The sequence below is a fragment of the Apodemus sylvaticus genome, chromosome 1 (assembly GCF_947179515.1).
Source record: "Apodemus sylvaticus chromosome 1, mApoSyl1.1, whole genome shotgun sequence".
NCBI classification, from domain to species: domain Eukaryota; kingdom Metazoa; phylum Chordata; class Mammalia; order Rodentia; family Muridae; genus Apodemus; species Apodemus sylvaticus.
This window is the reverse complement of record NC_067472.1, coordinates 79,286,627-79,566,472: the sequence shown is the minus strand read 5'-3', so window position 1 is coordinate 79,566,472 and position 279,846 is coordinate 79,286,627. Positions and strand designations below refer to the sequence as shown.

Here is a 279,846-nt window from a genome sequence, read left to right as displayed (position 1 = left end):
AGAGAAACCCTGTCTCGAAAAAACCAAATCCAACCCCCCCCCCAAAAAAAAACAAAAAACAAAAAACAAAACAAAACAAAACCTATGCACAGACTCTTTTAAAGAATATTTTATATGTATGTGTCTGTGCAAGTGTAGGCCTTGCATGTGTGGGCACTCTTTGAGGTCAGCTGGAATTATAGAATTATAGGCAGTTGTGGGCCACAGGATATGGGTATTGGGAACTAAATTAGGGTCCACTGAGCCATCTCTCTAACCCATCCTCTATTTTCTTTCTCTCTTTCTTTCTTTCTTTCTTTCTTTCTTTCTTTCTTTCTTTCTTTCTTTCTTTCTTTCTTTCTTTCTTAAATATAAAGAATTTCTGGATCTGCCAGTATGAAATATAGTTGGGATTAATTCTATTTTATTTTTCAATTATTTATTTCTGAGGGGGGAAGCATGAAGTACCATGATGAGTGTGGAGATCAGAGAACAGCATGGAAATGTAAGTTCTCTCCCTCCAACATGTAGGTCCTGGGAATCAAACTTAGGTTATCAGGGTTGGCAGCAAGCCCCTTTACCCACTGAGCCAACTCACTGACTTCTGGCAAACTTTTTCTTTCTTTCTTCCTTTCTTTCTTTCTGATGAGTTTATTTAAAACATTTCAAAGAAAGCAGTGGGCAGTGCAGGACATACTTGCCTGCATTATTATTATTATTATTATTATTATTATTATTATTATTATTTGGATCTTGCACGTACCCGAAGGGTCCATGTGTCTCTAGGGTGACACTGCTGGGAAGTGGTGGAGTCATTGGGAGGTAGTCTGGTGTCAGGAAGTCAGGTCTCTGTGGGACAGGCTCTTGCAGGCAGGGCTGGTGTTCTCTCTTTCCCTCTGCACATCACAACACATCAGCTGGAAAGCACTTGCTGGAAAAGGAGAGACAGGCAGCTTGTGGGGAAACTGACTCAAGAGACTAAGGAAGTTCTCCCTCACAGCACCCCTAAAGCTGAGTGTGGACAAACCCGAGAAACCACAGTTAACTCTTCAGATTTCCAAAGGTGACGACGTGGTTAGAAGGGAGGACAGTGCTCAGAGATCAGGTACAGCAGGGCTGCTTAAGAATTCTCCAGCTTGAGGCTGGAGAGATGGCTCAGTGGTTAAGAGCACTGACTGTTCTTCCAGAGGTCCTGAGTTCAAATCCCAGCAACCACATGATATCTCACAACCATCCATAACAAGATCTGACTCCCTCTTCTGGAGTGTCTGAAGACAGCTAAGGTGTACTTACATATAATAAATAAATAAATCTTAAGAAAAAAAAAAAAGAATCCTCCAGCTTAGGATGGTCGTGCATGCCTTTAATGCCAACACTCGGGAGGCAGAGGCAAGTGGATCTCTGTGATTTTGAGGTCAGTCTGGTTTACAGAACAGGTTCTAGGACAGCCACGGCCACATGGATAAACAATATATATAAACAGATATATGTATATAAAGTGGCCCAGCCCAAACTTTTTATGTTGAATCTCTGTCACGGGATTCTCAACTGCTTGCAAATTTTATAAATTTCACTTTTTAAAACTTGGGTGCATGGTTTACTTACGGTGAACGTGAAGTCTGTAAACAATGAGGATAAGCTCTGACAGATGCGTGCATTGGAGCAACCAAGCCTCCATCCAGGCAATGACATTTTGTCTTCCCCAAAAATTTCTCTTGCAACCTGATCAGTACTCTCTCTCTCTCTCTCTCTCTCTCTCTCACACACACACACACACACACACACATACATAGACACACACACATACATACATACACACACATATACACACACACATACACAGACACACATGCATGCTCACATACACACACAGACACAGACACACACACAGAGGGGTGGGGACACTACTACAGTTTGTATTGACCTTTGAAAGCTCCTGAGAATTAGCAGGAAGCAGCAGACCCGCTTTTGAGAAACCCCTGCATCTAAGCAGAACCAAAGCAAGCAAGAAAACAAAGTCTGCAGGGAAACAAACTGCCAAACAAGATAGAGGGGCTGTGTTTAGAGACTAAAAAAATACATTGTAATTATTAAAGATTCTGAGGGTGTCTCCAGAAACAATCCCAACAAAACTTAGGGCTGGAGTCTAGGAAGATTCAGTTTCAAAACAACATTTAAGGGTATTTCATAAATACATCTCTAATGCACTGGCTGGTTTTCTGCGTCAACTTGACACACGTTAGGGGCTTCAGAGAAGAAGGAGCCTCCCTTGAGGAAATGCCTCCATGAGATGCAGCTGTTGGGAATTTTCTCCATTAGTGATCAATGGGGAGGGCCCAGTCCACTGGGTGGTGCCATGCTTGGGCTGATAGTCCTGGGTTCTATAAGAAAGCAGGCGGAGCAAGCTGTGTGAGGTAAGTTGGTAAGCAGCACCCCTCCATGGCCTCTGCATCGGCTCCTGTCCCTAGGTTCCTGCCCTGTGTGAGCTCAAGCCCTGGCTTCTTTCCACGATGAACAGTGCTGGGGAAGAGGAAGCCAAATAAACCCTCTCCTCCCCAACCTTGGCCTTTTGGTCATGGTGTTTTGTCCCAGCAATAGAAACCCAGACTAAGACATACCACATCTCGATATGCAGCTCACGCTATCCTGGAACCTGCCATCTTCCTGCCCCCCTCCCGTCTCCTCAGTGCCAGGCCTGTGTCACCATGCCCTGCTTAATTTTGTAAGTAGAGGTAACAGGGAACAAAAGACAGTAGGAGGCTAATAGGGAGCCGCCCCAGATCCTGGGAGGACAGACCTGGAGCACAGAGCTGGTGGCTCAGCAGAAGGGCGTGTTAAAGCCAGATGCCTCCGTTCTCTCGTGGCTCATGGGAAGGGCGCCTTCTGTGCACAGTGAACGAAAAAAGGCTAAATCCTAGGGGAGAGCTAGCTGGGTTATTTCTTACTTTTATTTATTTGTGCACATGTGTGCATGTGTGTGTGTGCGTGCGTGCGTGCATGTGTGTGTGTGTGCGTGTGCGTGTGTGTGCGTGTGTGCGTGCGTGCATGCGTGTGTGCATGTGTGTGCGTGCGTGTGTGTGTGTGCTGCGCGCGCGCGCGTGTGTGTGTGTGTGTGTGTGTGTGTGTGTGTACTCACAAGTGCCCATGGAGGTCACAGCCGCCCGTGAGCTGCCTGATGTAAGCGCTGGCATCTGAACTCTAGTGCTCTTAACCACCGAGCCTTGGATTTAAAAAAAAAATTGTTTTATTTCAAAGTGTGCATGTGTGTGTGAGTGTGTGTGAGTGTGAGTGTGTGTGTGATGTGCATATGAATACCAGTGTTCAAGGAGGTAACGAGAGGTGCCAGATCCCCCCGGAACTGGAGTTGCAGGAACCATTTCATGGGGGTGCTAGGACCTGAACTCGGGCCCAGTGCAATAGTAATAACATGCTCTTTACTTCTGAGTCATATCCTTAAGCCTCCGCTTAAAAAAAAAAAAAAAAAGCCGGGCGGTGGTGGTGCACGCCTGTAATCCCAGCACTCGGAAACAGAGGCAGGCGGAGTTCGAGGCCAGCCTGGTCTACAGAGTGAGTTCCAGGACAGCCAGGGCTACACAGAGAAACTCTGTCTCAAAAAAACCAAATCAAAAAACCAAAAAAAAAAAAAAAGGGATCGTTATTGCACATGTTATTATACAAAATAATGGTTCCATTCTGATCTTTTCATGTGTATCATGCACTTTGATTATATTCACATCTTTTTCCTCACTAGACCCTCCCCCCTTCTTTTAAGCGCTTTAAAAAAGTATAGATTCACTGTGTGCAAGAGGGCAGGAGGCACTTGCTGGCTGGCTGAGCTTGGTTAAGTTAGCATGGTTGTTCTTAGCATGAGGACCTCTAGCTCCATCCATTTTCCTGGAAGTGACAGCATTTTCTTCTTCATGGTTTAATAATACTCCATTGTGTACAGAGACTGTCTTAGTTAGGGTTTCCATTGCTGTGAACAGACACCATGACCAAGGCAACTCTTATAAAGGACAACATTAAACTGGGGCTGGCTTACAGTTCTAGAGGTGTAGCTCATTATCATCATGGAGGGTACCATGATTGCATACAGGCAGACATGGTGCTGGAGGGGCCGAGAGTTCTACATCTTGATCCAAAGGCAGCTGGGAGGAGACCTTCTCCCTCTGGCAGCCAGGAGTCTAAGTGTGATTCCATACTGGGGGGAGCTTGAAAGCCCGCCTCCACAGTGACACACTTCCTCCAACAGGGTCACACCTACTCTATTGAGGCCACACCTCCTAATTGTGCCACTCCCTAGGGCCAAGCATTCAACCTGTGAAATCTATGGGGCCTATCCTATTCAAACCACCACAGTTTTATTTTCCTCCCTCTCTCCCCCTCTTCCCCTCCCTCCCCCCCTCTCCCTCTCCCCCTCTCCCCCTCTCCCTCTCCCTCTCCCCCCTCCCTCTCCCCCTGTCCCCCTTTCCCTCTTCCTCTCTCCCACTCTCCCTCTCCTTCTCCCCTTCTTTTCCCTCTCCCTCTCCTCTTTCTCCCCCTCTCCCCCTCTCCCCCTCTCCCCCTCTCCCCTCTCCCCCTCTCCCCCTCTCCCTCTCTCTTTCTCCTTCCCCCTCCCTCTCCCCCTTTCCCTCTCTCTCTCCTCCTCCCCCTCCCCTTCCCCCTCTCCCTCTCCCTCTCCCTCTCCCTCTCTCTCTCTCTCTCTCTCTCTCTCTCTCTCTCTCTCTCTCCATGCATTAATGGCTGTGCAGATGTGCTCATCAGTGATGTGTGTGTGGAGACTCGGGGCTAGCTAACACTGCGTATCTTCCTCTCTCAGCCTTTATTTTATTTATTGAGATGGGATCTCTCACTGAACTTATGGCTGACCATTGCTGCTAGACAGGCTTGCCAGGAAGCACCCCCTGCCCTGCCATGATCTGCCTCTCTTTTCTCTGTCCCCAAATCTGGGATTACAGGCATGGGCTGCCACGTCTGGTGTCTACTTGGGAACTGGGGATTCGATCTCAGGCCCCCAGGCTTGCACAGCAAGCCTTTCACCCACCAAGGCATCCTAGCCTTCCATGTTTCCCTTTTCTAGTTTATTGTCATAGTTGTTGCTTAGTTAGTATGCAGAGTAATGGATTTCATTGCAACATCTGCATATATATAAAGTTTACCTTTGTGATATATATATAATTTACCTTTTGTCTGCCACTGTGTTGAGGGGCACTGTTCCCTGTCTTGGCTGTTGTGGGGAGTGCAGTGATACACAAGGCTATGCAGGTGTCTCTGGGTTGTGCTGACTTCGGTTCCTTTGCTGTTTCATGTCATAGCTCTGTCTCCAGTACTGTCCCCAATACTGATTTTCAGGGTGGTTGTTGGGTTCATGGCTTGGTAACAGGAGTCAGAGCGGTGACTCAGATCCCCTGCGTCATGCCTTGAGGAGAGGAGAGACGTTGATAAGAGTCATTCAAGCCTTACCGTGTAGTGTCGGTCTATGGAAGCCATGGACATCACCTGGAGCTAGCTTGAAGTGCAGGGTACCTGGCCTCATTGAGATCCTTCGGAGACTCGCGCACAGCAGAGGGAATCTTGGGTAGCAATGCTCAAAAGGAGCAGGAAGGAGGGAGACCTGTGGAGCAACAGTGAGTTTCTCCTAGCCTCGCTTGGGATGTGGCTCTCCCTAGTGGAGCCGCTTGCTAGATGCAGGCAGTAAGAGGGTGCGTGATTACAGCATGCCAGTGCAAGAGGTGGGTGTGCAAGAGGTGGGTGTGCAAGAGGTGGGTGTGCAAGAGGTGGGTGTGCAAGCGGGCACTTTCCGGGTACCAATGTAGTGATGGAGAGTGGAGCCCAGACAGGACGCGCTGGGTAGCAGTGGCTGCCAGGCAGCCAGCAGTGAGCTTGTGAAATGGTACTGGGTGGCTGTCTCTATGAGGTCAAAGGGCTGTCACACGCAGGAACTGGACAAACAATGGGGTAGATCAGAGGGACCGATCGACTTATAGATTAGGGTAAGGTGATTGATGAGTGAGTTCTCGCGAGGTCTGGGGTTTGTGCCTGGGGAGATGGTCCAGAGGGGCAGAGTGGATTGGAGGTGAAATTAGGACATCCAGGCAATGCGAGGACAGCTCTCTGATATCTTTTCTCTAAACTCTGTTCCTCACAAATCTAAACACAGTCATTTGTTCTGGGCCATGGCCTGACATGGGACATCTGAAGGCTCTGTCACAGTGCTCAGCAGAGCTTCAGGACCACAGCGTGGACAGAGACCAAGTTCCGGAAAGACATGCAGGGGAACAAGATGCACTGGGGCTGGCCCTGCTCAGTCAAAACCAGTGAGGAGGCTTTGAGTGGACCAGCGGGACCACTGGGCCCGCACTTAAATGTCCTGTGCGATGGGGAGCAAATGATGGAAATGTACTTTTCTCTCCCAGAAAGGAATAATGCGATAGGATGATGGGTAGGGGCTGCTTCTGCGGTCGATTGGCCAGTCCTGCACTGTAGAATTTTGGCCACTAGAGGGAGCGCTGTGCTCATATTTCCAGGGATTTCCTGGTGCTGTTTGCTAAAGCTTGGCTTCTTTTTCAAAATGACTGGCCAAGTTCAGAGTTGCAATCCGCTTACTCTAGGGCCACTACTTCTAGGTTATGAGACCTTGGCAGAATAACCTAAACGTTCTGTGTCGTGTTTCAACAGCCATAAATGGACATAGGAAGGTGTTTGCAGTGATGCATGCCTATTATCCCAGCACTGGGGGCTACATCACAATAGTGAGTTTGAGGCCAGTCTGAGTTACTACAGGACTACACGTGGAATTCAAGGGCAGCCTTGTTTGTATGGACAGACCCTGACTCAAAGGAGAAGAATATAAAAATAAGCCAGGCAGTGGTGGCACATGCCTGTAATCCCAGCACTCTGGGAGGCAGAGGCAGGAGGATTTCTGAGTTCGAGGCCAGCCTGGCCTACAGAGTGTGTTCCAGGACAGCCAGGGCTATACAGAGAAACCCTGTCTCAAAAAAACCAAAATCCAAAAAAAAAAAAAAAAAAAAGAATATAAAAATAAGTAGATAAATAAGCAAATGAACCAACACTTAGAACCCAGGGTATTTTGTCCTCAGATCAAAATTTCCAGCGTCTTTGGAAAGCACTGAGCAGCTGAGTCTACTTTCCCACATGGATAACCCCCTGGGCATCGCACCCTGGAGATGAGCTTCAAGTGTGGGTCAGGGGCACGTTCACAGGTCCTGCCTTCAGGGCTCTGTCAGCACCACAGCCAGCCACGTAATGAGCCACAGGAGGCAAGAATGGAGTTGTGATTCAGTGCAGCTAAGTGGCCAGTGTGGGTTCGAACTTCGGGAGTCTGACCTTCAGTAGTTTATTTTAGGCACGTTTAAACAGAGCACCATGTAGTGACAGTCTCCCAGTGATAACTCAATCCCGTGTGAGCAAGAAGGCTTAAGACATCAAACCCTCTGTGAAGTGCTAGTGGCCTCTTTCAGAAAGATGAACTCTATAGGTGGACCCCATGTGACACCTCCTATAAAGACTGGTCCTACAGACTGCCAAGCTCCCGATAAGGGTCTAAGGGAGGAGCATCTGGTGTGGTCTCAGCCACACAGATATCTTGAAAGTCACCAGGCTATTAATCATGTCCGCTCCCTGCCTTCTGGGAGGAAAACAGATTATACATCCCCCTTCCCCTTTACAGAGACAGCCCTGTGTGTCCAACGTCCCTGAGTTCCCCAGAGTTTATCTGTGAGCACGAGGACCTCTGCACACCCCACACCCAGGGTGTGTGTTCACACGGAGGCATGTCCACGCGGAGGCATGTTCACGCGGAGGCATGTTCATGCGGAGGCATGTTCACACGGAGGCATGTTCACACGGAGGCATGTCCACGCGGAGGCATGTTCACGCGGAGGCATGTCCACGCGGAGGCATGTTCACGCGGAGGCAGGATGCGCAACTTCTTGGCCACTCTGCTCCCATGTGCCTACCTCAGGCCAGTGCTCAGGCCAGCTGAGGAGGGCAGCTTTCTGGCTGTTGCTTCTGAGACCTCTCCCCCACAGTCTGTTCTCCCTACACACCCCAGCTTTCTCCCTATATACCCCAACCCTTCTCTGCTCAAAAGCTTTCAGCAGTCCCACCTCCATCAGAGTTAAAGCCAAAGACTTTCTGTCACCTCGTACGTCCCTGTTGTCCCAGCCCCAGCCCTTAAATCACCGCTGAACACCCCAAGCGCACCGATGGCAGCAGGGTCTTTGCACTAGCTGTTTCCTTGACCTGATTCCCCTGTCTGCATGTCCCCTCCTCACTCCATTCAAGTCTCTGCTTGGATGCCACCATTTTTACGTGGACTTCCCAGCATGCCGTGTGCCCTTTTCCTGGCTTATCTCTTTTTTTCCACTTTAACGCCTTGACCTGTGTCATTTACTTCTGTGTCCTATTTGTCATTGTCTCTCTTTACTAGAGCAGAAGCTCTGCAAAGGCAGGGACTTTTCTGTGTTGTCAGTTGCAAACAGTGCCTAGCACGGAGTGGGAGAACTTCATAAATCTGTGGGGGTACACTGTAGCTCAGGGGTAGAGAGCTTGCCTGGCATGTCAGGGGCCCTGAATTTGATTCCAAGAACTGCAAAAGAAAACAAAAAGATAAAGAAGTATTTGCCTGGCTGCACATGGTGGTGTAGGTCTTTAATCCCAGCACTAGGGAGGCAGAGGCAGGCAGGTCTCCGTGAGTTCAAGGCTAGCCAGGTCTACAGAGTGAGTTCTAGGCCAGTGAGACCCTATGTCAACAACAACAACAACAACAAACAAACAAAGCAATTATTTGCCTGTTGAGTGGGAGGATGAATGTATGCAGCAAAGGCTTTGTACCAAGTGATGCAACCAGGCCCGAGTAGAATCATGTGGGCTGCTGCTGGGCCTGTCATGGCAGAAGCACAGAGCCCACTTTGGAGCTGAGTGCCCTGAGGTTGGTATCTTGAAGTTTTCCATCTGTTTATCTTTGACTCTGTGACTGAAGGCTGATAGGACCCTTCCACTGGGGACTGCATTTGGATAGATCACTGTCAGGGTGGCCCTAGGCAACTGCCCTGTGAATGTCTTCACGCCCAGGGAAGTATGGTATTAAATAGAAGTGAAATCCACAGGGGAAAAGATCCTAGAAGATAGAGTCTTCTGCCCTGCATTCTGAGCACGGGCAGCCGCCATGCCCTGGGGTATAGCTAGCATGCACAGGTGCATTGTGGGGGGTAGACTTTTTGTCCACTGGAGCTGTCAATACTGGGGTAATTTTGGACCCCACATTAGAGAGAACCAGGCCAAGCAAGAGAAAGCCCCCAGGTGCCCGTGGCAAAAGCCTTGAGGTGACTAACGTCTGGCCTTGTCTCTGGCAGCTTAAGCAACAGGCTAGGAACTGACTGGAGCAGGCCACGGGCTTCCTCTCTGGACCTCTGTTGTGACATCTGTGAACTAGGCAAGAACCTGTCACACACGGACCACAGGGGTGTGGGGGGCATTCAGTGGTCGGCAGCCTCAGTCTTTGACCATCACAGGGAGCGAGGCCCTGGCCCAGGATGGATCGATCATCTTTGTGGCTATTCTGAAAAGTCCAGATGTCCAGGCTCTATTTATATTATTACTCTTTGAAGTGTTCAAATTGGGGGGGGGGTCCTACCTTTTACTTCCAATGGATGGGTGAGAAGGGACACAGTAGAGTTCAGTAGTGACCTTGGGACCTTAGTGACTAAAACAGTGATGGATGCACTGAGGGCTGCAGACGCTGCCCATAGCTTCAGACCATGCTTGGGGGAAACTGCAGGACGTGGTAGTTAGTGTCCTTAGATCTGGTGGCAGCTATAGACCTTGAGAACAGCCTGGTGACACCTGGGAGGAGCCTGTCCTCCATTCTGGCGAACCCCTCCTATCTCCCCAGCCACTAGAATCCAAGCCATTCTCTAGGATCCACTTAATTAGCCAAGTTTATTAACTCCCACAAGGCTTCTCCTCCCCTCCTAATTAACTCGCTTAATTAGGGCTTGCAGGCCCAGCTCCACCCAGCTCCCTCCAGCTGCCGCCCCTGCCTGTCTCTCTTCAGGCCCTGGCTCAGCCAAGCCCCCAACAGGCTGGGAATGAGCACCCATTCCCAGGTGTTGCCTGAACACCTTCAGCACCCAGGCCTCCCCTTCATGCCCTATTCCCCGCCACAGGACACCAGGATGCTGCTTTTTGTAGCAGCAGCACTAGGCAGAGATGAAAACAGGTCAGGGCAATGGATGGAACCAGGGAAAATGGGAAGAGATGACCCTGAGCCGGCGTCAAGGATGTCTTGAGGGAGCTGGGCTGGGGAACATGTGACGATGCCAGGGCCTGGACCCTGGAGGCATTATGGGTTTGAGTCCCAGGCTGTACGAAGGCTCCATCCAGCCTCTCCTCTCTCTGAGCCCTGATATAGAGAGACAGCTCCTGTGTGAAGAGGCCTGGCTGTGTATAAAGGTGCTAGTATGTAGAGAACATGGCCTGCCCCAAATCTGTGTTTGTTCAAAATGCAGATGGCATTGTGAAGAGCCTAGGGGTGGGAATTTGAGGACGTGCAGGAAGGGTGGAGATACCAGGGAGAGCACCATGCCAGGCTCTGCGGTCTGGAATACACCTGGGGCATGCTGGGCCTGGGAGAGAGGGAAGGGTATGCAGGCCTGGGCAGGATGGCACATGCCTGTGATCCCAACACTATAGCAGCTGCAGGGAGATCAAGTTTGAGGCTAGCCTGGACTACATAGCAAAGCTCTGCCTCAAAAGCAAGGATAGAGAATAGGGAAGCGATATTCACTTGGGTCAGATGAGCAGCTGTTTAAGTCACTTCCAGATTTTAGCCATTTTAGAAACCCACATTCATCTGGGTGGTGGCTGTGGACACCTTAATCCTAGCACTCTGGAGGCAGAGGCAGGTGGATTTCTGAGCTCAAGTCCAGCCTGATCTACAGAGTGAATTCCAGGACACTCAGGGACACACAGAAAAACCCTGTTTCAGAAGAGGAAGAAAAAGAGGAAGAGGAAGAAGAAAGAAAGAAAGAAAGAAAGAAAGAAAGAAAAGAAAGAAAGAAAGAAAGAAAGAAAGAAAGAAAGAAAGAAAGAAAGGAAGGAAGGAAGGAAGGAAGGAAGGAAGGAAGGAAGGAAGGAAGAAAAAAGAAAGAAAGGAAGGAAGGAAGGAAGGAAGGAAGGAAGGAAGGAAGGAAGGAAGGAAGAGAGAGAGAGAAAACCACTGGTTGGGTTTGTAAGTAACAGAGATCCAAGTCTCTCTGATTTAAACTCAAAGGAGTGAGGGGGATGGTGAGATAGCTCAGTGTTCTTCCAAAGGACCCAGGTTGGTTCAAATATTAACCCCTACAGGGCTAGTTGACAACTGTCTCTAATTCCAGTTCCAGGTGATATGACAGACATACATAGAGGCAGAACACCAATGTAATGAAAAAAATAATAGACTGGGCGGTGGTGGCGCACGCCTGTATCCAGCATTCTGGGAGGCAGAGGCAGGCGGATTTCTGAGTTCGAGGCCAGCCTGGGTCTACAGAGTGAGTTCCAGGACAGCCAGGGCTATACAGAGAAACCCTGTCTCGAAAAAAAGCAAATCCAAAAAACAAACAAACAAACAAATAAACAAATAATAAAAGAATAAACTCAAAGAGGACTTTACTGGGTCACAGAACCAGAAGGTCCAAGTCTTCAGGCACACAGGGATGGCAAGGGGTTCAGTTAAAGATGACATTTGTGTCCCTATCTCTTAGTTCTGTACCTGCTGTGCTGGTGGCCTCCTCTGGGGCTCACCCTGATGGGACAACTCCAGGCTTACACTCAGCCTTTCTTCGTGGTCTCAGAAAGGACCCCTGCATCCAGAAGTTATGCACTGATTGGTGGGGCTGGGTCACAAGGCCAGCCCTGGAGTCAGATACCATCATCATCAGATCCCCTGAGTATCGAAGCGGGGAATATAGGGTCCTAAAGGGAAACGGGGGTGGGGGTGGGTGGGGGGGGGGCCTCCGGGAGCAGACCGTGTAGACAGATGCTAGGTAACGGAGTCTGTGCCGCTTGGACTGCGTGGGCATCGTGCCAAGCTCAGGAAAGTTCCCAATGCAGGCATGTGAGGCAGTCCCTGCCAGGCCCCACCCAGATGTCCTTGGCCTCATTCCCAGCTTTTTGCATCTTCATCTTTTCCTGAAGGCTTCCTGGTTCCACCCCCATCCCTACTCCCACCCCAGCAGCTCTTATCCATCTCTACCTCCGGGATGCGGCCAGCATGTCCTACCCTGTCTGAGTTCCTCAGGGGACTCGGCTGTGTGGGTTCTGCTGTGGTGGCGGGCTCCGTGATACACGCCTTGCCTATGTTTCCTGCTTTCTACCCCCCTCCCTGAGGTCCCCTATCAGATAAGGGACTTACTCGACTCTCAGACTCAGAGAAATCAAACTAGGACACTGTTGAAGCCACTCCCACGACAAGCCTCCCGGGATGTGTGCTAGACACACTTGACCCCTTAGAAACGTCTGAGTTCCCAGGGGTCACTTCTCCAGGAGCAGGGACTGAGCAAGCTCTGAGAGTCTATGCCTTAGTTGGAGGACTACCGAGATGCAGTACGCATGGCTGGGGTCAGGCCCCATCTGGTCTTCATTTCCCAAAGCAACAACTGCATCCCAGCCTTAAGGGTACAGCATCTATCACTATGGTAACCAAGGGGCAGGTGGTAAGGGCCAGCAGCCAAGGATTCCCCGCCCCCCCCCCATTTCTATTGCTTCTCTAAGCAGGACAATGAGGTAGGTCATCCTGAGTGCTTTTCTTTATATGCTTGTTTTGTTTTTTATTTTATTATTTTATTTTTTGAGGCAGGGTCTTCACTCCATAAGTCAAGGCTGGTGTTGAACTACTGACAGTTCTCCTGCCTCCACCTCTGAAACCAGTTGTTTATAGGTGGGAGCCTCCCCACTGGGGTTTATCGTGGGTAGTTCTGGGACCTGGCTTTAGGAAACATGGACTCACAGAGTGGGGAAGTTCAAAGGTTTGCCTGGCGATGCACACCTGTGGTGCTGGCAGGCGAGAAGCGGAGAGAGGAGCATCGGAGAGGCTCACGGTCATGCTGAGTTATGGCAAGTTCAGGAGCAGTATGGGCAGTTTGAGAATCGGACTCAAACAAAGGAAGGAAAGAGAGGGAGGGAGGCAGATGAACCTGTGATGTCAGCAGATGAGAGGCTGGGGTAAGACGACAGATGGTGAGTTCTGGGTTAGCCTCGGATGTACAGCGAGACTCTGTTTTTTGTTTTTGTTTTTTTTTTTAAATTCATTTATTATCATATGTAAGTACACTGTAGCTGTCTTTAGACACACAGAAGAGGGCGTCAGATCTCATTACGGATGTTTGTGAGCCACATGTGGTTGCTGGGATTTGAACTCAGGGCCTTCCGGAAGAGCAGTCAGTGCTCTAAATGGCTAAACCATCTCTCCAGCCCTGAGACTCTGTCTTAAGGGGGAAGAAAGAAAATCACATTTATCAAAACTTTCACAGAATAGTTTTCAATTGTTTTGAAAAATGCGTAGCTGTAATGAATGATGATTACCCTTGAGGCCAATGCTAATAGTCTATCGTCTCTGCATCCCATAATTTTTCTAAGAAATGAACCATAACCAGCATGGATCCTATCAGATCCCTCCTTCCCAATTCCAGATCTTGAATTTATTCCAGCAATAGCCACTCCCCTGACATTACAGACATTGCCTTTATATCGCAGACATTACATTACTGCCTTTGGCTGGCTCGCCAGCAAGGAGCAGAGTTCCTGCCTCAAAGCACAGCAGGCCTGCAGAACCACAGAGAAGCAGGTCTTTGCTCCAATTGCATCATACAGCACTTGTCAGCATCAGTGGCTTCCTGCTGGCCACCCACGGTCGCAGTTGTATTTCCACGTGGGGCAGAGAGCACGAGAACACTGTTGGAACACTCTGATGCTCCCGTGGGATGAATTCCAAAGGGAGATTTCAGAGACCTGCTGCCCCAGCTCCTGAACCCCGGATGCCCCATTCTCTCTGAACCAGCCTGAGTTCTGGTGAAACCCTAGCGCATGCTGATTAGTTCTGTCCTCAGGGGCCCTGGACCTTTCTGCTCCAGTTGCCTGTACTTTCCATATCTGTGCACCCAAATGACATCATATCTGTCATCTTAATTCTAATTTGCTCCCTGAATTACCAAGTCACCAGTATCACTAGCTATATGGGCTGATCACCAGCATCAGTGCTGTAGGCATAGGGTAGCCATTCAGGAGAGGCACATGGGCCAGTGACTCAGGATTGTCTCTGTGGAATGATCAGGACAAGATCAAAAGCTGTAGCCCAGTTGGGCTGGAGAGATGGCTCGGTGGTTAAGAGCACTGACTGCTCTTCCAGAGGACCTGAGTTCAATTCCCAGCAACCACACAGTGGCTCACAACCATCTGTAATGAGATCCGATGCCCTCTTCTGGTGTGTCTGAAGACATCAACAGTGTCTTAAATAAATAAAATTAATTAAAAAAAAAGTTGTAGTCCAAGATGCTCTGATATCCTCCCTAGCATGGAGATGACCAACATACCTAACCTGAACTCTTCCAAGGTCACTTTCTTTAGCTAGTAATGTTACCCAGACTCTGGTAGTTTGAATGTTGTGATGCACAGGTTCTAGAGCATAGACTTTTGTGATTCCTTCCCAAATCTCCCCTCCCAACACCCCATGGAGTAGAAACTTGATTCAGTCACAGGGAGAGTGCTTAGTATTCAGAAGGCTCTGGGTTTCCTGGCCTCACAAGTTTCCTTGTGTGGGAAGCAGTCATTGCTGCTCAGAAGCATGCACGCCATAGTTGCTGGGGTGGTGCTGTATCCCTATCATCCCAGAACTTAGGGGTGGAAGCAGGGAGACCTTGGGTTTAAGGTCAGCCTGAGTCACAAGCAAGGCAGTGTTTCAAACAAAGCAAGGCAAAACAAAACAAAACAAAGCAAATATGCATGGAGATCTCTGTTTCCCAGAATTCCCTGAGGCTGTGGAGATCTTGGCTGAGTTTTATCTCCATGTTTCACTAGTTTTATCTCCATGTTTCACTATTCAAATTGCAGCTTTGATGGGCACTTGTCTACGTGACACGGACAAAGGACTGTAGCATTTTAGTCAGCTGCCTTGTTCCTTTGGCCAGATAGACTGAGACACAGACCAAGGTAGGGTCAGATGAACAAGCAATTCACTACAGAAGTACTTGGAGGCTGGGGACCAGAGGAGGCTCGGAGGAGGGTCAGATTGCAAAAGACCTAGCAATTGAAGAGAAGGGGGGGAGGGGCAACGCAGGGCAGCAAAAGCCTAGAGTGCCTCCATAAAGCCAGTGGGAAGCCCTGGACACTAAGCTGCCTTACAGGAGCATTATGTGCCCAAGTAACTGCATAATACTAGTTCCCCAACTAGGGATCAGCCATAGGAAGCAAATGGGAGACTTCTTTGTGAAGCACAGGCTGGTTCACTGTGGCTACTACTGGTGGTGGGTCATTCCAGTCCCAAACAGGACCGGTCTCAGAAGAGGCAGAAGTTCAGACCATCACCTCCTACCACTTACCCTGCACAATTCCGTGGATCCCGTGAGCCTCCTCCTATGGGAAAACGTTGAAGAAGAAGAAGAAGGCAGGAGAAACAAGCTGTGTTCTTTGCACCTTGTGGCAGGCCGCTAGGGCCCATAACAGGCTCTCATTATCTCCTCTCCCAACGTGCAGTCCGAATTAACCACTGACTTCACTAAGGCTTGGGCTGGTTGTGACGGATCACCCAGTGGCATGACCCCAACCTCCAGTCCTTACAAGTCCAAGTGCTTGGTTTTCTCTTTTTCTTGTTTTCTTGTTCTTTGAGACAGTTGCTTTTGAAGACAGGATTTCTCTGTATGGCCTTGGCTGTCCTGGAACTAGCTCTGTAAACCAGGTTGGCCTCGAACTCAGAGATTTACCTGTCTCTGTGTCCCGAATGTTAAGATTAAAAGCCTACGCCACCACAGTCCAGCAGCTTGGCTTTCATAATCAACAGATACCCAGATTCTGCATTATCTTTTCTTGCTTATGCTTTGTGAAGTCAGTCCAGTGCTAGTCTACCAGGGTTTTGCATCTTCCTTGCTAGCTCCAAAACATAAGGAGCCCACAGTTTCCTAGCTTGTGTTTAAGGAGAATATGTGTTGCCTGCCAGAGTACTTGGCCTATGGGAATCAGTTGCTGAGAGGGCAACTGGGAAGGGATTCCCCACAATTTGTTTTAGCAACCTTTTTGTAATTGCTTTGTGGGTAATCAAAACCCCAATTGAGGAATCAAGGACGTTTTTGCAGGAGGAAGGCTTGAACTGGGTAACTCTTGACAACTGTTAGTCAGAGGTCTGTCTCTGTCACAGAACACCCACGACACTAGAATTACAGAGAAGAAAGCTGTGTTTTGGCCCAAGGTTTTAGAGGCTTTAACCATTTGTTTGACCCTGTTGATGTGGGGCCAGTGGCAAGGTGTATACCAGGGTGGGACCATGTGGCAGAGGAAGCCTGTTTACAGCACGACCAGAAACAAAAGGAAAGAAAAGTGTCCCACAATTCTTTTTGAGAGCATGTCCTCAAATTACCTGAAACCTCCCACCAGGCCCCACCTTTTAAAGGTTCCCATCACCATTCAGTAGCACAAAGCTTTAGGGCCAAGCTTTTCTTTTTGTTTTAAAAGGTATTTTTAATTATTTTATCTTCCTTTACGAGGGTGTTGCCTGGGTGTATATCTGTGCACTACTCCATGCATGTGTGGTGCTCTAGAAGGTCAAAGAAGGGCACCAGATCTCCTGGAACTAAAGTTACAGACAGCTGTGAACTGGGTCCTCTAGAGGAGCAGCCACCTCTCTTAACCACTGCACCATCTCTCCAGTGCAAGGGCGGGCCACACTCTTGATACAAGCACTTGGGAGACAGTTAAGAGCCAGCTTTAGCAATAATCGAGGCCAAGAACAAGTCAAGGCCTGTTTCCTTGAATGAGGAAGTACTCTCTAAGCTGGAGTGCCTGGGGACTCAGTTATAAGACACAAGAAGACACCCTTTCTCTTCCAGTCACTCACACAGACACCCCTAATATCCTTGCTTGAAGCACTGATACCTCATTTGACAAGTATCAAGACAGGGTCACCTTGAAAGCCCAGACGGGGTGGGATGAAGTGGCAGCGAGCGGGCAGCCACACCATTGTCTTGAGAGGATAATTTGTGTGGAAATCAGCAGACAAGGTTGGTGTTGTGAACAAAAGGAACCAAATGGACAAAGACGTGGAAAAGCAAGAAACTGATGTTCCAGAAGAACTTGCTGATGCCAAAGCTGAGAGGAGAAGAGAGATCCCTGGATGGGTGTGGCAAGAAGGCGCTGGATGCTGACAGCCTGCAACACTGGGCATCTTTGGATTTCTATTGCTGTGAAGAGACACCATGGCCACAGAAACTCTTATAAGAAAACACTTAACTGGGGCTGGCTTACAGTTCAGAGGTTTAGTTCATTATCACCATGGCAGGAAGCGTGGCAGCAGGCAGGCAGACGTGGCACTGAAGAGATAACTGAGAGTTCTATATCCATTTCCACAGGCAGCAAGAAGAGAGAATGACCCTGGGCTTAGCTTGAGCATTTGAAACCTCAGTGCCTACCCCCTAGTGACACGCTCTCCTCCAACAAAGCCACACCCCCTAACAGTGCCACTCTCTAGGAACCTATGGTGGCCATTTCCCTTCAAACCACAGTAGAGGGTAAGAAGGGTAGGCTTTGCCCCGGAGGGTGCAGGGGACGCTTGGCAAGCTCATTAGGAATACAGCCCAGGTGGAATTGCCTTCAACAGAGCTGGTGGCCACAAAGGACTTGGTTTCCAGAAAAACTAAATAAAGTAAAAGGTGGGAGGAAGGTAGGCTAGGAATTAAAAGTAGTAGTATCAATCGTACAGGTCGCCAAGTAGAAGTCTGTGCATCAGCTTTGGGTGTTCGTTTGTTTCTTTGTCCAGATCTGGAGACTGAGTCCAGGGCCTTCCATGTGCCAGGACTGAACCACATCTCCAGTTCCTGTCTGTAGTTTATACAACTTAGATGTGTGTGTGTGTGTGTGTGTGTTCGCAGAAGTCGACATTATCAGGTGTATTCTTCAATCGCTTCCCAACTCATTTATTTTTTTGTGGGTGTGTGTGATGTGCATGCATATGTATGTTTGCATTTATGTGCATGCACATGCAGGTGTGTGCATGTACAGAGATTTACTGTGTCCTAAATGCTGAGATTGCAGGTTGCCACAGCTGCCCAGCAATAGCTGAGTCCTGGTGTTCTGAACCCTGGTCTTCAGCAGCATTTCACTTGATTCCCCATCTTCCCTCCTGCATGTATGTATGTATGTATGTATGTATGTATGTATGTATGTATGTATTTAGAGACTGGATCCTTCACTGGACTCACAGATCAGATCAGGCTGGCTCCCGGGATCCACCTGTTTTTGCCTTTCCCGAGCTGGAACTACAGGTGTCATGGCACTGGCGGAACGCAAGACCTCATGCTTGCCTGGCAAGCACTTTACTTAATAAGCCACCTTCCCAGCTCCACCTAAGGTCACCTGAGTTTGCAATACCCAGCTCTTAGAGTTGTACAAGCAGCGGGGAGTGGTTGGGAGAGAATGCTAATTTGAGAAAAGAATCTGATCAGAGATTAAAAGGAGAGATTTTGGGTGCGTTGGGGGCATTTTCCATGAATAAAATAGTATGCTGTAGGGACGAGGCATGGGAGATTGGGCCTCCGGAAGGATGAGGGTGCATCGTTGTTCCCATTCTGTCGCCATCTCTGCTCGTTGGCCCCACCTGCATCCAGGCTACAATTTCCGGTTAATGAACAAAGCTCTTCACACCCGGGTGGCTTTGCACAGCTGCTGCTTCAGCCAGGAACCCCGCTTCTTCCGCTCTGCTTACACACCTTCCAACCCAGCTATTCCTTAAACCCTCACACAACAGAGCTCGAAAGCTCTGCCTGAACCATACACGGCCCCCCAGACCCCAGGTCTTTAAGTAGCCTGGTAGTTTTCTGAGGTCCCATGGAAATCGAATGGATAGGTGGAAGGATGAATGGGCAGACAGGCGGGTGAACAGATGGACCGGTAGTTGAATGAGTGAGTGCATTCTGAATAGAAGGGCTCGGATTTATTTTTCTTCTTTGAAACAGATCCAGGCTCCGCCCCACAAGTACAGGCTGGAATAGTCTGGGACAGTCTGGCCCCACGGGGACCAAGCAGCTGGACCAGGTGACCCTCTGTGACTCCCCCGAGCCCTCTCTAACCTCGTTCTGGCCCCCTCCTGGGCTCTGACCTAGAAAAGAAGCTTGTGCCAATGAAAGGCGGGCGTTAGGACCCGGCGTGGCCGGAAAGCAGGCGGGGCATCGCAAGTCTCCCGCGGCGGGGGGGGGGGGGGGGGGGGGGGGAGGGAAGGGAGGGAAGGGGGGAAAGAGAGAGAGGGGAGGTCCAGGGCTCGCGGCGCCCCGCGGGAGGGCGCGGTGGGAGTGCGCGTGCGCGGGGCGCGTACCCGGCACGGCGGACAAAGGCGCGTGCGGCGGCGCGCGAGGCGGAGGGCGGAGCGGCGGGCGGGCAGGTACGCGCCGGCGGGAGGCGGAGCCGCGAGGCCGCGATGGAGCGCAGCCCGGGCGGGCGCCGGCGCTGGAGCCCGAGCGCCGGGCGGAGCGGGAGCCGAAGCCGGAGCCGCAGCCTCAGCCCGCGCCAGGCCAGGGCAGGAGCCCGCAGGGCCGGGCTGCTCGCAGCGGCGGCGCCCGAACCCCCCAGCGGCTGAGCAGTGACCTCCATCCTCGCACGCGGCTGCCGGGACGCAGCGACCGATCCAACCCGGGTCCTCCAAGATCTGCTTGCTACAACCGTACACCTCAAGACACAGAAAGACCCAGCCTTGGGGCGCTAGGCACCCCATCCCCGCTGCTCCGGTACACAGGGACCCCAAACCTAGGACAGCGAGATCCTCTTGCTAACGAGAAGCCACGGGCACCCCAAAGCCTCGGGACCCGGGCGACCAAGCCCCTTGCGACGCCTTCAGCGTCCCGGCTCATGGTGGTGGTGGTGCCCTGAGCCCCTCTCGGGCCGGGCAGACGAAGATCGACACGGCGCCCAGGCCCCCTGCCGCGGCGTCCCCGCGGCCCCAGCCCAGGTAAGTGGGACCCAGGTGAGGGGCGGCAGGTGAGTGACACCGAGGTCCCCAGAGTCCCGCAGGTGGGGAAGGAAGTCCAGAGTGCGCGCTCCCCCTCCTCAGCGTCGCCATGGAGCCGAGGCTGAAGGACGTCTCTTTGTGTCTCGCTTGGAGGAGCCGCCCCCTCCTCCTCTCCCTTCCCCCACCTTCCACCCCAACCCTGAGATTTGGGCACAGCTTCGGACCCCGGGAGAGAGTAGTTGCGATGCTCTGGAGAGGGGGAAGAGGGTGGAGAGTCTCCCCTGTATAGCGAGCCTGGAACATTAGACCTTAGGTCCTTTGAAGAATAAAGAGATGTAGATATTCTCTCCCAAAGGCCAAGCTGAGTTCTTAAGTGACCCCTCCGCCCCAGGAGAGAACATTTGGGGCACCCAAAGGTGAGAGGTGTCTGTATTCTGCAGCTTTGGGTGACAGCTAGGGCTTTGGGTGTGTGCCTTTGTTTGAAAGGGCAGGGAAGGGGCGTGCTTGAGAGAATGAGTGGAAATCTCTAATTTTCGGACTCCCATACCCCAACTCAGGTCTCAGTGAGACTCCTTACCCAGTCCCTCTTTGTGCTCCCTGTAGAACAGGGAGAGGACAAGCTCTCTCAAAGTGAACAGCTAGTTTTTGGGGAGGGGAGGTCCCCTGAGTGAAGAAGCCATTTCAGGTCAGAGCACCTTTCTGTCCCTTTAAGCCCCAAGGACAGCAAACCTGAGTCTCTTCCCTTTTCCTGACCCTGGGGACACCTAGGGCCAAGTCCAGGACTGGGACACTGTGTCCTCTACAATGCAGGAGTGAGTCTGGGTTCTTGCTTAAGCTTTCCAAAGCATCTACAATCAAGAGGTCCTCAACAAAGTCCTAAACTCCAGGACCCAGGGGAAGCTGGAAGATCTTGGGAGTGTTGTACCCCAAGAAGGGGCAGGAAGGTTTTCTCAGCCTTCCACAGACAGGTGCAAAGTCAGGTAGACAGGCTGGGGAAGGCAGGACCCTGGACACAGAGCCCTGTAGAAGTTTCTTTGTTCATGTATTTATCCATTCATCAGAACCTCTACAGTGTCTGAAGTTGCAGCCCTGGAGTCTGGGGCTCCCTCTCATCTTTTCCTGACAGATCCTTGGGCTGTTCTGTTTGTCCAGACCACGTCAGACCAGCTGCCCAGCCCTTGGCCCCTTGGCCGTGAGACACCTGATCCCCCATAGCGGACTTGAGCGACTGATGCCTCCCCATCACCACTACCTGAACTCTTCCCCGCTGCTGGCTTTGTCCCATGAGTGAGGATGGAGCCTGGGTCAGCACTCTTGCAGATCCTTCTGCAGACTCAAGGACAGTCAAGGCAGCCACCCCCAGGAGAGGATGTGCGAAAGCCAGTTGCCTTGAAGATGAAGTGACCTTGATCAAGCCTGTGGCATTTCCCAGAGAGACTGAGAGTGAACTACAAACTCTGTAGCCAGCATGGTGGGTTGAGATTGAATCCAGACTATCAGGAGCATTTAGGGGTGTCCTAGCCACCTTGGAAGTATATTTTGTGCAGTGGGTTGGAGCCCAGGGCTTCGTTACACGCTCCACAGGCAAGAAAGCGGAAGCAGAGGCTGGAGAGCAGAAGTAAAATGACTGTGAGCAGAAAGAACCATTATGAGACCAGAAGGGGACTGGCAGGAAGACTTTCTCTGCTTGTTAACCTGCAGCGGCTCCCCATTGAGTAGCCCTAATAAAGTAGCTCCCAGCTCTCTGCAGCCTGCCCTAATTTGTGCCTTGAGCACCCCCACGATACCTGGCTCAGCTCCATGGCTCTAGTTCTTTATCATATAAATTCCCTCCGACCCCGAGCCCTACTCTAGGACGACTTGGCAGCCGTTTCTACCTCTACCTCCGTTTTTGTTCTGGCTTAGACTGGCACATAGTAGAGAGCCCAGTCTAGGTGGTTGGTGGATGGGCAACTTAGTGCCATCTGTTTCCCTGTGCTGTGAGACTGCACTTCTAGGGTCAGCTTTGGGAGATGGGGGCAGTCCTGTTCTGGCCACACCAGCATGGTTGACCCTGCAGCCTGACATCTTAGCGTTTGGAGGAGTCAGCTCAGAGCTCCAGCTTGCAGATTAGTGCATTTCACATGTCTGCATTTGTTACTGATGCTCACAAATTCTTGGAAGATTTCACATTCAGATGTCAATTTGGAGATCTTCCTGAAAAACCAGGGGATACAGCAACTGGAGGCCCAGAGCTAGAGGATGGCCCTGCTGTTTGGACAGGGCACGGGCTACCAGTTGTCCCAAGAACTGCTGACCTGTTCTTTATTGGTGTGAACTTAGAGCCTAGCTGCTGACCTCCAGGTTTGTCAGGTAGAGTGGAAGCTGGAAAAATGATTGCTCAGCTCTGGCTATACCTGGTCTACCAGCATGTGCTCCCTGGCACCACTAAGGCTGGCTTAGGACGAGCAGAGTGCCCACCCAGGCTTGTTAGGGTCAATAGTGGGAGGAGCTAGGACTTCCCCAGACTGGCCCCACATTCCACATACCTCCCCATAGCGCGTACACACACACACACACACACACACACACCACTAGAGGCACAGGCATAGCCATTGCTAGGAGTAGTAGACCAGGGCTTAGGTGGAGTCTGACAGAGGGCTTGGGAATGGCTGCTATTGACTTCAGTTTACTCCTCTGTGCAGAGAGGACGAAAGTGGCGGTTCTCCAAGCTTCCTGTTCTCAGGCTTTCCAGGATTGAGTTCTGTGCTTTGAACAGGTGGCCTGGGTTGAACCTTGGGTAGAAGATGGTGGTCATGCACGCCGCATTCAAGGTTCTATCTCCAGACAAGCAAACAAAACAAAGTAACCTTGTTCCTTCCCAGCTTCTGACATTCCCCAAGCATGAAGCTGGTGGCTGTTGCCAAATAACTGGACCAGAGCCAGATGCCAGCACCAGGCCCTACCACTGGCCTCGGCTTTGGTAGGTACGCGATCTTCCTGGACAAAGGTCTGCTGGAACCAGAGGTCAGAAGAGATGGCAGAGTGCCGTGTGGAGAGCACCAGCTCTGGACTCGCCCTAGGTTTGGGATGCACTTGACTGCTTTGGGCCTCAGTTTATTTATCTATAGAATGGGGTTAACACTGTGTAGGATGAACTAAGCCAGAAAGGAGCCTAGGCCAGAGACTGTTCAGTCTCGTTAAAGGGACACTGCAAGGGATGGCCGAGCTTCCTTTGGGAGCTGCTCTAGAGAATGTAGGGCTTGGGGTGGGGGGAGCAGTCATTGCTGGAGCTGGTCGTTGGCAGGGCTGCCGAGCTCTACAATGGGGAGGAAAGAGGACCCTAGTCCAGTCTTGGGGACCTGCAGCAGGTCTGTGGCGTTAAGTCCGTGAGAGGAAGGCCCCTTTTACCTGCTGCTTCTCTCCAGAAGAGGGTCTTTATAACAGCAGAGGTAGTCAGAGGCTTTCTGTCCCATGGTAGATGTTCCAGGTCCCCTTCGTGGCCACCCATTTCTGTCATTTGCCCAACGCTTCTAACTCCTCCCACTAGGAAGCCATGTCATTGATATCGGGCTCAGGAGGCAGTGGGACAGTTTCTACTGTCAGTCTGCAGGGTCAGGCTCTGGACAGATTTTCATTTTACCCCTAGGTCAGCACAGCATTGAGTCCGTGGCAGGGTTTGCAGGGTTTGAGTCCGGCTCTCTGTCCACCGAGGGTTTGTGTTGAACTGGCCGTGGCTGCCTATCCAGTGACTAACCTGACCTTGGACTAGTCAGTTCTTGGGGGCCTGTGTTTTGACTGCAGAAGGGGTGCTCAGCACTCCCGGCAGTGGTGGTGCTGGCGAGGGGTCCTCGAGCCGTGAGCCAGTCAGGCAGGCTTCAGCCATGTCTAGAGGCATTCTAGGTCTTCCTTCACTCTGGGCTACCACATGCAGGTGAGCTGACCCCAGTCAGGGGACCTGCTGTGACTTCCTCAGCCTTGCTCGCTCGCACTCCTTCTCTGCAGCTAGAATATACCAGAATGTACCAGCTGCTGCTTCTGGGCTTCCGGTGGGAGACTGGGCAGGGCTGGACTGGATATCATAGAACAACCTCTTTGGCTTGTCAGACCTGAGAGGATGACCTCAAAGAGCTTATGCAACTCTCCCCACTGGGCCTGGCCTTGGGCAGGGTCCCTAACGCCTCTGCCCCAGCTCTCTCTTCTGTAAGAATCGTAACGCTTGTCTTCTGGGGCTGCTGAGAGGGCCAAATAGATGTTTGTAAAGTACTGTGAATATCACCTGCGGCACCCCAAAGGTTTGCCTCTTAATATCAGTCCTCAAAGCCCTGGGCAGAAAGGGATGGCAGCTCCTCTTTTAGGGATGAAGTGGGTCTGTGGCCTAGTGTAGTGGCACACACCTTTGATCCCTGTACTTAGGAGACAGAGGCAGGCAGATCTCTTAAGTTTGAGGCTAGCCTGGTCTAATAGTAAACTCCAGGCCAGTCAAAACTTCAAGTGAGACCTTGTCTGGAAAAAAAAAAGGAAAAATTGGGGTTCTGATGTGAAGGGCTTTCCCCAAGGCTCTCTCTGTCCTGGGGTTCAAGAAAGGTTCTGGTGACTTTTATCTCATACCAAAGCACAAGGCTTGGTGGATCTGAAGTCCTCTGGGGCTTCACCTGGGCGCCAGCCTGATCCAGGGGCCTGCAGCCCAGCTGCGTCAGAGTCTCCTAAGGCAGGGCCCAGGTCAGGGTCACATGCTGTGCCTCAAGCCTCGTAGAACAAGGACTTTACAGGACTTCAGGCTGCTGAGAGGAAAGCCACTTCCTGTGGTGTCTTCAGGGTCCCCAGGCTCCGGCCCTTCTCAGATCTGTTCTACATACTTGGCAGCTTCCTCCTTTTCCTTGCTCGCTGGCGGTTCCCCTGGCGGTTCCCTGGCATGCGCCTTGCCTCACATGTTTCAGCATCAGTGCCCTGGCCATTGTGCTTCACAGTCCGAGCTCTCGAGCTTGGGTCGCAGGACTCCCAGCCACTCTCAGATGGGGGCAGTGCCGAGCACGAACCCGTGCACAACCTATCCTTTTGAAATGTTTTAGGATCAGACACAGCATCTCTAAGCCGAGATCAGCTGTGTGACTCAGGATAGAACCACGTAATCTTTTCATTTGTGCCTCAGTTTCCTTGGCTGTAAAGACACAAATAGCTTCTCTCGAGGGTATTGGAGGGTTAAGTGAGTCAGTTTTTCTAAAGCAGTTTGAAGTGGCTCGTGAATGGAGGCTTCTGTAAGCACTACATGAACTTGAAGCATTTTAAACCCATTTCCTCTCCTGTTGGAGCCCAGGGCGTGTCAGATGGGTGCTCTGAGCCATGTCTTTAGCTCTTACGCCTATCTAACTGGGAGAAATCGAGTCTCAGAGGACAAACAACTTGCATAGGACCTGCTGTGCAAGGACTGGCAAGGACTGGTAGTGAGCACCTGAGCCTTGGTGTAGATGTGACATTGGCTGCAGGCTTGTTTGTCCCTCTAGCTCAGAGATCTGGGACTGGGGAGAGAGCCTCTGCTCAGCCAGCTATCTCTCTAGCAGTCACCATTTGTTCACTGGGAACAACCTAGCTAAAGGCACTGGCCCATCAACCACTCTATTCCAAGTCCTGAGTGCTAGTTTGTCTGCATCATCCAGGTCTTGAGTTTTGGAGGCCTTGACAAACCCTGGGCCTGCTCATGGCCCTCTTTGAGGACCCTACCCCTCAAGACTTGGGGCTCCCACCTTCCACAGGGCCAGAGAGGCTAGACAACCTGTTTGGTAACAGTCACCAACTTAAATGGCTGCCAAGGCTTTGCCTAGAGAAGGGATAGACTGCCGGGTAGAAGAGAGAGAGGGAGGGAGGTTCTAAGTCAGTCCTGAGTCTTACAGCACAGAGGTCTCTAGATGGCCCTGGTGGCAAGGACAGTGGGGAAGGTTAAATGTCATAGCTTGACCCAGGAACACTCCTGAGTCTCCACTCTATAGATCTGGCAAATGAGGAGGATGAGCCTGATGATCACAGACTATTTCTGACTGTAGCTGGCTTAAGAGTAAGATTTAGCAACAGAAAGATGGCCTCTGTGTGTGGAATAGAAGGGCAGATTTGCCTGCACAGTCAGTGGGAGAACTAGACCTCAGGTCTCTCCATCTGGCTAATTTTTCCTAAGTATCTGCTTCATGCCAGGCATGTAAGAAATGCCTTTTTGGTCTTCACTGTAGCCCATTGTGCTCAGTGGCATTCTTAGCTCTGCCTTGCTGATGACCAAGCTGAGGCATCTGCAGGGGCCCAACCTACCCAAGGTCACGTTGCACAGTGGCAGGATTTGCACCCTGAAGGGGGAGACATTGAATAGCCTCTTCTTCCTTTTGCTTTTTGGACCAGGATATAGTACTCAATGGGTTATGCATGATTGCCAAGGGACTGGGGCAACCTAGGCATGGTGGCTGTGTGTCTGTATACACAACACTGAGGAAGGGTCAAGAAGATTTTGAGTTTGAGGTCAGCTTGGGCTATTCACTAGCAAGACCCTGATTCAAAAGTTAAAACAAAAGAGGGGGCTTATCTAGATTCCCCTGTGTCCTAGGACGCCCAGCCCTCAAGTATTGGATGTAGGAACAGACCTATGCTGTGATGATATTCCTGGCAGTGAGCTGGAGGGTCCAGGTGCAGACAGACTGTGGTCCTCGGCAAGCCAGTGTCAAGGGTAGGGACAGCCCTGAGGGAGGCCATTCAGGAGCACATTATCACCAGAGTTGGATGCCTGTCCTGGGCAGAGGGGATCCTGCCAAGCACAGGCTTGTAGGGTGTAGAATCCCTAGAGATGGGGTTCTCGTGCTGAGGGCAGTGAGGCAGGGTTTTCATTTGCCTCCTCTAATAGCACCTGTTCCCTGGCCTCAGACAGCTGTCCCTTCTGCTCCCCAGACCATGCAGGGTCGAGCCTGGTAAAGTTTTATCCTTCCTTTCCTCCTTGCTCAGTCCCCACCTCCCCAAGAGATTCAGTTGTTCAGTCAACAGAAATTTACTAAGCACCTGCTTTGTGCCAGGTGCCATGCCAGCTCCTGGGGACCCCACAGTGAGCAAGACCAGACCATAAAATCCCTGCCCTCTGGGTGCTTCAGTTGAGTGGGAGAAAGACACAGTGAATAGATGTCATCACAGTCAGTAAATTATGTAATGCATTCACAGGTGCTACGTTCTACTGGGGAGAAATAGAGCAAGGGGTGGAGGAAGGGAAGGTGGGACGCGGCCCTAGTTTGGAAGGTGTCACCCGAGCGGAACACTGACGAAAGATGCATGTGGGCATTGAGGGGAAGAGCTGTTCAGGCAGAAGGAACAGCTCCAGGCTGGGATAGGACTGCTTGGGAACAGCAAGGGAACAGCAGGGAAATGGGTGGGGATGGGGCAGAGCAGCGAGTCACGGACTGGGGGGGGGGGGGGGACAAGGCCAGTGGAAAGACTGGCGTGGGATGGGCTAGGAGGGAGTGGAGAAGGGGGTGACTCTGGATGCCGTGTCTAGACAGTAGCCTGGCCCAGGGGCACACACCCACAGTCCTAGTTACTCCGGAGGGTGAGACAGAAGAATTAGAAGTTGCAAGCCAGTTTGGGTCAAGGTCGAATACCATCACTACTGCGTGGGTTCTGGAGTTACTTAATATAAGTACATGCAAATGAAAGCCCTGTTCTTATTTTCCCCCTTGTCAAAGTAGCGTACTAACTGTGACTGTATCCGGTGACCTGGAGCCCAGAGGGCAGGGTACCTGGTGACTGCTTCTGTGTTCTTCCTGAGGCAGACTTCTTTAGCAAGGTCCATCAGCATAGCCACATGGTCCAGAGCTCTCTGCAAAAATTCCAAACCCCACATACATGCCTGTTTCTAGGAGTTACGTACAGATACAGTCAAGTCTACTGAGTGTCAAATTGCTTCTGTGCAAGGCCACTTACTTTTTTTTTTTTATAGCAATAGCATGAACACTGAAGTGTCTGCAGTTCTCCTCCCCCTCCCTCCTGCTGCCCCGCTGGCTACTCTTCCCCAAGTAGGCCCTTTAGAGAAGCTTCTTGGGTGCTGTCCAGACCTGTGGTGCTGAACACGGTTTGGAGGGAGACCTGGGCCCAGAGCTGAAGGCTAAAAGTAAAAGAGATGATACACAGGCCAAGAAGCTAAGGATTCAGTCCTGGCCCTGAGGCCGATGGGCCCTGTGACCGTGGGCAGGTTCCTCCGAGCCTCAGCGTCCTGCTCTGTGAAAAAGGAGTTGCCACAGAGATTAAATGGCAAAATAACTGGTAATTTTTACTACTTCACTTGAGAGGTAGTAGAGCAGTGGTTAAGCCTGGACGATGATAACCTGGTTCCACTACTACCTGGATGGGTGATTTTGCTATAAGGATACTGCCAAGCTAGGCCTGGTGGTATATACTTATCCCAGCAACTGGGGAGGCTGAGGCAGGATGGAGGACAGCCTGGGCGACTCTTGTTTTAGAATAAAGAAGGCTGGGGGTGAACACTTGCCTGGGCTCTATCCCCAGCATTAAACACGGACAGAAAACAGTGCCTGTGCCTGAGTTTCTTCATTTGTAACTCGGAGACAGTAATATTCTGCGCACTGTGAGGCAGTGGAAGGATTTGACGGATCCTTGGGAGACAGCTCATCGATGTCTCTGTTGGTATCTCCAGCCTGTCCACAGTGACCAGTGCTCCTCACAACTGCTTCTCTCATGCCACCTGGACTTGGGGCTGTCAGAGGGCGATAGCGCTTCACTCCCAAAGACATCTCGGCTCCTGCCACGGCCTGCCACTGGCCTGTGACTGGCCATCAGTCTTTCTGTCTGCAGAATAGGGCCAAACTACAGTCCTTCACGTGGTGCTAGAAAAATAACTGTGTGCCTGCAGGGTCATATTCAGGAAAGCCAAGATATAAAAAGTTACAACTTCCAAACACGTAAGGAATTATTCACCGGCATTTGTCACCCCCTGGCTCAGGGCTGGGAATAGCAAGATGATTAAGGCCGGGGCTGGCTTTCAGGGAGTTTGCGGCTTTCTCGGTGGGTTTTAGGTACACTCGTCTGGAGTCTAGCTTGAGAGTTACATAAACTCATCAGCTGGCTTAATTAAGCCAGAACAGACATCCCATTGATTCACGAAACAAATGTCCAGGAGTATAACTGGCCTTAAGCATGCCTCGTCAGCACATCTCTACTGCTTCCCTGTCAGGCAGGTTTCCCTGTCGATGTGGCTGGCCAGCTTCCAACAGCTGTAGCCCTGTGTCCTCTGGCTTAGTGTCACACCAGAGAGTGAGCTGCTTCTCCACGGCTCCAGCAGACGTCCCAGGGCTTGACTGCAGTGGGTCACCATTGGGCACATGTCCATCTTGAGGCAGATGGAACAATGGGTCCCTGAGTGAGTTGGGCTTGTCCCTGATGGCAGTGTAGAGAGCAGGGCAGGACTGCTACCCACAGAAGGGGGGGGGGGCAATGCCAGGCAGGGCAACAGAACATGGCTGTCCAAGGAGCCTCAGCCGCACTGCAGGCCAGATGTGCTGCTGCACACCTGGAGTCCTTGCCCTCAGGAGGCAGGGGCAGGAGGATGGAGAATTGAGTGCCACCCTGGCAAGACCCTGGCTCAAATAACAATCCAGTGATCCAAACTCCATTGCAGCTATGTGAGCAAGACAAAAAGTGAGTCAGGTCTGACTTTCAGTCTGGTTTTGGCGGGGTGTGGGGCACAGCGCAGTGGCAGACTTGTAATAAGTGCCACGGGCCGTTATCTGTGTGTGACTGAAAGAAGTGCAGACAGAGAGAAACGGTGCATCTGATGGGGTCGGTCTACCGACTTCTGAGGGAGGTAGCACGAGGAAGGCTGGCGTGTGGAGGGTCAGGAGAATGCATCTGAAGAGCACCTGCCTGTCACTGATGGAAGGGGCAGAGGTCACTGGGCTGCCCCCACTCAGTTCTGACATTCTACCACACAGCTGTCCCCTCACAGGGAGGGTGGGTAGTCATAGCCAGAGAAGCCAGGCTTGTGTTACGACACCCCTGGGGTTTGCCCTTGCGTGGGACAGGGCCTGAGGGAGGGGACCTGGACATAGGACAAAGAATCTTGGGACTCTAGTGTAAGGATCAGGAAGGCTCAGCTGGAGCCAGGCATTGTGGCTTGCTCCTGTAATGCCAGCCCTTAGAAGTCAGAGGGAAGCGGATCACAGGTTCCGGGCCAGCCTGGTCCACTTAGTCAGGGCAAGAAAAACCAAAAGGGAAGGCCTAGTCCCGCCTCACCTCTCACAGCCCGCCAGCCCCACAGGTAGGCTTTAGCCTCGTTGCACCCCCAGCGATGGGGGATGCTTTGCTCTGTACCGCGTTTGCCTTGCAGAGCCCCACAGGACAGGGGCTCCAGGTCTGGGTCCAGCTCTGCCAAGTGCCAGCTCTGCGTCCTTGTGCGCCCAGCAGCTGCCTCGGTTTGCTTGGTGCTTCTGCCACCACGGGCCTCTAACTGGGTGGTTTATAATGAGCAGATGCAATTCTCACTTCTAGAGGGCAGGGCATCAAGGCCAAGGGCATCCCATGGTAGAAGGTGGGAAGGAAACAGAAAGACTAGGATGAGCCTTTAAAAAGAACCGAGCCTTGGAGTAGTTTCCAAGGTCTATCTTCTTGAAATCATACTTTTTAGTGTTTTTGTGTATGTGGTGCGTGTGTCTATGGTACGTTTGTGGTGGGCATACACATGCTTAGTGTGCACGTGAGGGTCAGAGGACAACTTTGTGAAGTCAGTTCTCGCCTATCTTAAAGTGCCTGTGGGCATCACACTCAGGTCACCTGACTTGCTCTGTACGCACCTTTACCCACTGAGCCGTCTCACCTGCTCTGCCCAGGCCTCTCCTCCTCCTCTGCCTCTCAAGTGCTGGGATTAAAGGTATGTGCCCTAACATCTGGCAGGATGTCAATACCGTTAAATGACAGAACTGAGTGTGGTGGCCCAGGCCTGGAATCCCAGTACCCAGAAAGCTGAGGTAGGAGGAACAAGAGTTTGAGGCCAGCATGGGCTATGCAGGACACAAAAAAGGCAATTAGGTTTCGCTGTTGGACTTGAAGGGTATTTCTGTAAAGTGAGAGTGTAGCCAACACCACGTGCTGTGATTGTTACTTTACTTAAGTCTAGCCCACCATGCTTAGAACACCCAGAGTGCTCAATAAATACAGTGACACCATTCTCCCACTGACAGGATGAGGCAAGCCCTCCTCTCTGCAGATGGGTCACCCTCCACCCACTCCTGCGATTGCATTTTTGTCCTTGATCTCTGTCACCATTCTTGGGAGTCTGGCCATGTTCCAGGCAGGTGCAAAACATCGTTCTGTCTACTGACTGCATAGCCCTTCCTGAGAATAGCAGTAGTTGTTGTGACAAGCCATGGTTCAGGGGTGGAACACAGTAGAAATTCACAGAACAATACAGGGTGGGTAATCTTCACCCCTCCTCGGGGGACATCTAGGAGGGGCCCTGTCACATTTGAGGGTTTGGCTGTCCTTTGCTCGAGTCAGCATCCAGAAGGCTTCTGCAGTTGGAAAAAGTCCTGAGCTGGCAGTAACACGTCACTGTGTTCACATCCCGGTGTGGGGGGAGCCAGCCACATGGCCACGTGAAGGAAGCTGACGATTGTGACTTTGTGATGTAGAAGAGGAGACTGATAGCAGCTGGCTGGCCGCCACAGCCACAGCCAAGTGACCACACTCGTGAGCCACTGCTGTTATCTGTAGGACAGAGAGCCTCATTCGATAGTGACAGTGGCTGTCCGGTTTGCACACTCACTGCAATCGTTAACGTGTTCATGGGTGTGTAAGTCACAGCACAGGTAGGCTGCTTCTGTAAAGCACTGGCAGCTTCTTGCCCTCCCCTCAGGGTTCTCGTGAGGACTTAGCAAGGAAAATGTTGCCAAGGTGGTGCTGCTGCATGTGCCTGCATGTTTGCACGTCTGTGTGCATGTTTGATGTCTGTGTGTGCATACGCTTATGGCTTGTGTGTGTTTGTCTCTGCTTATGGTGAGGTAGGAGAGTTCCGAAGCTCTGTGAGCTGGGTTCTGTGCTGGGTGTAGCATCACTGGGTGGCACCCAACCTAGGCTGCCTGCCAACAGGAAGTGGTAGGCGGTTCAGTCTTGCTTCTTGCTTGGGAAACCCTCCCCCATTTTGGTGGTGCTCCAGCATGTGGCAGAGCCAGGACTGCCATGCCTGCGCACTAGGATGTCCGACTCTGTCTCCTGGAGTGTACACATCAGATGGTCAGGACAGCAGCCCAACATCTCCCTGGTGGGCGGGGAAAAGTTCCAGATCACTACACAGATGGGTATCAAAGCCAGCAGAGACACACCCTGGAAGGACTCCACCCAAAGGGTCTCTTGGGGCTTCAATCACCCAGAGTGGGGCAGAATACCCTGCTGAGCACCAGCAGGGAGGAAACAGGTCAACAGAGACCTCTGTTTTCCTGGTGGCTGGGAGTTCAGAGGCACAGTCTATAGCTGAGTGTATTCAAAGGGTGTGTGTCAGCACCTGGAGGACAGTAATCCCGTAATGTCAGACATGTCTCTGTCCCTCCAACCACTCGGGGGCTAGACAGGCCGTGCGTCACCCAGTTTCAAGTTGTCACATAGCAGGAGCCACGTGGCATCGCTGTGAGGATGACATGGGTATCCTTGGCAGAGGCTCCACCCAGCGACTGCAGGATCTGGGTGTATTGTTCCCAACACTTGTCTTGGGAAAGAACTGATTTAAAGGCTGGAGTTTAGATCCAGTTCCAGAGTTAGCTGTGCTTCTGTGGGTAAGCCGCTTGGTCTCTGTGCTCCCTTTCATTGAGGACTAACAGTACTATTCCATAGCGTTCAGAAGAATTGTGGAGTCCTCACGACGGGTTGGCTGCAGTAGGCATGGTTGAGGTGTTTTTGTTTAGTGTGTGAATGTGTAAACTGAGGCCATGGCCTGGCCGTAGGCCACTCAGCTAACGTGGTTCACAGAAGGATCCAGACCCAGACTGTTCCAGGCTCTTGCCATCTCTGTACCTCCCCACTGTGCTGCTAAGATCCGCTTGGTAACTGGGTCAGAGGCAGTGTGTACCTGAGGGTGACACAGCCGCATGGGACAGACATGTGGATCCAGTCACTGCCTCCTGCTGACACCTTGTGAGAACATGACTGCAGGAAGGGGAGGGCTGGGAGGCCCCAAAACTTACCCAGTAAATTTAGGCTGCAGTACAGCGTGGGTTGGGATCTGATCTGGCCTCTGCCCTCAGGAGCTACTGGCTTGTTGACAGGTAGGCACAGCTGAGACATCTTCCCCGACCTGGTCAGCAGGAGAGGCACAGATGTAAGCTCTTCAGTGCCAGGGATCTGCACCTGCTGGGGCAGCAGAGGTTCATAGAGAGGGACCCAAGGACAGTGGCACTTGAGAGGTCAGGCGGGGGAACAGGAAGTAGAAAGTAGAGGGTGCTTAGGAACAGTGGCCGGTCTAGCAGCTTCTAAAGTTTGCAGAGGCAGTGCATTGGCTTGACTGCCTAGAGGCAGTTCTAAGGCCCAGGGTCAAGCACTTGGAAGGAATAAAGCCTCCTACAGCTGCCAGTCAAAGTCCCAGTCGACACAGAAACCATCTGAGGTGACCCAGCAGAGCTGATGCTCTTAGTGGGGGAATAGTGTCAGAGGCCATCCGTCCGTCTCTGTCTCCAGGAGTGTACATATACCAGATGGGTCCGACAGCAGCCCAGCATCTCCCTGGGGGTTAAGGAAGACTCCAGATGAAGAGGGCTGTCTATTCATCAGAAACCCTCAAGAAACCCACACTGTCCTTGGAAGGTTAGCGACAATGGCCTGGGGACACCTTCAAAATTGGTTTCCCTTTCCTTTTGAGATGAAGCTAGCTAACTTGTCTTCCTCACCAGGTAGGTGGTGGACATTTGACAGAACTCATGGTCCCTGAAGATGAGAGAGACTCCCCTCCCTAGTTCCCCAATATACCCTAATCGTGACTGTGGCAGAATTGTAGCCTAGAACTGGGTAGGACTGTGGAAACTGGCAACAGAGCCCAGTCACATAGAGAAAGGGGAAGCCGGACTGGGTTTCCCACCATCCTCTAGGGTTATAAAAACATAGCCGTGCCGCAGACTAGACTCCCAGGTGATGCTGTGGTCTAGAGTCAAAATAAAGCTCAGAAAAGGCTGCAGCTGGGGGCGGCACGGTTCTGAGAGAACAGGGTCTAGGAACAGAGCAGGTTCGTGAATGGAGAGAACAGGAGCCTGGGGAAGTGGAAGAGGTGGGAGCCGGTGCAGGGAGGGGGCCTCTCGCCTCAGCCATTGCTGAGGATGGCACAGATGGAACTCCGCCTATGGCTGGTGGGAGGCCAGGAAGTTCCCTCCTGATGTTCCTCCTCTCTGTGTGAAGTGGGAGGCTGGGTCGTGCTGCCTAAAAGGAAGGGAAGGCAGGGGAAAGGGCTTGACCTGGAAGGGCGTGGCTGGCCAGGGCTCATGGGGGTAGTAGGGGTTACTACCCCCGCTTCCAGCTGCATGGAAATGCGCAAATAAGCATGGGTGTCCTAGCAGCCCTGAAACCAAGGAGCGACTCTTACCTACTCACTTCATGGAACCTGGTCATGGCTGTGGCGGAGCCTGTCTGGAGCTGTGACTGCGGACTTGGCATGGCACACACCTACAGAGCACTTACTGTGTACCAAGTGCCTCGTGCCAAGTTAAACCTCGCAGTGGCTCATGGGAAATAGTTCTGTTAAATCTCTTGATAGATGAGGAAGTGGGCACACATGCGACCTGCCCAAGGCTGTCCGACTAATAAGTGGCATTTGGTGTTCAAACCCAGCCTGAGCTTACAAGCCTACAGGTCATGCCTCATTTCAGATGGAGCAGAGGACTCGGTATAACTGTGAAGTGGGCAGGGGGACTGGGGTGAGAGGCTTAAGGGAGGTGCATGAGAAGCAGCTGACAAGAGGGCGGGCTGAGTGCCGACTTCTGGCTGATAACACTTATGCACAAGAGCACACCTGCCCAGCGCGCGCGCACACACACACACACACAGAGCTAAGAGAAGGTTCTGGATGGCTGCCTGGAAGATAGGGATGGAGACAGAGCAGGCTTACATTGGGACAAAAGGAAACTCTTGGGATGACGGATAAGCTCATCATGTTGATTGCAATGATGGATTCATGAATATTTATGTGTTAAACTCATCAAACCATGCCTTAAATATGTAGTTTATCATTTACCAAGCAAACCCCAGTAAAGCCACAGAAAAATGAAGCAAAGTGTGAGGTGGAAAGCAGAAGTGAGAGCCCCACGGTGGGCATTGGCTTTGACCATCACAGTCAGTCCCCGCTCAGCCTTGGACTTCAGCTGGGGTGGTGCCGTACCCCACTCGCCATCCTTGAAGGGCAGAGGGTGGTGGTCTATATGGAAACACAGTAGCCGTGAGGGGTGTGTGCATGAAGATCATCCCTGCTGTGAACATAAAGGGGCTCAGGCTGGGACTGTAGAGGACAGGCAGGACTTCTGTGGGACAGGTCCCAGGACCATAGCTATTGTATGTACCAGAGGGGATTGTGTTTTCCCCAGGGGAGCCATTGGTCATGGCTGCGTGTGTTGTTACTGTGTGGCCACACTGGCTCTCTCTCGCCTGTGTGGGGTGAGATGGGGTGGCTGAGGTATTTGATGTGGCAGAGGCCATCATTTATTGGCCCCAGCCCAGGATCTTGAGCCCACTCTGCCTCTCCCTGTGAAATGCTGTTTGTATGATCATCGTGTTGATTGTCCATCTCTCTGATGCGTAACCCTCGAGGGCAAGGATTCTCATGTGTTTGTACAGTGCTGGGTCCCCAAAGGCTCTGATGTCACCTGGCAAACAACAGGTGCTTCATCATTATTTGTGACTAAGGCTAGGGCTATAGGTTAGTGACAGAGCGCATGCTAAGCACATGCTAAGCAAAACTATAGGTTTGATGCCCCTCCCCCAGCACCGCCCACAACAGAAACCCAGAACTTGTGAATGGGAACATATGTGTGGCTACTGTTTTGTGGCATAAACCTGTGTGCTTGCTGGATACTGTGTGGGCTAGTGTGAGACAAATGGGTCTGTGACACACAGTGCTAATGAGGGACAGTGACTATCTGAAGAAACTTCAGGGATGGTATCAAGATTAATGGTGCTTAGCATCCTCAGTGGCCCAGCCGGGAATCTCCTAGGTGCTGGGGATGGGTGGGAGGAAGATGGCGAGGGGCCTTGTCACTCATCATGCCGTACCCCACAACAGGGAGAAGATGAGCGTGGGCTGCCCTGAGCCTGAACCGCTCCACTCCCTGCCTTGCTGTGGGCCGGGGGCCGCCCCTGTACCAGGTGCAGGTGTGCCCCTCCTCACAGAAGACATGCAAGCGCTGACCCTACGCACGCTGGCTGCCAGCGACGTTACCAAGCACTACGAGCTTGTGCGGGAGCTGGGCAAGGGGACCTACGGGAAGGTGGATCTGGTGGCTTACAAGGGCACAGGTGAGTGTTGGTAGGGTGACAGGGTATTAAGGTCAGGGACATGCCTGAACAGAGGGCCAGCAAGGGGGCAGAGCAGAAGGAATTGGCAAAGTGCCTAGACCATTGCTAGGTTACTTTGGGGCCATCTGGTGCCTTTGAGACAGATGAGCCCAGGGACAAGATACTGCTGAAAGTGGCACTTGAAGAACATTGGTGACATCTGACGTAGAGGAGCTGGACAGAGGGGAGGACAGGTTTATGGGGGCAGGACACCTTATTTAGAGGGTATGGGGAGTTGGCCCTGTGAGGTTGGGCTGGACATGTTTCTCCAGTAAGGACACAGCCCCTGAAGTTAAGCCAGGCAGGAGGAGTCTCTAGGACAGAGAACTAAGGCTGCAGGAGGGACACTTGCATGGGTACGCCTTAGTGCTTTCCGTGTGACCCTGGGCATGGAAGCTGTTTCTTATTTAGGAAAGAGGTGGGGCCTGTGATGTGTAGCATTGTTGCGGTTGTGTAGCTGTGAGCCTGGTAGGGTGCACAAGCCTGCCCAGCTCTGGGGGCTAGTTCCTCATGGGGGTTCTCTTAGTCACCCATTGGCAAGCATGGGATGAGCCTGTTGTGTGTTGAATCCTGGAGACACTGGTGCAAGGCAGGGCCCTATGCTTGGGAGTCGTGTTCTAGCTAGGGAGATAACTATGACAGATGAACAGACTGGATGTCAGGGAAATAGCTCAGGTAGAGGCAGTAAGCCTTCCTGCTATTTTCAACCAAGGGCTGTGAGGTAGAAGACGGATGTCAGCCCCGCTCCCCTTGCTGGACCTAGACAAGTCTCCTCTTTTTACTGGGTCAGTTTTCCATCTGTGCATGAGGACATCATGCTGACTACGGCCACTAGCCTTATTGCAGGGACAGGTTGTACAGCCAGATGTGGGCATGCATCTGAGAGAGGGTCTCACTGTTGTTGTTGTTGTGGCCCTGCCAGGCACTAAAATGGCCCTGAAATTTGTGAATAAGAGTAAGACAAAGCTGAAGAACTTCCTGCGTGAGGTGAGCATCACCAACAGCCTGTCGTCTAGCCCCTTCATCATCAAGGTCTTCGACGTGGTCTTCGAGACTGAAGAGTGCTACGTCTTTGCCCAGGAGTATGCACCTGCGGGGGACCTGTTTGACATCATCCCTCCTCAGGTACTTCAGAGAGTGGCACAGAGAGGGCAGATGGGCTTTGGGGCTGCCAGAGTGTGAAATCCTGGAAGGACTTGGACTGGTTGATCAACCAGTAGGCTGGGTATGGTAGTGCATGCCTGTAATCCCACCACGTGGGAAGTGAGGCAGAGGCAGGAAGATCGTGGGTTCTATACCTTCTTGGGCTGAGTAGTGAGACCCTATCTCAGAAACACCGGAAGTGTAGCTTAGTGGTAGTGTTTGTGTAGCATACATATGAGCTCAGGTTGACTCCTCAGCACTGCAAATAATAAACATGCAAATGAACAAGCATTGAGGCCACAGATGTGTCTCTGGAGCAAATGGGGGAGGATCCTAGTGCTTGATTGGGATCTTTCCACTTGGGTAAAGTTCGAGGACAGAAGCCACGGAGCAGAGGAACAGGCAGGTATCCTACTGGGTTGGGAGGAGGACAAGCAGGTTCAGAGGACAGCAGGAGAGTTGTGGCCTCGAAGTGGGCAGGTGACAGGGTCTGAAAGAAGGAATTGGGGGAGGGCAGGCGGTCCTGGCTACTTCTGAGCAGCTCTCTCTGTGCCCAACAGGTGGGGCTCCCGGAGGACACGGTGAAGCGCTGTGTGCAGCAGCTGGGGCTGGCGCTGGACTTCATGCACAGCAGGCAGCTGGTGCACCGCGACATCAAGCCCGAGAATGTGCTGCTGTTTGACCGTGAGTGCCGCCGTGTGAAGCTGGCTGACTTCGGCATGACGCGGCGCGTGGGCTGCCGTGTGAAGCGCGTGAGCGGCACTATACCCTACACAGCGCCGGAGGTGTGCCAGGCTGGCCGCGCTGATGGCTTCGCGGTGGACACGGGCGTGGATGTGTGGGCATTCGGCGTGCTCATCTTCTGTGTGCTCACTGGCAACTTCCCGTGGGAGGCTGCCTCGGGTGCGGATGCCTTCTTCGAGGAGTTCGTGCGCTGGCAGCGGGGTCGCCTGCCCGGGCTGCCATCACAGTGGCGCCGCTTTACCGAGCCAGCGCTGCGCATGTTCCAGCGACTTCTGGCGCTGGAGCCTGAGCGCCGTGGGCCGGCCAAGGAGGTCTTTCGCTTTCTCAAGCATGAGCTCACATCCGAGCTGCGGCGGCGGCCTTCGCACCGTGCACGCAAGCCGACTGGGGACCGCCTGCCGGGGTCCCTGCGCCTTGAGGCTCCCGGGCCACTCAAGCGCACTGTGCTCACCGAGAGTGGCAGTGGCTCGCGGCCTTCCCCACCCAGCGTAGGGCCCGTGGTACCAGTGCCAGTTCCAGTACCCGTGCCTGAGGCTGGTCTGGCCCCGCCCGCACCCCCGGGCAGGACCGACGGCCGTGCGGACAAGAGCAAAGGGCAGGTGGTGCTGGCCACAGCCATCGAGATCTGCGTCTGAGCCGCTGCAGCTCAGCTGCTGCAGGGAAGCCGCGCGCTCTAACCCGTACTGGGGACAAGGAGCAGCCGCTGCGCTGTGCGGCAGTGGGAAGGAGTAGCGTAGACTAGGAGGCCCAGACACCAGGGTTGGTGGTGGGCTGGTGACATAGCTAGTAAATGACCATGCGTATGGCCGGCCTCAGCCTAAAGGAGCTGAGGCCCCTGACAAAGGCTGGGAGCTTGTGGGCCAGACTCTGAGCTCTGGAACCTGAATACTCCTGGCGCTTCATACCCCTTGGCAGATAACCCTAAGTAATATTCCATCCAGACCTGGGCACAGAAAGGGGGCTTTGGTGTTGGGCAGATATGGGCGTGAGATCCTTAGAAACTGGCTAGGGACAGGCACTGGGTTCATAACAGTGGTGTCCAGAAGGTCAGAGGAAGAGGCCAAGCCCCTTATGTAGCAAAAGTTGTGTGCAGGAATAGACCTGAATATCTAGTGATAGCCCTCACTTCCTCCTGCTGATGGGGACTTTGAACCCAGGAGGGAGAGCTATTAACTGCAGCCGTGAGGCTTTTGGGAACAGAGCTCCAGTGTGTCCCCCTCCTGGGAGTAGGGGAGCAGATGGCTGGGGAGCAGGAGGCTCGGCACCCCTGCGTCCCTAGGTGAGGGGTACATGCATGGCCCAGCCGCTCCTTCCCCCAGCACTCCACAAGCAGGGAAAACAACTGCGCCACTTACTCCTGGGGTTCTGTTGGCTGGCGTCACATGTTGGCCTCGGTTCTAGGCCAGTACCTTCAGGAGCGGAGCACATCACGGCTGTGACAGGACATCACTGAAGTGAGGAGGGAGTGTGACGTGTGTCTGCTGACTTGAGTGTCCAGACACCTCACCGGGCAGCTGCCCAGAGCCAGGCCTCTGTTTTACCACACTCCTCAGGGAATCCCAGGAGATGCCTGCTGTTGGCGCAGGTTCTTAGGCAGTGAAACAGGAGGAAGTCACCCTGCCCCAGCTCTCCTTTGGGACCCCTGCACAAGAGGCTTAAGGAACCCCTGCAATAACCTCAGCACAGGGAGGCTGTGCCTTCCGCCTGGCACCACCCACCTGGCCAGCCGGGGTTGCCTCTCCTAGGGTCCCTCCAAAAAGTTCCGGGTCACTCAAGGAGGTTCCATCTTGGGGCTGGCTGGCTGGCTACAGGGGGTACCAACCACCCCTCAGCCTGGAGCCCCCACCTTCACACACACCCTTCCTCCCACCACAAAGGGCTATAGGTCTCCCTGCCCTGCCTGAGTCCAGTTTACAAACTGTGGTTGCTCCAGGGCCCGGTCCCACTCTCCTGGGGTGCCACCACTTCCCTAGTGGACACAGGGCCCACATATGCCAGGTAAGTAGCAAACCCCTCCTCCTGCCAAGAGCCGAGTCTCAGAAGGCCCCCATCACTGCCCTGACCCCCTGGGGCCACCAAGCCCTCCTTCCCAGCCGCTACTTCTCCTCTTGCCTTAGGCCTCTCCACCCTGATCTGCAATAACAAGGAAGCGAGATTCCACAGTAGACATCCCGCATCCCATAAGCACCCTCTCTGTTGAGATCTGTGTGGGAGGCTTCTCCCTTGTAGTATCTAGGATGGTAGTCCTCAGAAGAGACTTTAGGTACGTAGTCCAGCCCCACTGTTGAGAGGCAGCAACCAGCCTGACCTGGAACAGGACTCAGACTGGGTCAGCCTCTGCTCCTGCCACCGCTGGTACTGTCTCTATCGGTTGGGTTGGGACCCTTTGCCCCTTAGGAGAGGTGTTGGTTACAGATGTTTACCTCAGTTTGTCACTGTTGAAGAAACAAATAATAATAGCAAAAAATTAGTAACACAATAGACATGGAGGCTTAGAAGATAAACCACAGAGGAACCTCCCCTTTGCAATTTTTCTGTGAAGTACAGTTTGTTCACGTACGCACACATATGTGTGCATCTCTGTTTCACCCCAGGGCAGGCCAAATCATCTATTTACACCTGTCCCAGCCTGGATGTCCCTCACACTGCCCCCTGTCCTTTGGTGCTTCCCAGGGGCCCCTTTGAGCTGGCTTTTGGGGTATAGGGGAGCTCCCTGGATGGGAAGTGAGGCCTCAGGTTAACCAGAGGTCTCCCACCAGGTTCTGTGAGTAGAGAGCCCTATGGCTGGCTGTGTGACTTTTCCTGAGCCCACAGGACAGTCTTGGTGGCTGGCCTCAGTGTCCAAGTCTGGGGCAGAGCCTGGGTTGTTCTCAAGCTGTAGAGCCTCACACCCCTGTCTTGCCTCTCCTACCCCATGTATTTGTAAATACTCTGGCTTCCTTTGGCCCTGAGGAGGTTTTTAAATGTGTTATTTACTTCTCTAACTATGACAATTGCTATAAAATAAAAATTTAGAAAAATGTTTGTTTCAGCCGCAGGGTGGGAGGGGACACATCTTCATTCATGGCACACTCTGAGGTAGCATCTGCAGTGTCCAGGCCTCTTGGCCTATCAGGCCTCAAGTGGACCCAGGCCAGAGCTGAAGGGGGAGTATGCTTCCTGAATTTTCTGTGGGAGGGGCAGAGAGCCTTGTCCTGGCTCGGAATTCAGCTTCAGCTTGGGCTCGTGCAGCCTGGACGAAATAGAAAGCTCCTGGCCACTGTCTTGGCAGTATTTAGTGAGCACCTTTGGTATACATGCCAGTGGCTATGAAAGTGTACGGCAGCAACCGTCTAGTGACAGACGTGTGTAGCTTTGCAGCTCTATAGGTTCCTTTTCCCACCTTTTGTCCTTCTGGTTTCACCCCCATCGCTAGATAAAGGATAAAGGGGAGAGGGAGATCCCTGAATCTAATTTTTGTTTCTTCTTTGACCATCACTACTAACAAATTGCAACCAACCCTCCCTGAAAGATCACCAACCACCCCGCCTCTCAGGGCCCTAGTGTTTATGGACCCTCTGAAAAGAAGTCCAGCTATCACACAATTGCAGAAACTATCTGCAGCTGGCAGAATCACACCCCAGCTAGAGCACGAGGAAATCATAGTCAGCTGCTGTGGACAGTCTGAAGCAGCCCACATCCCACACCTGGAATGCAAAAGAAAACACACCCTTATATTTCTCTGATTTTAGAGAAACCAAAATTCCAAAATTGTCACTACAAGCATGCCATTCACAGACGGCCAGGGCTTGGGAAGGCACAGGACTGAGCTCACCAGGCTTTGAGATGCCCAGGGAGGCTCTGGATAGACAGACAAGCCAGAGAGTTCTCAGTTAGCTGGGCTAGGGCACAGTGGGGTACTAGAGTGGTCTTAGGGCCAAATGAGTTGACACTGGAGTGGCTGTAGGGATGTATACTAAAAATACTCACCACTTACCCACTGTGCCAGCAGAACAGTGCCTGCTCTGCCGTCAAACCCTGTGGTATCAAGAATTGACCACCAGCACAGCTAGCAGGCCCACTTTTGGATACAGCACCCCTCCCTTTCAGCAGTTTTCCTTTTGCACCCCGCCCCCTTAGGTTCTAGCAGCCCAAGCCATTCTTTTCTTCTAAAAGATCTATCACAGCTGGGAGGTGGTGGCACACACCTGTAATCCCAGCACTCTGAGAGGTAGAGGCAGGCGGATTTCTGAATTCAAGGCCAGCCTGGTCTGGTCTACAGAGTGAGTTCCAGGATAGCCAGGGCTATTCAGAGAAACCCTGACTCGAAAAAACCAAATCTAAAAAAAAAAAAAAAGATCTATCACTTTATTTAAAACCTAAACAGCTCCCTACAACACCCCAAGTCAAAGCTGATGTCCTTAGAGTGCCCCTCCCACCCTGCCTGGGCTGACTGTTACCACCCAGCATCATTCCACTACCTCCTGGTACCCTTGCTGCTGGCCCTTCCTCGCTCTTCCATGGACACCAAGCATGCCCGCACCCGAAGGCTTTTACCTTCCTTCCCTCTGGTCTCTCTAGACCTTCCAGGACTCCTTCCTCCCCCTTCCTTCTTCAGACCCCTGCTCTGATCCAAAGAAAAGCCTCCCTGAATCGGAAGGAAGGATGGTGATGTCTTGCAACGGTCACCCCTTGCAGTGCTGTGTTGTCACCCTGCCTTCTGGCTAGACCCTAAGTTCCATAAGAAGAGACAGAAGAGGAGAGCAAGGCCCTGCTTCTCCTGCTTCTCCACTTCCATGCCTGACAGAGGACACAGTAAGGGAACTGTCACAAGTTGTCATTCATGAATGAGCATCCAAGACTATTTTAGGGGCAGAGAGTCTACAAATAAACAAGACAGAAAATCTCTAGTTCATCCTCTGAAGCTCAGTGTCTAAAACAAGATATTTAATAGGTTACATAATTATTTATGAAATAGAAGAAGGGAGAGAGATAAAAAAGAAAATTCCACTCAGCAAATCAATGAGAACTCTTATCCAAAATTAAATAAAACAGTCATTCTAGAGTGTCTGTGACTTCTCTGAAATGACTGGAGGGTGGAGGGAAATCTACACACGTGGTGTTCAGAATGTCCCAGGTTATCAGAGGGGAACAGCCTCAATATTTACAACCAAGGGCTGTGAACCTCCTAGGCTGTGAAATCTAGCACTCTCCTGTCCCCTCTGGAGATAAAACCATTGTCTGCCATGCTAAATGGTTTAGCCATAAAGAGCCCAGCCTCTGTGCTACAGGAGGATCAGGCTGTCCCTACAGCTTCTGAGATGTTCAATCTGGGGTCCTTTCCTGTCCAGATTCTTCATTCTAGACTAATTCAGTATAAAGAGCTCTAACTGGGCTAGTGAGTTGGCTCACGTGGTCAGAGTACCTGACCCCCAAGCCTCATGACTCGAGTTGGGTCCCTGGAACCTACAAGGGAGAGAACTGAGTCCTCTGAGTTGTCTTTGGACCTCCACGTTTCCCCCTGCAGCCCACACGTGCCCTACCCCGATAAATAAATAAATAAATATGATTTTTTTAAAGCTATAGTTGACATTGACTTTTAGAAGGGAGTTCCCTTTCTGTGCAAAATGCTTAAGTTCTGTGCAGAATTCTCAAACTCCTTGCCAGTCTCTGGTAAGCAAGCAAGAGGAAGAGTATTGGAAAGCGATTTCAAAAGCAAACTTGAAGGTTCTGTATGCCACCTAGTGGTGGTTCCTGGTTTTCAGCCACAGAAGAAGCCAAATAGCCAGGAAGGCAATGCTATCCCAGTGGTTCTCAACCTGGATCAACTAATGCCCCGACCGTTTAATACAATTCCTCATGTTGATCCCTTAACCCTTATTTTCATTGCTACTTCATAATTATAATTTTGTTGCTGCTATGAATTGTAATGTAAATATGTTTTCCCATGGTCTTATGTAACCCCTGTGAAAGTGGCGTTTGGTGCCCATAAAGGGGTCGAGGCCCAGAAGTTGAGAATCACTGCCCTATCCTAAAGCTAGACATAGTGAAATAGCATCAGGAATCACACAGGCTTGGGAGATGGCAGCTGTCAAGAGTCTCGGTTCTCAGCACCGCGGCCAGGCGGCTCACATCGCGCCCGACTCCAGCTCCAGGTGTCTTCCTGGAGTACCTGAGTGTGCGCACATAGCACATAAATAAAACAGATTTTTCTAGCCAGGCAGTGCCACATGCCTTTAATCCCAGCACTTGGGAGATAGAGGCAGGTGGATTTCTGAGTTTGAAGCTAGCCTGATCTACAGAGTGAGTTCCAGGACAGTCAGGACTACCCAGAGAAACCTAGTCTCCAAAAACCAAAAAAAAAAAAAAAGATTGTCTTAAAGTATGTGGAAGCAGAAGGGCAGAAGGGCAACAAAATGGAGAGGGGCCAGCAGCGTGCAGACCCTCCAGCTGTGTGAGCTCCTTTGCATGGGAGGGAAACAAGAAATCTCATCTGCAGGGATAAGAAGGGAGGTAGAGTCCAAAATGGCCATTCCACTCTGGTAAAGCTGGACCCTAGACTATAGCACAGAGAAGAATTTCAGGAGAGTCACAGTGGAGTAAGGTTATCATATTTAAGGGGAGACAAAGGAGGGCACACACTTCAGGGTAAGCCCTGGAGAGAGCTTCTCTCTCTCTCTCTCTCTCTCTCTCTCTCTCTCTTTCTCTCTCTCTCTCTCCCCCTTGTTTCTCCTTCTCCTCTTCCTCCAAGATGAGATTTTACTCTCTGTCCTTAGCAGGTCAGGACTTTCTGTGTGGAAGAGGCTGGCCCCAAACATCCAGGAGGTCCTTCTGCCTTTACTTTGTATGCTCTGTGATCCAGGAGTGACCCAGCAAGCCTGTCTTGGCGCTGTGTCAATTACGTTGTCCAAAGCATGCAATCTACAACACACTTTTAGGTTAAACAAGATTTAAAATGAAGTGGGGCTGTAGAGGGCATTTGCTGCTCTTCCAAAGGACCCGGGCTTGGTTCTGAGAACCCACGCATGGTGATTCACAGCCACCTGTAACTCCAGTTCCAGGGACTGCAACTTTCTCTGTTGGCCTCCAAGGGCACCAAGCAAGCATATGGCATATGTATGTATAGCAAGCAAACAAAAATCCAGACATACTAAAAAAAATAAGTATTCTTGAATTTAAAATTAAGTGTAAAAATATTTTTAAAGGATTTCCCAGGGCTGGAGAGATGGCTCAGAGGTTAAGAGCACTGACCACTCTTCTAGAGGTCCTGAGTTCAATTCCCAGCAACCATATGGTGGCTCATAACCATCTGTAATGGGCTCTAATGCTCTCCTCTGGTGTGTCTGAAGACAGCTACAGTGTGTGTACTCTTCATATATATAAAATAAATAAATAAAACAAAATAAAAGAATTTCCCTTTGCAAATGAAATAGTAAAGTAGTTTATAAGGTCGTTTGTTTAGCTGTAGGGATAAGACGGCAGTTGGCTTGACTCAAAGGCCATGAGCATTCTGGGTAAACACGTTGTGCTTATCCTTTCGGCCTTGCTCACAATATCTATAGGAATGGAGAATCTGTAAGTGGTAGTCCTACTGAAAAGAATCCACAGTGTTACCAACGTGACCAGCCTCTGGTCCTCACACACCTCAAATCCAGTAGGTTTTGGTGAGACAGCAAGTCTCCTGGTGGGACAGGCCAGCAGTGGGAAAGAGGCTTATTTCTCAGAGAGTCAGAGTTGTGCATCATTTGGAGACAGAACCGATTGGTCAAGACAGATATTCCCAGAGAACTAAGAACAAAGAAGAATGGCAGGAGCCAGGGAGCCAGGAGTCAACCAGCCATGAGCCCAGGGGGAGAGACAGTCACGGAGGTAGCTGTGGGGGTGGGGTGCCAAAGAATGCTCATGGAGAGGGCTTAGGTCAGGTTGTGAAGCGTGGGAAGCCCCGTTATCAGTGGCTGTGAGCCTGTCACCTCAGGATAACCATGGAGGCTGATCTTTCCAAGGCACATCAGCCAGTGGGCTAGACTCTGAGCTGACTTGTCTGCTGTGAGGTTCACTGTCCCAGTGACAAGGACACCCAAAGCTCTGCAGGCTTCCTGGCATGTGCAGTCTTGGCCTCCTAGCAGGGTATGCCATGCTGAGCAGGTCTGAAGGTATGGAGACGGGTCTGCATGTCCAGACTTTGTGTGCTCATCCGACTTCCTCTCTGGGGAACCTAACTCGGGGGTGAGAGAGTCTGACCAGCCCGGGGTGCTAAACCAAGGGTGGCCACAGAGGCTCTTGGTAGACAAAGGGAAGCTAACTGTCTAATTTGCTTTCCTGTTGCTGTGATAAGCTGTGATCAGAAGGAGGGGGAGGGGAGGTTCAGCTTACACCTCCGGGTTACAGTCTGTCCTGAGGGAAGTCAGGGCAGGAACTCAAGGCAGGAAATGGCAGCGGAAACCTAGGGAGAAGGCTGCTGACTGGCTCCATCTCTGGCTTTCTGTCAGCTTTGTTCTATGGCACAGACCCGCCTGCTAGGCGTGGTGTCACCCCTATAGGTGTAACTGTCCGTCAAGTCGAAGCTCACGGCCATGGCCACAGGCTGACCTGACCAAAGCAGTTCTTCAGTTGCTTCCCTCTTCCCAGGTAACACTAGGTTGTCAAATTGAAAATACAAACTAACCAGGGCAGCTACTGAAGAGAAGACATCCCTGATGGACATCTGAACACCAGGCCCTATCACAAGAATGACAAGAATGATCTATCATTTTAGAGGACTCTGAACAAGGCTGATCTTTTCTACATAGCTCTGGCTGTCCTGGAGTTCACTGTGTAGAACAGGATGGCCTCTGACTCAGAGATCTGCCTACACTTCCGAAGAGCTAGGAGAGCGCTAAGCTTGACAACATGCACCTCTCCTCCTGTCTCCTCTCCCTCTTTAGAACATCTTTCTCCACTCTTTGGCCTTTCTTCTATTTCACCTTTTGCTCCCCCACAGCTCCCCCAGACTTGCTGAAGGAATGAACACACAGACCTGTGGGCACACGGAAAGTCGGTGTCTTAGTTATTTTTCTATTGCTGTGTGAAGACAGCATGACCAAGGCAGTTTCTAAAAGAAAGCATTTAATTGAGGGCTTGCTTACATTTTCAGAGGGTGGTTTCCATGACCGTCGTGGCGGGGAGCACGGCAGCAGGCGAGGCATGGTGCTGGAACAGTGGGTAGGAGCTTACATCCTGATCTGCAAGCAGAGAGAGAGAGAGAGAGAGAGAGAGAGAGAGAGAGAGAGAGCCTACCGGAATGGTGTGGGCTTTTGTAATCCCCAGTGACACACCTCCTCCAACAAGGCCACACCTCCTAATTCTCAAATGTATCAGCCCATGGAGCCCATGGAGGGGGCCCCCAGGCTGGTCTCAGAAATTCACCTGCCTCTGCCTCCCAAGTGCTGGGATGAAAGGCGTGTGCCACCACCACCCAGCAGGAGGGGGCCATTCTCATTCAAACCACTCCACTGATATCAGATGATCTGGGCTCTTGGATGGAGAAACTGCAGCATACAGCGTTATTGTGTACAGATTGTATAAAGAGACAGGGTTTATGCTATACCGCTGGACCAAGGATGTGGGGTTTACCCAATCTCATCAGGACGAGTCTCTGTGGGGGAGGAGTCTTCAGACCAGGAGTATCATAGCCAGCTCTTGCTAGGGTGGGCATTCTCAGCACACACACTCAGACCATAAAGGAAGCCTGCTATCCCTCTGAGCCTCACCCGGAGAAGGGTTAGCCGTTCTCACGGGGCTGAGACATTGGAGTCTTTGGCCGTGCCATGGCTTGGTTGACATGTCTGTGCCAATGCCAACAAAACACAATCATTGAGGACTTCCTTCTCCCCCACACTGCTTCTTTCTGTTTCTCTGTTCTAACCACCTTTATTTCACTCATTTACACACCTACCCTAAAGGACAGCAGGTGCTGCTTACGCATGCCTGTGTGTGCATACGGCGGGCAAGATGTCTTCCTTTCTCACCTGTCACCTTATTGCCTCGAGGCAGGGTCTCTTCACTGTACCAGGTCATTGGGTTGGGTTAGACTGGCTGAGCGCTATGGATCTGCCTGCCTCTGACCCTGGTGCTGGGGTTGCAGGCACTAGCCACGCCTTTATTTATGTGGGGGCTGGGGGGCTGCAGAGCGACCGCTCTTCCTCACCCAGCTAGCTTCCCAGCCCCCATTTTCAAAATTAGAATCTATTCTTTGACAATTTCATGTGCACAATGCATTTTGGTCACACATGCACCCCACTATCTCTTTTTATTGTCATTTTGTGCAGCTTTTGCTTTATGACCTACTGGGTTTAAACAACAACCTTGTGCAGGTCCTATGCAGACATCCACAGATGTTCATGAGTGTCACCAGCTAGAATATAAGGTAGCAGTCCGTGGCCCTCCTCCCTACTGTCTGGCTCTTATATTCCTTCTGCACTCTCTTCTGTGATGTCCTCTGATTCCTGGAGCTGGTGATGTGGTTGTGCCATTTAAGGTGGAACAGGGATGTGGTTGTGCCATTTAAGGTGGAACACTCAACAGTCACTTGTTCTCAGCACTTTAACCAGCCACAGATTTCTGAATTAACCACTGTTTGCTGCAAAGAGAAGCTTCTTTGATCATGGCTGATGGTAGCACTAGTCCACTGGCATACATATAAATATTTAGAGGACAGCTTAGGAACATACCCACTTAGCAAAACTAAATAGATTCAGCCGCAGTGCCGTGACCACTCACGCTGCTCACGGACCCTTGACCATGTCTTCAAGTACTAGGAATGAACACTCTTCTGTAGACCAGGATTCAGATCCAATCAAAAATCAATTGATTATCCCCTTAACCATCATGTCACCACAGCACCAGTAAGTCCTATTGCTTGACAAGTTGGCATTGTAGCATGTAAAGTTTAAAGTTAGAAGAAAAGAAAAGATTTCTGGGTTTTCTCCCCCACTGCCTTCTAGCACTTTCCGGCACTGTGAAGGGTAGGTAGCCATCGGGGGACAGGCTTCTGGACCAGTTTCAGCTTAGTCTCCAACCGATGTGTGCGATGCCTCCTGCAGTGTTTCTTTCCTATCAGACAGCTATGGTGGGCAAACAAGAGTAATGACCATCTGTGGCATGGTGGGACCCCTGGAGCCTTCTTGGCCAGCAACTCCCATTCCTGCTACAAGGGTTGTTCTTTAATAACCATGGCTTCCGGAATTAGCTGTGTTCCTCAATGCCCCTGCCAGGGCCCCGTTCTCCCTTTCAGGTCTTTACAAACATTCTAAAGGTAAACTAGCAACTCTAAATGGAAGCTGTGGCGACCCACATATGAGAGGGAATGCGTGACTTTTGACTTTGGGGACCTGTGTTACCGTGTTCTCTGTCACGCTCAAAGGCACCTTGGGGAGAACCGGTGTATTTGGCTGACAGGTTACACTTCATCATCGAGGGAAGTAAGGCCAGGAGTTCAAGTAGGACCTGGAATAGGAACTGAAGAAGGGGCCATGGAGGATTCTGCTTACTGGCTTGCTCCTCATGGCTTGCTCTGCTTGCTTCCTTATAGAACCTAGGGCCACCAGCCCAGTTCCTGTCTTGAGTTCTTGTCCTGACTTCCCTCAGTGATAGAGTGTGACCAGAGAAATATAAGATGAAAGAAACCCTTTCCTCCCCAAGATGCTTTGATCACATCTTTATCACAGAAATACATCTATTCCCCAGAATGTCCTCTTTCACTAAGAAAATAAACATCAGTACTCGTGTGTGTGTGTGAGTGTACTCATGTGTGCCTGTGTGCACATGTGTGTATGTATAATTTCTCACTCCTAGGACAAGCTTTGTCCTTCTATTTATTTATTACTTATTTATTTATTATTTTTATTGAATATATTCTTCATTTCAAATGCTAAAACCTTTCCCAGTTTCCCCCATCCCCAAAAACCCTAACCCCCTTCTCCTATCCCCTGCCTCCAAGTATGTGCCCCTCCCCTGACCCACCTCAACACCCCCCAGCTTGGTCCTTCTAACCTTCACCTTTATGTCCATATCCTCCACTGCAGCCTATTGTCTCCAGAGCTGGTGTGTGTGTGTGGTGGGGGTGCATGAATTAAGGTGCACCTAGATGCACTACTTATCAAAGCCCAAATATTTCGTACATTAGTTGGACAAATGAATCCATTCTTCAATAGGAAGCCGCTGATTACTGTGCATGGGCCTCACTTGACAACCATGGCTGCCTCATTAACGGGACAGCTGGAGCAATTTCTGCCCTCAGCAGGAGGACCACCTGTGCCTCTCTATCTTTCACTCCCGTTTTTAGCTCTTTGATAAGCTGCTGGTCAAGTGTCCATACCTTCTGCAGCCCAGCATATAACTTCTATCAACCTTTCCTCATCGGAACTCTAACACAAATCTTATCATGCCCGTAATTCAGACAGGGCCTGTGACCTGCTTTCTCCTTACTTTAGTTTCACCCGAGTGGTCTAGCATCTTACAAATGTGGATCATAGCCTGTCTTGATAGCTTAGATCTGCTAGCACCTTTCCTACTTTATAAGAGCCCATCATGGGACTCAGCAAAGCCACTAAAGCACCGTACTGCCCAGGGTCCCTGCTAAACTTTTAAAGTTATTCTTTTAAAATTACGTGTGTGGCTATGTGTGTTTGTACATGTGTGTGCAGTGCCCACCGGGGCTGGAAGAGAGTTATCAGAGCTCCTGGAGCTATAATAACAGGCAGTTGTGGGTGTTGCAACACGGGTGCTGGGAACTAAACTCAGGTCCTTTGCAAAGGCAGGACAATCTTTTAACCACTGAGCCACCCCCGCAGCCCCCAACTTACCATTAAACTCCTCTAAGGACAGTGTTGTCTGGCCTTGCGAACTAGGGGTCAAACGCCTTGTCTCTTATCTTAGTTCCCAGTAATGCTTGCCTGTGCTCTGTTATCTTCCATTTCTTGATTTTATGATGTCCTGTGCCAGCTGTTGCACCTGTTATCTTAATCAACACTGTGCGACATTCTACAGGGAGAGGTACATGGAAGGGTTTTTGAACTCAGACAAGGTCAGAGAAGGAGAAGCCCTGCTGGGAAGGGGGGGGGGTCTGCCATTTTGCACCAAGCCCAGAAGTCTATCAGAACAAGGGTAGACTTTGACCTTAGTTAGCAGGGAAACAAAACCCTATTTGTTCAGCAAAATCTTATATTCACTACAAGCATAAAGCTTGTTAGCCAATTTCCAGAACACGCTTACTTGGAATGCAGAATATGTGGTGGCATCTTTCTGCTCACGAGAATTGTTCACATAATGTGCCTCTTTCACGAAGCATGGATTGACTATTTCAGAAGCACGCACGCCTCGTGAATGTGGGAGAAGCTCATCAGATCATTGCTAACACAGATACACAGATAGGTGAGAATGTGGCATGTCTTCCCGTCCCATTAGAGTTCATGCATGGCACGCCTTTCATCTAGAATGAACGTAGCTGTTTTGTAAGCACATATCCTCTATTGCTCAGGGTAGCTCTTGTGTTCATGGAGCGAGTCAGAGCATGTCTGCAGAAACAATGGAGAGACTGTGGCACGTTCTCCAACCTCATTAGAGAAGTCTGCATATGTCCTGGCTAGTTTTATGTCAACTTGATACAAGCCAGAGTCATCTTGAAAGGAGAGAACATCAATTGAGAAAGTACCTCCATAAGATCCAGTCATTATTTTCTTAATTAATGATTGATGAGAGAGGAACCATTGTAGGTGGTACCATCCCTGGACTGATGGACCTGGGTTCTATAAGAAAGCAGGCAGAGCAAGCCATGAGGAGCAAGCCAGTAAGCAGCACCTCTCTGAGGCCTCTGCATCAGCTCCTGTCTCCAGGTCCCTGCTCTGTGTGAGTTCTTTCTTGACTTCCTCTGATAATGAACTATGATGCTGGAGCATAAGCTAAATAAGCCTTTCCCTCTCCAAGTTGTTTCTGATCACGATGTATAGCAGGGATGGCGGGGCTGCCTCTATGTAAACGCTGGGGGCTATGCAGCTGCAGAAGCATCTCTGCAGGAGGACCTAATTGAGGACTCCTGAGAGAGGGCAAGGATTGCTGGTGCAAATAATGCCAACCAATCAGAAAGTGCTTTTTAGAATAGATACTTTCTTGGGATCAATGGGGTGTGAGTGGAGGGTATTGAAGGAGCTTGCAGCAGTGCTCAGATGAGCTTGCTGCAATGTTTCTCACCTGATCCCAGAGTCTGTCATTGACTCTGCACCCCCAGCCCCCAAGACCAGGTAGGATCAGGCCAAGCCAAGAGCTGTCCAGGGTACAAGCAACAATGGTGTTTCACCACAGCAATAGAAAACCTAACTAAGGCAGCATACAGTAGATTTTTTTTTTCATTTACCAATTGCTTTAAAAGCACATATCACTCACTGCTCAAGACAGACATATTTTATTGAGAAATGTGCTTCTCAGAGCAAAGATCATAGAGAATGGCATAAATATGAGGTACTCTGCCATTCCATGAAAGAGGCCGTATTCAATGTGTTATGAAAAAAGATATATTTACTTTGCTTTATGTGTATGAGTGTTCTATCTGCATGTATGTATGAGTGCCACATATGTGCCTGGTGCCCGGAGAGGCCAGAAGGGGGCACCAGATCGCCTGGGACTGGCATTATGGGTGGCTGTGAGCCAGCACACACGTGTTGAGAAGCAAGCCCTGGTCTTCTGTAAGAGCAGTGAGTGCTCTTTACCTATGGATTCACCAATCCAGATGTTTAAGTCATTGTAACCAGCTCAAGCAGACTTTTATAAGGACATATGCCCAGTCACTCAGTGTAGGTCTCTTTGCACTATGGGGAAAGTTGCTTCTTAGACTGTTTCTAAAAACATGACAGATGGATGAGAAGAAAGCACATTTGAGGTGATTTTCACATGATGCAGCTCCTGAGTTGTAAGCAGACATGCTTTGTTGGTCAGTGTCAGCATGTGTGTGCACATCTGTGTGTGCGTTACAGTGGACACAGTCCCCCTTTCTGTGAGAGAAGCTTCTGTGTAACTCAGTTCCCCATGGCATGGACAGCTTCTCTTGAATACACATTTCCTGTTGCTCATCGCAGCCTCTGTGCAGTTTGGGCTTAGAGAATTTTCAGAACACAGGCAGAGGAATTGGCGATTAAGTGGCACATTCTTCTGTTGTACAAGAGAGCTTTTTGATCAAACATCCATTACATAGCACAAACGCATCTACTTAGTAAGTCCATGTCCCTATTCAGTAGAGGTCTGTACTCATTACTGATTAAGAAGTTTATGTCATTTCTAAAATGCATTCACGTGTATGGGTATGTATGTGGTATGTTTTCAAATTTCAGAACAGAAGTTTATGTATCATGTATTTTCCTCTATTATAAACAGATTGTTATCTAGGTAAACATTCCCAAAGGCTCCAGGTGTCTTCTGCACACTCCAGGACAAGAAGTTCCATGGGAAAACATTAAAACAATTATTAACATTTAATTTAGCATAAAAAGTAATGGGTTTCATTACAGCATTTCCTTTTTTAAAAATGCTCTTATTTTTATTTTTAACTATGTGTATCTGCCTGACTGTGTACAGATGTGTGCAAGTGAGTGCAGCTGCCCACAGAGGCCAGAGAATTTCCCTGGTGATGCTTAACGTGGGTTCTGGGATCTGAACTCAGGTTCTCTGCAAGAACAGCAAGTGCTCTTAACTACTGAGTCATCCATCTAGTGGGTCAGGTCATCCGCCTAGTGGGTCACCCCTCTAGTGGGTCACCCCTCTCTCTAGTGGGTCACCCCTCTCTCTAATGGGTCACCCCTCTAGCACCTCATTAAGGCATCTTCATATGTGAAAGCAGACTTTAATTCATCCATCTCCCACATGTTCTGTCCTGTCCCCCTTCCTCCCTCTTCAGAATCCCCCAACTTGTACTTCAAGGCCCGTGTATTCCATGACCCTCCCGTCTCCCTGCTCCAGACTCCACATGTGAGAGAAACATAGGTTTATCTTGTTTTGCTTAACATGGTGCTTTCCATTGGCATCAATTTTGCAGCCAGTGTCATTATTCCATTCTCCTTTACAGCTAAATAAAACCCTCTGCTTTATATCCACCTCTCTCTTTCTTTAACACATTTAAATTAATATTTTGAAAATTTCATACATGCATAAATATAATTAGATCATACCCCATTCATTCCTCTAACTCACTCCTGATCTTTTCTCAACTTCCTCTTCCCTATTCCATTTTTTTTTTTTTCGAGACAGGGTTTCTCTGTGTAGCCCTGGCTGTCCTGAAACTCACTCTGTAGACCAGGCTGGCCTCGAACTCAGAAATCTGCCTGCCTCTGCCTCCCAAGTGCTGGGATTAACAGCGTGTGCCACCACCGCCCAGCATTTCCTTTTTTTTTAAACAGCTGCCCATAAACTCATGTGTGTTATGGTACCGTGGACCTCTTAAAGAAAACCGACTCACCAAGCAGTGGTGGCACTCACCTTTAATCCCAGCACATGGGAGGCAGAGGCAGAAAGATCTCTATGAGTTCCAGGTCATCTTTGTCTGCAGAGCAAGTTCCAAGACAACCAAGGCTACACAAAGAAATCCTATCTCAAAAGACAAAATAAAATAAAATAAAATAAAATAAAATAAGGGAGAAAAAGAAAACTAACCCTACACACACACACACATACACACACACACACAGGCCATCAGTTGTCAATAGCTTCTCATCTAGGGGTGGGGACTCATGAGCACATGCCCTGCTGAACTGTTTTTTTTTTCTTTTTTTCTTCTTTTTTTTTGGGGGGGGGGGTTCTTTGGATTTGTTTTTTCCGAGACAGGGTTTCTCTGTGTAGCCCTGGCTGTCCTGGAACTCACTCTGTACACCAGGATGGCCTCCAACTCAGAAATCTGCCTCCCTCTGCCTCCCAGAGTGCTGGGATTAAAGGTGTGCACCACCACCGCCCGGCTGCCCCGCTGGCCTATTGACTGGCATGTCTTGTGCAGGTAACCACAGATGCTGTTCTCCTGCCGAGCCCAGAAGACAGTGTTGTAGTCTGGTCTCCCCCACCTCTGGCCTGTATAATTTTTCCATCTCTTCTTCTCTGATGATTCACAAGCCTTGAAGGGAGAGGACTGTGATGCAGATGTCCAGTTTGTGGCGGAGCACTCCACAGACACTATGTGCATTTTGACCACTTGTCTCTGTACTGACCAGTGTCCACTGCACAGCGAGGCCTCACTGATGAGGCCTGAGAGCTGTGTTCATCTGTGTGTAGACAGAGACACAAATGTAGAGGGAGGGCAGCTGAATGTTCTACCTACTGAACAGAATGACGGTGGTAGGTTCACCCTTGGGGCCTATGAGCTCCCGGGCATGGTTTTCTCTCTCATTGAATGATGGTTGAATCATCAATAAGACTTTACCACATTCTTCATAAGGCTTATCTTTGCATGGAAATGGTTGTCCATGCTAAACTGAATAAGTGTAATGTACTCTCATATACACAGGTGAGTACAGACACATTTGCATACCAGCATACACTGAAATGTTATCTAAAAATACAAAAGTCAAAAGCAAATGAAACTTCTATTGATCTAAGAAGCTTGAGACAACATGCAACGTATAAAAACAGATGTATATATATATTATTCAGTCATGAAAAGGACAGCTACCATTAAAACCAGGGCATCTGTTTTCACATGTATTTGTCTTGTCTGGTTGGCAGCAGCACTACCCTGGAGAGAGGGCATCTGTTTTGGACATCTTGACATTTCCAAGAAAATAGATGTGCCTGGAGATGATCATATTTGGTGAATTAAGCCAGTCTCAGAAAGACAAATGCCCTGTTTTCTCTCATTTGTGGTTCCTAGGTTTTCTAAAACGGCATAAACTCATGCATGCATGGATAAGATTCAATAGACATGAACCATCTACTAGGGAAGGAGACAATGGGAAGGGAAAGAACTAGAAAACCAAGGCTGGAGGTGTAGGGAGGAGTGTGCTCAGCGTGCTACATGTCTATTAAAATTAAAAATAATCCTAGCAGTATTCAAAACAAAGATACCTATGAGCCACGTGCCTATTTTCAATAAGTCTATGTGTTCTTGCCTGTGTACCGCTCCCATGTTTTCATGCCATGTATCTTTTTCTGTCTTGATTGGGACCTGCTGGTGTTTTTATTCGCCAAATATGATTGTCTCCAGTTGCATCTATTTTCCTGCAAATGTCAAAATTTGACTTTTTAAGAGTGAAACTCTCTCTGTCTGTCTCTGTCTCTGTATGTGTGTGTGTGTGTGTATGTGTGTGTGTGTGTAAGAGAGAGAGAGAGAGAGAGAGAGAGATGCTGGATTTTCTTTCTCCATTCCTCTGTTCTCGGGCACCTAGGCTGTTTCCATAACTTAGCTATTGTAAACAGTGCTGCAATAAATATTGATGTGAAACTACCTCAGCGAAATATTAACCTGGAGTCTTTCAGGTAAATACCCAGGAGTGGTATAGCTGGGTTTTACAGTAGAGCAATTTTTAGTTTTTAAAGAAAATCCCAGGGGCAGGAAAGCAGTTAAAAGTGTTCATCACCTCCACAGAAGACCTGAGTTTGGTTCCCAGCACCCATGTCACAGTTCACAACTGCCTGTAACTCCAGCTTCAAGGGAATCAACACCCCTGGCCTCCAGTGGCTCTTACATACATGTGTTCTGGTGCACAAGAACTAGCATACACAAACACACGTGGACATAACTAAATACATATATTTAAAAATAAAACCTCTAAACTGATTTCCATAGAGACTGAATTAACACATTGAGTTAACACACATAATTAAGTCAATAAATACAAGAACCCAACTGAGTGGATTTAAATATAAAAATCACATGGTTGTCTCAAATGCCAAAAAGCCTTTGACAACATTCAGCATACCTTCATGTTAAAAGTCCTAGAGAGTATGACTGAAGGGAGCACGTCTCGGTGTGACACAGGATGTGCATGAGGAGCCCACAGACACCATCCCCTCTCCTTTTCAATATACTACTGGAGATGTTAGCTTGTAGGAGAAGATGTGTCCAGCCTCCTCGGCATCCTGCGCTTCTAAATAAGAAGCACGGCACACCGGCTCCTGAGGTCAGAAGGCTGAAGCGGAAGCCGGCCTGCAGATGAGTCTGCGCTCTTCATGTCCCCTTTGGTGTGCTTCTTCCCCCACAGACACCCTGGTGGCAGGGCACTCACCATCCAATCCAAGGCACTGTGGTAACCAGTTGCAGTGGGGAGGTTGCCATTGCATAAGCGGTTGCTCACGGGCAATAAAGCAGCGCTGTCTCCCGAGACTGTCTCTGAAGCGGTTCATCTCTGCACCCTTTACCCCTTTGTGGGCCTTGCTGTCCTGTCAGGGGGCACCCTGGTAACAACAGTACTAGCAGGAGTAATCAAACAGGAGGAGGAATTAAAGGATTACAAATAGAAAAGGGAGTTAAATGATCCCGATTTGCAGTCGATATACTATTACATATAAGAGATCCCCAAAATTCTAGAAACAATGAATAACTCGAGTCAAGTGTCAGGATGCAATATCAGCTTATAAAAATCTGTAGCGCCGGGCAGTGGTGGTGCACTCCTTTAATTCCAGCACTTGGGAGGCAGAGGCAGGCAGATTTCTGAGTTCGAGGCCAACCTGGTCTACAGAGTGAGTTCCAGAACAGCTAGGGCTACACAGAGAAACCCTGTCTCGAAAAAACCAACAAAACAAAACAAAACAAAACAAAACAAAACAAAAACCTTGGCCAGGTGGTGGGTGGTGCACGCCTGTAATCCCAGCACTCTGGGAGGCAGAGGCAGGCAGATTTCTGAGTTCAAGGCCAGCCTGGTCTACAGAGTGAGTTCCAGGACAGCCAGGGCTATACAGAGAAACCCTGTCTTGAAAAAACCAACTACAAAAAACAAAAAACAAAACAAAAAAATCTGTAGCCTTTCTATAAACCTTCAGCAAACACACTGAAAAAGATCATGGGTATTCTCCCACGCAACAATAAAATATCTTGGAATAAACCTAACCAAGGTGGAGAGAGAGCTCTACCATGAATACCTCAAATCCACGAAGAAAGACAGACATAAGAAATTAGAAAAGCATTAGTGATCATGGATAGAGAGAATTAGTACTGTGAAAGTAAGCATGCCAGCAAAAGTGATGTGCAGAGTTAGTGCAATCCCAATGAAAACATCCATGATGTTCTTCACAGAAATGGGGAAACATCCTAAAATTTGTATGGAACAGAGAAGAATTCAGTGAGCCAAAGCACCAGGAGTAAGTCGACCAATAAAAACCAGCTTCCGTGTTTTTCTGTGTATAGTGGGAGGCTTTTTGTTTAATTTTGGTACTTTTGTCTTGTTGGGTTTGGTTTTTATTTGTTTGTTTTTTGCTTTTGGAGAAAGAAAGAATATGACATTGGTAGAGGAGGTAGGGAGGATCTGAGAGGAGTTGTGAAATGGGGGAAAACATTATCAAAATATATTGTGTGAAGGCATTGGAGAGATGGCCCAGTGATTAAGAGCACTGGCTGCTTTTCCATAGGGCATAGGTTCAATTCCCAGCACCCACATGGTTGCTTACAACTGTCTGTTCATTCCAGGACCTGTCCTAGAGTTTTACTGCCGTTAGCAGACACCATGACCAAGGCAACACTTATAAGGATGACATTTAATTTGGGCTGACTTATAGGTTCAGAGGTTCAGTTTATTATCATTATGACGGGAAGCATGGCAGCAGCCAGGCAGACATGGGGCTGGAGGAGTTGAGAGTTCCACCTCTTGTTCCAAAGACAGCTAGGATAAGGGTCTCAAAGCCCACGCCCACAGTGATACATCTACTTCAACAGGGCCACACCTTCTAATAGTGCCACTCCCTGGGCCAAGCATATAAAAACCATCACAACACCCTCCTACAGATATACAGAACATAATTTCTTTGTGGTGGGACACTCAGAATCCTCTCACTGAAGGTAGGGGGACATACTTGTGAATAGCACTCTGGAGACTGAGAATCCTCTCACTGAAGGTAGGGGCACATACTTGTAAACAGCACTCTGGAGACTGAGAATCCTCTCACTGAGTGTAGGGGACATACTTGTAAATAGCACTCTGGAGACTGAGGCAGAAGGACTGAGACTTTGAGGTCTATTTTTGATGTGTTCATAAATTTAGTTTACAAGTCTTTTTTAAAGATTTTTTTTTGTTGTTGTTGTTTTCAAGACAGGGTTTCTCTGTGTAGTTCAGGCTGTCCTGGAACTCACTTTGTAGACCAGGCTGGCCTCGAACTCAGAAATCCGCCTGCCTCTGCCTCTCAAGTTCTGGGATTAAAGGAGTGCGCCACCACCGCCCAGCTTTTTTTTTAAAGATTTTATTTATTTTATATATGTGAGTACACTGTAGCTATCTTCAGACACACTAGACGAGGGCATCAGATTCCATTACAGATGGTTATGAGCCACCATGTGGTTGCTGGGAATTGAACCCAGGACCTCTGGAAGAGCAGTCAGTGCTCTTAACCACTGAGCCATCTCTCCAGCCCCTAGTTGGTAAGTCTTTTATTGAAAAATTTTACATCTGCACTTATCAGGAAATGGGTTGATAACTTTCATTTTTGTTGTAAATTTATCCAATTTTGGCATCAAGATAATACTGCCTTTGTACTTTCTGAAGTTTCCCTTGATGTCGACTTTCAGGTTTATTGTATCATGTTGGATAATACAAGGAGTTAGTTTCTTATATTTGTTAAGACTTGCTTTGTATTCCAATCTGATGTATTTTAGAAAAAGTTTCGTGTAATACTGAGAATTGTGAGTATTTTGTAATATTTGGATGTAATATCCTATAAATGTTTACTTAGGTCTATTTGAAATATGGTGTTCTTGAAAAATAAATATGTGCAAATAAATGTGTGCATGTGCCATGAAACACTTTTAAAAGTCAGGGGATAAATTGTGGGAATCAGTTTCCTCCTTCAACCACGTGAGTTCTGGTGATCAAACCCTTTCAAGTTTGGCACAGCAAGCACCCTTACCCACTGAGCCATCTAAATAGCCCCGATGGTGCCAATTAATTCCAGAGTTTCTGTGGGTAATTTTGTCCTTTTGTCTGAATGATGTATGTGATACACACACACACACACACACACACACACACACACATATATATATATAAAATGATAGATAGATATCATTATATATAGATAGATATCTCTATAATGGTGAGCATTTGGTATTGAAGTCAACCACTATTGCTGTATTGTGCTAATCTGTGGCTTTATATAGTGATGCTTTAGTAATTTGAATTTGAAGCATATATATTTGGATATATAATGTCCTCTCTATTGATTGTTATCTTATTTATAGTGACTTTGATCTGCTCTGACTAGTGTTTGAACTCTATTTTGTCATATATTAAGACTTACAACACTTGGGCTGGAGAGATGGTTCAGCGGTTAAGAGCACTGACAGCTCTTCCAAAGGTCCTGAGTTCAAATCTCAGCAACCACATGTTTGCTCACAAACATCCATAATGAGATCTGATGCCCTCTTCTGGGATGTCTGAAGCCAGCTACAGTGTACTTACATATAATAAAGAATTACTTATATACATACATACATACATACATACATACATAAATCTTTTTTTTAAAAAAAGATTACAGCACTTCCTGCATCTTGATTTACTTGGGATATGCATTCCTACTCTCTCCCCCTCATGCAGTGTCTCTTTAATGGTGAGGGATGTTTCCAGGAGGCAGCACAAAGAAAGATCCTTTCTTTTCCTCATCCAATCTGCTGATATGTGTATTTTTCAGGAAAAGGAGTATCTTCATTCATTCTTTAATATTTCACATATGTATGCAATGGCTATTGACCACACGGTTCCGCAACCCTCCGCCGACTTCACCTGGATGCCCTCCCGACACACCCCTCCCACCTTCATGTTCTCATCACCCCTCCTCCTTCCACCATTGCTCTCAGTAGGACTGCGTGCTGGGGTGTGGACGATCCTGTGGCTCAACATTACGCAGATCGTTTGCAGGTAACTTCTTGGATTTTGCAGGAAGTGTGCATGAATTTTTCTGAGGTGCATGCCTTAAACACAACCAGAAAGTGGTTACCACTATAATCTTTATGCCATCAATGCTCCAGTGAGTAGCCTGGAGCCTGACAGATGCTGGAGCATTCGGTGTGCAGTGCTGGGTAAAAACCCTGATGCTTTATCCCCAGACCATGGGAGCTAGTCGTCAGGAAGGCTATTTTTAGGCTAGTTCTAGCTTGGTTTCTGTATGTCTTGCAGTCAAAGTGTGTCAGTTTTGTTGTTTATTTGTGGAAGAGGATTTTTAGTTACAGAATCTTACTATATAGCTCTGGCTGTCCTCAGACTCACTTTGTAACCAGGCTGGCCTCAAACTCAGAAAGATCCACTGGTCTCTGCTTCCTGAATGCTGGAATGAAAGGTGTGCGCCACCATGCCTGGCCAACTTTTACATTTATTTTTTCAAGACAGGGTTTCTCTGTGTAGCCCTGGATGTCCTGGAACTCACTCTGTAGACCAGGCTGGCCTCGGATTCAGAGATCTGCCTGCCTGTACAGAGCCATATTGGGGCAGTCTTGCACTTGGTCAGAGTTTGACTTTGGTCAAGGTTAACTTCTCCCAGTTAGCCAGGATTCTGCTCCACTTAGGGTGGAGCGCACGTAGTAAAGGTTAAGTTCATTGTTCTTCCTGGTATAGGGATTCCTGAATTAAACAGGTGACCCACCCAGCTGCCGGAGCAGTCAAGACGAAGACCTCCAAGAGAAGCTAGACAACTTCCACCGGAACTCAGCCTGGAGTCTGGGGGGAGGGTTTGCCCAAACTGTTAAAAGGTCCGGCGCCATTAAAGTTTACGGCTTTGATCAGTGAACATTGACTTAGCCGTTCTTTTCGCCGCTCTTCCCTATGACCCCAAAATTCTCTCAACAGGTAACCCAGTTTACATGTAGCTGCTGGCGGCTACATAGTGGCGCCTGAACGTGGGAAGACCTGGCACGAGAGAATTTCTTGAGGTAGCCCTATCCAGCGAAGCTTCGTGGAAAAGGTGAAAATTAATGGTGTCCGCACGGTAAGCAACATAGAGGGCAAAACTAGCGCTAGTGAATTCGTGTCTATGGTTGTGAGTGCAGGAATGGATACAGTTTTTCAAGCATACTGCGTGGACCCAGCGCAGGACTGCTTGGGTTGATAAGATAGGGAAATATGGGGAAGGAATTTGGTAGGCATTTGCCCAAAGCTCGTAAGAGCTGATTTCGGCGAAAAGAAAGGGGTTTTTAAAAATAGGCATATGTCCACAGCTTCTAAGAGCTGTTTAAAGAGGAAAATGGATGCAATTGCTTAACAAGCACGCTTAACTTTCTGTGTATCTTTCAGTGTTTGTCCCGGTGCACCGACTGTCTATGTGTATGTTTATGTCCTCTCTGTGTCTTTGTGTGAATGACTGTTTCATGTTAAAAAGAAAAAATTGGTAAAGATTACATCTGCTGGTAACCTCTTGAGCTAGCCACAGTTTGTGTGGGGATTGATTCAAAGCCACGCCGCGGCAGCGTAGCTCACTCACCCAAGACAGAAACATGGCTGGGGAAAAAGCCGCTCTTAAAAGCCCAGAAACCTCGAGATTTGGGAAGACCTTGGTTTGGCTTGTGAAATTCATGTAGTCGCTTTATACTTGTTTCTAATTGGTTTTAATGATATAAGGCTTTACATTTCTTGACTAAAGAGTTATAAATTAATTGGTTATTATGTAAAAGGTATAGTGTTATTAAGAAAAGGTTAGTTTAAAACTGGTGATTCAGTGTTAGAGCTATCTTAACTAACTACACGTGGCCTAACGCCACTCATGCTTTGTTCTTGTTTATAATTGGATTTAAAGGTATATTTTGCATGTCTTGACTATAGAGTATTGGCTTAAGTCACTGCACATGATTTAAAAGGTATAATGTTATTAACAAAAGTTAGGTTAAGGCTGGTAGTTTAGGGTAGTCGCCATTTTGAACACGTGGCATGACGATTAAGGCTGGTAGTTTAGGGTAGTCGCCATTTTGAACACCACATGGCATGACGCAATCCAGGAAATACAGGCCTTTGGGACGCTCCTAAATTGGCATGGTGTTTCATGTGAATCTTGGCCTGGAGATTAGACTTAATGAAGATTAAGATTTAAAATATTGTCTCTTTAATAAGTTACACTGTTATACACTTGAACATAAGAACTGGCAGACAAACCTTGTGCTGTAAATATGTGTTTGCCATTAATTTTAAAGAAAATAGATTGTTTAAAATTGAGATTTGCTTCCAAAATTACAATTGTGCTCTAATATTACAAGAAAACATTGAGTTACAATAAAAATCAGTGTGTCATTGGCTACAGTTTTCAGTTTGCAGGCTCGTAATTGTTAACATTTTGTAATTAAGATAATTTTGAGAGTGATACAGCTATGGGTTTTAGGGGCCCATTGCCTCTTTTCCACAAGTTTATAGGCTACAATGGTAGGAGCAAAATTTAACCCTCCAAGATTAAAAAGGAGATCTCTGTAGAAATGTATTTGATATCAAGTAGGTTCCTTTGACCATGAAATTACAGGTTTCTTTTGTTTAATCCTTAAATTGTCCTTGTAGGTTTGGGTCTGGTCTTAGATAAAAGGCTCAGATTAGAAGATATTTACATTTGAGGAATCTCATACAAAGTCCTTGCCAAGGACTCAAGGTGGATCCTAGGGCAGATAAAAAAATTTACATTTGAGTTAATGCAAAGCTTAGAGCTGCCTCAGGGGAAGCTAGTGAGGAAGTTTTGAGAAATTGTTTCTGCCTTACAGGCCCCACCTAGGGAGTGTTTGGTTTAAAAAAAAAAAAAAAAAAAAAAAAAAAAAAAAAAAAAAGGTTTTTGACTTATCCAGGTGTGGGTTAAAATGCAGTTCAAATCTATGAAAGGTCAAGGAGGCTATAAAAGCATTAACATTTGGCCTGTCTACTCCCTATAAAATTATTGTAAATTTAAAGGGTTGGTTTTTTGCTTTACATTCTGATAATTATAAAAGCATTTGCTTCTAATTTTAAAGAGACAACAAAACAATTTCATTAGAAAGTTTTTGCCTCAAGGAATGGCTAACAGCCTTATGTCCTGTGAGAAAAAAATGTTTGTCTCTCTTTCAATACTAGAAGTTAAGATCTTAAAATTTTCAGTGTATAATGTTCATAGAATGTTTGTTACAGGCCCTTGCTCCTATAGACTTTTAGAATTTTTAGGTAAATGGCTTTCAAAGGTTGTTAAGATATATTAATTGGCTTTATCTTATTTACCTCATTTTAAGCTTGCCACAGAAGGTCTTAAACCTCTGTTTTCAAGGTAGGAAACATTTGTTCCTTGCTTCAAGCAACAATCAAATTTATTATTAATGGTTGGTCTATTACATGGTAAGCATTTTTAGGCAAAATTAATAATTGTTATCCAAAAGATAATTTGTACTATCAGATCACATGTTTATTCCTTTAAGTTTCTCCCTGCTTCAACACAGATACCTGAATTGGGTGCTATAGCAGCTATTTTTAAGATGTTAAAGGTCAAGCTTTTAATAATAGTAGATATACATAGCTCATGGTTTATAATTGCTTAAAATTGGTCCATTTTTAATACTGCTAATTCTTAATTTCTACAGTTTATACAAATGTGATTCAAATTTCTAAGAACAAAGGATATGTTCTCTAAATGACTGTCCTTTAGGTATTTGAAATAATTTTATATTTTGTGCACATCAAATTATAAAGATTTGTTCTTGATGTCCTCAATTTCTACCTCTACCAAGTAATGGTGTTAATCCTAGAGGACTTAGTTATTACAGATAAATGATATTCATATTTCTAATTTAAAAGATTAAAAAAATATGTACATGTGACTAATGATTCATTTTTAGGCTGTCTAGTTGCAACTGCTCTAACAGAAAAAGCAACTATATTTTATATAATTACATAGTTATTGCCTATGTTATGGTTTATACTTTGTGTTCCAACTTAAATTAATAAAACAATATCTTGGAAGAAAGAAGAGAGGGGAAATCGTGTCCCTGTACATATCATTTATATTATGCTTGCATGTTTTTAAGAAAATTTTAAAATTTGGATGCCAAGAAACTCCTTGCTAAATGTATATGACATCTTGTAATTAGACATATTGATGTCTAGGTGAAATGAAGGAATTCACTTACTAACATATGCCATGATCCTGATTTAATATTGGGGGAGAAGGCATGTCCTCTGTTTTTTCCACAGAATGCTGCAGAAGATATGCTGACTGTGCTTGCTGAATGCCCAGACCATGGTAACATAAGAGCTATATTGGATATATGTTCTTGACTTACCTCAATTGTTAAATGTCCCAGGTTAGATAAATTGCCTAGCTTCAAGCTTTTAGACTTTGTGGGACAGAACATGGAGACTGTTAAGCTAGCTTAGGAAAAATTAATAAGAAGAGTTAAAATGACTCTTCTCCTTATTGTGCTCAGCTGACTCAACCATAGACTGGTCTAGAAATAATTCCAATATTGAAGATTCCAATTTTGAGGATGGCTAACAATCTTCAGCCAGCTGTGTTAATTTAACATATAGTCTCCACTTTTCCTGAGAAGTAACAGCATATCTCTTGATTCACAAGGCTACCTCTCCCACCTCAGAGGCCAAGCTTTGTGTCCTTAAAGTTGTTAATTTACAACTGAATTGGATACTTCTGGGACAAGTTAATCCTATTCCACCTTTAACTCTTGACCTTGTCTGTTAAGCAGACTGGCTGTCTCCACCCAGGCTCACCTGGATGGAGAGATTACATGTCTGTTAAAGACACTTGCAGACCCCCCTGGCTTCAAAACTTACACAAGTGGATCTCCAAAGAGGGAGCCACATAGAACTCAGATCTATGTGTGTTTGTTTTTGAACAAACATGGGTACCAGCGAGACGTGCGAGGCAAAGCACTGCATGGGGAGGTGAATTTCTGCTTCTGAGTCCCCAGGAAGTACACCTAATTGCATAGGGGTTAACGTCGAGAGGCTGTCCTTAAAATAATAAGGGAGCCTATTACCCCTCCTCTGAAAAAGACGTTATACAATATTTAAGAGGAATTACGGTCAATGCTTCCCCTCCTGGTTAAGGCCCGCCTTCTTATGAAGGATATTTATCCACTTGTTTTCTACCTCCTCGTGTTCAAATTAATAAAAAAAGGGAGGACATGTACAGAGCCATATTGGGGCAGTCTTGCACTTGGTCAGAGTTTGACTTTGGTCAAGGTTAACTTCTCCCAGTTAGCCAGGATTCTGCTCCACTTAGGGTGGAGCGCACGTAGTAAAGGTTAAGTTCATTGTTCTTCCTGGTATAGGGATTCCTGAATTAAACAGGTGACCCACCCAGCTGCCGGAGCAGTCAAGACGAAGACCTCCAAGAGAAGCTAGACAACTTCCACCGGAACTCAGCCTGGAGTCTGGGGGGAGGGTTTGCCCAAACTGTTAAAAGGTCCGGCGCCATTAAAGTTTACGGCTTTGATCAGTGAACATTGACTTAGCCGTTCTTTTCGCCGCTCTTCCCTATGACCCCAAAATTCTCTCAACAGGTAACCCAGTTTACATGTAGCTGCTGGCGGCTACACCTGCCTCTGCCTCTTAAGTGCTGGAATTAAAGGTGTGGGCCACCTCCACCTGACAGCAACAATCAGAGCTTACTATTTAGTTCTGTTGCGCAATAAGAATGATAACAACTTATGTTGTTTGGGGGAGACTCTCGTCCAATAATTCATAAGGAGGTATTTCATGCTGGAACTGAAACTTTCATTTAATAACTCATTTCTTCTGGGGAGAGCATTGCAGGATATTCAGTCATGAAGGATAACTGTTTCAAATGTCTCTCTTTTATAAAAAATTGTATTAAACAGTTAGCTTTCAAAGTAATGGATTCCCTTCACTGATGGTGCCTATTTTGTTATTGTCTTAGGGTTTTGCTGTGAACAGACACCAAGGCAACTCTTTTTTGTTTTGTTTTGTTTTTTAAAGAATTATTTATTATTATATCTAAGTAAACTGTAGCTGCCTTCAGATACACCAGAAGAGGGCGTCAGATCTCATTACAGATGGTTGTGAGCCACCATGTGGGATTTGATTGCTGGGATTTGAACTCAGGACCTTTGGAAGAGCAGTCAGTGCTCTTAACTACTGAGCCATCTCTTCAGCCTGCCAAGGCAACTCTTATAAGGACAAGATTTAATTACAGTTTCATAGGTTCAGTTCATTATCATCAAAGTGGGAACTTAGCAACATCCAGGCAGGCATGGTGCAGGAGGAGCTGAGAATTCTATGTATTCATTTGAAGGACACTAGGATACTAGCTTCCATGCAGTTAGATGAGGGTCTCAAAGCCCACTCCCACAGTGACACACCTACTCCAAGAAAGCCATACCTACTCCAACAAGGCCAATCCTCCAAATAGTGCCACTCCCTGGGCCAAACATATTCAAACCACCACAGTTATTAACTTGTATTTATTCTCGACTCCTTCTATTCAACAAACCCAGCTCAAAATAGTTTTCTGTTGGGCATCGGTGAGCTTAGCTCAACACCCCCAGCTGAGCTTTTTGCACAGGAAACATCCTGGGGAACATCCTGCAGCTTAATTTGATTCCTGTTTTCCTGCCCGGTGTGGTAGGGACTTCCCAGATGCCTGGCCTATGGCTACGATTGTTTTTTCCTGTTGTTTTCCCTGGCCTCTAGTATATATTGTTGGTCCCTCAGTAAAGTACGGCATTCTCCTTACTGAATGACCCGAGTCTGTGTCTTCTGTCAATCCTCCAGGCCTACGCCCAATACTTGGTACCGTGGCAGCGCAGTGGAGGCCCCACCGAGATCTGGAAAAGAGAGGAGCTCCTGACGGGATCGTTCCAAGAAAAGCCGGCCAGCGAAAGGAAGAGGAACGTATTGGGGAATATATAGTGCAAGAAACAAAGTAAGAGCACTTGGGAGGCAGAGACAGGCGGATTTCTGAGTTCGAGGCCAGCCTGGTCTACAGAGTGAGTTCCAGGACAGCCAGGGCTACACAAAGAAACCCTGTCTCGAAAAATAAAATCAAACAAACAAAGAACTGACAAACTTTGTAATGTGAAAGTAATGTGTTTTCCATTGGTTTTAAAGAGAATAGATTGTTTAAAATTGGGTTTTGTGCCAGGCAGTTGTGGTGCACATCTGTAATCCCAGCACTTGGGAGGCAGAGGCAGGCAGATTTCTGAGTTCGAGGCCAGCCTGGTCTACAGAGTGAGTTCCAGGACAGCCAAGACCACATAGAGAAACCCTGTCTCGAAAAACCAAACCAAACCAAATAAATAAATAAATAAATAAATAAATAAATAAATAAATTTGGGTTTTGCTTTCCAAAGTTGTAGTTATGCTCTAATATTGCAAGAAAAAGTTAAGAATTATGGTTAACAACTGCCAGTGTACCACTGACTGCAGTTTGCAGTCTGATCCAAGGCTCACAATTCTTAACTCACTCATATTTTGTAATTAAGATCATTTCAAGAGTGATAAAAGTTAAAAACAGCTGTGGCCGGTATAGGCCAGTTGCCACTTTTTCACAAGCTTTATTGGATACAGTGGTAGAAGCAAAATTTAACCCCCCAAAATTAAAAAATGAGATCTCAATGGAAATTTATTTGGTATCAAATAGGCTACTTTTAAACTGTTTCAAAAATTTATAGATAAGACTACTAAAAACAGTTAGTAGGATGTCTCAGGAAACCCTCAAAGTACAGGTTCCTTTTGTTATTCGACCCTCATACAACAGGAGTCCAAGTGGGTGTTGGGCCTGACCTTGGACAATAGACTCAGATTAGAAAATAATTTACATTTAAATAAATAAAAAGCTCAGAGCTGCCTCAGTGGAGGCTTGTGAGGCACTCCTTTTGTTTTGCAAATCCCACCTAGGAAATTTCAGCCAAAAACCAACATTATTGACAGATCTATCCAGGTGTGGTTCAAAATACACTTCAAACTTAAGGTCTATAAAAGGTTAATAAGGCTATGAAGAACTTATGAAGGCATTAAAATCTGGCCTGCCTACTCCATACAAAATTATTATAGATTCAAAAGGTTGTTTTTTGCTTTGCATCCTAATAATTATAAAACATTTATTGGCTAAGACATTGCTCTAAGCTTACCACAGGAGGACTGAAACCTCTATTCTCAAGGTGGATGCAAATTAACTGGCAAAAGTCAAATTACTTTACAGATAGTAGAGCTGGCTACTGTAATCAGTTGTTTGTGTTATGTGTTCACAGCCATTCCCTAGCAAAGAGAGCATTCATGTAGAGCCACCCCTTTTCAATTTCAAGTAAAGTTTTAACATCCTACTCTAAAGCTGTTGGTGTGTTGATAAAATATTGTTAGATAGAATCATAAAAGTATTTTAAAAAGAATATATTAAGAACCTGATGGGGCTGGAGAGATGGCTCAGTGGTTAAGAGCTCTGACTGCTCTTCTGAAGGTCCTGAGTTCAAATCCAAGCAACCACATGGTGGCTCACAATCATCTGTAACAAGATCTGATGCCCTCTTCTGGGGTGTCTGAAGACAGCTACAGTGTACTTACATATAATAAATAAATAAATCTTTAAAAAAAAAAAAAAGAACCTGATGAAAGCCGGGCAGTGGTGGCGCACGCCTGTAATCCCAGCAATCTGGGAGGCAGAGGCAGGTGGATTTCTGAGTTCGAGGCCAGCCTGGTCTACAGAGTGAGTTCCAGGACAGCCAGGGCTATACAGAAAAACCCTGTCTCGAAAAAAACAAATCCAAAAAACAAAAACAAACAAATAAAAAAAAAGAACCTGATGAAACATTTGTTCCTTGTTTCAATCAATCAGCTATCAAATTGGTCATGACAGAGTATTGATAGTTGGCCTATTACATGGCAGGCCTTTTAGGCAAAATTGATAATTGTTATCCAAAAAACAAGTTTTTAATTAGAAAATGGTTTATGTTTTATTAAAAATAGTAATAGGAGTTAGTTAGATGGAACTTCATTTTTTGGTTCCTGTCTTGTGCTTTGCAATGTTTCCTTGAATACTAAACCATGTGTTTTAGCCCCATTCTTTTCTGTAGTTTGAAAAGTCTCTAATGAATAGGAAGAAGACAAGAAATTGAATTGTTCTAGCAGATTGTGTATATTGACAAACTGCTGAGAGTATGAAGATGCTGCTGTGGTTGTGAGAATTCCTGGAATTGTACCTATGCCTCTAAATGACGAAGGAAGACTCCCTGTCACCTTGTATTACCATAATAAGGACATTGGCATTACTGCCGCCCCTGATTAAAGAATGGGCTGGGTCCATGGCACTAGGTCTTTGGCTTGTAGAGCTGCCACATTGAGATTGTTCCTTCCAAACCGTATGTGCAAACAACAGAACTAGTTCAGAGCAGTAACTAAACAAGAGCTTATGTCTTTGGCACAAGAGCTGCTCAAATTTGGCTCAGCCTATATAGAAAATAGTTAGTCTATGACAGGCAACTCCTTTACAGTCCACACCAACCTAAGACAGGGGCTCTGGGTTTGGCAGAGATTCCCAGAGACAGATAATGAGAGTTAGACAAAAGGTGACCTAAGACAGATGTTATTCCTTTTTATAAAATAAAAAAGGGGAACCTGTTGGGCATTGGTGAGCTTAGCTCAACACCCCCAGCTGAGCTGTTTGCACAGGAAACATCCTGGGGAACATCCTGTGGCTTAATTTGATTCCTGTTTTCCTGCCTGGTGTGGTAGGGACCTCCCTGGTGCCTGACCTATGGCTATGATTGTTTTTTCCTGTTCTCTTCCCTGGCCTCTAGTATATATTGCTGGTCCCTTAATAAAGCCTTGGCATTCTCCTCACTGAATGACCCAAGTCTGTGTCTTCTGTCAATCCCCCAGGCCTACGCCCGATACTTGGTACCATGGCAGCACGGGCACTGTCAGTTTTCAATTTAACTTTATTATTTAATGGTGTAGGCTCTCATGCCATGGCATCAATGTAGCGTTCAGAGGACAACTATGTGAAGCTGGCTCTCTCCTTCCACCTTTAAGTGGGTTCAGGGAATTGGATTCAGCTTATTAGGCTTGTGTGAAAAGTACTTTGACCCACAGAGCCATCTCACCCACCCCCAAATTATTTCAAATCTCATCATGGACCTCATAACTCACACCTGTAGTTACTCATTTAATAACCATTTTGAGTCCTGTATTCATAGCCCCACCTTTAGGCCCCCTGATAACCTGATTTTTCCAGATGGCATGCCAAACAGACTCCCTTGGATACCATTGTTCTGATGCATGGATACAGATACCAGCCTCTCTCCCAGATTTTAAGAGAGGGAAAGGCCTCCAAACCCATGACCCAGTTCATCAGAAAGCAGTCACAGATGTGAATCCAATGTTCATTATATCATATGTCTCCTCATCCATGTCCTTTTCTATAAAATCACTTATCAATTCCTTTAAAAACATAAACAAAACCAGGTGTGGTGACACATGCTTTTAACACTAGCACTTGGGATGTAAAGACAAGATGATCTCTGTGAGCTCAAGGCCAGTCTGGTCTACATAATGAGTTCTAGGAGAGCCAGAGATACATAGTGAGACCCCATCTTGAAACAATAACAACAACAAATATGAATAAAAAGACTGGAGGCACTGGGCTATACACAAATCAGGCTGTGCCCCTTTAGTTTCTTACCAGGTATGGCTACAAGGAGATGACAGACCACCCTGCAGTGGCAAAGGGTAGAACTTTCCCCCTTCTGCTGTCTGGGAATCAGAAGCAACCTATCTACAGTACATGCTATGGGCTACTTAGTAACTACATGGAATGAGACCTTCTCTTCTGTTGCGAACCTGAGAGAGAGGAAACACAGTATTTAAAAATTGCCATCCAAATCATAAAATATAAGTTAAAATGAATGTTTTCAAGTGATGGGGCTGGAGAAATGGCCCTACCGTGAGGATCACTAAACTGTTCTTGCAGAGGACCTGAGTTTGGTTTTCAGCACCCACACTGTGGCTCACAACTATCTGTAACACCGTACCAGGGGATCCAGTGCCCTCTTCTGGCCTGATCAAGCATATAGACGTGTAGGCAAAACACTCATACACATAAAATAAAATAAAATCTAAAATCTATTAAGCATCAAATTATGTGAAGAAAATTTATTCTAAAAAGATAAAACATAAAACAGAATCGCAAAGTGAATGGAAGAGAATGCCAGTGACTTTGGATGTGGCTTGGCAGCACAGCATTTGTATAGCACATGGAGGCCTGCATTCACACACACACACACACACACACACACACACACCCTGCATTCCACTAAAAATAGTACAAAAGGAAAAGGAGAATCCTGTTTGTTTATGTATTGAAACATGGTTTCTATATGTAGCCATGGTTGTCCTGGGATTCCCTCTGTAGACCAGGCTGGCTCTAAAACTCAGAGATCCACCTGCCTCTGCCTCTCGAGTGCTGGGATTAAAGATGTGTGTCATCATGACCGCGCCTTTAATCTATACAAATCTGAATGAGTATTCATGTTCTAGTCTAAAAAGTCTTCTGGCTTGTCTCACTTTTCAGATGTGAGTTTATATGATGACATCAGTGTATGACAAGAGACTACTCAAGAATATTATAATAATTTGTAGAGATTCTGGGTAGACTGTGTGTGCATGAGCATCTGCTTGGGACAAATATTTATTGGGGAGGGGAATCAGTCCTTCTTGGCTCAGATGTTTCCACCATGACCTCCATGCTAGGCATGGACTGCGGAATTTTAGTGTTCCCTCCCTGGGTTTCAGTCTTGTTTTGGTATGAACCATTCTTCCCTTTTGGAATGGTGTGGTGGTTGAATGAGAATTGCCCTCATATATTTGAATACGTGGTCCTCATTGGTGAAACTGTTCGGGCTAGATTAGGAGGTGTGGCCTTGTTGAAGGAGGAAGGTCGGCTCTGAGGTCTCAAAAGCCCACACTATTCCCAGTGTCCTTTCTCTCTGCTTCCAGATTTTGAATCAAGATGTGAGCTCTGAGCTGTTCCTGCTGCTGTGCCTTTGCTCCATCATCATGGACGCTTGCCCTCTAAAACCATAAGCCCAATTAAATTCTTTAATAAATTGCCTTGGTCATGGGGTTTTGTCACAGCAACAGAACAGTAACTGAGACAAATAGGAATGTTTGTGTGCACCGCACCGTGTACCTTTTTATTTTATAGAACCTCACTGGTAAGGGAGTCCCTTGAGTCTCTAATGAGACATAGACATTATAGGGATTGTTTTAAAAAAACATGGGGATTTTTATTTTAAACTGGATACATTTTTTTTGTATCATGAAATAGATATAAGCCTATGGAGACAAAGGAAGGAAATTATGACTTTAAGTGATATGTTTGTGCATCAAGTTCACAAGAGTTGCTGCGATTAATAATGTCAACCTAGAGGACTCACCAGTGAGTCTAGATCAGATCAGCTTCTGGACATGCCCATGAAGGATTAATCTAATCATGTTAGGTTAATTGAGGTGTAATGAACCTTAACTGTCAGTGGCGACACTCCATGGGCTGGAGCCTAAGGACTCCGTCAAAGGGAGGCAGCGCCATAGACACTAACCTTCATCTCCTTCTTCTTGGCTGTCGATGACCAGCTGGCCTCCTGCTCCTGCCACCATGCCTCACCGTGCTTATGGAACCTGCCCCCAAACTGTCACCCAGAATAAACCCTTCCTCCTTAAAATGTTTCTGGTCAAGGATTTGCTCCTGGCAGTGAGCAGAGGAACAAACACCCTCCATGTTCTACATCCCTCTCAGCATTCCTGTCTGACGTCCCCACAATGCTGCACTAAACTCTGCAGCCCGCATTTTAAGATGTATTCAACTCACAGTGGCAAACTCCTCCACATTCCTCCTACAAATCAGTCCCCAAAGCCTGTAGACCCAGGGTCAGGCTTATAACAGCAACCTTCCCGACTTAGCAGCAACTCCTCCATCAGTCTATTATCTTATCACTGTAACCAGTACTAGGTCCGAAACAATTGAAGGGAGGAAGGGTCACTTTTGGCTTACAGTTTAAGAAAGGGAACAGTCTACGGTGGCAAGGAAGGCAGAGTGGCCGAGGTACTTCTATTGATCATATCGTTATATTAGTGGTTTTAGTTCAGTAACATGGGGGCCTCACTACCTTTAGCGTCCTGTTTGTACAGTGGGTCCTGTCATCCACAGAGCCTCTTCTGCTTAAGAGCTGCTCTGACGTTCTAGCCATGGGCTCCATCACGTTGCATTTTTGTCCCAGGTGAACTCTGCAAAACAGCTCAACACATCATTCTCCTGCAATAACTAGATACCACAACATTCCTTCTTACAAGACATCACATGACTCTCACAATCCATGTATGGCTATTCAGAAGCATCCTCAGGATTTTTCTGGACAATGTTAAGGTGCCTTGGTTTAAAGTTGAGTCGGGTCAAAACTTGGATAGTGTAAAATACATTGTTCCTTCTGTAGCATTTAAGTAGTGCCTCTGTCAATGCTCGATTTGTCCAGCAGGTGGCAATGTCTACCATTTCTGGAGCCCTGGTCTCCTCTCTAAGATGGAGCCGTTTTAGAAGCAGAGTTCCTGAGTTGGAAATGAACAGCATTATTTGAAGAGATTTTCAGAGATGATGCAGTCCCGGGCTGTGTAATCAGACGTTATAAAGTTACAGAACACTTCAACATGAGACACCACAGAAACCGGATCAAATCATCCTCTTTATCATGCTGCTCAGAGAGTCTGCCCTTAAAGGACAGGCAGATATCTCCAAGGGTAACTGGGAAAGCTCCCACAGGATGAACTTAAGCTAACCACTAGACAGAATCCCACGGGGGGGGGAGGGGGGCCAATCAACAAATGTGGAAAAGCACAGGTTGCTCCCACTGTGATAAAAGAAATCCGGGCTTAGAAGAAATCAAGTGTTCTAGACTCCATGAAGCAATTGTGACGCTGCGCTACTGGGGGGAAACGTGGGCCAGTAAGATGCAGCAGAGAAAGGCACGTGCCTCCAAATTAAACAGCTCAGGTTCTAACCCTGGGACCCACAGAGTGGAAGGAGAGAAGCAACTCCTGCAACTGTTGTCCACTGACTTCCATGTGTGAGCCTATGCACTGTATGCCCAATGCCCAAATAAAGAGACAGCAATCGAACAAGCAACATAAGATTACCTCTATGAAAAATAGTAACACCGGGGTAACAGTAATAGTAACAGTATCACTACAGCCGCTACATTGTAGCCCTGCTTGCCCTACATCCATACCTGGAAGCCATTTTACTTACCTAAAGGCCCATTTGAGGTGGGGAAGGTGGGCTTATGCAACCATCTTTCTCAGAGACATACATACAACTACGTCTTCTCCAAGTTAGCTGAAGTATTGCCCTGTGGACCAGCTACCCCTCAGCAGTGGCTAAGATTCTGTAGAATAATCCCCACCTAAACTATCCCCCTTCCAGCCCAAATTCCAGGTTTCTGTTCAGAGCCTGGGAAGAGGTTACTTACAAGAGTGTGGTCCATCCCAAAGCAGCTGCGTCACTAGAAAGTCTTCCCAGCATAAGTGATAACCTCCCCAAAGCTGTCCCCTCAATCTTGTATCCTTTGTTTACTCAGGTCTCTCCTGAGAGCAATGGGGTTTCCTGAAGTTAGGGCAGAATCAGGTGGCAGATGGCCTTGTCCACAAGCCAAGAGAGTTCTGAACGGTATTCTAAACACTTTCACCCACAGATAGCGTAGCTCATCCCTCACCACAGCAGCTTCTTTTTTAAACAGATGGCGAGTGTTACAGAAGTCCAGAGCTGTCAATGTGCAGAGGTGGTGTGTGTGTGTGTGTGTGTGTGTGTGTGTGGTGTGTGTGTGTGTGTATGTGTGTGTGTGTGTGTGTATGTGTGTGTGGTGTGTGTGTGTGTGTGTATGTGTGTGGTGTGTGTGTGTATGTGTGTGTGTGTATGTGTGTGGTGTGTGTGTGTGTGTGTGTGTGTATGTGTGTGGTGTGTGTGTGTGTGTGTATGTGTGTGGTGTGAGTGTGTGTGTGTGTATGTGTGTGGTGTGAGTGTGTGTGTGTGTATGTGTGTGTGGTGTGTGTGTGTGTGTATGTGTGTGGTGTGTGTGTGTGTATGTGTGTGTGTGTGTGTGTATGTGTGTGGTGTGTGTGTGTGTGTGTGTATTGGGAGGGAGAGAGAGAGAGCAGGGTCTCACCATGTAGACCAGACTAGCCCCAAATTCATAATGATCCACCTACCTCTGCTTCCTGGGTACTGGGATTAAAGGCATGGCCACCACACCTGGTCAGAGAATACATTTTTAATTTAATTTTACATTTCATACTATGCTGAAGACTGAACGCTATCTTTGATCATATGGAAAGCAGCTTACTGACGGCAAGTCCGCAGGCTCCTGTAAAGAGTTTACAGTTGGCTTCATTTGTTATGCTACCTCATGACTTAAACCAACTTTTCCAGGCTGCATGTCCTGACCAATCTGTGTTGCTATGGTTATTTTATTTTCTTATCATTTTGGGGAAGTATAAATACCTGATGGTGGGCAGTGGTGGTGCACGCCTTTAACCCCAGCAGTTGGAAGAGGCAGGTGGATTTCTGAGTTCGAGGTCTACAGACTGAGTTCCAGGACAGCCAGGGCTACACAGAGAAACCCTGTCTCAAAAAAAAACATAAAGGTCACAAAAACAAAACAAAACAAAAAACATGATAACTTTATGGCATACAAACCCTTGCATAATTATACATTTGTCTTAGCTATAAAGTGTATGACTCATTCTTTCAATGGTTTATAATTTTCTGGCAGGGTCAGGATTGAACACCAGGCTTTACCCATGTCAGGCAAATATCCTACCCGTGAGCTACCTACCCAGCCCCACTCCTCATAATTTCAGTTTTCCAGACAGCCCATCTTATAGATTAATTTCACTGAATATTAGCTTTATCTGTTGCTACTACTAGACATTTCTGTTCTAACGTTCTCACATGTGTGAGTGTTTATATCTCAATAGAAGGAAAATGGCTGGGCTTGACTTTATGTGTGCTTCTCTCTAGATGTAATCTCACCCTAATTCTCTACAGTCATTGTGTCCATCGTCCAAGCAGACACGCAGCTCTAGAAAACCAGAGAGTTAGGATCCACTCCACCAGGGAGAGCCGGATGCAGATGTGCGCAGAATCTGTCCCTGGGGGATTCTCCATAGGAGCCCTGGCATCAGTCCACTCTGTGGTCAGTAATGCCAGCACAGTCGAAGATAACTAGGGCCACACGTGGAAACACTGAGCCTTGAAAACAATCAAGCAGTCCAAATCTCCTGTTAACAGAATAAGAGGTATTTGTTGACTTTGTCACATGATCCCGTGATGGAGGAACAGTGTTGAAGAAGGAAAGCAGGAAACAAAGAGACAGGAAGCAGAGCTGTGCTTGGTACATGGTGTTGTGCTTTATAAAAAAGAAGGAAAGAACCAGGATACGTTTGGTGGAGTGAGGTATGGCGAGGTGGAAGGGACGCCTCTGCCGGCCCATGCTGAGGCATCCCTTCCCCCAAGGTACCAGCCACAGGACAAATGTAGTATGGAATCCTTAAGGAGAAGTCAGTGCTCTTAACCACTGAGCCATCTCTCCAGCCCCCACCCCTGAGTCTGTTCATTAAACAAAGGGAAGTGACAATGCTTTCTGAAGAGGCCACCAAGTCTGTGGCCTGGTCACTCAGGCCTCCAGGGCTCTCCCTTCTTGCCCTCTCTCATTGTTTCACCTCCTTAACCAAGGAGACGACAAAGTTGAATGGTATTTCATGAGTACACGGCAGCTGTGAGATGAGATGTTCTCTCTCTTTATAGTTCATAGGCGAGGATGTCTTTTCTCCCCCTCTGACTTCTTCCATAGCTGCTCCCTGCTGACCCCTCCCTGCTGACCCCTCCCAACAGTGGGGCCAAGATGGGGCAAGCTTTGAATTCCCCTGTCTTTTTTTTTTTTTTTTTTTTTTTTTGATTTGGTTTTTTCAAGACAGGGTTTCTCTATATAGCCCAGGCTGTCCTGGAACTCACTCTGTAGACCAGGCTGGCCTCGAACTCAGAAATCCACCTGCCTCTGCCTCCCAGAGTGCTGGGATTACAGGCGTGCGCCAACACTGCCCGGCGAATTCCTGGGGTTAATTGGGTTTTCTATTGCTACAAGGAGACACACCATGACCACAGCAACTCTCTTAAAGGAAAACATTTAACTGAGGCTGTGTGGCTTACAGTTTCAGAGGTTGAGTCCATTATCATCATGGCAGGAAGCATGGTAGCAGGCAGGCAGACGTGGTACCAGACAAGAAGCTGAGAGTTCTGCATCTTGATCCACAAGCACCAGGGAAAGACTGTAAGCCACACTGGGCCAAGCTTGAGCATGTAAGATCTCAAAGCCCACCTCAACAGTGACACACTTCCTACAACAGGGCCACACCCCCTAACAGTGTCACTCCTGTGGGCCAAGCATTCCCACACCTGAGTCCACAGGGATCATTCCTATTCAACTCCCCCCGACCCCAGTTTACTGCCTTTCTGTGTCTGAGTTTTTTGCCTGCATCTGTGTATGTGTACCGTGTGTGTGTGTGTGTGTGTGTGTGTGTGTGTGTGTGTGTGTGGTGCCACAGAAGACAGAAGAGAACATGGTCCCTTGGAAGTGGACTTTCAGACATTTTTGGGGGGGAGGGAAGGGAAGAGGTGTTTTGAGACAGGGTTTCTCTGTGTAGCCCTGGCTGTCCTGGAACTCACTCTGTAGACCAGGCTGGCCTCGAACTCAGAAACCCTCCTGCCTCTGCCTCCCAAGTGCTGGGCTGGGATTAAAGGTGTGCGCCACCACTGCCTGGCTCAGACCGTTGTAAGGTACCATATGGATGCTAAGGGCCCACCTTGGTTCCTCTGGAAGAATAGCAAGTGCTCTTACCTGCCAAGCCTTCTGTCCAGCCCCTCTGAACTCTTATTCATTGATCAAGTTACAAAGGAAACACTGGCTAGAATCCCTCATTATTTCTGAAGCATTCTTATATTTTCTTTTTATGGAATAGTTTTCCCTTTTTCCATTTCAGCTCTGATAGATGTACCAAGTGTCTCTTGTATACTAGGTTTTTTTCAGAACACAAAAATGAAGACCGGATTCACCTTGAGGGGATGGTAGTTGAGCGGATAAGATCAGGGAACTTATCTTTCCTCTGCTTTCTCTCTTTGGATTAGTCTTTTCTCCACAATTGGGTAAAAAAAAATTAACTGCTTGCATTCATTCAACAAGAACATGTACATCATCTTCTATTTTCCAGACATTAAAACTTAAAACATTAAGTTGATGATGCACATGAAACTTTCTGGCATGCCACTTAAGGGCTGGCTTCAGGGAGATAGCAACTAAAAATGTTGCATAGAAATAACTTGTTGTTTACTAGATCATGGCAACTGCTCAGTTAGAATATGTGTAGGGTGCTTTAAGAGCATATGGAAGAAAAAGCAAATTGAGAGGCATCGGGTGTGTGGAAAGAGTTCCCAGACGAAGAAATAAAAACAAACTGTTTAGCAGAAGGAATAGCAACTGCAAACATCCAGGCAAATGAGGATAAGCACAGCAGGACTTGTGGACATGTAAGGGAAATGGTAAGAGTTTGTTTGTTTTTGCTTGTTTTTACATTTGTTTTTTTGTTTTGTTTTGTTTTGTTTTTTTTGGATTTGGTTTTTTCAAGACAGGGTTTCTCTGTATAGCCCTGGCTGTCCTGGAGCTCACTCTGTAGACCAGGCTGGCCCCCGAACTCAGAAATCCACCTGCCACTGCCTCCTAGAGTGCTGGGATTACAGGTGTGCACACCACTGCCCAGCTTATTTTGTTTTTTAACTCTAAGTGAGGGGTGGTGTGTGATGCTCTACCTAAGTGGAATCTGGTCAGAGCACAATTTCCCAGTGTTCCCTCCTTCCACAACCAGGTGTTTGGTGATCCTACTTAGGTCATCAGGCTTGGCAGGAAGTGCCTTTGCCTGCTGAGTCCTATAGAAATGTGGCTGACTCAAAGGCAACTATATCATCCAAACCCTGGATGGCTACTCAGGAAGGCTGCATCCCTAGAGCTTTCTGTGAGACTTTTAGGCAGTTGTGAACATCAGAGACTTCCCAATAGCTATGCTGCTCAGCTGGTCAGTAGCCTCATCTCCCCAGTAGTTGTTTACTGCCCCCATAATCTTGAGGAAGGACTTTGTAAATCCTACCAGTTTTAGGAACTTCCTGAGTCTTGTGAGTTGTGTACTTCCTGAGTCTATTGGAGGGAATATTTCAAGTCAGAATAAATTGCTACAAAACAATTTACTAGCTAGTTTCACCCCCATTGAATTTTCTTGAGGAGTTCTTTCAGTATTTTCAGTTAGAAGAAGGCATGAACCTATAGATTATCAAGAAAAACAGGCAGAATCCTCCTGGGATAAATTACCAACCCATGCACACTTGCTTTATCTAGGAGTTGCTCAGGAAAGCCCTCTAAGTGAGACTCCATCAGCTTGGACACTCCGTGGTTCAAGAGACACATGTGCTGTGCCCTTGATGGAATCTGCTTACACTGCTGTGTCCAGAAATCTGTTCTCATATTTATGACACCTTTTGCTAACTACTTTTCTCCTTTTCTTATCCTAATTTCTTAGCCTTGCCACCAATTTACTTCGATAAACTTTACAAATAAGGTGGTTAACTCTCAATCTTAGTTCTTCTGAAACAGCAGTGTAAAAAATTGGGTTGCTCATGGCAACAGTCACAAGTCTGCCTCTTAATAGAGTGGGGCAGGGTTGGTTCTCCCGCCTTTGTCTCCCAAGCCATGCATGAAATGCTGTCCTCCTGTGACAGGAGTCAGGGATATGTCCACAGACAAAAGTGTGACAAAGGAGCCTTTCTACCTATATTGTTAGTGTAGGAGTTACAGCTCTGGGGGGCGGGGAAAGGCATCAGAGCAGTCAGGAGCCAAGGAATACCACAAAGTCACACCACAAACACCTCACACAAAAGATGTATAGGGAAAAATAGGAGGATGGCTGTCTCTGCTCAGGAGAGAAGCAGAGAAGAATGTAGTGAAAGGCAGGTTTTAGATAGGGTTTCTTTGGGGTCGTGTTTCTCAGAATGGAGATTTCTAGGATGGGGATTTATGGGATTTCAAGTCCTGAGCTTGGAGAGAGCCCAGGGATTGGTGGGGATTTTGAATGCAGGGATTGGTATTAGTGGATTTTTAAGCTCGCTCAGGCTTTGGGCTGTTACTGATGGAAGTTAGAAACAATAACGAAGTTAAGACCTCACAGAATCCACAGCCATAAGGCAGGCCAGGGGCAAGCCCAGACAAACTGGGGCCTTCTCAAGGTTGTTAGAATAGCAGGATGATCCTCCCAAAGTTGTTAAGACATTCCAGAAACTAGCCGGCCAGAAAGATAAAAAGTAGCCTAAACAACCTCCGCTGAGTCATGGGCCATCTGGGCTCCCTCCCCTCACCCTCTCTTTTCTTGTGTAGTTTAATGTTAACTAGGCCCTCTGCTAACAAGATAAGTCTCCCACTCCCCAACATTCTACTCTCCTACATTGCTGACGTACTACCCGCTGATGTAATTGTATGCCAATTACTCCCTCAATGTATGAATTGACTAATTATGTAAAGCGTGCAAACCCCCCTTGCCTTTTCCCATATAAACCCCTAGCTTTTGAGCCTCTGTGCTGACCGCTTTGTCTCTTGCACGAGACGTGTCGACCCGGAGCTCTGCAATTAAACTGCCTCGTGTTTTTGCATCAAGCCGGTCTCTCACGTTTCCTTGGGTGTGCGCCAACCCGAGACTCGAGTGGGGTCTCCCCATTGGGGAGGGGGGTCCTACATTGTGGGGGCTCGTCTGGGATCCCCATAACACCCAGGAACTCTGAAGACCCCTTGGAGGTACGTTTGTATGAGTTTGAGTGTCTGAGTGCTGCGCCGCTGTGTCTGTGTTTTGGTTTCGATTCGTAGCTGAACAGAGCAGACGTGGACCCCTGCTCTTGCAGCTGCCACTGTGAGCCGTAAGGATCCAGTGGCTGTGGAGGGGGACACCCCAGAACCGCAGGCTGTGACCCTGGAGGACGCTCCAAGGGTGAGAGACGATCAGGAGAGCCTGACCGTGTTTTTCCGGAACGAAGGGGATGGAGTGTTCCTTCTCCCGGAGAGAGAGAAAGTACAGAACCCTGCTCCATCAGAAGTTGCATTTGGTTGCTTGTTCAATACCAGACGTGGGCGAGTGGGTTTGGACATACTAGTGTCTGCTGTTTGTGTTCTGTTTTTGTGTTTTTTGTTTCTTGCCATGGGACAGACAGTGACGACCCCTTTGTCCTTGACTAAGGTGCACTGGACGGACGTTAGGTCAAGAGGACGGAATTTGTCAGTAGAAGTTAAGAGAAAACCCTGGCAGACCTTCTGTACCCCAGAATGGCCTACTTTCGGAGTAGGCTGGCCGCCTATAGGGACTTTTGATTTGCCCACTATCATGACCATGAGGGCCATTGTCTTTCAGGCAAGACCAGATCACACCCGGACCAACAGCCGTACATCACAGTATGGGAGGATTGGCACGGTCCCCACCCGAATGGGTCCGGCCATTCCTTCCTCCTCACTGTCCCGCCCCCAAGATCCTGGCTGTCCAGGAAGGGGCTGCAGATGAGAAACCGAAAACACAGCCAAAAGAAGATAGAGAATGCAGTGTTTCGCCGGCACCCATCCCAAAGATTTACCCTGAGATAGAAGGACCCCATGAGTGGCCCACTCCCCCACCCCCACCTTATCCTCGAGTCCTGCAACCAGAACCCCAACCCTCAGCTCTGCCAGCCCCACCTCCGGCTCCGGCTCCTGGAGCCTGAGAAAGGGAGGGCCCTTTCGCAGGAACAAGAAGTCAGTGAGGAGCCACCCTTGAGGGACCAGCTGACTCCACGGTGGCACTTCTCCTTAGGGCTGTCGGTGCACCCCCAAACCCAAATGACCAGGACAGCTTGCAGCTTTTACAGTACTGGCCTTTCTCTTCCTCTGACCTTTATAACTGGAAAATTAATCACCCTCCTTTTTCAGATAATCCAGCAGGGCTTACAGGTCTAATAGAGTCTCTGATGTATTCTCATCAGCCCACCTGAGATGATTGCCAGCAGCTTTTACAGACCTTGTTCACCACCGAGGAGAAGGAGAGGATCCTTCCTGAGGCCCGGAAGAATGTCTGAGACCATGCTGGACACCCTGTCCAGACCCCTGAGGGGATAGATGAAGGATTCCCCTTGTCGTGTCCTCAATGGGATTATAACACGGCGCAAGGTAGGGAACGACTGTCCAATTACCGTTGGGCTCTTGTAGCGGGTCTCAGAGGTGCCTCACGAAGGCCCACAAATTTGGCTAAGGTAAGAGAGGTCATGCAGGGGCTGACTGAACCCCCTTCAGTTTTTTTGGAGAGGCTCATGGAGGCATACAGAAGATATACCCTCTTCGACCTACGTCTGAAGGACAGCGAGCCTCCGTAATTATGGCTTTTATTGGACAATCGGCCCCTGACATTAGAAAGAAATTGAAACAGTCTCTCACATTTCCTTGGGTGTGCGCCGACCCAAGACTCGAGTGGGGTCTCCCCGTTGGGGGGTCCTACATTACCTTTACAGTTAGTATCTTCCATTTTCTATTTTAGTTATATTTATTTGTTTTGTGTGTGTGTATATATATATATATATACATATATATGTATATATATATGTATGTATAGATAGATATATATGTATGTATACATACATATATGTGTGTGTGTGTGTGTGTGTGTGCAACATGCTTGTCTGGTGCCTACAAACCAAGATTCCCTGGAATTGAGGTTATAGGTGGTTGTGAGCCTTCAAGTACACACAATTATGGGAGACTAAACTGTGGGAAACCAGGCCCTCAACAGCCCCCACCTTGAGAATCCCCTTTTGCTGACCCCTTGTTAGAAGCCTCATTTACAAGGATGATTGTGGGAACCAACTGGTCCTTATCTTAGATAAACACCTGAGGTTGTTAGAGAAGAACCAGCATTCCAGAAATGACATAAGATGCCTCAAGCTGCCGCCAGCCTGTCGCCAGCATCCGCACCAGATGTCCTCCCTTTCTTCTGTGCCTTCAATCATTCTCCTGCAGCCCCTCCTTATCTTTTCTTATGGTGTGCTTAAAAATAGACTTTCTTCCCGTTAATAAACAGACCTTGACAGGAACTCCTGCTGCTTGGTCTCGCCCTGTCTTTCCTGCCCGTTTCTCTCTTACAGGCTTTGTCCTCCTCGACTCCCCGAATAACTAAGTCCCGCAGGACAGTATACACAATATACACTCTTAAGCACTGAGCCATCTCTCTAGCCCCAGCATCTTCCTTTTTAAATAAAAATACCAAGGGTGCAAAGAGATAGCTTATCAACTAAAAGTACATACTGCTCTTGCCGAGGCTCAGAGTTCAGTGCTCAGGACCCACAATAAAAGGATTCATATGAAAGAGTTACTGACAACCATGCTGATTATGCCAATTACATGTTTTTTAGTCATTTTATTAATGCCCAGACTAAGGACAAGCTCATACCAATGAAAAGCCTCCTTGTGTCTAAGATCATGGGTACAGCATTTTTAAAGACAAAACAATAATTATAGCATTGGTTGGTGAGTTGAGGGTCTGTATTAGTGAGAGATTCAGGGTGGCTTAGTAATTAATGTCTGAACCTTTAAAAAGTTCTGCAGTATCTTCCAGACACTATGTAGACATCTGGACCATGGTCAAGGTCATAGACAGTCCCAAAAGCATTGCCAAGGCAGATGTGGCTGCTGGGGAAGTGGAAGGCTGAGACTTAGGCAGAGTCAAAATAAAGTTAAGACAGAATGGTGTTGTCCTCATCATTTCATTATCCCCCCCCCCTCTTACTTTTAAATTTTGATCTTGGCTAATGAGTAAATAGTGGGGTCCTAAGGATCATTAACCTAATCAAAGGAAATTCTTTTCTTTCTTTCTTTCTTTCTTTTTTTTTTTTTTTTTTTGTTCTTGTTTTTCAAGACAGGGTTTCTCTGTGTAGCCCTGGCTGTCCTAGTACTAGTTCTGTAGACCAGGCTGCCTCTGCCTCCTGAGAGCTGGGATCAAATGCATACATCACCACTGCCCTGCTGATCAAGGAAATCCTGTCTGATAAACTTTCTAAAGCTATTTACTATAGAAGACCCCAGAGCAAGTCCTATAGAAAGGAGGAATAAGGGACCAGCCAGGCCAGTAAGGAGGGTCATGGGTCATGGGTTCTAACCAAACATTTTATGGTACAAGGGATTATGTGACTCATGTTCCTGTAGTCTCTTACCTAAATTATTACCAACGTTTTGTAAAGTCTCTTTCATAACTCCCAGTTTGTTGCCATAGAAGCAAAAGGCCTCTCCTAGTGTCACACAAAGTTCTTCCTGGAACATAAAAGCTAAGTCTACGCCTCCTGGCTTGGGACACAGTTTCTGCCAGACACTGGCCTGGGCATGGAGCCTATCAACAGAGAATTAAAGGTGTCTACATTTAGTTGACAATGCATTCATTGTAGGCCCTATTTCTCCTCAAATTAGGGCCATAGTACACAAGGCAGCAATCCCTGCCACCCCCATTCTTAACGTGACTGGAACAAGGAGAGGGAGGCTCTCTGTACTGCCAATGAAGCAACCCACAGAGGCATAAGAGAACTCCTTCAGGTCCCGAATAAACATACACTTGGGGCAATATATGAACAACCTTACTTAAAACCTAATTATTATACAGATGTTCTGAGGCCATACAGTGGGTAAGGCTGACAGTACAGATAAACCAAGTTCCTCTGGGAGTGAAATTAAACTTCTGAGTAACTGTGAGACTAGTATTACAAGAGACAGAAGATGGGGGTAATTTGCAGTGACCAGACATAAGACATGTCCAGTCACACCATCCAATGTATACCAGAGTCTGGGAGTAGACAAGCAGACCAGGTGAAGGACACATCCCTGGAAGGTAATTCTTGAGTCTGGCAAAATCTATCAACCAGTGGAATCCATTCATAGGCATTATGGGCTGGCTTGCTGGTGCCAGGGTAATGGAGAGGAAAGTATCTGTAAGGTCCAGGGCTGTATAGAGCTGGTGGTCTGGTAGGAGGAGGCTGAGCGAAGCGTACAGATTTAGAGCAGTAGGATGAATGGCTTCAGTCCATTTCTACACCTCCTAGAGATCCTGGGCTGTAGGAGAGTCTACGGTACTGGTTTATGGTCAGGCAAGAAAGGTGTATTTAAAGCTGACTGGCGTGGGATAAGGATGTTCACTTCCAATAGCCTCTTTATATGGGGAGCAGTTCCCAGCCTTGCCTTTTTTGATTTATGAGGTACTGATGGGCCCTCATTGGCGTGGATGGCACCCTGCTGAGCAATTTTCTACACTGGAAAGGAGTTAAAACACAAACTTAATGTAATATACTGACTTCCTTGTTTGGTACTAATCTTCCTGAACTTCGAATTTTTTTTATGATTCACCAAGTATTTTAGATTTCAGAGTGCAGAACAGGAAAGAGAGCAAAGTCTGACCTCAGCAGATGACATTGTGTTTAGTAGCACGTGTGAAGGGCATCAGCTCTCCTACTCTGGAGGTGGGATGTGTGAGGAAGAGGGGCTCACTTGGAGTTTTCATGGAGGCTTGGGAACAAGAAAGTTGATGCAGCTGTGAGGCTTGTGTGTGGGTCTGTGGTCTTTCTTTCTGCGACTACTTATCCAGCAAGAACAACTATCCTGGGAGCCCGGCTATCCAGCAAACATTCGTCTCCGGGTGGAAGTTACTGATTCTGGCTGATCGAGGTCAGCGATAATGTCACAGAAATTCTGTTTTAAAATTTTGGAGTGAGTAAATTAATAATAATTCATTCTCTCATCATAGTGTATCAGAGGCCAGTGTCACAGGGAAGCCAGAGGAAGGAAAAGCCAGCTCGCCTCACAGAAATACAGGAGAGCAAGTCACTAAACTAGTGTTCAAGGGAGTGGTGATTGGCTGTATACTTCATGAAATTTAACTGTTAGAAAGTCAAATGTTGCTTCTTTTTCTGTTCTTTTCAGTTCTCACCACTGTGAGTTTTCTCCCATCAGCGTGCCTCGGAAAACTGAGGATAATGAGGACTTTCTGCTCACAGCCTGTCAGAAGGATGCTAAGTCTGTCGTGATCAAGGAGAACAAGGATCATGTGAAGGTCAAAGTTTGCTGCAGCGGCCATCTTTGCAGCCTGGTCATCACAGATGGGGGAAGAAGGTGGTGAGGGAGCTGAAATGAAGCAGACTTCTGGGACATTTGACTCTAAGAGGGGGGAGGGGAGGGGAGGGGAGGGAAGGGAAGAGGAGGGCAGGAGAGAAGAGACAGAAAGAAAAAAGAATCAAAGATCAAAAGCTTTGGGTGAGATAATCACTTAATTTCACCACCTTCAACATGGATGGCTGAATAGTTCTGAAGATTCTAGAACAGCATCTTGGAAGATGACTTAGCTGGTAAGTGCTTAGTAAGCAAAGATGAAGGCCTGAGCTCACACCCTTGGCTCCATGTAACAGACCCGTGAAGCTGGGTATTTTAGATAGGCTTTCTATTGAGGTAAATACCATGACCAAAAGTAGGTTAGGAAGGAGGCTTTCTATCACGTACACTTCCACATCACAGTGCATTATTGAAAAAGAGTCAAGGCAGGAACTCAAGGCAGGAACCTGGAGACAAGGACGGAAGTGGTGGCCATGGAGCAGCCTGCTTACCTCACACCCCGCCCCCCCCAAAGCTTGCTCAACTTGTTTTCTAGTACATTCAGGACCCCCTGGCCTGGGGTGGCACTGCCCACATGGGCCAAACCCTCCCACATTAATCATTAAGCAAGAGAATGTCCCACAAGCACCCTCACCCCCTACAGGATAATTTGGTTGGGGTACTTTCTCAATTGATATCCCTCTTCCCAAATGATATGTAAGGTAGAGAAAAATTTAACCAAGACATACGCCAGGAATGCCAACCAAGCCTGTAATCCCTGTGCTTGGGAGAGTCAGTGAGATGCAGAGTTCACTGAGAGATCTTGCCTCAAAAATGACATGGAAAAGCACTGACCTATACCCTGCACACACAAGGATACAGAAGGACACACACATACACACACTCACACACACACACACACAGAGAGAGAGAGAGAAAATCATAAAAATATTTTTAAAAGAATGTTTTAAGAGCATGATAAAATGTTTGTTCCTTATTTTAAACAGCAATCGAATTGATTATTATTAATTGTTAATCTATTACATGACAAGCCTTTTTGACAAAATTGATAATTGTTATCAAAAGATAAATTGTTAAAAATTTGCTTTTATAAATGTTTTTATATTGTTATAGATTTATACATGCATCCTATAAAAATGCATCTACTATGGGAGTAAAGCTCATATAATTAGATCACATATTTATTCTTTTGAGTGTCCCCTTGCTTCAGCACAGATAATTGAACTGGGTGCTGTAGCTGTTCTTTTAAAATGTTAAAAATCAAACTTTTGATTTTTATATTAATAATATACATATATAGCTCATGGCTTGCAATTGCTTAAAGTTGTTTCTTTTTAATGATACTAATTCTTAACTTTTACAATTATTTATACAAATACAATTCAAAAAATTAATCAAAAATATACATACGACTATTGACAGCTTTTCAGGCTTTCTAGTTATAACTGTTTTAACATAAGAAACAAAATATAAAATTAGTCGTTACATATGTTATTTTTTAATACTAAATGTTCCAAATCAGATTAAGACAAATATTATAACTGATTATTATAGTCAGTCATGTGAGATGTTTTATTAACAATTTGATATTGGTCATATTACTGAGATTCCTCATAATTCGCAAAGACAAGATATTATAGAATGAGCCCATAGAACTTTGCAATATTTTTATAATAAAAGAGGGGAGAATAACATCTCTATATACCATAAAAATTTTTAAATTTTAATGCTACGGATCTCTCTGAGTGTAGAAAGGAGGGCATGTTTGTGTTTTTTCTACAGGATGCCGAAGGAACATGCTAGCTGCCAGAGTGGTTAAGGAGAGATGCTGATCATTGAAAATGGCCACAGTCCTCAACACCTTTGGATGCTTCTTACTAATGCTGACACCACAGATAACTACGGACTCAACAACCCTCTTTGCATGGCAATTTTATTTAGCTAAAGATTAAACAAATTATAAACAGATCAAGGGGAAATATTGGCTACTGCTGATTGCCCCCTTCAGGGTGTCAAAAGGCCATATTTTACAGATTTCAAGTGTAGACCAGATAGAATGTGGCCTGCCATTTATTTTCTTTAAGACATCCACAGGCATTGCCTCCTTTGTTACCTTTCAACAGGATCGACAACAATACTATTTACTTAGTGCTGCCATTGATAAGGACCTGGCCAACTCAGAGATGGTTTAGCTAATCTAAAAGACTCTGTTGCCTCCTTATCAGAAGTAGTGTTACAGAACAGGAGAGGTCTTGATTTACTCTTCCTGAAGGAGGGAGGACTCTGTGCAGTCTTAAGGGAAGAATGCTGTGTTTATGTAGACAAGACAGGACTGGTAGATGACAGCCTAAGGAGAGTAAAAGAAAGTTTAGAGAAATGCAAAAGAGAGCAAGAACAGCAGGAGTCTTGTTATAAAAATTGGTTCTCCACGTCCCCGTGGCTTTCCACCCTACTACCTTCTATCCTAGGACCCTTCATGGGGTTATTACTGTTAATCTCCTTTGGTCCCTGGGCTTTTCAACGATTAACCTGCTTTGTTAAATCACAAATAGATTCCACCCTACCCAAGAATTATATCTCGGTACAGTATCATCGTTTGGATGCAGCAGAAGCGGTAGGACCTGGTAGACAAGACGGCTCAGCAGAAACAACTGCAATACCTGCCCCGGAGAGGCTCGATTTCAATAAGCTCCTTTGATGAGGCTCTGCCTGGCTCCCACCTATTCATCCCTGGGCTTAGCTGAAGGGGGAGCTGACCCAAGATAGCCGTCTTAAAGACGGGCAACTTCCTCCATCCCCTGTCCAACCTAAGACATGGAGCCTTGAGGATGACAAGGTAATCCTATGACGGGTAAGGCTGAGGGATTAGGGAGGTCGATCCTAAGACAGAAACGGCTACACATTATCGGTCTGGCCCCCTTGCCCAGTATTTCCCCCAAACCTTTCCACTTCTAAAATAAGGAAAAAGGGGGAAATGTGGGAAGCCATTAGAGACCCTCACTTTGACTGACAGGGCAAAGGCCCTGAGATAAGCAAACAAGAGCCTCTCCCTCGGGCATTGGTTTAGCCATTGTCTCGAAGATAACTGCAGAATGATCCTGCCTGCATCATCACCCGACGACTCAGGTAATTGCGGTGGAAGGAAGTCCTGAGATAACTGCGGCAGGCTCCAGCCTGTGCAAACACCTGTTGTCTCCACCGAAGGACCCTTATCTCTTCCTGCTGAAACTGCTAGATTGCCCTTCTTTCCTTTGTCCTTGCCTTGGGGTACGCCCCTCCTGAAAGCCTTAAAACCTGGGTACCCCAGAACAATAAACGAGGCTTTGACATAACCCAGAGTGACTTGTCGTTCTTGGTGCTTGGCCTCCCTCCTTCTCTCTCCCCTTTTTGACCCGCAGGTAGCACCCCTTCGTAACCCTGGAATAACTGACCCGCTGGACGGGTTACAGAGAGAGAGAGAGAGAGAGAGAGAGAGAGAGAGAGAGAGAGAGAGAGAGAGAGAGAGAGAGAGAAGTAAAACAACAAACTAATATTAAAGTTCCTAATAATTATAATTATTTTACGATTGTAACATGTCTTTGTTAGGATTCTGTGACATTGCTATGAATAGACACCATGACCAAGACAACTTTTATAAAGAACAACATATAACTGGGGCTGGCTTACAGTTTCAGAAGTTCAGTCGATTATCATCATGGTGGGAACATGACAGTGTGCAGGCAGACATGATGCTGGAGGAGCTGAGAGTTTGACATCTTGATCTGTAGATAGTAGAAGAGGACTGTCTTCCACAGGCGGCCAGGAGAAGCCTCTGATTCCACTGGCCAGACTTGATCACATATATGAAACCTCAAAGCCCCACCTCCACAAGGACATTAGTGCCTCTAACAAGACCACACCTCCTCTGATAAGACTGTACCTCCCAGTAGTGTGTGTTTCTGTGTATTGTAATGTTAAATTCTGTATACCTTGGTCTAGTTGCCTCCTCTGGAAGACTGAATTCTCAACTATGCCAGCTTTTGTTATGCAAACCTTGCTCCTTAGTTTAAAACTATTGGTTAATAAAGATGCCTATGTTGAAGGACATCTAGGTTTGGTCCAGCTTCTGGCTATTATAAATAAGGCTGCTATGAACATAGTGGAGTGTGTGTCCTTGTTATATGTTGGAACATCTGGGTAAAATCCCAGGAATGGTATAACTGGGTCCTCAGGTAGTACTATGTCCAATTTTCTGAGGAACCGCCAGACTGATTTCCAGAGTGGTTGTACTAGCTTACAGTCCCACCAGCAGTGAAGTGTTCCTTTATCACATCCTTGCCAGCATCTGCTGTCACCTGAGTTTTTGATCTTAGCCATTCTGACTGGTGTGAGGTGGAATATCAGGGTTATTTTGATTTGTGTTTCCTTGATGACTAAGGATGTTGAACATTTCCCTAGGTGCTTCTCAGCTATTCGATATTCCTTAGTTGAGAATTGTTTGTTTAGCTGTGTACCCTATTTTTTAATAGGTTATTTGATTCTCTAGCGTCTAACTTCTTGAGTTCTTTCTATATATTGGATATTAGCCCTCTATCAGATATAGAATTGGTAAAGATCTTTTCCCAATCTGTTGGTTTGCCATTTTATCCTATTGACAGTGTCCTTTGCCTTACAGAAGCTTTGCGATTTTATGAAATCCATTTGTCTATTATCGATCTTAGAGCACAAGCTACTGGTGTTCTGTTCAGGAAAATTTCCCCTGTGTCCATGTGTTTGAGGCTCTTCCCCACTTTCTCTTCTATTAGTTTCAGTGTATCTGGTTTTATGTGGAGGTCTTTAATCCACTTGGACTTGAGCTTTGCACAAGGAGATAAAAATGGATCAATTTACATTCTTCTACATGCTGACCACCAGTTGAACCAGCACCATTTGTTGAAAATGTTGTCTTTTTTCCACTGAATGGTTTTAGCTCCTTTGTCAAAGTGTAAGGAATAAATGTAAGCAATATAAGAGAAATTACAAATATAACCCAGCCCAGTGTGTGTGTGTGTGTGTGTGTGTGTGTGTGTGTGTGTGTGTAAAATGTGATAAAGGTAAACGCCCTGACTCAGTGAACACCTCAATTTTAGTTGACTAAAAAGATAGCATGAAGACCAAATCTGGATAGTGTGTGTGTGTGTGTGTGTGTGTGTGTGTGTGTGTGTGTGTGTGTATAGATAATAAAGCCTAGTGTTAGATAAGGTAGTATTGGAGGCCTGAGCTGAAAGAGACTTAAAAACCCTGGCCTAACAGCTAAGGTTTAGCTCATTCCTGAGAGCTCCAAAGGAGACTCTGTGTTGAGATTGACTCATTCCTGGAGGCAGCCCACAGATTCCAGGCACCCCAACTCTGGACCGAGACTCCAGCGGGGATCCAAAGCACAGTGAGGAAATGCCATGGGCCCTGCCTGAGCTTCCATTGGGAGTAGGCTACAGCATGTACCAGACCAGAGGTCGAAGTGTGTGTGTGTGTGTGTGTGTGTGTGTGTGTGTGTGTGTGTGAATGAATGTGATCTCTTTTCGCTTTGTATTTGTTCATTGTTGCTTATAAATAAATATTAGTGTAACTTGATCTACTGAGTCAAAGACACTTTCTTTCTCTCACTCCTGGCTCCATCCCTAAACTTGACTTTGGCACAAAGAATAAGTGACCATAGACATGTAGGTTCATTTCTGGGTCTTCAATTCTATTCCATTGATCTATCTGCCTGGCTGTGTACTAATACTAAATAGTTTTATCACTATTGCCCTGTAATACAGCTTGAGGTCAGGGACAGTGATTCCCCCAGATGTTCTTTTATTGTTGAGAATAGTTTTCACTATCCTGGGTTTTTTGTTATTCAAAATGAATTTGAGAATTGCTCTAACTCTATGAAGAATTGACTTGAAATTTTAATAGGGATTGCATTGAATTTGTAGATTGCTTTTGGCAAGATGGCCATTTTTACTATATTAATCCTGCCAATCCATGAGCATGGGAGATCTTTCCTTCAACAGAGGAATGGATACAGAAAATGTGGTACATTTACACAATGGAGTACTACTCAGCTATAAAAAACAATGACTTCATGAAATTCTTAGGCAAATGGATGAAACTAGAAAATATCCTGAGTGAGGTAACCCAGTCACAAAAGAGTACATATAGTATACACTTACTGATCAGTGGATATTAACCCAAAAACTTAGAATACCCAAAATACAATTCACAGACCACATAAAGCTCAAGAAGGAAGACCAAAGTGTGGATGCTTCAGTTCTTTTTAGAGGGGGGAGCAAAATACTCATGGGAGCAAATATGGAGACAAAATGTGGAGCAGAGACTGAAGGAAAGGCCATCCAGAGACTGCCCCACTTGGGGATCTATACCATATATAGTCACCAAATGCAGGCACTACTGTAGATGCCAAGAAGTGCATGCTGACAGGAGCCTGATATAGCTGTCTCCTGAGAGGCTCTGTCAGAGCCTGACAAATACAGAGGCAAATGCTCACAGCCAACCATTGGACTGAGCATGGAGTCCCCAATGGAAGAATTACAGAAAGGACTGAAGGAACTGAAGGGGTTTGCAACCCCATAGGAAGAACAACAATATCAACCAACCAGACCCCCATCCCCAGAGTTCCGAGGGATTAAAACCAACCAAAGAGCACACAAGGAGGGACTCATGGCTCCAGCAGAGGATGGCCTTGTTGGGCATCAATGGGAGGTGAGGCCCTTGGTCCTGTGAAGGCCCAAGTGTAGGGGAATGCCCAGGCGGGGAGGCAGGAGTGTGTGGGTGTGTGGGTGGGGGAACATCCTCATAGAAGCAGGGGGAGGGAGAAGGGGATTCCAGGGGGGAATCCCGGAAAGGGGATAACATTTGAAATGTAAATAAAAAAAGAATACCTAATTTTTAAAAAGATGCATACAGCCTGTAGCTGGGCAAAAGAGAGGTAGGCAGGATTTCAGTTCCCAGGCCTTGTGCTCTAAAGAGAGACCATAAGCAGAGGGAGAAGAAGGAGGAGGAGGGAGCCATGGGGAGGTAGATCTTGAGCTCCTGGCCGTGAGGTCAGCCCTTGGAGTACAAACGACCCAGGAGGAACACGGCAAGTGATATCTCAGGGTTATTGGCAGGGAAGTAGACAAAATAGCATCAGGGGTTGATGCCTGCTGACTCTAGTGCTTTAAGGCTTATTATAAATAGAATAAGAAGAATAATTTTATTTGGGAATTAAATGGTCTAAGGTGGGGTAGAAACCCCCAGAGAATATTTACTGCAACGAGCGCCACTTCCCATGGGCCATGCACATTTAAGCCATCACATAACAAATAGATAAACATGTTAAAATGGGTATTGGCCAACTTGTCTAGTAGAAAGACACCAACAGGCTAAGGTTGTCTTATTCACTACTGTTCATTCATTTTGTTACTTTAAAAGTTCAGAGCCGGCCGGTGGTGGCGCATGCCTTTAATCCCAGCACTTAGGAGGCAGAGGCAGGTGGATTTCTGAGTTTGAAGCCAGCCTGGTCTACAGAGTGAGTTCCAGGACAGCCAGGGCTACACAGAGAAACCCTGTATCAGAAAAACAACAACAACAACAACAAAAAAAAAAACCCAAAAAAACAAAAAACAAAAACAAACAAACCAAAGTTCAGAGTTCACCATTATGGAAAGGATATGATGCTTAATCAGCAAGACAGACCGTGAGGAGGGTCCTCAGCACATCTGCTCACCCTGGTCTTGACTGTTCCCGGACAGCCACATTTCTACCTCTGTGTGTACATGTATGTGCATGCTGTGGGCATGTATGTGTCAGAGTGTGAGTACGTGTGTGTGGCCATGTGTGTATGCAATAGTATTTTGGAAATAGCATTTCTTAACTGAAAATAATACAGTTTAATTCCAGTTATCTGCTTGTCTCAATTGCCTTTAAGTGTAATGGGGAAACACGGATTTTTTTTTTTCCTCAATAGACCAGGGTGGCTTCAAACTCAGTGATCTGACTACCTCTGCCTTCTAAGTGCTGGGATTAAAAATGTATATCACCATGCCTTGATGAAGGTTTTTTTTTTTTTAAGTATAGGATTATTTTCCATTAAGAATTGTTCTGGGGGCCGGGCATTGGTGGCGCATGCCTGTAATCCCAGCACTCTGGGAGGCAGAGGCAGGCAGATTTCTGAGTTCAAGACCAGCCTGGTCTACAGAGTGAGTTCCAGAACAGCCAGGGCTATACAGAGAAACCCTGTCTCAAAAAAAAAAAAAAAAAACCAAGTCCAAAAAACAAACAAACAAACAAACAAAATTGTTCTGGGGCTGGAGAGATGGCTCAGCAGTTAATAGCACCTACTGCTCTTCCAGAGGTCCTGAGTTTAATTCCCAGCAACCACATGGTGGCTCACAACCATCTGTAATGGGGTCTGATGCACTCTTCTGATGTGTCTGAAAAAGCAATGGTGGTGTACTTATAATAAATCTTTTTAAAAAATTGCTCTGGGGCTGGAGAGATGGCTCAGCAGTTAAGAGCACTAACTGCTCTTCCAGAGGACCTGAGTTCAATTCCCAGCAACTACAGGGTGGCTCACAACCATCTGTAATGGAATCTGATGCCCTCTTCCGGTATGTCTGAAAAAACAGCAGCAGTGTACTCACATACATAAAATAAATAAATAAATCTTAAAAAAAAAAAAAGGAATTGCTCTGGTTTATGTATGAAGTCCCATGCCTGCTGGGACTACATTGTGAGAACCTGTCTAGAAATAAACAAATAAAATAAAATAGCTGAGTATTACATCTGCTATTTGAATCCAAAGAACAAATTTTAAGGGTGTCCATTTCCAATTCAATGGGAAGCATCTATCAGATATCTTAGGATGACTTACGGAATGAACACAGAGATGAATTGTCCTCTTAGATGCTTTTGAGATATATAGAGATAAACATGGAGCTCTGACCTGCCCCTGGAACTCAGATAGCATTTGATAAATTCTGAGTTACTATTAAAGAAAAAGCACCTTCCCTAGAGGAATATGGCTAGATTTACAGTGGGAATTATGTTGACAGGGGAGTGTCGAAGCAACAGGGTGTCAAGAACAAAAGCAGTTCTTAGCCTGAGGGAGGGGTCTTTGAATGGACTGCCTCAGAATACAGTTCCTGGACCTGACCATTATCAAGTATGTCTGTGGAATGGGTCAACAAAGTGATTCGATGTTTTACGCTGGGCACTTTGGTCTGCAGCTGCTCTTGACGTTCCCAAACCCCTTTCCTAGCACTTCTGATCGCGGCATGCAGAACCACTCTCTATCTTAAAGGTAAAACGAAAGTGCTAAGACACCTTTAAACGCTCATTTGTTGCACAGGAGGGATGGCTCTGAGGTTAAAAGCACTGGCTTCCAATGAGTACAATTCACAGCAGGATCATGGTGGCTCACAGGGGTTCCTAGCTGCAGTCCAGGATATCTGACGCCCTCTTCCGCCCCCTGCAGGCATTGCACATATGTGGTGTCCAGGCACACATTCAGGCGGAATACTCATACACACAAAATAAAAATAAATAAAAATCTCAAAAAAAATTTTTTTAAGCTCTATAGTTATGTAATGAATCTCTGCCAGTCTGTCGGCCCAGGCTCACTCCTGTGGCTGTTTGAATTCTCTGTCACCCGCTCAGGCGAGACACCTGCTCAGACTAGGTCGTATTCTGGACTGTATTTTATCACATGCTACTTCTCAGCATGGGAACCCAGGGGCAAGAAAGCAGAGGCGCAGAGAACTATGGAAAAAGAACTAGGGGTGCGCTGCAGCTTGGAAACCAAATGGAAGAGTATTCATCGTTGTCGTCATCGTCGTTGTTGTTTAAAGATTTATTTCCTTACTCTCCCCTGCCCCTTCCCTTTCTCCCTCTTGTTCTGGTCCCGCTCGCTCTGGACCCTGCTTGCTCCAGCCCATAGATTCTTTGTTTCTCGTTACAAGACGGTTGTGAGCTACCAAGTGGTCGCTGGGATTTGAATTCTGTAAGAGCAGTCGGTGCTCTTCTCTGCTGAGCCATCTCATCAGCCCAATGGAAGAGTATTAAAAAGAAGCTGGCTGCCCGAGTCCGGTTGCTGGAAAGACTGTTTTTAAGCCATCAAGGAGGTGACTGTCACAGATGTAATGGCTGCAGGTCACAATGTGCAGAGTGAGAACAGCTGTAACACAGAGCAAGGACAACCAGATCACAAGTTACCCAGAAGAGAGTGCTGGCCAGGAGGCTCAGCAGGTGAGAGCCTTTGCCTCGGGATTCTGATGACCTGAGACTGAGCCTCAGATCCCATGGTGGGAGAACAGAAACAACCCCTGAATATTGTCCTCAGCCTCCATAGATGCACAATGGCACGTGTGCAATAATATAATAATAATAATAGTACATAAAATGATGAAATTGTTACATTAGAAGCCAGTGGATTTGAAGGCAGATTAGAGACAGAGGGAGACAGACAGAAACAAGGGATGGGATGTAACTGGAGCAGGAGAAATAGAGATGAGGAACACAGAGAAAGAGAGAGAAACAGAAATGAATGGGCGGCCACAGAGTGATGGATGTGTCAACGCCAGCTTCGGCGGGTCAGAGGAAGCTGAGGCAAGGCGTAGCGTCAGAGGTTGATCGTTCAGCAGGCCTTTTCCTGAGGGAATAAAGCTTGATCCATTGACACAAGCACTCCCTGTAACCAGCGAAAAACTCTTTGATCTCTTTAGGGATCTGTGAGAAAGAAAATAAAAACAAGGGAGAAAGAATCATGCACACACACACACACACACACACACTCTCACACACACACACTCTGGATGGATGAAGCTTCAACAAGCTCCAACTTCACACATATACATACATACATACATACATACGCATACATACATACACACACATTCATACATACATGCATGCATGCATACCTTCACACATTGGATAGATGTAACAAAGGTCCAACCATGCTACATACATACACATACATGCATTTGGTAGATGAAACAAAGCTCCAATGACCAAGCTCCTGAGAGACCAAATCTTTTAACTTCAGACTCCATTTTATTTTATTTTATTTTATTTTATTTTATTTTATTTTATTTTATTTTATTTTTGTGGTTTTTCAAGACATGGTTTCTCTGTGTAGTCCTTGCTGTCCTGGAACTCACGCTGTAGACCAGGCTGGCTTTGAACTCAAAAATCCACCTGTCTCTGCCTCCCAAGTGCTGGGATTAAAGGTGTGTGCCACCATTGCCCGGCTCAGACTCCATTTTAGAGAACTTGAACTCAGGTAAACTAACAGGCCCGTACCTAGCATTACTTTCTAAGTTATTCCCCAACAAAACACGAGCCTGGCTCCAGTTTCTAGGCTAACCCCCAACAAATCCAATGTTTCCAGGTTAATTCCCAACAAGTCTGCCCCCTGCCTAAGGCAGAGGCAGGGCAGAGGGAAGCAGAAGTTGTTTATGGTTTGACTCCCAGCACCAGCCAGTTATGCTAAAGGCCACAGTAGCATTCCAATTAGATGCTTGCCAGACTAGAAGCAGCTACCCCTCGCTTTCCACTCTCTATAAAACCTCACCCCATAGATGTTCTGGGCTCCCCTCCACCAAAACCATCCTGCATGTCGGCGGTGGGCTGAGGGGCCCAAGCTGGCTTGAATAAAGGCCCTGTTATGATTGCATTAGATCGGCTCCTGTCTGGACTTTTGGGGTTCACTAACACTTCCCTGGCACTGCACAACAACCATTTTACATATATACGCATACATACACATATTTGGTGAATTGAGCAAGCTTTGACCAGCAGGCTCCAACAACTTTATTTTTTCTCTTAGCCTTTTCATACCATCTAAGACAGAGTTCTCTATAGAAGAAAGAGATTATGTCACAGCCACAAGTTACATAGTCTCCCAAAACAGTCACCACAAAAACATTTTCTCTAGGGGATGGAGAGATGACTCAGAGGTTAAGAGCACTCACTGACTGCTCTTTCAGAGGTCCTGAGTTCAATTCCCAGCAACCACATGATAGCTCACAATCATCTGAAATGGGATCCGGTGTGTCTGAAGACAGCAACAGTGTACTCAAATACATCGATAGAATAAATAAATCTTAAAAAGACAAAAACAAAAAAAATATTCTTCAAGAACAGATTAAACTCATTAAACAGAAGGAAATTACAACAGGATTATTTATTATTATTCTTATTGTTAAATTCATACCTAACGAAACATCTCCCATCTATCTTTCTCTCCACACATTCATCATAACCCCAAGGCAATACATCTTTTGTCATTGATTAACAAAAGTTAATCTAGCCACTTTATAGTAGCAAGTTTTTTTTCTTGTGCTTAGCTGACAATTTGTATTTACCAAGAAACAGCTCATCATCTATCTTTTTTTGTATTGTTTTACTTTGTTTTGTTTTTTCAAGACAGGTTTTCTCTCTGTGTAGCCCTGGCTGTCCTGGAACTCACTCTGTAGAACAGGCTGGCCTCGAACTCAGAAATCCACCTGCCTCTGCCTCCCAAGTGCTGGGATTAAAGGCATGCGCCACCACCGCCCGATGCTCATCATCATCTTTCTTATGTCTTATTTTTGACATCTTGTTTGGCTAGACTGGCTAATCATCTGATATTCTATACTCAGAATAGAAGTATTTACTCTTTATTTATAACCTTGCCTTTTCATGGTTTACATCAAAACCTGCGACTATATCTCTAGATCACAAGATCCAAGAACTCAGACCAAACCTAGAGTGAATGTTTTCTTGGAGCCTTATCTTGTCCAAAGTCTATTTTTCTTCCTAGTACAATAACATGCTTGTAACCCATGGAAATTCACTGTGCTCCTTTCCTAACCCATGTGGCCTCACTACTCACAAGGAGGGGCACACTCTGCTCTTTTTTTTTTTTTTAAGATTTATTTATTTATTATATGTAAGTACACTTTAGCTGTCTTCAGACACTCCAGAAGAGAGCATCAGATCTTGTTATGGATGGTTGTAGGCCACTATGTGGTTGCTAGGATTTGAACTCAGAACCTTCAGAAGAGCAGTCAGTGTTCTTACCCACTAAGTCATCTCTCCAGCCCCCACATTCTGCTCTTAATTCTAGCTTTATTATATATTTCTAGGAAAACAACTTAAATCATCTCCTTAAACTTTCTATCAATTACTCTAACTTCCTAAAACTATTTAAATCAAATAAGGAATTCTGTAAAATCATTAATTCATCTAACAATATTGTTTTATGAGAGTTTTGTCTTCATATTGATCTGCAGGAAAATTGTCCAGCCGAGCAGGCTGTCTCCCAAGAAGTTCCCTTGCCCACCGCAGCTCCTCCTTTGTGGTGTCTGCCAATGGTCCCCATAAAAGCAGAAAGATTCAGAGAGACATGGAAAGACAAACGCACAGAAAACCAGCATAGAGGAAGGAGACCACAAACACAGCTGTGAGTGTGGAGTCAGAGCCACACATGGGGCTACATATGTACAAAGCTGGCAAGATAACACGAGAGACACCACCTAGGTCACACCATTGGAGAGGACATCTCATTCGCCCCACTTTTGGACCACTGTCCTAACTTTTTTTTTTTTTTTAATGTATGAGTGTTCTATCTGCATGTACACCTGCATGCCAGAGGAGGGCATCAGATCACAGTATAATTGTGAGCCACCATGTAGTTGCTGGGAATTGAAGTCAGGATCTCTGGAAGAACAGCCGATGCTCTTAACCTTTGAGCCATCTCTCCAGCCCTGTCCCTGCTATTTTTATGTCAAGTTGACACAATCTAGAGTCATCTGAAAGGGGAGAACCTCAAATGAGAAAATACCTCCATAAGATTGGACTGTTATTAGTGATTGATGTGGGAGGGCCTGACCCATGTCGGGCAGTGCCGCGCTGAGTGGTGGTCCTGGGGCCTATAAGAAAGCAGCTGAGCAAGCCATGAGAGAAAGCCAGTAAGCAGCACCCCCCACCCCATGGCCTCTGCATCAGCTCCTGCCTCCAAGTTCCCACCCAGTTTGAGCTCCTGCCTTGCCCCACTCTGTGACTCTGTCTGTATATGCAAACCCAAAAACCCCTTTCCTAGTTGCTTTTGGTCATGGTGTTTCATCATAGCAATGGTAATCCTCACAAAGACACAGGTGAAATCACTATCCCAACATTAAAGATTTCATTACCTCAAATGTGTCTCAACATTTGTCACACACTGTTCCATGTACCACCATTACAAGTGACCACGTCCCTTGCTTGCTGTTGTCTGGGCCTCAGTATTCACCTGGGCTCCATCATTGAAGGTGCCACCACCTGACACCCACATTAGAGAGGACACTTTTTTGGCTCTGTCTTTGGAGACGCCACCTCCTGGGATCCAGCATTTGAGAGGACAGTGCCTAAGAGCAACCCTGGGAGATGCCATCGTCTGGCAAAATGGATGGGAAGGAAGATTAAGAGGCTCTCTGATGCCTCCCATGGTAGTCTCCACCTGTCCGTCACATGCCAGGCAGCCATTTTGAAGGGACCCAATGCTCAACCAGGTCTCAGATTTTTTTTCCTGTGGTCACTTTCTCCTCCCTCTTATCACTTGGTCATAATATGAGGTTTGGGTATTTAATATGTTAACTTTAAAATTCAAGAGAACTTCCTCAGGTTGGGCCACAGCATAGCAGAGGGGTATAACACTTTAATCCTCAGCACCAAAACAGAAACAAGAAAAGTTCAAAAGTTTCTTTATAGCCCGGCAAAGGGGGCGCACACCTTTAATCCCAGCACTTGGGAGGCAGAGGCAGGCAGATTTCTGAGTTCGAGGCCATCCTGGTCTATTCAGTGAGTTCCAGGACAGCCAGGGCTACACTGAGAAATCCTGTCTCAAAAAAACAAAAACAAAAACAAAACAAAGTTTTTTTAAAAATAGATGCTTGAGAGTCTATGTAGCCTAGGCTGTCCTCCAAATGGAGATCCTCCTGCCTCTGCCTCCAGAATGCTAAGATCACAGATGTACAACTCTATGACCAGACCAACCAATGCGATTGCTCCCTTCTCTTCAGCTGCATCGGCAACACAGATGCTTCTGATGAATGGCCCCACCCCCCAACCTGGGCTCCCACCCCTGGGCCTTTGACTGGCTTCCCAGCCTTCGTGGGTCCTGACAGGGATATCTTAATCTCAGTGAGAAGCAGTTACAGAAGTGAGCAGATCTCCCTCCACAAACAGCTGGGATGTTAGGTCTAAAGGAACCAGGACCTTGTTGGAAGGGACCATGCTTACTCATCCTGACCACCGCCACGGCTGTCAAGGTAGGTGGCATCTGTCTACACCTGGATCACAGGGGACAATGACCTAGCTGCAGGAAAATGGACTGCCACAATGCCTGAGAAGATCCCCCAAAGATGAAACGGACACGGTTGTAGACTGCCACTGTTATGTGTGACTGTGTTTAACTCCTGCTCTTTTGTGGGATGCACATCTAGATCCCCCCTTAAGAGCACATGCAAACTTGTCACAAATGTCTCATAGTTCCCAGTTGGCAGGTACATTAAACCCTGAAATTCTGTGTCTTTTTGTTTGTTTGTTTGTTTTTTGTTTTTGTTTTGTTTTTTGTTTTGTTTTTTTGGATTTGGTTTTTTTCAAGACAGGGTTTCTCGGTATAGCCATGGCTGTCCTGGAACTCACTCTGTAGACCAGGCTGGCCTCGAACTCAGAAATCCGCCTGCCTCTGCCTCCCAGAGTGCTGGGATTACAGGCATGCGCCAACACCGCCTGGCTGAAATTCTGTGTCTTGATATCCCTGTTGCCTGGATGTGCCTTTATAATGTTCCAGTAGGGAGAAAATGCGTATGCACAAACACAGGCCCTTACATCACGCATAGTAAATTTAGGATTGGGAACAGCTTGAGCCCAGGGCAACAGGTACAGCAATGGCTGATGTCAACCACAAAAACTTAGGACCTCAAATAACCCATATTTATTTGCATGAGAAAAGTCCCCTGCAAAATCAAAAGAATTCGTTGATTCTTGGCTGAGGCAGTCTTACAACATGGTAGGGTGCTTGATTTGCTTTATGCAGAACAAGGAGGTTACTGTGGCCTTGCGGGAAAACATCTGCTTCTATGCAAACTACTCAGGAATATCAAGGATAATTTGGCTGAACTTTGAAAACACCTCACAGAGAGGAAATAAATGGCTCCCATATTCTTTCTTGGATTCTTCCTGCTGTCAGCCAACAGCTCTCCTATGCCTGCTGATTATAGTTGGTCTCTGCATGAGTAATGCTAAGGCCAAGGTCAAGACCCGATATATAAATTCCTGCTTACGAGCTATTAAACTGATGGTAATTAAGTCTCAGTATGAACAGGTACCCAACACAGAGTCAAGGAGTGATTTGACTCAGGGGTATAACTCAACGGGGCATATGGTGGCTAACATAATATCAATGGCTAACTTTATGTTTAAAAGTTTAACATCTCTGAGCCTAACAGAACTATAAAGCAAAACTGGACTTCCAAACTGTTAAGGGTTACATTTTTTATGGCTGCTTCTGCTTCTGTAAAGAGGACCCTTCTGCTGCCCAGAGTAAACTGTGTAATTTTGTATTCTTCACCTTTACAACCCCTCACTAAGCGGCTGGCTCAGCATTCAGGAATCCCGAGGTTGTCTTCTTCAGTGTAGAACTGGTACCAGAGTCTGAATAAAAAGCCTCTTCTTTGCTCAGCTTTATGAATAGACAGGTGAATCTCTGCATGACCCCAGACCCACAACATTTGCTCACACTTACTTGTGAGTTTTTGTGAGGGTCACGAATGACCCTGCATATAAAACCCTCATTTAGTTCCCAGTCTGCAGCAAAAAGGAAAGAATACTTCTCCTGAGGCAGGACAGAAACCCAGGTCCAGGCTTTGTCTTGAGTCTGCTCTCCCTGCCCACCATCTGTGCACGTTCACTGAGAAATGGAGTGCAGCCCCAGAGTCTCAGAAAGGCCCCAGTTCAACCATTTATCTAAGCACCTGTGTGTGCTCGCATTTCCAAGCAAACTGGGAAAGCTGCCTCTCTGTCCCGATGGTCAAAGTACTCACCTCAAGATACCACGGGTAATTCCACAAAGTTTTCAAGATTTCCTCAGCCCTGTGACTTCGGGGGAGGGTGAGACCTCTAGGACGCACAGAGCAGCCCCCTCCAGTCCCGGATGCCTTAGGACCAGAAGCTTGGTACAGTTTGCCCTATGTTCACCTTTCAATGATTTTGTTAGTGTAGTCACAAGTTTGACATCTAGAGCTGACAACAATATTGGAAACAACTGAATTACTAGAGTAGTCAGGTTTAAAAATCTCACCTAGGAGTGAGATTTTAAGGCCCATGCACTGGTGCTTGCAGCTTAACTGCAGAACCCACCCTCAGTTCCCAGGCTGCCCTGAGATTTTGCAGATGCAGATTTTTGTTGTTGTTGTTGTTGTTATGTTTTTTGAGATAGGGTTTCTCTGTGTAGCCCTGGCTGTCCTGGAACTCACTCTGTAGACCAGACTGGCCTTGAACTCAGAAATCTGCCTGCCTCTGCCTCCCAAGTGCTGGGATTAAAGGCGTGAACCACTGCTGCCTGGCCAAATGCAGATTTTCAAGGGAAACAACGTTGAGCCTTCCAAAGAACTTGGCAGCAACATCCAGTTTCAGTTTGTTGGGGTGAGCCACTGGGTGGATCCCCTTCTCTTGTTCTAACAAAGTATTCTGATATCTCTGCAAGAGGCCTCCAGACAGCTTCCCCACCATTGCCCACCCCACCCCCGCTCTGGCATGAGGGTGGGGGGTCTAGATGTGAAGTACATTCTTTCAGCATGCTGTCAGCAGTGGGCCTGGACCCATGGCGGGACTTTTCATCAAAGGTGTTGACGGCCTGGATTTCTTTAGCTAATAATAATCCCATTTCAAATAATCCCTGGAAAAGGGGGGCTGTGTGTGTGTGTGTGGGGGAATCAATCACGTCAGAAGGAGCAGCTATCTGTGAAACGCATCGTGTTCGCTCTGCTGCTTCTCCATAGCCTCCAGCATGTTGGGAACCCATGCGCTTCCTCCACACCGACCCAGCTTCTGACACTTTCAGGGCTCACCAACGGTCACTTCCATTCCTCAACATCTTTCCGTGGCCACTGTGGGGCACACCCGTCTATCGCTGGCCTTCTGCCTTACCCCCGTGCTCCCTTCTGTAGTACAGAACACCGATTCCTCCACGACGCATGCGCGTGCTTTGCCGCCCCCACTGCCCCTAAGCTCCATGAACATTCTTCTTTTCAATTTGCAGGCAAAACCTTTTTTTTTCTGGACCTCTGGCCTCGTGTCTTAACAATCGGGTGTAGAGCTAGTCGAAGTGCACAGACCCTTTCCTGTGTGGTGTGCCTTCCCAGGCTGTAAAAAAGGTCACAATGAGAAGGTTGGCTGTAACCCAGACCTCACCTTCAAAAGCCAAGTTTAGAACAATCACTAAGACTCGCAGATGCAGTGTGACTCAGTCACCTCCGGACAGATATCAAAGGCTCCTAGCCGTGCCCCAGAACTGGTTAGTTTTCAAGGTTAATGAACTACTCTGGTGCTCAGCTGCCTGGGGCCCAGATAACAAAACATGCTATGGCCAGCTGGAGAGAGAGCTAGGCAATTAGAGCATATGTTGTTCCTGCAGGGAGCCCAGGTTTGATTCCCAGCAGCCACATCAGATGGCTCACGACTGCCTTTGTCTCCAGTCCCAGGGGATCCAGCACCTCCAGCCTCGGTGGGTACTAGCACTGTCTGCAAAAACCCACACATAGTCTCACCCCATCCACAGTCTCACCCCATCCACATAATTTAAAGTAATGAAAGTAACTCTTTGAAAGAATCGTGATGATAACGGTTCTTAAGACGTGCCACACTTGGTGACACAAAAGAGGCACAGACAGGTGTGAGCTGCTCGCCCTGGACCACGCCACCCTTGAGATTAGCTTCCTTCTCCACCACAGCTCAAAGTATTGGCCCTCTCTCCCAGCTGCAGAACTAGGCCCTCCCCCCTTCCTTTCCTCCCTCCCTCCCCCCCAGGGTCTCCCTCCCTCCCTCTTTATTGTGGTGAAGCTGAGCTCCATCACTCAACTGCATCCCAGCCTGTCTTTATCTTCAAACACGGTCTCACGGTTGCCTGGACTGTCCTATGCCACCAGACACAGCAAGGCAGGAACTTTCTCAGTTACACTGTCACTATTTTTAGTTCTGTTCTGACTCCCTGACTAGGTCAGAGTACAAGGTCCACACACACTGTGGCTCAGGTGGATATTGTCTGTCTGGGGTGCAGTGAGTGCATGCAGAGAGGAAGAGCCATGACTTCTATCGCTCTCCAACTTCTTTTTTCAGTGGGATGTCTCATTGAACCTGGAGCTTAGGTTCAGCTAGACTTGCTGGCTGGTGGAATCTGCCTGTCACCCTCACCTGCTTTCCGGGCTGGGGTACAGACACTTGCCACTACAACATGCCATGACACCCTGCTTTGCACTGGTGTGGGGATCCAAACTCAGGACTTGGCGCTTACACAGTAAGCACTTCACACAGTGATCTTCCGAGCCCTTGGGTGTAGTTTTATATCTACTGGGTTTAAACCGGATCAGCATCCCTGTCCTGCTGGACATTAACCTCAGGAGGCAGCGTCCTCATTCTTCATCGTTGCATCCGTTTCCTCAGAGAGCACCTTTATCCCAGCACTTGAGAAGCAGAAGCAGGAGTCTTCATGAATTGGGCCTGTCTGTCATAGTGAGCTCCAGGCCAGTCAGGGTTAGTGGGTGAGCTTCCTGGAGACAGCCCCAGTTTGCACAGCTGCCATGGTTAACCATGGAGAGGCACAGCCGGAGGGGCTCATCACAGGACTGCTTCCTGCTGCTGCTGTGCCTTCTCAGATCTGTCATTGCTATATCCCTCATCTGTCTGGCACAGTATGATTGGGTAGGTGGGTGGGGACACCAACTGTGGACAACCTGAGGTGATTACCTCCCTGGTGATTTTCCTGCAGATCAACATGGGAATGAGCTTTCATAAAATAATATAGTCTAGATTAATTAGTGATTTTATGGAATTCCCAATTTGATTTGAATAGTTTTAGGAAGTTAGGGTAGTTGATAGAAAGTTTAAGGAGACGGTTTAAGTTGTTTTCCCAGAAACATGCGATAAAGTTAGAATTAAGAGCAGAGTGTGCCCCTCCTTGTGAGTAGCGAGGGCCGCATGGGTTAGAAAAGAAGCACAGTGGGCTTCCACGGGTTACAAGCACGCCATTGTACTCAGAAGAAAAATAGGCTTGGGACAAGTTAGGGCTCCAAGAGAGCATTCACTCTAGGTTGGGTCTGAGTTCCTGGATCTTGTGATTTAGAGATGTAATCGCAGGTTTCGGTGTACACCAAGAAAAGACAGTGTTATGAGTAAGAAGGAAATAATTCCATTCTGCGTTTAAGAATAGAGGATTACCTAGTTTGGCTGAACAAGATTTCAAAAATAAGACATAAGACAGATGATGGTTTCTTGGTAAATACAAATTGTTGTCAGCTAAGCACGGGAATAAACTTGCTACTACAGACTGGCTAGCTTAAACTTCGTTAATCAATGACAAAAGATGTATTGCCTTGGGCTTATGATGAACTTGTGGAGAGAAAGATAGATGGGAGATGTTTAGTTAGGTATGAAATTCCATAAAAGAATACATAATAATCCAATTGTAATTTCCTTTTGTGTAATGACTTTAATCTGTTCTTGAAGAATATGATTTTGCGGTGACTGTTTTTACAGACTATGTAGCTTGTGGCCATGAGGTAATATTTTCTTACATGGAGAAAGAACTCTGTGTTAGAGTGTAGAGGAATAAAAAGACTAATAAAGTTGTTGGAGTCCGCTTGTTGGAGTTTGAAGCTTGTTGGAGGCTGCTCACTGGGGTTTGTTCCATCCACCAAAAGTGTGTGTGTGTGTGTGTGTGTATGTGTGTGTTTGTGTGTGTGTGTGTAAAGCTGTTTGGAGCTTTGCCCTGCCCACCCAGTGTGTGACTGTGCATGCCTGCATGTACGTATGTTATATATTGTACATATGTATGTATATCTGTGTATGTGTAAAGTTGCTGGTGCTTGTCTTGCTTATCCACTGGCTGCATGTATATATGATTCTTTCTCCCTTTGATTTTCTTTTTTGCATCTCAATGGCCCCCAAGGAATTCAAAGTGTTCAGAGAGTTTCTCTCGGGTCACAGAAAGTGTAGACTCCAGTGAATTAATGGATTATTGGGATTACTAATTTCCCCCAATTGGTAATATTCATTGTTATTATTGTTATTATTAAAATTACATTATTATTAAAAATAGATTCTTCTTTCATACAATACATTCCAACCACGGTTCCCCCCTAGCCACCCCTCCCAGATTCTCCCCCCCCTCCCCCAGATCGACCCCTCCCACCCCATTGCCCTTCAAAAGAACAAACCTCCAAGAGACAACAACAACATAAAACAAGATGCAATAAGACAAGGCAAAAAGCCCTCATATCTAGGCTGAACGAGGCAACTGAGGCAACCGAAGAGGATCAAAGAGTCCCAAGCGAAGACAAAAGAGTCAGAGACACACCTGCTCCCGCTGTGGGGAGTCCCACAAACCACCAAGCTAACAGCCATAACATACACACAGAGAGCCTGATGCAGACCCAGCCTGCCCTGCGTTTGCCTTAAGCCAGAATTTGATCACTCAGTAATTAGGTTTGTATTTACAGAGAACTTCAATCAAGTTTAAAGAAAATCCCAGGACACCATTAAAAAGAGCTATCTGGTAAGCTTTTATTTAAATATGACTAATAGGTTATTTGTATGCCGGTAAAATGAGCCATTTCAAACCAGATTAGATTCTATTAAGGGCAGGTTTATTGGGAAGAGGCTCTCCAGAGAGTTCACTAACCCTAAAGATTGAGGGCTGGGGAGCAGTCAAGGGGAGGTGGGGGAGAGGGAAGAAGACGAGAGAAAGGGAGCGCAGGGGGCGCAGGGAGGGGGAAGAAGTATGCGGGAGGGGGGGAACCCAAAATGTTTGTTTAGATTATATATGTGAGAACCTCAGGGCTGGGGGCAGGGTATGCCAGGAGAGACAGAGGAGGAATGCTGGGAGAACCTGGAGGCCAGGTCTGCTTTAATATGTAAAATGTGCACCTCAGTTCCTTGTCCCTGTCCGAAGTCCAACACTAACAACTAAAAACAACCATGAGAGTACGCCCATGCAGTAATTCCAGCCTGAGGTACTTTTATTTTGATGTTTTATTCTCTTAGAGTAGTAATGTACTTTCAGTTCAACCTCGAGTCCTCTGCCAGTTATTTAAATCATTTCTTGACAGTTCAGCTGGATTAGGTGGTTTGCAAATTTTCTCTCGAGAAACCTCTGCTGAAGCCGCCTGCGCTGCAGTGAGCAAGCGACCTGCCCCCACACCCGAGGTAGCTTGGCTCCTTTCTTCGAACGCCCCCCTCCCCTGAGCAGCCTCCTCTCTTTCCTGTGTTGGATCGCCAGTCCCCCGACACACACACACCAGGAACTGGCTGCTTCTTATTGAGGTTTCTCTTGTTTTTGTAGATTCATTTTTTTCCTATATTTTTCTAATAAATGGTCTGAAAGTTTGCCAAAAACCTTTCATCAGCTATTGCCACATCAATTTCCAAAATGCCTTCTGCGACTTTTCTGTCTTGTCTGTCTATACTTGTTAGCATTTTGTCTAGGCTCCGCCCCACAGTTGCGTGGCAACAGCCAGGTGTGCCTGACTCACTATAAAAGGGGCTTCTTGCCCCCTCCTCTCTCTCTTGCTCTCTTGCCTTCTTGCTTTCTCTCCTCTAGCTCCTTCTTCCTCTCTCCCCATTCCCCTCCCCCTTTTCCCCACGTGCTGATGACTGGCCTCTACTCTGTCTGTCTTGTCTGTCTCTCTTGTCTCTCTCTTTCTCTGAACTCCCCTCCCCATGCATTCCCTGAATAAACTATTGTATACTACACGGCTACTGTCTACTGGTCCCTCTGGGAGAAGGGGCGGATGCCTCAGCATGGGCCTGCAAAGGCACACCCTTCCCCCCACACCTGACTGCACATCCACCAAACATATTCCTTCTTCCTTACCTTTTTATAAAACACAACAATACTAACAGCTGTATTCTTTTTACCACATTTTGGTTGTTTTGTTTAATGGACTTTGTTGTTGTTGTTGCTGTTTGTGTGTTTGGGTGTGTGTGTGTGTGTGTGTGTGTGTGTGTTTGGAGACAGGGTCTCCAGCCCAGCCTTAGCTCTCAGCCCTTCTACCCCACCTTCCTATTGCTAATATATATATATATTGGGGGGGGGGGTTGGATTTTTGGATTTGGTTTTTTTCGAGACAGGGTTTCTCTGTATAGCCCTGGCTGTCCTGGAACTCACCAGGCTGGCCTCAAACTCAGAAATCCGCCTGTCTCTGCCTCCCAGAGTGCTGGGATTACAGGCGTGCGCCATCACCACCCGGCCCTATTGCTAATATTAATGCATATGATACTGCACCATATATATTCATGTGCTTTCCAGTGTTTCTGCCAGCAATATAAAAGCTACACCTCAGGGCTGAAGAGATGGCTCAGTGGTTAAGAGCACTGGCTGCTCTTCCAGAGGTCCTGAGTTCAAATCCCAAGTAACCACATGGTGACTCACAGCCTTCTGTAACCGGATCCCATGCCCTCTTCTGATGTATCTAAGATAGTTACAGTGTACTTATATATAATAAATAAGTCTTAAAAAAACTCTACACCTTTCCACACACCCCCCCACAGTGGACTGATTTCCTTCTACCCAGTGGGCTGCACACATCCGTCTGGTGCTTTGATTGGCATTTCACTGGCCACTGGTTAGGATGGGAATCTGCTGTGTATTTATTTGCTGTTTGTGAGCTGCGTTTTTAACATTCTTTTCCTTTCTATCAGCTGGTTCACTGTTCTCACCTGCCTGCCCTGGTGCGAGTTTAGCTTGGCCTTCAACGTGGCTTAGTAGCTTTCCTCATCACTTTCCCGCCAAGTGCTTTATACCAGATAAAAATATAAAATACATGCATAGTCAGAGTCTGTCAGTGGGGGTGAACTCAAATCCTTAGCCCTCCTGCTTCAGTCTCCCATGCTGGCATCTAAGTGGCAGGCCAGCACACCTGGTCTCATGTTTGTTGTCATTTCACAGAGAACGTGGGGAAGCTGGTCTGCAACGTCTCTCGGCTTCTCTTTTGATTTTGTTCTTCTCATTTGTTTCTTAGTTTGCTGGGTGCATCAGATTTCTATATTACGATCATGCTACCTGTAATCTCAGCACTAGGGAGACAGAGACAGGGTGCCTGGGTCCTGCTGGCCAATTCATTTATATAGTCAGTGAGCTCCAGGCTCAAGAGACTGTCTCAGAGAACTAAGGTAGAGAAGCAATTGAGGAAGATACCTGACATCAACCTGTAGCTTAGACACACACACACACACACACACACTAACATTTAAAAGAAAACAGATTATGCTAGTTACCAAAAATAAGAGCTTCCTTCAGTGCTATAACCTAGAGTAATTTAGATGACCCTGGGATATCTCCTTTCTTTTCTCCATTGGCCCAACCACATGGGACAGCTCAGAGCTGGTTGGCATCACCTCCTCCTGGATGGGGTCCATATACTTAGAACCTTAGCAAATCTCACAGATATAAGTTCTCAGTGTGTTCCTTTGATTTTATCAGTTTGTCTGAAGGGATCTAAATCATCAAAACCTGCTATCTCTCTAAGTCACTCTTTGAGGTCAATTTCTTTTTTTAAAAAAAAGATTTATTTATTTATTATATGTAAGTACACTGTAGCTGTCTTCAGACACCCAGAAGAGGGCATCTGACCTCATTATGGATGGTTGTGAGCCACTATGTAGTTGCTGGGATTTGAACTCAGGACCTCAGGAAATGCAGTCAGTGCTCTTAACCACTGAGCCATCTCTCCAGCACCCTGAGGTCAGTTTCTGCCTGGCCTGTAACTCACCATGTACACCAGCCCTTCCTTGAATACACAGAGACTGGCTTGTCTGTACTTTCACTGTGCTGGGATTAAAGGTGTCACCATGCCCACCTGCTAATTTTATAAGTACAAAAAATGTTATATAACATAAACTAAATGGAGACCCAAGAGTCAAGTAAAGGTGTCTGGTAACATTCTCATCCTTGTCACCGTGACTCAGGGCAAGGCAAGGGCAACCCCTGCTGCCTTTTCACAATGGATGCTGTCTGCGGGTGCTGTCTGTGGGGTGCTATCTGCAGGTGCTGTCTGTGGGGTGCTGTCTGTGGGGTGCTGTCTGTGGGTGCTGTCTGCAGGGTGCTGTCTGTGGGGTGCTGTCTATGGGTGCTGTCTGTGGGTGCTGTCTGTGGGGTGCTGTCTGTGGGTGCTGTCTGTGGGGTGCTGTCTGTGGGTGCTGTCTGCGGGTGCTGTCTGTGGGGTGCTGTCTATGGGTGCTGTCTGAGGGTGCTGTCTGCGGGTGCTGTCTGCGGGTGCTGTCTGTGGGGTGCTGTCTGTGGGGTGCTGTCTGTGGGGTGCTGTCTGTGGGGTGCTGTCTGCGGGTGCTGTCTGCGGGTGCTGTCTATGGGTGCTGTCTGAGGGTTCTGTCTGCAGGTGCTATCTGTGGGTGCTGTCTGTGGGATGCTGTCTATGGGTGCTGTCTGAGGGTGCTGTCTGTGGGATGCTGTCTGTGGGGTGCTGTCTGTGGGGTGCTGTCTGTGGGTGCTGTCTGTGGAGTGCTGTCTATGGGTGCTGTCTGAGGGTGCTGTCTGCGGGTGCTGTCTGAGGGTGCTGTCTGCGGGTGCTGTCTGCGGGTGCTGTCTGAGGGTGCTGTCTGCGGGTGCTGTCTGCGGGTGCTGTCTGCGGGTGCTGTCTATGGGTGCTGTCTGTGGGGTGCTGTCTGCAGGTGCTGTCTGTGGGTGCTGTCTGAGGGTGCTGTCTGCTCACATACGAGGAAATCAGGTTCCTTGCAAAAAAAAATACTGGGGTGCAGCTCAGAATTTTTCTCCTTTATTCTTTTCTTCCTCACAGTAGAAATACATGCCCACTTTTAAACCCTTGGTGTTTTCTTGCTCTGTAATTTATGTGGACCACATAGAGACTCTTGGAATAGCCAGACAGACAGGTCTGAAGCCAGCTTCCATAGTAGAATTGACTAGCGGATTCCCGCAGTTAATTTTCCCAGCTGTAAAATAAGTCTGTGTAGTGCTTTAAAAAGTTAAACATGCCAGGCGGTGGTAATGCATGCCTGTAATCCCAGCACTCTGGGAGGCAGAAGCAGGCAGATTTCTGAGTTTGAGGCCAGCCTGGTCTACAGAGTGAGTTCCAGGACAGCCAGGGCTACACAGAGAAATCCTATCTAGAAAAAACAAAAAAAACAGAACAAAACAACAAAAAAGTTAAAGGCCAGGCTGGAGAGATGGCTCAGTAGTTAAGAGCACTGACTGCTCTTCTGGAGGTCCTGAGTTCAAATCCCAGCCTGATGCCCTCTTCTGGTGTGTCTGAAGACAGCTACAGTGTACTTACATATAATAATAAATAAATCTTTGGGCCAGAGCAAGCAGAGGTACTGAGTTCAATTCCCAGCAACCACAAGATGGCTCATAACCATCTGTACAGCTATAGTGTACTCATATACATAAAATAAATAAATAAATCTTAAAAAAAAAAAGTTAAAGGCCTCAGAGCAGGTTCTCCATAGACGTGTCCTGTCAGCCCCATCCTACCCTACCTCCAACGGGAGAGAACTGCACACTGTTGAGTGGGCTGGAGGTAGGAAGTAGCCCCCAGATCCAATAAATCATGACAAAGTAGGCTAGTGCTAAGAGATAAAGTAGCACGGTTGAAGGTGATGTGGTGATAGCCTGATCGCACAGATAGGAAAACTGAGATATGGAGAAGAAGTAAGTTGCTTGCCAAAGGTCGCACAGCCACAAAGTACTGAATCTTCCTAACTCTGGGCCTCTCCACCTTGGGCTGTGTCCCCTATGAATCTGGGCAACTCAGCGCCTTCCACAGCCACCCACACTGCTAGCTTCTGCACACCCTGACACCTTTCACATTGTCCCGACATGACTCACCCCTCCTATGAGAGCCTATCAGGTCCCATCTTACCACTTCGTTCCTTCCCCTCCCCCTCCCCCTCCCCCTCCCTGGCTGGGCTGCGCGAGCAGCTTCTCAAGCCTGCTGTGGAGTTAGGACTTCTTGCAGAGAAGGTGGCAGCAGGCTCACACAGGAGGCTAGAGGTCTGGTCCTAACCTGGTAGCAAGAGGACAAGGGGATACACTATCCCTGCAGCATCCTAAGCTCCCTTCATCCTGGGAGATAGCAGTCTCTACATGCCTATCAGCTGAGAATCTTTTCATGGAAAGATTCTATGTCAAAAAAAAAAAAAATAGGGAGTACTGGTTGGTCGAGTACTGTGAGTTCAAGGCCACCCTGGTTTACAGCTCAAGTTCCATAGTTCCATGGCATTCAAGGTTACACAGAGAAAGAGAAACCCTGTTCTGAAAACAAAAAACAAACAAACAAACAAACAAACAAACAAACAAAAAAAGAGGGACTGGAGAGATGGCTCAGAGGTTAAGAGCACTGACTGCTCTTCCAGAGGTCCTGAGTTCAATTCCCAGCAACCACATGGTGGCTCACAACCATCTGTAATGGGATCTGAGGCCCTCTTCTGGCACACAGGTGTATATGCAGATAGAGCACTCAAAAACAAACAACAACAAACAAAAACCCAGAGCACTCATACACATAAAATGAATAAATCTTAAAGAAAAATTGAGCAGAGCTGACCTGCTCCACGGGTCATCTGCAGACGGAGCCAACTGCTAAGTGAGTCGCAAAAACCACCCTTGTCCTGGGAGGGGAGTAGGTGGGGTTGGGAGTGGGGGTGGGGGTGGCAGTGGGGGGGACAAAGAAGCAATGCATGCTGGACAGCTCATCTTGATGCCAGTGTGCTGGGGCAATGCATGTCTTGGACAGAATTATCACATTATTTCAGAATGGAATCAATTTAAAACTTATGAATTGATTGTTTCTGATTTATGAGGTTTGCCCCAGGTAACTTGAAATGACAGAGTTGAGACAGGGTTTCTCTGTGTAGCCCTGGCTGTCCTGGAACTCACTCTGTAGACCAGGCTGACCTCAAACTCAGAGATTCACCTGCCTCTACCTCCCAAGTGCTGGGATTAAAGGCGTGTGCCACCACTGCCCAGCTAACTGCTCTTCCAGAAGTCTTGAGTTCAATTCCCAGCAACTACATGGTGGCTCACAACCATCTGTAATGGGATCTGATGCCCTCTTCTGATGTGTCTGAAGACAGCTACACTGTACTCATATACATAAAATAAATACATAATTTTAAGAAAATTAAAAGAAAGAATTCCAGATCCATGCGGTACAAAATGATACCATCCATGTCGAAACAAAGGTGGAGGAATAAGCCTACATGTGCACTTCTATAGCAATGGGAAAAACTGTCATTTTTGTCTTATTATTTAAAACAGGATTTATGTATTCCAGGCTGAGCTCAAACTTGTAATTCTCCTGCCTCAGCATGGTAAATATTGAGATTACAGGCATAAGCCAACATACCTGGGTTACTGTTGAGTCTCCTTCTTCCTTGTGGGACTTGGGGCATCCGCCTCGGGCCATCAGACATTGCAGCAAGCACCTATGCCCACTGAGCCAGTTCACGGAACACTTAATGGCTAATATCATCTGTGCTCGGGACAGGGCTTTCTTTGGTTGTTGGGATGGAATGGGAGGAAACTTCTTTCCCATGGCTAGCTGTCCCTCAGAATCCATCCTGGGCTCTGATTCCAGGACCCAGAAGATTCCAACGTCTTTGGTGTAAAGAGGCCTGGTGTTTGCCTGTAGCCTATGAAGTCTTCTCATGTGCCTTAAGTCAACTCTGTGGAGTCTTCGTAGCATCTCCTTGCTGTGGTGAATCTTCACCCCTGCTGGGGCCTAGAATCACCACAGAAACAAGCACACTGTGTTTGTGAGGCTGTTTCTAGAGAGGTTTAAGAGAGCAGGGAAGGGAAGACAGGTCCTGGATGCGGATGGCAGCGTCCTCTCAGCTGAGGTCCCACGCGGGATAAGAGGAGGAAGGCAGCTGCACCCCGGCCTTCATCCCGCCCTGCTTTCTGACTGTGGACACACGTGAGCAGCATCACCGTGCCACCGTGATTCAGCCCCATGAAAGGCTCAAACTGTAACCAAAAGAAGCCCTTCCTTCCTGAAGTTGCTTCGGCCAGGCAGTTTTGTCACCACCACAAGGAGAGTAGGTAATTAATGCGTTCTTTTTTTTTGGAGGGGGGGGGGTGTTGTTTGGTTTTTTTTTTTTTTTTTTTTTTTTGGTTTTTTGGTTTTTTGGATTTGTTTTTTTTTTTTGAGACAGGGTTTCTCTGTATAGCCCTGGCTGTCCTGGAACTCACTCTGTAGACCAGGCTGGCCTCGAACTCAGAAATCCGCTTGCCTCTGTCTCCTGAGTGCTGGGATTACAGGCGTGCGCCACCACCGCCTGGCTAACTAACGTGTTCTTACAGCAAAATGGCATCAGGCAGACACTGAGCAGTACTGTTTAAATAATGAGGATGAGAAGGATTGCGCATGCTCAGTATAGTCGTACGTCTCCAAAAGAGTTTCTTCTCTTTGTGTAGCCCTAGCTGGACTGGAATTCATGTAGAGCAGGCTGGCCTGAAACTCACAGAGATGGGTTTGCCTCTGCCTCCTGAGTGGTGGGATTAAAGGCACGCCTCATCAGACATTTTTAATCCGAGGCTGGCTGCCCCCAGAGATTCACGATTCAGGATCGAGAGCGCCCTTTGACACCTTTGGGATTCCGAGCCACAGCAACGCACTGCCCAGTTTATAAAAAACATTCAATTTTAATTAAAAATAAAACAAACACGGGGCGATGGTGGCGCATGCCTTTAATCCCAGCATTTGGGAAGCAGAGGCAGGCGGATTTCTGAGTTCCAGGCCAGCCTGGTCTACAGAGTGAGTTCCAGGACAGCCAGGGCTACACAAGAGAAACTCAGTCTCAAAAAAACCGAAAAAATTAAAACAAAACAAAACCGAGAGCATGCAGAGGCGAGGCGGCAGCGGCTGTGAGATGGTTGCATCCGAATGAGGAGTGAGACGGCCGTGAAAAGGCCCATGAAGCTCCCTGGTGCTCGAAACAGAACAGTCAGTCCGCAACAGGCAGCCTGTGGTTGCCCCCTCTTTGGCCTGAGTGCTTCCTCCTTAGTTACTGAATTCTGTTTGTATTTGAGGTTGCTATGGGGCCAGATTCAAAAGTACAATTCCAAGTATCTTTGCAATGATAAGTGGCCTTGACCTCAGCTGTGACTTCCCTGAATGGCGATTCTTCATATTTCTCTAACAGGCTTCAAGCTGTGGGAAGGGTGCCCGTTTGGCTCCCTCCCTCCTTTTCTCTCTCACAAGAATACAGACTGGCGCATTGGCCATCTTGTCACTCTGAGACGGAGCTAAGAACCAGGCTGAAGCAGTAAAGCACAAGGAGTCTGGGTCCTCCATGCTGCCAAGCTGACTCCGCGCCGGAACTGGGGCCTCCTACAAAGGCGCATCGCTCATCCAGGGATGGTGCAGATTCACAGGCAGACTGTGACAGTTCTCTGCAGCATCGTAGGGAAGCAGCTAATTTAACAAAAATCAGCACAGTAGCTTCCAATATGTAAAAAAAAAAAAAAATACAGAAAAGAGAAAATAAAATACTTTAAAAAAATCCAACCGCTTCCCTCTACTGTGTTTGTTTGTTTGTTTGTTTGTTTGTTTTGTGGGGGGTTTTTGTTGTTTTGATTTTGTATTTGGTTTTACCGAGACAGGGTTTCTCTGTATAGCCCTGGCTGTCCTGGAACTCACTCTGTAGACCAGGCTGGCCTCAAACTCAGAAATCCGCCTGCCTCTGCCTCCCAGAGTGCTGGGATTACAGGCGTGCGCCACCACTGCCAGGCTTCTGCTGTGTTTTAATTTGGCCAGAAATGTAATGCATTTTTTTGTTTCTGCTACTGCAGTGAGATCTCTTGCCTACATTCACGTTTGATGGTAAGGCCAGGGTGTCGAAAGGAGAAGAGCAAATGCTTTGCAAGTGAGAAAACATGGCTTCTATACCCAGAAGCACAAGAAAAAGCTGATAGCAAGATAATGCCCTGTAGCCAGACAGAATGCCGGCAAGAGACTCACAGTCCCAGTGCCTGGGAGGCTGAGGCAGGAGGATCAGAAGTTTGAGGCTTGCCTGAACTACATAGAGACTGTCTCAAACAATAAAAACAAAGTGAGCCCTTTTTATGCCTATTTATGCATGCCATAAACATATGCTTATGCTCTGACAAATCATACCAATTTTCCAAATCTTTAATTCATACAGAAATTAATTTTAAAAATTAGAAGCTGGACTGGAGAGAAAACTCAGCAGTTGAGAGCACCTGCCGCTCTGGCAGAGACCAGGAATTGGGTTCCCAGCACCCACCTCGGGTGTCTCACCTATAATTCCAGCCTCAGCACCTTCTGGCTTCTGTAAGCATGCACACATATGCATACACACACACACACACACACACACTCACACACACACACACACACAGTACTGCAGACACTTAAAAAAATTAAAAATCCATCAAAAAAAATAACAATCCTGATCTTCTGCAGAAATAAAAAGTTGTGAAATCATAATATAAGTAGTTAATGTCCACAAAATGTAAATAACTCTTAAAAATCAACAATAATCAAAAAATGATCCAGCTGTGAAAATAGGTAAAAGATTTATAGTCATATCTCTACAAAACAAACAAACAAAACCAACAAACAGAAAAAAAAACAGAGACAAACTCACAAATGGCCAAGAAAAAGGTAAAAGAAGCTTAACTTTACTATCTCTCAGGAAATGCAAAGTAAAGACTCTGCCCCAAATCTACTGGGACAGCTGCCTTCCACCAACAAAACTGCCAGCGAGATGGCGCGGCAGGAGCAAGCACAGAAAGCACGTGTTCGCAAGTCTGACAGCCTGAGTTTGAACCCCAGAAAAGTGGTGGCACTGCCTGTGATACCAGAGGCTGAGGCAGGAGATCAGAGGTCTAGGCCAGTTTAAACCAGTTCTAAACTGGGGTTGCAAAATGAGACTCTGTTTGAAAAGAGGGAGAGAGAGAGAGAGAGAGAGAGAGAGAGAGAGAGAGAGAGAGAGAGAGAAAGGGGGAGGGAGAGAGGGAGAGAGAGAGAGAGAAGAAAGAAAAAGGAAGGGGCAGGAAATGGAGGTGTGGTGGGGGCACGAGCGGCAGCAAGCTGTGGAGAACCTGGAAGCTGTGTGCTGTTGATGAGAACGCGGAGCGGTGTGGGCACCGTGGAAAACCGTGTGGCCTGACCTGAAAGAATTCAACACACAAGCCGGGCAGTGGTGGCGCACGCCTTTAATCCCAGCACTTGGGAGGTGGAGGCAGGCGGATTTCTGAGTTCGAGGCCAGCCTGGTCTACAGAGTGAGTTCCAGGACAGCCAGGGCTACACAGAAAAACCCTGTCTTGAAAAAAGCAAGCAAACAAAAATAAATAAATAAATAAAAAAAACAACAACAACAACAAAAGAATTCAACACACAACTTATGCACAATCTGTCAGTTCTGTTTCTGGGAGTATGTGCAACACAAAGGCCAGACTTCAGCGAGATGTGTAGTCTCTCATGAAGATGGCAACGTCACTCACACAAGAGCAATGCCACCTCTGAGACTCAGATGGATAAATGAAATGTGGTCTATCCATGAAGTGTGGGGTTAGCCTCTGGAAGGAACACCTGAACATGAGCCCAGTTCAAGACCACCCTGGACTCTCTCTCTCTTCTCTCTCTCTCTCTCTCTCTCTCTCTCTCTCTCTCTCTCTCTCCAAAAAATTTTTTTTCTTACTTGCTATAACATTATGCTAAGTGAGTGAATCCAGTCACAAAACAGACCAGAGATGGCCTGGTGCTGGCGGTAATAGACAGGGGAAGTGGGACACTGTTTAAAGGTACAGAGTTTTCATTTTTACAAGATGAAAGAATTCTGGAGACCTGTCTGTCCCTTGGCAACGTGAACGTATGAACTGAATTCACACGCGGCTAAGACAGTAGTTCATGTTCTGTGGGAGGTTTTTACTACAGGTTTTAATAACTGAGCACATCAGTTGTCTCCTGTTTTTGCTCTGCTTCCGACGACAGTGCCTCCCCGGTCTGGGCTCTGCTCCCTTGTGAGAGCAGGAAGGCTGTGGCTCAGGCGCCTGGCTGTTTGGGGTTTTTTTGTTTGTTTGTTTGTTTGTTTAATGATCTATTTTTAATTAATCTATAGGATTGTTTTGCCTGCACTTACATCTGTGCACATGTGTGTCTGGTACCCTCAGAAGACAGAAGGTGTCAGGAGCCCCTAGAACTGGAGTCACAGTAGTTGTAAGCCACCATGTGGGTGTTTGGAACTGAATCCAGGTCTGGACAGGAGGGGCGTTGCTTCAGTACCAAGCCAGTGCTCCAACACTAACCTGCCAGTTTCTAAAAGCAGCTTGATGCCTGATTGAACACAGGGCTCCGGGATGCCAGGCGAGTGCTATGTGACTCAGACTAGATTAGAGCGAAAGCAGCCTAAATTCCTTCGAACTCATTTCTTCAGCTCTATTGGCTGAGCACCAACTCTGTGCCTAGCTCCTCGTGGACCCCTAGAGTGACACTGGAGAGCAAGCCATGCACAGTCCAGAAAGGGACAGATTCAAGGGATCAGCTGCGTCACAGTTAGGGGCCGAGGAGTGGAGCTCAGGCACAAAGCACGACCCTTAGCAGGTCAAGGTCCCTGAGCCCATCACTGACACTGAAAAAAAGAAAAGATTGCTATTATAAAGCCAATCCCTGCGATTGTAACAGGATACACTGGGAGAAGGAAGGGATTGCATGAAGGGAGAATTTCAGCCCAGATCCAAGCGACAGAAGGTGGCCAGAGCATTAAGGCCCGGAAGCGGAAAGGTGTGTCTGAGCCAGCGCAGCCTGGGAGGCAGCAAGAGTGATTTGGGGAACAAGTGTGAAGCATTGCCAGCACACACACACCCCATGCACGGATCTGATAAAAAGTCATCTATTAGTTGTCAAGTCAGGTAGGCTTATGAGTTTCAGGGCCACAGGCTGAGATTTGTGATGGGGGTATGGAGTGTGGGACAGGATGGGGTGAAGTCCAAATATATTACTATGACAAGAAAATATAACAACCAGCTGTTTGGTCCTGGACAGAAGCTGGGTCAGTCACTACCGGCCTCACAAGGCTCCACCTTTACTGTAACATCCTCTGGATCTAGCGTTAAGAGACCCCAGTCCACTCTCATTTTCTTCACCCTGCGCACTCCACTGCGTGTGCTGAAGCCCAGAAGAGGGGGTGGGGGTCAAGGCCGGGCCAGAACCACACCAGGAGAGTGACTTATGTGGGCGAATCCCCATTTGTGTGTAGGACTAGCGAAATCTGGGCCTCACTCACCCAGCGGGGCAGATTGTACTCCCTGACCCTCCGATAGACTGGGAGTGGGATCTAGTCTGACTCAAAGGATTAGTCCAGGTGATCACAGGGAGACAGCGGTCACCTCATGCCCATGGCCTTGAGGCAGAGCTGGGAATGCCTGGGCTAGCAGTAGCAGCCTTTATTTAGTGTGCTTCCTCATTGGCTGCTTGCTCTTCTCCCATGATGCCCATGGCCAACCCTCCAGGGCTTCTCTGGTTTAAAACAATCCCGCTGGTTTCTGCAGATTCCACCGGAAATTGGGAGGACTGGGATAGTCTCCCCGGAGACTGCGACCTTTGGTCACGATACACTGATAGGTTATTTCTCTGCCGGTGAAAAGAGCCAGTTCAAGAAAGGTTAGATTAAACCGGGCAGTGGTGGTGCACGCCTTTAATCCCAGCACTTGGGAAGCAGAGGCAGGCGGATTTCTGAGTTCGAGGCCAGCCTGGTCTACAGAGTGAGTTCCAGGACAGACAGGGCTACACAGAGAAACCCTGTCTCAAAAAACAAAACAAAACAAAACAAAAAAAACAAACAAACAAAAAACCCAACACCAACCGACCTCACAGGTTGGGACATGTCACAAAGTGCCACCAAATAAGTTCCCCCACAGTGAGAGTGGGGAGAGTGGGGGGGGGGGTGCGGGATGGGCGGCCCACCTCTCTCTCACCCCAGCGCCTCTCCTCTGACCCCGCCAGTCCCCACATCCTCTACACGCTCTCTCCTACTACCCTCAACCGCCCCAGTCAGTCTGGTCCTTAACATATGGACACTGGTGAGGGAGGAGGGTTCAACGGTCCCCATCCACAGAGAGAACAAAGGTCTGTGGAGAAGGCTGGCGGGAGGACCCTCTGTCTGCCTTCGCACACGGGTTAAGACACTGGAATCCTGCCCCTCCTCCCAGCACCCCAGGCATTATCTCCAGGCAGCAGCAGCTGAGCCTCCTGGTATCTCTCTGATCCCCCAGATTTCCGGTTCCCCAAAGACAACTCAGGATGTGGGGAAGGAGGGGCAGGGCAGGGAGAGGAGGAGGAGGAGGAGGAGGAGGAGGAGGAGGAGGAGGAGGAGGAGGAGGAGGAGGAGGAGAGAGACAGCCAGACAGCCAGACAGAGACAAAGACAAAGACAGAAGATGGAATGACCAATACCAAGAGGGCAGTGACAGGCACAAGAGAGAAAATGCTTCCAAGGTAGAAGCAGAAAGACAGAGAGAAACAGAAGTAAAACACAAAAAGAGAAGAGACAACCAGGCGGTGGTGGCACACGCCTTTAATCCCAGCACTTGGGAGGCAGAGGTAGACGACAGAGAAACTTTCTCTCTCCGAGAGAGAGAGAGAGAGAGAGAGAGAGAGAGAGAGAGAGAGAGAGAGAGAGAGAGAGAGAGAACAGGTATGGTAAAAACATCATCATCCATCAACAACAAATAACCTCTGAAGGAGGATCAAAAGTGCAGAATTGCTGGGCAGTGGTGGCACACGCCTGTAACCCCAGCACTCTGGGAGGCAGAGGCAGGCGGATTTCTGAATTCGAGGCCAGCCTGGTCTACAGAGTGAGTTCCAGGACAGCCAGGGCTACACGGAGAAACCCTGTCTTGAAAAAACCAAAATCCAAAAAACCAAAACGACAACAACAAAAAAAAAAGTTCAGGATTACCAGTCGTGGTGGTTGACTTTAATATCAGCACTAAGGGCAGGAACAGGTAGATCTCTGTGAGTTGAAGGCCACCCTGCCACTCTGCTCTACATAGAGTGTGTCAAGCTAATCAAGGCTACATAGCTAGACCCTGTCTCAAAAAACTGAACAACAACAAATTCAAGGTCATTTCAAGTACATATTGAAGTCAAGGTCTAGCCGGGGCTACATTAGACTGTCTCAAAAAAAAAAAAAGAAAAAAGAAAAAAAGTCAGAAAGGTGACACACAAAGAGAGGCAGAGGCAGAGGCGGGGATGTTGAGAATGAGACAAAACCGAAAGCGGTCTGTGGGAGAGGGAGAGAGGAGGGCTTGGGGTGTGCGGTGTTGCAGGGACCCAGAAACAGAGAGAAAATTAGTAAGCTTGTGAGCCTGGTGGGAGAGGGTGAGAAATGCTTAGCACCTACAGGTATGCAAGGGGGAGGAGGGGCTGACTATAGGCTCAGCGAGAGGGCAGAGGGAGGACCGCAGAGGGAGGACCGCCAACTTCTCCCTCCAGGCACTAGAGGCCCACCAGACGCCCAGGATACTGATGCTCTAAGTCCTGAGCTCACAGGGCTGTGTCCTAAAGAAGTATCACCAGAGCCCAGCACAACACAGAGGCAGAGGGTCCTTGGAGCCTCTCCAGAGGACAAGCTAACAATAGTGCATGATAGACAAGGAGGCAGAAGAGCCAGACTGGCCCTGAACTACTCCAGGAGGGAGAGCCTGACCACCTGACCTCTCTGAGCCTCAGTTTCCTCATTTGACAGACAGTGGCATGAGGCCTTCCAAGGATGAACACCTCAACAGAATATAAACATAAAGTGCAGCGCGCTGCAGGTGCCTGAAGCCAGGGTCCTTGCTGCGTGAACCTGATGCTCCCACGGCATCCTGTCGTTGTGAGTCAGGACACTTTCATTTACAAACAGCAGACACACTGAAGCCCATCTAGACCAAAGAAGGGTGCTGGAGAGGCATGTCTGTCCCGTAGCGGTAATTTCATGGGTAGGCCTGATCTCTTCCTAGGGTGGTTCCAGGCCTCATGGACTTCTCAGAAACCCGCCTCCGTCACTTCTCCATGCCGCCTGGCCCTGCTGCCCCCTGATGATCCCCGAAGCTGCAGGCCTGTGTACTGTTGAACCATCTCAGGGAGAGTGTCTTCCCATGTAAAGAGAGAATTTGCTGACTATAAACTTTGCTTTGCCGTGTTTTCTTATAATTTTCTTTCTCTTTCTTTTCTTGTTTTTGTTTTTTGTTTTTCGAGACAGGATCTCTCTGTGTAGCCCTGGCTGTCCTGGAACTCACTCTGTAGACCAGGCAGGCCTCGAACTCAGAAATCCGCCTGCCTCTGCCTCCCAAGCACTGGGATTAAAGGTGTGCGCCACCACTGCCTGGCTTTGCCGTGTTTTCTTCTTCGCCAACATCCTGCTCTTCTGTTAATAATTCTGGAATTAGCTGTGTGACCTTAAGAAAAACATTTAACGTCCTGGACCTGTTTCCTTGTCTACAGAGTGGGCCTCCTGTGCATGCATACTGAGAGGTTCTGTAAGTGTGTCATACACATCTCAGCAGGAGAGCGCCCGGTTTTCCTCAGGCACCTTCTTATTTTCAGGGCCTTAGCTTTCAGAGTAGAACACAAAACAAGGGCAAGAAGGACCCGGTCCTGTTGGCCAGTGATTGGCTCATATGAGTCACGTGTCCCAATATAGCCCAATCAGAATAATTTTAGTGCTTTTGCTGGAGAGGCTGGGATATTTTTCATTGGATCTGGAAAATATGTGGCCCCTAGAGCAACCAGGACCATCCACGCAGGGAAAAACTGTGTAAGACAGATCAGTAGAGAGGAGAGAGCTGAGAGCCGGGGAGATGCCTGTTTGCTGCTTGCTGTAAACAGGAGGGCCTGAATTTAGAGCCCAGCACCAAGCGTAAAAACCCACGCTTGGTAGCGAACTGGAAGGGAAGACATACGTCCCCCGGTGTGCTCCACACCACACCCAGGACCCTCAGAGGCCCGAGGGCAGTGCCCACCGCAGTTGCTGCTCTTCATCCTCACCCTCTTGTCCAGTCTCATGCACCCGCCTCCCCTACGGTGTATTCTGAGACCAGATCACCCACATAAACCCCTTATCCCAGGACCCTCCTCTCAGATCTGCCTCTGAAAAGAGGAAATCCAGAAAGCCATCCCCACCTGTGACTTTTAGAAGCGAAGACCTGTCTTCCCCAAAAGCAGTTGTGGAAACCAGTCTCATATGCTTTCGGACAGTGCACATCTACAGCGACTTTCCCCATCGACCAGACCAGCACAGGTGGCAGGCAGTCCCCTCTTCTGTCTCACCTGGTTCAAGACTGGGGGGAACAAAGCCTCGCCTCACGCTGGAGCCAAGAAACATGAATGGAAAATGCTGGCTGACTCCAGGATGTCCCTCGACTCCCTCAGCCAAGGCAACGATCACTCTGACTGTCCTTGTACCTCGTGGTCGCAGCCAACCAGTCAGTGTGGGCCCCGGCTTGTGTGGCCCTTTCTTTGCTAGCCTGTAGCCTCTCACGCTCTCCCACTTCTAGGCCGTCTGCCTCCCCTAGCTGTCTCCACAGCTAATGCAGAGATAGTTGCTAAAATGCAAACTCGGCCCTGACATCTTTTGTCTCCATAGCCTTCAGGGACCGCCCATGGTCTCAGAATGAAGCAGGCTGCTTTGAAGCCCCTGGCTGCCCTCCCTGGAGTCCGTGCCTTCTCCAGTATCATAACATGGTATTTCTTCAGTTCCCCAGGCTCACCTGGGCTTCAGTGTTGCTCCTAAAGGCTGGAGCATCTCAGGCAATTCATCCAATTGTCACAAAGCAGCCGGTGACACTCTCCCATGACAGCCTAAGCCACATGCTATATACCCACCCATTCCTTTCCCGGCCTCAGTCTTGTTTTGTGTTTGATGATTTGGCTTGTTGATTTGGTTTTTCAGACAGGGTCTCATGTAGCACTAGCTGACCTCAGATTTGCTACATAGACCAGGCTGGCTTTGAACTTAGAGATCTGCCTGCCTCTGCCTCCCAAGTGCTGGGGTTAAAGACATGAACGATCATGTCCTGGCCCTTGGTCTTAATTATTATAAAACCACTCAGGTCTGAAAACAATTCAAGAATACTTATTAAACACTTGTGGAGCCCTCCCACACAATGTTTTGAGGGAGACTGTGGAGGGCAACTCAGAACTTCCACATGTACAAGTCACCACTGACTACCCCGGGCCCAAACTGCACAGTCTGCTGAGGCTTTTGTTGACCTCCAATCTCAGTTCTCTCCTCCCAGCGAGGGCAACACGGCCCTGAATTTGGGCCCTGAATTTGGTATCCTGCTCTCCTCCACCTTCCTTGCTACACAACGCACGAGTGTCTCTGAGCAACACAGAGAATGTTCCTATTCCAAACATCTGAATGGGAGAAAGCCCAAAATATAAGTGGAAAACCCACTTCTGACTTCATGAAGTGGGTTTCAATCAAATAGAGGCATTTAAAACAATGATTAACGCTGCCCCGCGCTGTGTGTATACTGTGCATACGAAACACCAGAATTCCATGTTGACATTCGGACCCCAGTCCCAAGATAGCCAAACATTCCAAATTAAAAAAAAAAAAAAATCCAAGCAGAGGCAGGCAGTTCTATATATGAATTCAGGGCCAGCCTGATCTACATATTGAGTTCCTGAGCAGCCTGGGCTAAACAATGAGACCTCGTCTAAACGAACAAATCCAAGTGAGCATGGAACTCTGGCAAAGGACCCACAACCCAATCCGCATCTTCAACTGCCTACACATGGCTCCTGTTGCTATCCCAATGCATGCATGTCCTGTCAGCGATGACTTTCCTGTTGATGGGCCAGACTCATTCTGCTGCTGGCACCCACCAGTGACAGCATCCCACCCATCACAAGTAATGGGTCCCTCTGTTGTTTCCTGCTGAGGCCACTGTGGCACTGGCCTGCGCAGCCTGTGCCTGTGCATCCATGACTTGGTAAAGGTCCCGCTCAGCAAATGCACTGAGCACAGGGCCTGCCTGGCTTCAACTCCACCACTTGTTGCTAGACTGTTCGACAAGGCTTTTCTACAAGTTTGCTCTTGCTAATCAACTGCTGTTGCTTCCTGTGCCTCCTCCTCCTGCCCCAACAACCCAAATAAGAGGACTTGTGCCAACACTTCCCAGACCTTCCCTCTTCAGTCTGTTGCAACTGGCTATTTAAAGGGCTTCCCCATCGCATGCTGTTGGCACTTTGCAAAATACACAGAGCAGAGAGGCTACCAAGAAGCATGGCAGTGACTCTGGAGGCCCAGATCTAATCATAGATAATTTCTGGCTGTGCATTTTCAAACAAGTTATCTCACGTCTCTCTTCCCTTACCTACAAAATGCAGATGCTAGCTCTGTCAACAGGGAAGTCACAATGATTAAAGAGACCTTGAGTTGCAGTGGGTACCCTGGTACTTAGCTTACCTCTGCAGTCAGAAAGAACCACTAACTCTGTGTATCCGTCGGAGCAGCGCTGGTCACACAGCACACACTCTTAACCCAAGCTAGCTGCTGATGCACTGATTTATTGACCCATATGCACAGGACATTATAGAGGTTATCTTGCTCATAAGTAAGTATATCCAGGAAAACATCCGTGTCTAAGGCACCCTTCTCCTTCCCCACGGCTTCACTCATAGGCAGGCCATGCAAATGGGGTCTCCAGAACTTCAGCTTCTGGCCTAGTTACAGCTGGGACCAAAAGGGGGAGGGGGTCTCCTGCAAAAACCCCAGGCTGATTCTGCTGCCCAGTGAGCTGCAGTGAAACGTATCTGCAAAATCTGCAACCTAAACCATCATACAATACAGGAAAGGAATGGCTGACAGACATGCCAGGACTGAGGCCTGCATTAGTGGCTCTAAATCTACACAGAACTGGGACAAGAGTGGGTCCTGAAGGAGACCAAGAGGAGACTCCCAGAACCAGGCGAGCGGGCCAGGCCAGGTGGAGAAGTGCTCATGAGGCTGTCACCCACTTCCAGACTTGGTAAACTGATCCAGCAGTGGGACCTGCAGGCATGTCACCACAGCGACCGAAGCCTGAGGGCAGCACCTGAGGTCCAGTTGCCTTAGCCGCTTTGACAGGAGGGTAAGCTAGGTTTCCACTATGTGTATCAGGCTGGCTTTGAACTCCTGGGCCCCAGGAGTCCTCCCAACTCAGCCCCGGGAGCAGCTAAGATGAACTGGTATACCACCATGTCTACCACATTAGTTATTTCACTGAGAATCACACAAGGGTAAGAACCAAGAGACCTACTAAGGTCCTCCAGGCCAGTCCTTTGTTTCACAAGTGCAGGGAACAGGAGTTACCAGGGCAGACACATATGCCCACCCAGAGGTACCCCGTACCCTGTTCTGCCACTGTCACTATAAACAGCTGCACTTCTATGAACTGCCTTTGGGGAGACACATCCTGAGCCCCAGAAGGGCCAGCTTGGGTCATAGGCCTCACATGGCTGTGTCCAAGTCATTGTCTGCTGTCACTTACAGTACTTAAGCAAGACTGTTGAGAGGTTGGTAGGATCCCAGTAGAGGAGGGCGTCCCACAGACAGAAAGACAGAGCCATCTAGATGCTGACTCTAGATATGTATACATACACACACACACACACACAACTAGACCCAAAGGTCATGTACACAAACATTCAACAAAGAAAAAGTAGTCCGCAACCCATTGTCATCACCCAGCTTTTCAGGACCCCAAAATGCATACAGTTATGCACTATGGTACCTGTGAACCCAGCACGAGGGATACAAAGGCAGGATGATCACAGGTTCGAGGCCAGCCTGGTCAACATAGCAAAACCCTGTCCCAGTTAAACAAACAAAAGGAAGACTTTGAGCCACACGGCCTTTATTTTGTGACATAGTCTGGCTGGAACTAGATTCGTTCTCGGGCTTCATCAGAAGGTGCAGAATACTGGGACACAAACTTGACTCCAAATTGACAATAAGTTAGGGAAGATTCTCAGGCTGTAGGCAAGGCGGAGGTCAAGTGGAACTCCCTTAGCGACACCCCAGCAAGTCCAGTTCCAGCACAGACAGCTGCAGCTGAAACACAGCTGGGCAGGGGAGACAGAGAGGACAGTCATGGACTCATGAAGCCACTTGGGTATCCAGAGCCACAAAGTATATGCCTAACAGTTGGGGATGGGCAGGAGGGAGTCCTGGAGAGAGGGCCCAGTGCAGGGCAGGGGCAGAGGCACTCACCGAGCGGGTTTTCAGTTAAGTTCCTGCAGATTCTCATAGTCGGGGGCTTCCTCTCCATCCACCCCCTCCTCTTCTCCTTCATCTTCCACCTCCTGTGAGTTCACAGATGCTAAGAGGGGAAAGGGAGAGGGAGACTGGTGGTCGGCCTGGCCTGCAGGCTCTCTGCTCAAGGCTAGCCTGGCCCCCTCACACCTTGGTACTCACCCAGCTCAACCCTGGTCACCGGCTGCGGCTCCTGAGATACATTCACATACTCCCGGCTCCCATCTGTGGGGACAGATCAGCAGGGACAGTGGTGTGAGGGGCAAGTCATGCAGAGGGTGGGGAGAGGCTATGGGCCAGGCATGGAGTGCAGAGTCACCTACCCAGAGATGCCTCTGCGCTCTCCTCACTCTCAGGGACGTTCACGTAATCTTCGCACAACTCCACTGTAGGACAGTCGTTGCAGTACAGTTACTAGCAGACCCTCAGCCAGGCATGTTCCCCAGAGACACCACCCTCCCACCCCTATCCCCGCCCCCAGCTCAGACATCCAAGTCTCCAAACAGTATAGAGAGAATATTCAGGAAAAGCAAGGGTGGAAGCGTGGGCAAGGGCCATGGCTGTGGATGGAGAGCCACTGGACCAGAGCCTCTGGGGACACGGGACAGGGACAGTACAGGGCTCAGGCAGAGAGCCTGGGGAGCAGGGATCCCTTCTTCTCAGACCTGTGTGGTTTCTCACTATCACCAGCCCTGCCCTCACTGCACCTTCCGAGGCCCACGAAGGTCACTCACAATGTTACACGGCTTTTTGCTTTCTGGTTTCATGGTTGCCTGGTTTCTGGGTGAGCACATGGACAAGCTGAGCTTTAGGGTCAAACACACTCGCTCCCATCCCAGCACTAAGCAACATCTAACCTCAGCTCGGTTACCTAAATGCTCTCTGCCCCAGTTTCCTCGTCTGTAGAACGAGGCTCATAACAGGGCCTGCCTGGAAGGACTAGAGCGAGGAATAAACAGTAAATTGTAAAACAGAACCGGCTGTACACTGTGTGCTGCCATGTTCCTATCCCTGTAACCTTGAGCCAGGCTGTGGGCTCAGAAGACGGAGGCAGGCGGTAACGTGAGCTCAGGACAGACTGGGCGTCACAACAGCAAGACTGTATCAACTTAAATGAGTAAATAAACTCTAGCATAGTACAGAGAGAGAGAGAAGGGGCAGGAGGGGAAGGGGGTATAGTCAGCAGAGCACCCATGAACTGTGAAGTCTAATGAACTGCACACACTACAAGGGCATAAAGTCAGACCTCAGTCAACAGTGGTTCTCTTAGTACCTCTGTGTATGTTATACAGATGCACACGCTCACAGTACCTCTGTGTGTGTTATGCAGATACACACGCTTTAGCCACTTCACCATAAATTCTTTGAGACAGAGTCTCTCACTGAACTTAAAATGAGTCATTTTGCCCCTAGCAATGATCCTTTTACCATTACAAGTTTGCTGAATCGGCTCTCTAAATCCTTCACATAAGCCAGCAGACATAACCAGGAAATGACAGACAGAAGGGATCACTCAAACAGTCTGGGGTTCAGGAGAGAGATGACAAAATTAGAAATCTGGATTACAAATGGAACAAGAGAGCCTGGTGAGGAGGGCGCACGCCTTTAATCCCAGCACTCAGGAGGTAGAGGCAGGGGATCTGAGTGCAAGTACAGCCTGGTCTACAGAGTAAGTTCCAGGACAGCCAAGGATACACAGAGAAACCCTGTATTGGGAGGCTGGGGGGGAGCCTAAAAAAAGTTAAATAAACAAACCACCACCAACAAAACCAAATGGAACAAGAGAGAATATGCCAATAATCCCAGAGCTCAGAAGCCAGAGGCAACTGGAACTCTATGAGTTAAACTAAAGGCCAGACTACTCTATGAAGTGAGTTAGTTCCAGAGCAGCCAGGCTACAGTGAGATTCTGTCTCAAACAAAACAAACAGAGGGAGAGTACAGACACAATAGCCCAGGGAAAATGCAGAAGATTATGTGTGCCTTTTAAAACTCCAAAATTCAGCATATTCTATAAATCTAAAACCTTTTAAGTACTAGTGTGATACCAAAAAAGGAAAATTCCGAGAAACTTCGATTTCATGCAAAAGATTAATTAAAATTTGCATAAACTACCTTCAAGCCTGAGCATGGTAACCTACACTTTCGAGTTTGAGTCTTCCTGGTCTCTAGGACAGCCAGGACTATACAAGGAGGCCCTATGTCAATAAAACCAAGACAAAACAAAAATCTACCTTCAGACTGTGTATATATTAAACATATGGTTTATATAAAACAAATAAATTAGTTCCATGTTTATTTTTTTTTGGTTTTTTGGATTTGTTTTTTTTCTGAGACAGGGTTTCTCTGTGTAGCCCTGGTTGTCCTGGAACTCACTTGGTAGACAAGGCTGGCCTCGAACTCAGAAATCTGCCTGCCTCTGCCTCCCAAAATGCTGGAATTACAGGCGTGCGCCACCACCGCCTGGCTTAGTTACATGTTTAAACTTGAGTTCCATTCCCAAGAGAATTTATTATATATTTATAAATATCCCCTAATCTGCACTGAAGTTTTTCAGGTAAGGAATACTCATGCTATACAGAGATAAGAGGGTAGAAAACTGAAGATCACCAGACCTTGAGGAAAGGTCAAAGAAGAAGAAAAACCAAAGCAGAGAAAAGCAGCCCAAGAGAAACAAAGACCATGTGGTAAGCAGAATAAATCTTTAGTGAGAGACTATGTGAGTGAGAGAGATAGACAAAGATGAAGAGAGACAGGCAGACACACAGAGGGACAGGCAGACCCAGACACACACACACACACACACACACACACACACAGAGAGAGAGAGAGAGAGAGAGAGAGAGAGAGAGAGAGAGAGAGAGAGAAACAATAGGTAATCAAAGTTTACAGATACATTAGATGATATTGCTTCCAAGAAACAAGAACAGTATACTATACAAAAAGAACTGGGATGCCAAAAAAAAAAAAAAAAAGGATGGGGGACTTTTAGAGAAGAGAAATAAATTTTTTTGTTTTCTTTTTGTTGATTGTAGTACTGTTTTGTTTTTTGTTTTTTGTTTTTTTGGTGTTTTGGATTTGTTTTTTTCGAGACAGGGTTTCTTTGTATAGTCCTGGCTATCCTGGAACTCACTCTGTAGACCAGGCTGGCCTTGAACTCAGAAATCCGCCTGCCTCTGCCTTCCAGAGTGCTGGGATTACAAGCGTGAGCCACCACCGCCCGGCGCTGTTTTGGTTTTTTGAAGAGAGGGTATCACTATGTAGCCCAGGCTAGCCACAAACTTGACCTTCCTGCCACAGCCTCCTGAGGCTGGGATCATAGGCATGTGCCCTCACCTCCAGCTGAGAAATGAAATTTCAGTGGAAGAGGGAGCAAAGGTGAAAGGAAAAATAAGACAGTCGGAAGTGAAGAGCAGGAAGCCCAACATCTGAAGGAGGAAATGGAAGGGCGGCAATCATTACAGAGATGAGAGGGAAGGCAGAGGTAGCTGGCAGCACATGGCGGAGGGAGGTAGACAGAAAGCCTGACTCACTAGAGAAGGCGCTGTCTCCAAGGTCAGGATTGCTGGGCACAGGGGCAGAGGAGACAACAGGGCCAGCAGCAGGACTACTGTCAGGCAGCACCTCTCTAAAAGGAAGGAATGAGGAGTTGATAAAGGGTGCCCAACTTCCACGGCCACCCCCCACTCCCCCACTCACACCCAACTTCCACGGCCACCCCCCACCCCCCACTCACACCCAACTTCCACGGCTCCCCCCCACTCCCTCACTCACACCCAACTTCCACGGCCACCCCCACCCCCCACTCACACCCAACTTCCACAGCCACCCCCCACCTCCCCACTCACACCCAACTTCCACAGCCACCCCCCCACCTCCCCACTCACACCCAACTTCCATGGCCACCCCCCACCTCCCCACTCACAGGTAACCCTCATCTTCTTCCACATTCTTACAGGCTGGCTCTATGAGAAAGGGGAATCAACATGACCCAGAGGTCCAGCCTCCCCACCCCACCCAGACTCCAAACCTCAGACCCCACGCCACCCAGACCCCACCCAGACCCCAGACCCACCCTGGTTCTCGTAGCTCGCCACACTGTTGACTTCAAAGAGAGAAGGAGAGGAATCAGCTCAGGCTGCACACCCTCCCCACAGCCCTCCTGCTCTCTACACCCATCTTACCATCATCTGAATTCTGCCGGGAAGATGGCATCCGATGGGAACCCGCAAGGGGCTGTGGGGATCTCCTGGAAGCCAAAGGTCAGAGATTGTGTCTGGGTAGGATTCTGGGAGCAAGAGGTGTCACAACCAGAAAAAAAGCGTCTCCCCGTCCTAGAAGGTGGGGAGGCCCAGTAGATCTGAGGGAGGGAGTTAGGGGATACTCACGGAATGGGGAGCAGGTCTGGCTGCCTCAGGGGTGGGAAGGAAGTGACAAGAGGGTAGGAAGTAGCAGGTGTTCGGGGGACGGTTATTTCTGAGGACACAGAACGAAGCTTGAGGGGATGACTCCAGACATCCCCCAGCCTCATCAAGGCCTCTAAGGACAAATGTACCCCTAAAAACTATGCCCTAGACAGACATGGGGGCTCCCACTTCCCCCTATCCCAAACCAGGTAATAGCCCTTCAGACAGCTAACGGTGGACAAGGTCAAAGGCACACACACTCTCAAGAACCCTGGAGGAAGGCCAGGGACCCTGAACTCACGAGGTGGTTTGATGAGGATGCTCCTTGGGTACAAACTGTCAGGAAAGAGACAGCTTGGGGACAGGGCCTAGAGGGCCCCAGCCCCAAGCCCTTGGTTGGAACAAAGGGAAGATACACAGGGCGATGGGTTTGCCACTCACCTCTCTGTGGAAGCACTGTCATAGGAGGCTGGGGGAAAGAGGGCCAATGAGTCAGGATCGGGCTGCACCGGGGACAAAGACACTCAGACTCCCACCCCCAACCAGGACCGGGTAGGGACAGTTGGAGAGTGCAGGGCCGAGGAGGGTATGAGGCTCCAGTGGAAGTGCCCACCATCCTATTTCGCAAAGCTCCCCACTTACCTGGCAGCTCGCGGCAGCGCACACACAGGGCAGCCAGGAGCGTGACCAAGAAGGGCAGCAGCAGGAGGCCCAGCCCCACCGGGCTCAGGGAGTCTGCTTCCATCTGCAGAGCACCTGCCCCAGGCCCTGCTGCACTGCAGCCCCTCGAGGCAGAGTGGCAGCAGGGGTATGGGACCAAGCGGGCCCCAGCCCGGGATCCGGCAGCAGCTGCTGCTGCGTGCTTTCAGGCTTGGTGGCTCCACTCTCTTGCTGGACTGAGTAGAGGTGAGTCCCAGAGGCAGGGCTGGGGCCCAGGCCCCAGCTACCAGCTGCGCGATCCCTGTGCCCAGCTGTACCTGCCCCTTTCTTGCTCCCCGTCTGCCTCTCCTTCTCACCACCCGCGTGCGACAGGAAGCTGTGGTGAGGGCAGGAAATCATCAGGCTCCTCAGCCGGCTGAGCCTGCCCCCTGCCCACTCACCCCCACCCAGTTGTGGGAAGGGGGAGGAGGCAGAGGGACTGTGTGGAGGAAGGGTCTGAGGCTGCAGGATGAGGCAACCCCTCTACTAGGAAAGGAAATGCATGCCAACCAGGCCAGCTGTAGCCTCCCCATCCCTGGGTGGGAGAACTGTGAGGAGGCTCTGCCGGGGCCTGCGTGGACTGGGCTGAGAGCACCACTGCCCCCAGCTCCCAGGCTCACTTACTGGGAGAGTGACTTCCAGGGGACCACGGTGAGTCACGGTCACACCGAGCCAGCTCACTCAGAAAAGAGCAGCCCTCCTTCTAGATTACCAAGCCCAGAAGACAGGGACTTACCCACAGGGTGACCTGACAACCCCTGGTAAGTCCTGAGGCTACAGGCATTCCCTGAGGCCAGCAGCACCCACAGAGAGACAGTCAGTCAGTCGGGAGTCTGATTACAAATTTTATTCCGTTACAAATAGCACCAAACCCCTTGGGCTGCCCTAGTAGAGAGGACACCCCCCCCCCCATTTCTGGACCCCCATCTCTTCCCTGGGCTGCCCATGTAGTGTCTGGGAGCTGGGATATATCCCAGGGCTTCTTCCTTCTTGGACTTGGGCCTGGTGAGGGCTTCTGCCTGGGAACCGTCTGGGGTGGGCCCAGGACCAGCTGTGATGCTTCTTTCCAGTGGCTGGGTAAGCAACCTCCTCAGATGAGCACGCTGGACACGGGGACTCGGGTAGAACGGCCTCGCTGAGGCACCACGATCCGGTCATCTGAGGGCCCGGTCTCATGCAACAGACCTACGAGAAAGGGGTCAGAGCCAAGGCCGGTAAGATAGGGACAGAGGACAAACAGGCAGAGGGGCGCAGACGCAGCAGCAGTGAGAGCCGTCAGAACTGCATTCAGACAGAAAGAAGGCCCAATCCACCTTCAGAGAGGCCCAAAGCTGAGCTGGATGACCCTAGTAAGTAAGCTGGGACACTTGCCCCTGGCAGGTGGCTGGTGGCATGAGCAGATGGGATAGCCTGAGTGGAGGGAGAACTGTGGAGGCCAACACACAGACAGACAGACGGACAGACAGACAGGCAGGCAGGCGGTACTGTGAAGGTGGCCCCCACTGACCCTGCACGTGGAGTTGAGCCCGCCGGCGGTCATCCTCAATGAACATGGCGGTGCCCAGGAAGGCCGCACCACCCAGTGCCCCAACGAAAGCACAGAGCATGAGCGAGAACTGCAGAGCCCGGAACTCGGACAGGAAGGAAGGGGGCCAGCTCCGTCGGAGGCGGTCAGAGATCTGCATGGAGAGGAGAGTCAGAGACCTGGGGTGCGGAGCGCTGACCAAGAAAACAAACAAAGGCTGGCAAGGGGAATGTCTGGGCCATACGGTGAGGCCCACAGCCCAACGGGCAAAACCTTCCCACAGCTTCCTTCCCGTCCACCAGAGGACCTAAGGGGAGATGTGCCAACAGGCATCTATTGCCTAAATTGGGCCAGACTATCCCATCCACCCAGTCTCATGTCACTAGTCACCGGGCTAGTCCCCAGATCCCCAAAACATCCCATCCCAGCCAAGGACAGCACTTACTAGACCAATGAGGTAAGGGCTCCCCGCATCACCTAGCAAGTGGGACAGCACTATCTGGAAGGCCTCAGCCGTGGACCGTCGAGTTGGGATCACCACATACTGGGGAAGGTGGGGGAGGAGGGTTAGAACTCAGTAGGTTTCAAGAGAAACCAAGACCAAAGTCCACTGTAGGTCCTTGACAAATTTTCACTCAGGTTACAGGCAGGCTGATGTTTGAAGGGGAAAGGCCAGACTCCAGATTAAATGCTACCTCCACCCCTATCCCTGCTCCCATCAGCCTCTGGGCTAACTTGTATCCGCCCAGGTACTCACCAACAGGATGTCAGCCACAATGGCCCAGTTCATGGACAACAGGGTCTCTCCAATAAAGATAAAAATCTGGGTGGCAGAAGTGGAAGAGAATCACATGACCAGGCTTAGAATCACATGTCCAGACTTAGAATCACATGACCAGGCTAACCTATTAACTCAGTCCCCATCACTGACCCTGCACATGGAGTTGGCTGCTGTGGGCATCCCCAATAAACATGGCAGTGCCCAGGAAGGCCGTACCACCCTCCTTTACCCCCCCATGCAAAGATACCCACCAGACTCCAGTATCCCACTCACATAGGTGGCCACGATGCTACCTCGGGCACACGCCAGGGCCAGGAAGAGGAAAGGCGCGGAGCCCAGGAGGCCAGCCGCACAGACCAGTGGGTCGGCCCGAGGGTTGAAGCGGCGAAGGCGTCGGCTGATCTCCACTCCCAGGCCCACACCCAGGACTCCAGTCAGGCAAGTGATGAGTCCAAAGATGAGACTAGGGGTGGGGTAGGGGCATGAGAGCTATTCCTTCTGCAAGGCCCTCTGCCCCAGAGAGGATAGTCCATCCCAATTGCCCTCGTACCCAAATCCATGCAGCACAGAACCCCGGGGCCCATGTGTTACCTCATCACATGGTTCTTAAACCAGAAACTGAGTCTTCCCAAGACTGGAGGTGGCTGGTAGAATGAGCCCCGCATATTCAGTCACCCACCCAGCCCCTCACAAGTACCTGTCAGAGGAAGAGCATGAGTCTCCAGGGAGACAGGGCGGAGTCTCTCCCAGAACAACACGGGAACGCAGCAGGAATGCTGGGGCCCAAAGAGCCAGGGAACCCGTGACAAAGGCCACGGCGGTGAAGCCGAGGGAAGACAGAACGAAACTAGGACTGCAGACATTGGGAGGACGTCAGATCCCACAGCCGTGTCCTCCTCTCCCTCTCTCTCTCCCTCCCTTAGCCTACTGTCAGATGTTGGATGTGATCTGTGCCTGTGTTTCAGGCATATGCCACCAACAAGCAACAGTGCCCGCATCTCTGGCCTTAAATATGTGGCCTCCTGGCAAGACAGACCGATTGGCCTGATTAAGACACCCCCCTCCCCAGGCCTCAGAGGTGGAAGAAGGGGGGACACTCACTTTCGGGCCAGTGCCTTCAGATCTGCCCACCAAGAGGTGGGGCTCAGCGGTGGTGACCCTGAGTGTCGCTCCACAGCTCCTCTTGGAGGCTCCTGTACCACCAGGAACAGCAGCAGGACGGCCAGCACCCCTAGACCTGGTGTCACCTAGGAAAAGTGCAAGCTTTGGGGCACAGGCAGGGCTGGACTGAGCCTCTGGTGCTCTGGAGATCCAGGAGTTTGAACTTAGCTCCCAAGGGCATGCAAACCTGTACATTCAGAGACACTGGGGCGGAGGGCTTCAGTAGCAGTGCTGGGGACACCCTGATTTTATAAGCCTGACACTGCTTCTTCTTTGGTGGGTGGCAGGACCCTGATTATTTTGGGGACCCCCACCCAAATCCTCACTTCACATGGTTCAAACTGGATCTAAGACCTATCCAAAAGGAACATCAATCTCCAGCCCTCGGTAACTGATTCTGAAATAGGCATGTGACCCACGATCATCCAATCGGATGTCATCTCATGACTACAGTTGAGGGATCTGAGGTGCCCAAGTTGCTCAGCTAAAAGGTGATCACTTGGGACTCCTCAATGCACAAGGATAAAGTCAACACGGGGGAAGGGAAGGCTGAAATAGAAACGAGTGAGAGTCCAGGGACGGCAAGGGAGTCCCGGGTCAACCTCACTTGGAGATTCACAGCGGGCTGCTGTCACCTGCAAGCAAAACGTCTGACTCCCTGTGGAGGATCAGGCTTGCTACAGGCTCAGCGGAGTGAGCTCTGTCACAAAAAGGAGTATACAAGATTAGCGAGCTGGCTAAATGAGTGAAGGGTGACACACACACACACACACACACACACACACACACACTTTTTTTTTTAGAAGAGTTAAAAAGGAAGTATCTGAAGGCCAGAGGGAGAGCCTTAAGAATGCGGCTGGCTCCCACACCATAATCCACTCACCCGCAGAGCCCAGTGCCAGTCTCCAGCCACGTCCTTCACTTTGGAGCCGGCAATATAGCCAAGACCACTGTGGGAAGGGAGGCAAGGGGGAAAGAGAGAGCTGTGGTGAGCCGAAAGCCCCACCAAGCCCTTGCCCCGCATCAGGACCACGGCCTACTCACCTGCCCACAAGTATGGCAAAGCAGACAAGCCCTTGCCCCGCATCAGGACCGCAGCCCACTCACCTGCCCACGGGGATGGCAAAGTAGAAGATGCTTAACATCCGACTCCGCTGGTCTGCCACGAAGAGGTCGGCGATCAGGGTGGGCGCAATGGTGGAGTAACTGGCCTCCCCGACCCCCACCAGGCCCCGGGTCAGGAGGAGCAGCCAGAAATGCTGGGAAAGGAGACACGGGGGAGGTGGCACCCCACCCTGGAGCCAGCCTCCCAGGACACCTCTCCAGCTAGTGCTGGAGAGACAGCAGAGGCAGTGAGGGAGGCCTGGGTTTGGAGTCACACAGACCTGGCTGGAATCCTGGCTCCATTTACTAGCTGTGACTTTGAGAAAATAGCTTAACCTCTCTGAGCCTCACTTGCCTCATCTGTAAAAGGGGAACAACAACCGTTTGTTCACAACACTGTGAGGACTTTGTACTCAAATAGGTGCAAAATAAACCTACTTTCCCTCCCACCTAGTGACGGATACTGAACTTCGCTGGGGCTCACCTGCTTACCAAAGATACCTGGAGCTAAGGCCAGGCTAAGTGATCGCCTGCGGGCACTGGGTGGGGAGGGGGGCTGAGGGCAGCAGATGGGGGAAGGTTTCAAAGTCGGGAAAAAAAAAGTATTAGCCAGGGAAACTGCAACATGTAGCATCATGTGTTGTTTTCAGAGTTTCTTGGAAGGGAGAAGTGGGTCACTGTGTCAGAGGCCCCCCTGAGATCTAGCAAGAATGGGGCCAGAAGAGGAGCCACGTGAAGCAACCAGAAGGACATTTGTTCACAGAGCCAACAGAGGGACGGGGTGGGTGAACTGAGGAAGTGCAGGCCAGGTGACAGCTGGCCCTGGCTGCTCTCTCGCCCACACCCACGCTAGCTAGCACCAGGCTCAGGAAGAAGCCCAACACCAGGGAGGGAGGGGACAATGGCCATCTGCACAGAGATCAGAGGTGAAGGAAAACCAGAGGGTCCGGGTGTGCAGGAGAGTGAGGGAACAAGCCATGTGGTGAGCGGAAGAAGGTTCTAGAAGAAGAGGGAACAGGGTGGAGTGGGCAGGGTAACTCAGGCAATGGAAGAGGGCACGGAGCAAGAGGTTCCCCACTCTCAATCCAAAATGACGCCAGAGAACAAGAGCAAACATTGATGGGGAGTGGGGAGGGAGTTCAGGGCCTCACCTCTCTGGGGATGAAGGATGACCCCAGTGTCACCAGGGACCAGAAGGCAATGCCCCCGCACATCAGGTACTTTCGATTGTACCTGTCACCCAGGTAGCCAAACACTGGTGCCAACACCATGTAACTGGAGATGAACACTGGGGGGAAGCAGAGAGTCACAGCCTGGTCCAGGTCCCTCAGCATCCCCCTAACACACACACACACACACACACACACACACACACACACACACACACTCCTCCAGTTAGAGAGCAGGGTACAAAATTGCCTAACCAGAGATTTGCCACCCTCCTCCTCACTGATGTCACACCATCTCCAGCCCAACCCTGTAGTCCATCAGGACCAGAAGGATGTTCCAGGCCCATATGGTCACAACTTTCCAAAACTTCCTTTATAGAATAGATCGTCCAGCTGAGGTTCCTCCCTTCTACCCAGCCTGAAGCAAAATCCACCTCCCACCCCACCCCCACATCTAGCCCACCCCCTTCCTTTCCCCCTTCTCTACAGCTTCAAGTCAAGAGCCAAGACCACATTAGGGTTCAGCACCCAGCATCCAGTCTGTGGGGGCGGGGAGAAGGGAAGCACTCACTATCCACGTACATAGGCTGCCCTAAGCTCACAGTAATCCTCCTGCCTCTGCCTCCCAAGTGCTGGGATTAAAGGAGTGTGCCACCACACCTGGCTCTACCCTTCTTTTACACAAGCCTTAGCCATCTGAAAATTATCCCATTTTAATTAACCCCCTCAGGCCCAGCAGGGTGTTAGCTCCTGGGTGGGCCAGGACTGCGTCTCCTTTAATCCAAAACCTAGCATAAAACACGTGTTCAATGCACATGTGTTGAATCCACACCATCTTGACCTAAGACCTCATTCTCTTTTCTCCACACTTAAACGCCTCCATCCAGTTCCTCATCAGCCTGGAGTAGGGAAAACAAATACTTCAAGATCTGGGTTCAGCCGGGTGTGGTGGCACACGCCTGTAATCCCAGCACTTGGGAGGCAGAGGCAGGCAGATTTCTGAGTCCAGCCTGGTCTACAGAGTGAGTTCCAGGACAGCCTGGGCTACACAGAGAAACTCTGTCTCAAAAAACAAAAACAAAAACAATCTGGGTTCAAATTCTCAGTCACCTATCTGTTTATGTGACCCTGGGCAAATCTTAACTCATCTGATAAAAATACAGGTAGCTCCATCTATTCCCCGTACAAACAGGAAAGGCAATGCTACTCCTTGGCTGACAGAAAGATGGGCAAGAATGCCTCACCAACATCCTTGTAGGGCTCCTACCACTCCTAGGGTGCACCACTAGGACCTAGGCCATAATAGGCTTTCAAAAAGAAATGGAAATGCACCCCCCCCAACAGCAGGGCCTGCCAAGCACCGTTGCTTATTGGCGACCACTATGTACCACACAAGGCATGTCTTAGTTCTCACACCAGTCTAAAGAACTAGCCCATCTTTTTTGTTGGTGGTGGTGGTTTTGTTTTGTTTTGGTTTTTTGGTTTTTGAGACAGGGTTTCTCTGTGGAGCCCTGGCTGTCCTGGAACTCACTCTGTAGACCAGGCTGGCCTCTAACTCAGAAATCCGCCTGCCTCTGCTTCCCAGGTGCTGGGATTAAAGGCGTGCGCCACCACCGCCCGGCAGAACTAGCCCATCTTATTACTACCTTCATTCTACAGACCAGAAAGATGAGGCATAAAGAGGGTGAGTGTGTTGCCTACTGATTCATAGTCATTAGCTGGCTATGTGCGATGTCCCCAGCTCAACTGGACAGCCCAAGAGCCATGGCCAATACGGCCTCACTAGGCAAATCTGCATGTATGTAGGCCTAGTTGAGGCAGCAAAGAACGCGGGGTTGTGTGAGCAGGAGCCTCACTCACCAGTCTGGATGAGGCCAGTACTACTATCTCCGATGTTAAAGAATTGCTCGATGTCTGTAAGAACCCCTGGAAAGAGAGAACAGGGGATGAGCACGAAGAGGCGACCCTATTCTGGGGAACTCACTCCTCCCTTGTCTATGTCCCTTCTTCAGAACGTCAGTGCTTACCAGCCACGGTGAAGCGGTCCATGTAGTTCAGGAGGTTGATGTAGCACAGCACCACCACTATGAGGGTCGAATGGCCCCGAGATAAACCAGTGATGCGCTGCAGTCCCTCGCAGTCTGGGACCTCGAGCTCCCCGGACTTGGGATTCCCCATGGGTCCTGGCAACCCCGGATTGCCAGGCGCTGGCCCGTCATCTGGGTCATCTGCTTGGCTGAGAAACGGCGCCGTGTCGGACCCGGCCATGGTCCCTGGGGAATCGCAACCGCCCACGCTTCGGTCCCACCTCCGACGGAAGGAGGTTGGAGAAAGGACTGCGAGAAGACTTGCCCACCGTCGCCTAGGAGCGTGCTCCGATGCACAGTGCACCACTGCGAAAAGCCCTGGGTTTCGTCATTCCCTCTGGTTCCGACAGAGGAGAGGACATGTGAGGTGCAGGTTACGCTGGGACAGGAGCAGGAAGACCAGGACCCAGTCCCTCTTCTCACGCTGACGCCCTCTTCACCCCGGGAAGGAGCGCGCCACACTCGCTGTTGCTCAGTTCAAGCGCAGCAATACAACTGCCGCCATGTTGCCCAAGAGCAAGTCATGTGACACCGGAGCCCTAAGGGAGAAAGTCACCCGGCGCAAGGATTGAACACGTGACCTGCCACCGACTACGGAAGCCTCCAGGGTTTCTTGGGCTTCTGCGCTGTGGTAACCCGACGTTCGTTCCTACTTCCACCAGCAGCCTCCAGGGGGCCTCGCAGGCTGGCGAAGTCAATCGCCCTAGATGGATGCCCATTTATCCGATTTCATGTGACCACGAGGTAATGGATTATTTGGAAATAATACATCTCTACAAATGCTAGTGAGTATAGTTTCCTCTTTCTTCAGTGTCTGGCTGATGGCTTCATTGCTCAATAATCGTGAATAGCGGCGAACTGTTGCCTCCTTTTGTTTACCAATCGTGAGCTTTCACTGTGGACGTTTAGATTCCTATAGAGTCGGGCGGGTTTACATAGCGAGTTCCGGGTCAGCCAGGCCTACAATCTGAGTTAGACCCTGCCTCAAACAAAAGATGCCAGTAGATTAGGAGAAAGAGGAGGCTTTATCTAAGGCCCCAACGAGTTTTCCTCCAACCAAGACCGGTGTCCCCGCGCCCTCTGGTGGACAGGTGGAGACTCAGACCCAATAAACTGCAATGTGAAGAACAAAGATTAAGTACGCCTCACCAAAACCCAGGCTGGCGGTGGCATATGCCTCTAACCCCAGCACTAAAAAGGCAAAGGCCGCAGTCTCTGAGGTCAAGGCCAGCCTGGTCTACAGACCGAGTTCCTTGATGACCAGGGCTACAGAGGAACCTTATCTTAAAACAACCCCACCCCCAATCCCCCCCAAAGGGCTGGTGGCACAAACCTTTAATACCTTTAGTCTTGAAAGACAAAACAAAACAAATCCCACTAGGCGTGGTGGTGACTTTAACCTTTTATCTCACCACCCGCAGGAAGGAGGCTCTTTTTTTTTTTGCTTGTTTTTCATTTTCATTTTTATTTTATTGGCGCACGCCTTTAGGACAGCCAAGGCTACACAGAGAAACGGGGGGGGGGGGGGGGGGGGGGGACAAAAACAAACAGAAATCTGCCTGCCTTGCAAGTGCTAGGATTAAAGGCGTGGCCACCTATGCCGGGCTACGTAGACTGGGATTAAAGGTGTTTGCTGGTGCCCCCCCCCCACGGTTGCTAGTTTTCCTTAGTATACATACAATACAAAATACTATAATTCCATGAAAATACTGCTTTATGATCCCACTTCCAGAACTGGGAATGTAGTTCAGTTGGTAGCATATTTACCTAGCACTCCTGAAACCCTGGGTTCACGTTCCCATGGCAGAAGGAGGGAGGAGGAGGATTGGAAGTTCAAAGTAGTCCTTGATATGTAGCAATAGTTAAGGTAACATGAGCTCTGGGTACCTAAGACCAGTCTCAAAAAAAAAAAAAATTAAAATTAAAGATCCCTCAGGGCTGGAGAGATGGCTCAGTGGTTCAGTGGTTAAGGACACTGACTATTCTTCCAGCGGTCCTAAGTTCAATTCCCAGCAACCACATGGCGGCTCACAACCATCTGTAATGGGATCTAATGCCCTCTTCTGATATGTTTGAGGATAGTTATAGTATACTCATATACATAAAATAAATAAATAATTCTTTTTTCCTTTCTTTCTTTTTTTTTTTTTTTTTTTTGGTTTTTCCCAGATGGGGGTTTCTCTGTGTAGTCCTGGCTGTCCTGGAACTCACTCTGTAGACCAGGCTGGCCTCGAACTCAGAAATTCACCTGCCTCTGCCTCCCAAGTGCTGGGGTTACAGGCGTGCACCACCACTGCCCACTAAATAAATAATTCTTTAAGAAAAAAGGTGTGCACGGGAGATCTGCCTGCTTCTGCCTCAGAATGCTGGGACTAAAGGTGTGCGTCGCCACCCCTAAGTTGCTTGTTTCCCTTAATATACTTACAATCTGAATACACATTACTGCACTTCTTTGAAAGTACTGCTTTTACTGGACGCGGCAGGGCATGGGATGGAGTGGAGCAGAAAGGCCCCGGTCTGAGGGCAAACTTAAGTTAGAAGCTACTGGGCTACAGTAAAACCTCATCAAGAGGTGTGGGGTTTGGTTGGGGGTGTAGATAAAAGAAGATGAAGCAAGTATCAAGGGTGAAGGTTGCAGGGCTAGGAATGGGTGGCGGTGGTGAAGCACTTTCGTCACTGAGACTCCGGGTCCCATCCCAAGCATCACAAAACAAAGTATGAAGCCTGGTTGGAACATAGCTCAGTGGCAGAGCACCTGCTCAACCTGGTTTTCCCCCTCAGCACCAAAAGGGGACAGAGGTGACACATTGTGTCTAGCTCATTAACTAAGATGGGTGACAGTGGGGTTCTCTGAGACATGAAACTTATTCCTTCAGTAAACTTGGGAGGCAATGACTATAGGAAATCATGAGCGTGGGTCTAGGCATCCTTGAAAAGAATAAGACAGCCAGGCAGTGGTGGTGCACACCTTTAATCCCAGCACCTGGGAGGCAGAGGCAGGCGGATTTCTGAGTTCAAGGCTAGCCTGGTCTACAGATTGAGTTCCAGGACAGCCAGGGCTACACAGAGAAACCCTATCTCTGTTGAGCATACCCATATCTCTGAAAAAGAAAAGAAGAAGAAGAGGAGGAGGAGGAGGAGGAGGAGGAGGAGGAGGAGAAGAAGAAGAAGACGACGACGACAGTGTTTGCCCAGAACTTACAAACGGATGGGAAAGCAAGAGACAATCAAATAGAAGTAAAGGCAGCTAGAGCCTCGCTTCATGCTAAAGTGGGACATGAAAATGGTGCTACTAGCTCTGCAGAAGCTTTCAGGAAGAACTAACTTCGGAGTTAGAAAGTATCAGGGTTGGAGAGATGAGAGATTGTGGTGGCATGTCTACAAACCCAGCGCCTGGGAGGCTGAGGCAGAAAGACCTTGAGTTAGAGGATAGCCTGGGTTACACAGAAAAACCACTACCAAGTATGCTCAACAGAGATAAGCATCCCAGGCTCCTCCTCAGAGCTTCTGATAAGATCCTCACTTTTGCAATCGCATGATCCAATGGACACACACATGTGCACACATATGATTTATGTGTTTTGTCTACATGTATGTATATGCCTGGTGCCCCCAGAAGTCTGAAGGTGATGTGAGATCCCTTGGAACTGAAGTTAACAGGTAGTTGTGAGCCACCATGTGGGTGCTGGGAACTGAACTGGGTCCTCTGCAAGAGCAGTGAGTGCTCTGAACCTCTGAGTAATCTCTCCAGCTTCTTACCCTCTTTCTTTTTTGTTGTAGTGGAGATGGTTGTCTCACTGTCACTCTGGCTGGCCTGGATTTGGTATATAACAGGCTTGCCTTGAACTCACAGAGATTCCTCTGCCTCTGCCTTCTGAGCGCCAGGATTAAAGGTGTGTACCAGCACAGCTAGCCCTTAAGTTTTTAAAAAATGATTGTGTTATAACTGTGTGAGTTTATGCCACGTGTGTACAAATGCCTGGAGAAGCCAGAAAGGGGCACTGAATCCCCAGGGTTGAGTTTCAGGCAGACGTGAGCTGCCTCATGTGGGTGCTGAGAGCGGAGCTCTGGTCCTCTGCAGCAATTACTCTTTGCCACTGAGCCATCTCTCCAGTGTTTTACCAGGATCCCAGGACACTATATACACACTCAAGTGTGCCAATCTCACGAATCCTGAGTCTCAGGTGAGGTCCACTTGTATCTAAATCTGGCTCTGCAGTGGGCAACTGTGGCAGGTTCATCTCATTAAGCTTTAGTTTCTCTGTAATACTTCTGCTTCACAGTGGGGCTCCGGGGGATGAGATCATAGAAAATGCCACCCTTGACCTGAGACACTGAGTAAATATTCATTAAAGTTTCAAAAGAATAGTATTTGTTAAATACAAGGGAAAACTAGAGGGAACGAGACCTTCTAGCTAAGGAGTCAAAGGTCTAGTCACACAGTTGAGCAATCGTACAGAAGTCAACAAGCTGGGGATTGACCCTAAAGCCTGGAAAGCACACTACTGCTGAGCTAGGCCTTCAGTGTTTTATTTTTGAGACTGGGTTTCAGTGCACTGGCCAAACTGGCCTTGAACTCACTCTAGCCCAGGCAGGCCTTGAGCTTTCTAACACCCTGCCTCAGCCTACTGAGTAACCAGGATTATAAGCCTGCACCACCAGGTCTAGAGGTTAGGTGCAATTCATGCCGCCTTCCACTCCTGCAACTAGACATCTGGGGAAACTGGTCCATTGCCCAATAGGAACCACTAGTTTTCTGTTTGCAATAAACATATCTTTTGTGCTTCTCTAAGTGACAGTTATCTGAGCATTGTGGGACTCCTAAGGTATGGCTCAGAGACCAAGCCGCAGGCTCAAGTGTTCCCATTGAGTTCCAGTACTGAAAGTCTCTGTGTCCTTAGAACACTCTAACTCCACTTGCCAGGAACAAGCAGGCATGTAGACGGTCTCTACAGATGTCCCTGGAGGGCAGCCCTTACAACTTCCACCCCAGTAGACTGAGTTAAACCTAGCTGGAATCCTTTTGATACCTGAGGTGGTATGAGTGCTATATTAACAGTTATACCATGTCTTGTTTTGTCTTGTCTTTTTCGAGACAGGGTTTCCCTGTGTAGCCCTGGCTCTCCTGGAACTCACTCTGTAGACCAGGCTGGCCTTGAACTCAGAAATCTGCCTGCCTCTGCCTCTCAAGTGCTGGGATTAAAGCGTGCACCACCACCGCCGGACACTTATACCATGTCTTTCAGGAAAACAGTGATGAAGAAGAGTCTGTAAGAGTTCTGGCACAAATATTTTCCCATATACAAAAAAATTAGGTCGGGACTCAAATTCACCAACTTACTGCCTCCCAAGTGCTGAGATTATAGGCAAGGTAATCTCATGGTCAAGCTTCCCTAATAATGTCGATTCATGGTTAAGTCCACGGCAGCTTCTCCGGCTCTCAGGACTGTCCACAGTGTCTTCATTCTGTGGGTTAAAAGCTGTGAATTTGTTAACTGAGGACAAGGAAGAATGGGTACGTGGGAATAACTAATGGTCTCTGTCACAAGAATGTCAACAGGGAGCCGGACAGTGGTGGCGCACGCCTTTAATCCCAGAATTTGGGAGGCAGAGGCAGGCAGATTTCTGAGTTCAAGGCCAACCTGGTATACAGAGTTCCAGGACAGCCTGGGCTACACAGAGAAACCCTGTCTCAAAAAACCAAAAACCAAACCAAAACAAAAGAATGTCAACAGGGATCACAAGAGAGTCACAAAGACAGAAACCAGCAAGTGTTCTTAAAGGCATCTCCCTTTATTCAGTGAGATTGGACAGATACATATTATTGTGTTCAGACTCATTAACGGGCATACAAAGAATTGAAAACCCTGGAAGCCATACTGTATCATGGATTTTTTAAATGTTATAAAAGTCAAAGGAATGGCATATATTCTTACACACACAAAAAAAGACATACTTTTGTGAAAATCAGACTATAATTTTTTTTTTTAGTAGACAAAGCTTAGAAAACTGGCTCGTTATAATTAAAAATAAAATAAAACTTGTTCTCCCACACAAAGGTGCATTTCAGATGGTTTATAAGTAGCACACAATAGTCAGCAACCAGCAGAGCACAGCAGCAACCAGTGAAAACCAGGGTTGAGGGCTCAGAACAGTCTACCTACACCAGGGTAGACCAGTTAGAACTCTAGTCTCATTTGGTGGTTTCAATATGAGAGAGAAAAAAAAAAAAAACCACCAAAAGGACAAAAACTATGATGGAGCTAACAGAAGAAAATCAAAGTTTCTTAAACTAGCTTAGAAATACAAAAGTATCAATCCTGAGATTCTCTACTAAAGCCCCTCTCACTCTGGAAGCTCTTTTGTATTTTCCCTTAAAAACAACAGAACTTCCTAACGAAAGCCAACTGTCTACATTAAAATTAAGAATGTCTGTTTGGTGAAATCCCCTGGAGACACAAAGTGCTATTCTGAGGGTTTTTGCAACTGCCCAGAACACAAGCAACTCCTCAAGGAAAAGAAATACACACACAAGGAGGCCGCCTCCTAAGAAAACAGCAGCTGACAAAGAAAAACCAGAAGGTGGCCATGCAGAAGAAGTGGCCATCAGATGAAGGAACACTAAGCCATGTGGTGCTTTATACACACTGAATGCCAACATTTCAAAAGCTCCAAAAGCTGGTAAAGATAAGGAAAGAGAAGCCCCTAGAAAGGCCAGCCCACATTCTAAAGAAAACTCTGGAGAAACCAGAGAAATGAACCTGTATAACCCAGGCCCAGAGGGGACACATTAAAGATGTTTGCTGTGGCCTGGACTATGGTTCCAAAGAGCTAGAGACTTGGGCATACCCCCTTAAGGCAAAGTGTGAGTAAAATCAAATAATGCCACTATGTGGCACCCACAGAGGATCAGAGCAACAATGGATCTACAAGGCGCTAACACAGCTAGATTGTTCTGACTGAAGACAGACTGTCTATTGCACAACTCCATGTATATATAGTAAAACCACATGCATTCAGAACTTTTTCTTATAAGGACATTCATATTGGAAGGTACAAATATCCTAAGTAGGTACTAACAGGAGAGAGAGCGTGAGGGAGGAAGACCAAGAACTAGAGAGACCGCACACACAACAGCTGCATGAGCTTGACTGTGGCTAGGTGTCTACTCCAGGAAGTGTACCAGACACCGGCTAGGCCCGGAAGAATGGATACCCAGGGCTGAGGACACAACAATCATAGCTTTTAAAATGACACCCTTCTCTACCTAGCCCTCAGTCTCAGCATACATGTCACCTATTTATCTTTCTGCAACCAAGTGTCCCCACCAGGAAATGTACCTCAAACTACATTCTCAGCCCCAAAACAGAGTGAAAGTCACTGTTGCCCCCAACTGTGGCACAAACCCAAGGCCTGGACACCCAAAGCAATGCTCATTTAGTTCAACGCACTCAATAGAGGCAGCTTCACAGAGCAGATATCAATGAAGTAAAGGGCACTAGTGAACGTGAAACAGCAGGGAAGCCAAGATCCCTTCTCTGTGCCCCACGGGCTGCCAAATACAGCACAAACACACACAGCCACACAACTACCAAATAGCCACCTGCCTGACCACAGTCTACTAGAGGCAGGCCAAAGGTAATGCCTTGGTTTTGCCTCAATTTCTTATATCCTTAGCATGTGCACAGTCCGGGGTTCAATCCCCAGCACCGGAAATAAATAAGTAAACGAGTTCTAATTCAGTTTCTGTTAGCCCTTATGGGTAAAAAAAAAAAAAAAAAAAAAAATCATAATAAAAGTGGGAGCTATTGTTCCCATGTCTTGGCTTTGTATCGAAACATGGTGAGGGAGCTTCAGCCCCAGACTTCGATGAGATCTCCAGATTCCAGGCCCAGATCAGACGGCAGCTCCTTGCCTGAAAGTTTTGTCCCATCAAAGAAGAAGGAGAGCTTGTGTTCAGAGAGTCCCATGGCTTCCTCATAGTGTGACATGAGGACCTTGAGAGGAGCGTCCTGCATAGACACAAACACATGCAAAAGTGTGAAAAGGAGGCTGGGAGAACCTACAGGGACAGACAGAACATGGGACATTAGCCAGGAGCAGCACGCACGCACACACACACACACACAGAGACACACACACTTTCAAGTCCAATGTTCTAGTAAGTTTATTCCCTAACACCAAAGCGGAAGTTAACTTTTAGCCAAACATGTAACACATGCCTGAAATGAAAGTACTTGCAGGGTGGAGGCAGAAAGATCAGAATTTTAGACCAGCTTGGGCTATCCAGTGAGTCTCAAGCTAACCTGGGCTACACAGTGAGCTTTAGACCAGCCTGGGCTACAAAGTAAGTCCCAGGCCACCCTAGGCTACATAAAGAGGCCATATCTGAAAATAAACAAAACAGAAGAAGCCATGACATAAGGAAGATAAGGGCGCAGCATGGGATTGGGAAAACTGGAGGGAAGCAGGCTCCTCTCTGGGAACTAGTCACAGGGGCCTCAGGAACTCTAGTGGCAACCACGGAGGACATGACTCCAGGATACAGGATATGGGATAAACAGATTCTCTAAGCCTCAGTCACACCCCTTTGAAACAGAAGCATGGACAGGTGAACACAGATTCTAAAGTAACTTGCTCTGTGTGACTGAGAAGAGTGTTCTGGGTTGACCCGTGTGTCCCAAAGACAGCCTGTCATGTGCATGTCAATGGGGCCTTAATGGATTTAGGGCCTCTGCAGTCATAATCAAGGTAAGATGTGGTCACACCTTATTCAGAAGGCTAAGCCATTATGATTTATTTAGGTCTTCACAAGAGAAAACAGAGGGACACTAGGAATACACCAAGAAACTTTAAATGCCACCAAAGCTACAAAGAAGGAAAGAAGATTCAATGTGGAGTTTGAGTCTAAAGAACTATAAGAATCAATTTCTGTAATTCCAAGCCCACAAGTTGTGGTAGAGGCATCCTATATTAAAAATTAATTAATTAATTAATTAATTAAAAGAAAATCCCGGAAGGAGATAGGAACTCCACTTGAAAACCAACAGAGCCAACTAAACTGGACCCTTGGGGCTCTCAGAGACTAAACCACCAACCAAAGAGCATACACGGGCTGGGCCTAGGCCTCCCCGCACACAAGGCATGCAACTTGGTCTTCATGTGGGACCCAACAACTGGAGCAGGGCTGTCTCCAAAGCTGCTGCCCGACAGTGGGATATGCTCTTCTAGCTGGGCGGCCTTATCTGGCCTCAGTGGGAGGAAGCACCAAGCCTCGCAGAGACTTGAGGTGCCAGGGTGGAGGGATATCCAGGGGGCCCCCACTCTCTCAGAGAAGGGGAGGGGGATGGAGGGAAGGATTCTGAGAGGGGGTGACTGGGAGCAGGGCGGTGAGCGGGATATAAAGTGAATAAGTAAAACAAAACAAGTCCTTTAGATGTCTCCTGGGATGCTCGCAGTGGCTGTTTCAGCAGCTTTGCAGCCTGCCTCAACTCAGTCATCATGGACTCTAACCTCTGGAACCATAGCCCAAAACAATCCCTTCCTTCGGTCAGTTGCCTTGGTCATGGTGCTGTATCATAGCAACAGAGACTAACTAACTCATACAGAACATCCTCTCCATGGCCTAGACTGTGTAGGCACCCAGTTAGCAGGGGCATTTGCAGCAAGTCAGGGTTAGAAGTCCATTACTTGGCAACTGACCAACTGACAGGAGACTGGCTAAGGAGAGAGGAGGGGCATGGGCAGCACTTCTACTCACAGGAGATAGTGAGATCTCCAACATCTGGTGTTTCTCCTTCCCCTGCACCCGGAGCCGGAGCTCTTGGGACGTCTCTGTGGTCTCTGAAGAGCTTGCTAGCACCACACAATCTGTGGAGAGCAGGATTGAGGTAACAGTAAAGTAGGAGTTCTGGAAGCAGGTCCTGCCAAGTTTCTGCAAGGCCCCTCTTCCTTGCTTTCTACTCACCAATGATGTCAGCCACTCCAAGCTTTAGGGTCCTAGGGGTGGCAGTAGGGGACAGTTCTGTCTCTCCAAAGAGCAAAAGAATCCTGTTTGGAGACACCCCAAGATGACTGGCCATGTGATCCACTACATTCTGAAGGGGTTCCGACTAGAACATCAAAAAAAAAAAAAAGAAAAGAAAAGAAAAGAAAAGAAAGAAAGAAAAAGGAATCTTGAGACTCCACACCCCGCCCCTGAGCCACCACCCCAAACACAAGTTTCTGGCCTGGGCTACTTGTGAGATTCTTCATATTTACCTGGCAGGCAGTGGTCCCGGCAAGTAGCACAGAGTAATTAAATAGCTGGGGCTAAGGAGAGAGTTCAGTTAAAGCTACCTGGTATATAAGCAAGAAGATCTGACCTTGGGCCTTCAGCACTATGTGGAAGGAAAGCTAGGAGTGACAGGTAGCATCTGAAACCCCTGTGCTGAAGAGGTGGAGATAGAGCGCTGGACCAAAGAGCTCCAGGCTGAGGAAGAGCCCATCTCAACAAAACCAACTGATACCAGATACCATCCTCTGGCTTCTACAAGCATGCACACACTCCTGCACCCCACCCCCATGCACTCAGGCACACTCACAGGAGCATATCCATAAAGACAGTGTACACACCCACCAAATAAATAGTAAGGGCAACCATGAATTTGTGGATTAGAAGGTAAAAAAACGGAATAGGAGGCACAGCCTCATACACACTCCAGACACTGCTACCATTTTTTTTTTCCTTGAGACAGTGTTTCTCCGTGTAGCCCTGGCTGTCCTGGAACTCATTCTGTAGACCAGGCTGGCCTCAAACTCAGAGATATACTTGCCTCTGCGCTGGGATTAAAGGCATATACCAGTGCCACCTGTTAACACCTAGATATAATTAAAAAATAAATCTTAAGGAAAAAAAAAAGCTCTGGTGTGTCTGAAGACAATGAAATATACTCACATAAAGAAAAAAAAAAAAAAAACTCCACATTTGGCCACAGGGAATGGCACTATTAGGAGGTGTGGCTCTACAGAGGAGGTGTGGCCTTGTTGGAGTTAGTGCATCACTGTGTAGGTAGGCTAAGAGGTCTCCTATGCTCAGTCTCTGCCCAGCATGGAATATAATCTCTTCCTGGCTGCCTTCAGATTAAGACATAGATCTCTCCGCTCCTTTAATCCCAGCACTTGGGAGGCAGAGGCAGGCAGATTTCTGAGTTCGAGGCCAGCCTGGTCTACAGAGTTGAGTTCCAGGACAGCCAGGGCTATACAGAGAAACCCTGTCTCAAAAACAAACAAACAAACAAACAAAAAACCCAAAATGTGTGGTTCAAGGATTAAAGGGGCACCGGGAAATGGAATAGAGCTAAATCCCATGTTTAAGGATATTAAATGGAGGGGCTGGAGAGATGGCTCAGCGTTCAATGCACTGATTGCTCTTCCAAAGGTCCTGAGTTCAAATCCCAACAACCACATACATGGTGGCTCACAACCATTCATAAACAAGATCTGACGCTCTCTTTTGGAATGTCTGAAGACAGCTACAGTACTTACATAACATATAATAAATAAATTTTTTTTTAAAAAAGGATATTAAATGGACTTAAGGGAATAGTGACCTCTCAGCAAAATCACACACATATAAGCTTATTGTTTATATGTTTGTTGTTGTAAGAGGGATAGTCATATCATGTTAGTCATTAATACCTGGTTATTGTTTTTATTTGAACATAAGGAGATATGATTATGTGTCAAATTGATAAGAGATGGATTGTGATAGCTATTCTTGGTTGTTAACTTAACTATATGTTGAGGTAATATTACTATACACACTGGGTGGAAAAGGGGATGGGAGGGGAGTAACATGGGTCACACCAGCAGGGGACAAGGGAGATCAGCTGGGGCACGGAGGCAATCTCGAGGACGTGCCAGAGATCTGAGATGAAGACAGCCTCCAGAGGATCTAAGGGGGCAAGAGGTGACTCTAGCTGAGATTCCTAGCAGTGGGGGATACAGATCCTGAAGCAGCCACTTCCGGTAGCCAGGCAGGACTCCCAACGGAAGGATTAAGACAGCAGCACACCCCCCCCCCTCACACACACACACACACACACACACACACACACACACACACACACAAAGCCTTAGACCCAAAACATGTCTTGCCTATAAGACATGCAGGGATACAAAGCTAAGTTTAAGGGAATGGCCAACCAATGACTGCCCCCAAACTGAGACCCATCCCATGGGCAAGAACCAATCCCCAACACTATCGATACTCTGCTATGCTTGCAGACAGGAACCTAACATACCTGTCTTCTGAGAGGCTCCACCCAACAGCCAATGGAGCGACTCACACCCAAACATTAGATGGAGCTCCAGGAGTCTTGTGGAAGAGTTGGGAGAAAGACTGAGGGACCTGAAGAGGACAGGGACTCCACAGGAAACCAACAGAGTCAACTAACCTGGACTCTTGGGGGCTCCCAGAGACTGAATCACCCACCAAAGCGTGAGGAGCGCCTGTGGGACCTAGTCCCCCGGCACCTATTTAGCAGATGAGCTACATATGAGCAGACGTAGCTTGGTTTTCATGCAGGTCCCCCAAACAACTGGGGAAGGGGCTGTCCCTGAGACTGTTGCCTACCTCTGGATCCTGCACCCCTAAATGGACAGCCTTGTCTGGCCTCAGTAGGAAAGGATGTGCCTAGTCCTGCAGCAACTTGATATGTGGGGTGGGGGATGGGATGTTGACACATAAAGGGGGTTTTCCCCTTCTAAGAGGAATGGAAGGAGGACTTATGTTAGGGGGTACTGGGAGAAGAGGAAGGGCAGATAGTGGGTTGTAAAATGAATAAATATTTTAAAATATTGTGCATCATGTCTTTGTACTATTCAAATGCTGATTTCTGGCTGGTAGAGTTGACTGCAGATCAGACTTGGTAGTGTTATTCACTGGCTATATCCTATCTTGTAAACACTCCCTCCAACACCTCAATATTGGTTTAATAAAGAACTGAATGGCCCACAGGAAATTAGGAGAGGATAGGCAAGACATCCAGCAGAAATAGAACTCTGGGAAAGAGTTAGAGGGAGATTCACCAGCCAGATGCAAATGAAGCAGGTGCCAGTACTCAGGAGGTAACAAGCCACAAGGCAAAACATAGGTTAGTATAAACAGGTTACCACATCTGCCATGCTTCCTGCCATGATGATAATAGACTGAACTTCTGAAAATGTAACCCAGCCCCAGTTAAATTTTTTCTTTTATAAGAGTTGTCTTGGTCATGGTCTCTTCACAGCACTAAAACTGTAACTAAGACATTCATAAAGATACCATGCATTTTTGTGTATGTGTTTGTTTTTTCAAATAGCTCTCTAGTTCATGCTGGTTTTGAATTCTAGATCCTCACGCCCTCACCTTCCATGTGCTGAGATTACAGATATGTGCTAACCATTATACCTGGCCTGAAGATGGTATGCCTAAGAAGCCTTGAAAAATGGGTAAATTTTGCCAAAAAAAGATAAGAATGAGAAAAATATAGAGAAACGGAACACTAAGTGCCAGTCATGGAGAGATGAAAGGGAGGTGGGTGCCCCAGAGAGAATGATGGGAAGGAAAATGGGTCCTTCCTGCTAGTATACCACCATTTCAATATCTGTCTCTCCAGGGAAGATTCTGCTCCTGCCCGCAGCGGTTCCAAGTACTCACTGTCCTGACAGGCAATCTGACCAGGTCAGCCCGGCAGCGGATCTTGAGTGTGAAGAGTCGAGAGCTCTGTGGCAAGACAGGCCCTTCGACCAGGACCACCTCGTCGTCGTCTGCGCTCTGGAGGACCGGCTTCGGCTGCTGCCTGGGACTCAAGCAGGACCGGAGATCCTGGAGACGCTTGTTCACTTCCCTGGGTATGGACACGACATTGGGACAACTGAGGTGGAAGATCCTCTCAAACTGCCCTTCTCCGCCATAGCCAAAGTTCCCAGCCCCAGCACCTTAATTTCTGGAGCGCCTCAGTGTGCTTTCTGCTTTTGTTCCTTGATGAAGGTCGGGGTAAAGGAGAGATGTCCCGGTCCCTACAGAAAGAAGAGAAGGGCAGGATGGCAGTAAAAGAGATTCCAGCACATGCTCCCTTCATGGGCAGCGACGGCGAGAACACTCACTGAGTGGAGAATGTAGAGGAAACCCTTCCAGCAGCAGCACTTCACTAGAAGATATGTGTAGTAAGAGACATTGTTTTTATATAACATGATCCAAGAATGAGGAATAGAAACACCTCACTTTAGGAAAATGTCAATTATGCAACAGATACCAGGTGCTAACTTAATATTCAGCTACTCAACAATTCCCAAGTAGTATGATTAGCCCCATTTTACAGATAAGGAACACGAAGCCGAGTGGGCAGGGGCAGCTGGTAGAGTCTGAGTCGCACCCCACATTTCCAGCACCATTGCTAAGGATGGTCTAGAAGGTCCTGTGTCACCCTCCAGGACAAGCCACTTCCCTCTACACCTGACCCTCATCTTCCCTTCTCCTTCTGGAAGCCAGTCTTGTCTCCTCAGTCTACCTTCCCAGTGTCCCTCCTGTTCCTAGGGCCTTAATGTCCTAGCCTCACTCACGGAAACTCTTCCATTTTCTTTTCTTCTTTCTCATGCTTCTTCCTCAGCTTCTTTTTCCAGGGAGAACCTGGAGGCAGGGCATCCTCAGAGGGAGGACTGACAGAATCTGTCAGATCTGCCTCTAGGAGCAAAGAAGAGAGAGGAGAGGGTTAGCTAAAAGATGGTCGGGAGGCCAAGAAGAAACAAGTCAAAGGCTTTAGGGAGGGGCAGAGGCAGCCAGGAGTTATGGCACATGCAAGCCTTGGTACCGGAGAGGCTGAGTCAGAGGCCAGTGTGGACCAGACACTCTGGAGCTTTTGTTCTTTTGAGTTTTGTTCTAAGAGGTGGCGGTGCAGTTCAGTGATAGAGCACATGTCTAATATCCAGGGGCCCTGAAAACTTGAGTTCAATCCCTGTTAGGATTCTGCCTAAGCTCTACCCTACAGTTACCTGGCAACAGGGAAGAATGCCCCTCCCCACAGTTACCTGGCAACAGCCAAGTAGGTCTGGACCACTATAAAAGGAGCTGCTTGCCCCTCCTCTCTCTCTTATCCTCTTGTTCTCTTTGGCCCTCTTGGGCTCATCTCTTTCCCCTTCCCCCACATGGTCACAGCCGGCCTCTACTTCTACTTCTCTACTCCTTCTCTCTGCCTTTCTCTTCCTCTACTACACCTTAACTCCCCTCCCCATGCCCTAAATAAACTATTCTCTACTATACCTTGTGTCTGGTCCCTCATGGGGAAAGGATGCCCCAGCATGGGCCGGCTGAGGCACCCACTTCCCCCCCACATGCACAGAACATCTTCTTACTCCTATCTCTCTTCTGATTACAACAATCCCCACTAACAAAAGGAGGGGGATGCTGAAAGCTAGGAGGCACACATAGCAGTTTGACTGTGTATGTACACATGTGTAAGTGCATGTCTGAGTGTGTCTGTGTACATGTGAAGACCAGAAGTCAACCTTAAGCGTCCTTCCTCAGGCACCATGCATCTGACTAGGCCAGGCTGGCTGGCCAACGAGCCCTAGGGATCCACCTGTCTCCAGCTCTCCAGTGCTGGGTTTACAGTGTTGCCATCATGCTTAGCTTGTTCAACCTGAGTTCTGAGGTTCAAACGCAGGTCCTTAGGCTTGCACAGTAAGCATTTTATTGGGCCATCATCTCAGCCCCTATGTAGTACTTTCCAATATTAGACAAGTGTACGAGGAGTGCTTTTTAATTTTTTTCTTATTGACTATGCTTTTGTTTTTAAGCCACGTGTCTGTGAGAGATGAATGCAGCATGTAGAGATCAGAGAGCAACGCTGAGGAGGTGGCTCTTTCCTTCCACTGTGGATCCTTGGGACTGAGTGAGGTTTCAGGCTTGCTCAGGAGGCTCTTTTACAAACAGAGCCATCTCCCCGGCCCTATTTATGATTTTTCGTTACAACACTCACTCAAACTTCAGTTCCTGTCTGCTGCCTAGTGTGAGCATGCTTTAGAGAGTGCTACTGACAGCTAATGACTAGAGGTCAGCCTACAACAAAGAATTTTCCAGTCTAAATTGTCAGTGATGCTGAGGTTAAGAAACACTGTCCTAATTAAATATGGTAGCTACTGTAGGGGTGAGAGCTTTTTTTTTCTTTCTTTAAGATTTATTTACTGGACGGGAGGTGGTGGCGCACGCCTGTAATCCCAGCACTCTGGGAGGCAGAGACAGGCGGATTTCTGAGTTTGAGGCCAGCCTGGTCTATAGAGTGAGTTCCAGGACAGCCAGAGCTATACAGAGAAACCCTATCTCCAAAAACCAAATCCAAAAAAACAAAAAACAAAAAACAAAAAAATTATTTACTGGAAGCCGGGCAATGGTGGTGCACACCTGTAATCCCAGCACTTGGGAGGCAGAGGCAGGTGGATTTCTGAGTTCTAGGCCAGCCTGGTCTACAGAGTGAGTTCTAGGACAGCCAGGGCTACACAGAGAAATCCTGTTTTGAAAAACAAGAACCAAGGTTTATTACTGGGGAGGGGGACTGTTCATGCCATAGCATACATGTAGGGTCAGAGGACAACGCTCTCTCCTTTTACCCTGTTTCTGAGTCAGTGTCTCCCCTGGTATTTTTGTCACTGGGTATGTAAGCATCCAGCAGTCTTCTGTACCCAGTACGAGTGGCATCATTACAGGTGTGTACCACCCCGTCCGGCTTTTTATGTGGTTGTTAGGTATCAAGCTATGTGGCAAGTGCTTTTACCCATTGAGCCATCTCCCCAACTCCAAGTCTACAATTTTAAAAGCCTTCCTGAATACCCTACATGATGGGACATCAAGGACACAGATATCTTTTATGTCATATCACACTTCTACATTCCAGGTGCTATCCTAACCATGTAATGGCAAATAAAATAGACATAAAATCCTCTTAGTTCTCACCAAAAAATCGTTAAGATAGGTCCACTATTATCCCATCCTACTCATGAGGCAAACTTGCCCAAAGTCACACAGTTATGAAGGATTCAAACACAGGCCACGTGACCCCTGAGCCTGTTCTTAACCAGCCTACCACACTCCCTCACCTGACAGAAAGAAGTCTTGGTTCTAGGTCTTTGCAGACTGTATCAACCCCCCCCCCCCATTGGCCTTGACTCTTAGTCACTGGCCTTATTAAAGGATTTGCAAAACCTTATCAGTAGAGAAGAATAAAGAATGGGCAATCCTGATAAAAGTCAAACAACAGTCTTCTGGCTCCAGAGTGTTCCCAAGGAATGGAACACTGTGGGAGTGCTGGTGTAACAAGATGTCACAGTCTCCCCTTCACCCCTACTATGATAACACAGATCAGAATGGCAAGGGGAGGTACCTCAAAACTGTAAACTAACATATCCTTATGCCCCTTAGGACTTGGAGCGGGGAAGGGGTGGGCATGGCTGCTAAACAGGTTCCTGGGACTTCTGATTAATGAGTCAGATCCTTTCTGGACCATAACTTCCCCTAGCTCAGTCACAGGAGTCCACTTTCCCAATGTCACTTAGAATCAAAAATGTGTATCGACTGGATAGCACCTGACCACCATTCTCCAGACCCTAGATACCACTGAAGCATAGAGAAGCAGAGAGGGGGAGGCGGGGAGGACATCACTGGCTGCAAGGATGTAAACTCTAGGAACCTAGTCTCAGAGAAGCCAGTGCAGGATACTCCTGACAAGCCCGCCCTTACCATCTTCAGGCTCTGAAGAGCAAAGCTGCAAGAGGGATGAATTCTCTGGAATGAGGTTGAGGCTGCTCTGCACCTATGAAGACAAAAGGGGGAGAGAAGGTGGGTCTCACACCCTGCCAACTCTACCCAAGACAGGGATGGCACCTGTCCTCTCTAAGGACTCCAATCTCTGAAGGGCATCTAGGAGGCCAGCTTCCTCACGATCCAGTACCCTCCTCCCACCCCATTTCCCGAAGGCTCTGAGGGTGCAGGCAAGCTTAGTTTCTCCTTCTAAACTGCTTTGCTAGCCCCAGTCATACGGCTCACCCAAATATCTAAGGATCCTGTGTTCCCGGAAACACCCAGTCCTTTCTAAATCCCCAAAGACCCTCCCATCCCATCCCATCCCCCAATAAATATTCAACTCTCCGACTTCCTCCAGCCTCAAAATCCAGCATGCCCCAAATAACAGTCCCCGGTCCTTCCAGATCTTCTCTGGTACCTAGTCCCTCAACCTCCCTCAACCTCCTTCAATCTTCCTCAGCCTCCCTCTGCCCGAAGATACAATCCCAGATAATTCCATACATCTAACATTACCGAAACCCCTCGTATCCCCAATCTACAGGTATCCAACTCTCTCTCTCTCTCTCTCTCTCTCTCTCACACACACACACACACACACACACACACACACACACACAGAGCCCCAAGCCAAAGCCACCACGCCACTCTTAGCACTCCCTCAACAACCCTCCTTGGGGACCTTGCTGCACCTTCCCGGAGTACACAGGAACCACCGGCGCCTCTCCGGGATCCAGCAGCCGCCGCCGCCGCCGTCGGACCATACGCGGGGCTCCTGCAGGCCCCTCGGCTGCCCCTTCACTGTTACTGTCGCTGTCCTGCTCAGGTGCGGCCGGCGCGGGCAGGCGGGCGACCGGCATCTCTGTTGGGTCCGCGACGACTTCTAAGACCTCTTCGTCGCTGTCACTGACCACAAACACGGTGTCTGGAATGAGCCTAGTCGGAGACTGCGGGGCGCGAGGACACCTGCCACGGGCGACTCGGGCTCTCCGAGCGCCTCGGCCGCCGCGGCCGCCGCGGCCACCGCGGGACCTCGGACCACGTCTCCTCAAAGGTTCCGCCATCTCCCACACAGCTTCCACAAACACCGGCCCCTACACAGTCACGGGCCCCCCCACATCAGCGTCTGTACCCTTCATTGGACGAACAGCCTGCCGGTCATCACCTCTTCCCGCCCACACGCTCTCGATCCGCCTGTCCACCTTATCATTGGTCAATTTACCTGTCTATCACCTACCCTCCACTAAAACAAAGGCGCCAAAGATTCCAATACCTTTGGTACAATCAAAAAAAGGTTTCTATTCTGTACAGCTCACCCATTGGCTAAATTTCCTCTGACCCAGCCTTCCCCAGGACCCGCCCATTTGGAGAAATCCATTTTCCTGGTTGGTGAAAGACTGGCGCATCCTGGGAATTGTAGTCCTCATTCTCGGAAGCCGCAGGAAAAGCCTGGTCTGACGAACGTTATAAGCTGAAGATCTTGGGCTATGGATTCCTTCTGTGACCTCAACCTCTGTGTAGCAGCAGTTCCATTCCACACTCAACACTTTCATGCATGTGACCTCGGAAATACTCTACAAACACAATCTCAACACAGCATATAGCACAGCACAACTCAGAAACACTTTTTTATTTTTTTGGTTTTTCAAGACCGGGTTTCTCTATATAACCCTGGCTGCCCTGGAACTCACTTTGTAGACCAGGCAGGCCTTGAACTCAGAAATCTGCCTGCTTCTGCTTCCCAAATGCTGGGATTAAAGACGTGTGCCATGTCTGCCCGCTCTCAGAAACACATTTTACGACGATTACAAATTAAAATAAGAGGTTTACTTCTTGTTGGCAAAGAAAAGAGTGTTCCTTCGGGCTCCTCTTTTCTGACCATTGAAATATGAATGCTTCGTGGTTTTCAGGATTACTCTTGATAAAGGCCTTGCATTTACTACATATAACCTGCCTACCCTACAGCTTATCTACACAGTGTACTGCAGAGCATCCGGGTTCATGCTCGTGATTGTAGACTGACTGGGAGTGGCGCCTCAAGGGTCCCTGCCATCACAACATGCTGTGCACACTTAGCCAGTTTGGGAAACAGTACAACTTCAAAACTCAGGTCTGAATTCTGAGAGGTCTACTGCTGGTCTATTGCTTGTCTGCTGGTCAATACCCTGTTGGCATTCACTCGTGCTTGTAGAAAATCAACTGGAAAAATGTCAGTACTGTCTGGGTAACCCAACAGTTGCTGCTTGGTCTGTGAAGCTGGATGCCTCAGCTGTCCCAGTCTGGCGCCCAAGGCCTGAAGGGGGCCAGAGAGCTGCTGGTTGTCCTCAGTGGACCTCAGAAGTCTGGGTAAGGGCTATGATATCACGGCAGCAATGCAGCAGGAACAGAGTGGCTGAGCTTGCCAGCAGAGTGTTTGCAACAGACACAACACAGGGCTTCCTTCTCTCACGTCCTTTTATTTGGGCTGCTCTGCCCACTTCAAATAATCTGATCCAAAAGATCCCTCACAGCTCCCAGAGGCTTGCATTTGACTCCAGACCCAGTCAAGCTGAGAAATGCCCTCTCAGCTGTGACCCAAGTCCTCCTTCCCCCTTAAAAAAAACTTATTTATTTTATGTAAATGAGTGTTCTATTTGCATGTATGCATGTATGATAGAAGAGGGTGTCAGATCCCATCACAGACGGTTGTGAGCCACCATGTGATTGCTGGGAATTGAACTCAAGACCACTGGAAGAGCAGCCAGTGTTCTTACCCGCTGAACCATCTCACCATCTCTCCATCCCTTCTCCCTCTCTTCTCCTTTTTATTTTGACAAGAGTCTGACTATAGAGCTCTGTTGTGCCAGGGAAATGCTATTGTTCCCAAAAAACAGGAGCCATCTGATGCAACTCACAACAGGGTCTTTATTCTATTTGAGCTAGCTCAGCCCCACCCCCACCCCAATGCACCACCATCAAGCAGGATGGTTTTGGTCATGGGGTGGGGGGAATCCCCAAATATCTATCAGGGCAAGGCTTTATAGTAAGCAGCAAGCAGGGAGAACATGTGCAAGCATCTAATTGACAAGCTATTATGGCCTTTAACATAATTGGCTGGTGCTGGGAGTCATATCATAAGCTTAATTTCTGTTCCCCTCTGCATTGGTGGTCATTAGGCAGGGGTGGGCTTGTAATCTGGGGCTGCAGTTTTGTTGGGGGAATAACCTGGAGACACTGATCTTGTTGAGGGTGTAACCAGGAAATGCTGGTCTTGTTGGGGATTAGCCTAGAGACCGGAGCTAGGCTCGCGTTTTGTTGGAGGGACAACTTGGAAACTAATGCTAGGTACCGTTCTTTTACTTTACCTGAGTTCAAACTTAGTTTCTCTAAAATGGAGTCTGTACTTAGAAGATTTGGCATCTCAGCTCCAGCTGCCCTGGTCCAAAGCCTCCTGCTCCAGCCTTTCCAGTGTTGGGATTACACGCATGTACTACCACCCACAGTTTGCTACCCACAGTCCATCCAGGACACCTCTTCCACTACACAACAGTAACAACTTTGCCACACCTGCTCCAAGTGACTCTACCCTGGCAGGATCAAAGACATGCAGCCACCAGCAGGGGCCGCTATTTTCCTGTGGTCTATCAAAGAAAGGCAAAGTCTTCCTTGCCAACTCATAAGCCAAGATAGAGTAAATGCCCTAATGCAGACCAAAACATGCCTACCCTGCCGCATACTTCTGTGATATATTTTGCGGTGACTGTTTGGAGAAATGCAGACCCGGGTGTAGCTCTGAAAAACCATCCTCTGTAGAAGAAATGCACACTAGGACTGTGAACAAGAAGGCCAGGTTGTGCTGGCTGGTCTGTAATCCCAGCACAAGAAAGATGGAGCGGAAGAATCGTGAGTTTAAAACCAACTTGGACTAAATAACAAGACTATGTCAAGATGGAGGTGGGGAAGGGGGAGGGATGAAGAAAATATAAAGAGAAAACAGGAGACGTAAGACAACAGCATTTACTCTCGATCTCACACAGCTCGTCTCTGCCCCCGCCCCCCAGGTCGTGTTTATTTATTGCTGGATTGGATTTCTGGCAGCCACATGGAGGCTCACAGCAGTCGCAGCTTCAATTCCAGGAGACCCTATATGCTCTTCCTGCCTCCACAGGCACTGCATGCATGTGGTGCAGAGAAGGACATGCTGGCGAGACACGAATACACTTAAGATAAAAATAAATATTGTTTTATTTTGTTTTTAAGATCTATTTATTTATTTATTTTATGTAGATGAGTACACACCGTTGCTGTCTTCAGACACACCAGAAGAGGGCATCAGATCCCATTGCAGATGGTTGTGAGTCATCATGTGGTTACTGGGAAATGAACTCAAGGACCTCTGGAAGAGCAAGCAGTCAGTACTCTTAACCTCCGAGCCATCTCTCTAGTCCTAAATAAATGTTTGTTTGTTTTTTAACAAGGACAACTTTCCTCTATGCCTGAGAGTTTGATAAATAAAAATGTCTAGAAAAGCTGACAGTTTAACAAGGGAAAATGTATTTTAATTATGTGCACATGCATGATAGTCACACGAGAAAGTGTCGGCTCCCAAGAGAGGTGGCGCCCACTTCTCATCTCAGCACTCGGAGGCAGAGGCAGAGGCAGAGGCAGGCAGCTCTCCATGAGTTCAAGGCCAGCCTGGTCTACAGGACTGAGTTCCAGGACAGCCACAGTTATACGGAGAAATCTGCTTCAAACAACAACAAAAGAAACATTAAAAAAAAGAAGTGGTGAGGGCTGATGATTGAAATTCATATATTATCCTGAGCTACAGAGAAAACAGTGGTCTGATTCCCTCCCCACCAAAAAAAATGAAGGACAAGGAAAAAAAAAAAAAACACACAAGTCCAATCTGTCTTGTCTATATCCTCATTGCAATGTGGTCCAACTTCCAGTGGCCAGTCTCTTAAAGAAAACTTAGTATTTCCCCACCCATACTCCAACCAGAAGCCATCAGTTGTAGAAAGCTATATTTTGGCATCCTTATTACAATTTTTAAGACTTCTCTTTGATCGTTTCCTGTCTAAGCGGCTATTTTGCAAGAAGGGGAAAGGGTTATCATCTAAACGTCTGTGTCCCTCCTTCTCAACTATGAGTTGGGGTGCTGAAGAAATGGCTTAGTGGCTAAAGGCCTTGCCCTTCCAAAGGACCCGGGTTCAATTCCGAGCACCTACATGGCAGTTCACAACTGTTTGTAATTCCGGTTCCAAGGGTTTTGACACTCTCACACCAATGCACATAAAATAAGTTTAAATAAATTAAAAAAAGAAAAGAAAACATCAACTGTGAGCATGAGGCCATCCGTGTCACTGTAGAAGGAACTTCCTGGCTTGCCTTTTATACTCAGGAGGAACACTCGTCAAGGACTTCCACATGGTTTCTGGTGACAGCATGGACCACAGACACCCACATGGTCTCCAGTGTCAGCATGTGTCACAGACATCAGCATGGTCTCCAGTGACAGTGCAGACTATGGACATCAACACAACCCTCTACCTCAGCATGGGCCACAGACACTATCACAGCCCTTGGTGGCAGCACAGGCCAAGGGCATCAACATGGACTCCTCCAGGACAACGCTAGTCAAGGACACCAACATGGGCCCTGGCAGCAGGGTGACCCACAGACATTAACATGACTTCAGGTGTAGTACGGACTGTGGACATCTGTGTGGTCTTTGGTAGTAACATGAGTCACAGACATCAACATGGACCCAGCTGGCTGAACAGACCACTCCTTCATATCAACAGGAGTCAAGGGACCTCTGTTCAAGAATAAATTCCACCCGAGGAAATGATGGAGGGTCATACCCCTAAGCAAGCATATATTATGAAAATTTAACTAGGAGTGTTTCTTTGTTGATTTGGGTTTCAAGGTCTAAGATTGGAACCCCAGGTTCCACCCATGTTAAGCAAGTACTGCGACACTGAGTCACACCCCCAGCCATTTTTTTCTTTTAATAATTGAGCTCAAAAGTAAGCAGAATATTCATGATGCCAGAAATAAAGATCAAAGCCACTGCAATTGGTGAGGGAGAAGATGCATGGGGGAGCAGTCCACAAGGTAGCAGGAGTCCTGGAGCTGAAGTTAGAAGACCTGCCAAGGGAGCACCCGCAACTGGCTGAGGCCTGACTCTCTGCCGGGCATAGACAAGGAAGAAGGATCCTTCCCAGAAGCTGGGTGTTCAACATGGGAGTTGAGGCCATCATCCAGCAGGCTGAGGGAGTCTCTCAGCTGATGGTGTTATTAACACGTGTGATACTGTGTTCCATCCCCAGTACCACGTTAACCAGCTGATGGTGTTATTAACACGTGTGATACTGTGTTCCATCCCCAGTACCACGTTAACCAGCTGATGGTGTTATTAACACGTGTGATACTGTGTTCCATCCCCAGTACCACATTAACCAGCTGATGGTGTTATTAACACGTGTGATACTATGTTCCATCCCCAGTACCACGTTAACTGGGTGCAGCAGCACATGCCGCTAATTCCCCAATTCAGGAGGCAAAATAAAAGCAGGAAAATCAGAAGCCCAAGGTCATCCTAAGCTATATAGAGAGCTGGAAACCAGACTGGTATGCATGAGAACCTGTATAAGAGAGAGAGAGAGAGAGAGAGAGAGAGAGAGAGAGAGAGAGAGAGAGAGAGAGAGAGAGATATGGAGGGAGGGAGGGAGAGAGAGAGAAGGAAAGAGGTAGGAGGGAGATTATAGGGACTGGAGGGAGGGAGATGATTATAGGGACTGGAGGGAGGAGGGAGATTATAGGGACTGGGGGGAGGAGGGAGATTATAGGGACTGGAGGGAGGAGGGAGATTATAGGGACTGGAGGGAGGAGGGAGATTGTAGGGACTGGAGGGAGGGAGATGATTATAGGGACTGGAGGGAGGGAGATGATTATAGGGACTGGAGGGAGGAGGGAGATTATAGGGACTGGAGGGAGGAGGGAGATTGTAGGGACTGGAGGGAGGGAGGAGAGTACAGGGACTGGAGGGAGGGAGGGAGATTATAAGGACTGGAGGGAGGAGGGAGATGATTATAGGGACTGGAGGGAGGAGGGAGATGATTATAGAGACTGGAGGGAGGAGGGAGATATAGGGACTGGAGGGAGGAGGGAGATGATTAAAGGGACTGGAGGGAGGAGGGAGATTATAGGGACTGGAGGGAGGAGGGAGATTATAGGGACTGGAGGAAGGGAGGAGATTATAGGGACTGGAGGGAGATGATTAAAGGGACTGGAGGGAGGAGGGAGACTATAGGGACTGGAGGGAGGGAGGGAGATTATAGGGACTGGAGGGAGGGAAGAGAGTATAGGGACTGGAGGGAGGGAGGGAGATTATAGGGACTGGAGGGAGGAGGGAGATGATTATAGGGACTGGAGGGAGGAGGGAGATTATAGAGACTGGAGGGAGGAGGGAGATGATTAAAGGGACTGAAGGGAGGAGGGAGATTATAGGGACTGGAGGGAGGAGGGAGATTATAGGGACTGGAGGAAGGGAGGAGATTATAGGGACTGAAGGGAGAAGGGAGATTATAGGGACTGGAGGGAGGAGGGAGATTATAGGGACTGGAGGGAGGAGGGAGATTATAGAGACTGGAGGGAGGAGGGAGATTATAGGGACTGGAGGAAGAAGGGAGATTATAGGGACTGGAGGGAGGAGGGAGAGTATAGGGACTGGAGGGAGGAGGGAGAGTATAGGGACTGGAGGGATGTCTTAGCAGTTAAGAGCACTTGCATCTTCTCAGAGGACCTGGGTTCTGTTTTCAGAACCCACATAAAGATTCACAAACCATATGTAACTCCAGTTCCAGGGGATCTGATGCCCTCTCTGACTTCTGTGGATTCTGGGCACATATATGGTATGCATATGTGCAGGCAAATACTCATACACATAAAATAAATGTAAAAAAGAACAGTGGTAAGGTTTTTTTTATTGTAGTTAGTCTCACATAAAGTTTTGAAATTTCTTTTGTAGGAAATATTGGGTTTTAGAGACTGGAAAAATGACGCGGTTGTTAGGAACTCTGGGTGTCCTTCTAGAAAACTAGGGTTCAATTCACAACCATGTGGCAGCTCACAAGCACATGTCAGTCCTGAGGGATCCAACATCCTCTTCTGGCTTCTTCAGGCACCAGGCAAGTGTGTGGTTCACAGACAGACATGAGGACAAACCACCCCCACACATAAAATTTTTAAACTTCTTAAAAGAATGAAAGACTAGATTTCAGATTCTGGTCTGAGTTCCAGAAGGTTACTGGAGCTAGGGACACTGGTGACAGGGAGAACAGGACCAGTGGAAGACATCAGGAATCAGTGACCAATGATATGTTACCAAATGGGGTGGCATGATACCTGCCCATGGCAGTTTCCAAGGCTACATACTTGCTCAGAAAGGCTTTGCAGGTGTGGTTTGTGTAAGGACAAGGCTCCACTTAACCAAGTGGAGAGAGAGGGTGACAACACGCTCAGACCTGAATGGTATGACTGTAGATATGCTACTTAGCTTCCCTGATGATCAGCTCCCCTTCCACAGTATTGTGTCAGGAGGCAGGGGGCTGAGTTATGGCTCAGTGACAGAGCACAGGCCAAGCACACCCAGAGCCCAACCTGTAATCCCCAGCACCACAAAGCACACAGATAAAGAACCAGAAAAGAGAACATCAAGGTTGAATGTGAACAGAGAGCTAGCTCGATCAGCCTCGCAACCTAATGACTAGACAGGTCTTGGCATGTTATTGATCTTCTCGGCCTGCCTTAATCTCTTCATACATGAAGTTGTCATATTAGTACACTTAGAGGGATTTTGTGAAGGGAATGAATTAATAAATGCAACCTAGGGGCTGGAGAGATGGATCAGTGGTTAAGAGCATTGGCTGCTCTTCCAGAGGTCCTGAGTTCAATTCCCAGCAACCACATGGTGGCTCACAATCCCATCTGTGATAGGATCCAATGCCCATTCTTGGTGTGTCTGAAGAGAACTACAGTGTACTCACATACATAAGATAAATTTTTAAAAAGTAATCTGATAGCTGGGCATGGTGGTGCACGCCTATAAACCCAGTACTTGGGAGGCAGAGGCAGGTGGCTTTCTGAGTTCGAGGCCAGCCTGGTCTACAGAGAGAGTTCCAGGACAGCCAGAGCTATACAGAGAAATCCTATCTTGAAAAGCCAAAAAAAAAAAAAAAAAAAAGTAATCTGATAATACAGTAACAAATATAATCAAATTCTTTGTTTCCTACACTCTCACTGAACAATAATCAACAACATAGATCTGTATGATCCCAAAAAGGTATGGGAATTTCTCCCCACTGACAAGTAACTAACTTTTCAGTGACACCAGGTGACAGCCTGTGATCTAGTTGAGTACTGACAACGTCACCCCAAAGACACCAGATCCCTCAGGACCAGAGCAGCAGTCCCAAGGCTGGCCCCTGCGGCAGACCCAAGGCTGTTCTATGTGTGCCATTTAATGTTTGTTTTTGTTCTGAGACCAGATAGCTTGAACACAACCGTCCCCCACCCCCATCCTCCTGCCCTAGCCTGGTAAATCCTAAGGTTATATGTAGTGCACCGCACTTGTGCTTTTGAGAAACTGATACAAGCCAGGATTCCCACAAGCCTCTTCGCAGGCTCAATACACTTTCCAAAAGCATCCACTTTTGTGTTGAGCTGCCCAGGAGTTCTCCAAGCCTCTCCTTCTCTTTTCTGCTTTTGTTTCCATAGTCCAGGCTGGCCTCGAACTTATGATCCTTTTCTTTCATCCCTCCAGATTTATACATAGGCATGATTAATTGCTTCAGTAGCCATCAACTTAACCTTTCAGATTCTCTCCCCTTTTTGGAGGAGGGATGGGCTGAGATTCCCAACCCTCTAATCCTACCTGGTCTCTCTGGTGACCATTCCCATCTTGAAGCTACCACCCATCAATCAACTTACTGGTACGCCCAGGTGCGCATGCGCGTGCACACACACACACACACACACACACACACACACACATCACTTCAGAGAGGCTAAGAATACTAGACACCCAACACCAGGAGATATGAGTGAGAAGCAAACATATTTCACAAAGCTCAGTTAGCACAGTGTTCTAGGAGCCTGTGCGAGGCCCTAAGTTTGGTCCGAGTACCAACAAGAAAAGTACAAAGACAGCCTTCAATTGTAATTCCAACTCTTCGTGATGCAGGGGTCACTTCAGCCCATAAGTTTAGGACTGGGATAGACACAGAGTGTGCTGGTTAGTTTTTTTTTTATCAACTTGACCCAAGATGGAGTCATTTGGGAAAGGGATTCTCAGTTGAGAGGACACCACCATCACACTGGCCTGTAGGTAAGTCTGTGGGGGCATTTTCTTGCTAAATGACTGGAGAGGGCCCAGGCCAGGGTCAGCAGTGCTATTCCTGGGCAGGTGATCCTAGATGGTATAAGAAAGCAAGCTAAGCAAGTCACGGAGAGCAAGCCAGTAAGCAGCATTCCTCTATGACCCATGTATCAGTTCCCACTTCCAAATCCTGCCTTGACTTCCCTGGATGATGCACTACAAGCCGTAAGGATGAAACAACCATTTCTTTCCTAAGTTGCTTTCAGTCATGGTGTTTATCACAGAAATAGAAACCCTAAGTAAGATACATATCAAAACTTCATCTCAAAAAGTCACACACACACATACACACACACACACACACTTCAATTTTACATATAAATTCACTTTGATAAATATTGGCATACTCAAGAAGTTTGTGCCTTGTGGTACCAACAAAATGGCTATACATGTTAATGCTTAGAATAGAGAAGACAATAAATCTTTAGTGGTGGTAGATAATGTTTTCTTTTTTCTTTTTTTTTCTTTTTTTTTTGTTTTTTGTTTTTTGTTTTTTGTTTTTTGTTTTTTTGTTGTTTGTTTTTTTGAGTCAGGGTTTCTCTGTGTAGTCCTGGCTGTCCTGGAACTCACTCTGTAGACTAGGCTGGCCTCAAACTCAGAAATCCGCCTGCCTCTGCCTCTCAAGTGCTGGGATTATAGGCATGCGCCACCACGTCCGGCTTAGATAATGTTTTCTAACTAGACTGTAGACAGGTTTTCTCTGTCGACAAAATAAAAGTATAAAGGCAGGTTTATTGGGGGCAGCTCTCAAATGGGTTCACTGGTCCCAAGGAATGGGGCCAAGGCAATCATGCACAAGAGCTAAGGTAAGGGGATTTTATAGGTCTTAGGTGAGGGGTAACAATGTGGGGTAAGCTCGGAGCTGGGATGGTGCCTGTATATGGTCAAAAGCTGAACTCCTAGGTTGGCACTTGAGTTCAAGATGATGTGTTAACTCAGAGTTTTTTCTGGACAGTGTGTTGAGGGAACAAGAACAGACAGGGTTTCCCAGCTTGTGCTGTGGCAAGTAGGGGTTCCAACCAAACACCCCAACCCATCTGGGTACAGGGGCATCACTTCAGATCTGGCTACTTCTTGCTGAAGATGGATGGCTTGGGGTGGGAGACTCAGGAGTTGGTAGGCTCGGGGTCAGATGCTCTGCGGGAGGTCTGGCTAGAGAAGCATTTGGTTGACCACTGCTCTGGAAACTTTGGGAATCCATTCCTGGAGAAATCAGAGGAGGCAGGGGGCTAGAAGAAAAAAATAGACAGGTTATTACCTTCATCCTTGAAGAGTGAGGACTGCCAGAAAGGGTGGAATGGAGATGTGCCCTGGTTGTATTGGTGAAGTTCTTCAGACGACTCATGGAGTGACTCTATATTAGTTCCCACCAGGCCAGACTTATTGATATAGTACTAGCACTCTTCTCCTGAGAACATGCAGGTGCCTCCCTTATCTGCCGTGAGGAAGTCCAATGCTCTCCAGTTCTGCATGGCCATCAGGGCCACGGAAGTGATCTGATACTGGAGGGAGGCCAATGACAATGCTATGTTGTTGATGGACTGTTGGAGACAGCCACACACCCCTTTGATCCCAGCACTGAGTATCCCATGGTGCCTACATTTAAGCCAGTTGCTCTTGTTGAAGCCATCATAGCAATCCCTACCAGTGCTGCAATGGGGAGCAGGGGGCAGGTCTGAGTAAACAGTGCCTGAAGCTGGGAGGAGTGAATTGGAGGGAGAGCATGGCCGTGTCCTTCCCATTTGGCATCACTGGGCACATAGAGAGGAGGGATCACCAGGGGACACTTTTTTTTTGATATAGCGTCATTGCACCAGAAGAACCCCACTGGGGGTGACCAGGCAGACATCAAAGTTATGTTAGTAGTATTGCAAAGGTAAAGCAGAGCATGGGGTAACAGAAACTTTCTGTGCATTTAAAGAGGGATACCAGGGTAGAGAGAACATCTTGGCATCCCACAGAGGGACAGTCAGCCTGGCCCACAATGTCACTGTGTGGCAGGGGTAACAGAGGAAAAAAATGAGACCCAGAAAGAGAAAGAGATGAAAGTGAATCTGTTGAGTATGAACACAGCCATGCCAGGCCATTTAGACCTGTTCTTTAGGATCTCTGAGAGTAGTGTGTCCCAGCTGCTGGATGGACCATCCATCTTGGGTTGGGGCCATTTTGAACCTAGATAGATGGTACCAACACTGATGTCCCAGGAGTTTGGTGGCCAAGGGGGTGGTGAGGCTCACGGTGTAGGGTCCCATCCACCAGGGCTCTAAAGACTTAGGAGAGAATTGTTTGAGAAGTCAGCAGCAGCTGTACATGGAGGTAGGGAGAGAGCTGTCAATGTGACAGTGGAGAAGCGAACATAGGTAAGTAGGCAGCTAATGGGGCACTTTGGGCTAGGAGATGGTGACTGAGGAGAAACGGCCTTCTGTACAGGAGCTGAGGTTTGTAGGAGAATGTGGAATTGATCAGAGGTGGGTGAGAGCAATGGGGAGAGAGGAAGGTCTGGACAATCTGAGCTCAAGGGACAACATGGTGAGTTGTTCCATGGGGCTATTGGTTCTTTCTACCTTTCCCAAAGACTGTGGACTGTAAAGGATATATAGTTTCCAGATGTTGAAAGCTTCAGACAGGAGTTCAGCCATCTTGAAGGTGAAAGCTGGACTGTTGTCAGCCCAAACCAGGGGATGATGTGTTCCAGGAGGGTTTGGGCCACCATGTCTGCTATTTCCCTGAAGGTGGGGAGCGTCTCGATCCACCCGTAAAGGTGTCAACAACAGTTAGGAGAAAGCAGAGTTTCTTGTAGGTAGGCAGGTACATGAAGTTAGTTTTCCAGTAAGGAGCTGGTGCAGAAGCTGACATATCTGGAAAGCCCCCTGTAGGTTGGTATTGGTACACATTTGGCATGGACCTGTAAAATATGGGCTTGAAGGTCAGTTGGATTGAAAAGGGATTCTAGAAATTGGAATAGGGCCTCAGGGCTCATGTGTAGACTTTGGTGGATGTCAGAGAGGATGGACGGCATCTACTTCTGGAGAAGAATAAAGCAGTGACTTAGGTAAAACCATCCATCTTTCACCTGTGTGGTCTCTTCGCCAAGGAATTTTGTTTTTTCCTCTGGCTGGTACTGAGGTTGGTAGGAAGATGTCAAGCAGACAATGTGCTCTGTGGGTCTAGAGGCACTGGAAGCGAAACCCCAGGCCACTAAGTCAGCCCTAGCATTACCCAGAGGAACTGGGTCTGTGGAGGTCTGTTGTTCCCACAGTCAATTGTGGGAACCTCTTCTGGGAGTTGGAGGACCTCCAAGATCTTGGCTATAAGGGAACCACTGACAAGAGTGTCCATGGTGGTAAGGAACCTCCTTTCTACTCCTTGGTGGTGAGGAACCCCCTTTCCTTCCACAGGACAGAGTGGCTGTGAATTACTCTGAGACCATATAGATGTTAACTTGCAATTCTTTGGCAACACGGAGTGCCCTGGTTAGAGTAATTAGCTCAGCCTTTTGTAAAGAGGTTCCTGTTGGGAGGCAGTTTGCCTCAACTGTTTCAACCAAGGTGTGACTTCATATGGTGACTAGTGGCTTCCTGCGTTATCTATAAGGGAACTTCCAACCTCACAAAAGGTGAGTTGTGGGTTTGTGAGAGGTAGGCCTAGGAGGCCAGGCTGAGGTGAACAAAGGGCCTCCACCACCTCTAGGCAGGAGTGGGAAGGGATATTCCAGGAAGACGGAACAAGAAGGCTTGTAGGGCCTTTAGAGCAGGGTTAGGGACAAGGTGGCCTGGGAGCTTTCCAGTTATAACAGATGAAAGGAATGGACTGAGTGTCCAAGGAGGGGGGGGGAGTGACTCAGGAGATCAGAGTGAGTACAGCATGGTAGCTGGATTAGGGTGATCTTGAGGGCCTCACAGGTGAAATCAGCTGCCGCTGCTCGGGCCATCTGTACACAGAGCTCAGTTGTTTAGGCAGAAAAGGGATGGTTTGGGAGACAGGCTTAAGGTGTTGGGCTGGGACCCCTGTTGCTACCCACAGCCTCTCATTGGTAAAGAGGTGGTAGTCCAGTAGAGTCTGGTCAGGACGAAGCTGGGGCTGTTAAAAGAGCATCCCGGAGCAGGGAAAAGAGCGGGTCAGTGAGAGGCCCACCAGGGGTCTCCTTGGCTGCCTGGTATCCTGGCTTAGTCATCATAGTAAAACTGAGGATCCAATGTCTGAAGAACCGTACCAGGACCCAAAATGAAAGCATCTGATCCACTGTAGTAGCTAAGAGCTGTAGGTCCCTCAGAGCCTGCACCTGAGGGTGCACCAGAGGTGAGGATCTTAAAACCCTGGCTAAATTGAACCCCCAAGTATATCATAGTGGGAGAACATGGTTGAGCTTTAGACGTGGAGAGGCAGTATCCTAGGGAGCCAGGATAGTTTAGAAGTAAAGAGGTGGACCTCTGGAGCAGAGATGGGAGAGGATGCAAAGTAGATGGTCGTCTATGTATTGCAGAAGTGTCCTTGGATTAAGGTTAAGGGAGGGAGGGTCCCAGGGCCAGGCTTGGCTAAAGAAATGCAAAAAGCCTTAGAACTGTCCATGTGAGCTGTCTCAAAGCCTGTGTATCAGGGTCTTCTCAGGTAAAGGCAAAGAGAAAGTATGAGTCAGGGTGTAGGGGACAGTAAAGAAGGCTTCTTTTAGGTCCAGGATGGTAAGTGGGAAGTTGCAGGAGGCATGTTAGAAAGGAGGGTGTAGGGGTTGGGAACCGTGGGTGGGTTGGAATTGCTGCCTCATTAATGAGGTAAAGGTTCTGTACTAAGCGGTAGGCTTATTCACCGGGAGAATGGGAGCATTACATTAGAAGTCCCTGAAACAGGAGGCTGTTAGTGATGGGCTTGAGACTGTGGTGATGGTTTCAGAAATGGGAAGCTAGGATCTGGAAAGGAAAAAAGAGAGGTCCTTCAGGTGAACCAGGACCATCTGGTGATGAATAGCAGTCATGGGGGGTGGAAATATACCATACTTGGGGGTCAACCAGATCCTGTAGGGTAGGGACAGGACAGTCTCAGGTAGGGACAGGACAGTCTCAGGTAGGGACAGGACAGTCTCAGGTAGGGATCTGTGAGGCAACCAGAGGAAGAGAAGATGGGAGTCAGGAGAGATTATGGGAGCCAGAGAGAGGAGGGTGGCCTCAAAGCGGCTGAGGATATCACAGCCAAGTAAAGACATCAGGCAGATGGGCACGACCAGAAAAGAATGTGAGAAGAACTACAAGAATGCAGGGAAATAAGCCAGACAGTGGAGGCGCACGCCTGTAATCCCAGCACTCGGGAGGCAGAGGCAGGCGGATTTCTGAGTTCTAGTCCAGCCTGGTCTACAGAGTGAGTTCTAGGACAGCCAGGGCTGCGCAGGGAAACCCTGTTTCGAAAAACAAAAAACAAAACAGAAAAACAATGCAGGGAAATGGCAAGCAGAAGTTGAGGGGAGAAAGAGAGAAGGGGAGAGGCGTGGTCCCCGCAAAACCAGGGCCTGGCACAGGAGGCTTTAGGCTCAATTCCTCCCAGGTTCTCAGCACCAAGATATTAGGTTTTCTCCGCCAAAAAAATAAGCCACTTCAAGCCAAATGAAGAAGTATAAAGGCAGATTTATTGAGAGCAACTCTTGAGTAGGTTCACAGGTCCCAAGGACAGGAGAGGGGACAGGGAAATGGCACACCCGGGCTAAGGAAGGGGGGCTTTATAGGTCTTAGGTAAGGGGTGAGAACATGTAAGCTCAGAGCTGGAATGCTGTCCACGTGTGTCAGAAGCCGAACCCCTGGGCGGGCACTTGGTGGGTTGCCGGAAACTCTGAGATGAGGGGTACTGACCTGTTAGCCCGGAGCAGGTGGAGTTAAGAGAAAGGCAGGCAGGGTTTCCCAGTTTGCTCAGGGGTGATCAGGGGTTCCAACCAAACAGACTGCCAGCCCCATCACTGTCTCTCCCTTGGGGGACACCGTGGAATAGTGGCTGAACATATTTACATCATTGGCTGTTAGGTGGCTGAATGCCAGGCCATGGGAAGGCTAGGGCCAGGATGTATTCAGACCTCAGCTCTCCTTCCTCTGGGTGATTCAAGGCTGGATTCAACCCCATCTTTCCTTCTTCTCCCACACAGGGCATGCTTCACAGAATTTGAGTGGCTAATTGAGTTTATTTGGGGAAAGCAAAAAGGGCCAGAAGGAAGCGCTGCTTGTTTATGCACGTGAGTGTGAGTGAGAGAGAGAGAGAGAGTGTGTGTGTGTGTGTGTGTGTGTGTGTGTGCATACACACATCCTAAACAAGTTATTTCAGTGACTGACACCATCTGCTTGGGATCTCCAGATTTCAGAGTCAGATGTGGTTCTTGGGACCTAAGGAAGTCCAGGCTACATAAAACAAACAAACAAACAAACAAACAAACAAACAAGTATGGGAAGATGTCTGGGCCTTATTCACCGAACCCAGAAGACACATCCTTATTTATCTCCAGCTTCCTCCCCTCTCCCAGGGACAGTATCCAGCTCACCTAGTCATTTGGGAGTCACGTGGTACCCCAAGTCCCCTTGTGGCCCTCTTCTCCCCATGCTGGTTCTGGGTCATCAGACGTATTCATGTTTTCATAAGAGTCTGCATCTGGATAAGACCAGGACAAGGAAAGTGTAGTAGGATGAGAGGGAAGCTGGGCGAGGGGGGCTGTCCAGAGGCCAACTAGGAACAGTACAGAAACTCCCACCTTCCTCGTGACTAGGACCAGACCGAACAGAGTGGAGCTGAGGAGCTGCGTACAGGATCCCTCTCATGTCTTCGTAGGACTGGGACCCTGCTTAGGCAGGGGATGGAAAGTTAGAGACCCAGAAGCACTGCTGGGGCTGGGGGAGGGGAAGTGCTGCCTAGCCACAAGGGAGGAGCCAGGCAAGAAGTAGAAGCTCCTAATGTCAAACTAGGGTTGGTTTGTCAGCATCAAGACCTTACTCGGCTGTAAGATGGCCAAGGCCAAAGGAAGGGCCAAGAACAGAATTGGGAGGAGCCAAAGTCAAGGTCATAGGAAACAATACAGACAGCTGGGGTCCAGGTTGAAACCTGCTTAAGACTGGGGTGGGGTTAGCAGGGCAGTGGTGGTGCATGCCTTTAACACCAGCACTTGGGAGGCAGAGGCAGGTGGATTTCTGAGTTTGAGGCAGCCTAGTCTACAGAGTGAGTTTCAGGACAGCCAGGGCTACACAGAGAAACCCTGTATCGAAAAACCAAAAAAAAAAAAAAAAAAAAAAAAGGACTAGGGTGAGGGTCAAAGAAGAAGTTGGGGTCAACAACGTTTTAGTTGGTTGAGAGTATTTTTTGTTATTTTTTGTTACAAAGATTCATTCAGCCTGGGCTGGCCTGGAATTCACTGCAGGCTAGCCTCAAGCCCATGGCCGTCTTCATGCCTTAACCTTCCACAAGTTGGAATTCTAGACATGAACAACTATGTTAGGTTCATTTGGATGAAGATTGGTCTTCAAGGTTAGAGATGGTAGAAACATTGGGAAACAGGATAGAGCGTGGAGTTAGGAATCAGGTCTAAGACCAGGGTTAAGCTTGGGCTTGGAGGTCAGAGCAGAGTTTATATCATCTGAAACTAACCAAAGGATGTCCTAGCCAGGCACACAGAGAAATCCTGTCTTGAAAAAAAACAAGAGGAGGAGGAGGAGGAGGAGGAGGAGGAAGAAAAGGATGTCTTAAGCACTCTCACCAAGAGAGGACGCTTCCCTGCTGGGGTCCCATGCAGACCCATGGGGGCTCAGGAAGTCTGAAACAAAAAGAGAGACAAAGATGTCACCTTTTCTCCTGGCCTCCAGCCTCTTTCAAGAGTGACAGCCCTCACTCACTCAGATACACACCCATCGTCCTGCCAACTGGTTGGGCCAGCTCCTCATCTGCATTTTCATAAGACTCGGCTGTGGAAGAAAGAGCCCAGAAGCTGCTGCTCAGGTAGAATGAGCTCTGCAGCACCAAGCGTGCTTTCCTAGCCACCAGCCCCACAGGAACACCACATTACCATTGGAGAAGGAGTCTTCTTCCTCTGGACCTATGGGCTCATCCTCAGGGTTCTCATAGCCACTCCCATCTAGTAGAGAAAGACGGCCATCTCTAGCATAGGTCAGCAGCCCACAGTTGGGGAAGTGTCGGGACCAGGGAGAATGGGAGCTCACCCTGGGAAAGCTGGTCCTGCCCAAGGTTGGAGTCGTTCTCATAGAATTCAGAGTCCTCCTCGCTGTCTGGCTCTTCATAGGCCTCCCCTTCTTCTTCCAGTCCTGAATTTGGGACCAGTGTGGAGAACTGAGTGACATCTCTCCTCCTCCATCTACAGCCCACTAATCCCACCACAGGCTGCTCCGGCACTCTCAAGCCCAAGGAACAAGCCTTAAATCTGACCTGTTTCATGGCTCTGAGCTCCAACATCCTGGACTTCAATGCGTGGGTTTCCATAGGACCCAGGGCCGCTCCCTAGACCAGCAGCCCAACGCTGAGCATGGGCTGGTGAAAAGAGAGATTTAAGATGGCCATCAGAGGGGAAGGAGACAATGCTTCAGGAAGCCTCTGTGTGCCTGCATAACTGGCCTAGAGCCGTGGGGAAGGGATCAAAATCTGGAACTTGGCCTCAAGTTCTAGGACAAGACTGGCTCTGGCCAAGATCCAGGGCTGGACTTGGCTGATGAGATTCGGTCCTGGGCTCTGCTCTGGGGAAGGTTCTGCTCTGAGAAGAGTGGACAAGGCATAGCTGGCTAATGCTGGAGGAAGGGGTGTGAGTTGAAAGCCTCCTGAGGTGGGTGGTCTCTCACCCTGGCTAGAGGAGGATGTAGGAAGGGAGAGCACATTCCCATACTGGTTGTGGGTCCCGTTTCCTGAGGGAGGCGTCACTTTGAAGAATCTGGAGGGAGAAAGGGTTGGTGTACCTTAAGGCTCAGCCACGTAGAGATTCCCAGTTCCAGTCTATTCTGGGAGTTAACTGTGTAGGGATGGCTCCCCGATGAGTTTGGGACCACACCAGGGAAGGTGATTTTGAAGGTGGCTTCTAAACTTGGGTGGTATTTCAACCAATAGAGATGGCACGTGACATCTGTCATGTGACCCACGTGACAGAGGGAAGTGTAAAGTTTGCAGCAAAAGGGCACATATTACTTTACCTCCTAGTGGGATCGGTCATTCGCTTTCTTTTCCTTTTCAGGATAAAGGCTGGTGGGATTTAAAGAGATGGATCAGGAGAGGGATTGGCAGGTAGGAGGTGAGTTTGGGGGACTCAGGGGAGGTCACTTAGGTCAATAGAGGGGATGGTTGTATAAATGCCAGGGGCCCCAGGAAGTATGAGAGACAGTAAAGGAGGGGCGAGGCTGTGGGATGTGTCAGATTGGCCAGCGTTCTGAGAAAGATGAGGTAGAATTTGGGGAAACTCAGGGACATGACTTACCTCTTTGAAAATAGAGAAAAGTCACCAGAGAAACCATACAGAAGATGACATATACTAAAGTCACCACTGGGACTATCCATCCGCCAGTCTTCAACAGCCAGAGCCACACTGCTAGGAGGAAAGTGCTTTGAGACAAGGACCCCACAATGCATCTTACTCCCCAACCCCTCAAGGGACATACGGCTGAGAAACCAGAGCAGGACACAGACTAAAAGTCTCAGTCTCCTCAGGGGGCTCTTCTACCTTCCACTAAGGAAGAACCAGTTGTTCCCAGGAAGACAAGGATTGTGCCACAGAGCACAAGACACTGACAAACCACATACAAAGCCTGGCCATCCTAGCAATGCGGGGACTAAGAGAGGGTTAATTCCGCAGTTAAGGGAGTCATGGTCAAAGGGAAGGGCAAAAGTGAGTCTACCAAGTTAGAGCTGAGATCGAGCACATGTTGAGATCAAGTCTGGAGTGGAAGCTGAGGCAGCACCTGACAGCTGTGGTAAGGGTAGCGTGTAGTGTTGTATTAAGGAGAAGCATAGGCAGGACACTGTGGCAAATTTGATGGATGGAGTGAGGAAAAAGAAAATAGTCAGGCTCCTAAGAGGCAAATGAACCCACATATATTCTGGGTGCTCCATTTGTGCAAAGTCGCCCAAAGAGTATATGTGGGAACCATGTGGATTTGACTTTCTATATCAAGGCTGACATGTCCATGGGACATGAAATGGCAATCCCAGGAGATGATTGGGTATGGGGAGTAAAGAGCCCAGGAAAGGTATAAGGCATGGTAGCCTAGGAACCACGGGAGTAAAGGATGCCAAACGAGAAGAGGGTGTGGATAGGATGAGTACAAGGCCCAGGGCTCCAACAGGGAGTGGAGGTGGAGGAAGAAGCCACAGGAGAAGACCCAGAAAAACGAGTTCTCAGAAGCAATGAACCAAGAGCTGGAGTTAGGACTCAGTGTAGAGACTGGAGCTTAGGAGGAGGCTTGAAGCTGGTCCTGGTGCCAGCTCCAAGTCTGACTTGGTACACGTACTCATGCCTCAGCCTCCCAAGTTCTAGGGTTACAGTTGGACAACATCAGTCAGCCTGTCTGTCTACCTGTCTTTCTATCTGTCTTTCTGTCTGTCTCTACACACCACACACACACACACACACACACACACACACACACACACATACACACACACACACACACACACAGAACCACACCCCCTAACCCTTCCAATTCTTCCAGTTCCACACAGATTCCCAGAATTGGAAGAAACCCTACCTGACCTTGCATTGACCTTCACGTGCATCTCACTGGTCACGTTTCCTTGGAGACAATAATAGGTACCTTCATCTAAAGCTGTGGCTTGGGGCAACAGCAGAAAAGATCCCCAAACCCACATCTCTCTGACCGGGTGCTCTCCCCCAAGGTTTAGGCTCAGTAATGAAACATTAAGCGTCTTAGGATGCACACGGGTCCAGGAGATGGAGCCTTTGGCCACTGGGACAGAGAGTACCCCACAGGACAGCCAAAGTGTAGAGCCGGGGGCCACAGTGAGATCTAAAGCAGGGAGAGAAGAGGTAAGGAAAATATATATAATCTGGGGGGGGGTGTCCTCATCTCCCCTGACTCCCAAGGTCTCAGCTCCATCCCTATCCTTGAGCCCCGACTTCCCAGCATCCGGGCACTGTCCCCTTACCTTGGTTGATTAGACTCTGATTCAGACTGCTCCCCCATGGGGCACATACAGGCTTTGTTCCCCAGGCCTTAGGACCGCCTTTAGTCCACACATACAGCTGGGAACCAGAAGTGGACCTGTGGCTCCCTGAGGACCTGTTCCTTAGGTCACAGTCCAGGTCCCCCACATCTGAAGCATTCCACCGGAACAACTCCCCTGGGAAGAGACCCCAGACTAGACACAGATCGGGAGAAAGGGGAGATACAGAGGCCCAGAAAAGCAGAGCCAGAGATAGAGGGAAAAAGCAACTACGACTAACAGATGAGCGAGACAGAGACAGGATATCACTCAGAGCATTTACCAAGCCATAGGTGCCTAGAACTAACTCCTTCTTCACCGCTGTAGCCCCACCAGACCAAAGAACTTCCTCTGTCCACAGCGAGCCCCTCTTTACAACCAACCCCCACAGCCCAGCCCTGCCAGGCACTCACCACTATCCTCCACATTTACTGTCCAGGCAGGCTGCCAGATGTCCTTGAAAGGGGGCCTCTTCTGACACAGGTAGAAGCCCCCCATATTGTCCGAGACATTGACAATCACTAGCGAGATGCCCTTGGGTCCCACGTGCACACCCATGCGAGGGGACCTGGAGCTCAGCTCCAGGAAGGGCGTTGACTGGTTACCTCGATACCAGGCCAGCTTCTCAGAAGAGACAGGTGAGGAGTCCGGGAGGCAGGGCAGCACAGCATTGCCTCCCTCTGTGGGGAGAGGAAAAGGGGAGCCCCAGCCCCTCTCCCCTCCTCATAAATCAAGGGACCCCAGAATTTCACCATATGGGAAGCTCTAAGGGTCTTTCTGACTCCTCCCAGTTTACAAGTAAGAAAATGGAGGCTCAAAGAAGGCCAGTTACTGAACCCAGAACCCAGGCTCTCAACCCTAGCTCCTTCCCCTCAGCCGTACAGACAGACATACCTTCTACCTCCACCAGTAAGGACTTCTGGGGCCTGCCTCCTACTAAGGTAAGGAAGAGGAGGAAGGAGACAGGGAGAGGAGATGGCATGGCAGCCAGGCTCCCTGGGGCACCCGGCTTCTGCGTGGCTGCGCAGAGGATGCTGGGGCAAGCAGGAACCTAGCGGGCAATGAACCATGGGTGTCTGTGAGGGTGGTGGCAGTCCCCGTAGAGAGGAAAGGGGTGGTCACACCTTAGGCCCCCTTCTGCAGGCACTCTTCCAAATCCACAACACTTGTCCCTCCCTGTCACCCAGCACTTAGCCCAAGTGTGTGATTTTATGTATGGTTCCACACGGAAGTGGAACCCTCAGGGTAAAGCTGACTTCTTCACCTCGGCACGCACAGAGCTCTCCACATAGTGGCACCTGGAAAATAGTAGTCAGCTGAGTGGATACAGGGTTAGGGTCTCCCTCCTGTCTCCAGGCTCCAGGCTCTGACCCTGTGATACACCCCTGCTCCCCAGCTGCTGAAATTAAAGGCATATGCCACCATGCCTGGCTTCTACTTTTGCTCTCTATCATCTGGTGATAGCATTAGGATTTTATATTAGGTCTGGTGATCCAGGGCTATAATTCCAGTTCCTGGAGAGGGTCACAAAAACCAAGGCCAGCTTGGACTGTAGAGTGAGTTCAAAGTCAATCTAAAGTACTCAGGGAGATCTTATCTGAAAATTAAAAAATATTTTTTTAAAAAAGTTGAGGACATAGTTCAGTGCTAAGTATATACAAGATCCTAGATTTAATCCCTGCTACCATACAGACATAGACTCAGACAGACAGACAGACAGACAGACACACACACACACACACACACACACACACACACACACGGTTTCATTCTAGCTTAGGCTACATAGCAAGACCTCCCTCTCAGAAAAGAAATCGCCAGACAAGCACGGTGGCACACACCTTTAATCCCAGCAACTGGGAGGCAGCAACAGGTGGATCTCAGACAGTTTCAGGTGGGCCACGGTTACACAGGGAGTCTCTGTCTCAATCCCACCCCATCCCCCAATAAAGGAAATGTGAGCTGGGTAGATAAAGTAGCCCATGGCTGGAGAGATGGCTCAGTGGGTAAGAGCACCTACTGTTCTTCCAGAGGTCCTGAGTGCAAGTCCCAGCAACAACATGGTGGCTCATAACCATCTGTAATGGGATCTGCTGCCTTCTTCTGGTGTGTCTGAAGAGAGCAATGGTGTATTCATACATATAAAATAAATAAATAAATCTTTAAAAAAAAAAAAAGATAATGTAGCCCAATGGTAGAACACTTACCTACCATATACAATTCCCTGAGTTGCAGCACAAGAAAAAAGTGTGTGGTGTGTATGGTGTGTGTGTGTGGGTGAGTGGTTATGGAGTGTTTGTGTGTGTGTGTGTGTGTGTGTGTGTGTGTGTGTGTGTGTGGTGTGAAGTCTCTGTGTGAGTGTGTTTTTGTGTGTGTGGGGAGTGTGGGTGGTCTCTATGTATATAGTATATATGTGTAGTATCTGTGGTGTATGTATATGTAGTTTGTATGTAGTGTATGCATGTGGTTTGTATGTGTAGTATGCATGCGTGGTATGTCTATAGTTTGTATGTGGTATGTGTATTATGTAGTTTGTGTGTAGTGTGTGTGTGGTTTGTATGTGTAGTATGTATGCGTGGTGTGTCTGTGTGTGTATGTAGTTTGTATGTGGTATGTGTCGGAGGGAGTTTTTTGGCCTAGTTTACAGTTCAGTTTCTGAGAGTCATCATCAGTTTATGGCTGAGAGTGGTTCAGCTGCATGCAAAACCATGGTTAAATTTCCTCATCTCTAAGCAGGTTAGTAAGAGAGCAGACCCAAAACTGTTCTGGGGACATGGTAGTCAGAGCTGGGAGGGGGGAGACAGCGGTATGGGGAGCAAGAGCCATGTGCTTTGCAGTGGGCTTTAGAAAGGGCTTCTTATTAAGATCCCTTTATTCTCCAGGTAATCCCTGCTTCAGTAATGGAGGAGACTCATAACATTAGGTTTAAGCCTCAAGATTGGAAGAGCGTTGTCTGAAGTCACATAGGTAGTACAATGTGTGTGTGTGTATGTGTGTGTGTGTTTGTATCTCTGTGTGTATGTGTGTGTGCCTGTGTGTGTGTGTACCTTTGTGTGTGTTGTGTGTATCTGTGTCTGTATCTGTGTCTACACATGTGCATATACCTTTCACTGATGACAGCACTCAGAGGAAAGACCAGAGACCCAAGAGACCTGCTTTCTCAGTTGAGTCCCAGGCCTATCTCTACTGGGCTGTGACTTCCTGTTTGCCACAGGCAAACCTCAGGGGACACCACAGGTGGCGGACCCTCACTTCCCTTGATTGAGCTGAGGGGCCAAGGGGAAAGAAGGAAGCTCGGGAAGAAGAGACTTCTAACAGTGGGCAGACCCCACTTGCCTAACACCCAGCAGAGCAGCTCCCTTCTTAAAGCCCCACAAGACTCTCATCCAGCTAAAACAAACAAACAAATAAACACAAGAAAACCCCTCAGTCCACGTCCGGAGGAAATGACGTCATTCTCCATTCATTCCTCCATCTCTTGTCTTCGTTTATCTTTTTCGACTTCCTGAGCATCTCCCCACCGCAGGCCCTTGTCCACACGAGGCCTTTCCACTTGGCTAGCTCCTTTCACCACTTAGCTCTCAGTTCAGAAGTTACTGCCTCAGAAGGGCCTGCCCAGAACTGCAGGGACTTCACACCCTTGTTTTCTTTGAGCATTTGCTTCAGTTTTAAATTATGCTTGTTAGGAGTTAAACTTATTTACTTCCTGAGTCAGACCTCAGACTGCCCTCTCCTTGTCTTATGTCACTGGCAATAGAACCCAGAACCTTAAGTGAGTGATATCTGTGAGGGAGGATCCATAGCCCTAGGCGGTTTATGCTAACAGAGATTTTTTTTTTTTGTCCCTAGATGCGCCCTCATTTAGTAAAGGTTTAATAACTATTTCTTTTTTCTTTTTCTTTTTCTTTTTTGTTGGTTTTTTTTTTTTTTCCGAGACAGGGTTTCTCTGTATAGTCCTGGCTGTCCTGGAACTCACTCTGTAGACCAGGCTAGCCTTGAACTCAGAAATCCACCTGCCTCTGCCTCCCAGAGTGCTGGGATCAAAGGCGTGCGCCGCCACCACCACCACCTGGCATTTTAATAACTATTTCTTGACTGGAGAAAGAAAAGAAGTTGGGAAAAGTAAAGAAAACCTTTCCCTGAGGTGGAGAGAGAGCTTGTCTCCAAGCGTGAGGGCCCAGATCCTGTCCGCAGAATCTTGTGTAAAAATGCCAAGAATGATCTGGGGAGATGATGTGGTGGGTAAAGGGCTTACTGCACAAGTGTGAGGATCAGGGTTCAATCCCCAGAGGCCTCATAAATGCCAAGTAGCCTGCCTGTAACCCCAGTCTTCTCAGAGCATGCAGACTAGCAGCACTAGCCCTATTGATTGAGAGACCCTGACTGTTGAGTAGAGTGCAAGAGCAGAGGAGGGTAATTCTGGACCTCTGCACGCGGCCTCTACATGTAGCCTCACACACACACACGTGCCTGAATGAACAGAAGAAATAAAAACTTTGGAGCATGTGACTTCCCCGAAGTGTGGTGGAGGAGAAAGTTTATTGTAGACATGGCAGAGGCTCTGGGAAAGTCCAGAGTGAACCTGACCCTAAGCTGGGCCATGTGGTGGTGGGGGGAGAGGAAAGCCAGGAGACCAAGAGGCCAAAAGGGTAAAAGGTAAAAAAGGACTACATACCCGAATGGCTGGGATACACACAGCCGAGCAGCTGGGAGAAGGCCAACCCAGCCCCTGGCCTGGAGAGTTCAGGGCAGGGGGCAGGGACTGAGGGACGCTGGGAGAACCTGGTGACTAGGTCTGTTTAATATGTTCAATACACACATCAGCCTTTTGTCTCAGGTTTGAGACCTAACATCTCAGCCTTTTTGTTGATGGTAAGGACTATCGTGATAAGGAGTGATGTAATCTTCTCCACGACTACTTCCTGCTGACTGACTTTGAGCATCATTGTTGGGGATCCACAAAAGCTGGAATGCTGCCTAAGGCAGAGAGAGAGAGAGAGAGAGAGAGAGAGAGAGAGAGAGAGAGAGAGAGAGAGAGAGAGAGAGAGAGAGAGGTGCAAGGTGTTTCACTTGCTGTCAAGGCTCCGTGCCACCATCTGGAGCTGGGGAAATACAGCAGTCTGCAATGCTGGACTCACTGGGGTTCGCCACTTTGGAGCTGTCTGGGATGCAGATTCTGGGGGCTGTGAGCAACTGGAGCAGTCTGCAGTTGACTTGAAATCTGCTGGGACAGATAAACTAGAGACAGAAGATAAAATTAAGGAATTTAGGGGGAAGCTATTTTGGATGTGTACTTGAAACTTCCAGGTCCACCATCCTGGTAGTTAGGGGAGGGAAGTCCTAAGACCAGGGGAGAAAGATCGAGAACCCACCCTCAGGAATGGGTGGAATAGGCAGGTGGGAAAACAGGATATTGATTGACAGTACTTATCTGGAATCTGATTGATTTATTGACTCCCTGAAACTTACAATAATTTTTTTAAGTTTACAAAAAAGTAAAAATTTTAGATATATTAGCATTACCACTGTTTGTAATCTATACTGAAATCCACATTGTAGACAGAGCAATAGACTCATGCCTTGAAGTTATAGCAAAAGCTTAGGAACTCAAAAATGATTCTGGGTTAAACTCTGCGTTTATCTCCTTTCAGAGTCTAGGCAAGGTAAACTGTCTTCTCAGCCGGAGACAGTAGCTCTAGGAAAGTGAGGCCTGAGGCCTGGTTTTTACATAGGAAGAGGAGGCAGATAAAATGACAGATTTACCCACTCCTTGCCCTAGGCTCCCATGGTCTCTATGTGGCCAGCAGTGGCCACTCCTTGCCTGGTCTACAGAACATTTAATTTTCAGCTGCTACACAGAGTACAATGGGTCTTTGGCTACCAGGCTCAGAAAGAAGGCAATCAACCCCGAAGGGCCCACAGTTCACTAGAGCCCTGGCAGCAGACGAACCACAGGGCAGTTATGCCCAGGGGTTAATTTTTTTTTTCTGAGCTTTCAGGTAAGCTATTAAGTTGCTAGTATGAGAATTCTCCAAATTTTTATGTAGGCAGTTAATACTAAGAACTTTCCTCTCAGGCCTGAGTAATTGTGTCCATAAGTTTGAGTATATTCTGTATTAAGTTTTATTCAAGTCTAGAAAGTTTAATTTCTCTCTTAATTTCTGCCCTGATTTTCCTTCAAAAGTGAGTTTTCAGTTTCCATGTGTTCATAAGTTCCCTGTTGCTCCTGCTGTTGTTAATATTCACCTTTAATCTATGGTGGACTGTGGGTCTCCCTTCTCCCCAGGGTGGTTAGCCGTGAGGACTAAGAGAGCAGAGTCGATGAGCAGGGTTTCATACTCAGGGAAGACCCATGAGTATGAAAGGAAATGACGTCATTTCAGAATCAGCTTAGGAGAGACAGATCAATTTTTTTAAAAAGAATTATTTATTTACTTTTTGTGAGTATACTCTCATTGTCTTCAGACATGGTTGTCTTAAGATTTGTTGTGAGCCACCAAGTGGTTGCTGAGAATTGAACTCAGGACCTCTGGAAGAGCAGTCAGTGCTCTTAACCACTGATCCACCTCTCTAGCCCCCAACATATCAGCTTCTATTGGGGGGGGGAGGTGAACCAAAGATTATATAGTTTTGAGGAAGAGGGGTAGGATTATCCAGGGTGGGCAAAGGTCATTGGCTGAAGGCTAAGGTATAGAAATACCTCATTAGCATGGGGAGGCCTTATAGGAACCACAGGTGCTTGCTGATCAGGTTCCTATCAGGAGAAAGGAAGTTGAATCTGTAATCTAACCAAGGCTACATGGCATATCTATAGGTAGAGGATATAGGGGTTTCGTGTTCCCCAAGTAAGATCAGAGAAGGAGAAGCCCTGCTGACAAAGGGAGTATGCCATTTTGTACCAAGTTTGGGGCTTCCTGGTAATATCAGACTATGACCTTGGCAACAGGGCAACAGTGGTCAGATTGGATGCAGGGTGTTATTTCAATTTTCTTGTACCTGTTGAGATTCGCTTTGTGTGTAAGTATGTGGTCAGTTTTGGAAATCGTTCTATGAAGTGCTGAGAAGTTATATTCTTCTGTTGAGGGTCCCTTGCAAGTATCATGGTCAGCAGCCAAACAAGACAAACTGCAAAGAAGTAAGAATGATAGATCAGTTTGCTTTGACTTCATGAGACTGAACCAAATTTCTAAAGAGCTTGATGCCAGGCAGTTTACTGCCAGCATATATAAACACAATAGAATTTGGAAAAAAGTTTCCAGGCAACAATCATTCCAATTCCAGGGGTATAGAAAAGCCTGAGGTGTAGCCAGGCGGTGGTGGCACACACCTGTGATACCAGCACTCTGGGAGGCAGAGGCAGGTGGATTTCTGAGTTCAAGGCCAGACTGGTCTACAGAGTGAGTTCCAGGACAGCCAAGACTATACAGAGAAACCCTGTCTCGAAAAAACCAAATCCAAACAAAACAAAACAAAACAAAAGCTTGCATTGACCTCCCTTTGCAAAGTACATGTGGCCTTGAAGATGGGTCCTATATAGGAAAGGCCTAGAATGGGGTATGGCCTCTGACTGAGACACCATAGAGATCAGCAGGCTATAGAGTACATGTAACATCTCTCCTAAGGATGGGTACTATTGGCTGGAAGATAAAGATAGAGGTCTGAGGAAGGGAAAGTCTGGGATAAACATTCTGGGGGCTTTGGGTGAGGTCTGCCTCTCCAGACAGCAGAAGGTCCTTAACAATATCTGCTCTCTCCAGGTGGAGGTGGCGCACGCACGCCTTTCACCCCAGCACTCTCATAGGCAGAGGCAGGCGAATTTCTGAGTTCGAGGCCAGCCTGGTCTACAAAGGGAGTTCCAGGACAGTCAGGGCTATACAGAGAAACCCTGTCTCGAAAAAAACCAAACCCAAAAAAACAAAACAAACAAACAAAAAAAGCCCCAAAAAAACCAACAATATCTGCTCTCAGTTTTCTGGGTGGAATGCAGGTATTTTCTCTTCCTCATAGAGGAGAAATCCTAGTATGTTTAACATTCTTTCCCCTGTGCTTATGTGTGAATGCAAGGACCTTGTGCCCTCTACATTTTGCTTTTGGGTGAAATGTTTTGTAAATATCTGTTAGGTTCATTGGTTTATAATTTTGGTTGCCTCCAGCATTTCTCTGTTTAGTATTTGTCTGGATGACCTGTCTATTGGTGAGAGTGGAGTATTGGTGTCTTCCACTATCAATATATGATTTAAATTGAGGTAGTGAGGATCAGTATGTGATTTGAATTGTAGTAGTGTTTCTTTTCTTTTCTTTTCTTTTCTTTTTTTTTAAGATTTATTTATTATATAGAAGTACACTGTAGCTGTCTTTAGATACTCCAGAAGAGGGCATCAGATCTCTTTAAGGATGGTTGTGAGCCACCATGTGGTTGCTGGGATTTGAACTCAGGACCTTTGGAAGAGCAGTCAATGCTCTTAACCACTGAGCCATCTCTCCAGCCCTGTAGTAGTGTTTCTTTTATGAACTGGGTGTTGTGTTTGGTGCATACAAGTTAAGAATTGCAATGTCCTCTTGGTGGATTTTTTTTCTCTTGTTGGTGTCTAGGAATCACCTCACAAACCATACAAACACTGATCTCAGTCAGACAGGGAGAGTTTACTGAGCATGCACCCCAGGACTGGGTGACCAGGGCCATGGACCAGATTTGGGAACTGAACCATGACCCAAGTTAGGATTCTACAGAGGTTTTTAAGACTAAAATCCATAAACATCTGTGCCAAATTATTTCACCAATCAGAATTTAGGGATAGGGGATTTCCTTAGGAACATGTCTTGGTTGTACACTTACCCTGCTCCTATTGGTTGGGGGATTCAACTGTGGCAGGGGACTTACCTTTTCAAATATTCATGTCTTAACTTGTCTACCAATATGGGATTTGTCTAACATTCATGTCTTAACTTGTGTACCAGGATATAAGTTACCAGGGATATCTTGGGAACATAAACTTTACTGGACTCAAAATGGAAGTCTTATATAGTTTCTTATATTGGGCAAGTGTCTCTCTTTTGTCATGGTCTATCCCAGGGGCAGCTTATACAAAGGTACAAGAAGTGCTTGCTATTGGGTGATTGTTTTAGGTGTAAGTCTATTGTGGGTAACTTTACAAGACAGTTCTACTGATTTCAATCGTGATTAGTTTTCAAGGGCACAGAACATAACAAAATGTATAATCAATCTTAGCTTTAGAAAGTTTCCTGTGAGTGATCTCTGCTGGATAGATGATTAGGAGGCTCGGGGAGCTCTGCTACTTGGTGTTTGATGCTCTGAATCATAGTCCTCTCTTCTGTCCTCTGTGTATGCTAGGTTGGGGGTTGTCCTGCACCTAAGGCAGGAAGATGGTGGCAGCAAAGAAGATGAAAAGGTCTCTTGAGTCGATTAACTCTAGGCTCCAGCTTGTTATGAAAAGTGGAAAGTAGATGCTGGGGTATAAACAGACTCTGAAGATGATCAGACAAGGCAAAGCGAAGCTGGTTATCCTCACCAACAACGGCCCAGCTTTGAGGAAATCTGGAATAGAGTACTGCTGTGTTGGCTAAAACTGGTGTCCATCACTACAGTGGCAATAATACTGAATTGGGTACAGTGTATGGAAAATACTACAGAGTATGTACACTGGCTATCATTGACCCAGGGAATTCTGATGTTATTAGAAGCATGCCAGAACAGACTGCTGAGAAGTAAACAAGAAATTATTTCCTTTAATAAAACGTTGCCAGAAGCCGGGTGGTGGTGGCACATGCCTTTAATCCCAGCACTTGGGAGGCAAAGGCAAGTGGATTTCAGAGTTCGAGGCCAGCCTGGTCTACAGAGTGAGTTCCAGGACAGTCAGGACTACAAAGAGAAACCCTATCTTGGAAAACAAACAAACAAAAAAACAAAAACAAACAAACAAACAAACCAAAAAACTCCCAACTTTGCCAGAGCTCCTTTTGAAAAACAAAAAAACAAAACAAGAGAGAGAGAGAGAGAGAGAGAGAGAGAGAGAGAGAGAGAGAAACTTTCCTAGTGGGCTGGAGAGATGGCTCAGTGGTTAAGAGCACTGCTTTTCCAAAGGTCTTGAATTCAAATCCTAGCAACCAGGTGGTGGCTCATAACCATCTGTACAACTACAGTGTGTTCTATACATAAAATAAATAAATAAATCTTTAAAAAAAAGTTTCCTAGTAACAGCAAAAAATTATAAGAAGTTTTCTTATAATGGCAGGCTAGCCAAGTAATTGCTACCTAGGCCTTAACATTCTATCTAGGTCTTAATATTTTATCTAGGAAAAAAAATTTTGTCTAGGTCCCAACATCTGATGAGTATGCAGTGTCCTTCCCTATTTCTTCTAATTAGTTTTGGTTTGAAGTCTATTTTTTCAGATATTAAAATAGCTACACCAGATTTCTTCTTAGGTCCATTTGCTTGAAAGTAATCTTTTCCCATCCTTATACCCTAAGCTGATGTCTATCCTTGATATTAAGGTGTACTTCTTGGATAGACCCCTTTTTCACATCCATTCTGTTAGTCTATGTATTTTTACTGAGGAATTGGTATTGAGAGGTATCAATGAGCTGTTTATTGATTTTGTTGTTGTTTTTCCGTGTGTATGTGTGTGTGTGTGTGTGTGTGTGTGTGTGTGTGTGTGTGTCTATGGGCATACTTTTTTTTTGCAACACACCTTTACTAAGTCTCCAACCTCTCCTCTAGCCCACCACCCACCAGAGGTAGTGGAAATGAAAAGTTATTAGGCTATGAGGAAAGTGGACCTGTTTAGCAATAGTTCTTTGGGGGCAAACCTGATCTTCTTTGTTAGCAGTTCAGTTCTGTAGCAAACACCAAATATGAATCAGCAGCTGCAGACCAATCCTCTAAGCAGGCAGACAGCACACAGGAACCAGCAGCTACAGTGAAGTCCTCTCAGCAGGAAGACACCACACAGGAACCAGAAGCTTTGGAGCTCAACAAGGGTATGTGAGGCAAACCAATACATGTGTGTCCTTAGAGAAGAACCTCGAGGTGAAGTAAGGCAAACCAAGGCTTGATGTTCGTCTCCCACTGTCACGCATCCTTTCATGTGTCTGTTACAGCAAAACATCCTTACACATGTGTCTGCTTCAGGAAAACATCCTTTCACTGTGTCTCCTTCAGTCAGACATCCTTTCACCCGTGTGCCCCAGCAAAACATCATTTGACATAACTAGAAGAAACTAGAAGTTTCCACTTCATTTCATTCTGGGATACTTATTCTCTGTGTTTTCTTGGGTATGGCTTTTAGGTTGAAACTTTCCTTCTAGCACTTTCTATAGGCCTGTACTGGTAGACACTATTGTTTATATTTGGTTTTTATCTTTGATTGTCTTATTTTCTCCATCTATTGTGATTGAAAGTCTTTCTGGGTAATCTGGGCTATCATCCGTGATCTTTTAGAGTCTATAGACCCCTTCTGACTTTTAGGGTTTCCACTGAAGTCAGATATTCTTTTTTTTTTTAAAGATTTATTTATTTATTATATGTAAGTACACTGTAGCTATCTTCAGACACCCCAGAGGAGGGCATCTGATCTCATTACAGATGGTTGTTAGCCACCATGTGGTTGCTGGGATTTGAACTTAGGACCTTTGGAAGAGCAGTCAGTGCTCTTAACCACTAAGCCATCTCTCCAGCCCCGAAGTCAGATATTCTAATAGCTCTACCTTATATGTTACTCAGTGCTTTTCTCTTGCAACTTTTAATATTCTTCTTTATTCTGTACACTTAGTGTTTTGATTAGTATGTGCCTAGGGGAATTTCTTTTCTGATCCAGTTTATTTGATGTTCTATATGCTTCTTTTACCTTGATAGATATTTCCTTTTTTAGGGTAGGGAAATATTTTTCTATGATTTTATTGAAAAAAAAATTGGTCTGGAGAGATGACTCAGTAGTTAAGAGCACTGACTGCTCTTCCAGAGGTCCTGAGTGTTTGATTCCCAGCAACCACTTGGTGGCTCACAACCATCTGTAATGGGATCCAATGCCCTCTTCTGTGTCTGAAGACAGCTACTGTGTACTCACATTATATATGTGTGTGTGTGTGTGTGTGTGTGTGTGTGTGTATACACATATATATATACATACATATACATATATAATAAAATCTTTTTAAAAAAAAGAAACTGTAACATACTAGGTTACATTTAAAAAATAAAAAAAAAATTTTTAGGGCTGGAACAATGGCTTAATGGTTAAGAGCATTGACTGCTCTGGCAGAGGACCTAGGTTCATTCCCAGCACCCACAAGGTGGCTCACAACTGCCTGTAGCTCCAATTTCAGATGATCTGACTCCCTCTTCTTATCTCCTTGGGTACAAGATATGTACATGCAAGGCAAAAGCACACTTACAGAGGGACTTTCTCAGACCCACTGTGGTGGCTCTTCCTGTTGGAGGGCACACCTGTGATCCAGATCTTGAGGCTGAAAGGCATAATTTTTTGACTTGGATCTTGACATGGAGATCTCAAGGCATAGTAGCCATGAAATGCTTAGGCCCAGGCAAGGTAGAACATGCCTTTAACCCCAGGAAACTGAGGCAAGGAGATCTCTGCGTTCAAGGTCAGCCTAGAACAAAGCATGTTCCAGACCCAGAAGGACAGTGGTACACACCTTAATCTGGGCCACACCTTCTGCTGGAGGCCCACATAGGGGCGTAGGAAGAAGGAAGATTCACTCTTCTTTGACTTCTTGCACTTACTGGCAGGCACATCTATTGGAGTTCTACAGAAGGCCAGCTCAAACAACTAGCCTCATGGGACTGAGCAACTACTAGATTCTTGGACTTCCCATCCACAGCTGTCCATTGTTGGGTTAGTTGGACTACAGACTGTAAATCATCAAAATAAATTCCCTTAATATCTAAAGACATTCCTTAAGTTCTGTAACTCTAGAGGACCCTGACTAATATATCCACCATGGAGGCCTTTTAACAAGGTTTAAAGCTGAGGCTTTTTAGCTAGGGCAGTCTCCCAGCCAGCTATCTAGCTTAACTGGACTAATCCTGGCATTATTTTTTTTAAAGATTTATTTATTTATTATATGTAAGTACACTGTAGCTGTCTTCAGACACTCCAGAAGAGGGTATCAGATCTTGTTACGGATGGTTGTGAGCCACCATGTGGTTGCTGGGATTTGAACTCAGGACCTTCAGAAGAGCAGTCGATGCTCTTAACCGCTGAGCTATCTCTCCAGCCCCTAATCCTGGCATTATTACATCCACCATGTGACTGGCTCTACCTTTCTGCTCTGTTCTGGTCCAACTGCTCACCTCGGTGTCTCCTGGCAAACACAGACTGTGTCTGCTGCTCTCTCCTCTCTGAGAGTTCTGCCCTCCCTTTCCTGCCCTGCTATTGACTGTCAGGTCTTTACAGTTACAAAATAGAAAACCAGGTGACAGGCTATAGAAATGGCAATAACAGAACCCTGCAAGCATTTGGCTCTCTGCCAGTTAATTAGTCATTGAATATACAGAGACACACCTTCATACAATGTACCCCAACACACATACATAAAATAAAGTGAAATAAATATGGGGAAAAAAAGGTTGTGATGTGGTAGCATACTCCTTTAATCCCAACACTTGGGAGACAGAGGCAGGCAGATTTCTAAACTCCAGGCCAGCCTGGTTTACAGATCAAATTCTAGAACAGCCAGGGTTATACAGAGAAACCTGGCTCTCTAAAAATAAATGAATAAAATAAAAAGAAAGAAAAAACTTATTTTCTGTGACCTGGGTTTCTTCTCCTTTCGTATTCCTCCTATCCTTAGACTTGGTCTTTCCATTGTGTCTGAGATTTCCTGGATGTTTTGTGACTGATTTTCTTTGACTGAGGTATCCATTTCTTCTATTGTTGTGGGGTATTCGCCAGGAAAGACTGCTCAAACATGGGTTTAAACCCATAGACTTTGTTATCGGCCTGGAAACTACACAGGGGGCTCTTGGTATCTCAGTGTAGCCCTGAGCATTTCTTGGCATAAACTCTTAGTTTTGTTTTTTCTTTAGTCCAGACAGAGTCTCTCCATGTATCCCTGGCTGTCTCCAAACTCTCTCTTTGTAGACCAGGCTGGCCCCAAACTCCACCTACCTAGTGCTGGAATTAAAGGCATGTGCCACCCCCACCGGACCTCAGCATGAACTTTTAAGCACAAAAACCATCCCTTGAGTTGACATACTTCATTAACAAGAACAGGAAAAAAAAAAAAGAAAGAAAGAAAGAACAGTTCACCGGAAGCAGAACTACAAAAGCCCAAAAGCAAGGTTAGTTGCAGTTTTTCTTGTTTTTTTTTTTTGTTTTTTTGTTTTTTTTCTTTTTACTTTCTGTATAGCCCTGGCTGTCCTGGAACTCATTCTGTAGACCAGGCTGGCCTCGAATTCAGAAATCCGCCTGCCTCTGCCTCCCAGAGTGCTGGGATTACAGGCGTGCGCCACCACCGCCCAGCTGGTTAGTTGCAGTCAATCAACCTCTACTCATCTATCCCAGCAATGGCGGCACGCGTCCCTCGCTACCCACCCCAACGTTCTGGGTTCCCAAACGAAAGACACACATGCAGCTTTATATTGCAATATGCCTTAAACAGGTCAGTGGCTGGGCCCATTCCTAACCTCCACATGGCTGAGGTACTTTCCGACAATCCCAACTCATCACTTGATAAAACCTATATTCCACCTTAGCTGCCCCGGACCTGCAGCCCTTCATATTGTGCTCTTCCACATTGGCGTCTCTGTCCTACACTTCTCAGGCGGGGCAGCACCGCCTTTACCAGCATGGTGGCTTTCTCCTTCCTCCTCCTTGGTCCCTGGCCATGGAGTCCTACAAGTCCCGCCTCTGCCTCCCTGTCCAGCCATTGGCTGCCGGCAACTTTATTTACTTATCAGAACCAACTGGGGGCCAGGAACCCTCAGCATTTTACGAGCTAATTCTCTTGCAATTTTGGGAACCCAATTAACATAATACAAGCATCAGACCGAATCCACAACCGTACATTTAGAGACTGTCCCTGAACTATGGACTTTGATGAATTGGGTCTTTTTTTTTTTTTTTTCATTTTTGGCCAGTGGTGCACGCGGAATTTCACAACCTGAATGGCACTTCCATCATGAAGTCAGTTGTGCTAAGTTGGGCCCTGTGATACTATCATGTCTTTAATGCCTAAGATTTTTGATAGGCACTTCTCTCCCTCATGACAGATATAAACCAGATTAGACCAGATTAAAAGTTGATAAAGGCAGGTTTATTAGGAACCAGCTCTCAGTGCCTTACCTGATCTCACAGGTGGAGGTCAGTGACATCACACATCTGGGCTAAAGCAAGGGGGTTTTATAGAGTTGAAGCGAGGAGTGATGACGTGCCATACATGGTCAAAACCTGAGTCCCTGGGCGGGACTCTTGGGTGGCTTGCCGGAAATGCAGAGATGAGGAGTTACAAGTTAGCCCAAGGTAGTTTTCCAAGTAGTCGAGGGCATTTCCTCTGTGTGGTTGGGCTTGTTGGAGCGGGGAGAGCAGATGGGGTTTCCCAGCTCATACAGGGGAGGAGCAGGGGTTCCAGCCGGACAATCCTCTCTTCCATCTCTGGTATTATGTTGGTGAAGCTTTCCTGTTCAGGCTCCTATATTTTCATTTCCTGGTTTCTCTGAGTTTGAGTTTTCTTTATTGATTGTACTTCCACTTTCAGGTCTTGAACTGTTTTGTTTGCTTCCTCCCACGGTTTGTTGTGTTTTCATAGGTTTCTGTAAGGGATTTATTCATTTCTTCTTTGAGAATCTCTAGCATACTCAAAAAGGCTACTGCAGGGTCTTTCTCTTGTGCTTCAGTTATGTCTCCATTTTCTGAGCCTACTGTGGTAGGGCTGCTGGGCTCTAGTGGAAACAGATTGTCCTGGTTGTTAACTGTGCTTTTATGATCATGTCTAGGCATTTAGCCTTGAGAAAATTGTAATTCTAGACACAGATATCTGGTCTTGTCTTTGGTGGGTGGTTATTTTATTCCTTGGTTTCTGTTGCTCCCTCTAGTTCTTAGAAGGTTGTGTATCTGTGTTGTTGCTGGTAGGGAATTTTTCTGGGATCTGGCTAGATGTGGTCACTGGGGGGATTCAGGTAAAATGTATTTCTTCTATGTATTAGAGCTGACATTTACGAATGGGGATGGGCTAGGAGTTGGGGGTGGGGTTTAATGGGTCCACAAGGGGGAGGAAAGCAGGGTGTTCCACCAGGATCTGTTTATTCTCCTAGCAATGGGAACAGGGAGTTAGGAAAGGCCACAACAGGTAGTCTGCCACAGAGCTGGGACTAAGACTGGGAGGATGGAGTTGGAGGCGAAGGAGAAGAGATAAACACAGCCTAGCTGCTTCCCTCTTGTGTTGTTTTAAATATATAGTTACATGTAGTTCATGTTGGCCTCAAACTTGCTATTTTGCTGAGGTGACCTTGAACTTTTGGGTCATCCTGCCTTTCTACCTCCCACATGTTAGACTTTAATTCTTCATTGACATAGTTCTGGGGTTTGTTTGTTTTTGGTGGTGGTGGTAGTCTTTGCTTTTTTTTTTTTTTTAAATTTGGGGATAGGGTTTTACCCTATAACCCAGGCTGTTTTAGAACTCACTATATAGCCCAAGATAGCTTTCAAACACAGCAATCCTCCTGCCTCCATCTCCCAAATGCTTAGACTATAGAAATAAGTCAAGAGACTGTTTTTGTTGTTTGTTATTAAATTTGTTTCTTTTCTTTTCTTTTCTTTTTTTTTTTTTTTGTCTTACATAACTCAGGCTGGCCTCAAACTCCCTATGTAGTTCATGATACCCTTAGAATCTTGATCCTCCTGCCACCATCTTCCAAGTCCTAGAATTACAGTCCTGAGATACTAAGCATTTGGGTTTGGGAGGGGGGATTGTTTTTGAGGCAGGGTCTTGCTATGTAACTCAGGCTAGTCCAGAACTTCCAGTTCTCCTGCTTTAGTTTTCCAAGTGGGATCTTACATCACTACACCACTGCAACTGCTGACAGATTTCCTTTACAAGGAAACGAATGGTTTGGTTTGGTTTTTAAAGATTTATCTATGTATGTGAGTACATTGTCGATCAATGTCTTCAGACATACCATAAGAGGGCTGTGAGCCACCATGTGGTTGCTAGGATTTGAACTCGGGACCTCTGGAAGAGCAGACAGCGCTCTTAACCACTGAGTCATCTCTCCAGCCTGAAACTAATGCTTTTAATTTTTGAGACAGTGACTTACTATGTAGCTCTGGCTGGCCTGGAATACTTGTAATGTATACCAGACTTGTAAAAGTAACTTTTATCTCCTCAGATGAAGGGATGAGATGAGAGCCAGCCCAAAGCTGTGCTTATATACTGCTTGGGATGAGCCAGAGTGTTTCTTTCTCTGCTCTAACTTTCTCTAGGCCTGGGCCTGGAAGCTTCTAGCCTTTGTACAGTCTAATCTTTCAAGCTGACTGATTCAGTCTAGCTTCTCTTAGCTTCTGACTTAATTGCTCTGCTTGGAAAAACTGTCTCTGAATTCCACAAACTAAACTTCACTGACCAGACAAACTGAATGGAACTGCACAAACTCAACTACATTCAATGCAACTGCACCAACTGCAATGAACTCAACTGTATTGGGTGAACTCAAGTGCACTCACAGAACAAACTCAACTCTCTGCCCTCTTTGCACTGATCTTTTTGTTTGTTTGTTTGTATTTGGTTTTTTTCGAGACAGGGTTTCTCTGTATATCCCTGGCTGTCCTGGAACTCACTCTGTAGACCAGGCTGGCCTCTAACTCAGAAATCCACCTGCCTCTGCCTCCCAGAGTGCTGGGATTACAGGCGTGCGCCGCCACCACCACTGCCCGGCTGCACTGATCTTAAGTAGCCTCTCTTTCCTGTGCTGTTCTCGTGAGAGTTGGACATATCCTATCTCTGACTCATTCTGTCAAATCTTTCTCTAATTCATCACTTTACCTCTCAATTAGATGTGACTTTCAAACATGGCTGCTCCCTTCTACAAACTTTCTCTACACTGTTAGGGATGAAAGGTGTATACTAACAGTATGTCTGTATTCCAGCCAGGGGGATTAAAGGTGTATCATTCCAGCCAGATGACACAGACCTAGGTGTAGCATGATTTATATTTTGTGTGCCTGACCCTTTAAAGGACCCTTTGCCTTTCAGTGTCAGTTGCCTCTTAGAATTCTGGGAACAGGAGAGTTTATAAAAATCCAGTAGGGGGCTGGGAGCTGGGAATAGGACTCAGGAATAGGATTCAGGGATAGTAGAGAGAAGGTTCCAGTAGGCAGAAAAACAGGGTCAGAGAGCTAAGTGAGAAGACAGCTGGTGACAGCTGAGACAGGAGAAGCAGAGCTAAGCAGAGGAGATATGTAAGGAGACAGAAGAATCCATGAAGAAACCACAAAAAAGTTGCTGAATATACAGAACAAAAATAGAATGAAACTTACACCTAGGTCTTTGGATGTGATCCCTTGCCAGTGCAGCCAGGTTGCTGAATTTAAATTCCTCTACAAGGCTAGCCTGTAACTAAGAGGAAATCTGCCTGCCTCTGTCTCCCATTGTTTACATTAGAGGCACTATCAGCTATATTTAGCTTTTATGTGGGTGCTGAAGCTGTAAACTATGCCCTCTAGCTTTCACAGCAAATACTTTTTACCCACAAGGTGGTCCCTAAGCAGCACCCTGCAAAAGATTTCGAAGCGGCAGTTCAGCCCTAGCCACAATAAAATGCCCTCGCAGGAGCTGTCAAAAATGGTGGCCCCTGTCAAAATGGCGGCAGGGTGGAGGACTTAGCCTGCAGCCATCACAGGAGCTGTCCACTGTGATGCCTCTTCTTACCGCGCCCCGCCCCCCGCCCCCACCTCAGCAGGAGCTGTCCACGGTGGCAACACCTTTCCTGCCTCTGCCTAAAGCCTTGGTGAAATGTCACTGCAGGAGCTCTCCAGCCTCAATAACAGCCCCACAGAGATGGCGCCCCAGCAAAAGCTGGTTGTGGCCAGGAAGGACTTCCTACACTAACCCATAGCCTGGATGCAGTAAAAAGGAAAAAAAAAAAAAAGCCAATAATCCCTAATCAGGAAAACCCCTAAGCTTCCCGCAAAACCCCACCAATCCTTCAACAGGAAAACCCACCAACCCTTGAGCTCCCCAAGGTCAGGACTTGAAATCCCACCAATCCTCAATCTAGAAATCTCTACCCTGAAAAGCTCCACTCCCTAGGAAATCCTATATAAGCTCCGCCCTCTATTTAATTCCCTGCTGCCTGCTCCTAGGAACAGAGGACAGCCATCCCTGGATTTGTCCTTCACACCCTGGACTCTCCAATGAATCTTCTTTCATGAGATTTTCAAGGCGGGAGCATGTCAGCATCCAGGCAGGCATGGTGCAGAAGGAGCTGAGAGTTTAACATCTTGTTCTGAAGGCAAACAAGAGAACAGTTTCCAGGCAGCTGGGGGGATATCGGGAGGGAGGACGTCTTAAAACCCACACCCACAGTGACATACTTCCTCCAAGGCCACACCTACTCCAACAAAGTCATACCTCCAAACAGTGCCACTCCCTGGGCCAAGCATATTCAAACCACCACAGGCTGTCTGGGTGATCACCTGTGGTGGGCTCCCTGTCACAGTAGAAGCCCACCAGTAGGCACATAGGAGGAGATAAGGGTTATCTTGCTAGTTCAGGAGTGATGGGTACTACGACTGGGTGTTAGTGCTGGAGAAGTGAGGAACACGTCCTGGTGTTGGTGTGCATTCCAAGGAGACCACAAAGAATCAAGGACTTCCAGGTTCAAAGTCTTTTTACAGAAAACCGGTTTGGAGGCAGGGAGACCCAGGCTCTGTACTTGTTTGAATTGCTGTGACCCTCCAAAGCGAGAGGTCATACATAATGAGAGATTGACCCAGACACAGGCTGAGAGATTTACAGCCCTGAGAGTGGGGAAAGAGATTTGCAGGAGGCCGTGTGAAAATGGGGGTGGAGACACGTAGGTTTCGCACCTCTACCACTGACTGCGCCAGGCTTCAGAACGCCAACCCAGCCCTGGCCCGCGGGGCGGAGATGCTGGGCGGGCTGGGCAGCACTTCGCTGTAACGCGAGCAGGGTTACGGCGGAAGGGCGGCTAGGCAGAGGGAAGGGGGAGGCCGAGCGCTGCGTCCTCCAGCTAAGGCCAGGCGTTCCAGGAGGTGGCCTCGAGTGGAGCCTCAGAAGACTTTCAGGCACCAGAGAAGAGTACCGCAGACCCGAAGCCCTCGAAACTTTCAGGGAGCGAGGGGAGCGCGGGGAGGGGCGGTCCCACGAGGCCGCAAGAAAGGCGGGACCCAGGCCGGGCGTCCACTCGAGTGCATTCGGCGTCTCTTGACCATACCGCCCCCCCAACCCCCGCGGCCCCTGCAGACCCGATCCGGAAACAGCCGAGCGGATCCGGAAACAGCCGAGCGGACCCGGAAGCGGGAGTGCCATCGTCAGTGAGTGCGGGAATCCGCCGTTTGGGCTGAGACGATGGCAGCTGCGCCAGCAACTCTAGGTGAGAACCAGCAGCACAGGCGGCCAGGGATCGGTGCGGGAGGGCGCCGCCGTGCACGTGGGGAGTAGGGGGCTGGGGGCGGAGTCGAATGCGAGTGCTGGCGGCAGCCGGCCAGCGTGGAGGCTTGGGAAGGGGGCGGGGCACAGCGCCCACCGGGGTGGGCGTGGTCTGTGCGGTGGGCGTGTCTATGGGTTGGGCAGGTAAGGAGACGAGGCGGGGTCACTTGGAAGGGATTGGACCGTAGAGCCAAGTTAGTTGGGACTCGGGGAGGGGCAGGGCTCGATGAGTGGGATGAGGCCCAAGCAGATGGAGTCTGGACTGCTGGATGGCCTGAAGTGTTAGGAGACAGGCGAACCGTGGGAAGAAATTTTGACCACTGTCACCCCCACAGCTCTGGATCCCCAGCCCCAAGAGGATCAAAAGGATGCATCCGAATCAAGTGAGCTGAGTCGGCTTCGTGCCGAACTGGCCGGTGCACTGGCAGAAATGGAAACCATGAAGGCTGTAGCTGAGGTGAGCGAGAGCACCAAGGCGGAGGCAGTGGCTGCAGTGCAAAGACAGTGCCAAGAGGAGGTGGCTTCCCTGCAGGCCATCCTGAAAGGTGAGGAACCCGCTACCAACACACCCACCTTACAGCCTGTGTCCTTGCATCCCACTAACTGGGAATGCGGGATGAGGAAGGCTTCAAATGAACTTCAGGTAGCTCAACAGAGAAAAGACTGTGTCCCAGAATCTGAGTACCCCTTTCTCTTTTGCAGAGAAACACCACAAGTGTTGTCAGCAACTCTTGTCAGTCACAGCTAAGTGTAGCAATCATCTTTACCCATTCTCTCTTGGGTGTCATTTCTTGTTCTTGCTGACGTCAGATCAGCCCTGAATATGAGCCAGAAACTTCTCATTTCCCTTAACCAGCCTCATTTTCGTCTGGGTCTCAAGGCTCGAAGCAGCCTGTTCTCTCTGAGCTGTAGTCCTATGGTCTCCTTCCTTCCCAGGCACCCCTACAGCACCCTACACAAATGCATGCATCTCCTTCCTTCTCTCCCTGTCTCATGGCCTCTGTGGATTGGTAGACACCAGCTTTCTTGGTCCCAGGTCATCCACCTTTTCCTGTTCTCTGTCCCTTTCCTCTGGGTAGAGGTCAGAGTCTCCTTAAGGTTGTCAGGCCTGCCCTTCCTCTGTGTCCTGGTAGTAGTGTTACTATGGCTAGCTCTATTGGGCTGCTTCCCCAGCCTCTCACAGATCTCCCTCTCTGGTCTGCCCTTGACCTTGGCTTCCATAGTAAACTGCCTAGCATTCCCTTCCTGTCCTACCATTCCCAGTAGCTTGCTGGCCAGCCAAAGTGGAGAGCTCCCAAGTCAATAAGATCCTACTGCAAAAAATAAGATGGAGCAAATAAGGAAAACGTAAGATACTGACCTCTGGCTGATGTGAGTGTGCACACACACAAATGAAAAAAGAATATCCTGAGTTGTAACAGTGACTGCTCTTTATTGAACTCTTACCATGTGCCAGAAACAGAGCTAAATGCTCTATGAAGTAAGCTTTCTTTTTCTTTTCTTCTGAGGCAAGGCCCGGGCTAGCCTCATACTTTGTATGCAAATAACATCTTCTCCTTCTCCTCCTCCTCCTTCTTCTTGAGTTCAGGGTCTGTGTGTGTTTGTGTGTGTGTGTGTGTGTGTGTGTGTGTGTACGTGTGTGTGTACGTGTGTGTTGAGATGTGGGGGTGTCATACCATGACACGGTATACATGTTGGGCAGGAGGACAGCTTTGTGGATTCATTTCTCTCTTTCCACCTTTCTGTGGGTTCCAGAGCTTGCACTCAGTCATCAGGCTTTCATGACAAGCACCTTTAACCACTGAACCATCTTGATGGCCTTGAACTCATGAACTTCCACCTTCAAGTGCTAGGATCAAGGCATGCATTATTATGCAGTACTGGGAATCTAACCCCGGGCTCTGTGTATGCTTGGGAAACACTCTACCAACTGAGCTACATCCCCAGCCCTGTGCAATTTTATTTTTTATTTATTTTATTTTTTATTTAATGGCAGGATTTTTTTCTCCCCTTCCCTTCTCCCTCTTGCTCCAGGCCCCACTCGCTCCAGCCCATGGGGGTTTTTTATTTGTTTCTCATTGTGGATGGTTGTGAGCCACCATGTGGTTGCTGGGATTTGAACTCGTGACCTCCAGAAGAGCAGTCAGTGCTCTTAACCGCACTGAGCCATCTCTCCAGCCCTACTGGCAGGATCTTACACTGTAACTAAAGCTAGCTAGAATTCATCTTATAGTCCAGTATAGCCTCAAACTCAAAGGTAAACAAACTTCCTGCTTCAACCTCTCAGGTACTAGGGTGTTGGGTTGGAGCTACCATCCTTGGCTGTGTTTAATATTCATAACAAAGTCTTTGAGATAGGAGTCATTAGCTGACTGTTTACAGAAAAAGCACAGAAACAGGGACAGGCTAAGTTGCATAGAGTGATATGGCCACATAGCAGCAGATTTGAACCCAGGAATTCTGGCAACTTCTATATCTAATGCTAGTACATGTTAAGCTAATAGTCTAGGGCAAAGCCTGATGACCTGACAACCCCTGGAACCCACAAGGTGGAAGGAGGAAGCCAGCCCCCTCTGACCTTACAGCAGAAACAGAACCAAGTCCTGAAAATTATCCTCTAGTCTCCACATGTATGATCTGATACAAGATCACACACATACACAAATAAAATTAAACATGTGTGTGTTGTTGTTTTTGTTTTGTTTTTTTTGAGACAGAGATTCCCTGTGTAGCCTTTGCTATCCTGGAGCTCCATCTGTATACCAGGCTAGCCTGGAATTCAGAGATCTGCCTGCCTCTGCCTCCAGAGTGCTAGGATTAAAGGTATGCGCCAACACTCTCTGGCAGAAATAAAATAATTTTAAAAGTTTATTATATTGTGTGTGTGTGTGTGTGTGTGTGTGTGCGTGCGCACACACACACAAGTATGTGACCCTGACAGAGGACAACTTGTGGAGTTCCTTATACTGAGTCCTAGAGATAGAACTCAGATTATGGGTCTGCAAGCACCTGTGTCTACTGGGCCATTTTACCGGTGTATAAATAAATCCAAATAAGTAAATGAGCTGGGCATGGGGGTGCACTCCTTCAGTCTCAGCACTAGGGAGGTAGAGGCAAGGGGCTATCTGTGAGCTCCAGACCAACCTGGTCTAGATAGTAAATTCCAGGCCAGCCAGGACTACACAGTTAAAGACCCTGTCTCAAAAAAACCAACCAACCAAGCAAAAATACCCCAAGTATTGTCTAGGCATAGTATTGCACACCTATAATCCCAGCACTTACTTAGGAGGCAGAATCTGAAAGATCTCAAGTTCCAGGCCTGCTTTGAAAACAAACAAACAAACAGACAAACAAACAAACAGACAAGTGAATAAGTAGCTGAGGAACTACAAGAGGTTAACACCCCTGCCATCTGCCCCTAATCCGTGGCTGAATTTCCAGACTTCTGAGTTTGGCGTCTTGAGAACCATATGCTGTCTGTCACCTTTCCCGCCTTTCCCTTCATCCTTTGTACACCCTCATACTTGGGCTCTTCATCATGCTGATGCTCAGACACAGCCCATGCTGGTCCTGTTGCTCTGTCTTCCCTATTTTCTGTGTAGCCAGCACCCTGGCCTGGCCAGGCCCGGGGACACCCCCACTCTACCCTCTGGGATCCACAGCTGAGGAATGGGTCCTCTCACCCCACACTCCTACTGTTGTCATGTCTATCGCCACCAAGCTGTGATTGCCAGGGGGTGGGCTTGTCTGATTAATCGCTGTATCTACAGAGGTATCACTATTATCAAGTATTGATTATTCCAGACATACTAATAGGAATAGATACTCGATCTTCAGCATTATTATACAAATAACTGGGCAATTTGTATTTCTGCACATCAGGTTTTTCAATTTTTTTTTCTGTATGTATTTGTAGAAGTGTGTGCATATGTGTGTGTGTGTGTATGTGTGTGTGTGTGTACATGTGCTCACTTCCATGTGAAGGCCTGAGGCCAGTGTCAGGTGTGTTCCTCAGTTGCTCTCTACCTTATTCATTCATTCATTCATTCATTCATTCACAGCAGCGTCTCTTACTGAATCCTGGAGTTCAGGATTAAGCTAGGCTGCCTGGCCAGCAAGCCTCTGTCTGCCTCCTCATCCCTGGGATCACAGGCACATGCTGTTGTGCATGTGTGTTTGTTTTAACATTCATGTGTATTTTATGTGTATTGTGTGTTTTGTCTGAACATATGTCTGTGCCTGCAGAGGTCACAAAGGGTTCTGGATCCTTTGGAACTGGGTTATAGCTGGTTGTGAGCAGCTGGGCATTGAGCCGTGAGTTCTCTAGAGAAGCAACCTCTGAGCTTGGTTTCTTAGTATGGTACCTGGGATTGGCACAAGGTGAGCGCCTTTCCATCTGAGTCCGCTCCCAGCCCCACATTTGTGATCTATTTCCCTTAGTTTAGTTTGGTTTGCTTGATCCCAAGCCTCACTGCGTAGCACAAGCCTCAGTCATGTAATCCTCCCCACCTCCGGCTCCCAGGCACTGAGATTTCAGGCCTACCATAATTTTTTTGTTTTGTTTTGTTTTTGAAGCAGGGTCCTTCTCCATAGCTCTAGCTGTCCTGGAATTGGCTCACAGAAATCCCCGTGCCTCTGCCTCCTGAGTGCTGGGGCTACCACGCCTGGCTTGCTGGTATCACAATTGATTCACTTGTACAACTAAGCCCGGCGTAGGTCACAGAGAAAGTGACAACAGCAGTAACAAGAGTTGCAGCTTGCTGCGTGGTGGCAGCATACACCCACCATTGATCACAGCACTCAGGAGACAGAGTCAGCCTGGTCTAGAGAGCAAGTTTCAGGACAACCAGGTCTGAATAGAGAAACCCTGTCCAAAAAAAAAAAAAAAAAAAAATCTAGCTCGTACTGCAATCAGTGTCTGCAGTTTCTGTCACAGGCTGCATAGGCAGGGCCTTGAACTGTATCTGACATCTGACATGTCTTAGGGTCCAGGATTTGTTTTAGCCACAAAATCAAGTATAACATCACACTGTTCTGAGAGCAGAGTAGGCATTTGGGGACCCGGGATACTACCCATCAGCCAGCTGTTGGCTGTTTGGAGACTGTTGGTGACCCAGCTTGGCCAGCCTACAAAGCGCCCTTTAGTCAGCTCTCCCTTCACCCAAAGCTTCAGGCTGTGTCTCGGGGGTACTCAGTCTGTCCTTGGTCTCCAGCATGCCAAGGCTAACCATAATAGTCACTTTCTCATATGTGAGTGAATGTGTTACCGGTGATTTGAAGGAACGCCCTCTCTCCTGCACACACCTGAACAAATCTCCTGCCAAAGGACCTTTCTGCTTGGGTTGTGGGGAATTGTAGTTTGTTTTGCATTTGCTGTGCTTGAACAAAGTGGATTCTGTTTCTGTTCTTGGCCCTTCTGACATACTGCTCCTTTGTTTTTACTAATAACAAGGCCTCGGGCAGGGGTGGCGCACACCTTTCATCCCAGCCAGCCTGGTCTGTAGAGCAAGTTCCAGGACAGCCAGGGGGCTATACCAAAGAGGAGGGGAACCCCCCAAAACCAAACCAAACAAACAAAAATTAAAGAAAAATAATAACAAGGCCTAATACTTGCCTGTTCTTAGTAAAAATATCCTGTGGTCGGTTCTTCAGTTGGGATATATCTGAGCAACATATTGTCCAGGTGGTCCTCACTGTATGTGAGATGTTTGAATCTTCCATATGTCCCCTCAAACAGAGTCATGTACTCCCTTTTGCTACTGAGGACCCTAGTGCAACAGGTGCTGAGGTCTTGCCCGGGGCCATTTCTGCCCAGCTCCCATGATAACTACTGTAGTTAATCACCTTGGAGAGGGCAGGCACCAAGTACCCACCCTTCCTGCCTACAGACTCCATCAGCAGCTATGAGGCCCAGATCGCAGCCCTGAAACAGGAGCAGCAGCAGCAGCAGCAGAACTCTGAGGAGAAGGAACGAGAGCTGGACCACCTCAAACAGCTGCTGGCCCGGGCCCACCCTTTGGACTCCTTGGAGAAGCAAATGGAAAAGGTGGGGGTGGGATGGCGTGCCCTATCCCTGGGGTTTGAAATGATAGTGATTGTTGTTGTCCCATAGCCTGTGATTGGACATGGTGATGATTCCTGGTAGAACACAGAGCCTCCCCACTGGCTGTTGAGAGCTTAGCGGGATCCTTGCTAGAAGTGACTAAGTTTATTTACCTCTAGAGACAAGGTCAGTCAAGCAAAGGAAGGAGAGTAACCCCTTCTGTGCCAGACACCATGCTGAGTGCTCACCAGTGTTGGTCTGTGTTGGTCTGTGGTCTGACACTTTCTTAACACTCATTAATCACAATAGGAAGCTGGGTGTGGTGACAGGTACTGGTAGTCCCAGCCATCTGGGAGGCTGAGGCAGGAGAATGGCTTGAGACCAGGGCTTCCAGACAGCCTGGATAACATAGTAAGACACTTAGCATTTGTCTCTTTGTCATTTTCCTTTCCTGCCCCTTTCTCATTGAGACAGGATCTTGCTATGTAGCTGAGGCTGGCTTTGAACTTGGCAAAAGCTCCTGCTTTAGCTCCTGAGTGCTGGTATTTATAGGAATACACATCCATAGCCAGCTAGAAACCTGGAAAACTGTGTGTGTGTGTGTGTGTGTGTGTGAGAGAGAGAGAGAGAGAGAGAGAGAGAGAGAGAGAGAGAGAGAGAGAAAGAGACTACATACAAGCATTTTTTTCATGCATCCTAAGCAAGCACTCTTTTTATTATTATTATTATTATTATTATTATTATTACCTGCACATTGTGGTGCATATCTATAATCCCAGCACTGGGAAATCTGGGCAGAAGAATTATAACTTTAAAGCTAGCCTAAGGGTACATAATAATACCTCCATCTCGAAGATGATAAAAAGAATTAAGTTCTAGGGTGCATATATTTCCCTGTGTTCCCTTTTATTAGCAGTTGTGCTTTTACCCTATTTCATCTCACAGAGGCTCTGTGAGGTAGGTATTAGTTAGAACCCAAGGAAACAAGAGCTAGAGTAAATTTCCTGCCTATGAAAACAAAGATCCAACAGGAGCCCAGGGCTAGGGCTGTGTGGTTCAGTTGCTAGAGTGGTTGAGTAGCATGTACAAAGCCCTGGGTTCAATCCCAGCACTGCATAAAACCAGGCACAGTGACACAGGCCTATACTCGGAGCATTATGGTGGAAGGAGGATCAGAAACCCAAGTTCAAGGCCAGTTTAGGGTGTGAGATCCTACCTCAAAAACCTAAACAAGGGCTGGAGAGATGGCTCAGAGGTTAAGAGCACTGACTGCTCTTCCAGAGGTTCTGAGTTCAATTCCCAGCAACCACATGGTGGCTCACAACCATCTGTAATGGGATTGGATGACCTCTTCTGGTGTGTCTGAAGACAACTACACTGTGCTCATATAAATAAAATAAATAAATCTTTAAAAAAAAAAAAAAAAAACTAAACAAAACCAGAGCCAGGGAAGAAAGCCTTTAGCGTGCAGCTTCCGCTAGGAGGTGCTGTTGGCAGGTTCGGATGCTAGCTGCCCCACACTCAGCTGAGCTGTGTGGTTTGCCTGTGCACAGTGTGTGTGTCCCAGGACTTCGGATGGCTTACCCTGTCTGTGACACTGGAGTGTTAGTTAGCTTAGTTTGTCTAAGGAGAGTTTGGGGGAATTCAAGAGGTTGAAATGGAATTGCTTGAGAAAGGTGACAACAGATGAAGAAGCAGGTGCCTGGAGATGTGGCAGGGACTTTTTTTTTTTTCTGACCCCATGCAGGATCCCAGGCTTGAAAGGAGACAACCAAGAAATGGTCCTCTTTATGGTTAGGACAGGAGAAAGGGAAGGTGTGTCAGCTAAGTCTTACGATTGGGATGGGAGAAAGAGAAAGCTTGTCAGGTACTGTCTGCATGGGATTGGAACCTAAATGAGCAGTGGTTTAAATAAGATAGGAAGGGTTTTTTTTTTCTTTAAAGTCCAGACTGATGAAGCAGTTCAGCAGGCCATGAGAAACCCAGGCTTCTGGGACTGGAGAGAGTGCTGGGCAGCTAAGAGCACTCGCTACTTTTCCTGAGGATCCAGGTTCGGTTCCCTGCACTTATTGGTGGTGGCTCACTCTAACTATAGCTCCAGAGCATCCGCTGCCCTCTTCTGGCTTCTGACGGCACCAGATGTGCCACAGTGTGTATATATGCCAGCCAGACATGCATATACATAAGATAAAAAAAAAAAAAGAGGAGAAATGTAGGCTTCTGTATTGCTGTTTGACTGTAACTAGTAGGTTACCTCATGGTCCAAGATGATTGCTTGAAGGTCGAACAATCATATCCACATTCCAGCCAGCAAGGTGTATAAAGAAAGACACACCTTCCTGTAAGGAGATGGTCTAGAGAGTCATGTATTGAGCACGTGCTTACATGTCATTAGCTAGAACTAAGATATGTGATCACTTTTAGTTCCAGAGCAGCTGAGAGGTAGAGATGGTATTGGTTTGGTTTTTTGTTTGTTTGTTTGTTTGTTTTTGTTTTTTGGATTTTTTTTTTTTTTTTTTTTTTTTTTTTTTTGAGACAGGGTTTCTCTTTATAGCCCTGGCTGTGCTGGAACTCACTTTGTAGACCAGGCTGGCCTCGAACTCAGAAATCCACCTGTCTCTGCCTCCCAGAGTGCTGGGATTACAGGCATGTGCCACCACTGCTCGGCAGAGATGGTATTGGAAAACTGAAGCCATTTTCAACTGTGCCCAGTTAAAAAATCTGAGGTCCTATGATATAAAAGGGGTCCTATGCATGTTGAGGCCAGGGAGGGACTGGGGTGGACTTGCCCAAAACACTTCCATACATTTATGAAATTCTTGAAGAATAAGTGAGAACACTTTTAAACAATGGATGTTGGGGTGGAATTTTACGAAGAGGACAAGAGGAAGCATGTCATGGCCTTGGCTCCTTTCCCTGGAAGCACTTAGAGCACGCGGGTTCTGGAGTCCTGAATAGGTGGGCGTGACCTTCAGGGAGGATGAGAACAGACAGTGGCCATCACTCAGGATCCAGGGGCTGTCACTTCCCAATGCCCCACCCCTCCAGGCTCACGAGGACTCGGAAAAGCTTCGGGAGATTGTGTTGCCCATGGAGCAGGAGATTGCAGAGCTGAAGGCGAAGCTGCTGAGGGCGGAAGAGCTGATCCAAGAGATCCAGGTAAGGGGTAGCCAGAGGTGCCGCGGGAAGGAAGGGCGCCCAGAACACCGGCCCCCAGCTTCCTCCCTGCAATTTTCCCTAGAGACGACCAAGGCAGCCTGCCTCCCTGCATGGCTCCACAGAGATGCTTCCGCTGTCAAGGAACCCCTCACCACCACTGGAACCCTTGGAGGAGCCAAGTGGAGACGCAGGCCCAGCTGCTGAGGCCTTTGCCCACAACTGTGATGACAGTGCCTCCATCTCTTCCTTCTCCCTCGGTGGGGCCGCCACTGGTGCCTCCCTACGAGGCCCCCAAGGCCTCAGCCCTGAACAGGAAGAGACAGCTTCTCTGGTGTCTACTGGCACTCTGGTCCCTGAGGGCATCTACTTACCCCCTCCTGGGTACCAGCTTGTTCCAGATAGCCAGTGGGAGCAACTGCAGGTAGAGGTGAGTGGATTGGGCTTGGGCCTGTGGACATTCCTGCCTCCCTGGATATATGGGGGCTTGCACTAAAGCTACAGTGGAGAGGCCACTGGGAGGGAGGATGGTCCCCTCCCAGCAAAGGAACTTGAGAAGGGCATGCATGGAGTTCTGTAGAAGATGATGTTATGGTCAAGATGTTTATGTCAAGAACAAAACTGAAAAGGGTGGGAGTGTGGCTCAGTGGTAGCGGACTTGCCTGGCCTGTGTAAGACCCTGAATTCAGCCCTCAACAAGGGGGTGGGTGGGAGGACTGCATTCCAACTAGCCCAGAAGATAACTGAGGTAGAAATTATTTAATCCTGGACCCGGGTTTCCTACCCCGTCTTTGACCCTTTAGTTCCCAGATAAAACACACACACAGCTTTTCTATTTACAATAAGCCTTAAACTGCACAAGAGCTGAGCGGTTACTATAAGGTTAGTAGGTTATTAGAATCTACTTTCCTGTTGATAATCCCGAGTTATTACTACTGCTTGCTGTGTTTCGTCTGGGCTGCTCTTGACTCCAATTGGCCAGCCCTCAGGGCCCTGTTCTCACGGCTCACCTCACCCATGGCTGCTTCTCCTTCTTCCTCTGCACCTTCTTCTTCCCCGTGGTTCTTCTCAGACCCCAAGTCCGGAGAAACTGAAACCCCTACCTATGTCTCTTCTGCCCAACTATTGGCTTTGACATCTTTATTCACCAATCAGAAATAATCTGGGGGCAGGGTCACTTAGGTTTAGTACAGACTCCAGGTCTGGTGTGTGTGTGTGTGGGGCACACTTAGCATTACAATGCACAGTAAAAGACTCACCAGATAGCTGTAGAGATGGTGAGGAGTAAAATGCATCTACCTCGGTCCACTTTGGAGGAGCAGTGGGACCTCCTGAGGGATGGGTGGGGAAGAATAGGTCGACCCTGGCCATCAGGGCTGAAAAGTAAGTCTGAGGCCGGCCCTGGCAGGGGCGGCAGCTGCAGAAGGAGCTGGAAAGTGTCAGCCGCGAGCGGGATGAGCTGCAAGAGGGATTGAGACGAAGCAATGAGGACTGTGCCAAGCAGGTGAGTTCAGCCTCAGGGTGGGGCGCCCCCTGCCCTCCGTCCCGCCCCCTGCCCTCGGCTGCAGCCCTCCTCTCATGCTCTTTCCTCCTCAGATGCAGGTGCTCCTGGCCCAGGTCCAGAATTCAGAGCAGCTGCTTCGAACTCTGCAGGGAACTGTGAGCCAGGCCCAGGAGCGCGTGCAGCTACAGATGGTGAGCGAGCCTGGGGTCAAAGAAAGGGTCAGGACCACCTGGGGCCCCAGAGGGTGTGGAGAGACCGGATATCAGCCCTGCCCCACACACCTCAGCCAGCTGCTCTCACTAGGTGAGGGAAGATCTGGGGGCAGCCTGACTGGCCAGAGCTGTGTAGTCTTGAACTAACCCTACCACTTTGAAGTGTGCTCCCCGCCATCTATGATCAGAGTTAATGGAGTCTAGTGTGTGGTCAGAAGAGCTGACAGCATTGCGACACGGGCAACCCCACACAGAGGTGGGAGAGGGCCGTGGTCAGACAGTCTGATTGTAAAAAGAAATCAGAGATCTGCAAATGCGTATATTGCCTCCTAGTTTTACAGTTGGCAATTACTTTAGCGTTTAAAAAATGTATGTTTCGGGGCTGAAGAGATGACTCAGCGGTTAAGAGCACCGGCTGTTCTTCCAAAGGTCCTGAGTTCAATTCCCAGCAACCACATAGTAACTCACAACCATCCGTAACAAGATGTGACGCCCTCTTCTGGTGTGTCTGAGGACAGCTACAGTGTACTTACATATAATAAATAAATAAATCTTTTAAAATCAAAAAAGCACATTTCAGGGGCTGGCAAGCTGGCTCAAGTGGGAAGGAGGACTTGCCACCAAGCCTGATGCCCTGACTTCGATCTCCAGGACCCATGTGGATGAGAGAACTGACTTGACAGGTTGACCTCTGACCTCCACACATGCTTATGCATGTGCACTTTCACATTTAAAGTCAGGTGTGAGTCCAGCACGCCGGAGTTTGAGACAGGAGGATCATGAATTTGCCATTAGCCTGGACTATAGCAAGGTGATACATCACACAGTAAACACACACACACCATAGTGCATAAGTACCCACACACATACACACATAATAAAAATATATTTTAAAAAACACTGCAGAGGGGCTGGGGAGATGGTTGAGTGGTTGAAAGCACTGGCTGCTCTTCCAGAGGACCTGGGTTCAATTCCCAGCACCCACGTGGCATCTTGTAACTGTTTGAAACTCTTATTCCGAGGGATCTGACACTCTCATTCAAACATGCATGCAGGCAAAACACTGCTGTATATAAAATAAAAATAAACTAAAGTAAAAAAAAATCCACATAGCAGAACTGTGCTTGCCTGGCATTCAGTCTCCAAGCCCTTGTAAACTGACCAAGTATGGCGGCTCATGCACATAATCCCAGCACGCAGGAGGAGGGGGAGGCAGAAGAGCCTGGAACAGCAGCTCAGAGAAATAGGGGCAAATAGAACATTTGCTGGGGGCTGGAGAGATGGCTCAGCAGTCAAGAGCACCGGCTGCTCTTCCAGAGGTCCAGAGTTCAATTCCCAGCACCCACATGGTGGCTCATAGCCATCTGTAATGCCCTCTTCTGACATGCAGCCTGAGTCCAATTCCCAGGGAGAACTTTAGCGGTGGCTCGCATCTATCTGCAGCTCCGGTTTCAGGGTATCCAGTGCCCTCTGTGGCTTCCTCGGGCACCAGGACGCACATGGTGCACATGCCACACGCAGGCAGACATACATGCTCATGCCCATAAATTGAAAAAAACAAAATAAGTCATCCTTGACTACCCAATGGGTTAGAAGCCTGGGCTTAAAAAACAAAAACAAAAGATGTGTTGCTGCCAGAGGTAGCTGTCCAGCACTCAGAGGGCTGAGGTCCGAGGATCAGGCCAACCATGGCCACAAAGCTGGGGGGGAGGGGTAAGTGCCTCTGGAGAGGTGGCCTAGGACCTAAAAGCACTGCCTCCTCTTTTCACAGGACCCAGGTTCAATTCTCAGTACCAATGTGTCAGCTAACAACCATCTCTAACTACAGTTCCAGGAGATCTGACATCCCCTTCTTACCTCCACGAGCACCAGGCTCACATGTGACGTTTAGATACACATATATAGATAGGCAAACACTCCTGAACATGAAACAAGTTTTGAAAACATGCCATCTGAATGAAATAACCACAGTGGGCTGAAGCTGCCAGTGTGCCCACAGGGCCAGAATCTGAAGAGCTCAGGGACTGAGAGGGTAAAAGAGTTTCTTCTTGAACCAGTCGGTGATGGTATACACCTTCAAGCCCAGCATTCAGGAGGCAGGGGCAGGCGGATCGTTGAGTTTGAGACTAGCCTGGTCTACATAGTGAGTTCCAGGATAGCCATGGCTACACAAAGAAACCCCAACTCAAAAAACAAAATTTTTTTTCTTTTAGCAGGTCAGAGAGCCGGGCTTTCTAGATATCTGTTTAGCTAGCCATAGGACTTGGGGTTAGCCTCTGGGACTAGAGCAAACCCATCCATCTAATTGCTTTTGCTTTGGACTGTTCCCAGGCAGAACTGGCCACTTCTCATAAGTGCCTGAGCCAAGAGGTTAAAAGACTGAATGAAGAGAATCAAGGGCTCCGGGCTGAGCAGCTGCCACCCTCCGCCCTCCAGGGCCCAGGGCAGTGGGAGGACCAGGACGAGGCCCTGCCAGGCTCCGTACAGGTAGATCACACCAAAAAAAGGTTGTTTACCATTTTTACTACACCCCTTGCCACCCATATGGTCCCCACAGCTGGGGACAGCCACCCTACCACACATGATGGACAAGCATGGTGCACTTGAACCATATTTTGAGCCCTTGACTTTCTTGAGACAGCGTTTCTCTCTGTGAGAGGCCGGCCCCCTGTGTGTGGCATCTCAGGGAGGGCCTGCTTGCCACACAGCTGTTTGCTGTTTCTCAGTGATGTTGGGTCCTGAAGATTGAGTTCCTCAGAGTCTTTGAACCTGTCCTCTCTGATGGGCTCTGTTGTTTTATATGTAAATAATCTATTTGTAAACTAGTCACCTAGCTCCTCTTCTACCCTGAGGGTTATCGCTGAATATCCACTCCAGTGTGACCGGGCCTTCAGTTTCTCATGTTCCTGTTCTTTTCTTGGTTGGTTTGGTTTGTTGAGATGCTCTCCTAATAATCCAGGCAGCTCGGAAGGAATGCCCTGTATGCCCAGGACGCCTTAAACGTCTGATTGTCCCTCTTCCGTCTCAGGAGTGCTGGGATTACAGGCCCACACTATCTCCCCTCAGGTGGTTGGTTGGCTTGGTGTGGGGGTATTTGTTTGCTTGCTTGCTTGTTTTTAGAATTTCTCTGTGTATCCCTGGCTGTCCTAGAACTTATTCTGTAGACCAGACCTGCCTTCAGTCAGAGCTCCACCTGCCACTTGGTCCCGAGTGCTGGGACTAAAAGTGTGCGCGCCCGCCTGGCACTGTCCTCAGTTTTTACAAAGTGCTAGAGATCAACCCTGGCCTTATGCCTTGAGGCAAGCACTCTATCAACTAAGCCACGCCCCGGTACTCCATACCCCCTTCTTACCAGAGTTGTCATTACATGCATAATGGAGCGTTTAACTTGAGTTGTTTGGAGGCTTATAAGTATTCTGGAACTTTCTACACTGTTCTTGAAAGTCCTCTATACCACGTGGTAGTCATAGTCTCCCATTCCTTCATTCCCCTGTAATTCCACAGCTTGCTTTCCTCTCTGACTGTGGCATTTAGTTTCTTGGCTGTTTTAACTCCCTTCCCCACCCCTCCCCCTTTTCCACACTCCCCACCTGGCCAATGGTTCCTGCCCGCCTCTTCTGCCCTGCACCCAGCAGGCCCCTGTGTCTCTTGCAGGAGCTGCATCTGCTGGTGCAGCACACCAGGCAGCAGGCGCGGGCCAGGCAGCAGGCGCAGGAGCATGAGGCTGAGCGCCTGCGCATTGAAATTGTGAAGCTGCGGGAGGCACTGGGCGAGGAGACAGCAGCCAAGGCCAGCCTGGAGGGACAGCTGAGGGTGCAGCGAGAAGAGGCAGGTAGGGAAGACGGTCAAGCTGCCACACGGCCTCCCGGATCGGGTACATGGGCATCGGGAGGAGGCGCGCTGGAGATCCAGTCCTGACCTCTTCTCTCTTACTCCTACAGATGTGCTGGAGGGTGAGTAGGGCTCAGCACCTTAGGGAGAGTTACCACAGTGGGCTGGGACCACGTGGGCCTGACTTCCAGTCTCCTTACGCCTTGATTTCCCAGCCTCCCTGTGCAGCCTGAGAATAGAGACGGAGCGGGTCCAGCAAGAGCAATGCAAGGTGAGTATCCCGGTGGCCTGGCTAGAGTAACACACCTGTGTGGAGATGGCTCCCCTCACACCCTTCGTGTCTCCCTCAGACCAGGTAGCAGGAAGCCCTGCAGCAACCACCTGGCTCCAGCCAGAGGAGCCCAGAGTCTGGTGGTATTGAAGGGACACCCACGTGGGTCACTTCGTGGCTGTGGCCACCCACTCTCTCATCTAGCCCAAGGTGAGGTGAGTCAGACCCCAGCTCCACGTCTTGTCCTTACAGGCCCAACTCACAGATCTTCTCTCAGAACAGAGAGCCAAGGTGCTCCGGCTGCAGGCTGAGCTGGAGACCAGTGAACAGGTGCAGAGGGACTTTGTACGGCTGTCCCAGGCCCTACAGGTATGACCTGGCCTTTCCAACCTGCCTGGTATGGCTCTGGGTGACTTGTCCTGGGTCTCACAAGGACAGTCCCTAACTAGGATAGGGACTGTCTAAGTCTAGCATGTTCTTTTCCCCCCTGAGCTATTCCTCAAAACCGTGGAAGCTCTCTTGCATACCCTGTTGTATGACAGAGTCATGCTGTCAGCCGCAGCAATGGCCAGCAGCCTTGCTCCTGGGACTCACTCCTTTCCTTGACCCCATGTAAACACAGATTGATTCTGTGGAGCTGACTCGAGGGGCTGGCTGGTCAGGCAGGGACTGTTTCCTCCACAGGGCTTTCCATATCTCCCACCCAACCACACAGGTGCGCCTGGAGCGGATCCGCCAAGCAGAGAATTTGGAGCAAGTGCATAGCATCCTGGATGAGGCACCCCTCAGGGACATCAGGGACATTAAGGATTCTTGAGGGGCCTGGTGAGAGGCTTCCCTGCTGGGGAAGCTGCCCCTTTCTCTACCGGAACTGTGAGGCATAGACTGCGGGAAGTTCGTCAGCTGCAAACCCGGACAGCGGTGTCCCCAGGGTCACTACTTCCACCCAGGGTGGCTGGGCCTGCCCTCAGGGATAATGCCTTGAAGAGGGTCCCAGCCCCCTTCCAGAACCAAAGTGCAGGCTGAGCCCTATGGCTTCTGGGTAGCCATGCCCCCTCAGGGCTCCAGCTCTCCCACCCTGTCACCTCGGGCCAGCCGCCAGTCCCACACTCGGGCACACCTAGCTTATGGCTAGAAGCTGTTGGATTCAGTGGGCTCCTCACACAGCTGGGTCACATGACTGGACTGTATGACACTGAGGTGTTTGCCCATAGGCACCTGAAATGGGCCCCAAAATGTCAGGAAGCAAGGCCAGACTTTTCTGTCATTTATTTTCAATAAATAAGCAGTCAGCTAGTCAGTTGCCTTGTCCCTGCAAGCCCCGTGAGGTCGAGATCGGGAAGGGGATTTACAAGGGTCAGAGGGAAAGCAGGTTGCTGAAGGGGACGAGGGGTGGGGAACTTTATTTATAAACAGAATCGAGGGAGAAGAAGGGTCTGGGCTTCAGCGTTGGCTGAAGATGCGTTGCTATTAGGGTGGGGAAGACAGGGCACAAGGGCTGGTTACTTCCTTCTTTCGTCTTCTGGATCTGGAAGAAGAAAGGCAGGGGATGGAGCAGGTGGGCACGGGAGGGTGGGAGAGGGCTGCAGCTCCTTGTGCATCTTTGTATACTCACCTGGAGGGGCCTAAGGACCCCTTCCCTACTCACCTGTGGTGTGCCAGACCCCAACCCTCCCCCAGCCACCGCAGCCCCAGCAGCAGAGACAGCCAGCGCGACGCAGCGCAGCCCAGCCCAGCAGACTGGAGGGCCAGGACACAGCCTCACAGCTGCCAGTGCCCACAGTAACGGCACGGCCCTCATGTGGAAGCGGGCAGTGGCAGCAGCAGCGGCGGCTCCAGAGAGAGCTGCGAGCGCAAGTGACCGCAGGGGTGCGCGTGGGCTGGTGGGCGAGCGGCGGGGTACAGCAGCTGGGGCAGGGCGGATAGGGAAATACCTGTGACACGGTTCAAAGACATGGAGGAGGGGGGTGGTTATCCTATGGCCAGAGAGGACAGAGAGAGGCCGTTATCAAGAGGGAAGGAGGCCCTCGGAGCCTTAGGGCTGAGCAGGTTGGGGGAAAATCCCACCAGTCATAACCGGAGTGGGGACAGGCCTTGGACTGCCCTCCCTGGGGACACTGGTCCCACCAGGGCCAAAAAGAACTTACTTACCTACCTACAAAGGAAGAGGGGGGTAACTTGTGGCGCGTGTTCGCGGCGCAGAGGGCAGGGGCTCTGCTCAGGGAAAACGGGGATGGTCCTTACCCTCCAGATAGTTCCGAGCAATGAACTTGAGAAGCTCGTCTAGCCCGATGACCGGAAGTGAGATCTTGAGGACCATGAGCCACTGGGTAAAGTCCAGGGCCCGGAGCTTGAAGATCATCTGGGAAGGGGACAGCAGGTGTCAGGAAGGACAAATGCTTCCACAGGAGGAAAGGGGGATGAGGGTGACTCGAACTATCACGCCCTGTGAGCACCCTGTGGGCCAATGCACTGCATGGGCTCCCCGGGGCGGAGGGGGAGTGGCAGCTCACCGGAAGGGGGTCAACGTAGAGGATGAGGAAGTGGAGGGACATGGACAGGCAGATGGAGCCGAGCAGCCAGATGTTCACCCAGGGCGGCATCCGCAATAGGGACTGGTTCTCAGACAGGCTGGGACAAAGGCCAGGCAGACGGGGACACAGAGAAAGATGCGGTGAGGCAGAGTGGAGGGAGAAGAGAGGTGGGGAGAGCATAAAGGTCCACCCACGCGGGCAGGACCTACCTGTTGAGAGCGTTGCACATCTCAATGGTCACCAACACAGACAAGGCCATGGTCATGGGCTCGGGGGCCTCGAAGACCTCACAGTCCAGGCCGTCGAATTCAGGGTTGTGCTCGGTGCACTGCATGAAATGAGTCTGCGAAGGAAGAGACAGAAGCCTGAGGTCCACAGAAGCCTTCCGCATCGTCCTCTCAGGGCCCACCTCCCCAGCCCCCTCCCTACCAGCTGATGGTAGCTGACATGAGGCCCATCCTCTGCATACAAGAACCACCAGGCAGCTGCTCCCACAGTGGCTGCACCCACATAACCTGTGATGGGGAGAAGAGAGGAGCTGGGGTCAGGCTGAGGTATCAGGAGGGCCTTACCCAGCCGGAGACAGCTGGAGACAGAAAGAGGCCCCTTTGGGCAGTATGAATTGGGAAAAACTGGTATCAGGGACAAGGTCAGTCCCGAAGGCTGGGAAAGTTTGTGGAGTCCCTTCTTGCTCACCCCCAATTGCCATGTAGCGGAAAAAGAGCCAGCCGCTGATAAGAGGCTCCTTGGGACTCCTGGGAGGTCGGTCCATGATGTCCAGGTCTGGTGGGTTAAATCCCAGGGCAGTAGCAGGGAGCCCATCAGTTACCAAGTTCACCCACAGCAGCTGCACAGGGATCAGAGCCTCCGGCAGCCCCAAGGCTGCTGTCAAGAAGATACTGCCAGAGGAAGGAGGTCAGACATTGATTTTGTTTCAAGTCCCATGATGAATCCCCTCAGCCCTGTTTTTTTTTTTTTTTTTTAGGGGGATGGGGGTTGGCTGCTCACCAGACCACCTCTCCCACGTTGGAGGAAATGAGGTAGCGGATGAACTGTTTCATGTTGTTGTAGATGGCGCGGCCTTCCTCCACAGCAGCCACAATGGTGGAGAAGTTATCGTCAGCCAATACCATCTCGGAGGCTGTCTTAGCCACAGCAGTACCAGACCCCATGGCAATGCCAATCTCGGCTTTCTTCAGAGCAGGGGCATCATTGACACCATCCCCTGTCTGAAGAAAGGAGGGAGAAAGTGAGAAACTCCAGATTCCAGATGCCTTATATGTCCCCTCCTCAGACTCCATGCAGAAACAGAGTCCCTCCCCTCTGGGCATGCATAGGGACACTCAGAGCCTTGGCCCAGGCAGCCTCTGGGACTTCTCACCATGGCTGTGATCTCATCATAGGACTGCAGGTACTCCACAATCTTGGACTTGTGTGAGGGCTCCACACGAGCGAAGCAGCAGGCGCGTCTGCAGGCCTCCCGCTGCTCAGCCAGGGGCAGATCATCAAACTCACGGCCAGTGTAGGCACGATCTGTCACTTCCTCATTCTCCGAAAAGATACCAATTCGTCGGCAGATGGCGATGGCTGTACCCTTGTTGTCCCCAGTGATCATGATCACTCGGATCCCAGCATCACGACACAGCTGGATAGAGCCTGTGACCTCCTTTCGGGGTGGATCCAACATGCCCACAACACCAACAAACGTCAGGTCCATCTGGAAAGATTCGGATGGTGACAGGTCAGGGAGGAATTTGGGACAGACAGGAGGACGTTCAGAGGAAGCACTGTTGGTGACGCTGGGACCTGCCACATTGGGACTTGGTGTTAGACAACAGCAGGACCTTGGAAACACAGGTCCAGAAAACACTTCTCGTTCCGGATGATGCCTGCATATACTAGCAGTGCCAAGGCCTGCTGAGTCGGAAAGTGATGGCACACACCTTTGATACCAGCACTTGGAAGGCATAGGCAGGTGGATCTCTGTGAATTCAAAGCCAACCTGGTCTACAGAGCAAGTTTCTGGACAGCCAAGGCTGTTATACTCAGAAACGCTGTCTCAAAAAAAAAAAAAAAGATACAGATAGACAGACTGACTGACAGACTGACTGACTTAAAAAAGGAAATCTGGAGCTGGGTGTGGTGGGTACACCTGTAGTTCTGCACAGTAGCTTGTGTCCCCGAGCAGAGCACACGCTGTCACCTGGCAGGTCATAATCTCCCTCTATAAATGCAGGCAGGGAGCTTTTGGGGTTGTTCAGCGTCCACAGCAGAAAGTGCATCAGTGCATCAGTTGCCTCAAAAGAAGCTTAGACTCTGCATTGGGGTGATTCCCACAGAGTACGGTTACCACTGGACTAAATGATTCTGTCTACTTTTCTTGGCTTTTGTTTCCACGGTTGTTTTTGAAACGGGGTCTTGCTTGTGAGGCTGGCCTACCTCAGTCTACTGAGGGCCGAGGTACCACGTCTGGCTGGGTTAAATGTTTCATGAAACTGTCACACCTTAATGCCTTGTGATTTGGGGATCCATTGAACACAGCCATTAATTTGCTGTACTGGGGATAAGAATCCTGGCAGTAGGCAGGAGGGAGCCACTAGGAAAACTGTCTCAACACAAGTCCTAGGTCAAAAAGACCTTTACTGGCTCACCTCATACTCCATGAACTTGGCTGAGTCATCCAGAACCATCTCCTCCCGTTTGGGGGGCGTGTCCCGGGTGGCCAGTGCCAGACACCGCAGGGTGTCCCGGCCAGTGCCCCACTCCTTGATCACGGACATGATCTTCTCCTTCACAGGGCCTGTCAATGGCACACGGGTTGTGCCAACACGCACATAGTTGCAGCGGTCGATGACCCCCTCGGGGGCTCCCTGGAAAACCGGAACAGCATTCAGAGATCCTTGCCTGCCTTGCAGAGATCAGAGAGCAGACACAGGAAAGGGCCCCAGCATTAGAGAGAAGGTTCCTGACCTTGACAAACATCTTGTTGCCTACAGCAGCCCGTGAAGACTTAGCTGGGGAACAGTAGACAGACATAGACTTCCTGTCTCGGGAAAATTCCAGGGTGAACTCCTTCTTCATTAGTTGTCGGATCACCTGGGAGGCAGAGACCAGATCCCTTTAAAGCAGCCCCAAAGCATCTACGGCAGAGTAAACCCCACACGGAGGCTGGGCCTGGAGCAAAGCTGTGTTACAGACAGGACAAACTTAGAAGTCCAGGGCTGGAGCCTACCATTTTGACAGTGGGCTGTTTTTCATATTTATAGTGCTGATGCTAGAACTCACAGTTCATACATGCTAGGCAGGTGCACTACCACTGAGCCACACCAAAAGCTCAAGTGTCCTGTTTACAGCACATCAGAAACAGAGTGGCCTTGCATGCTGCTGCCCAACAGAACTTTCAGTGACCAAAGAAATATGCAATCTGCTCCACTGGAGGTCGCGCTGGTGGTAATGGAACCAGTGTGACCGGGACTCTTTCAAGCAGGGTCTCCAAGTTAGCATTGAACTTACTGCGATTCTCCTGCCTCTGCTCCCCAAGCACCTTTATTTCGTTTGCATTTAAATGACACATGCGTTATTAGACAGGGTAGACCCAGTACCGAGCACACAGTGGGAAATCAGTGAGAGCCACAGCCAAGTGTGGCCAAGCACGGTTCACACCTATAGCGCTAGCGCTGCACACTAAAGCTGGAGTTGTGCCGTGAGTTAAAGACCGATCCAGCCTGGGCAGCACGGCTTTATCCCCAAACAGAACAAAGGGAAAGAAAACAATATTGATAGCCTTTATTTACCCACTGTATTGCAGATGGGACTAAGGCTCTAGCTCAGTGGTAAAGCTCCTGCCCAGCATGTGAGAGGGAGTCTTGGGGGCTTAGTGCCAGCATCATATATACATACATACATACGTACATACATACATAAGTACACACATAGATACATGGATAGATATACAAACCATCTGCAGAATCAAATAGAAATGACAAGAGCCAGGGAGGTAGCAATGAAAACATTTGCCTATCAGGCATGAAGCCTCAAACTTAATCCTTAACACTAAAAGAAAAAAAATAGATTTACTTTTTTGTGATTTTTTTTTCTTAAAGGTGTGTTTATTTTATGTATGAGTACACTGTCGCTGTCTTCAGACACACACAGAAGAGGACATCGGATCCCATTACAGATGGTTGTGAGCCACTATGTGGTTGCTGGGAATTGAACTCAGGACCTCTGGAAGAGCTGTCAGTGCTCTTAACCACTGAGCCATCTCTCCAGCCCAACTTTTTTGTGATATTAAAGCAGACATAGCTTAGTAGAAAAAAAAAGTGTTTGGGACACAACCTGATGACCATGCAAGCCCGAGCTGGATTCCAGAACCACAGTGAAAGACAAGAAACAATTCCCAAGAGCTCTCTGACCTCCATATACACACCATAGTACACGAGCTCCCTGCGACATATCATACATTCTCACTGCACACAAATGCATAACAATAAACAAAGTGGCCATCTATATCTCACACATACATGAAAGGAAATTTTTAAATTAATAAAAATGTTTTTGTAAAGGAAAGAAATAAAAAAAAAGGAAAGAAATAAGTCTGGAGATATGGTTCAGTGGTTAAGAGCACTGGATGCTCTTTCAAAGGTCCCAGGTTCGAATCCCAGCACCCTATGGTAGCTCACAACTGTCTGTATTCCAGTTCCAGGGGATTTGACACATAGACATTACACAGAAGCAGAACTAATATAGCGGTGCATGCCTTTAACCCCAGCACTCAGGCCAGCCTGGTCTACAGAGTGAGTACCAGGACATCAAGAGTTACACAGAGAAATTCTTGTCTTGAAAAAAGAAAAAAAGCCAGGCGGTGGTGGTGTATGCCTTTAATCCCAGCACTTGGGAGGCAGAGGCAGGCGGATTTCTGAGTTTGAGGCCAGCCTGGTCTACAGAGTAAGTTCCAGGACAGCCAGGGCTATACAAAGAAACCCTGTCTCAGAAAAAAAAGAAAAAGAAAAACAAAACAAAAAAATTTGCCTAGCACATGTAAGTTTCTGGATTCCGTTTCCGAGGACCAACAACAAAACAGAGAGATAGAGGAAAGTCAGTCATGGAGGTTCATACTGCTAATGCCAACTCTTGCAGACTGAAGCAGGAGGATGTCAAGAAAGAGAAATGCAGGTAGCATTATACCCAAGAGACCAGCAAGTGGTCACAGCAAGAGCTCAGTGAGTGCCAGCACTGTGCCTGTCCCCTGGAGTGGACCCCACTACCCTGGGGGATAGATGGCTGCACAGCCCAGGAGCCACACCAAGACAGGAGAGCTGACAGAGGCCAAGGTGCTGTGGCTACAGTCAGGGCCAGCCCAGCAAGTGGCACCATGGCTTCTGTCCAGCTTTGTCCAACCTTGGGTCACAACAAGAAGAAGTGACCTCCCAGGGTATTGTAGTCAGATAGCACTAGCTGTATTACTATGGGGAAAGGGGATTTCACCAGAGCTCAGCCTGGATTGGAAAAGCAGTGGGTGAAGCCATGGGGGGGGGGGGGTCCTACCTAGTTGGGGTCCCAGCACAGACACAAGGCTTTGTCTGCTGGGTTGGCCTGGATCCTGAGGCTAGGCATATGGAGGGCGTCCCAACTCACCGAGTTGCAGGCATTGGCCCGCTCCACTTTAGAGAGGCTTCTCACTTCCGTGTTGAACACGTTCATCTTCTCCACCAAGGTGGTGAGGGCTGTCTCCGTGGCCTCCCCCACCTTCTCATAGACACCTTTGGTCTGAAATGGACAGAGGAGGAAGAGGAAGTGTGCACCTTGATTCCCTGTCCCCTGTCCTCAACCAACACCTCTTTGTCTTGATGGAACAAGAAGAAGCCAGCCATTCCCTTCTTGCATTTTTTTTGCTTCCTGAGCCTGCTTTCCCCTGGATTGCCCAGGAAGGAAGCATGGTCTGAGCAGCAGGAATGGAAGGGACAAGGCTTTGGGTGGGTGTGTGTGGGGGGGGGGGGGAGGTAGAAGATTACCTCATTAAAGTCCAAGGAGGAGTCATTGCAGAGGGCACAGATGGTAGCGAGCTCCACTAGCCCATCATACTGCCCTGCTCGGATTGGCTTATCATTCTTCAAGCTGGCAGCAAGGTGGGCAGGAGGGGAGGAGAGAAATGATGGAGAACAGAGCATGATGAGATACAGAGAGCAGAGAGGAGTGGACAGGCGTCAGGAAGGGAGAGATGGAGGACTGCGTGGGAAAGTAGGGAGAGAAGAAGGAAGGGGAAACGACTAGGGCATCGTCCCAGAGGAGAGACGTGGGGATGTGCACGCAGTACTCAGGACACTCCTAGATGACTTACACCTCTCCCTCAGGAGCATAGGTAGAGCCAGTGATGGAGAACTCATTCAGTGAGCAGACATCCCCGTCCACCCTGTCGATGATGAACATCTGCAGGGGAGAAGGACCACACAGATATTTCACATCACCACCCCTGAGCAGAGGCACCCCTAAGTCCAGATTAAGCAAATTTCCTAGCATTTCCCACCAATTCCCTTCTCCTTGACCCTCTCTGTACTGTTCCCGTCATTCCTTGTTTTGCAAGAATTCTTCATCACTGGCCTTAAAAAGCCAGTTACTGAGCTGGGTGGTAGCGGCACACTCCTTTAGTCCCTTAAGTCCTTAAACTAAAGGCCTTTTTTTTTTTTTCTTTTTTCCTCGAGACAGGGTTTCTCTGTATAGCACTGGCTGTCCTGGAACTCACTCCGTAGACCAAGCTGGCCTCGAACTCAGAAATCCGCCTGCCTCTGCCTCCCAGAGTGCTGGGATTACAGGCGTGCGCCACCACAGCCCGGCAACTAAAGGCCTTTAACATCTTTAGTTTGGGAGGCAATGGTGGGTGGATCTCTGAGTTCTAGGCCAGCATGCTCTACAAAGGGAGATCTAGGACATTGAAGGATACATGGAGAAACATTGTCTCAACAAAATTAAACACTACCAGCACAGTTGCGGCTCTAGCCACAGGGCGGGAGCTTCCTGCAGGAAGAGCTCAAAGTGTGGGTTCTTTTGCTATAAAGTTGTGCCTTAACTCATAGGAGGACAAGAGTCACATCCTACAAGCCTGTGGTCTGGCGGTGAAGCCTGTGTGTTAGAGAGAGGTGGAGGACATGACCTTCAGGCTAGCAACTCGATCTGCCCACACTGTCTGCTTCATCTCGATCCCACTAGAAACTCCTTGTTCTTCACCTTTTAAACATTTCATTTATTTCCTTCTTTTTTGTTCATTTACTTATTGAAACAGGGTTTCTCCTGGAACTCACAAGGCTGGCCTGAAACTCCTGGCAATCCTCCTGTGTCAGGCATGGTTACTTACACCAGGCATTCATTCATTCATTCATTCATTCATTCATTCATTTATTTTTGTAGTACTAGGGCTAGAACAGAGGGTCTTGTGCATACTAGGCTAGCACTCTGCCACTGAACTAAAGCCCCAGCCCTACAGAAAAGCCATTTTTACATCAAAGGTACATTATTCCAGAGAACTCTGTTTAGGGCAGGGGAGGAGGCATCAGTAGACAACACCTAAAAGAGCCTTGAAGCCCACCATGGTCAGGCTTGCTGGCCCTGTCATGCAGTGGCCCCTGGGCGCAGGTGGTGTGCTGCCGCACAAACAGAAGTTACAAGAAGTGAGAACCACGCATACTCGGGTTTGGAACTCAGTTCTGTACACCCCACCCGACGAGACAGAATGCTACTGTTGCCAGGCTGTCCTTGAACTTATCGATGTAATTGATCCATGTACCCCAATATCCCCAGCTCTAGCTGGCCTTTAAATATGTACGCAAGGCAGGCCACACGCACAATGCCCCTGCCTTCACCTCCTGAGTGCATGGATCACAGGCATGCACTGCTGGGCCTTGTTCTTCTTTTTATAAACTTTATATCTTCTGGTGAAGCCCTAAATCTCCCTAAACCTCAGTTTACTTTCCTGAAAAGTGAGGTTAAAGACAATGTCCCTGAATGGACTGGTGGGAAGATCAGAGAGACACATGGCCCAGGGACCAGGTTGTGGTATCTGGGTCTTTTGGTTTTGTTTTTTGGGTGTTGTTTGTTTGTTTGTTTGTTTTTGTCAGCCTGACAGAGAAGACCCAACTGAAGGATTGCCTCCATCAGACTGGCCTATGGGGGACCTTAATGACTGGTGTGGAAGGGCTCAGACCACTGTGGGCAGCGCCACTCCGGCAGGTGGCCCTGGGGTTGTTTGTTTGTTTGTGTGTTCTTGTTTTGGATTTTTTTTTCCAAACAGGGTTTCTCTGTATAGCCCTGGCTGTCCTGGAACTCACTCTGTAGACCAGGCTGGCCTCAAACTCAGAAATCCGCCTGCCTCTGCCTCCCAGAGTGCTGGATTACAGTTGTGCGCCACCACAGCCCGGCAGGCCCTGGGGTTATTAAGGAAGCAGGCTGAGTGGGCCAGTAAGCAGCGCTCCCTCTGCCTCCACAGTATCTGCTTCAAGCTCTTAGCTTGAGTTCCTGTCTCGGCTTTCCTCAATGATAGACCGTGAGCTATAGGAAATAAACCCTCTCCTCCCAAAGCTGCTTTTAGTCAGGTTTTATCACAGCAACAGAAAGCAAGCCAGCAGACAGTGTTCCTCTGTGGTTCCTGCCTCTGCTCCTGCCTCCGTTTCCGTCCTGACTTCTCTCGATGACGGTCTGTGACTGGGACATGGGAGCCAACTAAAACCTCAACTCCCCAAGCTGATTTTAGGGTTTTACGAAAGGAACAGAAGACAAACTAATACAGCATTTCCCCTGATCCAAGGGTGGCACTTAATTGACTCTCTGGCATCTCCCAGGCCACTCTAAGAAGCCCATCTTGAGAGGATGCATGCCACCCCCTGGCAGGCGCCAATCTGCCAGACAGCCTATGCTTCTCCTGACCTTGCAAACTGACATCTGGTTGGTGGTGAGGGTCCCTGTTTTGTCAGAACAGATGACGGAAGTACAGCCCAGGGTTTCCACAGAGGGCAAACTCCTCACGATGGCGTTCTTCTTGGCCATCCGGCGGGTACCCAAGGCCAAGCAGGTGGTGATGACAGCAGGAAGCCCTATGGGGACAGAGATCTCGTAAGCAAATAAAGCAGGAGGAACAGGAGGAGTAAGGCCTACTGTGGTTGCTACGTAACGGCCACCAGAGCCCTCAGGTCCTTCTCCACGGGACCCATCGTAGTTATTTTATCTGGAAATACTCTTTGCCGTGAGATAGCAGATGACAAGGAATGACTGCCTTACCCTCTGGGATGGCTGCCACAGCCAAGGCCACAGCAATCTTGAAGTAGTAAATGGCCCCCCGGAACCAGGAGCCCCCATGGACGGGGTCATTGAAGTGGCCGATGTTGATGAGCCAAACAGCCACACAGATGAGGGAGATGACCTTGGACAGCTGCTCCCCAAACTCATCAAGCTTCTGCTGCAGCGGGGTCTTGTCCTGCTCAGTGGCAGCCATTTGGTCTCGGATCTTGCCAATCTCAGTACTCACACCAGTGGTGGCCACGATGCCTACGGCCTTGCCGGCTGCGATGTTGGTACCCTGGGAAGGTAAGGCAGGGGTAGGGTCAGGCCTCTTCTCTTTTTCCTCAGCCACACCGCTACACCCAGGTCCTCTGGCTGAGTATGACGGCTTACTGAGAAGAGCATGTTCTTCTTGTCCTGGTTGACAGCTCGGGGATCAGGGACAGGATCTGTGTGCTTGATGACAGACACAGACTCTCCTGTGGAGAAAGGGCCAGAGAGCTTCAGGGGCTGTCATTGCCTCTCCGTAACATCCCGACCCCTCCTAATCAGCAAGGAAGCGCTCCGGTGGCCTCTGGAGGAAGGTTTTTGGGACAGGCAGGAAGTCCACTGCCTTTAGAGTTAAAAGACACTGAGCAAGCCTGGTGTGCTGTGTGACTTTGATAGCTTGACTTCCATTTGCTCCCAATGTCCTGGTGGGAACCAAATAAACCAGTGGGTATGGAGCATCTGTCTACTCCATAGCACATTCCTGGAGACAGAAGTCCTCACTACTGGTGTGGCCTCCCCACCAAGGACAAGAGCTAGATCCTCCTGCTGTGGGCTCAGTTTGTACTGTTTCCCTCCCAGAGTTTAAAGTGTATCCAAAGTCCACACTCTATCCCAGAATCCCTCATATGAGGGCTTTTGGGACATTGGAGAAGATAAGGCATTGGAGAAGATAGGACAGTTTGTGGCAGGGTTGAGTTCCTATGTCCATATAGAAGGTGTAGGGCTATGGAATATAGTCAAACGTCCTCCCCCACACCCCTGTGACAGAATGAAGGCCATGTCACACTGATAATGCTACCTTAGAACCAGAACGAGGTCCTACTGCAGGATGTCCTCTTTCAGCCACCCAAGACCTGTTCTCTGTCTGCCTAGCTCCTTCCTCACCACACCCTCCCACTTGGGCCTACCTGTCAGGATGGACTGGTCGACCCGAAGGGTGGTGGATTTGATAGAGAGGATGCGGATGTCTGCGGGGACTTTGTCCCCAACTGCGGAGAGAGGAGTGAGTTCAGCTGGGAAAAGGGTTTAATTTCTTCGCAATCTCTGTCTCCTTCCCATCATCCATCCTTCAGATCCTACAGTATCCAGCCCTGCCTTTCACGGGCCTTCAGCACAGGATTTCCCATCTTGCTCTACCCCCAGCCCAGATGACGCTATTCTACTGTCCGCAACTAAATGTACCTCTTCCCACTGGCTGTGGGCCTGTAAAGGCAGCCCACTAAATTCCTGGCGGGTAGTGTGTGCTCACTAAATGTATTCTCAATAACCAAAGGGGCCACTAGGGACAAGCCAGCTAAAACTGAGAAAAAGAAGCCAGAGAAAGGTAAAGAAGGAAACATAATGATGTAACTCAGAGAAAAGAGGGTGACTTGGAAGATCAGAGAGTGAGGCTGAGAAAATCCAGGCCAAGGGAGGGTGACAGTGGAGCCTGGGCTGCAGAGCGCCCAGAGGGCCTCGTGAGGGAGCATTCCCGACTGCAATGCAGGGCTTCCCAGACAGGGAGTGGGGGGCCGACTACGAAAGCCCCACCTTGGGAGGTGCTGAGGAGGACACTCTGCAAAAGGTCTAGAGACCTTTGGGGGACACACACACCCCTCCTCAGATTTCTGCCTAAAGCCACCTCAGCCCCATGGGTGGAATTGGGGCAAAGTTCACTTGCTCTCCTTTCTCTCGGTTTCTAAGGTCCCTTCTCTAGTGTCAGAGGAAGCAGGAGGAAGGAGGAGACCAGCAGACCAGCCACGCTGTCAGACGACACACTTGTCACTGAAGCCCAGGTGGTATTTATAGACATTCATGGCACTGACCCCAAACTGTCACCATAGCAGGACTGCCCTGTCATGGAGCTGAGGGGTCTTTCTGCCCACCAGCTTCACACCCTATACTTCTCCTGGTGGTGACATGGTATAGAAGGTGACACAGTATGAGGGACAGAAGCTTAGAAATACACATTCACCCGGTAGGGACCGAGAGAGGTGGAAAGTCCTACTCAGAGCAAATATAAAAAGCGCTGAAGGGGGCAGAATCCTAGTAATCTTAGCTACCCAGCCGCACCCCTCCCTGAGCGAGCGGCATTAAGTGTCCCTGAGGGGGCAGGGCCCTCCTTGAGCGCCCTCCTCATAGGTCCCGTGCTCCTAGCTGGGGAGAGAACTAGGAGTTACCCTTACATGGTGGTTGGGGTAGTCATCCACCCCACCCCCACCCCACCCCCACCCCTACTCCCTTCTGCTCTCATTCCTTCCCCTTTGAGAGGCCTCAAGGACACTGAGGGGTCAAGACTGAAAACTGACCACTGGTGGGTGGAAGGAGAGGAGAGCCAGGCCCGGGAAGGGGTGGAGATGGGGACATTGGCAGGGACCGGCTTCCACCTGTTGCTTGCAAGTGTTGGTTGAGGGGAGGGGGGACAAGGGGTCTGTCTGCTGCCTCGGGGACAGGACTAGCTGTTCCTATTGAGACTCTAGTGGGGAGGGGTGCTGTGGCCTGCATGTCCTGGAATGACCCCTGAGGAGTCTGGGAAGGAGAAGCAAAGCCACCATCCTCATAGATAGCAGCGTCAGGGCTGACAGGTCCCCTGACCCAAATCTGACCAGCACTTACCAGCCACCTCCACGATGTCCCCAGGGACGATGTCCCGAGCCTTGATCCTTTGCACTGACTTTCGGTCAGCCCGATAGACCTTCCCCATCTCAGGTTCATATTCTTTCAGCGCCTCAATGGCGTTCTCTGCATTCCGCTCCTGAGGAGGAGAGCAGTGGAGAGCAGAGTGAGAGAGAAGGCCCTGGGCCCGCAGGAGGCAGGTCTGGATCCCGGCAGGAAGGGTGACGGACATCCAGGTGGAGGTAGGGCATGGGATCCTAGCAGAAAGAGGAAGACTGGAGAAAGGACAGGCATGTTGATGGCGCAGGTCCAGCTGGCCGGAGGGGTACACAGAACCCCACACACAGCAGGGAGGGGTGCTGTAGAAAATGTCACTAAAAGTGGCTAAAAACAAGGGAGAGGGGTTTGGGCTGAGAAGAAAAGAATTTTAAAAAGAAAAACAAAACAAATAAACAAAAACAAAGCAGAAAACAAAGTGGTGATTTGAGTGGGAACAGAAACCAATGGGTAATTTACTAAATGTCTACTATGTGCTGTGGACTTCCAGGTCCTTTTCAATTGCATCAAACTGAGGAGCACAGTTATGAGCCCTGTTTTTCTTTTTCTTTTTCTTTTTCTTTTTCTTTTTCTTTTCTCTCTCTCTCTCTCTCTCTCTCTCTCTCTCTCTCTAAATCAGGGGCTCATTATGTAGTCCTGCCTGACCTTGAACCTCTATGTAGACCATATGGGCCTCAAATTCACAGAGATCTTCCAGCCTCTGGTGTGTGCCACCACATCTGACTTTGCCCCCTTTCCTTTCCTTTCTCTCTGTAGTGGCGTTCTAAGTGTGTGCCACCCTAGCATTAAAAAAAAAAAAAAAAACAGAAATTCACATTGTAGTCCCCACTAGCCTAGAACTAGAGAGACTCCTGCCCCTGCCCCTGCCCCTGCCCCTGCGGTGCTGAAGGGCTGTGCACCACACTTTCTTGCTAGCCCTCTTTCACAGGTGAGGAGACAGGCTGAGGGACGAGTCTTTCCAACACTCCCTACCTTCCCAAGCACAGTGAGAGGACCAGAGGAGCAGGCAAGGCCCGGGAATGATGACAGTGACAGACCGGAAGGAAAAGTGGCCGTGGCCCCTTACTCAGTGTTAAGACACGAGGTCGGAGAAGGGTCAAAACTAACCTGCCAGACCCCCACAATGGCGTTGGCAATGAGGATCAGGAGAATGACAAAAGGCTCCACAAAGGCAGTGACAGTTTCTTCACCTTCCTCAAACCAGGCCAGCACCTGAGAGGGGAAGGGAGAGTCAGCGGACAACGGTAACACAGCCCATAAAGGACAAAAGGAATTGGGAGGCCTTTGAAGATGGCTGCAGAGGATGGCCCGTGGACAGGCGCTAAGGGGCCTGCGGGGTGCTGAAGCCCCACACTTACCTGAGACTCCTCCCTTTGCCACAGAGCCCCAAGCACACAGACCCAGCCATCCTTGTGACGCTGTGCAGACTGGCAGTGCAGCCGCACACCCTTGGATCACCTGGGAAGGCTTTCAGGTTTCCCTGACCAAATCGTCGGCTTGTAAGCAAACCTCTGGGGACACCCAGGGTCAACCACCCTTACATCCACATCCATCCCACAGGGACCCAAGCCCAGTAGGAAAATCCCTATGATCCTGGAAGGGCCCAGCCCACCCACAGCCCTCCCTTACCACCAAGGCATGGAAGCTCCAATTTCATGAGAGAACAGGCGGGAGGTAGGATTACAGGCCTCCTGCACCCACCCCACCCCAGCTGTTACCACTGCCAGGCAGCAGCCACAGGCAAATGTCAAGGAGCAAATCTGAGGAGAGAGGGGAGGCTCTGCCAGCTTAGGTTCAGGCGTGCATGGGGCCTCCACAGTATTAGTTTTGTTTGTTTGTTTTTGTTTTTGTTTTTCACTTCTAGGTCTTATTTTCCAACTAAGATGCTAAAGAAATTCTAAAACACAAGATGGACTGCTGGGATGGGGGGTGGCAAGCAGCTAGCAGAGCGGGGACTGTGAACATTGGAGATGTAAAAAGGGGATGGGGTAACCTAAGGCTCTGAGGGCACTGGAGACACCAAGAGGTAAGGATGAATCAGGCTGGATAAAGAGAAGTAGGCGCCAGGCTCTAGGCCTAACACGGTAAAGCCTGGAGACAGCTGAGGGGTGAGGTATGGAAGGTTAGTGAGGTCTGGAGGGCACACTGGCCCTTGTACCAAGTCTTTAGTCAATCAGCAGCACAAGTAGAGAGGGCAGGGCAGGATTGGCAAAGCAGAGTAGGGACCAACCAGGACTGGCAGGGAGTGATAGTGGTTCCCCAGTAGACACAGCGGCCCTCAGGCCCTCATCGAAGCAGGGAGCATAGGCTGAGGGGGTGGGGGGTAACCTGAGCTCTCGAAGCCCTTGAAGCTGGGACGGTGGCTTAGCTACAGTGTTTTGGCTGAGAACACTCTCAGGGCTTAAAATAAAACCTCTCTGCAGGGGAGGAAGCAAAGGGACGCCCCACCCCCAGCTCCCGGCATGGAAAACAGGGCGGTTAGGGCTTGGACGAGGGCATCCGGGATAGCGAGGGCCACAGGCCGACTTCAGGCGGCACTTACAAAGGAAATGCAGGCAGCCAGGAGAAGAATCCGCACCAGCAGGTCTTCGAACTGCTCTACCACCAACTCCCACAGAGACTTGCCTGAGGAGAGGCAAGAAGAGGAGTCCCAGGGGTTAAGATCCAAAAGATTGGTGTCTGAGGCTCTGGATGGACTGGGGTCTAGAGTCCAGGGTGCCCTGGTCCTCTAGGTTGATCAGCAGCCCAGCTTGGCATGAGAGAAAGAGATGAAACAGCCAAAAAGGCTCTTCAAATCTGTGGCAACTGTTCCAGAGCAGGCCTCAGGGAAAGTGTCCAAGTTTGACACTGAGCTTTGAGGAAGGGTGCCTGCCTTTGGGTGAAGTCTCTGGGTCTCAGGAAGGAGAAGGCAGGGGGGTCAGAATGAGGCACACAGGAGGGCGAGGGTAACTTACCTTCCTCAGCAGGGAGCTCTAGCCAGGGAAAAAGAAGAAGAGAACAAATTCAGTAAGGACCCAGCCTCGTGCCCCCGCACCCCAAACTCTATGGTTAACATAAGAGAATCAGGGTATCAGAAGGGTATCCCACGAGGTTCAAGGTCACCCTACGAAACCTCCTCAAACTTCAGATTTCTAAACTTTTCTTTAGTATCCTCTTCTTCCTCCTCCTCTTCCTCCTCCTCCAAGAAACAGACCCCTGCCCTGCTCGACCTTACACACCCCTGAAGCAGCTCCCACTGATTGGGGTAGGAGGGCAGCCGTCGCAGCTTCTCCTCTGAGGGATACTTACCATTGGGGCCGTATTTTTCCAGATGCCGTTTAACTTGGTCTGGGGTAAGGCCTGTGGTCTCGCTCACCCCAAAATAGGACAAACATTCCTCTGTGGACTTGGAGTGTGCGGCCTCCATTGTGCTCCCTTCTTGGGGGCCAGGGGGTGATGTCTTCCTTCTTAGGGGCCTCTCACTTGTGGGGGGACTTCTTCAGCGTATCCACCTGCCTGTTGATCTGGGCTCCTTCCTTTTTCTTGCTTGCCCCCCCAGATTCTTCTACTTTCCACGAAGTTCCTACCCCAGTCCTACTTGCGCAGCCGGCCACCCCCCCAGCCCCCAGCTGGTCCTTATGAGGGAGTAGGGGGGGTAGGCTCCCCCTTCCTCCAGGTCAGGGATTGGCTGGCTGAGACCCCAGCAGGAGGGGTCAGAAGAGAGAGGTTTCTGCTGACAGAGAGGAACAGTGGAGCTGCAGCCTGAGGTGTCACTCATAAGGCAAAGGTGGCCCCGGGGGGCCCCAGAGGGGAGGGGGAGTAAAGTCACTTTCTATTATCTGCTCCCCACCCCACCCCCAGTTGCCTCAACTTGCCCAGTTACACTAAATGCTCCGTTCCAAGCTCACCCCTGAGGAGATCTTTCTGTAAGCCCTCTTAGCCCGTAGGCCTCATCACTCCTTAGCCTTGTCTTGACATCCTGAACCCCTTTCCACTGTCACAGTCTCCTCCCCTGCCTAGTGTGTTTGGTTAACAGAGGAGGTACTCCAAGCCTTTGGGGATCACAGGAGAGGGGAGAGCATCTTTGGGGAGACAGAGGAAGCAGCTCTAGAGAGATTCAGGGGCTGGTCAAGGGGACAGTGCAGATGGTAACCTTACCCTAGGGAGGGGCTGCTGCAGCCATCAACAAGGGATTTAGTGTCCAAGCCCTGGGAAGCAAAGCCAGGACTGTCTGTCTCTCCTAAACTCTCCCCCACCACTACTGCTTTAGCTCAGCCTCTGGGAACACAGCCTTGAGCTCCCCCATAAAACTGGCAGGGAATCCCCCCCGAAGAAAATGGGACACCCAGGCAGTCAGGTAACCCAAGTCTACAGAATGTGCTGATGGCAGAGGGGAGGGTTGAATGTTTCTGGGTGGGGCAGGGGGGTAAGGATCTCCTCACCCTACACTGGCCTTCAACCCCAGGGCTTCATGGTAACCCTCCAGAGGTGTGGGTTCTCTGAAGTTCTGGCCCTGATGCAACAGCCCACAGAGGGAATGGGGATCAGGACTGGTCGGAGTGCTCTGGGGCTGGGCCAGCCCCAAGTCGGTGACTAAAGGCTGGACCCCTGAGGCTGGAAGAAGCAAAGGCTCTAGCGGGGGAGGGGAAGGAAGGTGCGAAGAAGACAGAACAGAGTAAGGAGCAGAGACAGCCCAGACTTCCTAAGCCTGAAGAGAAGAGGGAAAAGAAACAGCAGGGTTCGGGCAGTGGCCGTCATGTGGGCGGGGCCCCAGTGACTGGGTGCAAAGCCACAAGTTGTTGTGAAGGGCTGGCCTGGGTGTCAGCTTCCTCCAAAGAGCAGCTGCTTTGAGCCACCCTTCCCCACCCGCTTCGCCACTGGGGTATCTTTTGATTTCCACTAAGGCAGCTGCTGGAGGAGCAGACGGGGTATATGGGCCAGGATGCAAGCAGGGACGAAACTGAGGCAGAAACGTTTCCATGAGACTAGATAGTGAAAGGCCAGTGAGGACCAGCAGCATTGCAGCCCTGGAACACAGTCCCACCTCTACCCAGGCCTCAGTTTCCCTGAAAAGAACCAAGGAGCAAGTCCCACACAAGAGCTCCAATGCACAGACAGAATGATAAAGCAGCAGAACCTACAGAACAGAAAGCCAGCCCCACTTGTTGGGGTGAAGGCTGGCCAACACCAATAGACAGAATGAAGGGCTGAGCCTCGGAGTCATCCTGCCTTCTACCCAGACTTGGGGGAGGGGTGAAGTGAGGACAAGGTGTTCCTTCCCACCCTCTTTTCACAGTTCCCACAAACCCCTCCCTTGAGGTAGAGTCCTGCTGTGACCCGAGGTGGTAGGGCTTAGACAATGAGTGAGAATCTCGGGGTCACATAAACAGGCATCTCTGCCTGGCCCAGGACCCTCTGTCTGGGGCCAGAGGCAGGCTCAGCAACCATGGTGGCTCGGGCCCTAGCTGGCTTCTCCCCAGCAGCACCTGGAGGAGTGACAGGGGCACAGTCTTCCAGCAGCAGGAATGCCCAAACATGGAGAGGGGGAACAGGGACACAGCTTCAAAGCAGTTGAGTGAGGAAAGAAGGCAGGCTTTACAGGACGCTCCTGCCAAAGAGGCTCTTTGAGGTTACTCGTTTCTACCTCTCCCAGCTTCCCAGCGAGATAAAGGAAGGCAGAGAGAGGGAGAGAGAGAGAGAGAGAGAGAGAGAGAGAGAGAGAGAGAGAGAGAGAGAGAGAGAGAGCTACCAGCCCATAGATGCAGGACACTTTTGACCTGGGGTGGGAAGGGGTAGATGAGGTGATTTTACAGACCACTTCCCCCTGCACGGAGGCTGAAGGTGTTCTTGCTCCTGAGTTCTGAGACTGAGGACAGGCTTGGCTGGGAGAGGCATGAGAGCAGAGTCTGGCCCACTCCCGGGGTCCACAACCATCTCCTAGAAGATCTACAGGACAGGGTAGTCTGGGGGTATCTTTCTGCCCACCTCAGGATGACAAGTCCCTGAAGGTGGCAAGGCATGGCAGGAGGGGAGCCTCTGAACACCAGTTGAGATTAGGAGAGGATCAGGCCTTCCCACTGAAGGACTACAGCCCTCGCTGACCATTGGCTATCTCTAACAATCTCACTTGGGGAACACAGCACCCAAGTCTCCAGCTGCCTTCCACCCAACCTCCACAACAGGGCCAATTCAATCCTTAGTCAAGGCCAAGATTTGGGGAGCCCCAGGGATAATGTAAAATAAGAGCCAGCAGGCTTCCCCAGTCAACCCCCATCCTAGGTAGCCTGAGAGCTCAGCTGTCTCCTGTCCATCTCCCCACAGAACTGACACAGGACCAGAATAGCAAGGTCATGAGCGTGGGTAGGGCCTCCTGGAGGTGGGGCAGAAGCTGAGGGACAGAAGATCGGCTGTCCCACTTTCCCAGGGGAGGAGGGTGACACTGGAAGGTGGAAGGGCGTAGCACAGTAGGTGGGAGTCTTCAGATCCCGCTGGCCTCCCACCCCTAAGCTGAGAAGCCAGGGCACCCCATTGGAGAACATAGATCCAGTGCAGAAGGGTGTGTTCAGGACAGGCTCTGTATTTAAAAATGGGAGTTTGATGGTAGTGATAGGTCACTCCATGCCAACCATGCTCAGACCTCAGAGAAGCCAGGTAGCAGGGATGGGAGTGTGGAAGCTGGACCCAGGTATCTGGAACTTGTGACTTTTTTTTTAAAGATTTATTTATTATACGTAAGTACACTGTAGCCATCTTCAGACACCCCAAAAGAGGGCATCAGATCTCGTTACAGATGGTTGTGAGCCACCATGTGGTTGCTGAGATTTGAACTCCAGACCTTCAGAAGAACAGTCAGTGCTCTTAACCACTGAGCCATCTCTCCAGTCCTAACTTGGGACTTTCACGGGAAGCCTTGAGACATGTATTTAAGTCAGACAGAAACATATAACCAAGCCATGTCAACAGCACCCACTGCGATGAAACGTCACATGGCACAGGATGTCAAGGTCCAGAGTCACTCGCCTTGTCCTTAGGTCCACACAGCAAATGAGAGGCAGCAGTGGGACTCAGCCAGGACTGCCATCCAGTCTCCAGCTTGTCTCTGACAAAGGAGTCAACTAGCCCAGTCTTGGACCCCTCTGTAGACTGGACTGCTACAGTAAATCTCCATCTCCATGACTTCAGCATCTCCTACCTGTTTATTCCTAGGGTACAAGTTTCACTCAAAACACTTCAGTGAAGCAAAGGCCTTTGATGACCATAAACCCCATCTTTCATTGTCTTGTCCCAATAAAAGAACAAACTGGCAGGGCATGGCAGTGTTATCCCTTCAGCACACAGGCAGCTGAAGCAGGAGGATCATAAGTTTAGGTTACGTAAGATAATCTGAAAACAGAACACACTGCAACCCACAAAAAGTTGAGCTCTGCATCGAAGACTCAGCAAACCAGGAGACTACAGAGGAGAGGTGGTTCTGACGGCCTTGGACTAGAGGATGAAAAGGACTGGACCCAGGCCAGCTCTTTGGCCTGAGCTCAGGAGACAGCTTTATCCGCCTGTCCTACTCCAAACATCAGCCACAGCCATTATGATGGAACTGAGATAAACCCTTTATTTATTTATTTATTTATTTATTTATTTATTTATGCTTTTCCATTTTGTTTAAAACAACAACAACAACCTTAATATAACTGACAGCCCTTCCCCCCTCACCCTTGCTTGGGTTGGGGGTTATTAGTGGGGAAACACCCCCCAGGGATGGGGCTGACCATAAGAGCCCCTCAGGGAGGTAACGGAGCCCAGGTCCTTGGCTGGAGCACGGGCACCTGTAGTGTAGTAACTGGGGACTTAACAGGGCTCTTGAACCTCTACTTGTACCAACATACACACCCTTGGCTGACAAGGGTCAGGAAGCATGGAGGGAGGGGACTCCCACTTTCCTCTGTGTTCCTACCCAGCCCAGTCTCACAACTTAAGGCTGGGAACAGGAAAATGGAGGGTGGGCAGGTATCTCACACAAATGAGTACTGGTTATTAATGGCTCGGGGGTGACCCCCTTCTTCTCCGTTGCCCCCTAGTGGTAGCTGCTGGAGCTGTACCATTAGGGACACCTCCAAGTCCCCACTAGAGCCAGCACCACCCTGAGCCTCAGTGCCTGGTGCTATGGCCTCTTCCAATTCAACCATGGGGACCAGCTCAGCCACGGGGACCAGCTCTTCCTGGACCCCTCCACCGCCCGCTTTCTCTTTCTCTTGCCTCTCTTTGGTTGCTGAGGCTGTGGCTGCCGCCACTTCTGGCGCCCCCGACGCCTCTTCTGCCCCAGAATGTGGGGGATCTGTCCATGGAGGGGGTTCAGAGGGCTGGGTTGGGTCACGGGAGGTGCTCCGTTCTAGACAGGAAGGGTGAGAGACATTGATTGTGGAAGGAAGTGAGTTCCTAGGGTGACCTCCCCTTTGCTCGGCCTCCCCAAGGAGCCATGTGCTATCTCCCCCACGCCCCATCGCCTGAGCACCCCCCTCCATGGAAGATGAATCATGGGCGGTGGTGAGAGGACCACACTTACACACAGTCACTCGCTCCGAAGGGCAGGAGGGTGGAGGAGGCATCGGGGTAGCATCGGTCGCCCTCGCACACCCCTGCATGGCTCCCAGCCTGCTCCCGGCCTGGGGGAGGGGGAGGGGCAACGTGGGGATAGATGGGATGGTGGGGTGGGGGAAAGTGAGAGATCAGACAGGGACATCAGACATCAGGGAGGAAGGAGGGGATCAGACCATGAATCCCCCAAAAGGCCAAAGACAAGGCCAAGGAGGATGGGTCCAGGAGACAGACAATGATGGAGAGGAGGGTCCGATGGAATGGGAATGCAGCACCCGCTCTCCACTGCCCCTGCCCCAAGAGGAGCCTCTGCCTGCATCCTGTCAGCCTCCCTGCTTCCCTTCTAGGTCCCTGCCCAGGTACCCTGACTGCCCTGCTCCCCACTAACAGGGTCTTTCCTCCAACCCCCCACCCCGCCTTCCTGGCACACACACCTCACTTCTTGGGTGCACGGGCACCTCCTCCCCTGGAGACCTGCTCTGCTCACCCTGCTGCCGCTGGGAGGGCACATAGCTGACAAGGACAACGTCACTGGAGCCTCCAGACTCCAGAGGGATGGGGTGCACCCGGAAGTGCTCAAGCATATCGAAAATGGACTGGAACCACAGATGTTGGACCCGGCACTGACCCTCCTCATTTAGTGACAAACGCAGGTGCTGAGGGTAGGATGACAGGTGAGGTGGGGGGTTAGGTCCTGTGAGTTATATATCCCTCCTCCCCACACATGACATCCCCAGATCCAAACAGAGCTCTCCCTGAGGACCACTTCCTCACCTTGGCCTTGCCCTGGAAGTTGAAAGTGAGGACATATTCGCCACGTCTGGTCTCACTCTGGCGTACCAAGAAGACACCATGGGAGCCAGTGCCTCCTTCTAACACTAACTGGGCAGCTTTGAGTCGAGAGAGCATGCCATGGAACCAAGGATAGCCTGAGAGGGGCTGGTCCCCCTCGCCCGCCTCTGGCTCCCCTTGGAACAGGAAGGACCCTTCAGGAAGGAGAGAGGGAAGCAGGTGTCAGAGCTTCTCCCTAGCCCAGTATCACCTTGAGACACCAGGTCACTGGCTCCTCCCCAGTCTGATCCCTCCAGATCCAACACAGGACCAAGAACCAAAGACAAATACACATGCACCCAATACCTGTGGCTGCTTCTGGAGTATCCAGGGGAGGGTAGGGGGTAGAGAGGGGATGAACTGTCCCTGCTGGAGGCCCCTCCTCAATGGGAATTCGAGGGGGCAATTCTGGAGGAAGCAGTTCCATTGAATCAAAGTGGGAGGCAGCAATGGAGGCAGAACTCGGGGAGAAGGACGCTGACGGCCGGTCTGAGAGGCCTCCGTAAGCTCCTTAAAGAAAACAGAGGGCCAAACTTGAGAATGACAAGTTTCGCTCCTGCAGGCCATTTCCCCATTGGCTGTCCACTTGCGTGCCCAGGCCCCGCGCCTCTGGAGGAGTGACCCTGATGGATTTTCACGATGGTTCTGACTTACACTGCTTGTACTGCTGAGGGACCATGGTTATTTCGAGGAAGTCCTAGAATCCAAATGTGCCTATGTCTTTTCTGAATCAACAGCTGAAAGATTACTGCAATGGTTGGTGGGGTGAGGGATAGAAGCCCTGAAAAATGTCCACATTAGAAAGGAGTCCTGTTTCATTTAGACTAGAACTACCAACTTGAAGCACATCAAAAATTCTTGTCAGGAGGTACATACATTCCTGTACCAAGGGCCTCGGAAGGCTGAGGCTGCAGGCCTGCAGGTCAGCCTACAGCAACCCAAGAGTTGGGAACATGCTCCAGTGAGCGTGCTCTTGTGCTTGCCTAGCTGAAGCAAGGCCCTGGGTCCAATCACCAGTGACAAAAGGAAAAACTGAGCCTTCCCCTTTAGGCCAGGTCCACATGACTTTGGTCCACCAGAGTCTTCCCTTTACTCACACTAGCTCACTTTCCAAGCATCCTGTTGCTCACCACTGTCAGCTCTCAGCAGGCCCTGTGCTCACTCCTATGTGAGCTCTCAGCAGGCCCTGTGCTCACCACTGTCAGCTCTCAGCAGGCCCTGTGCTCACTCCTGTCAGCTCTCAGCAGGCCCTGTGCTCACTCCTGTCAGCTCTCAGCAGGCCCTGTGCTCACTCCTGTGTGAGCTCTCAGCAGGCCCTGTGCTCACTCCTGTCAGCTCTCAGCAGGCCCTGTGCTCACTCCTGTGTGAGCTCTCAGCAGGCCCTGTGCTCACTCCTGTGTGAACTCTCAGCAGGCCCTGTGCTCACTCCTGTCAGCTCTCAGCAGGCCCTGTGCTCACTCCTGTGTGAACTCTCAGCAGGCCCTGTGCTCACTCCTGTCAGCTCTCAGTAGGCCCTGTGCTCACTCCTGTGTGAGCTCTCAGCAGGCCCTGTGCTCACTCCTGTCAGCTCTCAGCAGGTCCTGTGCTCACTCCTGTCAGCTCTCAGCAGGCCCTGTGCTCACTCCTGTCAGTTCTCAGTAGGCCCTGTGCTCACTCCTGTCAGCTCTCAGCAGGCCCTGTGCTCACTCCTGTCAGCTCTCAGCAGGCCCTGTGCTCACTCCTGTGTGAGCTCTCAGCAGGCCCTGTGCTCACTCCTGTCAGCTCTCAGCAGGCCCTGTGCTCACTCCTGTCAGCTCTCAGCAGGCCCTGTGCTCACTCCTGTGTGAGCTCTCAACAGGCCCTGTGCTCACTCCTGTCAGCTCTCAGCAGGCCCTGTGCTCACTCCTGTGTGAGCTCTCAGCAGGCCCTGTGCTCACTCCTATGTCAGCTTTCAACAAGATCCTTGGTCCTTGAAGCTACTCTCGTCTCTCCCCTAGGTATAGCATTCTGTTAGTTCCATCTCCCTTGGTCTCATCTTCCAGAGTTCCCAAGATGCTCCCTACTAGGACTGCTCAGAAAACACTAAATAGACCCCCCATTTTAGAGACCTGCTTTTTATTAGGAATAATGTCTTACCAATTCAGTTAGAATACACCCATAGAGCAGAAGGAGCCCACTTCAAATACCTGAGTTCCCCACCTACCCCAGAGTTTAGCTTGCAGACAGTGATATACTAGGGCCTGACTGAGCATCTGTCAAACCTCAGGCCTAGGCCAGCAGACACATCACCATACTGCTTAGAAAACAGCCATGTCAGAAGCTAGATTAGCACAGCACATCGGCAAACTCAGGAAATCCATTTCCTCCTGTGGTCTTGGTTACTTGTAATCTGATGTAAGGTCTATGCTAGCGCTAACAATCCCAGGTTGTAATAACTTTTTCGTTGACTGAATGCAGCCCTTGTGCCAGGCACTATGAAGCTGAAACTCAAGAGCCAAGGGTCAGGAGAAAAGGGTAGAGCAGAGGCAGTGTACAAGGTGAGCTGGTCCAGACAGGTTCTGCATGTGAGTGTTTGATCAGGATGAAAGAGGAGGTGGGAAGGCCATGACATATGCTGAGATGCACAAGACTGAAACAAAGATGTCCACAAAGTATTCTGGAAGCCTGCTCAAGAAAACCATTACTTCTAGACAGAGTGGTGGCCTACTGGAAGAAGGCTTATGAAAAAAGTAACAGAACTGAGTGTGAAAGGTTGGATAGTTTTATGGGGCCATTCAGGATGGTGAAAGTGATGATTTTAAATGGCAAACTGTGACTTAAGAGTACATGGTATGTTCAGAGACAAAGTACAAGCAATCAGCAGGTCCCAGGTAGAGCAGCGAGGGAGTGGGGCCAGCTCGGCAGCTTGCATGGCTCTACCTTACCCTGCGACAGGCGGTCGTTACTCTCGCTGGGTCCCAGAAGCAGATCCTGGCTAGGCAGACTCTCTGAATGATTCAAGCAGGGCAACTCCAGGCTGTCTGTGTTATCCTTTGTGAGGAAGGAGGTCCCAGGGGCCAGGGGAAGGGTCATGGGACGGGGGCTGATAGCAGGACAGGGTCTACAAAGACAGGGAAAATGGTGCTGGGGAAAGTCATCAGGAGAGACATAAGGCTGCCCCTACCCATGCCCAGATCCCTCATAGAGGCAGGCTTCTTACCCTGGGCTTAGGCACTCTTGGATGTCAGACACCCAGGCCTTCACATGAAGTGCATCAGTTGTCTCCAGGATGTACTCTGAAGGGCCTTCTACCTATAGGACCAAGAAGTGGAGCTTTAGCAAGTGCAGGGGGTAGATAGGAGGCCTACAGGCCACATCCAACCCTGAGGAAAACAAGAAACCACAGCCCCAGGAAGACTCAAAGCCTCTCCCAATATATATCCATCCTTCTGCTGAAGCTACTTGCCCAAGTCTATCAAGAGCATTTTCTCCAGCACAGGTGTGCTCTGGGGACAGAGTTTGGGGCTCCTACCTTCACCACAAACGTGTTCTCCCTGTCAGGCATCTCCAGGGCTGTGGCTGTGCGGACGTCAGTAATAGTAGAACAGGGAATGCTGAGACGGGGCCGGGATGCCTAGGAGCCGGGAAAGGGAAGAAGAATCAGTCTTTTGGTGTATCAGGGCTAACACTACCTCCATCCATTCACCTCCCTACCTTTCCTTCCTAGGTAAGGTGAAAAAGTAATAGTTCTTTGGTCTCAGATCCTACCCCCCCCCCCCCCCCGTGGCAACTGAGAGCCCACAGTTAACAGCACTGAACCCAGGACAGCAACACTCTGTGTGTGGTAACCCTATAGCCACTGAAGAGCCAAGCTACTCTCCAGCCACTGTCATTTTCAGCTACCACGCTTCCTGCGGGCTCACCTTGGGTGGTACAAAGAACTCCAAGCGACTTCCTCCTCCTCCTTCTCCTTCACTCCGGAGCAATAAGCGACACTTCTGCCACTGAGGCTGCCCTCCTCCTCCTGAGGTCAGCCCAGCTGCCCCTCCGCCACGACCCACTCCTGCCGGGTCAGGGGCAGCCTCTTCAGCCCCCATGAAACTCAGCAGCTCTTCTCTCTGTATCATTCCTGATCCGTCTTTCAAAGTCCCCCCTCCACGACTCAGCCTCAGCCTCTCAAAGCGATGAGTCCATCTCTCCCCAGGGGATGTGCCCTCACTAGCCAATGCCCTACCAACTGTCCCAGCACCACCAGAGGAGTTGGAGTTGCTGTTTCCACCTAGAACTGGAGGGCCTGATGTGGTGGTCTCCAGAGGCCCAGCTTGGGAGGGAGAGTCAACGGCCCCCCGCCACTGCAGGATGCCTCGAACAGAACCTCTGACTGAACGACCGACTGAACGGAGGGAGAAGCGTTTCTTGAGCTTCGGCTTTGAGGATGTTGTGGAGGAAGAGACTGAGGAAGGAAGGGGGCCAGCTAGGTCCTCAGAAGATCGAGAAGGGCCCAACACTGCCAGGGGCCCTCCCACCCTGCAGCTCTCAAGGGGCAGGTCGTGTGGTGGTGATATTTCTACACCAGGGCTCAATGGAGCCAAAACAGGTGGGGAGAGAGAGCCCGAGGCCCGAGCCACCTCAGCTTCAAAGTGCTGCAGGAAGAGCTCAGCAAAACGGCCCGAAAAGGCGGCCTCTGCTCCCGGCTCCGCATACTGGGGGTGGGAGGCCAGGTAGAGGCGAAAACGGCGGGCAAGGTCCAGGGCAGCAGCCCTCGCATGGGACTCACAGAACTCTTGCCAACTTGGGGGAGGGGGTGGTGGCAGCGCTGGCGGGGAAGGGAAGACCCCATCCTCCGGGGAAGGGGCACCATTCATGATGGGCCCCAGGAGGAGGACAGGGGGAGCCTTCGGGGAGCAAATAGGGAAGCAGCCAGAAGACTCGGGACGAGCAGCAACAGCTGTAGGAAGAAGAAGAATATACGTTGAGTTACTGCAGAGGTGAGATTGAGTTATGTCCCAGCCCACGCTAGGGACTCCCCTCCAGGCTCCTCCGAGGGCAGTGGGGGAAGAGAACTAAACTGTCCTGCTCTCTTCATGATCAATAGCCCTCATATACCCTAGCGACGAGGGATGCTAAACCCAATGTCCATCCTGCATCTTTCCTGCTGCCTTTGCCACCACTCTCCCTGTTGTGGGATCCAGGAAAGGTCCCTGAAGCATCTTACACCACAGAAGACTCTTAAGGTCGTTGACATCCCTTCCCTAACTATCACACACTTTAAATATGCCATTCTAGAAGGCTCCACAAGGTCATTTTACCTTTCCTTAGACAACTTAATAACCTCTTAGAGATGAGGAAACGGAGATTCAAACAAGTTCCAGAACTCAGAGCCTACTGCATTTCCCACTGCATAGTTCTAGTCTCCAGGGACACGCTGGAGCAGCCTCAACCACGGCTTCTACTGCTCTGTTCTCAGGGCGCCAAAGGGTGCAGGGATTACAAAGTTTAGAGACCTTGCATCATAGGTCCAATAAATGGAAGATGGATTGAAGGATCAGCTGTCTTCGAGGCTGATCCTACAACCCAGCACTTAGGCCCTGTGTGGAAACTTGGATTGGCAAAAGGCCAATCTCTTGGTTGCCCCTTGTAGTCTAGGACTGACTGACAGCAGCGCTACAGAAAAAGAGCCGGTGTGTTGGGCCAGGACAAGTCTTCACTAGTCACAGAAGTAAGACATCACAAGGAGCTGGGGCTCAAGATTTTTCTCTCCCTGGGGAGTGTACCTGTGAGACTTGCACTAAAGCCCCAGCTCAGCCCACCTGTTAGCTGTGTGAAGCCAGCTTCTGTATCTGTGAAACACAGTTAATAACCTCTACCTGCTACAGTTTTCAGAAGAAATGAAATGACAAGGAACACATCTGTGCTTGACACAGTAAGCACACAAGACATCACTGCCACCCTCACTATTTTTATGGGGGAGGACAGTACAATGGGTCCCATTTGCTCTCCAGAAAGGAAGAGCTTCTGAGGGTTCCCCAACTCTTAAATCACAATCAGAAAGTGACAGAGCTCGGTATATAATTTACAACCAGTGGCTCTTTTGTGAGTGGTCCTGCCCTCCAATATACTGATTGAATGGAGACACCTCTGGACGGTTCCGGAAAGTCTACCCAAACTATCCGTAATGTCAGCCTCTTCACCAAACCTACAAGGCTGCAAGTCAGAGACCCCTCCCCTTCCTCCTTGGCCTAAGCCCTACATACTCCGATGACTACAACCACAGGGACAGCTCCAAAGCATGGAGAAGCAGCCAGGAGATGCGGGAGTCACAGAGCACAGGGGAACCGGGCCAAGAGGTGCAGGCATAGCAGAGACAGTTCCCAGCCAGAGGCTACCTCGGCTCACACAGGCCCACCCAGCCCTCAGCACTACTGGCCGACCCAGCCCCCTTCAGGCCCGCTGACCCTGCGGTTCCTGGACTGGTGACTCAGTTTCTCTTCTGCCAAGAAGGCTCAGTCACAATTTTCCGGCGCACCTGCCTCTTGGCTTAGTTGTGACATTCCAGAAGGGTGGAGGGTGCAGGCTGCGCTCCAGGTTCGGACCCTCCGGGCCCCGTGATCAATCACTCGGACCCGATCCTAATCGTTGGACACCCTCCACATGCCTCTGGGCCGGAGCCACCGAGGGACTATCTGCTGCCCTCTCGGAAGCCAAGCACCCCTCGAGCCCCGAAACCCCACGCCCACCCCCGCCCAAGCTTCTCAGACGACAGGGTCGAGTCCGAAGAGGAAAGAGGCACTTGAAGAGGGGGGTTCCGGTTCCGGTCCCACCTGCATCTCGGTCCCCGCGCTTAGCTCTGGCGGCGGCAGCGGCGGCAGCGGCGGCGACGGCCGCAGCTCCCGCTCCGTGTGCCCCCCGCCTCCGCGACGAGCTCCCAACACGCGCTTCTGCGCAGGCGCTGGGACGGGTTCCCCGACGCGGAAGGAAGCGACCATAGAGAAGAGCAGTAAGAAGGACGGCACCTTCGTACTCATTTCCGCCATCGTTCTCGTCGCCGAGCTTTCCGGAGCTAAGCCAACACAGGTCTCACCGAGCTCCTGTGGCTTCTGAGTTGTACCTAAAAGGAACCTCTGAGGCAGCTGTGGGAAGGCGTTGGGTCCCAGCCGAGTGTCATCCGAAGCAAATTCGAAACAAAGGCGAGAAGTTAACCATAGAGAAGCCACTTGAGCGGAGAGAGTAGCCGCTCTCTAAGAGAAATCAGCGAGATGATAAAAGCTCTTTGAAGAGCTGGCTGCAGCCTAGAGCGCCTGGCCTTGCATAGAGGGGTACACGGACACCGCCCCCAGGGAGCTGGCGAGCGAAGTAGCGGTGACCTTGGGAGGCCGAGTGAGCGGGAGGAGCCTGAACTTACGACCTTGGTTTTTCAGAGGAAAGGGACATTGTGGTCCCGGAGGGCTCCACCTTAGACGGGAACTGAAGTTGGGGCAGCAATAGTGAGGTCAGTTTTGGACATGCTTGGGGGGACATCAGGAGGTACGTGGAGATAGAGCTTGGAGTTCACGAGAGGCTTCAGGGCAAGTTAGAGGGATGAAGAATATAAAGTACAAAGTGCTGTGGAAACCTTGCACACAAATATCCACTAGCAGCCCAGAATCGCGTTGACCAGCTTCACTACGGCTTAAGGAATCGAAAAGGCCAGAGTAGATTGGAATCGTTGACAGGGACCAAAAGATACCGCCTGTCTGTAGCTTGTCATCTGTGATTGTACTCTCCTCAAGTGGTTGGTTGCCTTCATCCACAGAGGGACTCTCATTTCGTGGTGTGGCAAGATGGTTTTTCATAGATTCAAATTTAAGTCCTAATAGTTTAGCAACACAGTGTAAGTATCCCTCTTTCTGAGATCTTCAATAAAATTTCCAGAACTAGGCTGGTGAGATGACTCTTCAGTAAAAGTGCTTGTGCTTGCTATGCAAACCTGATGACCAGAATTCCCTCCCCAGAAGACACCGTGGAACGAGAAAGGATGTTGGAAAGTTGTCTTCTGACTTTGAGCATGGCACACACACTTGTGACCCACCCCACCAATCACATGCACATATACAAAATGGTAACAAGGTTTAAATAAGTTACATGGCTGGGAAGAGAGGTAAGTGATTAAGAGCACTGGCAGATCTTGCAGAGGACCAGGGTCAGTTCCCAGCACCCACATGGTAACTCCAGTTCCGGGGGATCTTCTTCTTCTGGCCTCAAGAAGGACACATACATACCAGTGCTCTTAACCACTAAACCAGTCTCTCTCTCTCTCTCTCTCTCTCTCTCTCTCTCTCTTTCTCTCTCTCTCTCTCTTAAAGGTTTATTTTATATTATATATAAGTACACTGTAGCTGACTTCAGACACCCCAGAAGAGGGCATCAGATCTCATTCAGATGGCTGTGAGCCACCATGTGGTTACCTTTGTTTAGGTCTTCATTGCCAGCATTATCCACCTCTTTTACCATTTTAAAAGGAAGAGGCAAATGTAGGGGCACCCCTTTCCTCCCACACCAGCCCTCTAGCTTACCTAGTCTTCAACTAGGATAGACAGTTCAAGAAGACAGAAGGGCAAAAGGCTGTTTGTTGGTAAGTTTTGGGTATGTGCTCTAAACTGTCCAACCTTTTTTTTTGGAAGTTGAGCAGGGTGGGTGTGTTGAGGATCAAACCCAGGACCTGGAACTTACTAGATATTTTGCCACTGAGCTACTTCCCAGCACTCAATCAAGTTTTTTGAAGTGATTGAAATAGTCTGGTATTGTAGTCACTTGGTCACACACAGGCTTGGTTGATGTGTTCAGTGAACTGACATTTTTAATTAAAATACCTGTCTAAACTTGCTGTAGTGACCCAAGCCTTTAATCCAAGCAGGCAGTCTGAGCTCTATGGGTTCAAGGTCAGCTTGGTCTACATAGTGAGTTTGAGGACAGCCAGAGCTATATGGTGAGACCTTGATTCAGAAAACAAAACAAAGTTACCTGTAATATTAGTAGCTACTATATATGCACAGGAAGTATTCTTGTGTAAGTAAGTAGAGTTGTCTATTAGAGATGGAGTCATAGGTTGAATTGCACAAAGCAGCTTGGTAATCAGACATTGGACATGTAAGAGACTGGCCCTCGGGCTATAGAGATGGCTCAGCAGTTAAGAGCACTGCTCTTCTGAAGGTACTGAGTTCAAATCCCAGCAACCACATGGTGGCTCACAGCCATATGAATGAGATCTGATGCCCTCTTCTGGGGTGTCTGAAGTCAGCTACAATGTACTTACATATAATATAAAATAAACCTTTAAGAGAGAGAGAGGCTGGTTTAGTGGTTAAGAGCACTGACTGCTCTTCTGAAGGTCCTGAGTTCAAATCCCAGCAACCACATGGTAGCTCACAACCATCCATGACAAGATCTGATGCCCTCTTCTGGTGTGTCTGAAGACAGCTACAATGTACTTACATATAACAATAAATAAAAGAGAGAGAGAGAGAGACACGGCCTGTGGCTTCAGCAGAACAGTAAACATTTAACAGGCAAACAATGAAGGATTAGAAGGAACAGGGTTGTATTTCCCAGGAGCATTAGAAATGAGATTTGTGTTCTAGCAAATTTGTTGGAAGAGAGGAAGAGGGGCAAAGAAGATTCCGCCCCCCAAAGAAAAGTGCTACTAAAAGAAACCAGGAAGAGAGCCAGATAAGCATGTGGTACCAGTGAGTGAGTAGTTGATTTGCATCTACGATATAAATTATTCATCAGATTTGCCCCAGCCATAGGAGAGGTAGGTCTTTGACAAACCAACCTTCCTGAGCCACTAACCTAAGTCTACCCTGGAAGGTGTCAGTTCCTGGGCACTTGTGGGTTTTTTTTGTTTGTTTGTTTGTTTGTTTGTTTTTATGGTTTTTTTTTCTTAAAGATTTATTCATTACATGTATGTGAGTTCATTGTGGCTATCTTCAGACACACCAGAAGAGGGCATTGGATCCCCATAGCAGATAGTTGTAAGCCACCATGTGACCACATGCTGGGAATTGAACTCAGGATCTCTGCAAGAGCAGTCAGCACTCTTAACCACTGAGCCAAGCCGGGCGGTGGTGATGCACGCCTGTAATCCCAGCACGCTAGGAGGCAGAGGCAGGTGGATTTCTGAGTTTGAGGCCAGCCTGGTCTACAGAATGAGTTCCAGGACAGCCAGGGCTATACAGAGAAACCCTGTCTTGGAAAAAAAGAAAAAGAAAAAACAAATCAAAAAACCACTGAGCCATCTCTCCAGTCCATGCTTGTGGATTTTTTGGTTTGGTTTGGTTTGGTTTTTTCGAGACAGGGTTTCTCTGTGTAGCTCTGGCTGTCCTGGAACTCATTCTGTAGACCAGGCTGGCCTCGAACTCAGAAATCCACCTGCCTCTGCCTCCCAGAGTGCTGGGATTACAGGCGTGTGCCACCACTGCCTGGCACACTCTTGTGATTTTAAGGCAGGAGCCTCCACGGGCATGAGTGTGCCCTCAATATATGTGAACAATAGATACTGAGCTAAGCAAGATGACTCATGCCTATTATCCTTGAACTGAGGAGGCTGATGTAGAAAGAGTAAAGTGAGTTTGAAGCCAGCCTGGGCTGCATAGTAACTTTTTTTTTTCATAGTAACTTTTAGGCCAGCTTAGACCATGGCATGAGACCCTGTCTTCAGGAAGTAGAGCCAGGCATAGTGGCACACAACTTTAATCCCAGCATTCTGGAAGCAGAGGCAGTCAGATCTCTGTGGGTCAAAGACCAACCTGGTCTAAGCAGAAATGTCTGGGCCAGCCAGGCATGCATAGTAAGACCCTGTCTTGAAAATAAAATAATTAAGTAGGGCTGGAAAGATGGCTCAAAAATTGAGAGTAGTTGTTTTTTTTGCAGAAGACCTGAGTTCAATTCCTGGCACATACAAGGTGGCTCATAATCAACTATAATTTCAGTTCTGCATATATACACTCAGGCACACACATAGAATAAGTATTAAAAGATATATAGCCAGGTGTGCTGGTACACATATTTAATACCAGCAGAGACAGAGGCAGTTGGATGGCTGTGAGTGTTTTTGAGACAAGGTCTCATTGTGTAGTCCTAGCTGACCTAGGACTCACTGTGTAGAGTGGAACTCACAAAGGTCTGCCGGTCTCTGGGTTCTGAGTGCTGAGATTAGAGGTGTTCAACACCATGTCTGACCTGAGCAAAATTTAAAAAAAAAAAAAAACAGGCAAGTGAATGAGATTGAATTTTTTAAAGTTACATTTGATTAGAGTGTTTGAGCACAAAGTTCCATAGACACCAGGGAACAACTTTCAGGGGTCACTTCTCTCCTTCCACCACGTGGACCCTGAAGATCGAACTCAAGTTGTCCGGCTTGGTGGTTGGTACCTTTACTGACTGAGCCATTTTGCCAGCTCAACCTTAGGTATTTAAGTGTGGATTCCTGGGCCCATGTTTAATGGCATAAGGCTGCAATAGCGTGAGGTATAATATTTGAGCCAGGTATGATGGCTCACACCTGTAATCCCAGCACTTGGGAGGCTCATACAGAAAGATCAAGTTAAGTCTGAAGCCAGCTTGGGCTACATAGTGACTTTTAGACCAGTTCCGACTGTATAGTGAGACCCTCTCTCTAAAATACATAAAATGAGGGCCAGAGAAGTGTCTCAGTGTCCGAGAGCACCTGGTGCTCTTCCGGAAGAACTGGGTTCAATTCCCAGCACCTATGCAGCAGCTCCAACTGTCTGTAAATACAGTTCCAGAGAATCTGACACCCTCTTCTGTCCTCTTTGACCATGAGGCACACACATAGTACAGACAGACAGACAGGCAAAACCCATATACATACAAATAACTCAGGCAGGTATGATGCACATAGCTTTAATCCCAGCACTTGGGAGGCAGAGGAAGGTGGATTTCCATGAATCTGAGGCCAGCCAGGTCCATAGGAAAAATTCAGCCCGGGCTCACAGCAAGACCCTATCCTGAATAAATAATAGCTACATTGGGTAGTTCATAACTAGGTGTGACTTTAGTTCCATGAGAACTAAACTAGACTCTTAGGGTACATACACAAACTTGCATGAAAGTTCAGTTATGGCATCAACAACCCTGGTGTCTACCAACAAAGGAATGGATAAAGGGAATGTAGTATGGACTGGAACAGCATTTGCTCTTTTCAAGGACCCAGGTTGATTCCCAGTACCCACATTGTGGCTCTATAGAGTTCCAGGAGAACTGGTGTCCTCTTCTGATCCCCAGGTCCACAAGCATACAGGATGGAAAAACTCATAATAAAATAGTTTTATTTGGAAATGTGTTTAGGATGAGGGCTGGAGAAATGGCACAGATGCTTTTCCAAAGGATTTGGTGACTCCCAGCACCCACCTGGCAGGTCACAACAGTCTGTACATCCAATTCCAGTGAAGCAGAAACCCTCCTCTGGCCTCTGTGAGCAAAGAATTTTTTTTTAACTATAAAGAGCAAAGTTATATTGTTTTCAGGAAAATGCTTATAACTGGAAAGAAGCATTAAGTGAATTAAGTCTCAGAAAGACAAATAGCTGATGTCTGTCTCCTGGCTCCCGAATTGTACAAAGATACACAAACGAAGCACAGATGGCTTGAAAGTAGAAGTGAAACAAAGGTGACTAGGAAGGGCGAGGGCTGGAAGGGTCAACAGTAGCTAGCTCTAGGAAAATGTCCTTAGCGCTGGGTGTAGTGGATCAGGCCTTCAATCCCAACACTCCTCCACCTGGGAAGCAGAGGCAGACAGATCTCTGTGAGTTCAAGGCCAGTCTGCTCTAACAACAAAAAGAATTCTAGGCCAGCCAGACTACACAATGAGACTTTGTCTCAATGAATGGGGGAGGGGAGATTTTTTAAAGAAAAAAAAATGGGCTAGAGAGATGGCTCAGTGGTTAAGAGCACTGACTGCTCTTCCAGAGGTTCTATGTTCAATTTCCAGCAACCACATAGTGACTCTCAGTCATTTGTAATGGCTCTGTAATGGGATCTGATGCCCTCTTCTGGTGTTTGTAGACAGCTACAGTATACTCATATACATAAAATAAATACTAAAATAAAGAAGAAGAAATGTCCTTGTGAACCCAATACCACATACAACAAACATATCCCAATTTGACCTGATAGAACACACCTCATTCTCAGCAATTTAGAGGCAAAGGCAGAACTCTGAGGGTTGTTTTTTTGGGGGGGAGGGCAGAGCATTGTTGATAGTTTTTTGTTTGTTTGTTTGTTTAGTTGGTTTTCTGTTTGTTTGTTAGCTGGGGTTTTTGTTTGTTCATTTGTTTGTGTTTTTGTTTTGAGACAGGATTTTTCTGTGTAGCCCTAGCTGGCCTGGAACTTGTGCTCTGTAAACCAGGATGGTCTCGAACTCAAAGATCCTCCTGTCTGTGGCCCCCAAGTGCTAAGACTAAAGATGTGTGCCACTACCTCCAGGCTTGAGGTTGGCTATGGAGGCCAGCTTGGTCTACATAGTAAGACCCTAACTTAAAAGGATTGTAAAACAATAAGATATGATTTTAGACTTTATTCTAAATGAAATGAAATGAATAAAAATCTGTTGAGTCATTGAAGGAGGATTAGTTTCTAGTGTGAGTTACACACACACACACACACACACATCTTTTTTAACAGAGCTGAAGATGAAACCTGGGGTCTGTATATACTACACATGCATTCCATCCCTGAGCTACTCTTCCCATGCCCATTCCACATTTTTTAGTGAGACAGGATCTCATTCTAGCTCAGGCTGCCCTAGAACTCACAAGTAGACCAGGCTGGCCTCAAACTCACAAAGCCTCTGCCTCCTGAGTGCTGGGATCAAAACCATCATACCTGTCCCTCAATCCGCATTCTAAAGAAGGCCTAAAGCTTCAACAGTTAAGCAGGGTGGTAGTTGTACATGCCTTTAATCCCAGCATTTAGGAGGCAGAGACAAGAGTCTCTCTGATTTCTAATCCAGCATATGTAGTCTACAAAGTGAGTTCCAGGACAGCCAGGCCTACACAAAGAAACCCTAGCTAAAAAAAAAAAAAAAAAAGAAAGAAAGAAAGAAAGAAAGAAAGAAAGAAAGAAAGAAAGAAAGAAAGAAAGAAAGAAAGAAAAGAAAAGAAAAGAAAGAAAGAAAAGAAAAGAAAAAGAAAAAAGTTTTAATAATTTGGGGTTGGAGAGATGGCTCAGTGGTAAAGAGTACTCAGTGTCTTTCCAGAGGACCTGGTTTTGATTCCCAGCATCAACTGTTGCCCACAACAACCCTTTGTAACTCTAGTCCCAGAGGATCCAATACCTTTTTCTGGCCTTCCCAGACATCAGGCATGTATGTGCTGCAGAAATATACATACAGTTTAAACCCATACACATTCAAAAAAAAACTCGAATAACTCATCAGAATGACTCACAGAATGAACTTAACAGGTCCTGGGAATGTATGTGGCCCAGAGGAGAGCTCTTGGAGTCATGTAGTTGACAGGTAACCATAGGCTGAACGGTGCTCCTAACAGTGGAGACAATAAAAATCTGAGCAAGGACCCAGCAGAATCAGGCAACAGGTTAGATGTAGATGTACAAAACAAAACAAAAAAAAGAGTGTGAGAGAAAGAGTCCTGTGCTGTAAGTGTTAATTCTTTAAGACAAAGATGCCAGACCAACCCATCTTTTTTGTTTGTTTGTTTTTTGTTTTGGTTTTTTGGATTTTTTTTTTTTCGAGACAGGGTTTCTCTGTATAGCCCTGGCTGTCCTGGAGCTCACTCTGTAGACCAAGCTGACCTCAAACTCAGAGAAATCCTCCTTGCCTCTGCCTCCCAGAGTGTTGGGATTACAGGCGTGCGCCACCACAGCCCGGCTCCACTGACCAAAACCCACCCATTCCATGTCTCAAGAATGAGAGTATTGCTCTCTTAAGATTATTGCTTCCTGCCATCAGCAGTAGCATTATTGGGGGAAAGGGATGCCTAAGAAAATTTGGCCAAATCCTAGGAAAGCTAATGGTTTCATTTGCTGTCTAGTCTCTGTGTGATAAAAAGTGCAGGAAGTAACTGAAGTCCTAGCTGGAACAGTCTATAAGGTTGGACCACCGTGGCTAGGATTTTGAAGTTCTCCTGGATGCAAATTTTTGAAGGAACAGCTTCCGAGGCGGCCAGTGAGGAGGCTACTTGTCTTCTCGTCATTAGTGTCTGGTCCTATTTTGCTCTTCTTCTTGGTTTCTTCCTTCATGTCTACTGCTAAGCTTGTCAGGAAGTTTCCCCTGATCAAATCTAATCTTTATTAGTTTTGAAGGAATCCACAGCTTTTCATTTTCTGTGGAAACAAAGGCATCACCTTTCCTGACTTCCAGTCTGAGGTTATCACACATATAGACAGTGGTGGCGCACGCCTGTAATCCCAGCACTCTGGGAGGCAGAGGCAGGCAGATTTCTGAGTTCGAGGCCAGCCTGGTCTACAGAGTGAGTTCCAGGACAGCCAGGGCTACACAGAGAAACCCTGTCTGGAAAAAAACAAATCCAAAAACAAAAACAAAAAAAACCAAAAAAATCATCATCAGTCCTTCCTAAAATCCAGTGTTTTTCAGCAGCTGTGCTACTTGTCTCATTGACATTTTTAAAAATTTAAAGTCAATAAAGCATTATTTAATCTATCTCTAGGAGATCCCACATCCCCTTCTGTTTAGTGAGCCTTTCCTTTAAAGTTCATAGCTAAAATACATTTTATGTCATGGTGGCACATGCCTGTAATCCTAGCACATGTGGTGGCACATGCCTGTAATCCTAGCACTTGGGAGGCAGAGGCAGGCGGATTTCTGAGTTCGAGGCCAGCCTGGTCTACAGAGTGAGTTCCAGGACAGCCAGAGCTACACAGAGAAACCCTGTCTCGAAAAAAAACAAAAAACAAACAAACAAACAAAAATATATATATAAAATCAGTATTTTTCATTTCCTTCTGACCCAAAGATTTATTTTATTATATGTAAGTACACTGTAGTTGTCTTCAGACATCCCAGAAGAGGGAGTCAGATCTCATTACAGATGGTTGTGAGCCACCATGTAGTTGCTGGGATTTGAACTCAGGACCTTTGGAAGGTCAGTGCTCTTAACCACTGAGCCATCTCTCCAGTCCCATAATCTATCTATATATTTTTTTTTAGGGAAGTAAAAACACTTTATGATAAAATTAAAGATTTACATGTAAAATATTTCAGATAAACACGTTAAAATCGACAATTTTCATAGAAAATTAAGGAGTAAAGTGGTAGACATGTAAAACATTGCTAAATTAATTAAAATATGGGATAGAAACATTTTATGATAGAATTGAAGATTTACATGGAAAATATTTCTGATAAAATTGTAGAAAATGTAGAAAACATGTTAGAATTAAAGATTATCATGGAAAATTTTATATAGAGATAATAACAGTAGGCATAAAAGTATTCCTAAGTTGATTAAAAGTGGAATTATAAACATTTTCTGAAAAACTTGAAGATTTACATGGAAAATATTTCTGATAAAATTGTAGAAATATATAGAAAAACATGTTAAAATTAAATATTATCATGGAAATTATATAGATAAAATGATAGGCATAAAGATAATTCTAAGTTGATTGAAGGTGGAATTATAAACATTTTCAGATAACATTGAAGATTTACATGGAAAATATTTCTGGTAAAATTCAAGAAATAAATAGACAAACACGTTAAAATTGACTATTTCATGGAAAATTTTACATAAAAAATGGTTGTTGTAGGAGTGGCCCCTTGTTCTGGAAAGACTCAGTGAAGCAGTATTCAGCAAAACCAGAACGGGGAAGTGGGAAGGGGTGGGTGGGAGGACAGGGGGAGAGAAGGGGGCTTACGGGACTTTCGGGGAATGGGGGGCTAGAAAAGGGGAAATCATTTGAAATGTAAATAAAAAATTATATCGAATAAAAAAATAATAATAACTAAACAAAAAAATGGTTGTTGTAAAAACTAAATTAATTGAAGGTGGAATTAGAAAGATTTGTGATAAAAATCAAAGATTTACATTGGAAACATTTCTGATAAAAATGGAGGAAGTATATAGAAAGACATTAAAATTGAAGATTATCATGAAAAATAATTCAGATAAAATGGTAGACATAAAGGAAATTATTAAATTAATTAAAAGGGGAATTACAAATACTTTCTGATAAAATTGAAGATTTACATGAGAAATATTTTGTTAGTCTATGTCTTTTTTGTTGTTGTTGTTTTGTTTTTTGGGTTTTGTTTTTCCAGGATTTCTCTGTATAGCCCTGGCTGTCCTGGAACTCACTTTGTAGACCAGGCTGGCCTCGAACTCAAGAAATCCGCCTGCCTCTGCCTCCCAGAGTGCTGGGATTACAGGCGTGCGTCACCACCACCTGGCTAGTCTATGTCTTTTTATTGGGGAGATGAGTCCATTGTTAAGAGATATTAAGGAATAGAAATTGTGTCTTCCTGTTATTTTTTATGTTATTTTTATGTTTGTGTGGGTATCTTCTTTTGGGTTTGTTGGAAGAAGATTACTTTCTTGCTTTTTCTAGGGTGTAGTTTCCCTCCTTGTGTTGGCATTTTCCATCAATTATCCTTTGTAGGGCTGGATTTGTGGACAGATTATTGTGCAAATTTGATTTTATCATGGAATATCTTGGTTTCTCCATCTATGATGATTGAGAGTTTTGCTGGGTATAGTAACCTGGGCTGGCATTTGTGTTCTCTTAGGGTCTGTATGAGGTCTGCCCAGGATCTTCTAGCCTTCATCGTCTCTGGTGAGAAGTCTAGTGTGATTCTGATAGGTCTTCTTTATATGTTACTTGCCCTTTTTCCCTTACAGCCTTTAATATTCTTTCTTTGTTTAGTGAATTTGGTGTTTTGATTATTATGTGCCGGGAGGACTTTCTGTTCTGGTCCAGTCTGAAGACTTCTTGTGTGTTCATGGGCATCTCTTCCTCTAGGTTAGGGGAGTTTTCTTCTACAATTTTGTTGAAGATATTTACTGGACCTTTAAGATGTAAATCCTCACTCTCATCTATACCTATAATCCTTAGTTTTGGTCTTCTCATTGTGTCCTGGAGTTCCTGAATGTTTTGAGTTACCAGCTTTATGCATTTTGCATTTTCTTTGATTGTTGAGTCCATGTTTTCTATGGTATCTTGAGCACCTGAGGTTCTTTCTTCTATCTCTTGCATTCTGTTGTTGATGCTTGCATCTATGACTCCTGGATTCTTTTTTTTTTTTTTTTTTTTTTTTTTTTTTTTTTTTTTGGCTTTTTCGAGACAGGGTTTCTCTGTGTAGCCCTGGCAGTCCTGGAACTCACTCTGTAGACCAGGCTGGCCTCGAACTCAGAAATCCACCTGCCTCTGCCTCCCAAGTGCTGGGATTACAGGTGTGCGCCACCACCACCCGGCTCTGAATCCTGGATTCTTTCCAAGGTTTTCTTCTTCAGAGATATCTCACTTTGTGATTTCTTTATTGTTTCTACTTCCACTTTTAGATCCTGGATGGTTTTGTTCAGTTCCTTCACTTGATTGTTTATGTTTTCCTGTAATTCTTTAAGGGATTTTTGTGTTTCTTCTTTAAGGGCTTCTGCCTGTTGACCCATGATCACCTGTATTTCTTTGAGGGACTTATTTAAGTCTTTCTTGAAGCCCTCTATCAGCATCATAAGATAAGATTTTAAATCCAACTCTTGCTTTTCCAGTGTGTTGGGGTATCTGGGATTTGCTGTGGTGGGAGAACTGGGTTCTGATGTTGCCATGTGGCCTTGGTTTCTGTTGGTAGGGTTCTTGTGCTTGCCTTTCTCCATCTGGTGCTATGGGTATTGTTGTCTCTGGCTGGAGTTTATTCCTCCTGTGGGCCTGTAAGCCTGTGTCCTTACTCCTCTGAGTTCAAAAGTGAAAGCACTGCTGGGAGATCTCTCTCTCCTGGCTCCTGGTGGGCTGTGCACAGAAGGCTGTGGAGTCTCCCAGCTCCCTGGTGCAAAATCCATAATCTATATTCTTAACTCAGCATAAATTTCTTTATCTAGCATTTTTATGGGCTGCTATTCTGCTTCCTTGTCACAAGGTGGTGGTGTAGACTTCAGACTGGATTCCTCTGAAGTTTGTTGTTTTGTTGTTGTTCAAAGGATCATGCAATCTCTATCCTATCTACACTAATCTAATCCTGAATGTTTTGAGTTACCAGCTTTATGCATTTTGCATTTTCTTTGATTGTTGAGTCCATGTTTTCTATGGTATCTTGAGCACCTGAGGTTCTTTCTTCTATCTCTAGCATTCTGTTGTTGATGCTTGCATCTATGACTCCTGGATTCTTTTTTTTTTTTTTTTTTTTTTTTGGCTTTTTCGAGACAGGGTTCTGATGTTGCCATGTGGCCTTGGTTTCTGTTGGTAGGGTTCTTGTGCTTGCCTTTTCAATTTTTCACTTCTCTCGTTATCTAGGTCTGTTTTATTCTGATCTTTCTTAAAGAGCATATATAAAATTGCAAACACTGATGACAATATCATTATTTCTATGCTGATAATCAAAACAAAATTATATGGGATCCAAATGCCCTTTACCATTGTGACCTCCATTTTAAACAGAAAATATTTTCTTCTTAATCACCAACTTTTTGTTGGTGATTAGCTTTTATGCACATTTACAAACTATATTTATATCTCATTTGCTCTCCTTTCCTTGGAGACTTTATGCGCACTTACAGAACATGTTTATTTCCCTTTCTCTCTCCTTCCCATGGAGACTTTATGCAGATATACAGAACATTTTTATTTATTTCTCTTTCTCCTCCCTTCGGAGACTTTATTATCTCGTTCTCTCTCTCTTCGAAGATTTTACTTTTTATATTCAAACTCAGTATTTCTCTCTATGTCCGTCTATGTTTAGTTTCTTTTCCCTTTTACTGGTTTCAAATTTAACTCATTACCCTTTCAGAAGTTTGGGACTTGGGCCCTTAAGTCTGGGCTTGGATTTCTGCTTGCTGTCCCTGGTGCTCCTTCTGTGGCTCACCTAGCAGCTGGCACTGCTTGCTGGCTCCGCCCCTCGGCTCGGTCTAGCGCGTTACCCTACTGGTTCTGCCTAGTGCCAGCCCCAGCCAAGCCTCTCCAACCCACTGTGTTTCGTGGCTACAGGCTTTTCTTAAGGGTGCCCGCCCCGCCCCGTCTCAGCTCCAGGAAGGTGTTGCCAGCAGCTGCACCAGGATGCGGCAGACCTGAATTTGGCTGCGGCCTCTGGGAAGTTATTCTAGCTGGGCCATGCCTAAGTCCGTTCCTCCGCGCCTTGGAAGTGCCCTGGTCCTTACCTGGCAGCCGGCTTTGCTGCTCAGCAGGGAGTTTTAGGGGCGCCATCCTCAGCACGCCGTTTCCCACTCCCACCCTGTGCCTGCCTCTTAGTCTGTGTCACTGGGAAGCCGCATTCCATCTGGCTTCCGGAAGTACTTGTTCCCAGACTTCCATCCAGGACTTTTTTGGGCTCTAAGCTTTGATTTCTAGTTCCATCTTCAATGCACCAGTTATCACCAAACTGTCTCTAACTGCCAGCCACCCAAGTAATAACATAGAGACCATTTATTAATTATAAAAGCTTGGCTTTAGCTAGCTTGTTCCCAACTAGATCGTGTATCTTAAATTACTAATCTGTGCTCTGCCACATGACTTGTTACCTCTCCTCAATACCAGTACCTGCTTCTTCCCACATCTGGGTAACAATGTGGAGGAAGAAGCAATGAAACAATGAAACTGCCTAGCAAATCTCCAGCCTCAGATTCTTTCCCAGAGTTCCTAACTCTGCCCAGAAGTCTTGCCTATACTCTCCTTTTTGCTTTAGACCTTTCAGTTAGTTCTTTAGCGTTGTTTGGTTGTTTGTTCCTTGAGACAGGGTTTCTTTTTTTTTTTTTTTTTTTTTTGTTTTGTTTTTTGGATTTGGTTTTTTCAAGACAGGGTTTCTCTGTATAGCTCTGGCTGTCCTGGAACTCACTCTGTAGATCAGGTTGACCTCAAATTCAGAAATTCGCCTGCCTCTGCCTCCCATGTGCTGAAGTTAAAGGCTTAGCACCAAATTGCTCTAATCCTATAGCAACTCAACACAAACCCAAGTGTAGAGTTCTGTGTAGTATATCAAAGCTGCAGATGTAAGACTCGGGCAACCTGAGACGGCAACAAAGCACTCTGTTCTGTCCGTTCCTTCCTTGGACCTTTTTTATTTGTTTGGTTTTTGTTTGTTGTTTCTGCGTAGCCCTGGCTATCTTGAAACTCACTATTTAAACAAGGTTGGCCTCAGAATCCAGAGATCTGCCTGCCTTTGCCTCCCAATTGCCAAGACTACCAGGTTTCCTCGGACCTTCTCTGAGGCAGGATCTCATATTCTAAACTGGCCTTGACTTTACAAGAGGTAGAGGCTTCTGATCCACTTCCTGAATGCTGGGACTCCAAGTGTGCCCACCACACTAGGTCCAAACCTAGTTCTGGAAGTGTCTAGCCTCTGTCCAATCTTATCTAGGCCTAGAGTGTCTTCAGCTTCTGAGACTTACTGCTGAATAAGCTCACCCCTTCATAATTCTCTCTGAACTCTGTCAGGCTGGTTCAACTTAGCAGTTCTGGCTCAAACTCCTCATCAGGCTCACTGGTTTACTCTGGCTTTTCTCGGTTTCTCCTGAATTCTGCTTAGCCTCAAACTAACTCTGGCAATCTCTTCTGCACTTCTGGCTCCTTCTCATTCTCTCTCTCATTCTGTCTTCACTGTGTCTAGCTTGGTTTCTTTTTACAGCCTGCTTCTGTACAACTCTCCCCTTCAAACTGCCTCACTTTTTCTCCCCCCCTTTCTCTCTATGATCTAAGTAGCTTCTTTTCCTCTCTCTTTTCTTTTTTTTTAATTAATTAATTTTATGTGTGAGTGCTCTATCTGCATGTACACCCCAGTGTCAGAAGAGGGCATCAGATCCCATTACAGATGGTTGTGAGCCAACATGTGGTTGCTGGGAATTGAACTCAGGAAAAGCAGACAGTGCTCTTAACCACTGAGCCACCTCTCCAGCCCTTCCTCTCTCTTCTCATGACAGTTGGGCATATCCTGTTCTGTCAAATCTTTCTCTGACTCATCACTTTGCCACTTAATTAGACATCACTTTCAAACATGGCTGCTTCCTTATACAAACTAACTTTACCTTCACTGTTTGGGATTAAAGGTGAATACTAGGGGCATATCTGTATTGTAGCCAGAGATATTAAAGGTGTGTGCTAAGGGCTAAGCCATACCGCAACTAGAAATAATTATTAGTAGTAGTAGTAATAGTAGTAGAAGTAGTAAATAACACAATCTCAGGGTTCACAGTGTAATCAAATGTCCTGCAACACCTTTCCCCTCTGTCCTTTTTTCTCTCCTATCTAGTTTTAGGGGGCTGAGGGGGTAGAGGAGGATGGAAGAAAGAAGAACCCAGAAGGTAGCCAAAGTCCAGCCACAGAAAAGCTAAATGGCATCTTTCTGCAAGATGAATTCTCAGCCAGATATGGAGAATTAGGGGCTAGAGAGATGGCTCAGTGAATAAGAGCATTGACTGCTCTTCTGAAGGTCCTGAGTTCAAATCCCAGCAACTACATGGTGGCTCACAACCATCCGTAAAGAGATCTGACGCCCTCTTCTGGTGCTGTCTGAAGACAGGTACAGTGTAGTTATATATAATAAATAAGTCTCTAAAAAATAGATATGGAGGATTAGACCCACACAATCTCCATCAAAGGATTAACCTACTCATGTGATCAGAACACTCAAGGCTAACCACCTCTGGAAACGCTGACATGAGACTTACAAACTGGACATTGTCTACTTTCACCTGAGATGCTCCACTTTACTGTGTAAACGGACTCCAGCCGTATTCTATAAGCACACTTTACATGGCTCTTCTGAACACTTTTAAAAGATTTATTTCATGTGTATGAGTGTTTTGTCTGTATGTTAAGTGAATTGTCTGGAGTCTACAGAGGCCTGAAGAAGGTGCCAAGTCCTCTGGAACTGGAGTTACAGGTGGTTGTAAGCTACCATGCAGGTGCTGAGAACTCACCTCAGGTCCTCTGCAAGGGTAGCCAGAGCTAACTGCTGAGCTGTCTCTTCAGCCCCTCATCTGGATTTATTTTCAAAGATTTATTTATTATTATATGTTATACATAAGTACACTGTAGCTGTCTTTAGACATACCAGAAGAGGGTGTCAGATCTCATTACGGATGGTTGTGAGCCACCATGTGGTTGCTGGGATTTGAACTTAGGACCTTCAGAAGAGCAGTCAGTGCTCTTATACACTGAGCCATCTCACCAGAGATTCTTTAGATTAAAAAAAGGTCACAGAGACTGAGAGGAGTCTAGCCCAAGATTCTAGTAACACTTTATTGTCCTTTATCTTTGTCTTTTCAGAGTTTCAATCTGTGTTCCTGCTGCAGTGTCTTAAGTGTTGGGGTCATAAGTGTGTATCTGTATCTCGCTCCATTTGATTTTTAGAAGAGATGTGATGTAGCTTGTTTGTGCCTAGACATCTCTCTAGGGATGTAATTGGGGAATCTACAGCATTTGGAACAGATACTGTCAACTAAGCTGATAGGATAAATTTAAGAAAGAAAGTCAGTTAAGAAGCTTCTATTATCATTTCGTGAGAGTCGAAGAAGCTGTGCGAAAAGATGTGACAGTCAAAAGTCATTTCTACACTTACAATTATCCACAAGGGAACAAGCATTTGCTGGGTATCCACCATGCGCCTCACTGTGGAGACAAGACTCGGGTTATTAGACGCTTCCAAATCTGGTCTGCATCCTCAATGTCACAAAAACAAAATAAGGCCGGAGTAACTACCACTAAGAAAACTTCTCTGGACGAGGCTATGCACGCCTTTAATCCCAGCACTGAGACAGGCGATTTCTCTAGAGTTGGAAGGCCAGCCTAGTTTACATAGCGAGTTCTAGGTCAGCCAAGGATATATATAGTAAGACCCTGTCTCGGAAGGAAGGAGGGAAGAAGGAAGAAAAAGGAAGAATGCTTCCAAAACTCAAGCGTTCAAAGGACTATTGGGGGAGAAGGGTATGACTTCGAAATGTTGGAAAGCACAGGATCCCTGCAAGAGATATGGGGGCGGTTATTTAATGACCAAGGACTGGAACTCCCCTGACTCTAGTTAATTTTGCCTCTTACAGGCTGGGAGATCTTCCCTCTGGACCGAACCCAGGCGAGCTAACGGTTGTCGCAAACTAGCCCCATGCCCGCTGCCCTGGAAACTACAACACCCATAAGCCTTCGGGGGCGCTCGTGCATTGTGGGGCGCTCCGCATTTTCCGCCTAAAGCGGCCCCTCAGGCTGAACTGTGGAAATTCTCCATCATCCCCCGCGAGATACCAGGAACCGCCTCTTCCGCTCCATGCCCGGATATCAGTGGCTGTGGCCATAGAAACTGTCAGCTAGAGGCTCCCAAACGCCCTGTCCGGACCCTCATTTCCGCAGGAAGTGATCTACAGTTCCAAGTGCCTGTCCTTCCCTGCACGCGCGGGCTCCGGGTTCTTAGTTCTCGGTCCCGGTCGCCGAGTGCTAGCACAATGGCGGCAGCTACTCTATTACGAGCGACGCCCCGCCTCAGCGGTGAGGGGGCGGGTTGGACGCAGGCAGCCTGGAGACCTGAGGGGCGTGGAGGGTAGCTGGGTTCAGATCCACTCCCTGACTCCAAGTACCTTTCCCTGCAGGTCTCTGCGCCAGCCCGACCCCATTTCTGCAAGGTCGGCTGCGGCCGCTGAAGGCCCCGGCATCGCCCTTCTTGTGTCGCGGCCTAGCTGTGGAGGCCAAGAAGACTTACGTTCGCGACAAGCCCCATGTGAATGTGGGGACTATCGGGCATGTAGACCATGGCAAGACCACCCTGACCGCGGCCATCACAAAAAGTGAGTAGGGTTTGGTTGGGGGCATCCAGCAAAGGCCTGTCAGCTGGAAGGGTCAGCACTAGGGAGTAGGGTGGGTGTCTTGTAGTCCGCCGAAGTTTAGCCTGGCGCCAAAAGACACTTCCGACGAGGGGTGGTTTAGAAGATGCAGGAGACAGGTTTCCCTGTACAACAAGAGCTCTATGAGGATTGAAACTGTGAGTGGTTTCTATCTTGTGTGGAGTGGTCTGTAAGGAGATGTTGCCAGTGAAGAAGTTGAAGTGTCTGTGACGAGTAGACACCTTGGGAAATTCTTTCTGTCGCTCACCCTCTTCCAAAGCTACCTTTCCTAGAATTAGGGGTTTCAGAGAGATTTATCCTTCTCGATTGTTTATGTATGAGGGATCCAGGCGTGTGCCCCAGCCTGGTCTGTAGCTCTGAACCTGAGTTGAGAGGTGTGTTCTCTTCCTCCGGTAGTTCTAGCCGAGGGAGGTGGAGCTAAGTTCAAGAAGTACGAGGAGATAGACAATGCCCCAGAGGAGCGAGCTCGGGGTATCACCATCAATGCAGCTCATGTGGAGTATAGCACTGCTGCTCGACACTATGCCCACACAGACTGCCCTGGTCATGCAGATTATGTTAAGGTGAGGGTTGCTGGGGACAGCCAGAACCTGCTTCTGGTCAGTGGAGGTGTGAGGGGAGGAGGTTATAAAGTAGTGGTGGTGTTTGCATACAAAAACAAGGATTTGTGGCCCTAACTGTGGGTGGAGGACATGGCAGAAAGATGGGGATCTTCACAGCTACCTCTAGTTAGATGATGCACGTTGAAGAGGTCCTTGAACCAAGTCTGCCTTCTTCCTCTTCCACCCAGAACATGATCACAGGCACTGCCCCTCTGGATGGCTGCATCCTGGTGGTGGCTGCTAACGATGGCCCCATGCCCCAGACCCGAGAGCACTTACTGCTAGCTAAACAGGTACTGGGGTCTGGGTGGGATGGAAATTAGTGAGAAGTTAGATAACTCAGGATAGTTTCTCAGTTTTTTCTCACCTGCAGATTGGGGTGGAGCATGTTGTGGTGTATGTGAACAAGGCAGATGCTGTCCAGGACTCGGAGATGGTGGAGTTAGTAGAGCTGGAGATCCGAGAGCTGCTCACCGAGTTTGGCTATAAAGGAGAGGAAACCCCAGTCATCGTAGGCTCTGCTCTCTGTGCCCTTGAGGTAAGCACGTTACAGGTTCCTGTTGGTAGAGGATGGGATAGAGCTTTGCTCTGTACCTGCAGACTTAGCATCCTGTGATAGGAGCAGAAGTTTCAGGGTCTTGTCATCTCTCTCCAACAGCAACGTGATCCTGAACTAGGTGTGAAGTCAGTGCAGAAGCTTCTAGACGCTGTGGACACTTACATCCCAGTGCCCACCCGGGACCTGGAGAAGCCCTTCCTGCTCCCTGTAGAGTCAGTTTACTCTATTCCTGGTGAGGCCCGTGCTCACCTACACCCATCCCCATAGGAACCATCTAACCCTGGGTGCCTGATGACCCATCCTGTTTCTTTCCAGGCCGGGGCACAGTGGTGACAGGTACACTAGAGCGTGGCATTTTGAAGAAAGGAGATGAGTGTGAGTTGCTGGGACATAACAAGAATATCCGCACGGTAGTGACAGGTAAAAGATGATTTCAGATCAAGGGCGTGGGCAGAATGATCTTTTCCCATGGAGATCTTATACCTTCGTTTTGCCTCAGACCCCCTTCTCTCCTGTCTTCTTCCTTATAGGCATTGAGATGTTCCACAAGAGCCTGGAGAGGGCTGAGGCAGGGGATAACCTGGGTGCTCTGGTCCGAGGCTTAAAGCGTGAAGATTTGAGGCGTGGCTTGGTCATGGTCAAACCAGGCTCCATCCAACCCCACCAGAAGGTGGAGGCCCAGGTGAGGGCTCTAGGTGATAGTTTGGCAGGGCTGAGCCAAGTTTCCCTTGCATAGAAGGACTTCTGGCCAAGCCATTCCATCTTTACTGCTCCTCTCCTCTAGGTTTATATCCTCAGCAAGGAGGAGGGCGGCCGCCACAAACCCTTTGTATCTCATTTCATGCCTGTCATGTTCTCCCTGACGTGGGACATGGCCTGTCGGGTCATCTTGCCTCCAGGGAAGGTATGTTGGGGCTTGGGGGATATAAAAGGAAAGAACTGGGCTTTGGTGGTCCATGACTTTAATCCCAGCAGTTAGGAGGCAGAGGCTTGTGAATCTCAAGTTCAAGGCCGACCGGTCTGGTCTACACAGCTAAATCCAGGGCAGTTGGATACACAGAGAAATCCTGCCAAACAAACAGATGTGTTTTGTTTAGATTCATGGAACACAAAGGGCTCAGGAAAATCCTGACTAAAACTGCATAATAACCAGATTCCTGATTATGGTCCCTTTCACTTTTTCCATGCTGTCTACATGTGTCTAGAAGCTAGGTGAAAACTTCCCAGATTCTTCAACCTGTTGTGTTTTCCCGCCAGTAGTTGAATGAAAGGTATCCTGATGATTGCCTGTGTTTTTCCTTCTGTTAGGAACTTGCCATGCCTGGAGAGGACTTGAAGCTTACCCTAATCTTGCGGCAGCCCATGATCTTAGAGAAAGGCCAACGTTTCACCTTGAGGGATGGCAACAAGACCATTGGCACTGGACTTGTCACAGACGTACCAGCCATGACCGAGGAGGACAAGAACATCAAATGGAGCTGAGTCTGGACTTCTGTTCTGGTTGTTGAGCTTAAAGCTGCCCTGGTCCATATTCCCACTGTGGACATGAGCTGCACCCAAGCAGAGTATACCTATGGACGTTTCTCCTGCTCAAAGGAATGAATGACCTCCCAGGAGAGGTAGGCAAATAAAACTGTTGATGGAGAACTCAGCCTGTGTCTTGTACCTTCTGTGTAGATGTGGAGGAGCATTGGATTTGGAGTACTGCAGGACCATCTGAGTTTCTCTAGCATCTCATCCTTTTCTGGCATACAGGCCAGACAAGCTCAGACTCAAAGCCATTATCAGTGCTGAGACAACTTGAGAAAAAGTACCCAATTCAGTGAGCTTTGTGCAACTTTCCAGCAAAATACAATTGTTATCCCAGATTGGGAACAAGTTTGGTTATCATTGGGAGTCACCATGAATGGGGCTCAGCTCCGATGCTAATCACTTCTTTGCCCTTCTGTGTCTACTTGTAGCTTTTGTGTTACATTTAATCTGTAGATCTAGTACTTAATACACCTAAGTACAGACTTCACCTTAGCAAATTGCTTGTATTGTGTGCTTGATGGTCAACACCAAGCCAAGACGTTTGAGAGCTGAAGTTCATCTCAGCGGTAGAGCATTTGCTCAGCTTGTATACCTCCTGGGTTCAATTCCTGGCACCAAATATACAACAGCTGCCCCCCAAATCATAGCTAGGCATTATGGCCTATAAGGAGCTGATAGAGACATGAAATTCAGAAATTCAGTACCCTCCAGTTCTGTGTATGTTGAACCTATGGCTTTACAGCTTCCCCCGCTGCTTCCCTCCCTGTACCATCTCCTGAGGGCAGTTTAGAATGTCAACCTTTTTACCTACCTTGTCCCTTCCTCTCACCCAATAGTCAAAAGCCCAGACTCAGGGGGCTTTTTCTGCCCTCAACACAGCACATGTTCTCTGTATTATGGTCCAAAGGTCCTGCAGGCCACTGAGGACTATCCTAGGCTCAAGTTACAAAACTCCAAACTGCCTCCTTATTGAGGGAGGAAAATAGTATTTTTAAGAATCAAACCTATAGGCAGGTTAAGTTAGTTTAAAATTTTATTTTTTTATTATTTTTTTTTATTTTTTATGTAATAAAAAGTAAAAGTCCTTGAGGCATCTGTCTGTCGGGTCTCTCACACAGGACACTCAAGTTAATGGAGAAGAACAGGGGGCCCAAGTCTGAGGTTATAAATAATAGAAAATAAAAGATCTTCCGTCTCCAGCGGGGGATGGGGGTAGATCAGAGGATGGGAGGGGAGGACAAGACTGGGTGGGACCCAGCAGGGGCAGAGCAGGAACCTCCCCCACCCCCGCTGGACACCAGCCCAGCCCACTTGAAGGACCCCTCCCATTCAAGGTGCTTGGCAGGAATTCCCCAACTCCCCAAGGGAAAGGGGTTGGGGGCGAGGCTAGGACTGGTCCCAGCTGCTGGGGGGAAGAGACATAGATCACTCTTCCCTCCACTCATGGAGGTCTCAGGTCGCGGCCAGGACAATCTTCAGTTCCCCGGGGGGTGGAAGGGGAGCTGCTGGGAGGGATGAGATTGAACTGGTTGGAGGGGAAAGAGAGAGAGCAGGAGCATTAGAACCAGAGCAGCTGTCCCTCTGTCAATGCGTCCAGGGGGGGTAAGGGGGTGTGGGGAGGAGCGGCCTCCTCGAGGAGTCTCGGGGCTGTCAGAAGCATAGGTCAATCGTTGTTTCCCAGTAGGCCAGAGCCCTTACTTGGTTGCCCAGCTCAGCCCCCCACGCCCCAGTCTGGCCCTGTCTGCTGCGCTGACCTTACCTCGGCTAAGTCAGGAGACAGTCGGGGTCACTGAGAGCTGGGGAGGCAGTGGGGAGGGGGGCTGCTGGATCACAACTGAGCGAGGACGGAGGGAAGCAAAGGACAGAGCCAGGAGCAAGCCCCTGGCGGCGGCGACTGTGGCTTCTGCCCACCCTACATACTTCACAGACAGGCGTGGGTCGGCGGGCGCCCTCTGGGACAGCCCTGCCTCCAAAGACCCCTCAATCCCCACCCAGAACCCGTGCATCCTGCCCCACCTGCAGCCCCTCAGCTCTTCCATGCCAAATTCCCCCAGCTAACGAGAACTCACGAATCCTGTCATCGGCTCCTCCTGGAAATCCAGGCGCCTGGCCAGGCTGCTCACCTTGGGGGTGTCCGATGTAGGGGTAGGGTGAGGGTGTGGAAGCTGAGAGTGCAGGCACCCCACTCGGGGGCACCGCGCCTTGGGGGGGCCCCCCATGGCCCTGGGGGGGGTGCAGCAGCATCACCTGGGGCGGGTGGGGAGCCCCAGGGTGTGGGGGCGGGGCTGCTGTGACTCCAGTTTGGACATGGGCCTGTAGAAAGAATTAGCTTCAGTGCCCAGCTTGATGAGAGGTTCTGAGATCCCTTACCAATGCAGCACTGTAAAGTGGAACAGGTACCACTACAAGTACCCTACAACAGCTCATCCTCTGGCAAAGGTACAGAAGCCATAAACCCCTGGGTTCCTACCTGGGTAACATGGGCCATGTTGGTGAAGCCGTGGGGCAGCTGCTGGTGGGGGTGGATGGCATACACAGCAGCTGGCTGGGGGAAGCTGCTTTGAGGGGACTGGGCAGAAGGTCCCGGTGGTAGAGAAGGTGGCGTGCCTGTTAGGGCCCCTGGATGGTACAGATTCTGCTGCGGCTGTCCACTGCCCAGGTGAGGGGCCTGCCCCGCCTGGTGCTGCCAGAGTAGAAGTGAGGTATGAGTGCCACCCGTTCCGCTATGCAGGCAAACCACAGGCTCATGCCATTTCTCTGCTCTTCTCAAGCCCTCTTCCAGCCACCCATTCCGGTTCAACCACTCAGACCTCCCAACCCACCCCCACATTACAGGCACCTGAACGGGACTGGGGGCCGCATGCTGGGATTGTGGCTGGCTCCCAGTAGGTGTGGTGGCCGGTTGCGGCTGGTGGCCATGGAGCTGCGTGGCATGGTGTGGGTAGGATTGGTGAACAGTGGCTGCAGCAGGAAAGAAGGAAGACCCAGTGCTGAGCACACTAAATTGATAGCGGTACACACATCCCGGTGACAAAGTAGACAGCACGACTCACCATAGAGGGCTTGGGGAGTAGGCTGCTCTGCAGAAGGGTACTGAGGAGTGGAGGATGACACGATGGCCTGGGGATGGCTTCCCGATGTCAACATTCGTGGATTGCTTTGAAGCATAGGGGCAAACACCGGCTGGGGAACAAACAAAGCAAAATGCTAAGTAAACCTGCCTGAAATGTCCTGTCAACTTGTGTGTGCATAGATAGCAGCATGAGCCTCCACGGTCATCTTAAAGACAGTAACCACCTTAACTCAGAGGGAAAAACTGAGAGCAGAGGTACAATGTCCTGTTACACGAGTTATATCTTACACAACCAAATCAACACTGCCAATTCCACAGCCAGCCACCACTACTCAGAATAGCACTGCTCCCTCACTCAGGTTGAAATTCAGGTGTTCTGTACCTGTGAAGGGTAGTGTGCCATGGGCTGCATCATGGCAGGCTGGCCTGGGAACTGCTGGGGGTTGTAGGGGATGTAGGAGGAGTAAGGTGTGGCAGCCACCAGGGGTGGGCCAGCAGCAGCAGCAGCGGCCTGCATCATCGGAGGGGCTGAGGCTGGTTGGTGTTGGTCAGAGCGCTGAGGGGGGAGTGAGCCTGTGGGTGGAGAGGAACAGTGCGAAGCTCAAGCTTCGTTTGCCAAGAGGCACTAGACAGTCCCAACTCTTCTTCCCAACCCTGCTCACCTTTTGCACCCCGGTACTTGCCCTGCTGCCCAGGCACCGAATTGGATACAGGATATGGATACATCTGAGGCGCCTAAGAAAGACCTGGGGCTCAGCAGGTGCTCATCGACACTAAACCAGCCTGAGCCGGACAATCAGCACCTTCCTTGGGCTTAGTCTCTCCTACCTGTACAGCTGGTCCCATGTGGATCTGAGGTATATATGAGATGTACTGGGGACTGTAGAGCCCACTCTGGCCTGCTGTCAGCACCGGTATAGAAGGTGTTGAATGAGTACGGGGCCCTGGTGAAGTCGGAGTACTGGTAGATTTGTTCTGTTAAGAGTCAAGAGGAGACAATTTTATTTCTGTAATCCCATTTCAGTCTTTTTAAACCCATGTTTGCCAAATATATCCTACACTTTTTCCTAAGAGCTTTATAGCAAATCATGAAATGGGCATTCTCAATTTAAGAAAGCTCTCAGTGGTTGTCTGAAACCTAGAAGCCTCATTAGAGCACAACAGTTAAAGCCATGCCAGTTGATTCCTTGAAGCTCATAGTCCTAACCCTCACACACTCGACACACCAAACAGTAAGAAATAACCAAAGCAACAGTGAGAATAACAAGCAGCTTCAGCACTCAACCCTGGAGATGTATCCCTGCTTTCCCCCAAGCAGTCCAATTGCTCCTGTCCAGACTGACAGTGCCACCTCACACTATAGGACAGCAGGCTATCATGACAATCAAGTGTTCTCCTGTTCCCCTCAAGGACACCCAAATCTACACAAAATCACAAACAGTCCCAGCTTACCACAGACAGCAGAGGCTTTGCTGGATTGAACTCCTTGGCATTGGGGTTCAAAGTAGACTTCTTTACTTGTCTGTAACACAAAGTAAAAGTAAACCAGCTCTTGAGTCACGCCCTTCACCAGCTGGTAAGCACCAAGGATCCTCACACCATCCACTGCCACTACTTACTCAGTAACAGGGCCCTCGTCTTTGTCATCTCCCTTGATGAGGCCCACTGGAGGACTGCCAGTTTGACTGGGGCAAGGTGCTGGGAGCTGCTCTGGCCCCTCAACCCCTCCTACTGCTGCCAGGGGCACTTTGTCTTCCTTATCCAATATGGATTCTGTCTTGGAGGAGACTGGGGATCCCATGGGATCTGAAGTCAATAGACCATCCACCTCTTTCTCCTTTCCTTTGGCCTCTTCTTTCAGGATCCGGGAAGGAAATGGATCCAGGCCCGTCTCAGGGGAACTACTAGGTTGAAGCTGGGAGGAGAAATAATTCATGTTTCACAGTGTCCACTCTAGCCCCAGGCTTTTACCTCCTACAATCACTCTTGCTGACTCATGTCATTCCCATTCACTTGGCCTTTGCCTCTACACATCCCTCAGGCTGCTTAAACCCCAGCTCCTGAAGTTTAAGGCTTCACTCACCTTAAACTGGGCCCCAAATTTCCTCAGTTCTTCCAACTGAAATCGTTTTTGTTCATTCTGAAGGCCAGGGACTGAGAAAACAGTGAAATGAGAAAACACACATTTTTCCCCCTGAAGATTCACACAAGGCTAGTCAGTAGTCCAGAACAAGAAACCAAAGAATGAGCTGTTGAGAATCTTAAGGCCGGGCGTGGTAGTCCACGCCTTTAATCCCAGCACTTGGGGGAGGCAGAGGCAGGCGGATTTCTGAGTTTGAGGCCAGCCTGGTCTACAGCAGGACAGCCAGGGCTACACAGAGAAACACGGTCTTGAAAAACCAAAAGATAAATGATGGCTGGAGAGATAGATGTCTCAGCAATTAAGAGCACTGACTGCTCTTCTAGAGATTCTGAGTTCAATTCCCAGCAACCACACAGTGGCTCACAACCATCTGTAATGGTATCTGATGCCCTCTTCTGGTGTGTCTGAAGACAGCTACAGTGTACTCATATACATAAATCTTTAAAAGAAAAAAAATCCAAGGGCAGATGGGCACTGCTTTTAAGTCACAATGAATTTCCAAAGGGAAACACTCCCTCCTCAAGTAAATGGGACCACAGAGTAAAATTGCCTTAAAAAAAAGCCTTTGAAGAAAAGCTCACCTTTCCCAGCTATGCGGGCCAGCTCTTGGGCTTCCAAACTCCTACTGGGCTCCTTGGTTGGGAGTTCTTTTACTGAAGAAAGAGAGACAGTAAGATCCTGCTCAAATCATATTCATAGTTCAAGCATTTACAACTGGTTCTCACCATCTGTAGGGGCCAGGGAGAGTTTTGGAGATGCCGGGGAAAGAGAGCCTGCTCCAGGATCTACAACTGATGATGTCACAGGGATAGAGGCAGAGGACGCCACTGCAGAACCAATGGGAGCCTCAGGACAGGAAGCTGAGACTGGGGCAGGGGCAGCAGATTTGGGAGACCGTGGAGGATACATCCGGCCCACTGGAAGAAAAGGGAGAGCTACACAATGGTTAGTGCTGGCCAGAAAGTAGTACATATATAGGGGGAAACCCAAAGAAAATTTAAAGCTTTTTTATACCAAGGGCCACAATTCCCTGTGTTAATAAGACCAGGGCAAGTAAGTAACAAAAGCAGGCAAATGGTTTCACTGGGTATTACAAAAAGGCGGGAAATGCTATAGCTTCTACTCTTAAAATGTTGGGGGAAAAAAAAATCTCAACAAAACACCTGACAATCAGCTACAACCCATGAACTAACAGGTTAGAACCCAGGAAGACTAAAAAGTTCTTTCTCAACAAGATTAAATTAAATCCAGCTGAATGCTTTTAAGCCCAGCACTTGGGAGGCAGAGGAGGTGTATCTTTAAGTTCGAGGCTAGCATGGTCTACAGAGTTCCAGGCCAGGCAGGGTTACACAAAGAAACTTTGACTTTAAAAAGACAGACAAAAAAGCCAGGTGGTGGTGGCGCACACCTGTAATCCCAGCACTCCGGGAGGCAGAGGCAGGCAGATTTCTGAATTCGAGGCCAGCCTGGTCTACAGAGTGAGCTCCAGGACAGCCAGGGCTATACAGAGAAACCCTGTCTCGAAAAAGCCAAAAAAAAAGAATCCAGGAGTCATAGATGACATTGTTTAATCCCAGCACTCCGGGAGGCAGAGGCAGGCAGATTTCTGAATTCGAGGCCAGCCTGGTCTACAGAGTGAGTTCCAGGACAGCCAGGGCTATACAGAGAAACCCTGTCTCAAAAAAAACAAAACAAAACAAAAAAACAACAACAACAACAAAAAAAACAAATCCAAAAAACAAAAACAAAACAGGAAAAATCCAAGCCCCGCCCCCCATCACCAGGCATCCACAAACCATCATCTCCCAACATCTCAACAACTTGACCCATTTACTACTGCCTACTCCACAAACTACCCAAGCCCGTAGTCAGCCTCCTCTCTACCTGCAGATGCTGGAGGAACAGAAGCTTCTCCAGAAGGCCTATTGTTGGGTGAAGATAAGGTCTTGGCACCTCTCAGAGGCCGCTGTGCCTTGGGGGACATGCGGGAAGGACCTGTGTTTTTAAATGTGAAGAAAAAAAAACGTGCTCATTACAAGAATCCAATACTTCATCCTGGTAACCACTTAATATCCTATTAACCACCCTTTCCACTTTCTTCTACCACAAGTTATAACCTACCTCCATTGATACCACGTGCCTCAGACCCAGGGCCAGGACTGCTGTTGTCAAGATGGTGAGGGCCACGCGGTGGCAAAGAGCTGAGGCCAGGCCGCCCTCCTCGAGAACTGCTGCATCGAACGCCTCCCCGGGGACCTTCCCGAACTCGCTGAGGCAGAGGGATATACTTCCCCTCCCTGGGGAAAGACTTAAGTAAGAACAGAAGAGCCCCAAATCCACACATTTTAACACTCAACCCCCACACCCAACTCCAGTGGTCATCATCACACTGTCACAATCGAAGGTAGCTAATGGGTTATGATATATTATTCTCCACCCACACCTAAGAGGTCAAGGGTGTCAGTTTTTTACCATTCTTCACTTCTCAGAAAGGCCAAGGGGACACTTGAGACGCTGAGCATAGACAACTCCATTTTGTGATGGATGAAACAGCACACACAAATACATTTTTTTTTTTTTTTTGGAGACAGGGTTTCTCTGTGTAGCCCTGGCTGTCCTGGAACTCACTCAGGCTGGCCTTGAACTCAGAAATCCGCCTGCCTCTGCCTCCCAGAGTGCTGGGATTACAGGCGTGCGCCACCACCGCCCGGCACACAAATACATTTTAAAAAACCCTGTAAGCTTTACTTTTGCTGCAAACTGCCAACTTTCTAGGGTTCAATCTAAGCCTCAAAACTGGGAACCCACTAGGTATTAACCTACACTCAGTAAAGTGAAATTTAACAATTGTATACAAAAAATCCTGGCCCAGGCCAAAACCTTACTGTAAGCCCCAATTAGTCTTGGCTGCCCTAATAGTTACCTGGACACCAAGCTGGGGCTCTCCCGCCCAGACCCCTGTCGCTGAACAGCGCTGTGCTTCTCCTCCTCTGTTCGCCCATCGTCATTTTCCATGGCAATCCGTAGACGGTATTGAGGGCTAGACTCAATCTCTCGAGCCAACTGGGCCGCCCGAAGCTCCCGCTGCCGAAACTCTTCCGAGTTGTCCTTTTCTAAGGGAACCCTGAGAGCGCACCAACATAAATCACCATCCCAGTGAGAGGAAAAAAATAAGAAGATATCCCTGTAACTACATGACCAGTTCAAGTCAGTGGCATTCCAGCTAATAATACTTCAAGGTTTTTGTTTTTTTTAGTAGCATTAAAGGCTGAACCCAGGGCCTTATAAATGCTAGACAAGTGCTCCACTACTGATCTTACTCCCAATTCAGTCAGTATATATTCAAGAGGCAGCTGCCGAATCCTAGGCAAAGCACCAGGACATGCTCTCAATCTGATTTTTTTTTGGGGGGGTTGGGGGGGAGGTTCAGATTAGGTCAGACTGGCCAGCAGCAAGCACACTCCCACACAGTTTTCGCCTTTCCGGCAGTAGAACTACAAGGCTGACCATCATACTCATCTTTTTAAAGGGTTGTTGGGGACAAAACCCAGGTCCTTATGCTCATATAATACATACTTTATAACTGAGCTACAATTCCAGATTAACATAGGTTATTTCTATCCACAAGAAAGCAATTCAACAGGCAAACCAGGAGGAAGGACTACTTATAAACCAAGAAAAACACTATATAACAACTATTTCATTCAGAGGTCTGCCTTACTAAATAGTAAGCCCTACACACCAGCCACCCAACTTCACCACCCTCAAACTTCCAAAAAGCTTACGTGTAAGAAGATAGACTGCTGTCATAGGTGGTCTTCACTCCATAGTTCTCCTCATTAAATTTGAACATCTCATTGGGATCCCATCCATTGGACTAGGAGAAAAAGAATGTTTAGAACTCAGCAAGAAAAGGAAAAATGGCATGCTGTTTCCTCTCCATCACATTAAAAGCTTGAACTCCTGTACAAACTGAACACACTGACATGCATTCAGTTACAAGATTTGATTCTGAGAAATAGTCTCCAATTGCAAGGAAGAAGCCAGGACTGCCCTGAGCCCTCGGTCCTCTAGCCTCCACACCCTAAACTCTGCAACTGCAGGTGCTCATGGCTATTTACATGAGTTGGCTTTAAAAAAAAAAAAAAAAAAAACTCACCCCCCCCCCTTTTCCTTTATATCTTGTGGATCTGCTCCTATGGTAGAGTAGGTACGTGAGAGTCTGAGGATGATCTGCAACAATCTGTTTCTTTTTTATCACCTGGCTTAGTGGTAGGCACCTTTATTGCTGACCTACCTTGTCAGCCTAATTTCTAAGTTTAAATTATTGAAGA

General features: G+C 48.4%; 10 protein-coding genes, 2 long non-coding RNA genes and 1 pseudogene across 51 annotated transcripts in view; 6 read left to right on the top strand and 7 right to left on the bottom strand.

Moving 5' to 3' along the window:
* The first annotated feature begins 19,548 nt into the window (after positions 1-19,548).
* On the top strand, positions 19,549-41,624 carry Sbk1 (SH3 domain binding kinase 1). Of its 6 annotated transcripts, none has more exons than XM_052199651.1 (6): positions 19,549-20,182; positions 21,335-21,653; positions 23,047-23,144; positions 36,444-36,676; positions 37,638-37,840; positions 38,419-41,624. In XM_052199651.1, exons 2-6 carry the CDS (start codon positions 21,651-21,653, stop codon positions 39,235-39,237), a joined length of 1,356 nt encoding a protein of 451 aa, XP_052055611.1. In that variant the 5' UTR covers positions 19,549-20,182; positions 21,335-21,650; the 3' UTR covers positions 39,238-41,624. The 6 variants fall into 6 exon arrangements, with proteins under 6 accessions (XP_052055611.1, XP_052055621.1, XP_052055631.1 ...); XM_052199661.1 differs by having other exon boundaries at positions 23,047-23,148; XM_052199671.1 differs by lacking the exon at positions 21,335-21,653 and having other exon boundaries at positions 23,047-23,148.
* Positions 41,625-109,529: 67,905 nt separating this feature from the next.
* Positions 109,530-118,693, top strand: LOC127696666 (uncharacterized). 2 transcript variants are annotated; one of them, XR_007980297.1, is made up of 4 exons: positions 109,530-109,779; positions 110,156-110,236; positions 116,834-117,297; positions 118,401-118,693. It is a non-coding gene; the product is annotated as an uncharacterized LOC127696666 (long non-coding RNA). The 2 variants fall into 2 exon arrangements; XR_007980298.1 differs by lacking the exon at positions 110,156-110,236.
* An 11,397-nt stretch (positions 118,694-130,090) lies between these two features.
* Lat (linker for activation of T cells) lies at positions 130,091-135,957 on the bottom strand. Of its 2 annotated transcripts, XM_052199542.1 has the most exons (12): positions 135,556-135,955; positions 135,355-135,382; positions 135,215-135,249; positions 134,896-134,983; positions 134,692-134,756; positions 134,583-134,612; positions 134,433-134,472; positions 134,041-134,135; positions 130,832-130,894; positions 130,671-130,733; positions 130,467-130,575; positions 130,091-130,318 (listed from the first exon to the last, which is right to left on the bottom strand). In XM_052199542.1, the coding sequence occupies exons 1-11, from the start codon at positions 135,656-135,658 to the stop codon at positions 130,478-130,480; spliced, it is 708 nt and encodes a 235-aa protein (XP_052055502.1). In that variant the 5' UTR covers positions 135,659-135,955; the 3' UTR covers positions 130,091-130,318; positions 130,467-130,477. The 2 variants fall into 2 exon arrangements, with proteins under 2 accessions (XP_052055502.1, XP_052055512.1); XM_052199552.1 differs by lacking the exon at positions 134,583-134,612 and having other exon boundaries at positions 135,556-135,957.
* Positions 135,958-136,444: 487 nt separating this feature from the next.
* On the bottom strand, positions 136,445-143,954 carry Spns1 (SPNS lysolipid transporter 1, lysophospholipid). The gene is made up of 12 exons (XM_052199517.1): positions 143,380-143,954; positions 143,213-143,278; positions 141,335-141,471; positions 140,187-140,338; positions 139,963-140,029; positions 139,020-139,165; positions 138,616-138,771; positions 138,192-138,381; positions 137,895-137,960; positions 137,583-137,681; positions 137,120-137,291; positions 136,445-136,797 (listed from the first exon to the last, which is right to left on the bottom strand). The coding sequence occupies exons 1-12, from the start codon at positions 143,618-143,620 to the stop codon at positions 136,703-136,705; spliced, it is 1,587 nt and encodes a 528-aa protein (XP_052055477.1). The 5' UTR covers positions 143,621-143,954; the 3' UTR covers positions 136,445-136,702.
* Positions 143,955-149,659: 5,705 nt separating this feature from the next.
* On the bottom strand, positions 149,660-162,422 carry Nfatc2ip (nuclear factor of activated T cells 2 interacting protein). Its single transcript, XM_052199531.1, has 8 exons — positions 161,947-162,422; positions 161,195-161,267; positions 158,026-158,146; positions 157,402-157,482; positions 157,121-157,310; positions 153,407-153,551; positions 153,200-153,309; positions 149,660-151,451 (listed from the first exon to the last, which is right to left on the bottom strand). Exons 1-8 carry the CDS (start codon positions 162,316-162,318, stop codon positions 151,293-151,295), a joined length of 1,251 nt encoding a protein of 416 aa, XP_052055491.1. The 5' UTR covers positions 162,319-162,422; the 3' UTR covers positions 149,660-151,292.
* A 9,967-nt stretch (positions 162,423-172,389) lies between these two features.
* Cd19 (CD19 molecule) lies at positions 172,390-185,546 on the bottom strand. Of its 4 annotated transcripts, XM_052199485.1 has the most exons (17): positions 185,057-185,546; positions 184,870-184,961; positions 183,744-184,147; positions 183,263-183,529; positions 182,793-182,987; positions 182,375-182,653; positions 181,108-181,218; positions 180,827-180,875; positions 180,482-180,570; positions 180,075-180,176; positions 179,852-179,953; positions 179,698-179,766; positions 179,540-179,596; positions 179,392-179,448; positions 178,396-178,482; positions 178,189-178,295; positions 177,270-178,048 (listed from the first exon to the last, which is right to left on the bottom strand). In XM_052199485.1, the coding sequence occupies exons 3-16, from the start codon at positions 183,829-183,831 to the stop codon at positions 178,204-178,206; spliced, it is 1,644 nt and encodes a 547-aa protein (XP_052055445.1). In that variant the 5' UTR covers positions 183,832-184,147; positions 184,870-184,961; positions 185,057-185,546; the 3' UTR covers positions 177,270-178,048; positions 178,189-178,203. The 4 variants fall into 4 exon arrangements, with proteins under 4 accessions (XP_052055428.1, XP_052055445.1, XP_052055439.1 ...); XM_052199468.1 differs by lacking the exons at positions 177,270-178,048; positions 184,870-184,961; positions 185,057-185,546 and adding an exon at positions 172,390-172,906 and having other exon boundaries at positions 183,744-183,900; XM_052199479.1 differs by lacking the exons at positions 184,870-184,961; positions 185,057-185,546 and having other exon boundaries at positions 181,108-181,215; positions 183,744-183,900.
* A 6,687-nt stretch (positions 185,547-192,233) lies between these two features.
* LOC127696642 (60S ribosomal protein L30-like) lies at positions 192,234-192,579 on the top strand (annotated as a pseudogene).
* A 10,763-nt stretch (positions 192,580-203,342) lies between these two features.
* Positions 203,343-219,809, top strand: Rabep2 (rabaptin, RAB GTPase binding effector protein 2). Of its 2 annotated transcripts, none has more exons than XM_052199443.1 (13): positions 203,343-203,440; positions 203,832-204,041; positions 209,385-209,542; positions 212,588-212,698; positions 212,781-213,125; positions 214,104-214,199; positions 214,292-214,390; positions 216,743-216,898; positions 218,066-218,243; positions 218,353-218,364; positions 218,458-218,513; positions 218,766-218,882; positions 219,229-219,809. In XM_052199443.1, the coding sequence occupies exons 1-13, from the start codon at positions 203,416-203,418 to the stop codon at positions 219,328-219,330; spliced, it is 1,665 nt and encodes a 554-aa protein (XP_052055403.1). In that variant the 5' UTR covers positions 203,343-203,415; the 3' UTR covers positions 219,331-219,809. The 2 variants fall into 2 exon arrangements, with proteins under 2 accessions (XP_052055403.1, XP_052055410.1); XM_052199450.1 differs by having other exon boundaries at positions 219,198-219,809.
* Positions 219,810-219,861: 52 nt separating this feature from the next.
* Atp2a1 (ATPase sarcoplasmic/endoplasmic reticulum Ca2+ transporting 1) lies at positions 219,862-236,676 on the bottom strand. Its single transcript, XM_052199456.1, has 23 exons — positions 236,525-236,676; positions 236,191-236,208; positions 235,779-235,861; positions 234,344-234,448; positions 233,180-233,318; positions 231,493-231,573; positions 230,708-230,793; positions 230,315-230,612; positions 229,964-230,130; positions 227,388-227,476; positions 227,062-227,164; positions 226,685-226,816; positions 224,018-224,143; positions 223,699-223,917; positions 222,429-222,764; positions 222,056-222,276; positions 221,744-221,946; positions 221,477-221,562; positions 221,257-221,390; positions 221,027-221,144; positions 220,758-220,875; positions 220,448-220,489; positions 219,862-220,041 (listed from the first exon to the last, which is right to left on the bottom strand). Exons 1-22 carry the CDS (start codon positions 236,640-236,642, stop codon positions 220,485-220,487), a joined length of 2,985 nt encoding a protein of 994 aa, XP_052055416.1. The 5' UTR covers positions 236,643-236,676; the 3' UTR covers positions 219,862-220,041; positions 220,448-220,484.
* Positions 236,677-240,798: 4,122 nt separating this feature from the next.
* On the bottom strand, positions 240,799-249,894 carry Sh2b1 (SH2B adaptor protein 1). Of its 6 annotated transcripts, none has more exons than XM_052199413.1 (9): positions 249,610-249,894; positions 246,520-247,544; positions 246,129-246,230; positions 245,817-245,908; positions 245,542-245,717; positions 242,945-243,148; positions 242,582-242,793; positions 242,295-242,463; positions 240,799-241,601 (listed from the first exon to the last, which is right to left on the bottom strand). In XM_052199413.1, exons 2-9 carry the CDS (start codon positions 247,459-247,461, stop codon positions 241,225-241,227), a joined length of 2,274 nt encoding a protein of 757 aa, XP_052055373.1. In that variant the 5' UTR covers positions 247,462-247,544; positions 249,610-249,894; the 3' UTR covers positions 240,799-241,224. The 6 variants fall into 6 exon arrangements, with proteins under 6 accessions (XP_052055373.1, XP_052055357.1, XP_052055367.1 ...); XM_052199397.1 differs by lacking the exon at positions 249,610-249,894 and adding an exon at positions 249,418-249,555; XM_052199407.1 differs by lacking the exon at positions 249,610-249,894 and adding an exon at positions 249,052-249,308.
* Positions 244,124-244,386, top strand: LOC127696601 (uncharacterized). Its single transcript, XR_007980269.1, has 2 exons — positions 244,124-244,215; positions 244,248-244,386. It is a non-coding gene; the product is annotated as an uncharacterized LOC127696601 (long non-coding RNA).
* Positions 249,895-267,079: 17,185 nt separating the features above from the next.
* On the top strand, positions 267,080-270,414 carry Tufm (Tu translation elongation factor, mitochondrial). The gene is made up of 10 exons (XM_052199383.1): positions 267,080-267,249; positions 267,351-267,545; positions 267,999-268,165; positions 268,393-268,497; positions 268,578-268,742; positions 268,863-268,995; positions 269,079-269,183; positions 269,294-269,445; positions 269,548-269,667; positions 270,072-270,414. Exons 1-10 carry the CDS (start codon positions 267,207-267,209, stop codon positions 270,243-270,245), a joined length of 1,359 nt encoding a protein of 452 aa, XP_052055343.1. The 5' UTR covers positions 267,080-267,206; the 3' UTR covers positions 270,246-270,414.
* An 897-nt stretch (positions 270,415-271,311) lies between these two features.
* The window catches only part of Atxn2l (ataxin 2 like), a 12,614-nt gene continuing 4,079 nt past the window's right edge, over positions 271,312-279,846 (bottom strand). For 2 of the 24 annotated variants that reach the window (XM_052199202.1, XM_052199355.1), the window contains exons 7-23: positions 279,298-279,389; positions 278,436-278,636; positions 277,634-277,809; positions 277,397-277,507; positions 276,238-276,447; positions 276,094-276,165; positions 275,453-275,523; positions 274,989-275,284; positions 274,822-274,891; positions 274,198-274,344; positions 274,032-274,104; positions 273,752-273,942; positions 273,350-273,479; positions 273,136-273,257; positions 272,767-272,979; positions 272,366-272,609; positions 271,312-272,215 (exon numbers count right to left, since the gene is read on the bottom strand). In XM_052199202.1, the coding sequence (XP_052055162.1) occupies positions 272,061-272,215; positions 272,366-272,609; positions 272,767-272,979; positions 273,136-273,257; positions 273,350-273,479; positions 273,752-273,942; positions 274,032-274,104; positions 274,198-274,344; positions 274,822-274,891; positions 274,989-275,284; positions 275,453-275,523; positions 276,094-276,165; positions 276,238-276,447; positions 277,397-277,507; positions 277,634-277,809; positions 278,436-278,636; positions 279,298-279,389 (2,574 nt within the window). In that variant the 3' untranslated portion in view covers positions 271,312-272,060. Of the gene's footprint in view, positions 272,610-272,766; positions 272,980-273,135; positions 273,258-273,349; positions 273,480-273,751; positions 273,943-274,031; positions 274,105-274,197; positions 274,345-274,821; positions 274,892-274,988; positions 275,285-275,452; positions 275,524-276,093; positions 276,166-276,237; positions 276,448-277,396; positions 277,508-277,633; positions 277,810-278,435; positions 278,637-279,297; positions 279,390-279,846 lie in introns of all 24 variants that reach the window. The other 22 variants (XM_052199210.1, XM_052199216.1, XM_052199280.1 and 19 more) reach the window with 22 other exon arrangements.

Excerpts from the sequence above, each read along its gene's own strand:
- Tufm (XM_052199383.1), top strand. The coding sequence starts at position 267,207 with ATGGCGGCAGCTACTCTATTACGAGCGACGCCCCGCCTCAGCG. Across the intron at positions 268,166-268,392 it reads GTCATGCAGATTATGTTAAG|AACATGATCACAGGCACTGC; the intron begins GTGAGGGTTGCT and ends TCTTCCACCCAG. Across the intron at positions 269,668-270,071 it reads TCATCTTGCCTCCAGGGAAG|GAACTTGCCATGCCTGGAGA; the intron begins GTATGTTGGGGC and ends TCCTTCTGTTAG.
- Atp2a1 (XM_052199456.1), bottom strand. The coding sequence starts at position 236,642 with ATGGAGGCCGCACACTCCAAGTCCACAGAGGAATGTTTGTCCTATTTT. Across the intron at positions 230,794-231,492 it reads CGACCAGTCCATCCTGACAG|GAGAGTCTGTGTCTGTCATC; the intron begins GTAGGCCCAAGT and ends CTTTCTCCACAG. Across the intron at positions 230,613-230,707 it reads AGAAGAACATGCTCTTCTCA|GGTACCAACATCGCAGCCGG; the intron begins GTAAGCCGTCAT and ends TTACCTTCCCAG.
- Cd19 (XM_052199485.1), bottom strand. The coding sequence starts at position 183,831 with ATGCCATCTCCTCTCCCTGTCTCCTTCCTCCTCTTCCTTACCTTAGTA. Across the intron at positions 180,571-180,826 it reads ATGACCGATCCCACTAGGAG|ATTCTTCAAAGTGACGCCTC; the intron begins GTAAAGTAATAT and ends TTCTCCCTCCAG. Across the intron at positions 179,597-179,697 it reads AGAAGACTCCTTCTCCAATG|CCGAGTCTTATGAAAATGCA; the intron begins GTAATGTGGTGT and ends TTTCTTCCACAG.
- Sbk1 (XM_052199651.1), top strand. Across the intron at positions 23,145-36,443 it reads TACCACTGGCCTCGGCTTTG|GGAGAAGATGAGCGTGGGCT; the intron begins GTAGGTACGCGA and ends ACCCCACAACAG. Across the intron at positions 36,677-37,637 it reads GGTGGCTTACAAGGGCACAG|GCACTAAAATGGCCCTGAAA; the intron begins GTGAGTGTTGGT and ends TGGCCCTGCCAG.
- Nfatc2ip (XM_052199531.1), bottom strand. The coding sequence starts at position 162,318 with ATGGCGGAACCTTTGAGGAGACGTGGTCCGAGGTCCCGCGGTGGCCGC. Across the intron at positions 161,268-161,946 it reads TTCCTGTGTACTCCGGGAAG|GTGCAGAGCAGCCTCAACCT; the intron begins GTGCAGCAAGGT and ends TTGTCTTCATAG. Across the intron at positions 158,147-161,194 it reads CTCTTCAGAGCCTGAAGATG|AGGCAGATCTGACAGATTCT; the intron begins GTAAGGGCGGGC and ends CTTTGCTCCTAG.
- Lat (XM_052199542.1), bottom strand. The coding sequence starts at position 135,658 with ATGGAAGCAGACTCCCTGAGCCCGGTGGGGCTGGGCCTCCTGCTGCTG. Across the intron at positions 134,136-134,432 it reads GAAGAAGATGAGGGTTACCT|AGAGGTGCTGCCTGACAGTA; the intron begins GTGAGTGGGGAG and ends CCTTCCTTTTAG. Across the intron at positions 130,576-130,670 it reads GGTGACCAGGGTTGAGCTGG|CATCTGTGAACTCACAGGAG; the intron begins GTGAGTACCAAG and ends TTCCCCTCTTAG.
- Spns1 (XM_052199517.1), bottom strand. The coding sequence starts at position 143,620 with ATGGCCGGGTCCGACACGGCGCCGTTTCTCAGCCAAGCAGATGACCCA. Across the intron at positions 138,772-139,019 it reads CTGAAGGCACTGGCCCGAAA|TCCTAGTTTCGTTCTGTCTT; the intron begins GTGAGTGTCCCC and ends CAATGTCTGCAG. Across the intron at positions 136,798-137,119 it reads GGCTCAACTCCACGTGCAGG|GTCTGTTGCATGAGACCGGG; the intron begins GTCAGTGGGGGC and ends CCTTTCTCGTAG.
- Rabep2 (XM_052199443.1), top strand. The coding sequence starts at position 203,416 with ATGGCAGCTGCGCCAGCAACTCTAG. Across the intron at positions 204,042-209,384 it reads CCTGCAGGCCATCCTGAAAG|ACTCCATCAGCAGCTATGAG; the intron begins GTGAGGAACCCG and ends TCCTGCCTACAG. Across the intron at positions 213,126-214,103 it reads GGGAGCAACTGCAGGTAGAG|GGGCGGCAGCTGCAGAAGGA; the intron begins GTGAGTGGATTG and ends CGGCCCTGGCAG.
- Sh2b1 (XM_052199413.1), bottom strand. The coding sequence starts at position 247,461 with ATGAATGGTGCCCCTTCCCCGGAGGATGGGGTCTTCCCTTCCCCGCCA. Across the intron at positions 246,231-246,519 it reads AGTTCTTTGTACCACCCAAG|GCATCCCGGCCCCGTCTCAG; the intron begins GTGAGCCCGCAG and ends CCCGGCTCCTAG. Across the intron at positions 245,909-246,128 it reads AGAACACGTTTGTGGTGAAG|GTAGAAGGCCCTTCAGAGTA; the intron begins GTAGGAGCCCCA and ends TTGGTCCTATAG.